The sequence below is a fragment of the Rhodamnia argentea genome, chromosome 2 (assembly GCF_020921035.1).
Source record: "Rhodamnia argentea isolate NSW1041297 chromosome 2, ASM2092103v1, whole genome shotgun sequence".
NCBI classification, from domain to species: Eukaryota; Viridiplantae; Streptophyta; class Magnoliopsida; order Myrtales; family Myrtaceae; genus Rhodamnia; species Rhodamnia argentea.
The window spans coordinates 2,250,715-2,468,338 of record NC_063151.1 but is presented as its reverse complement, the minus strand read 5'-3'; the positions used below and the strand labels follow the sequence as shown (position 1 = coordinate 2,468,338).

At 38.8% G+C, this 217,624-nt stretch overlaps 12 protein-coding genes and 1 long non-coding RNA gene across 45 annotated transcripts; 4 read left to right on the top strand and 9 right to left on the bottom strand.

Moving 5' to 3' along the window:
* The first annotated feature begins 51,424 nt into the window (after window positions 1–51,424).
* LOC115749839 (GATA transcription factor 19) lies at window positions 51,425–59,895 on the top strand. Of its 8 annotated transcripts, none has more exons than XR_004016398.2 (11): window positions 51,425–51,975; window positions 52,855–52,941; window positions 53,019–53,152; window positions 53,434–53,544; window positions 53,705–53,819; window positions 54,537–54,596; window positions 54,766–54,831; window positions 54,901–54,996; window positions 57,362–57,442; window positions 57,953–59,463; window positions 59,549–59,895. XR_004016398.2 is itself a non-coding variant. In XM_030686828.2 (11 exons), exons 1-10 carry the CDS (start codon window positions 51,697–51,699, stop codon window positions 59,458–59,460), a joined length of 1,101 nt encoding a protein of 366 aa, XP_030542688.1. In that variant the 5' UTR covers window positions 51,425–51,696; the 3' UTR covers window positions 59,461–59,463; window positions 59,549–59,895. The 8 variants fall into 8 exon arrangements, 6 of the variants coding, with proteins under 6 accessions (XP_030542688.1, XP_030542685.1, XP_030542689.1 ...); XR_004016397.2 differs by having other exon boundaries at window positions 57,338–57,442; XM_030686828.2 differs by having other exon boundaries at window positions 54,910–54,996; window positions 59,380–59,463.
* A 2,509-nt stretch (window positions 59,896–62,404) lies between these two features.
* Window positions 62,405–87,781, bottom strand: LOC115749808 (protein SABRE). 4 transcript variants are annotated; one of them, XM_048275239.1, is made up of 23 exons: window positions 87,371–87,781; window positions 86,588–86,699; window positions 85,919–86,191; window positions 84,856–85,112; window positions 84,519–84,723; window positions 82,475–82,645; window positions 82,304–82,381; window positions 80,660–80,911; window positions 77,522–79,627; window positions 74,801–76,664; window positions 73,345–73,445; window positions 72,291–72,647; window positions 72,018–72,136; window positions 71,410–71,662; window positions 70,123–70,347; window positions 66,726–66,865; window positions 65,451–65,523; window positions 65,155–65,256; window positions 64,868–65,038; window positions 64,138–64,464; window positions 63,884–64,051; window positions 63,189–63,564; window positions 62,405–62,783 (listed from the first exon to the last, which is right to left on the bottom strand). In XM_048275239.1, the coding sequence occupies exons 1-23, from the start codon at window positions 87,442–87,444 to the stop codon at window positions 62,674–62,676; spliced, it is 7,914 nt and encodes a 2,637-aa protein (XP_048131196.1). In that variant the 5' UTR covers window positions 87,445–87,781; the 3' UTR covers window positions 62,405–62,673. The 4 variants fall into 4 exon arrangements, with proteins under 4 accessions (XP_048131196.1, XP_030542636.1, XP_048131198.1 ...); XM_030686776.2 differs by having other exon boundaries at window positions 64,138–64,479; window positions 87,371–87,779; XM_048275241.1 differs by lacking the exons at window positions 85,919–86,191; window positions 86,588–86,699; window positions 87,371–87,781 and adding an exon at window positions 85,555–85,877 and having other exon boundaries at window positions 64,138–64,479.
* Window positions 87,782–95,914: 8,133 nt separating this feature from the next.
* Window positions 95,915–97,828, bottom strand: LOC115749899 (transcription initiation factor IIA subunit 2). Its single transcript, XM_030686923.2, has 4 exons — window positions 97,672–97,828; window positions 97,383–97,530; window positions 97,245–97,295; window positions 95,915–96,220 (listed from the first exon to the last, which is right to left on the bottom strand). Exons 2-4 carry the CDS (start codon window positions 97,509–97,511, stop codon window positions 96,080–96,082), a joined length of 321 nt encoding a protein of 106 aa, XP_030542783.1. The 5' UTR covers window positions 97,512–97,530; window positions 97,672–97,828; the 3' UTR covers window positions 95,915–96,079.
* Window positions 97,829–98,083: 255 nt separating this feature from the next.
* Window positions 98,084–98,774, top strand: LOC115749898. The gene is made up of 2 exons (XM_030686922.2): window positions 98,084–98,352; window positions 98,477–98,774. Exons 1-2 carry the CDS (start codon window positions 98,155–98,157, stop codon window positions 98,603–98,605), a joined length of 327 nt encoding a protein of 108 aa, XP_030542782.1. The 5' UTR covers window positions 98,084–98,154; the 3' UTR covers window positions 98,606–98,774.
* Window positions 98,775–98,942: 168 nt separating this feature from the next.
* On the bottom strand, window positions 98,943–105,407 carry LOC115749893 (probable rhamnogalacturonate lyase B). Of its 3 annotated transcripts, XM_030686914.2 has the most exons (15): window positions 105,205–105,407; window positions 104,241–104,362; window positions 104,059–104,118; window positions 102,983–103,102; window positions 102,763–102,882; window positions 102,512–102,653; window positions 102,049–102,219; window positions 101,763–101,918; window positions 101,529–101,635; window positions 100,717–100,807; window positions 100,443–100,584; window positions 100,177–100,333; window positions 99,614–99,730; window positions 99,372–99,498; window positions 98,943–99,264 (listed from the first exon to the last, which is right to left on the bottom strand). In XM_030686914.2, the coding sequence occupies exons 1-15, from the start codon at window positions 105,307–105,309 to the stop codon at window positions 98,998–99,000; spliced, it is 2,004 nt and encodes a 667-aa protein (XP_030542774.2). In that variant the 5' UTR covers window positions 105,310–105,407; the 3' UTR covers window positions 98,943–98,997. The 3 variants fall into 3 exon arrangements, with proteins under 3 accessions (XP_030542774.2, XP_048131125.1, XP_048131126.1); XM_048275168.1 differs by lacking the exon at window positions 98,943–99,264 and having other exon boundaries at window positions 99,433–99,527; window positions 99,563–99,730; window positions 101,529–101,641; XM_048275169.1 differs by lacking the exon at window positions 98,943–99,264 and having other exon boundaries at window positions 99,438–99,527; window positions 99,563–99,730.
* Window positions 105,408–106,425: 1,018 nt separating this feature from the next.
* On the bottom strand, window positions 106,426–112,195 carry LOC115749892 (rhamnogalacturonate lyase-like). Its single transcript, XM_030686912.1, has 15 exons — window positions 111,959–112,195; window positions 111,459–111,580; window positions 110,207–110,266; window positions 109,618–109,737; window positions 109,411–109,530; window positions 109,115–109,256; window positions 108,829–108,999; window positions 108,475–108,630; window positions 108,281–108,387; window positions 108,079–108,169; window positions 107,766–107,907; window positions 107,525–107,681; window positions 107,312–107,428; window positions 106,894–107,020; window positions 106,426–106,795 (listed from the first exon to the last, which is right to left on the bottom strand). The coding sequence occupies exons 1-15, from the start codon at window positions 112,154–112,156 to the stop codon at window positions 106,538–106,540; spliced, it is 2,088 nt and encodes a 695-aa protein (XP_030542772.1). The 5' UTR covers window positions 112,157–112,195; the 3' UTR covers window positions 106,426–106,537.
* Window positions 112,196–114,394: 2,199 nt separating this feature from the next.
* LOC115749897 (F-box/LRR-repeat protein At5g63520-like) lies at window positions 114,395–122,439 on the bottom strand. Of its 4 annotated transcripts, XM_030686920.2 has the most exons (11): window positions 122,124–122,437; window positions 121,408–121,515; window positions 121,204–121,296; window positions 120,923–121,063; window positions 120,560–120,655; window positions 120,418–120,457; window positions 118,564–118,725; window positions 117,590–117,765; window positions 116,071–116,189; window positions 114,895–115,079; window positions 114,520–114,812 (listed from the first exon to the last, which is right to left on the bottom strand). In XM_030686920.2, the coding sequence occupies exons 1-11, from the start codon at window positions 122,334–122,336 to the stop codon at window positions 114,748–114,750; spliced, it is 1,398 nt and encodes a 465-aa protein (XP_030542780.1). In that variant the 5' UTR covers window positions 122,337–122,437; the 3' UTR covers window positions 114,520–114,747. The 4 variants fall into 4 exon arrangements, with proteins under 4 accessions (XP_030542779.1, XP_048131127.1, XP_030542780.1 ...); XM_030686919.2 differs by having other exon boundaries at window positions 114,395–115,079; window positions 122,124–122,436; XM_030686921.2 differs by lacking the exons at window positions 114,520–114,812; window positions 114,895–115,079 and adding an exon at window positions 117,267–117,350 and having other exon boundaries at window positions 122,124–122,439.
* A 3,153-nt stretch (window positions 122,440–125,592) lies between these two features.
* Window positions 125,593–130,404, bottom strand: LOC115749896 (rhamnogalacturonate lyase B). The gene is made up of 15 exons (XM_030686916.2): window positions 130,247–130,404; window positions 130,026–130,147; window positions 129,779–129,832; window positions 129,465–129,584; window positions 129,235–129,354; window positions 128,956–129,097; window positions 128,466–128,636; window positions 127,989–128,144; window positions 127,769–127,875; window positions 127,368–127,458; window positions 126,999–127,140; window positions 126,753–126,909; window positions 126,402–126,518; window positions 126,135–126,261; window positions 125,593–126,033 (listed from the first exon to the last, which is right to left on the bottom strand). Exons 1-15 carry the CDS (start codon window positions 130,310–130,312, stop codon window positions 125,746–125,748), a joined length of 1,980 nt encoding a protein of 659 aa, XP_030542776.1. The 5' UTR covers window positions 130,313–130,404; the 3' UTR covers window positions 125,593–125,745.
* A 461-nt stretch (window positions 130,405–130,865) lies between these two features.
* LOC115749895 (probable rhamnogalacturonate lyase B) lies at window positions 130,866–137,474 on the bottom strand. The gene is made up of 16 exons (XM_030686915.2): window positions 137,221–137,474; window positions 136,535–136,587; window positions 136,204–136,325; window positions 135,773–135,823; window positions 135,224–135,343; window positions 135,027–135,146; window positions 134,723–134,864; window positions 134,444–134,614; window positions 134,172–134,327; window positions 133,974–134,080; window positions 133,629–133,719; window positions 132,457–132,598; window positions 132,221–132,377; window positions 131,975–132,091; window positions 131,489–131,615; window positions 130,866–131,416 (listed from the first exon to the last, which is right to left on the bottom strand). The coding sequence occupies exons 1-16, from the start codon at window positions 137,279–137,281 to the stop codon at window positions 131,162–131,164; spliced, it is 1,992 nt and encodes a 663-aa protein (XP_030542775.1). The 5' UTR covers window positions 137,282–137,474; the 3' UTR covers window positions 130,866–131,161.
* A 2,039-nt stretch (window positions 137,475–139,513) lies between these two features.
* Window positions 139,514–144,315, bottom strand: LOC115749851 (TRAF-type zinc finger domain-containing protein 1). 4 transcript variants are annotated; one of them, XM_030686847.2, is made up of 6 exons: window positions 144,188–144,315; window positions 143,924–144,001; window positions 142,575–142,710; window positions 141,329–141,466; window positions 141,118–141,239; window positions 139,514–139,980 (listed from the first exon to the last, which is right to left on the bottom strand). In XM_030686847.2, the coding sequence occupies exons 2-6, from the start codon at window positions 143,965–143,967 to the stop codon at window positions 139,824–139,826; spliced, it is 597 nt and encodes a 198-aa protein (XP_030542707.1). In that variant the 5' UTR covers window positions 143,968–144,001; window positions 144,188–144,315; the 3' UTR covers window positions 139,514–139,823. The 4 variants fall into 4 exon arrangements, with proteins under 4 accessions (XP_030542707.1, XP_048130836.1, XP_030542708.1 ...); XM_048274879.1 differs by lacking the exon at window positions 144,188–144,315 and adding an exon at window positions 144,096–144,154; XM_030686848.2 differs by lacking the exon at window positions 144,188–144,315 and adding an exon at window positions 144,133–144,151.
* Window positions 144,316–163,152: 18,837 nt separating this feature from the next.
* On the top strand, window positions 163,153–185,095 carry LOC115749805 (MADS-box transcription factor 23-like). 3 transcript variants are annotated; one of them, XM_048275400.1, is made up of 9 exons: window positions 163,153–163,258; window positions 163,635–163,818; window positions 181,046–181,124; window positions 183,352–183,413; window positions 184,201–184,300; window positions 184,384–184,425; window positions 184,500–184,583; window positions 184,705–184,856; window positions 184,952–185,095. In XM_048275400.1, exons 2-9 carry the CDS (start codon window positions 163,637–163,639, stop codon window positions 184,968–184,970), a joined length of 720 nt encoding a protein of 239 aa, XP_048131357.1. In that variant the 5' UTR covers window positions 163,153–163,258; window positions 163,635–163,636; the 3' UTR covers window positions 184,971–185,095. The 3 variants fall into 3 exon arrangements, with proteins under 3 accessions (XP_048131357.1, XP_048131358.1, XP_030542631.1); XM_048275401.1 differs by lacking the exon at window positions 163,153–163,258 and adding an exon at window positions 163,294–163,484 and having other exon boundaries at window positions 184,500–184,541; XM_030686771.2 differs by lacking the exon at window positions 163,153–163,258 and adding an exon at window positions 163,300–163,484.
* LOC125313978 lies at window positions 172,583–173,437 on the top strand. Its single transcript, XR_007197729.1, has 2 exons — window positions 172,583–172,997; window positions 173,080–173,437. It is a non-coding gene; the product is annotated as an uncharacterized LOC125313978 (long non-coding RNA).
* LOC115749806 lies at window positions 180,723–198,506 on the bottom strand. 13 transcript variants are annotated; one of them, XR_007197723.1, is made up of 6 exons: window positions 198,278–198,506; window positions 197,900–197,959; window positions 190,730–190,789; window positions 188,089–188,179; window positions 186,052–186,129; window positions 181,972–181,986 (listed from the first exon to the last, which is right to left on the bottom strand). XR_007197723.1 is itself a non-coding variant. In XM_048275402.1 (5 exons), exons 1-5 carry the CDS (start codon window positions 190,991–190,993, stop codon window positions 185,869–185,871), a joined length of 312 nt encoding a protein of 103 aa, XP_048131359.1. In that variant the 5' UTR covers window positions 190,994–191,356; the 3' UTR covers window positions 185,234–185,868. The 13 variants fall into 13 exon arrangements, 1 of the variants encoding a protein (XP_048131359.1); XR_004016391.2 differs by lacking the exon at window positions 188,089–188,179; XR_007197718.1 differs by lacking the exons at window positions 181,972–181,986; window positions 188,089–188,179 and adding an exon at window positions 185,234–185,875.
* Window positions 198,507–217,624: the final 19,118 nt, after the last annotated feature.

The window sequence follows — 217,624 nt, the reverse complement described above, 5'->3', positions numbered from 1 at the left end:
AAAAACAAAAAAACAAAAAAACCAAATAATCTCATTTAAATTCATCTCTCTAATCAATTGAAATTTGGCATGTAGTTTTAATTAGTCAGATCTAGTGATGAAGCGCACGAAAGCTTTTTCAAAATTTCTTGATTTTTTCTTGGAAGTTTCTCTTTGATGGTCTTTTTGTATTTTAATCTAGACTAGCAAGGAGCACAAACTTTTGCATGCGGAAGAAATAGAAAAGATAAATTAATTAGGCACATACAATTTTTTTTAGATATTTGACCTATACGGGGAGATGAATTAGCTTTTTCGGGCAACAAAATAGATCTTAATTACGCAAAACGAAGAATATATAAGCATAATTTTGGAAAACGCGAGAGATTAACCCTTCAAATGACGATTGTATCCATCGTTCACTTTCTATGGAATTCTGCAGAAAAAAATTTGAAGTTGAAACCATTTTCTGAATTTATGGCATTGTATAGCTAGAGAGATTGATTTGGGTGTTCAAATTGCTTTTAGAAATCGAATTTTCTGAATTTACGGTATTAAATTTTTTTTCCTCCGATCTAGTATCTTGCATACATATTGCCAAAAGATTGAGTAATTCTATTCTTGATAATTGTCTCTATCATTATTCCCTGAACCATCCCCTTTCTATTCTATTGCAGACCCTAAGAAAGCGAAAACATGTGCAGAGGCATGTTCCAAGGATTGCGAGAAGTTGTTCAATAGCATTTCGAAGTCGGAGAGTGGGAAAAGTAAATAAATCAAATGATTCCATGTGATGTTAAATGTTGAACATATAATAAGAGTCAAGTGACTATCAGTTGGCTTTCCTCAATTCGAAACTTGAAATGTCTGTTGATGGACTACTTTTTGCGACACATCTAATTTCATACACTCGATGATACTTAAGAATGCTCACCACCTAAAGTATTCCTTTCGATAGATTTCTTTTTTCTGCATTGTGTTCATTCAATTAATTTCAAATAAGTCGTATCTTGTTTTGTCCGCATGAATTTGGATGACACAATTATTATTTGCATCATAATTACGTTATATCACCTGGAAGTGCCAAAAGTAACTATCGATTAAGACTAAGTGCTACATCATGAGGCTGTGAAGATATATCACTCATAAACCATCTACTGTCTATTGTACGATAAGCTACTTATAGACTATACAGTTTTGGAGAAAAATTTTGAAAAAAAGAAAAGAAAAAGTCCCGAGCCTATTGAAATTGTGTAAATTTAGTTATAAATCTTTTGTATTTATGTCAATTCAGTCTATCCTATCAATTTTGGCCGCTCGATATTGATATTAACGCTCTTTTTATCGATATCTTCAAAATTTGTTGAATTCTCTAAAAAAAATTTCTGTTTTTTTCTTTAATTTTTTTTTACGCTTAGGGCCAACGAGGGTCACTAGTGGGCGACGGGGGCGACCCTTGCTAGAAGCTGGCAAGTTCAACCTTAAGGCCTGTTGCCGGACATTGACGATCGACTGGAGAAGAGGAATGGGAAAAAGAAAGAAAAAAGACAAAAAGAAAAAAAATAGATAAGATAAATAAAAATTTTGCAAAAATATTGAAATGCTATTACAAATTGTCTACGTTAGTGCTAATTGTGCCTCGTATGACGGTTAGCATTCATATCGGGGATTATCGGTCAAAATTAGTCGAATGAATTGAATTAATATAAATACAAAAAATTTAGAATGCAATTGTCATAAAAAAAAATTTAAGATTAAATTGACATAATTATAATAAATTTTAAATTTTTTTTAAGTAATTCTCCATCTTTCATGGAGATCGGCTAGCGAGTGTACCTGCGGATATGACAAACTTTCATTTCAATATGACTAATATAGTGACAGCTAGAAACAACTGCACTATCCATGATGTGCCACGATATAGCCATGCAAACAGAGGCAACGAATGAATGAATGACCATTAAAGCCACCGAAGTACGAAAAGACAAAAAGCCATCAAATCTACTGCCATTGGATATCCAACATTGCAAGATTCTTCCGCTTCTAAATCATTGGCGACCTACCCGAGCTCGAAATCGGGACCGTAAAAGTAATGGACAAAGAAGAGTTCGAGAGGCCAATCGGCGGTTTCCAGAGCCGGAGCTGGAAAGGCGATGATGGCCACGAGAACGAAGACGAAGAAGGAGGAGAAGGGAAGGGCAAAAGGACCTGAGGATATAAGCGGCAGAAGAGAGAGTTGGAGGGAGGACCTTATCTTTCAAATGGGAAAGAGGAGAGAGGGAGGGCAGGTAGTAAATGTCATTTAATGTTGCTTGTCCTCGGACTTTATGCAGCCTGCCAGTTTGCCAGAGGAGAGAGATAAAAAATGGCTCCCGTTCTATTTTTTTTTTTTTTAATTTCAGATCGAGGAAACGTGTTGAATTTTGAATGGATCTGGAGCTCCACGTAAGCTGATGATGTGGAGTTTGATAATCACTGAATATTTTCTCCCTAGCAATGACAATGAGACTCTGCCAAGGGAAAAGAAAAAGGAAAAACAAGGAAAACTAATAAATTTAGGTTCACCATTTGAATTTTGATTGGATATTTATAGGCAATTTCGTTTCTTAAGGGAAAATGAGGGATTTAGTCATAATAGGGAGTTTGTAGTAGGTCCACAAGCATAGAAAATCGCAACCTGAATGATAATCGCTAGGTTTATCTAGTCTTAATGCAATGATACTTTAGGAGTTGATGATTACCTTTCTCCTTTGGGTTGATTATTGGGAAAATCCATATCCTCAAATAAATCTCCCTGCGTCCAAAAAAGCACAAATTATCAATAGATAAAGCATTAACTCGGCCTGTGTGGTCAAAGAATTTGTTTGATAAATAGTATCCGATTGAGCATTGATACCAAATTACCAGATAAACAAATGAAGATTATCCCAATGTCCTGCATCTACATAAACCGTAGAATCACATCATTCTTATACCACACTACTTCAAATACATTCCGAATCATTACTCATATGAGAACAAATCTGTTGAGAAATTACGCCCATTAAGGGCAAAATTTATTGTTTGCCATTATTGCGATAATTGATTGCCAAATTATGGCGGATTTGTTTCCTAATGAATAAAGGAAAGAGAGAGAGAAGAAAGTGACTTCTCTTCTACAGAACGTACGTCATTTTTCCTACTCATCGACAAAACTCTCTAAAAAAACTCTCCCGAAAAAGCTCTCTCGAAGGACGATCGATTGGTGGATCTAAATCGTTTTCTCATCTGCATTGGGGCTCTTAATCCGTGGTTATCGAGGTATGTTTGTTCTACGTGATATACTTCTCCGATCGGTGATTCAAGTTTGATCTAGGGCATGTAATTCAATTTAATCCCCTACGCATATGTATGCATATGTATTGGGATCCGTTCCCTTCATTGGTATCAGAGCCATTGTTTTTGTTTCTTGATCGTTTTGTGATAATTTTGTAGCCATTTAAGCTCGTTATTGTTCATGGTTTATCTGTGAATTTCTATGCGCTAAAAATAATTTTTGAATGCATATTCATAACGAGCTCGCGAGACGAAGATTTGAGTGGTCACCCGTCAAGAGGTAACGCCGAAAGAGGCCGCACGCGCGCCACGCATAGCGGCGGGATCGGGTCCCCGAGGTAGCGGCAAAATGTCACCTTTTCGTGTAATTTCGCTTGGTGAAAATGGAAAATAAGTATACCATTAGACTCATGTTGACGAGACGAGCATTTTGAGGGGTGGTTCGTCGCCGAAGGGGGCCAAAAGGAGCTGCATGCACCGTGTCACGCCTCGATCCCCGGGCACGCGGCATCCCTACTAAATCGCCTCGAGTCATAATGGATAATGTCTCGGGTACTCTATCGACCCAAGATACTATAATACGCATGCGAAAACGTATAAACTCTCAATCAAATAAAACAATAGGGATAGTAACATATGATCATCCATGACAATCAGAAACAAAGTATGTCTGTCAATACAATACCAACAAGAGATGATAATTAACCCTAAGAGCTACTGTCATATACAACCTCACGCTCCGAGGCAGCTCTCTAAGACCCTAAAAAAAAAATTAAAGGTCAGGTAGAATTAAGTTCTCATTTACTCCAAAAAGAACCGGATCGGTATAGCTCCCGTCAAGAATCGCCAAAGAGACCACAACTCCCAAGGTCATGGTGAAGGGTCGCGATCGGAGGTCGGTGATCATTCATAAGAAGGCTCAATGATATCATCATCAATCCGATCGGGGTTAGGATCAGTATTGGGGTCTACGATTTCCCCGTTCGGTGTATCAAGATCCATCGGATCCCGGACATGAGAGGTCGGGCGAGGTAGCCCATTGAAACCACGATATGGGCCACTAAAGGACTCTCCCTCATTCAAGATCCAGGCTTTGAAGACATGAACCATAGGTTGTGGCAAACCTTCATCCATCTAGATCGTGGTGATATGGACTTCCCAAGTCCGATTTGTGCCTGGTTCCGTACCATACACAATGTTGAGGGATTGATCGACTTGAACCCCGAACCCGATGAGTCGTTGCATCACTGTGGACTTGAAAATGTTAACTACGACGGGGTGAGATAAAACTCGGTGAGTCAACGCCTAAGCTTGGTTAGGGCGTTCGTTCAACCAGAGCGTCCCTTCCATCAACTATATGTCACAAGCAATCAATTTCAAACACATGCAACTTACTAGCCAGGATATCACACGTAATGAGATATGAACAGAGTATAACAATTATATTAGTCCGACTCAACTATCAAGGCACTCAATCATTCACGATGCATCACATCATCATTCGGACACTAGACACCACATGAGGTCCATTTGTTATTAACGATGATCCAAACAATTAGCGCATTCAACCCACAAAAATGGTAAGGCTCACACTACGCTTAGCAGTGTCATCTAGCAGGACTAGTCATCTTCCCATATTCTCTCGGCGATGGTAACTACAAGCCTCGATGCCTCTAGCACGGCACGATGAGTAGGCATTCATTCCTATAAGGAGCATTGGTCCGTCACAAGTTGTGACCGGCATCCGACAATCCATGAACTCCCGACCAGCAGTAAGTCCATAGAGAGTCATGCAACCGACAAGTCATGTGGTCTGGTCTCTAGGCTTGGTATGAACTTGTTAGGCATTTCATCATCGTCCCATGACCATTCGGTTCATTCGACGACCATTCTATTTTTTTTTTTTTTTCTTTAAGTATAGCTGGATGCTCATGCCGTCATGCTCAAAGACTCGGCCTTCGGCCATTTTCATGCTAAATCATGCATTTGATACCAAACATGATCATATGAATTCACAAACTTATTCATTAGACTTTGCATCTATAAACAGGGTGCTCAACCCTCAATTAGCCGTTCAACAAATCTACAATCAATCGAGACACTCAATTGAACAATTGATATCGGCGATTGATCAAGCATAAATAGGAAATTAAATAACGAGCATCAACCGATCGCAAATCCATAATCCAATTATACATCAATTTAATCATAATCAATCCAATTCGCTAATCGATCGTACGTTCATCTCTACCCTATTGCTTGCTCGTAATCAAGCAATAGCAATCATTCACTCAGCTAATCCAATCCAATCCAATCAGCTACGTAATCCTCACTAACGAGACTAACTTAGTCAATTAAGGCCATCAAACCTAAGCCAAGTTTCTAATCTAACCCGGCTCTAATTAATCTACCTAAACACCTAATAATCTAATTAAACTAATTTCAAAGCAATTAGCATCCTAATCAAGGATTAGAGGTCAACTCATAGTCGATTAGATGAGACGAGTATGATGGCGATCCTCAAAAGTCCTTCGAACATGAACTTGAGCTCGATTGGATTGCGGGCCTAAAATCTAGGATAAAGGGCTCAATTTCTCGGCCAATTTGGCCCACGGACCGAGCACAAGACCCGGACTCTCAATCCACTTCACAGGACACGGCCTAGCTCGGTAGCCCACGGCTCGGGCCCAAAACGAGGCACTTCCCGAATAGGGCAGGGGCAAGGCTTGCTGTTTGCGGTTGTTTAGGCGACTTATGGGTTGGCGGGGTGTGGCGGAGAACTTAGGGGACTATGGGGGTTGCTGAGGATGGTACGTGGTGGTGGCTTATGGTAGCCGAAGTAGGCACCGGCGATAGCGAATAGAAGCTGCAGCGGCGAAAAATAGGGGAACCACAACAAGGGAGGTTAAGTAGCTTCGATTTGGGGCTGTTCGGGGCTCCACCGGTGTTGAGGCTTCACGGGGTGGTCGGTGAGGGTCCGAGGAGGTGTATGAGTCACGGTGGTGGTAGTTGGCGGCCGAGGAAGGCAACGGAGGAGGCTAGACAGAGGATGGCAACAACTAGCAGACCGAGACACAGCAGGCGGGAGCGAGGCGGGGCTTCGGGCCGCTCCGAGGCTTTAACTGGTTGTCTAATGGAGGAGGCGCGATGGTGGACGGTCGGAGGGGATGGATGGAGGTCGAGGTGGTAGTAGTGTGGCGACAATAGCCGAGAAACAGTTGCAGCAAGAACCCGCAGCAATAGAAATAGGGAATAGCGAGCAGTAAAGTCGCGAGTTATCGGGCCGTTCTTGCTTGACAACGCCTAGCGCAATGGTGTAGAGGCGGAGGAAGTGAGGCGGTGGGACAACCGGACCGTAGCGATGGCGATGATGCTTGGTGGTGAGGAGTTATCGTGAGAGAGAGAGAGAGAGAGAGAGAGAGAGAGAGAGAGAGAGAAGAAGAAGAAGAGTGTATACCCAATTTGACTCAAGGGCTTAAGGGATGAGGTGGGTGTTTTCATAATTCCAAAAATTGGCCGAGGCCATTTTGGTAATTTTGCAACCAAGTGTAATTCGGATGTCCAACAATCCGATGGAGGGTCATTTAATCAATTATTAAGTTGGTTTGGCCAGGAAGAGGCTCGAGCACGAGAATTTCTAATTCTAAGACGCAACGACTAAACGATTGAGACCCAAACTAATTCGATCGTCGATTCGGAAAATTTCCAATTTCGACTCTTAATTCCTTGAAATCCGATTTCAAGCAACAAACTAAAATTCACTAAATTCTACTATTAAACAAAAGTCGAATTTCTAGGGTTTCATACGCCAAAGGGGTCTGGTGAGCGTGGGATTCACGTGCTCACGTGCGCGGCATGTACAACGTGTCCAAACATGCTTCCGGACCTATTCCAAATAGGATTTATCACTATCCCGAAACCAATTTAGCATATTCCGGATCCCGTTCACTCCAGTTCCGACCCGATTAATCACCGAACTTTCTAGAAATTGCACTTTGGTCCTCGAATATTTTTCAAAAAATTGCAATTTGATCCCCAAACTTTAGGAAAATTTCAATTTTGTCCCCAAACTTTCGAGAAATTACAACTTGTTCCCTAAAATTTTTAAAAATTTTAATTTGGCCCTCAAACTTTCTAAAAATTTCACTTTAGTCCTTGAATTTTTTGGAAATTGCGATTTGGTCCTAGATTTTTTGAAAAATTGCATTTTGACCATAGTTGACCGACCATTGACCGATCGGTGCAGAAACTTTGACCGGCTCATACAGGCACATATGAGCTCTGTTTGGGGCGTGTGAGGTACCACTTTTTTCGTATCGAAATTACTTTCAATTTGATATATTATTTGGATATGTTTGATGAATATAAATTTATGGAAATACGTATGAAACCCATGTTACACGTATTTTAGGGTGTTTTTCAAGTACTTTTACCTTGATCTCCCTATTTTTGATAAATACAGAATATATCTCACATGTGGATAGCTACATAGAGATCGTGTAGAGCATGTTTTGTCGATAGGATGTATAAAGTTTAGTGAACTTGCTATTTATATCTTGTAATCCGTGATTTGAGTATATTTTGATGAATGAATTATTTGTATATTAGCTCAAATCATGCTATGTAATTTTATGATTACAAGATGAGGAGATCATTATTTGATTTATAATCTTTATTCGAGTGGGGAGTTATAGAAAGGTTTAGTAACTTTAGTGAACTCAATTTTACATAAATAATTATATTAATGGTAATTTCAAGAGAAGTTTCTTAAACGATGATTGGGAACATAGTGAACTTTCGAATATGAGACTTTATGTAAAATTATTCATTAATATAATTAGTTAGTGTAAAATAGATGCATAAATGTTAGGCATCGTAGTTCGAGAATACATGTTTATAGAACTTCGTGTTCAGATCCAATGGCTATAGTATTTTAGAATATCGTAGCTTAGTGAAACAAAGGAGATAATTGATCGGTGACAATTATGAAAACTGGAATATGAGAATCCAGTTTGTGCTATGAAGAGCAAGAAGCATTAGAAGCTTTTAAGCTAGTTATGAAAAAACCTGAAGCCGAGAATACCGCATAATTTAGAAGGGAAAAAGAAGCATTTACTGCATGGAAAATGATAAACTCGATTGCTCGCATTATATTGCTGAGTAGCATGAAGAATGATTTTATGCATGAGTTTAGGCATTTATGAAGATGTCAAAGTCAAGTAGGAGGCATTAAAAACTAAGATTGGTTAGACATTAGTCACCAACTTGAGATAGATCACTATAAGCTTTGACACTTACATGATGCCTCAAGGGCGGAATATGAAAAAACTTTTGTGGCATGTGTTAAACATGTAAGATGCATGCCACATTTTGATTGATGAGCAGCAAATGCAAGCATTAATCTGTCCTTTACCTCATAGCCGTGTGCATATGAAAATCCACCCGATCCTCAATAAAAAGAAAATACTTTTAAGGATGCTATGCGGCATCCCGAACTAGAGGTAGACCTCCTTCTAGTGGCTAAACTAGAAATCAACATTTGCTATGCTGATTCTAGCTCAAATGGGGCTTCGTGCTCTAGGCTTAAGCGTCGGGGTGGGCTCAAGAATTGGAACGACAAGGAAGCATATCCTTCAGGATATAAATCGAAGTTTAACCGACATAGGAAAGGAAAACGTACTTTCAAGAAAAACATCTCAAAGGTGAAATGTTTTAAATGTGGCAATAAGGTTCACTTTGTTCATGACTATGGTGAACCAAAAAAGTTAAAAAATCCTTTGTGCACTTGAGAGTGTCACTTAAGTCTCTAGTTCGGTTTTTGTAATCGAATCTTATCCTTTGTGGATTGTAGACTTATGGGCCACAAACCATGTAACGAAAGATAGAAATGCCTTCGTCGAATTTCAAAGAGTTTGACATGGAGCAAAGTAGATAAATGTGGGAAACAATTCGTCAGTTGAAGTTAAAGGCATTGACACCTGCCAATTGAATATACGCGGTGGTCACACTCTATTTCTATATATTGTGTTATATGCTCCAAAAACTTGAGGGAATTTAGTTTCCGTGTTAGTTTTGGTTAAGCTTGATTTCAGTTTGAACTTTCATAACAGTGGTGATGACTTGTCATTGGGAACAAGTTATTATGGTTCTGAATGGTTTCATTGTGCTGGTTGTTGAATACAATAATGTGAACGTTAGTTATTCCCTATTACATCTTTTGTGATGATGTGAATATATAGCATGCTATGCTGGGTCATATTGATCGATAAAGAATATTTAGATAAGCCAAAGAAGGCTTATTGGACAATATTAAAAAAGTTGATTTATCTATTTGTGCGCATTGCTTGGCGGGAAAAACAACGAGGAAACCATTTGGAAAAGGAATAAGGGCTGACTTTTTTTTGTAGTTGATCCATTCGGATATATGTGGTTCAATGAATGTAAGAGTAAGGCATGGGCTATTTATTTTATCACATTTATAGATGATTACACTCGGTTCGGACATATTTTTTTTTAATTTCTCATAAATCCGAGGCATAAGTTGCTTTGAAATTTTTTTTGAGCTTTTAGAAAATCATTTTAATATAAAAAATCTGATTGAGGTCGAGAAAATCTATTTGATTAGTTCAGATGTATATGTAATGAAAAAGGAATGAAAGACAGTTAACTATTCCGACAATTCCTTAACGGAATGGAATTGCAAAGAGGATAAATAGATCCTAATGAAAATGGTTAGGTCTATGATAGGCCCTAGAGATAAAAAAAATTACCTTCATAAGATACTGAGAGCACTCGAAAGGATATATGTTATAGGTGAGCAAGAAAGTAGGAAGTGTAACTGAATTTGAATCACTAGATGTTACATTCTTAGTGAATGAATTTTGAAAAAAGGCGAGATAGATAAAGACCTTTCTTTGTTTGAAATCTTGGATAGGGGTGAGCAGTTTTGGGTAGGTTCTAGGTTCTACACGCTTAGTACAGTTCCTCATTTTTCGAAACTTAGAACCTATCCTGGATACCCTGGAACCTGGAACCTACCCTATCACGAGTTCTAGGTTTGGTTCCAGGGTACTCGGGAACCTGCTAATATAACTCCCAAGTTGAAGTAACAAAGCAAAAATGTGCCTCGAAGTAACATAGCTCAAAACCAATGAGTACCCTATCAACCTTAAAAAAATGCTACATGCTAGGGTAACATTATGTGCAATCTAATGACAATGGAAATTGATCTCGTGGTGTTATCAACAGCAGTACAACAAAATGTTTGGCTTAAGAAATGCTTGGATCGGTGAGGTGTTACTAAGGATACCGTAGGTTCAATTATTTGTTAATTGTGATAGCTAAGAAGCAATAGCTTATACTAAGGATCCATTGCAAGACCAAACATAAAGTCATGAAATATAATTTTGTGAAAGACATGGTTGTACAAAAAGATGTGAACATACAGTACATAAATACGCATAGAATGATAGCATATCTTCTAACGAAGTGAATTCCTGGAGATGTTTTCCTTAGTTATATGTTCACAAAGGGATTAGTTCCCTACATTGAAATTTCTAGAAATGTGTAGAAGTGGGAGTACTGGATATTTATATTTCCCAAAGTTCGCAATTAATGGTATTTGTTATCATTATTAATGCCTATGAGTTTGTATGACATTTACACATATTAATGCTTAGTGCATTATGGTTGAGAAGGTATGTCGATTAGATGAGAGATTAGCCCACTTACACGGGTAATCGACTCTATTTACTGAGTAATGAATAGAGATGAGACGATTTCAAGCTTATTATCTAAGTGATAATTGAGAGCGCAAGCTTGAAATTTTGATGCCATCTTAACAAGAGTGTTAAGATGATGCCATAATGTTTATTATGTCCGAAAGTGAAATAGCTCACATAATTTACTTTATCTATCTTTGATGTCAGATGTGAGTTCTGATGGATTATTTAAAGAGAGTAGATTTGTGAACTCAAGCTAGACATTGAGTATGTCCGAGCTATCATCCGTACGGTATTAAGTAGAAAGACATACGCTACATGGGAAAGGAGAGAATACCTTTATACATACTTCATATTACGTATGCATAAGACAACCAAGAAGAGTTGGCAAGAGTTTTGATCTCAACTCTATAATCGTGTGAGACTCTTGAAGATAAGAGTTCCTCAATTAAGTCCCTCCACAACTCTTACTTATTCTCAAAATTTCTTTTCGGTATTCGTTATCTTAGGGTGTTACCAATGGTCATAAGATTGATTCGATTTAATGAGACATTTCTAGAAAAGCGAGCTGAACCGAGATTGAGAGGTTTAAGGAAAGAGGAAGATCAATTTATTTGATGTTACATTCAATCTTTGTATTCACAGGTCGATCAATTATGATTATTTGAGTTTAATCATGATTGTGAATACAATGATGCCGAGTCCAACAATCAACTCCTCTACTAACGGAGGAGCAACCGGAGTCTCGGAGAAAGTGACAAATCTAGAGTTTTTACAATGGAGAAGGTCAGACCGCGGGAAAAGTACACTAGAAGTGCCATAACTTATGTACGACGTTCACTTGAGTGCCATAACTTTCAAAACGTTCACTTAAGTGCCATAACTTTAAAAAATCGTTCACTTGAGTGCTACGGTAACTTTTCCGGCGTGACACGTCGGCTTTCCGACGTGCCATGTCGCCTTTCCGGCATGCTACAGCAACTTTTCGGGCTATCACGTCAACTTTTCCAGCTGCCACGTCAACATGGCACTTAAGTGAACGATTTTTAAAAGTTATGGTACTTAAGTGAACGTTTTGAAAGTTATTGCACTCAAGTGAACGCCGTACAAAAGTTATGGCAATTCTAGTGTACTTTTCCCTCGGACCGCTTTCTACGGGAATGGATTATTGCGACACTCTCCGAAGAAGTTCTTGCTCAAGTAGTAGACTTGACGACATCTGCCGAGGTGTGGTTAGCTTTACAAAATATTTTTGCCAAGGTATCCGAGGAACGTGAAGTTTCAATTTTTCTACAAATCCAAAAAAGTCATAGAGATAATTTTTCATCTCTTCATGAGTATGTTGGTGCTTTTCAAAAATATTTTAATGAGTTATTTGCTATCGGATGTCCCCTTGAGGACAAAAAGAAGGGTATCTTTGTTTTGAATGGCTTAGGTGATCAATATGATTCATTCACAACCTCCATGTTGAAGCCTCCAATGCCAACTTTCTCCGACTTGATTTCGCAATTGCAAAGCTTTGAGAGTCGTCTGGCAAATACAAGTTCTCCTATAATTCAACACGGGACGGCTTTCTTTGGTCAAAGAAGCAATTTTAAGAGCAGCAAGAAGGGAAGGAAATTCCAATATTCCAACAACAATTATTTTTCTTCACATGGAAGGGGGTTTTCTCACAACAGTCCCAGAATAAAAAATTCTAGGGTTGACTTTATGCATTCGCAGGTTTACAAGCCACAATTTAATCAAAGCAAGATCGAGAAGCTTGGAAAAGGAACAAACAAAATTGTTTTCTGTCAAATCAGTAACAAGCGGGGCCATATTGCTTTAGATTGCTTTAATCGGTTTAATCAATCTTTCCTCCCATTAGATGTGCCAAAGGCATTTGCCGCACTTACTGTTCGAGATAGTTAGGATTTAGAATGGTTCACCGATACTGGAGCTTCAAATCATATGACTAGCGATGAAGGTAATCTTTTCAACTTACGACCATATATCGGAAAAGATAGTGTTATAGTTGGAAATGGTGATTCACTTGAAATTTCCCATATTGGTGATGCTCAGATCAATTTGGGCAAAGAGAGTGTTGACTTAAAAAATGTTCTACTTGTTCCTCATATGAAAAAGAATTTATTATCAGTGAGACAATTTACAATTGACTATCCTCTAAATTTTGAGTTCTCTGCCACTGGTTTTATGATAAAGGACAGGAAAACGGGGAAGGTTCTAATAGTTGGAAATCGTGAAGGTGATCTGTATACCTTAAAGGCACCAAAAGAAACACTATTTTCAAATCGGTTCAGGAAAGTTGATGAAAGTACTTGGCATCAAAGGTTGGGACATCCATAGCCAACGACACTTTGTCATCCGCAAAATAAAGGCGATATTATCATTATCGCTTGGAATAAACCTACTACCATATGTAGTAGTTGTCAAATGGGGCGAGCATCTAAACTTCCCTTTTTACCTTCCAAAACTAGTACTATTAAGCCTTTTGAAAAGATACATTGTGATTTGTGGGGAAAGGCTCCGATAATGTCATTTCGGAGGTTTCAGTATTATGTTTGCTTTGTGGATGATTATACGTGTTATACTTGGTTGTTTCTATTATGGCAAAAATTTTATTTTTATGCATGTTTTCTCAATTTTGAGAAATATTTGGAAAGGCAATTTGGAGGGCATATTAAAATTTTTCAATCAGATGGAGGAGGAGAGTTCAACCGAACAGATTTCCCGATCCACTTGCAAAGGAGTGGGATTGTTAATCAAGTGTCCCGCCCAAATACTCCAGAACAGAATGGAGTTGCCAAGTGAAAACACAGGCATATATGTGAAATTGGCTTGACGATGCTTCATCGAAGTGGAATTCCTAAAAAGTGCTGGGTCGAAAGCTTTCAAACATCGGTTTTTCTATTGAATCGACTTCCTACAAGGGTGTTAAGCATGAAATCACCTTATGAATTCTTATTTGGTAAAAAACCAGATTATAATTTTTTGCGAGTTTTTGGTTGTAGGTGTTTTCCTTATCTCGGGGACTACACCAAGAATAAGTTCGATCCTCGATCATTCCCATGCGTATTCCTTGGCTACGGTGATCGCCGTAAGGGATATCGATGTCTCTATCCTCCGACTGGTCGAATTTATATATCGTGGCACGTCGTCTTTGATGATACCATATTTCCCTACCTTGTACCCAGCTCATTATTCCGGAACCAAAGTGATAAAGCGGAGATATCTGAATTTATAAGCTGGCCAAATAAAGACACTTCAATGTCCGACTCAGAATTTTCACCTTTGTATTTGCAACAAGGTTCGTCCTCTGCTAAGTCGGATCAACCGTGTGATGACTTATTGAATTCTGCTACTCAGAATAATTCTCATGATGACAACATTGATGGAGGTGAATCACATGTTCACCAAAGTCATGTTGAAGTTGGTTACTCATCCGGTGCTTTGCTTATTTCTTTATGCAATTTGACAAATGGAGATTCCTCTTTGGATGTTCTTCATGATTATTCAAGAGAACGTTCTCCCACTCGAAATCATTCAATGGTTACTCGAGCATGTGCTGGTATTATGAAGCCTAATCCAAAATATGCCAATTTTCATATGATGGACTCGATACCGACGGAACCAAACAATGTACACTTTGCTTTAAAGCATCTAGGGTGGTCGGTAGCAATGAAAGAGGAACTCGAGGCATTGCATTGTAATAAAACTTGGACTCTTGTTCCATGTCCTCTAAATACTAATGTTGTGGGATGTCGATGGGTTTTTAAGTCTAAGTTAAAGGCCGATGGTACATTAGAAAGATTAAAAGCAAAATTGGTCGCCAAAGGATATACTCGGGTAACAGGAGTAGATTTCCTTGAGACATTCTCGCCAGTTGTTCGACCAGGAAGCGTAAGAACGGTCCTCACCATTGCTACGATTAAAGGTTGGCCCATCAAACAATTAGATGTTAAAAATGCATTCTTACATGGATTTTTATTGCAGCCTATTTATATGGAGCAACCGCCCGGTTTTGAGGACAAAAATCATCCGTCTTATGTTTGCAAACTGGAGAGAGCTTTATATGGCCTCAAGCAAGCACCAAGAGCACGGTTTGATTGCTTTAGCTTATTTCTTTTGGCGTCCGGTTTCTTTTGCAACATTTCGGATCCTTCGTTATTTATTCAAAAACTGGGTCATGGCATTCTAGCTCTACTTTTATATGTAGATGATATGATCATTACTAGTGATAATCCGAAATTGCTTGACGAGTTCATCTTTACGTTGAGTAGCGAATTTACAATGAAGGATATGGAGCCGCTACACTATTTTCTAGGTGTGGAGGTTAAGATATTCTCCGGTGGTATTTATTTGTGTCAACAACCATATGCTTTGTCAATCCTTAAACGTGCACAAATGGAGGGTTGCAAGCCGGTTTCCACCCCTATGGCCTCTAGTTCTCATTCTAATACAGAGGCAACATTATTTTCGAATCCCACACTATATCACAGTATTGTTGGAGCTCTTCAATATCTCACAATCGCACGGCCGGATATTTCGTATGCAGTCAATTTTGTCTGTCAATTCATGCATCAACCTACTGTGAGTCATTTTCAAATTGCGAAGCGCATTTTGCGTTTTATCGGCGGCACAACAGATCGAGGAATGCAAATCTTGTCCAAGTCGACTTTGGATTTGTATGCTTTTTGTGATGCAGATTGGGCAGGTTGTCCCTTGACTCGACGATCGACTACTGGATTTTGTACTTTCTTAGGTAGCAATTGTATATCATGGAGCACTAAGAAGCAACGAACGGTTGCTCAATCTAGTGCTGAGGTAGAGTATCGTGCAATGGCGTCGATAGCTGCAGAGATTACTTGGATATCATTCCTTTTGAGAGATTTGGGTATTCATCTCTCAAGTCCACCGATACTATTTTGTGATAATATCAGTGCACTTTATATGTTGATTAATCCAGTATTTCATGCAAGAACTAAACATATCGAATTAGATTATCATTATGTGGGAGAAAAAGTGGCTCTTGGAACACTTGTGACTAAGTGTGTCCCGTCTGTGCATCAAATTGCTGATCTCTTCACAAAACCCCTATCTAAGAACACATTTGGAAACTTATGTCGCAAATTGGGAATTTGGGATTCTCCCATTCCCAATTTGAGGGGGAGTAAAGGCATTGATTTATCAATCAAGGGAAAAGAATCTGGAGATATCAATCAAGGTATTGATTTATCAATCAAGGGAGAAGAATCTGGAGATATCAATCCAAATCATAAGGGCTGATTCTTGAAGATGCTAGAATAAAGTGATTGACAACTTTTGTAATATGATTATCCCTTTATTATTATTTTTCATTGTTGTATTGTTTCCTTATGTAAGACTGTGTAATATCTTTATATAATGAAAGTCATCTCAACAATTGTGCGTTGAGATCAAGAATCAAACACCTTTGTTCTTTACGGTAATACCCACCTAAAAATCAAACAAAAGAGTAATGTTATATTCTTAATTATGCAACCTGGATCCTACTTAGAAAAAGAAAAACTTAAAGAAAGGGAAAATGAATTAATTGGAGGTCCACCACTTTAAATTTCGAGCGGATATCAATGACAATTTTGTCTCTTAGTGAAAATGGAGTTCATTTGGTCATATATGAAGTCGTCATATCTCATATGGCCCCCCAAGCACCACCCCCCACCCCCCAAAAAAAAAAAAAAAAAAAAATCCCAACTTTGAAACAACAACTCATAGATTGTAGGTTTATCGTCACTGATTGTATTGCTATTTAGCAAGTTGGAGATTTATCTTCTATCCTTTGGATTGATTACTTGGAACAAAACATATTCCCATATTAGTTTCCCTCCAAAAAAGGACAAATTAGCAATTAAAAAATACACTGGGTAAGGTTTTCTCTTTCCCTTGAATGAGAATTATTCCATAAATGCAGGGTTGAAATAAAAAAACCATACAAGCAAAAGAAGATTATTCCAGGGTCACGCATCTATATAAACCACGGAATCACAGCAAATCTTCAATAGAATATAGCAAAAAGACTATGAGCCCTCACTCAATTGAAAGCAAATCAAACATGAAGGTCAAAAGTTTGGTTAAATTAATGGTGCTTATGCTGGTGGCCACGATGGCATTGGAGGCATCTGCAGCTAAGACGGACTCTTTGGCGTGTGACGTCAAGTGTGCGCTTGAGTGTATCGGGGACCCTAATCCAAAGTTATGCTATGCCTTGTGCCGCAAGGATTGCGAGGGTGGGTCAGAGTTGGAGACACTTGAAGGCCAATGCAACCTTGAATGTATAGTGTCCAAATGTTTCGATCCACATCCCGGTATGAAAGCAAAACCTACACCTACTAAATAGAAAAGAAGTTCTAGGAGGTAATTTGTATTTCATTTCTTTCTATAAATCAAAAGAAACTAGAAAAGATGTCCGTTTTTCTTCATTCATCACTTGTGATTGACGACAATTTAGGTTTAAAAACAAGTGCTTTTGAAATTGCAGATCGTCTATTGTTCTTTTTATTATTGTATCAGAAGAAATTTATCTGTTTATGGCTGGACATGAGATTATTTTTGTTTGTTCGATAGCAAATAAGTCTCAACTTTTTCTTTCACATTTTCTTGGGATTGGCCCTTGAGAATTGGATTTACAGTCCGAGCATCAAGAAAAGGTTTTTATAAATCATCTAGAGCAATAACCTCCAGACCTTTAATCAAGTTAATCAATAAACCATCGATCATCACGTGGGTCGCACATGATTGATGGTGGAGATGGGCTTGGTCTACATTGTTTATTCTTTATAGAACGGCTGCCTTTGAAGTCTTGTGCCCGGTCAATGACGATGATGATTGAGTTCTAAATGAATTTTGATGATTGAGTTTTGGTTTCTAAAAGCATAAATTTGTTTTTGAAATTTTCAATAGTGAAAAATATTTTTCTTTCCTCATTTCCTAAAGAAACAAATGATGAAAAAAGCGAAAAGGGAATGTTCCTCATCACAAAAGCACCCTTCAAGTGTAGGTAGATATTGATTTGTAATTGACTTGGGAAAATTTGCAAGTAATGTGATCAAATAGTGAAAAAAATCACTAGTTCCCTACTCTCTCCGCTAAAATTCTTTCCATTGTCTACTTTCACTACAATTCAAAATTTGGAAATGTATAACATGGGTTTTATGTGATTTCTTTGCAGACATAAAGAAAGTCAAAGGCTGCGTGAATTCATGCTCGAAAGGTTGCAAGAATGCTTAAGTCACTCAGGAGCTTGGAGAATCACATTTGCAATTGAAGCGAAATAATAAATTATCTTCTTTTACCTAATTAATTGTCATCGCGCTTATTTAAATTCAATCTCATTGTCTTGAGCTGGTTAATCAATGATAGAGAGTTTCTAAGTTGGCCTTGAAGACTTTTTTTTTCTATTCTCCTTTTCTTTTACTAGTCGACTTTTGGCTAAAAGAGATTATTTGATTGTTTGGCTTATATTCCTTACTTATGATTTTTTTTTCCTTTATTGTTTCATCTCAAATAGATATTGCTGTTCAATCCATTTATACAGTTGAAAATTTTCCTAATAATTTCGTCTTTACGACATGTCCGATATGCAATAATTAGAGATTGAACTACTCGGAGAGATTGTAAACAAATGCTCTAGACCATCACCATTCTCTCATATATTCATTTAAAATAGAATTCCTATCGTTAAGCTTATGATAATACTCACATCGTAGGGATAAATTCTTAATACAATTTCCCTTTTATATGGAGGATGCTTTCGAAAAAAGCTTATGCAAAAAAACTCACTCAAATAAAAAAAATGTATAATTTTGATTAGACTGTGTAGCCATTAGATGCTTCACTAAAAATACCACATGAAAAAATATCTACTAATCCTTTTTTATTCATTTGGTGGCATTAGATCTCATCCATATGGCCCAAAAAACCGTTCACTCTCGATTAATTGTAGAACAAAATGAATTATGTCAAAGCGATCGCCCACTCTTTATTCAGAGACGCTTCGACAACAATGATGACGGGCAATCAACATCATATCAAACCTCAAATTGTTATCGTTTATTAACTCTTTTCTAGACAATTTGATAGCGATTATGTTATTCTTATGGGAATGGAGATGAGAAATGATTTTGTATGTTCGGAACCTTTTGATGGGAGTGTGTACCAAAAGTCCGATACATTCGCCTAGGAAGATCACCAAGAGACAGCTCGAGTCCGAGCTCATTAACACCTTCACTCAAAAGTTTAAGCTACCGAGTTACGGGCCAATATGGATATTGTTGACACCCGATGTTTAATTAGTTTCTCTTTTGAAATTTTTTTGAAAATCCATAAAAATTCATAAAATTAGAAAATTAACTTTGGGAACCTTGGCCTAGCACAAGGAACCAATTTTGAACAAAAAATAATTTTTCATATTTTTTGCATTTTTAAATATATTTCGAAAAATAGGAAAATGCCCAAAAAATCGAGAAAAATAGCATTTGAGGTCGAAAAAAATATGAAAAAAAATTCAATATTTTAATTTTTAATCCCTTTTGATTTTGACCTCACAAAATTGGAAAATTTTATTTCAGGGTCATACATTCCTTCACAAACGTACATCCGAATTGGCCATAAAAAATACCATTTGAGTCATTTTATTTTCTTTCTTCACTTCTTGTGAGTTGTGACATGGTTCTCCAATATCCATTTCATATCTTGATCCAATTATGTACCAATTTGCTCAATTTTCACTCTAGGGACATAATTGCACTAAAATTCTTTCATTTTGGTCCCTAGAGTGCCTAAACTGAAATTAAGTTCTCTCAAGAGATACCCATGGAACCCCAAAACCCCTATCCTATGTTTTTTGACCCTCTGAATCTAATGGTCAGCCCAATTGACACCAATTATTTCATTAAGGATTTCAATTTAAAAAAAAACAAATCACTTTTAGATCCTGTTTCACATTTGGGGTTTTCAACCAATTCAAGGGTGATTTTGCGTGAAAATCACTGTTTTAGAGAAAACACGTGCTGGGAAAGCCATTTTCAATGTCAATTTTATGAAAAATAGCCAATGGGTGGCTCAATTTGGACTTTTTTTCCTTACGATCGGGTCTGCCGGGTCGGGCGGATCCGACCCGGAGACCCGATCACTATTCATCTTCTTCCCCGTGTGTTCGCAGGCGCAAGATAGAGAAGGGCAGTTGGTTTTTGATCGTTGGTTGGACGGAAAGGGCTTCGAGAAGGACAGCTGGCTAAACTGGCGAAGAAAAAATCAGTTAGGGAGGTGGCGTCGTAAAAACAGAGAGGGGAGGGGAGCAACAAGGGGGCCGAGAGAAAAAGGAAAAAAGAGGGAAGCTCTCTACAAAGGTTGTCCGCCATTAAAGTAAAAAAACGAGCTCTTCGATCTCGATTGCAGACGAACTTCAGTGACGCCAAGCCACGCTACTGGTCTTGTTGGCTTCGTATAGATCCAAGGGGCACGCACAACCTATTCTCTTCCCGGACGATCGCAAGAAGGTGAGTTCGGTGGTTAAATCGGAACTTGAGTTTTATAGATTAGCTTAGATCCGATTGGCATTCTATGGAGTTTTCATAGTCAGGATCGTCTCTCTAACCTTTGGATATGCGTCCGGTCTGTGTTTGGTTGCATAAACCCCCTCATTGTCGACCTCCTTGAATCCCGGATTCATCGCGAACGAGCGACCTCACCTCGAGCAAAACCGAACTGAGATAGGCTACAGGTAAGTTCTCTCGATCGCATAGGCATTGCTCGTATGCTCTGGTGGTTTGGGCTGTTCTTGAACGTGTGAGTTTACGTTCGTCGCCGGAAAACGCTACTGTGCGGGTTGGTTCAGGTTAGTTTCGGTGGTTTTTCTTTGTTAGATCCAGTTTATGTTGGTTTATGGAGACTAAGGATTCATTAGCTATTGAAATCGAAGCAAGTTTCACTAGTTTTAGGTTCGGCTTGTGACTTCTGGCGAGGTGAAAGCGAATCTCGCTGGTGCCGATCATCTTCTTCGGTAAGGGCGTTGACCGGTCAGCACGTTCGATTACAACTGTTAGCAAAACGACAAAAATGATCCGACGGTGGATATTCATCCACGTGTCAAGATCTCTGGTTTTTGGATATTAATAAATAGATTTTTTCAAAATATTCCTAATTTTTTGAAAAATAAAAATTCGATTTTGTAATCGCGAGGCCCAGTTTTGGCCACGTGTCACGGTTCCGATCGTTGGATCACATTTTCGGGAATTCATATTAAAAAGAAATCAATTTTAGAAATAAAATCAACTTTTCAGAAATTAAAAATGCTACTGATCGAACGGCCTTGGTTTGACCACGTGTTCCAATCGTGACTGCCGATTTTAGCGGAGAAATCAGACCGTTGCGCTACGTGACGCAATCATGAGCTTCGGTTCGGCTCTGGGCGGGAGTTTTAAAATTCGAGTGGACTTAAGTGGTGCGACGTCATTTGGGACTGGGTTTGCACGGGTCGGACCTACCTTCTGTGGGCCGGCCGTACGTGCGTCTTGGGTCGAGTCCATTCCATGGCCCGGCCCGGATGATCGTTTCCTAAAAAAAATTAATAAAATGATTTTAGAAAATCCAAAATAAGAAAAATCTAAAAAAATTAGAAATCCCTAGAAAATTCTAGAAATTCTCAAAAATTGAGAAATGACCACATTCAATTGGCTAATCATATTTTTGATATTTCTTTTCCCGATATTCTCGAAATGATGATTTTACCCTTTAGGGGGTAAATTGTCTCTCAAAATTCCCGTGAGTTATGAAAAGTGTCAAAAATTAGGAGATGGGTGAGTCTAGGTGGCCAATCCTTCTTTTTGGGTTTTCGTATTTCGTCTTTGTCTGAAAATGCCGATTTTAGCCCTTAAGGGTAAATTGCCTCCGAAAATCTTGAAATTTTCAGAAAATGCCAAAGTTGAGAAATGGTCACATGCATCCGGCCAATTCTATTTTTTGGGTTTTTGTTTCCCCGATTCCTTTGGAAAATGACAATTTTACCCCTCTAGGGTAAATCATCCCCAAAAATTTCAAAAAATTCTAAAAGAAAAATGTCGAAAATTAGGAGATTGGTCATTTTAGTTGGCTAATCCTATTTTCGATACTTTGGACTATGGACTCCTTCCAAAATAACGATTTTTCCCTTTTCCGGTGAATCGTCCAAATCACTCCTATTTCCTTTCTCATGCTGTGTTTGACCTTTCTCTAAGCCAATAGGGCTTTACTAGGAATGACATGCTAATTTGATGTGTTTTATCCGCACGCTATGGATTTCTTGATTTGTGCAATTTATTTCTTTGATTGTGATTGCTAGGGTAGTCACTCCCATTTATATGAACCCCTAGATTTAGGATTCGTACTCCCCACTCATCCGCATGAAATTTGATGTTAGAAAATTCATTCAACTTAGGTAACGAAAGGGCGTCAATTAAGATAATTGACGTAACCAAATCCCTGAACCCACCTCTCTGGTTCTTGTAAAATCGAATGAAGACTCCCGACTATTCGATAGGGTTTTCCAATCATACCCTCTAAGAAATGATTTGTGGCAACTCCGAGGTATGCACACGAATGCACATGTCACTAGACCACACCGAAAGATCGACTTCGATTTTGTTTCCTCCTTCGTTGCGATTTAGGTAATGGGCCTTGGGAGGGGTCTGCGTCTGAGATCCAATTATCGGGAATTGGACGATGACGACCCATTAACCCTCGAAAACGTTCGAGAGGGTCACGACGGATATATTAACTGCTCCACCCCACTACGATTTTTCGATGCGAGATTTATTTGACACAAGTCACTACACATGCATCCTAACACCTTGGTACATCAACCTTTTATCAAGGACAAACAAATAAAAACTATCTTGTGCACCAATGCTAATGTTAGTACGAAAGTGCATATTTCACTTTTTAAAAAAGATAAAGAATTATTTCTCTCTCGAATTTACTCCAAAGAGGCCCTTCGAGGAAACATTGGGTCATTTCCCCTTCATGTCCTTTTTTTTTACATTTTTGGGTGTCTCTCGATTTTCGACATTTTATCACCAAAATTAATCAACAAAGTCAAGACAAATTAGGGTTTACCAGTCGTCGAATAACCACTCAATAGAACAGTTCTCACTCTTGAGCAGCTCCATGGTTCGTTTCGGACTTAGATACAGTCGTCGACGACGTTAGGTTTTTGTGTTTTCTTTTCCTTATTTTTGCTTGTGGTGGTTCGTCTACGGCTAACCCGAATCCGGAGCATTTGCAGGCGCATGGGCTGATGGGTCGAGTATGAGGACGACGAGCTTGATAACGGTGGCACCGATGATTGTGCCGATGAGATGGAGGAAGCCGGTCAAGTTTGTGGTTGCTGTGAATGACTATGACCATCATCATATCTTGCGTCAATGTTTAGATAAAATAACGTGAGTGCCCATGTAATTTGCTCCAGAGGCTGCTCATGGAAAAACAATTTTTAACTAATAACATGTTATGGAATAAGAGTCTAGTGTTTTCGTTATATAAAAGAACTCGTAGTATTCTCATCAATCGTACTGCTATGATCCATTGGTTACAGTGGATTTGGTGTTAGTCAAAATACTTGTAGGGGAAATCAATCCTCAAGGAAATTTCTTCTGTGTTTGGCCAGAGCTACAACTATGTCCCTAAGTTTATCGAAGAAACTCCACTTCTAGATACTTTCTCGAGGCGCGACATCAAAAAATTTGTTATTAGATAAAAAAATAAATATTAAATCAACAAGATATATCTTAATCACCAATAAATATTTATACATATTGGACAATGTTAAAAAGTTGTTTATATTAATTTTTAGATTTTTCTTGGCAATTAATCGGCAAATTTACTCAGCCACGTAAAATAGAAATTAGGTTTTTCAAAAAAAAAATATTTGAAAATGTTAATATGTATAGAGGAATAATATAATAATACAAAAGAAATAGAAAACGCGGGGCTTTTATTGTGTCCGGTAATACCCACTTAAAAATCAAACAAAAGAACAATGTTATATTCTTAATTATGGAACCTGGATCCTACTTAGAAAAAGAAAAACTCAAAAAAAGGGAAAATGATTTAATTGGAGGTCCACCACTTTAAATTTGGAGCGCATGTCAATGATAATTTTGTCTCTTAGCGAAAATGGAGTTCATAGATGACAATTTCAAAACTTCAACTTTGAAACAACACCTCATAGCTGATTGTATTGCTATTTTGCAAGTTGGAGATTTATCTTCTATCCTTTGGATTGATTACTCGGAGCAAAACATATTCCCATATTAGTTTCCCTCCAAAAAAGGACAAATTAGCAATTAAAAAATACAATGGATAAGGTTTTCTCTTTCCATTGAATGAGAATTATACCATAAATGCAGGGTTGAAATAAAAAACCCATACAAGCAAAAGAAGATTATTTCAGTGTCACGCATCTTTATAAACTGCGGAATCACAGCAAATCTTCAACAAAATATTGAAAAAACACTGTGAACCCTCACTCAATTGAAAGCAAATCAAACATGAAGGTCAAGAGTTTTGTTAAATTAATGGTGCTCATGCTGGTGGCCACGATGGCATTGGAAGCATTTGCAGCTGAGACGGACTCTTTCGAGTGTAAGATTAAGTGTGCGCTCGAGTGTCTCGGGGCCCCTAATGAAAAGTTATGCTATGCCGCGTGCCGCAAGGATTGTGACGGTGGGTCGGAGTTGGAGACACTTGAAGGCCAATGCAACCTTGAATGTGTGGTGTCCAAATGTTTCGATCCGCGTCCCGGTACGAAAGCAAAACCTACACCTACTAAATAGAAAAGAAGTTCTAGGAGGTAGTTTGTATTTCATTTCTTTCTATAAACCAAAAGAAACCAAAAAAGATTTCCGTTTTTCTTCGTTCATCAATTGTGAACGACGACAATTTAGGTTTAAAAACAAGTGCTTTTGAAGTTGTGGATCGTCCAATGTTCTTTTCATTATTCATAGCAGAAGGAATTTATCTGTGTATGGCTGGACATGAATTATTTCTCTACGTTTGGTAGCAAATAAGTTTCAACTTTTTCTTTCACATATTCTTGGGATTGGCCCTTGAGAATTGGATTTACAGTCTGAGCATCAAGAAAACGTTTTTATAAATCATCTAGAGCAATAACCTCCAGACCTTTAATCAAGTTAATCAATAAACCATCGATCATCACGTGGGTCGCACATGATTGATGGTGGAGATGGGCTTGGTCTACATTGTTTATTCTTTATAGAACGGCTGCCTTTGAAGTCTTGTGCCCGGTCAATGACGATTATGATTGAGTTCTAAATGAATTTTGATGATTGAGTTTTGGTTTCTAAAAGCATAAATTTGTTTTTGAAATTTTCAATAGTGAAAAATATTTTTCTTTCCTCATTTCCTAAAGAAACAAATGATGAAAAAAGCGAAAAGGGAATGTTCCTCATCACAAAAGCACCCTTCAAGTGTAGGTAGATATTGATTTGTAATTGACTTGGGAAAATTTGCAAGTAATGTGATCAAATAGTGAAAAAAATGACTGGTTCCCCACTCTCTCTGCTAAAGTAGTTTCCATTATCTACTTTCACTAAAATTCAAAATTTGGAAATGAATAACATGGTTTTATGTGGTTTCTGTGCAGACATTGAGAAAGTCAAAGGCTGCATGAATTCATGCTCGAAGGGCTGCAAGAATGCTTAATCCACTCAAGAGCTTGGAGAATTACATTTGCAATTGAAGCGAAATAATAAATTATCTTCTTTTACCTAATTAATTGTCATTGGGTTTACTTAAATTCAATCTCATTGTGCTGAGCTGGTTAATCAATGATAGAGATTTTCTAAGTTGGCCTTGAAGACTTTTTTCTTCTATTCTCCTTTTCTTTTACCAGTCAACTTTTGGCTAGAAGAGATTATTTAATTGTTTGGCTTATATTCCTTACTTATGATTTTTTTTTCCTTTATGGTTTCATCTCAAATATATATTTCCATTCAATCCATTTATACAGTTGAAAATTTTCCTAATAATTTCGTCTTTACGGCATATCTGATATGCAATAATTAGAGATTGAACTACTCAAAGAGATTGTAAATAAATGCTCTAGACCATCAGCATTCTATCATATATTCATTTAAAATAGAATTCCTATCATTAAGTTTATGATAATACTCAAATCGTAGGGATAAATTCTTAATACAATTTCCCTTTTATATGGAGGATGCTTCCGAAAAAAGCTTATGCAAAAAAACCCACTCAAATATTAAATACGTATAATTTTGATTAGACTATGTAGCCATTATATGTTTCGTTAAAAGCACCATATGAAAAAATCTCTACTAATCCTTTTTTATTCATTTGGTTGCATTAATCTCACCCATATGGCTCCAAAAACCGTTCAGTCTTGATTAATTGTAGAACAAAATGAATTATGTCAAAGTAGTCACTCACTCTTTATTCAGAGGGTTCTTCAATAACACTGGTGACGGGCTACCACATCATATCAAACCTCAAACCATCATAATTTATTAACTCATTTCTTGACAATTTGATCGCGGTTATGTCATTCTTATGGGATTGGAGATGAGAAAGGATTTCGTAAATTCGAAACCTTTTGATGGGAGTACGCATCAAAAGTCCGATGCCTTCACCTAGGAAGATCACCCAGAGGAAGCCCAAGTCCGAACCCGTTAACATTTCCAATCAAACCTGCTTTCATGCAAAAGCTTAAGCTACTGAGTTATAAGCCAATATAGATATATTAACTGCTTTACACTACTTCGATTCTCCGATGTGAAATTTTTTTAACACAACTCACTCACACATGCATCCTAACACATTTGTACATCATCCTTTTATCAAGCACAAACAAATAACAACTATCTTGTGCACCAATGCTAATGTTAGTGCCAAAGTGCCTATTTCACTTTTTAAAAAAGATGGAGAATTGTCTCTCTATAGAATTTACTCCAAATAGGCCCTTCGAGGAAACATTGGGTCATTTTCACGGCGTGTCCTTTTTTTTTTTTTTTCAATTTTTAGGTCTCTCTATTTTCGAAATTTTATCGCCAAAATTAATCTACAAAGTCAAGGTAAATTATAGTTTATCAGTCGTGGAATAACCACTCAATAGAACAGTTCTCGCTCTTGAGCAGCTCCGTGGTTCGTTTCGGAGTAGGACACAATAAGCAACGATGTTAGGTTTTTGTGTTTTCTTTTCCTTATTTTCGCTTATGGTGGTTCATCTACGACTAGCCCGAATCTGGAGCATTTGTGAGCGTACAGGCCGATGGGTCAAGTACGAGGACGAGGACGACGAGCTTGAGAACGGTGGCACTGATGATTGTGCCGATGAGATGGAGGAAGCCGGTCAAGTTTGTGGATGCTGTGAGTGACTATGACCATCATCATATCTTGCGTCAATTTTTACGTAAAATAATGTGAGTGCCCATGTAATTTGGTCCAGAGGCTGCTCATGAAAAAACAATTTTTAACTAATAACATGTTATGGAATAAGAGTCTAGTGTTTTCGTTATATAAAAGAACTCGTAGTATTCTCATCAATCGTACTGCTATGATCCATTGGTTACAGTGGATTAGGTGTTAGTAAAAATACTTGTGGGGGAAATCAATCCTCAAGGAAATTTCTTCTGTGTTTGGCCAGAGCTACATCTATGTCCCTAAGTTTATCGAAGAAACTCCACTTGTAGACACTTTCTCGAGGCTCGACATCAAGAAATTTGTTATCAGATCAAAAAATAGCTATTAAATGGACAAGATATATCTTAATCACCAATAAATATTTATACATATTGGACAATGTTAAAAAGTTGTTTATATTATTTTTTAGATTTTTCTTGGCAATTAATTGGCAAATTTACTCAACCATGTAAAATAGAAATTAGGTTTTTAAAAAAAAAATCTTTGAAAATCTTAATATGTATAGAGGTAAAATATAATAAGACAAAAGAAATAGAAAACGTGGTGCTTTTATTGTGTCCGGTAATACCCACTTAAAAATAAAAGAAAAGAACAATGTTATATTCTTAATTATGGCAACTGGATCCTACTTATAAAAAGAAACACTTTAAAAAGGGAAAATGAATTAATTGGAGGTCCACCACTTTAAATTTCGAGCGGATATCAACGATAATTTTGTCTCTTAGTGAAAATGGAGTTTATTTAGTCATATGTGAAGTCGTCAAACCCCACACCCCCCCCCCCCCAAAAAAAAAAGAAAAAAAAATTCCAACTTTGAAACAACACCTCGTAGATGGTAGGTTTATCGTCGCTGATTGTATTGCTATTTTGCAAGTTGGAGATTTATCTTTATCCTTTGGATTGATTACTTGGAAAAAAACATATTCCCATACTAGTTTCGCTCCAAAAATGGCAAATTAGCAATAAAGAATACGATGGATAAGGTTTTCCCTTTCCATTGAATGAGAATTATTCCATAAATGCAGGGTTCAAACCAAAAAGCAATACAAGCAAAAGAAGATTATTGCAGTGTCACGCATCTATATAAACCGTGGAATCACATCAAATCCTCAACAAAATATAGAAAAAACACTGTGAACCCTCACACAATTGAAAGCAAATCCGACATGAAGGTCAAGAGTTTTGTGAAATTAATGGTGCTTATGCTGGTGGCCATGATGGCATTGGAAGCATTTGCAGCTAAGACGGACTCTTTCGAGTGTAAGATTAAGTGTGCGCTCGAGTGTCTCGGGGCCCCTAATGAAAAGTTATGCTATGCCGCGTGCCGCAAGGATTGCGATGGTGGGTCGGAGTTGGAGACACTTGAAGGCCAATGCAACCTTGAATGTATGGTGTCCAAATGTTTCGAGCTGCATCCCGGTGCGAAAGCACAACCTACACCTACTAAATAGAGAAGAAGTTCTAGGAAGTAATTTGTATTTCATTTCTTTCTATAAACCAAAAGAAACTAGAAAAGATGTCCATTTTTCTTCATTCATCAATTGCGATCAACGAGAATTTAGGTTTAAAAACAAGTGCTTTTGAAATTGCGGATTGTCCAATGTTCTTTTTATCATTCATAGAAGAAGGAATTTATCTGTGTATGGCTGGACATGAAATTATTTCTCTACGTTCGGTAGCAAATAAGTCTCAACTTTTTCTTTCACATATTCTTGGGATTGGCTCTTGAGAATTGGATTTACAGGCCGAGCATGAAGAAAAAGTTTTTATAAATCATCTAGAGCAATAACCTCCAGACCTTTAATCAAGTTAATCAATAAATCATCGATCATCACGTGGGTGGCACATGATTGATGGTGGAGATGGGCTTGGTCTACATTGTTTATACTTTATAGAATGGCTGCCTTTGAAGTCTTGTGCCCGGTCAATGATGACGATGATTGAGTTCCAAATGAATTTTGATGATTGAGTTTTGGTTTATAAATCATAAATTTATTTTTGAAATTTTCAATAGTCAAAAATATTTTTCTTTCCTCATTTTCCTAAAGAAACAAATGTTGAAAAAAGAGAAAAGGGATTGTACCTCATCACAAAAGCAGCCTTTAAGTGTAGGTAGATATTGATTTGTAATTGACTTGGGAAACTTTGCAAGTAATGTGATCAAATGGTGAAAAAAATGATGGTTTCCCTACTCTCTCTCCGCTAAAATACTTGCCATTATCTACTTTCACTAAAATTCAAAATTCAGAAATGTATAACATGGGTTTTATGTGGTTTCTTTGCAGACATCAAGAAAGTCAAAGGTTGCATGAATTCATGCTCGAAAGGCTGCAAGAATGCTTAAGCCACTCAAGAGCTTGGAGAATCATATTTGCAATCGAAGGAAATAATAAATTATCTTCTTTTATCAAATTAATTGTCATCGGGCTTACTTAAATTCAATCTCATTATGCTGAGCTGGTTAATCAATGACAGCAATTTTCTAAGTTGGCCTTGAAAACTTTTTCCTTATATTCTCCTTTTCTTTTACTAGTCGACTTTTGGGTAAAAGAGATTATTTGATTGTTTGGCTTATATTCCTTACTTATGATTTTTTTTTTCCTTTGTCATTTCATCTCAAACAGATATTGTCGTTCAATCCATTCATATAGTTGAAAATTTTCCTAATAATTTTGTCTTTACGGCATATCCGATATGCAATAATTAGAGATTGAACTACTCAAAGAGATTGTAAATAAATACTCTAGACCATCACCACTCTATCATATATTCATTTAAACTAGAATTCCTATCGTTAAGCTTATGATAATATTCAAATCGTAGAGATAAATTCTTAATACAACTTGCCTTTTATATGGAGGATGCTTCCGAAAAAAGCTTATGCAAAAAAACCCACTCAAATTTTAAATATGTATAATTTTGTTTAAATGTGTAGCCATTATATGCTTCATTAAAAATACCACATCAAAAAATATCTACTAATCCTTTTTTTTTAATTAATTTGGCAGCATTAGATCTCATCCATATGGCTCCAAAAACCGTTCACTCTTGATTAAGCGTAGAACAAAGTGAATTATGTCAAAGTAGTCGCCCACTCTTTATTCAAAGACGCTTCGATAACAATGGTAACAGGCTACCAATATCATATCAAACCTCAAACTATCGTAGTTTATTAACTCATTTCTTGACAATTTGATAGCTGTTATGTCACTCTTATGGGAATGGAGATGAGAAAGGATTTTGTTAGTTCGGAACATTTTGATGGGAGTGCGCACCAGAACTTCGATACTTTCACCTAGGGAGATCACCAAGAGGGAGCCCAAGTCTAAGTCCATTATCATATCTATTCAAATCCACATTCACTTAAAAGCTTAACCTATCAAGTTGTGGGCTAATATGGATATATCAACTGCTTTACACCATATCGATTCTCCGATGTGAGATTTCTTTAACCCAACTCACTCACGCGTGCATCTTCACATCTTTGTACATCATCATTTTATCAAGGACAAATAAATAAAAACTATCTTGTGCACCAAAATGTTAGTACAAAAGTGCATATTTCACTTTTTAAAAAAGATAGAGGATTGGTTCTCTCTCAAATTTACTCTAAAGTGGCCTTTCGAGGAAACATTGGGTTATTCCCCCTGGATGTCCTTTCTTCAATTTTCTGGTGTCTGTCAATTTTCGACATTTTATCACCAAAATAAATTAGCAAAGTCAAGAAAAATTATTGTTTATCAATCGTCGAATAACCACTCAATAGAACATTCCTCGCTCTTGAGCATCTCTTTGTGCAACATCCTCAAATTCAACCCTATTCGGGATGTAAGGAAATGATGATTTTAATCGATGCACTGTTAGTAATTCTTGCTCTAAATTGATCACTAATGAGAGACTAACCGATAGGGAAATACCATTAATGAATTAAGTACGTACGACCCGAGAACTCAACCATGGATTGATAATTTGACCATAAGAATTGACGAGACACAATTTTGATTTCAAGACGAAACTAATGGACGTCACCTCATTGAACTACCTATTTATTGGTTTTCTCAAAACTCTTGGAAAAAAAAAGAGAGTTAACGGGCTAAGTCTTGGAGCCCACGAGGAAGTGGGCCGAACAAGGGCACATTGGGCCTCAAGCCCAATGTGGTTCAGCCATTTGTGCTCAAGGGAAGCCCAAGTTGGCCCAATTAAGTCTACTTAGCCTAAATTCGAGCCAAAACTCATTTTATACGAACCTGTACAAAATTCTAGCCCACATATGCGTATAGTATTTTATACCATACTTTGTGAATTACCAAAATATCATTCTTGCATTAATGGTCAATGAGACAAACGACATGAATGAAGACTTGAGGCATGCATTGATGAGGGGAAATTATCTTGATCTTGGCTTGATCAAGAAGCTTGCAAGAGAGAATATCTTTCATTTAGTCTCTCTCTCCTCCCTCCCTCAACCGGCTCTCTCTCTCTCTCTCTCTCTCTCTCTCTCTCTCTCTCTCTCTTTTTCTCCCTCACGGCCAGCCACTACTAGCACCATCTCAGCCCTTTTGGTTGTTGTTTTACCGATCATGTATTACCCGTCCGAGTCATTTCTACCACCGGTCCGAGCCCCCACCAAGCAAACTAGCCTCATTGGTTCTATCTTGCTGTTATCTAGCCATTTGTCGTGATTTCGTGTAGTTTCCGGACCAAGCGGTGCGTAGCCCTCATTACCGCCGTTGTGCCCGTATCATCGGAATAATTATCGGGTGAGTTTTTGGCCCGATCCCTTGATTAATATGTTAAATTTGATTAAGATGAGTTTACACTGAGTTGGCTGATAGATAAATGATTTCTGCAATAATTGGCAAACTTGGCATCTTTTTCTTCTTTTTAAGGATTTTATTTAGGCGATGCTATTTCCAAAGTCTAATATTGGCTACTACTGTTATTAATTAGTAGGGATGAGTGGTTCCAAGTTTTTTACGGGTTCTACCCGGAACCCGGAGCCCACCCGTCATATCCTGAAATCTAGAACCGGCCCTGTCACAAGTTCAAGGGTCGATTTCAAGGTACCTAGGAACCTGTCAATTTCTTTTCTTTTTTCATTTTTAGTTAAGAAAAATGATAGTGAACATTACAACCGCTAAGGGGAAGTAAAGGTGAATGATTTCGGGTTCCGTATATGTTACATTTAGAACTTGAAACGACCCCTTGGAAGAGGTTTATCATTTTTTGGAACCTGAAACTTAAAAATTTGTTTGGCTCCATATTATACACTCATCATCGGATGCCATAGAATATTATAGAATCATGTGAAGACATATATCAAGAAAAACACAAAAATTTATTTCAGAATCTAGGTTCCAAATTCCAAGTCCCCGAACCTAAACACTCTCGTGTCTCGATTTGGTCGTGGCTTGGAGTGATAAGGTGCGCTAGGTTTTGGGATAGTTAGTAGGATTAAAACCCATGTTTGTGATTGCTGAGTGGCTTATAGGTCATTGTTCTTGATATGCGTTGCTTTGAGGTAAGCAGAGCCCAAGAAGATACACGTTGCATGAGCGGTTTGTTAAACTAGATGGATTAGCTCACCAAACAACGAGTTATAATGGATTATTACCGTAAGGTAATCCAGTTGAATCCATTGAATTGTACTAGTTACGAGTTTGTGGAAAATAAATGAGGAACTTCGATCCCTTTGATTTCGTTGCTCGAGGCAACCAGTCTGTTGGATGAAGGATGTCAAGGTTATTTAACAACCGTAGTTAGCTCATTGGCTAAAGAACCAAGGTTGCAAGATATAAATGTGGTATGTGATTTTCCCGATGTTTTTCCAAAGGAATTGTCGGGATTGCCACCTGAAAGAAAAATTGAGTTTGTGATTGAGTTGGTCCTAGGGACAGAGCCAATCTCTAGAGCCCTTTATGGGATGGTGTTGTCAGAGTTAAAAGAGTTAAAAGTGTAGATATAAGAGTTGCTAGATAAAGGATTCATTCGTCTTGAGGAGCACCCGTATTTTTTGTAAAGAAAAAGGATGGTTCATTATGTTTATGGATCGACTATCGCCAGTTGAATCAAGTGACCATCAAAAACAGGTATCCGTTGCCAAGGATATATGACTTGTTCGATCAATTGCAAGGGGCTTCGGTATTTTGTAAGATAGACGTAAGGACAAGCTGTCATTAGTTAAGGATCGAAAAGGAGGATATATTGCATTTGGTTTAACAAATGCTCCTATTGCCTTTATTGATTTAATGAACATGGTGTTCAAGGAGTATTTGAATTGATTTGTGATAGTATACATAGACGATATCTCGGTGTACTCGAGGAGTTTTAATGATCATGAGCAGTATTTCATGACTATATTAAGGACCCTTAGGGAGCATAAGTGTTTGTTGAGTTTAGTAAATGCAAGTTTTGGCTATCTCGTGTAGCTTTCTTAGGTTAGGTGATTTCTAGTGAAAGAATTTTTGTGGATCCGGCCAAGATCAAAGTGGTCATGGATTGGCTAAGGCCGTCGATAGTGACAAAAATTCGAAGTTTCTTAGGTATAGCAGGCTATTACAGCGTTTCTTGGAAAGGTTCTCTATAATAGCTATGCCTTTGACGTGATTACCTAAGAAGAACGATAAATCAAAATGGAAAAGATTTATCCATAGGACTGACTTGTGAATACATGATTATAATGAGACGACTGGTATTGTTGGATTATATAAGCTTGAATTGTGTTGTATATTGATGATTCTAGTTATCGACTTTCATTAGTGGCCTTGAGTGATGATATGATTGAGATTTGCAAGGAAGCTAACGAGAATTAGGAAGCTTTAAGCGTAAATTTGAGCTAATGAATGTGCTTGAGGTTTAATGACTTGCTTATGGATGAAAGGCTAGTTGGATTATATTATTGTGATCCTAGATTGTCAACGATTGGACATGAGGTTATAGATCGATTTTAGGCAATTGATCTTTGAGATGTGATGGTCGCTTGTGGAATTAGAAAGTTTCGATTGATAAGAATTGATGTGGAAATGAGCATTGTATGTTGAGTAGTAAGGACGATCATGCATTGCACGTGTTTATTGCATTAAAACGAAAATTGAGAAACAAGCACGCATGAGCATATCATTATTTTGTCGGACTTGATAAACCGTCGTTTGGTGTGAGATAAGCTGTATGGGATGCTACAAACCGTAATGAGTTGTGGTATGGGACATGTTAAATGAGACCTTCTTAGTAGGTGCCTAACTTGGGGGCGAACCGAGCGAAGGCTAGTGGACCTGTAACGACCCGGTCTAACAAGGGTAGTAAGTGACGCCGAGGCGTAATGGCCCGAGAAAGGAACGGCTTCTGACAGTTTTCTAAGATAGCGATGGGGGCAGGAATGAACCAAGTTACACATTGAAAGGTGAGTCTAGGCATTGTGCTAAGTCTGATCTTTATTAAAAGATGCATTGCATTAAAGTTGATTTTTGAAAATGCATGATATTGCATCTCAACGATCGAAGTGGTGAATGAGAGAACGATGAGTGGATTGAAGTACCATGGACAAAGATGTGGAAATGTATGGACTGCCTAGTGGGAAGTTCATGAAAGTCCGTCGTGATACCTCCAGGGTTATTGCCGGGGAAGATCCCGTCTATGTGAGGGATGTGTTGCTTGTATGTGCTTGCGGTGATGTGTCTTGCGTAAGTCTAGATTGCGTCACGGAATGCTTGGAGGTTGATTCCCAAAGATCCGAGGATTGCGTCGGACTTGTTTCAAATTGTGTTTTGTGCGAAGACCGTAACCAACGGAACCACGGGTAGGCATGATGATCAAAGAGTTGTGGAAACGAATGTGAAAGATTCATAATGGCTTCGTGAGTTGATGGCATGATGAACTGCCAGTTGAATCTACAAGTTAATGAAATCGCCGATGGCCTAGAATAAGAATAAGATTGCGAGATGTGACAATCAAGGAAGACAAGTGATTAGAGTACGTAGCGAAAGCATAGGAAGGCCCCATAATTTAGTGAGATTATGACCATAAGGGTTTTGCATTTGATAAGGAAGGAGTTTAAAGGCCAAATTTTGAGGATGAAATTTCCTAAGGAGGAGAGATTATTACATCCCGAAATTTTGAGGTCTGCAAGAAAATAAATTCTATGGATTTTGATCTCGAATTTCGATTGGTGAATAGGATGGGATTTTTTAGATTTAAGTGATAGTGGTTGGACGCAATTGTAATTGATCCGAAAATGGATTTGGATAATCAGTAGCATCGATTAGAGAAAATCAAGCTCGAATCGTCAAACTAAAGTGTTGAGACCATTTGCGCTCGAGCCTAGTCCGGGCCGAACCTTATAAGTGAATTTACCATTTTTCCCTTAAATGTAAATTTACTATTTTTCCCTTTTACCTTGTGAAATGATCAAAAGACCCTTCTTGCTTTATGAAGAAAAGCCAAGAAACCATCATGAGAGAAGACTTTTGTGGCAAGTCATTATGAAGGGCTTCTATCTTGAGCTAAGCTTTCTCAAGAAGCCTAATGAGATGAGATCTCATCTTGCCTCTCTCTCTCTCTCTCTCTCTCTCTCTCTCTTTGAATTTTCGGTCAAAACCTCCCCCATCCCGAACTCCCTCTCTCTCTCGATTTTCTACACGCGCCCGAGAAGAAATCACTCGTTTGAGCTCGTTCGGAGGTCGAATTGAGCCCCGTTTTCTCCTACGTGACCAAAAAATCAAGCATTATTTGGATATGAGGGCTGATTGTCTAGAAAGATGATGAAATTTCATGGATTTGAGCAGAACAGAGGCTGGTCGGTAGCGACTAGGTTCGTTTGGCGTCAATTCAAGTTCCACCGTTCGTCGTTCGTTGCCGTGCTACCGCGGTTTGTCGTTGCCAAGCCACACACCAACCCCGAGCTCAAGCTGCCGACCATCGTGCCGAGCCAAGAGCGCCGAGGATTGCCATTATTACGCTCGAGTTATCGCTGCCGATCGTTCGTCGTCGTTAGCCGTTATTTGTGAGTTAACCCATAATATCTAATTATGTCATTAATTACACTTATGGATAGATTATTTTATGTGAATTGTGAGTTAGTTTAGTTAATGATGGTTGGGTTAAGTTAATTGACCACGGTTGGGATAGTTGATTGCGGTCGTGTTAGTCAACTCCGGTTAGTTAAAGTAATCGTAGTTACTTTTAGTTAACTACATTTACTTTTCATTAACCGTAGTTATTTTTAATTAACTATAGTTATTTTTCATTAATTGTAGTTACTTTTTGTTAATCATAGTTAGTTTTTGTTAACCATGAGTATGTTAGTTAACCTTGATCGATAAGCTATCGGTTTGGACAATAAGCTATTAAGGTTTTAGGCGATAAGCTATTGAGGTTTTAACAATAAGCTATCGAGGTTTTGGCAATAAGCTATCGAGGTTTTAACAATAAGCTATCGAGGTTTTGAAGATAAGATGCCGAGGTTTTGATGATAAGTTATCGATTTATTATTTTACTAATGTTATTTTGTTCCATTAAGACTCTTTTCTTCTATTCTCCTTTTCATAATGGTCATGTGGTCGAAAATAATTGACAAGATTGTCGGGTTAGCAACTTCTTTATAAGGAAATAATTCCTTGACAAGATTGTCGGGAGCGGTATAATCTCAACCGTAGATCCACATACTATCATTGTATATTTTGTATAAAACACTTATTAATTGGGAGATCATGTGATTACAAATAATAGACAGTACTATCATAGTATGAGACTAGCAGTTTCTTTTTTTTACTAATCGGCTTTTGGCCAAAAGAGATTATTTGATTGGTTGACTTTAATGCTTTACTTATGACCATTTCCTTCATCGTTTTATTTCTTGCCATTTATATCGTTCCAAAGTTTCCAAATAATTTCTTCTTTATGGCATATATTTCATGCAGTATTAGAGATTGAACTACTGAGAGATATTGTAAATTGATGCTTTAGACATCACCACTTTAATAGTATTCTTTTAAAATAGAATTCCAATCATTTCTAAAATTTATTTTGAAACGTTCATTAGAAATTTTATTTATGCTACAAGACACGGGAAAGCGATGCGTCTGATCAAGTGATAGTTTTTTTTCCATTGTCGTACATATCAAAGAAGAAAAAAGACAAGAAGAGCAATCATACTGGGCCTACCACACCACCAGCACGAAGTTGATGAAAATCTTGTTTTGTTAAACTACTTCTATTAAAATGATGTAGCACCCTTTCTTCCCTTCATATTGCAAACAGAAAAATTTGAATATCAAATGAATTTACATATCGAGATATTCTATTGAGGTTTTGTACATCAAATCTTCTTTCGCTTGTTTAGACGTGAGTCTTACCCAAAACAAAAAAAAGAACATAAAGAGTTGTGGGGAGATATAAAGTGACGGGCAAGGCTTGTTCATTCATTATCAATAACACTTGCTTATATATGTGGAATATGCTTCCCACAAAAGCAATTTGTTGTTTAATTAGGTTGTATATGAAATCATTTGAGTTATGGAAATAAACTCATTCAAATATAAAATACGTATAGTTTTAATTAGACTGCATAGCCATTATATGTTTAGTTAAAAGAATACCATTCAAAAGTATGCCTAATAATCTTTTTTATCCATTTGGTGGCATCCCCGACCACCCAAGTGAATTGTGTCATAGTAGTCGTCCACTCTTTATTCAGAGGCGCTTCGATAATAATGGTGATGGGCTTGCCAATATCATATCGAATCTCAAAATCAGCTCATTTCTTGACGTTTTGATAACGAGTATATCATTTTTCTCGAACGCTGATAAAAAAAGATTATGTAAGCTCAAAGCCCCTATATATCACTCTTTAATTAAGAATAAATAGTGCACCAATGCTAGTGCTACAAAAAAAAGTGCATATTTCACTTTTTCAAGTGACAAATCAGATTATGACCACAAAAAAAAAAAAGTGACAAATCAGAAAATAAAAGGAAAAAAATACTTAAAGAGATAAAGCATTTTTTTCTCCCGAATTTACTCCAAAGAGGCTCTTCGAGGAAACATCGGCTCACTCCCCATGGCATGTCCTCTTTCCATTTTCAGGCATCTCTAGATTTCGCACTTTTTACCCCCAAAATTAATCAACAAAATCAACAAATTAGGGTTTATCAGTCGTCAATGTCCACTCAATGGAAAAGTTTTTGCTCTTGAGCTGCTAGGAGGTTCGTTCCCGACTGGGACTTGGTCGTCGCTGGCGCTAGGTTACATGAAGTCTTAAGCCATAGTTCTCGGCGGATCTCATTTTTGGGAGAAGAGAAATAAAATACATTGTGTAATCGGTGCAACAAAGCAAGAAACTCAAAGTACAGATCTATTTTGCATAAATTTTACATAAAGCTCTTTGTGCTGAGTTTGCCAGTTACTGCAGAAATCATTTCAGAAAATGGAGGTTGAACGAAATATGAAAGTCTCTTAAGCTTCAACTTATTACACATCTTTTTCTATTGTAAATTTGCAGAACATTAGAGCGAATTTAGGGTTAGCTTCACAGTAAAAAGGAAAATAGATTACCAGCATGGTGTGACCTTAGATGGCAAGAAAGTTTACTCTTCTCCTTTATGTCCTTGTTCAAGCCTCAGGGGTAAAACCCTCCAAGTAAACTCTTGAAAGCACCAGTAAATTGCTAAAATTATTATTGGGAGATGGACTAATCGTGGCGCGCCAAAGCTCGCCTTGACATCATTTGATTGCCATACAAAATACATGAAAAGAGGTTAAGTATAATGATCTTATTAATAATTAGTCTAAAAACTAGCCAAAACCATCAATTTAATAGGGTAGCTAATTGATTTTTACTTCTCTATAGGTCAAAGTTTTAAGCAGTTTTTACAAATAAAGGTTCTTTTTTTTTTATTCCTTTGACTTATTGTGATTGCGTGGTATGTGTAGATATCTATGTATACATGTAATCAATCACTTTGACGTCCGTAGACATCTTTCTTTCTAGTACGGTGCCCACTCTTCGAATTACCAAAATACTCATTGATAGACTCACTTTGATGACTGTCTTCTCTTTATAATTGATCATATATAACCACAAAAAAAAAAAAAAAACCTCATTCTCGATGAAGAAAGGTACATAGAAAAGTAGATTCCATTAATGCAAATTTGATATCTCTAAGTAGTCTTAATAATCTCATACTTTAACATAGCACATACCTCACCTTTTTACTATGTTAGGCAAAAATTTGATTTGGTTACATTTAATCTTATTGAAGAATGTAAATGATAGCTTTCTCCATGTGCCGAACTAGCTAGCTATCTAAATTCTGCGGAATTTTCTTTAGAGTAAAATGGTTTGTTCTCATATGTCCAGTCCCTTTTCTATATTTATGGAGGGTTAGAAGCGATTTCTTCGACATCAATTCCATATATCTCTGTTTACTTTTTATGAAAACTCTCCATTATGGTTTTGGTAACCATTTGATGTCTATTTTTATGTTTCGGCCAGAGTTGATGGATATCTTGCCCTTCATGAAAATATCTCGTAAAGAGAAACATTAGATATGTTGTGGCATTATGCCATATTCAATATCTATTTTCGAAGACAATCGCATTATTTCTTTCCTAAGAATGCATATCTAGAATTTCCTGGAATTATTTTAGAAATAAGAATGCTCACATTTTCCTTCCTCTTCTTGTGATAATTTTGCTGCCAAAAGTTGGTTGTTTATATATTTTGCATTTATTGATGCTTCAAGTCAATTAATTTCCCCAACCTTGTAAATTTCACTTTGGTGGTATCACGATTCTTGGTCCAAATGTGTTTTTCCTACGTTACTATGTTTCATATATTACATAGACATTCATTCACGTTAGCAAAATATTGGTGGTCACATACTTTGACATTTCCGTGAGAAAAAATTGATATTAAATCCGCATTATAGGATATTGTTTAACGTTTGTAGTGAGAGAAATTTGTTATTAGATCAACAAATTGACATTGAATGAAAAAGATATATCTTTAATCACCAAATATTGGACTATGATAAATATTTGTTTATATTTTTCTTTTTGAATTTTTTTTATAATTAATCCGTAAATTTTATCAACCACGTGAAATATAACATTAGGGTTTTCAAATTGAATATGCTAATATGTATCGAGGTAAAATCTAATAATTCAAAAGAAATAGAAAACGTGGTGCTTTTATTGTGTATGGTAATACCCACCCTGGCCACCCACTTAAAAAATAGTACAAAAGCCCATGTTATATATTTTAAATATGACTGCTAGAACCTACCTAAAAAAACAAAGGAGAAACTAAAAGAACAAGGAAAACGAATCATTTAGGTCCACCCACTTTAATTTCAATAGGATTATCAAGGGTAACTTTGTCTCTTAGGCAACATTTGATCGTCCGGATTTCTAATCAAAATAGGATTTGATAGAATAGGATAAGAAATCCAGAGACTTTGTCATATCCTATCTACGTTTTTGTGAATTACGTATTTAAAGTTGGATAAGCAAAGGCAATGTGCGGCTAAGATCGACTCTGTTTTGCTGAAATATCACAATGCCTTAGTTATTATTCCGTGATTAGTGAGTTATTATTTAGCAAAGATTTGTGCCATCTAAATTCGGGCATGACACCGACCGAGTAGATCCAATAGAACGAAGGGTCCTGATTTGGAGTCGCATCCTATGAGAATGCTGGCCTTGCTCGTTGTATTGTTACGTGAATAAACAAGTGTTGAACAATCGAATTATTCAATCTCTTTTCACAAGTTGAAGATGCACTCATGTAGGTGGTTCAAGAGAGCAACCTCGAAAGTTGATAATCAACCTCTAGTTCTTTTTAACCTTTCAGATCACTTTTGAATGTTGGAAAGGTTCAAGCGATTAATGAACAATGGATATGATTTCATATCACGCCAAATAATTGATTAAAAAATGAGATCATTAAGATACCGGACTTTCCTGTCGGAGACCCTAATGTTGTTGGAAAAGTGACCACACTAGACGATCACCACCGCCAGAGAGGCAGCCACACTAGACGATCCGCACAACCGACGAAGTGGCCCGGAGCGGCGAAGAAGTGGCTTAGCGCAGAAGATAGGCCATGGTAATGAGAAAAACCTATGTATACTTTCTTGAGAAATTCTGTCCGAGTCTATCACACCTCATACCTGTGATATTTTATTCATGCTATATTCCCCTATATCTTCTTTATCCTATATTGGACAACTTCCATACACAAGATATGATAAAATATATCCTAATGAAATTTAAACTAAAAAGCGAAAGAAAACAAGTTATATCCCTTTTATCCTATCATGGACATCTACGAAACACAGGATAGGATAAAACTTTCGTAACGAGGTTTGTTTAGTCATATGAGAAGTCACCATAGCCCAAAAAAAAAAAAAAATCCCAACTTGGAAATAACACTTCGTAGATGGTGGGTTTATCAAGGGTGATTGTATTGATATTTTGGAAGCTGAGGATTTATCTTTCTCCTTTGGGTTTGTACTAGGAAAAAACTTACCCTCGTGTAAATCTCCCTCCATCCATAAAAGGACAAATTACCAACAAATAATACGTTAACATCTCGATGCTTTCAAACCCCACAAGTCTGGTCAAATTTTCTGTTTAATGAAAAATGGATAAAATATTCTCTTTCCATTCAATGAAAATTATTCCATAAATGAGGATTGAAACCAAATAACCATAAAAGCAGAAGAAGATTATCCTGCTACCAAGCATCTATATAAACCGCTGGATCACATCTCGCCTTCACCAAAATACATCAAAAAAGACTACGGATCATCACCCAATTGAAAGCAAATCAAACATGAACGTCAAGAGTCTTACTAAATTAGTGGTGCTGGTGTTGGTGGCCATGATGGCGATGGAAGCATCGGCAGTGGAGAGACTCTTTCTTGTGTAGGGCCAGGTGCGTGGTCGGCTGTTCCCCGATCCCTAACCCAGAGCTCTGCTATCTTTTGTGCTACAAGGGCTGCGACGGCGAATCCGTGGTTTATTCACCCAAAGGCCAATGCAACCTTGGTTGCGTGGTGTCCAAATGTTTCAATCCGCATCCAGGTACGAAAGTAGACCTTCACCTTTTAAAAAGAAAAGACAGTTTTAGGAGATAAGTTGTGTTTCATTTCTTCATGTATACCCAAAAAAAAAAGACATACAAAAAATGTCTGTTTTTGTTCATTCATCAATTGCAATTGGTGACGATTTAGGTTTAAAAACAAGTGCTTTCCAAAGTGCGAATTGTCTAATGTTCTCATGAATATGGACAATAGAGCACAGGTCAATGAATGACTGCAATATGGAGCCGTGCCTATAACCTCATGCTCCAAAGTGGAATTAGGCGCAATTACTCCACAAATCATGTGAACCAGTAGCCTCAAGGCTGTCAGTCGAATTAGTCACTGAACCATTAACTATTACAGGTCTCACATGATTGATGGTGCAGATGCAGTTGGTCTACATAATTCATAGAATGGGTTTTTGGCTCCGGTGTCTTGTGTCCAAGCTTTGAATGGCCAATGACCATCTAAATGAATTCTGAAATTTGAGTTCTGGTTTTTAAAAGCACAAACAGTTTTTTTTAACGTAAGGATTAAATTTTTATTGATAATGAGAAATATTTTTCTTGAACAGACAAACGATGAAAAACCGAAATCGGATTCTACCTTGTCACAAATGCACCCTTGAGTATTGATGGATATTGTATGTAATTGACTCAGGAAAATTGGCAAGTAATGTGAACAGGTAATAAAAAAAGCACTATTGCCCTATTCTCCCCACTTGCAATTTACCTAATTTAAATCCTTTACATTACCTACTTTTATTATAATTCAATATTTGAAATGTATCACATGGGTTTATGTACTTTCTTCTCCTACAGATTTCAAGAAAGTCAAAGGATGCGTGACTTCATGCGAGGACGGTTGCAAGAATTTTTAAGCCACTCAAGAGCTTAGAGGATCCGATTTGCAGTTGAAGCGAAATAATAAATTTTCTTCTTGTAATGTGGGACAAAAGGAAAATTATATTCAAATCGTTGTTTACCTAATTGATTGTCATGGGGCTTCTTAAATTCATTCTCATTGTGCGAGATGGTTGATCAATGATAGAGATTTAAGTTGGCCTTGAAGACTCTTTTATTCTATTCTCCTTTTCAGAATAGTCGTGTGGTCAGAAATAACCGACAATACTGTCAGGCTAGCAACTTCTTTCTAAGAAAATACTTCATTGACAAGACTGTCGGGAGCGGTATAACATCAACCGTAGATCCACATACTATCATTGCGTGTTTTGCATAAAACACTTATTGATTAGGAGATTACGTGATCACAAATAACAGACAGTACTATCATAGCATGAGACTAGCAGTTTTGTTCAAAAGTTTCCAAATAATTTCTTCTTTATGGCATATATTTCATGTAGTGATTAGAGATTGAACTACCGAGAGATATTGTAAATTGATGCTCTAGACATCACCACTCTAATAGTGTTCTTTTAAAATAGAATTCCAATCATTTCTAAAATTTATTTTGAAACGTTCACTAGAAATTTTGTTTCCGCTGCAAGACACGGGAAAACGTTGCAGTGTCTGATCAAGTGATAGTTTTTTTCCGTTGTCGTCCATATCAAAGAAGAAAAAAGACAAGACGAGCAATCATACTGGCCCTACCACACCTCCAGCACGAAGTTGATGAAAATCTTGTTTTGTTAAACTACTTCTATTAAAATGATGCAGCACCCTTTCTTCCCTTCATATTGCAAACTCTTAAATTTGAATATCAAATGAATTTGCATATCGAGTTATTCTATTGAGGTTTTGTACATCAAATCTTCTTTCGCTCGTTTCTACGTGAGTCTAACCCAAAAAAAAAAAAAAAAAGAACATAAAGAGTTGTGGGGAGATATAAAGTGACGTGCAAGGCTTGTTCATTCATTATCAATAACACTTGCTTATATATGTGGAATATGCTTCCCACAAAAGCAATTTGTGGTTTATTTAGGTTGTATATGAAATCATTTGAGTTGTGGAAATAAACTCATTCAAATATAAAATATGTATATTTTTAATTAGACCGTGTAGCCATTATATGTTTAGTTAAAAGAATACCATTCAAAAGTATACCTAATAATCTTTTTTATCCATTTGGTGGCATCCTCGACCACCTAAGTGAATTGTGTCATAGTGGTCGTCCACTCTTTATTTAGAGGCACTTCGATAATAATGGTGATGGGCTTGCCAACACTATATCAAATCTGAAAATTAGCTCATTTTTTGACATTTTGATAAGGAGTATGTCATTTTTATTGAACGCCGATCAAAGAAGATTTTGTAAGTTCGAAGCCCTTATATATCATCCTTTAATTAAGAATAAATAGTGCACCAATGCTAGTGCTACAAAAAAAGTGCATATTTCACTTTTTCGAGTGACAAATCAGAAAATAAAAGGAAAAAAATAATTAAAGAAATAACGGATTTTTTTCTCCCGAATTACTCCAGAGAGGCTCTTCGAGGAAACATCGGCTCACTCCCCGTGGCATGTCCTCTTTCCATTTTCAGGCATCTCTAGATTTCGCACCTTTTACCCCCAAAATTAATCAACAAAATCAACCCAAATTAGGGTTTATCAATCGTCAATGTCTACTCAATGGAACAGTTTTCGCTCTTGAGCTGCTCCGAGGTTCGTTCCCAACTGGGACTTGGTCGTCGCTGGCGTTAGGATACATGAAGTCTTAAGCCATAGTTCTCGCCGGATCTCATTTGTGAGAGAAGAGAAATAAAATACATTGTGTAATCAGTGCAACAAAGCAAGAAATTCAAAGTGCAGATCTATTTTGCATAAATTTTACATAAAGCTCTTTACGTTGAGTTTGCCAATTACTGCAGAAATCATTTCAAAAAATGGAGGTTGAACGAAACATGAAAGTCTCTTAAGCTTCAACTTATTACACATCTTTTTCTATTGTAAATTTGCAGAACATTAGAGCGAATTTAGGGTTAGCTTCACAGTAAAAAGGAAATTAGATTACTAGCACGGTGTGATCTTAGATGGCAAGAAAGTTTACTCTTCTCCTTTATGTCCTTGTTCAGGCCACAAGGGTAAAACCCTCCAAGTAAACTCTTGAAAGCACCAGTAAATTGTTAAAATTATTAGCAGGAGATGGACTAATCGTGGCGCGCAAAAGCTTGCCTTGACATCATTTGACTGCCATACAAAATACATGACAAGAGGTTAAGTATAATGATCTTATTAATAATTATTCTAAAAACTAGCCAAAGCCATCAATTTCATAGGGTAGCTAATTGATTCTTACTTCTTTTTAGGTCATAGTTTTAGGCAGCTTTTACAAATAAAGGTTCTTTTTTTTTTCCTTTGACTTATTGTGATTGCGTGGTATGTGTAATTATCGTTGTATACATGTAATCAATCACTTTGACGATCGTTGATATCTTTCTTTCTAGTACAGTGTCCACTCTTCGAATTACCAAAATACTCATTGATGAACTCACTTTGATGACTGTCTTCTCTTAATAATTGATCATATATAACCAAAAAAAACAAAAAACCTCATTCTCGATGAAGAAAGGTACATAGAAAAGTAGACTCCTGTAATAAGAATTTGATACCTCTAAGTAGTCTTAACAGTCTCATACTTTAACATAGCACATTCCTCACCTTTTTATTATGTTAGGCAAAAATTTGATTTGGTTAAATTTAATCTTATTGAAGAATGTAAATGATAGCTTTCTCTATGTGCCGAACTAGCTAGCTATCTAAATTCTGCAGAATTTTCTTTAGAGTAAAATGGTTTGTTCACATATGTCCAGTCCCATTTCTCTATTTATAGAGAGTTAGAAGCGACTTCTTCGGCATCAATTCCATATATTTCTGTTTACTTTTTATGAAAATTCTCCATTATGGTTTTGTAACCATTGGACGTCTATTTTTATGTTTCGGCCAGAGTTGATGGATATCTTGCCCTTCATGAAAATATCTCATAAAGAGAAACATTGGATATGTTGTGGCATTATGTCATATTCAATGTCTATTTTCGAAGACAATCACATTATTTCTTTCCTAAGAATGCATATCTAGAATTTCCTGGAATTATTTCAGAAATAAGAATGTTCACATTTTCCTTCCTCTTCTTGTGACAATTTTGTTGCCAAAAGTTGGTTGTTTATATATTTTGCATTTATTGATGCTTCAAGTCAATTAATTTCCCCAACCTTGTACATTTCACTTTGGTGGTATCACGATTCTTGGTCCAAATGTGTTTTTCCTACGTTACTATGTTTCATATATTACATAGACATTCATTCACGTTAGCAAAATATTGGTGGTCACATACGTTGACATTTCCGTGAGAAAAAATTGATATTAAATCCGCATTATAGGATATTGTTTAACGTTTGTAGTGAGAGAAATTTGTTATTAGATCAACAAATTGACATTGAATGAAAAAGATATATCTTTAATCACCAAATATTGGACTATGATAAATATTTGTTTATATTTTTCTTTTTGAATTTTTTTATAATTAATCCGCAAATTTTATCAACCACGTGAAATATAAAATTAGGGTTTTCAAATTGAATATGCTAATATGTCTAGAGGTAAAATCTAAAAATTCAAAAGAAATAGAAAACGTGGTGCTTTTATTGTGTACGGTAATAACCACCCTGGCCACCCACTTAAAAAATAGTACAAAAGCCCATGTTATATATTTTAAATATGACTACTAGATCCTTCCTAAAAAAAAGGAGAAACTAAAAGAACGAGGAAAACAAATCAGTTAGGTCCCCCCACTTTAAATTTCAATAGGATTATCAAGGGTAACTTTGTCTCTTAGGCAACATTTGATCGTCCGGATTTCTAATCAAAATAGGATTTGATATAATAGGATAAGAAATCCATAGACTTTGTCATATCCTATCTATGATTTTGTGAAGCACATATTTAAAGTCGGATGAGCAGAGGCAAGGCGCGGCTAAGATCAACTCTGTTTTGCTGAAATATCACAATGCCTTAGTTATTATTCCGTGACGAGTGAGTTATTATTTAGCAAAGATTTGTGCCATCTAAATTCGGGCATGACACCACCCGAGCGGATCCAGTGGAACGACGGGTCCCGATTTGGAGTCACATCCTATTAGAATGTTAGCCTTGCTCGTTGTGTTGTTATGTGAATAAAAAAGTATTGAACAATTGAATTACTCGATATCTTTTCACAAGTTGAAAATGCACTCATGCAAGTTGTTCAAGAGAGCAACCTCGAAAGTTGATAATCAACCTCTAGTTCTTTATAACCTGTTATACCACTTTCAAATATTGGAAAGGTTCAAGCGATTAATGAACGATGGATATGATTTCATATCACGCCAAATAATTGATTAAAAAATGAGATCATTGAGATACCGGACTTTGCGGCCGAAGACCCCGATGTTGTTAGAAAAGTGACCACACTAGATGGTCGCCACCGCTAGAGAGGCAGCCACACTAGACGGTCACCACCGCCGGACAGGCAGCCACACTAGACGGTCCCCACAACCGAAGAGGTGGCCCAGTGCAATGAAGAAGTGGCTAGCACAGAAGATAGGCCATGGTAATGAGAAAAACCTGTGTATGCTTTCTTGAGAAATCCTATCCGGGTCTATCACACCTCATACCTATGATATTTTATTCATGTTAAATTTCCCTATATCTTCTTTATCCTATATCGGACAACTACTAAATACAAGATATGATAAAATATATGCTAATGAAATTTAACCAAAAAGCCAAGGAAAACAAGTTATATCCTCTTTATCCTATCATGGACATCTACCAAACACATGGTAGGATAAAACTTTGGAAATGGGGTTTGTTTAGTCATATGAGAAGTCACCATAGCCCAAAAAAGAAAAAAAATCCCAACTTGGAAATAACACCTCGTAGATGGTAGGTTTATCAAGGCTGATTGTATTGATATTTTGGAAGCTGAGGATTTATCTTTCTCCTTTGGGTTTGTACTAGGAAAATACTTATCCTCGTATAAATCTCCCTCCATCCATAAAAGGACAAATTACCAACAAATAATACGTTAACATGTCGATGCTTTCAAACCCCACAAGTCTGGTCAAAGTTTCTGTTTAATGAAAAATGGATAAAATATTCTCTTTCCATTCAATGAAAATTATTCCATAAATGAGGATTGAAACCAAATAACCATAAAAGCAGAAGAAGATTATCCTGCTACCAAGCATCTATATAAACCGCTGGATCACATCTCGCCTTCACCAAAATACATCAAAAAAGACTACGGATCATCACCCAATTGAAAGCAAATCAAACATGAACGTCAAGAGTCTTACTAAATTAGTGGTGCTGGTGTTGGTGGCCATGATGGCGATGGAAGCATCGGCAGTGGAGACAGACTCTTTCTTGTGTAGGGCCAGGTGCGTGGTCGGCTGTTCCCCGATCCCTAACCCAGAGCTCTGCTATCTTTTGTGCTACAAGGGCTGCGACGGCGAATCCGTGGTTTATTCACCCAAAGGCCAATGCAACCTTGGTTGCGTGGTGTCCAAATGTTTCGATCCGCATCCGGGTATGAAAGTAGACCTTCACCTTTTAAACAGAAAAGACAGTTTTAGGAGATAAGTTGTATTTCATTTCTTCATGTATACCCAAAAAAAAAAAAAAAACATACAAAAAATGTCTGTTTTTGTTCATTCATCAATTGCGATCGGTGACAATTTAGGTTTAAAAACAAGTGCTTTCCAAAGTGCGAATTGTCTAACGTTCTCATGAATATGGACAATAGAGCACAGGTCAATGAATGAATGCAATATGGAGCCGTGCCTATAACCTTATACTCCAAGGGGGAATTAGGCGCAATTACTCCACAAATCATGTGCACCAATAGCCTCTGGCCCGTCAGTCGAATTAGTCACTGAACCATTACCTATTACAGGTCTCACGTGATTGATGGTGCAGATGCGGTTGGTCTACATAATTCACAGAATGGGTTTCTGCCTCTGGTGTCTTGTGTCCAAGCTTTGAATGGCCTATGACCATCTAAATGAATTCTGAAATTTGTGTTCTGGTTTTTAAAAGCACAAACAGTTTTTTTTAACGTAAGGATTAAATTTTTATTGATAATGAGAAATATTTTTCTTGCCTCATTTTCCTAAAGAGACAAACGATGAAAAACCGAAATCCGATTCTACCTTGTCACAAACGCACCCTTGAGTATTGATGGATAGTTTATGTAATTGAGTCAGGAAAATTAGCAAGTAATGTGAACAAGTAATAAAAAAAAAGCACTATTGCCCTATTCCCCCACCTTGCAATTTACCTAATTTAAATCCTTTACATTACCTACTTTTATTATAATTCAATATTTGAAATGTATGACATGGGTTTATGTACTTTCTTCTCCTGCAGACTTCAAAAAAGCCGAAGACTGCGTGACTTCATGCGCGGACAGTTGCACGAATTTTTAAGCCACGCAAGAGCTTGGAGGATTCTATTTGCAATTGAAGCGAAATAATCAATTTTCTTCTTGTAATATGGGACAAAAGGAAAATTAAATTCAAATCGCTGTTTACCTAATTGATTGTCATGGGGCTTCTTAAATCCATTCTCATTGTGCGATATGGTTGATCAATGATAGAGATATAAGTTGGCCTTGAAGATTGTTTTCTTCTATTCTCCTTTTCAGAATGGTCGTGTGGTCAGAAATAACTAACGATACTATCATGTTAACAACTTCCTTCTAAGAAAATACTTCCTTGACAGTCTTTGTCGGGGCGGTACAATCTCATCCGTAAATCCACACACTATCATCGCATGTTTTGCATAAAACACTTATTGAGTGGGAGGTCATGTGGTCACAAATAAAAGACGGTGCTATCGATCCGTGAGGCTAGCAGTTTTTTTTTTTTTTTTTACACTAATCGGTTTCGGCCAAAAGAGATTATTTGATTGGTTGACTTTAATGCTTTACTTATGACCATTTCCTTCATCGTTTTATTTCCTGCCATTTATACCGTTCAAAAGTTTTCAAATAATTCCTTCTTTATGGCATATATTTCATGCAGTGATTAGAAATTGAACTACTGAGAGATATTGTAAATTAATGCTCTAGACACCACCACTTTAATAGTATTCTTTTAAAATAGAATTCCAATCATTTGTAAAGTTTATTTTGAAACGTTCATTGGAAATTTTGTTTCCGCTGCAAGACACCGGAAAACGTTGCAGTGTATGATCAAGTCATAGGTTTTTTTCCCCTCATTGTTCTAATTGAGATAGATCCATTGTCGTACATATCAAAGAAGAAAAAAGACAAGACGAACAATCATACTGGGCCTACCACACCACCAGCACGAAGTTGATGAAAGTTTTGTTTTGTTAAACTACTTCTATTAAAATGATGTAGCACCCTTTCTTCCCTTCATATTGCAAACTCTAAAATTTGAATATCAAATGAATTTACATATTAGACTGCATATAAAATATGTGCAGTTTTAATTAAACTAATAATCTTTTTTTATCCAATTGGTAGCATTCTCGACCATCCAAGTGAATTGTGTCATAGCAGTCGTCCACTCTTTATTCAAAGACGCTTCCATAATAATGGTGATGGGCTTGCCAATATCATATCGAATCTCAAAATCAGCTCATTTCTTGACGTTTTGATAAAGAGTATGTCATTTTTATCGAACGCCGATCAAAAGAGATTTTGTAAGCTCGAAACCCTTATATATATGTATATATATACTTTAATTAAGAAGGAATAGTGCACCAATGCTAGTGCTAGAAAAAAAAAAGTGCATATTTCACTTTTTCGAGTGACAAATCAGAAAATAAAAGGAAAAAAATAATTAAAGAGATAAAGGATTTTTTTTTTTTTTTTTCTCGAATTTACTCCAAAGGGGCTCTTCGAGGAAACGTCGGGCCACTCCCCCTGGCATGTCCTCTTTCCATTTTCAGGCATCTCTCGATTTCGGACCTGTTACCCCCAAATTTAATCAACAAAATCGACCCAAATTAGGGTTTATCAGTCGTCAAGGTCCACTCAATGGAACAGTTTTCGCTCTTGAGCTGCTCCGAGGTTCGTTCCCGACTGGGACTTGGTCGTCGCCGGCGTTAGGTTTTTGTGTTTCTTTTTTTTTTTTTTTTTTTGCGCTTCTGGTGGTTCGTCTATGGCGAGCGCGAATTTGGAGCATTTGCAGGCGCGCGGGCCGATGAGGGTCGAGGACGAGGAGGACGAGCTTGAGAATGGTGGCACCGATGATTGTGCCGATGAGATGGAGGAGGCCGGTCGAGTTTTTGTGGATTCTGTGAGTGACTATGGCCATCATCATCGCAGCAATAATGCTATTTGTTGTACAGGAGGTGTTGGGGCGCCTTCGAGGACGAGTGAGCTCACGCTCTCTTTCGAAGGCGAAGTGTACGTGTTCCCGGCTGTTACACATGAAAAGGTACGTACTTTGTTGGGAGTAAGTAGTTTCAATTCTAGCTGATGGTATGGTTTGAGCTAGCTTTCGGCTGAGATTGTGTTTCAACTTGTTTATTCTCGTTGAATGTAAGCTTCTGCACGTTTACAGTTTGGTATTATGCTTATTCAGTTGGGTTTTGAGGCCATTGAGCTTGCAGCTCTTTAGTACTTTCTGATGAAGTAATGGGCCAATGCTGAAGTTAGATGAAATTATAGGCGTTCTGGTCTTTTTTTTTTTTTTTTGTCAAAATGGGAAAAATTCTGCTTTTTAAGTTCGATATTGCTCAATTTACACGAAGCAGTTAAAGGTTATTCTTACATCTGATATGCAGGTAGAGTGAAGGTAATTGGGTTCCCCTTTTTGAAGGGCATATATACTTGTTTTGCTGGAAGGACGATATCTGTGCAGTGTTCTGAAATGGGATTGTTTTGGGTCCTCTGTTTAGCAGTTCCTTTTGCCATTTCAAGTTTCTAAGTGTTATGCTTAGGAAAGAGATGAGAAAGCATGCATTTGTAGTGAGTATGTGTTACAGGGGATCGCATGCCACTAGCTCCTTTTGATAGGTATTTATGCGGAACATCAAAAGCAATTAAACAACACGTGTTTTTATCTGTTTCAGCATTTCGACATTGGTGATTTGCATTTGGATGGGTTACAACTCTTGCCAGACAATACAGTTTGGATTTTTCCATGATATTTTCTGAATGTTGGTTGAAAGGCTTTGCCATTGTAGTATTTCATCTGCTTATTCTTCTACAACAATCTGAAATTGTCACTCTTGTCACTGCATTTAGAAACCTAATCCATGCATGTTGCCCTTCATGCAATGAAATCCGTGGATTTTCTGCAATTTGTTGCCAGGTGCAGGCAGTGCTTTTGCTTCTAGGAGAACATGATATACCAACCGCTGTGCCTACATTTGAAGTACCTTATGTTCAAAGTACTATGGTATGCAGATGGTTATTTTTCCCAGAACTTACAGTATCTTATGTGTAAATTTTTAATGAAGTTTCACTATGCATTAGGATGTGGTTGACACTTCAAAGCGGTCTAATCTTTCCAGAAGAATAGCCTCTTTGGTTAGGTTTCGGGAGAAGCGCAAGGAGAGATGTTTTGACAAGAAGATTAGGTATACTGTGCGAAAAGAGGTTGCCCAGAGGTTAGATCAATTTTTTCCCTTGTTGGTAGTTATTTCTTCTTTGTCAGAGATGCTAAGTCAGTGTTTTTTTTTTTTCAAAAAATATTGTTGAACCAAATCATAAAGCATAGGAGTGATTCCAGAATGTTAGCCATCATCAATTGTTATTCATGACGCAAAATATATCTGAGTTAAAAAACAATAGCACATTAATGTGTGTCATGCTCGTCATTAATGGGCTTTGCTCTGCTGAAAACTTGGTGTTGATTTGATTCATTCTTGTCTTGTCATCATGCAACCAGGATGCATCGAAAAAACGGGCAGTTTGCTTCAATAAAAGAAGGTTCAGGTGCTAGCAGTTTGGTTTTAGCTCAAAGTTGTCATCAGGATGGTACTCCCCCTCCAGAAACTGTGTGAGTCCCTCATTTGCTTTGGGGCATTGGAAATTATGTGTGAGATTCTTCTTAATTTGCTGTTTATTGTCTATGGCACATCCACCCATCTCTCTCTCTCTCTCTCTCTCTCTCAGAGGCTGAGACTTAACTCTCATTTATTCTTTGGTTCATGTTTCAGTGACCGGAGGTGTCAACATTGTGGTGTTAGTGAAAATGCAACTCCTGCTATGCGTCGTGGGCCAGCCGGACCAAGGACTTTATGTAATGCCTGTGGTTTAATGTGGGCGAATAAGGTTCTTGACATCAGAATTTAGGTTTCAAAGATATGCTTGCGCCTGCAGTTCTTGTGATAGTTCCTTAGAGATTGTACTGGGTAGCCTTTCTTGTTAAGTGAACTATGATACTATTGTGCTTTCCTTGCTAGCTTTTCATGGGTTCCATCAATTTTTTAGAGACATGCTTTAAACATGGAGCTGCTAGGAAAGAGCTCTACTGTTTTGAGGGATTAAGATTAGTTTTGCTTATAATGCGGTGGCATTCAATGTGCCAAATAGGATAGAATATGCTCACCAATCACGAAAGGGACATAGGCGCACATATCTCCATTTGCTATTGCATGTAGTGTAGGAGCATAAATTCCTGAAGGTAAGCTAAATAGTAAAATTCCTTCATGAGTTACTTGCGTGATAGGTTCATTCACATTTTCTATGTTCATGTTGTAAATTGATGTCATTGGTAGTGGGTGCCTAATATTTGAGTCTAATTTTTGGTTCAAGTAAGATGCCATATTATAAGGGATAACAAGTGTTTTTTGTAGAATTATTTAATAGTCTACCCTTTCGTTTTCCTTTACGAGGCTAATATTTCTCCTTGTGTTCTACAATCTACTAGTTTTGTAGCAAACTTGTTGAGCGCGTATATGGTTTTTGAAGCAATATATAACGTTTATTTTCATTGGGCTCACTGATTTTATGAAAATATATATAGAATTTCCTTTTTTAAACCTACAGGGAACATTGAGGGATCTCAGTAAGGGAGGAAGAAATCTTTCTCTAGACCAGAGTGAACTGGTATGTTCCATTAGATTTCACTTAGCCAGGTTATGATGCATCAGTTTGTGGGCACATTGCCAAACATTGTTAAATATGATTTGTATGCACACTCAATTCACTGTACCCTAATTACAATAGTTTAAATCTTTGGAAAATCAGTGAAAATGTCACTTGTACCTTTCCACAGGGAACCCCAGATGTCAAGCCTTTGCTTATCGATGGTCGACATTTCTCTAGCACTAAGGATGATCTTGTGAGTTTCATTCAAACTACTCAAAGTCAATTAGCAGCTTTTGAGCATTTTTTACTCATTCACTAATAGTCAATGCAGGGAATTTCTGGAGAAACTTCTACAGCTGACGTTAAGAGATTATCTGATCCTTCAATCAACCCCAGCGTTGAATTGGAAAATCAAATGGTGCTCATTTTTTCCATTTTAATTAGTCGCATGCCACTTTTACGTTGTTAATCTGCTGAACTAGAGGAGTCAAATCGCCAGTTCTTTGGTGATTTGAATGATGGAAACCAAATTATTTTACATGTCCATTACTTGGTCGAGTGTTTCTTTTATAATTGATTTTCTGATGAGGATGTGTTTTCTCTTTTAGTTGTCATTTCAGTTGCTGCTATGTGCAGTCATGTTGATTGGTTGAGAGTCCTTAGAAGCTCTCGTATTCAATGAGATTTAGATCTAAGAGCATTATCTTAATTTAGGGTAGATGGGGAGAGTTAATGTAAGCAAATGAGAAGAGGTTCTTTTCCAGTCTTTCAATGCTGCGTTTGGTCGCCACAACAGGGTTAAGAATAGGACAGGATAATATGAAATCAGAAAGGTGGGGGGCATTTGGTTTTGTGAAACGTTGGATATCTCGGCGGATGTTGTAATAAAAATAACAATGAAATGAAAAATTACTCAAAAAAGGGGTTGGGGGTCTGGGGAGTCTGGGCAGCTGACCACCGTGAGCCACCATAATTGTGGCCAGCCCAGCAACAACCATCTGTTGCAGTGGTCGGGGACCACCACGAAAGACAGAGAGACATGAGCTCGAGAATCAGATCTGGGTTTGGTTCTTGGGCCAATGGTCGACCGCCCACGAATGCAGAGACAGAGACAGGGGGGAGTGAGACTGGAGGGTGGGGGTTGAAAGGCTCAAATCTCAGATGATTACTACAGTCATGGTCACCTGAGTTGTGTAACCTCCATAATGGGCTCACCCGAGGGGTGTGACCAAAGCACGGTGATCGCCACCGACGCCAACAACGGCGGTGCAGTTGTTGTTGTCTATGGCAGTAGGAAATATGTTTTCCTTGTTTTTTTTCATTGTTCTATTCTTATGTGGGCGGGATGGAATTATCCCACCCCTAGCCCCCAAATGAGTTATCTGGGGTCACCAAATGCCAGTTAGGATAATTTTTATGCTACCCTGTGTTTCTATCTCAAATCCATGTTCTGTTAAAAGTTAGGTTGGAAGAATCATGGCTGGAACAAACAGTAATATTTTATAATCTGAAGTGATGGCCTTTATCATTTTGTTAGGCATCTTGTTATTGAAAGAGGGGAACGGAGTTAGAAAGAGAAATTTGGGGTTATAACATACCAGCATGTATGGTTGAGAGGCTCAGATGTCAGGTGATTACTGCAATAATGGTCGCCTGTGTTGTGTGACCACCATGACGGGCTTAAGGGGGATTTGACAAACATGCACTAATAACTAAGTGTATTGTTAAGTTGACTGAAAAATCTGATTTCTTGATCACATCACCCTCACATGAACGTGTACTTGTTAATAAGCACTGCAGGATATCCTCAGCCCACCAATTTTGTTTATTATATTGCATCATTGAATTGTATTGCAGTTTTGAAATCAAACTGGCCAAAATTTCATATTCAATGGCTGATTGTGTACTTCATATATGTTTCAGATGATGTGTCGAACAAATTAGAGTAAGACCTAGCTTGCATGTCAATGGTTGTCATCTCTGATGCACTAACATGAGTAATCCCTACTGACGCGGCTGTTCTGCATGTGAAAAATGCTTATTATTACCTTGCATTATATAGGAGTTTGGGTTGGAGCTATTTGTTAGATTACTACATATCTTCTTGATTTCTCTGACTAGAGAGTAATGTGCTGCAATTGGCAATTGAACACAAATGATAAAATTTCTATCTTTTGGGAACAATTTATATCCCCTTTGAAAAAGCTGGATGCTACACTACATGGCATTAGAACTTTTTAGCCATTCTTGATGACAGGAAACTGCTTTATCTATCTCATTTTTAATGTGATATTATGCCTCTGCCTGATTCATTTGTGATGGATCAATTTGACGCCTGGGCTGCATCTTCGGACCCATAGTCGGAGTTTGATCATAAGTTTTAGCAACGCACTTGGTTTTTATACATGAAGTGATATTGTAAATTAGATACTATGAATAAAAACTTGACATGCAATTGGATGGGAAATGGTGACTTCAACTTTTGACAAAAGAAATTTGTTATCTTCTTGTTTTCATGATCATAAACTTGATGTTGAGATACAGATTTTAAATTCAATAGCATAGGCTTGATATGGATCGGTAACTTTGTCTGCTCACTTGTACTGTATCTGCTCTGATATGCTCCAAAGAGAGTTTATAAGTCAAAAGGATTTCTTTGTAATTTAAATTCTTTTGATCTAATAAAAAGGTGTTACCTTTCTTGGTAACACTAACAGATTGTTCTATTCTCAATTCTCTCTCTCTCTCTCTCCATATACCACAATAGTGCTTTTTCTGCACAGGATTTTCGTGAAACTGCTGCTGATCTAACAAGCACATTGCCCATGGGAATCATGCAGTCTTCAGCTGATGATGATGAGCAGGTACTCAATCCTAATAATATTTGAGATGTCCATCTGTCCTTTACTGTCCAATTATAAACGTTTTTAACCCTCAAGCTCCTCTCTCTCTCTCTCTGCCTCCCCTCCTCCTCCCCTTCGCCCGCCCACCCAACCCCCCCAAAAAAAAAAAAAAAAAACATACATACATACAAACGATTAAGGAAGTCCTAATATGCACATCTCTCGGAGCCTTCATTTTCAAGAGCTCCTCAGGCAAACTGCAAGTACCATCCAATTCCATCATTATCTATACTGACAGTGTACATAATCATGCAGCTGGGTTGTGGATTTGGCTTTCTTTTGCTTTAATAGAGATACATATATATCCAGTGGGAAGCCTTGTCTTTGCAAGTCATGTATAGTTAGTATTGTCTCGCAGTATGCATTCCAAACCTTGTTGTACTGGTGCATAGTTGAAAAAAGTTGGAAATTTTTTTTTCCTTAACTTGAGTTAATTAGGACTGATAGGGAAACTTACTGGTACTGGTACAGGTACATTTCTTCTTTCTAAATTTGCATCTGTTGAGGCTCCTAATTCACTAATCGAGACCCTTTGACCTGTGAAGCTGGGCAAAGAAGCAGTGGAACCTCATAGCTACCAGTCTCTGGGAGTCTGAGTGTTCCTTTCAATCTTCATTCCTAAGCAGAAATTTGGTTTGACTAACTGGTACAGAACTTATCACTGTCTTCATTTGAAAGGTTAGACAGAGAAGCTCTGAGTATTCATCTTCAGAGGGCCCCACCAGGACCTTCAACATATCCTAGAAAAAGTTACCACTTAGCTGTCATCAGTGGAATCTGAGAAAGAATTAATTCACACTTGCAGCTTCTGCACCCTATAGCTTCATTTCATTGATACCCTCATGCTTCAGATCATTGATTGCCTCCAATAACATTTTTTCTCCAACTTGTCACCTTCCACATGCTCCATTGACAACAAAGAGAAACACTATGATGAACTTAGTTGCAGAGATCTGTTTACCTTTCTATTTACTTTCTCAATCAACAGATATTGGTTGGAAAAAGCTTCTGGTGGATTCGCTCCTTTTTTCTGAAACTAGAGAAGAATTGTTTAAAAGCTAGAGCTAGCATTTTATGTGATGACCTGTAAGGTTTAAATAATTAGGAAGATCCTCCTCCTCACTGATGTCCTAGACAGCATTGTTTCCCCGTGCCTGTCCTGTAGTACATGCATGATAGGATATCGAGCTTTGCGTTTCAAAGAGAAAGTTGGCTTTGGAGATCAAGGATATTATTGAGCACCATTTAGGGTATATTAGCATGCCCAGTGGCAATATGATGCTGTGGTGAGAACATCAGACTCCATGTAAGGCAAATGTTAAAACAGGAAACGGTGGGAAGTTATGGATAGATATTCTTTCCATAAACCTTCAAGATATGGATGTTAAGGAAGGCGGGAATGACGGTACAAGACTGGGAGAAAATATGTTACTCGCCAACTTTTGTTGGACATAAATGCAGTTCATGCTGTGTTGCTCCCATGAGGTTCATAGTGGCATGTTTTGCACATTGTGTATTGTTTCTTTTCTTTTCGGATCTATTAACGCCATTTAGCAGTTAAGAAGAATTGAGACAAGCTCCTAGCTGTAGAACCTTGTTGCAAGGTCTCTGTTCGATTTTGAATTCCCATTTATTTTGTTCTCTGTTTCTTTTGGAAAATGAGAGGAACTGAAACATCTAGATGCAAGATGAGAAAAGGCCAAGACTTTTTGGCATTTCGTAAAATCAAGTTCATTTAACTTTTTAGCGGTTTTTCCACTACTAAGTAAAATCAGTTGAAGCACTTCAGTCTTCAGTTCTATGACTGCAGTCGATAGCTGTCAGTTGTTTCACACAGTCCTAGCCTATTGCGTTTGGTTGCAGCAAATTGACAGTGATTGTTTTTCTTATTTTGTAAGGTGTTTGAATTGCAGGGAACTCTGGTTGAGCTCGCTGATCCATCAGATACAGACATTGATATTCCTGCTAACTTTGATTAGAAGGTAATGTAGCTACCATGAGACTGAAAGAAATTGGTACTAACAGAGCTTGTAGCTTGCTTTGGATTAATTTTCCTGGTGGTTCCAGGTTAAAGTTTCCTTGTCTGTGGAAAAGAATGGCGAATCCTAAAGGCTGTGCTTGTGACCACCATGCCATCAAATCTTGTGAGCTGAGGGTGATACTCTTTTAACTCTGGCCGTGATTAATTTAAACCTATTGTATGTATAGAAACTAGATAGTGTGAATGCATCCTACCAGCCTATTCCCTGTAATTTGCCTTTCAGGGCTGTTGTTAAGGCAGATGTTATCGTTTGTGATTAACATAGCTTGACATCAACATGTGCTGCATGGGTTGCTCTCTTGAGGTACCCCTCCAATGTAAATCTAAAGAAGAAGCAGCACTTCAGTAATCGATGGCAAGGCTCAATCATCTTTAGATCATTTTGTTGTTGCTTCTGATTCGGCCATACGGATAATTGCCGGAGATGTCTCTCTTAATTTCAGTTTCTGGCTTAGTTCTTTTGCTGCTATTTTTACAACCGTACAAATATCGTTGCCCTTCTTGTTTGATGACCAGGGCTAGCCACTTGTTCCTTTTAGTCCCTTGGGAACGATAAGCTATTTCCAACATGAATATGCCGTGCATGAAGTCCAATTCTGTGGCTGAGCTCCGAAACTGCTACAAGACTGCAAAAAATACCGGAGGAATCATGTACCCATTGATTAGGCTGTTAGTCTCAATCACGTGTTGAGTTGACGTGCTTGAACCCTGTCTGAATTAAGGTACAAATGTTAATGAATTGATATGGCCAGATTCACTCCATGGAAAGGCAGTTTTCACCTCAAACAATGTTAAATAGATCCGCAGTAAACACTAAGTACACTGAAGGCTTCGGTAAAATACATTGTCCGAGGCCACGAGGTACGTTTATCCTTACGTTAAAAAGAGTACATCCTTGTGGAGATATTACATGGTTCACTTTACACTTTTGCGATTTGGTTCAAAGTATTCCGTATGATTTTATTTGTGTTAGGCTGCCGCGTCAAAATCTTTTAAGTAACCCAGTTGATCTTGTTTCGCCGAGGATGTATTTGGGCGAAAAGAACAAAAAAATTAGAAAGTTGAGAATGCTCTGTTTACTTTGGGGATGCGCCGTTCAAAGGGGGCCCGGGCGAATTATACTCTTACTAAGATGCATATTACCAATACTAGAGATCATCGGTACTCAATACCAGTAGCGAAAGGGACTGATAGACAATTATTATGGACCACGTAATGGCCGTGCTGATTTTGGGGCCATTGGAAGTAAGTCGGATCCTGAGCCGACTGAGACATGAGCAAGTCCTTTGGCCAAATGAAGAATCATATGGTTGTCACCATCGCTAGTCTGGGAGCCATTCAACCTTGGCAAGGCGTTTCCCTAATGATCTTAATAAAACTTGTTGGACAATGACCTTCTATGCAAGTTGGAAAGAAACGACGCTGCTCTTCAGGGTATAGAATTCGAAGAAGAAAAGTTATGAACTCATCATATATAAAGTAGCGTGGTCTTAAAGCTCAAGGAATTAAGTGGTGCATCACTTTTGAGTATTTCATAATGGAACATTGATTTTGCGAAGCAAATACGAAAGGGGAGGAACAAGACAAGGTTCTGTTTTAGACTTCGTCTTATGAAGCTTCGAAGTTTAGGGCACGTTTGTTTTGCCAAAAATGAATAATTCGGAAAACATTTTCGTAAAGATGATCGCTCGTATTGCTTACAAAGATGAATCAATGAAAAATATTTCAAACGTTCATGAACATATTTAGATATAAATTGTTGTTGATAATGATAATATTTTTCATTGATTAATTATTTAAAACGATACAAGAGATTATTTTTAGAAAATTATTTTCTAAATCATTCATTTTCCACGAAACAAACGAGCCTCAATCTGAATGGATCTTCTTTTGGTGCACCAGGACCGTTAGCTGGCCAATACTAATGAGGCATTGCTGAATGGATCGTCTGAATTTCTGAATTTTTGTATTTGTCTGCATAATCAGCAAGCATTGCTCCTCTATTGAAGTTCCTATGGAGGTTTGGCTTTTCATCTTTGCTTTGAGAGTAACTTAGCTACTCGTTGCTTTGCTTAAATCTCATATGAACATGATCGAAAATGCAGATTACCTTTTAAACTTAGGGATGTTGATTTGATGTTCTGGGTTGTAACTCTAATTTAAGCTTCACAGATTGGCTTTAGTTTCTAAAGTAGTATTCGCAATCACCAGGTATTGATCGACAATGTCCCATGATTAAATGGTTTCGATCATGATCTCACAGAACGAGTGGCGGCTACAGGATCAATTGACGATATTTCTGGACCAAAAACTGTTCAAGGACTAACTAGCAACAATCGGGAACGACCACCCAAGACCAATTCACTGTGACCAAGGCTAGATCAATGCTGACTTAGGTTCGCAAGAAAGAGTCCAAACGAGGCTGATTATGATAAACAATTAGCTACTTGCAATCAAACAAAGGCAACTTAAGACCGACCCAACAACCTGAGACTGAACAAGCAGGACTTGCAGCCAAACGACACCGACTTGTGGATTGGTGACTAGTCACTGATGTGCAATTTTGCACTGGAGCTCAAGATTGGACCACTAGGCCATCTTGAATTTACCAGTTCTAGAGCCAATTAGTGACAAGAAAAGTATTTTGCAGGGCGTACTTTGAACAAAAGACCCTTCCTGTGTTTTTGCCTAGTCTAGGGGAAAAAGGCAGCAGGAGATCAAACTCCTGATGCAGACTAAGCAAAAGCGTCAGGATTTGAAGGAAATTGCAGAGTCGGTAGGACCTCAGAGCATGTCATGGCAAGCCATCTCTTGTCAAGTTGGGTCATTCTGCCATGGTACTAAACCTGTAAAATTCTCGGTCGTCTATCTATAAGGAGAGAGAGAGAGAGAGAGAGAGGGACTTCTCATTTATTTCCAATGATGTTAATTCTTTACATACAAAATTTTACAACTTTGCTCATTAACGAGCTCGTATACTTTCCTAACAAGAAGCTACAACAATATACAAACAAATACAACTAATTCAAAATGTCATAACCCGCCACAATTCAAAATTTTTTACTTGCTCTTCTTAGTCATGCACAGACAGGTATCTCTCTGCTGTTGAGAGCAAGATTCAAGGGCTTCCTGTACTCTAAATAATGCATTTCTATTCATGGAAATCCTCGTAAGGAGAGGATCCATTGGATGAGTCACTCTCAAACGCTGTAGTCTCCCTTGGAGAAGACGGAAGGGATTCTCTTGCTTGTGAAGATGAACCTGACAAAATGCAGCAATATATGAGTCCCAAGATCAATTTTGAAGCATTCGGATCATGGCAAGTGAGTGGACCAATGCTCTTAAACTAGTTAAACAAGTGATATTGTAGTAACTGCAAAAGTAACTAGAGAGAGAGAGAGAGAGATTATGGCCAACCTATTGTCAGTGAGCTAGAAGTTTGTATTGGCTTATCTTAGTTTTATAGCTTTTTTTGGACTTCTGCCACTTAGAGAGAGAGAGGATATCAATGCGTTTATACAGTTTTACGGGCTTCAACTGGAGATAGATTCGCTGACAGTTCCACAAAACCTTATTCTTTTCTGGTCCTATTCGACTTCTCAGGCAGAGGGGAATAGAAGGCCAAAGGTATAATCAGGACAAACTTGAGAAAGGAAAAGCACAAACCTTTCTGCCCTCTGGCGCGGAACTTCTTCGTGTGTCGCCTAATGAGCCTCTTTGCTTTAGTTATGGTGAGCTGCCTAGCAAATGGAGAGAACTCCAAATCACTTTCACTCCATTCACCATCATTTTCTGCTTCACCCCGCATTGTCCGTAGAACAAACTTCTTCGCCTTGCGACGTTGGGTGTTAAAAAGGCCTCTTATGGAAGTAACAAAACCATCACCTGCTCCGTCACTGGTACGCTTAGGCCAGGATATAGGATTCTGTTCATTCTTCTCAGCCAGACCTCCTTCATTGTCACTAAAATTTAGATCGCTGTCAGGAACGCCAGTCCCATTGTGCTCTCTCTGGCTATGTGCTTTGTCTTTGAATTTTTTACCCTGCGCAATACATGCAGAAAAGAAATGTAAAGATGAAAATGATGGAGAAGGCTTAGCACCTGATACATGAGAAGAACTCAAATGGTGAAAATCCTGAAACACTGTCCCCTTGAATTTTTCTCAGGTCATACTTATCAAAGTTAATATCACTACAAACAAATCCTACATTGCTTATTGGGAAAAAGCACGGTCAACCATGTTGAAGTCTAAAAGTTTTAGCATGAGTTCCAACCAAAGGAAAAATATCACAATTTAGTGGTGTAGGTTGCAATTAAAGGCAACTCAATTTGGACATTTGTTTATTGTGACTCTTCAATACCTGCATCCCAGTCACGGACTTCAGGACTCCCCATATAATATGCTTCTTCACTCGCGAGAAGAGTCTTCTCCATGTGCCAGTAAACTCCACACGGTGAAATGTATCCATGAGCAACTTCAGATCATTCACAACAAATCTCGATCCTTCGTAAGTTACCAACAGCTCCACCTACGTCAAAGAAAAAAAAAATTCAGACGTGATGAGGTTGCTGCAGTTCTATCGCAATAACATTATTGTGCATGGATAAGAGCAACCTGACTGATCTTGATATTGTGAAATTCCATTAGCTTTCGTGGTCTAGATCTTTTCTCGTTGTGTGACTTTCCTAATTTCTTCTCTTCATGAGATGACCGACCAGCTTTGGCAGGTCTTGAATCCTTGAGTTTGTTTCGAGAAGATTCATCTTGTTGCTCGGCAAAACCAAGTGGCCCACCCTTCAAGGAAGAAATGGCTGAAGACTGAAGCTGTAAAACTAGTTCATTGGCAACAGATTCTGCAACATTTTCTTCCCATGATCTGTCAAAAGAGGATGTCCTTCTCAATTCCGGGGTAGTACCACAGACGACGTTTGCTTTGAAGTTCTGCACCTTAGACAGCTTCAACCAGTTGAAGAGTTATTAACAGAAAAAGAGAGTAAGTTCTGATTTCGATGCCAGTTCTACATAAAGAAAAAGTCCATCAATACGATAAACGCAGCAAAATTGGTCTACATCACATGGGTAACTGATAGGAAGGACTACCAATCATCCAGTGCAAAAAAGATACCAGTTACTAGAACTAATGTACTGATTACCCAAACTGTACTTCTGCAGATAGGTTTCCCACTAATGCCATGATAAGGTAACTATAGGAAACCAGAAAAGAGCAACAATCAAGTACTAATTGGCCAAACAAAAATTGGTAGAAGCAATCATGTACTGGTTGCCCAAATAATAATGATTCATAGGCTCCCCACCAAAGACATAAAATAATTGAGGAACTCACTTGCAGTGTATCTGCTGGAGAGGACTGACTATTTGAGGGTACTGTAGGGACAGTAGACTTATAAGGAACTTCAGATTCTCTTGCTGAGGAAACATTTGATGTTGACGCATCATGAGAGGAGCCTTTCTTCACCCTTTTGGAGCTGACAGTAGTTGAAACCTTCCAGACTTCCTGCATTATTGTAAACTATCAATTGCAAGCCTTGTAAAGGTTTGCTGACAACTATCACAAAAGGACTTCTCTAAGGAAAATTGTCACAAATGTAGAAGAGCACAGTCTGATCTGACCTGTCGTCGTTGAGAATCCTGTTCCTCTTCAGGGAAAAAATATTCCCACATCATTCTGTACATTGTCTCAGTCAAATGGATCCTAAGGGGGTAAATCTCTACCTACAATGTCGGAAAATGGGTTGAACAAAATAACCTGTCATGATGAATTCAACTTCCTATAGTATGTGCAAGTTTCAATTTTCTGAAATTTATCTGCAATTCAAGCCCAACATGTCTCTACACGATTTAAAAGCATATGCTCCTGCAGCCACTATTTTATAATTGGAAGTGACTATAGAAATAAACGGCATTACCTGGAAAAGTTCAAGAGGAGAATTCCCATCCTTGGGAGCTCCTTGTTTTGCATCAACCCGAAGCATGACCTTTCTGAAGATGGAAAAAGCGAAAGATTCAACAATTCTTCCAATGCAGCAAGAGAAACTTTACAATGAACTTGTCTGATCTACCAGAAGAAAGATTACACAGCACTTAACAATGCAAAAGAACAATATCGGAAAATAGAAAAGCAGAGATAAAGCACAGAGATTTGAAAAGCAGTCAAATACTAAGCACATGGCAATGCCAAGATGACACGTGATTAAACGTAGAATGCAATACACATAGAAACACATACACTTCAAATCAATTGATGGACCAGCCCCAAGCTAACCTGTGCATGATGAAGGAAATATCTGAAGACAAAATTCACTGGAGAGATGTCAAACACTCTCTTCGGTCTAATCTTACTAGAACCACTATTATTAGATGCTAGTTCGTTTTGATGCCCAAGTAACACATAATAGAGTAGGAGAAAGCCTATCAAAATGGTGCTAAAGTTAGAATACTGTCCTACCCAAAAGATTCATTTCATAACAAGGAAAACTAAAATCACAAAGAAAACGAAACTATCTCTCCCTCCTTCTATCTCTCCCTCCCTCCCTCTCTCGAAAAGAGAACTAGAAGAATATCTAAAGCAACCACTGCTCTAAATTTCCTACTTTCATTGCTTAAAGTAGTTGCCAAACAATTCAGGTCGGTATATGCTGAGAGGAGCCAAGACCGAACTGAATTATCACGCACTCGCACATGACGTACCATCTCAAAAATGATGAGTCCACCAAGTGCCAAAAAGGAATTCCATATGAGATGTAAAAACAGCAGCACTATCAAGATACTAGTTCATCAAGACAAATAAAAAACACATTAGTTGTCTTGCAGGCAAGACTCGCCCATACATATAGTCAAATATATTCCTACTATCACTGTCAGGAGTGGAATAGGCGGCGCTGACAGCAATGATGGTTATTGTTATGTGATAGGTAAAAGACAAGAGGGATAGACGATTATTTGCCGAAAGATCAACCAAGATAGAATAAGTTAATTCGAAGGAGATTTTCAGAATCATGAAGTAGGATCACGTTCAGAAAGCCAGAAAGACAAACTAAAGACGTAACACAATAGCAATAAATGTCATCGTTGGACCAATTATTACATTTAAGCTATGCAGCTATAGAAATGCAGAGACGAAAATAGCAACAAGCAATACTAAAAACATAACATGACTAAGCATCAGCAGTAAAAGTACTTACTTTCCCCATTCAGGTGGAGGATTCCATGCAGATAAAAGCATATCGGACTTGGCATCAGGCAGGCAGTTCCTAACAACAACGAACTTTGTTGTAAAACGTGCAACGCCGACGTCCTTGTAGTCCCGGTCAAAATCATAAATCTGCCAGAATAATTATATCAAGATACACACTCAATTATCATATGAATAACTCAAAGATAGTAAACAAGAGCTTCGGTCTGCCAAAAGGCAAAACTCAACAAACAAGAGCCGGGGGAGCAAAAACCAAAGACAAACCCTAACCCAAAGATAGCAAATGGCATACATATAATCAGTAAATATACAATACAGGAGTGGGAATACAAGAGAATTTGTTTACATCAGATAACCTACAGAGTGATAGTATAAAGCACACCTACAAGCTAAAGTTAATCAGTTAAGCAAAAACAAGAAAGAAAGTTGATCCCAACACCATAAAGAAACAATACAGGCAAAAACCTTTTCCAACAGCTTCCATGACAATGTTCAAAAGGAATGATCAGTCAAACACCAGTAAATTGTCAGTTCTTTCAGAAGACAGTGAAAAAAGAGTTCCAGCCATGAATGCACAAATAGCAAGAGCAAGAGAAAACTTGATGGTTAGAAATCATCCTCCTAAATGTTTCAGACCAAGATATATAAAGAGATTTTGCTAGCAATATCATGCAATTTTAAGGGATGTGTCTTCAAAAATCATCCTACGATCAAACTCAACAGTGAGTCAGTAGAAATGAATGCCCCTAGGATCATCAGTTGCTCAACCTGGCTATTTCAGATACTGACATGGCATAGGCAATGCTTTGAATAATTAGTCTAGCATCTAAGGCATTTGACATCTACTTTATGGAGGGACCACAAAGATATGGCAACAGAATTTCAGATGATAACTGGAAATCCATAAGCCAGACGGATCAGCAATTTATACACACCATAACATCTACAAAAATGTTGATAGAACAGATGAACAGAAACTCCAATCCAAGCGCATTCAATTGAACTTGCATTCCACCCTTCAAGAACCAGCCATGTTCTCAATTAAAGTTGAGTGACGATTTTTTCATTCAATTCACATTAAACAACCCAAAGGAAAAAACGAAAGAAGAGAAGTTAATGGTTTGAAGATAGCATGTTATGCTCCAATTGCGTTCTTGTGTCCACGGCAAGTCGTGCACAGCAAAACAATAATTCCCCATTTTAGCCCTCAGTAGATGAGTCTCTTCTCAATAATGTAATCCAAGGTGGGACAACCTTCAAACAGAAGTGAGCCATCGACGAGGAAAGCCACTATCCACTCTCCAGGCATTTGTACGCGCCAGAGTGAAGCAAACACTGTCAGGCGGCCAAAGGCGAGCATCATGGTGGTTATGCCATTTAAGCTCTTGTTGTCAGTGGTGGAGTACTCACGCATTCTTAAGTCGATTAGACGAGAAAGAAAAGGTATTGACTTTCCATATATTGTTTGCCTCTTTGGACACTTAATCAGTTTCATCCGTATCTAATGTATATTAAATCCGATTATACCATGCAAGGTTCAGTTTACACTCTTATCTTTGACTTAAATCCGGTTCTGTGTCCACATCCAATTTATCATGTAAGGCATAGCTTACGCAATTGCTCCTATTTGGTAGTTTCCGTAATTACTAAATAGTTGGGGTTTCTCTTCATGGATTAGATTCAAAAGGCCGTTTCCCAATTCTATCTTTCTTCAACAGGAGGAATGTATGGGGGATCCAGTGCACCATCAGGACCTTCTGGGCCTGACGAGAGTGTTGCATTGCTCTTCTATAGTTTCGATGAACTCGAAGGGAGCAGGAGGTGGGGTCTGGGCCCAGCCACAACTCCCATCTTCTAATCATGCAGATTAGTCAGACCAAAAAAAAAACATCATGCAGATTAGTAAATAAAATTTACAGATAGCATATATGTATTGAGTATCTCAGATGATGTATTTAAGGAATTAAGTTGTCTTAATAATATAAGTAGAGCCCCTAGTCAAAGCGATTAATAGTCTCTCGTCTTTTCTTTCTTTCCCCTCTCTAGTGAGCCTCAAATCTTGGCATCCTCAAAAGCACTGCATTTAGGAGACACCCTTTCATTCACGTAGCCAACCTACTTATCTATTCTCATTATTAAGGGACAGACCATTTTTGGTGTCTCTCCTTCTTTTATCACCATATTTTTTTTAAATTTTCAGATAGATGTTACTTCGAGAAAACTTCCACTTAACTCTTGCCTCAGTAATCACCATCCACTACTTTCTAGATTTAAGCCTCGAAATTATTACTTATGTAGTGATGATTATACTGTCATGAACACACATAGTGCATGTTGGTGCCAGTCTTTTCACTAAGATGTAGTCTTATTGTTCATGTTCTCATAAAACCTATATTTAACTAGAACTAGAAGAGCAACCCTTCCAGTTAGTCACCTGGTCTAACGAGTTAAGTGAGGCCTCATTACAGCCTTGTTCCTCTAGAAAATCCCCCTCCATGGTTTCATCTCGTCTTCAACGTCTAAAGAGTGTTAGTGTTTCTAGCATTATCCTACCAAAAACCCCTCTTAAAGAAACCAATCAAACAGGCCCCAAAAATGGCCACTTCGACTCCACTGCCTCAAGCTCCACTAGATCCACATACAGTACAGTATTGGGAGCTCCAGCTGCTCCAATCTACCTAGTGAGATATCAATAAAGTAGGGAATTGTATTGAAGCGAAGCTAACAAAATCCTTTGGGCACCATCATGCTGGAACCAAGAAATATCCATTTTAATTTCCAGTTGAAGCTTTCGAAAGGCTACACAACTAAAGCATGATCCCACACACTACGTTTCCAAAACATGCTACTTTCTTTATTTTTAAATAGCACAAGAAAAGTCCAGCAGGAAAGATCTATTTATACAATTTGAGGCTGACAAGATCTGCCGAGGCTTATGGAGTACTCACAACTCAGTCATGAAATATAGCAGAAAAGCACTGTCGGTTCCAAGCAGCAGAAGCAGCAAAACCACCAGAATAGCAAACAAACCATATACCCAAACCATGAACCATGAGGTAGGATTGGTTATGATCCACCTACGTGCTGGATGTAATACCACATCATCTAACCTAAAGAAGTGAAAGCATGAGAACATGCTCACCTACATCTTTTCAGGTAGTATTCTTTGACTACTAGTTCACAAAACCAGAAAAGGAAACATAACCAATGAAAATGAGTATCAAATGGAATATTTCATCTCTAGAACCATGACTCCATAAATGCAATAGCTGATCACGAACGAGATCACTTTGATGTGACAGGATGCAATTCCATCATAGGTGAAAGATAAATCTGACTATAATTAAACGAAACGAAACCCATACGCTATCCTTTGAAGTACTTACCATGTCATTTATCTCAGCCTCAGCAAAAGATTTACCATCTACAAGCATGCTCCAAACCACTTTTTTAATTTGTAAAGATATACGCATTGCATATGATGGACTTTTATTCTTCTCCTTCTCCATTAGTCGTAACTGGGCGGCCTTTTGTAGAGCCGCCCTAAGTGCTAAAGATGCTGCCTTCTTCAACTTTTGTGCATTTAAAAGCTCTCTCTGAAGTCCTTGAACCTGCAATAATGAAGCTTGTATGCTTTGTGATGCAATACCACAAAAGAAAAAAAGAAAATTTCATAATATCAATAGCAATTCAAAGGCGAAATTAAAAGCATGCGCAATGCATGCATAGACAATGCATCATTCATATTGCAGAGATTACCCAAAATTTAAAAATAAAAAATAAAAACCGGAAAAGCTGCAAATAACATCAAAACCATTCATAGAAAGAAAGGAACAGATACAAACAGAAGCCATTTTTATAGAAGACCAATCAAATCCTTGGGAAAATTCAACTAACATAACTATCAGAAAGCCTTTATCTAATGTCCAGATTTCTATTAAGAAGTTCAGGTTAAGTGAAGTGGCTTAAGTTGCTTCAGGAAAAAGACAATTGTTACAGTCACAGACAGAAACCTCCTGGACAGATTCCGCCTAATACTATTAGCACTAATGAATCAATAACAGGGACATGTTACTGGATTCACCCTTCCATATCACAGTTGCATGTCACATTTTGACTTGCTATGACCGGACTGGCACCTCAGATAGGAATGCGAACATATGAGACAACAGATCAGAAAACTATGCATGTGACCACAAAAAAAAAATATTAAAAAGTGATTTGCACAAGAGCACTAAAACATAACGATAAATTAATTAATGCACAAAAGTCCAATAAAAAGTGTGTGTTGTGTGACTAACTATAGAGATCGCCATATACAAGGAATTTTCTCTTACAACTAACCCTCCCTAGTAGTTCTATACCCCAAATCCAATTACCTTTGCCCAATTGAAATGGTGTCACGAATTAACATAAGCAACAATATCCTTACAAGACATTTGTAATGTACTAGATTCTCTTTTAATGAAATTCTTTATTATTCATTCACTCACATGACTACATTCACATCAAGCCCATCTAAGAACCATGAATGTGCAAAATCGTTTTCAAATTATTTGAGAAGTGCCGACAACCAATTAATCCTCCTTATATTTGCCAAAAATCTTATAGTTGCCATTTAGTCAGAAAACTATACAAGGATTTCAGTGAATATTATATGTTTGGATGCTCACCAAATCAGTCTTTCCACCATTTACCATCCATAGTTCACCTTCTTTCTCCCGATGTAGGTCCCCTGAAGTTTCACCGTTATAAGACAATTTTCTAATGTCATCAATAAGCAACTTCTGGTCCCACTCTCTCTGTTCCAGGCTGATTTTCGCAAGTTCTACTTCTTCCACCCCATCAGGAACCACTTCATCTGCCTCCTCTTCAACATCTTCATCGCCATCATCAATGGGGTATGTCAGACTACTTTTCCGAGGCCTGACAGGTAACGTAACTCCCGCTCAAAATTGACACAAGCAAGCAACCAATATAGTAGCACAAATAATCTGCATTTCTGTCTATCCCAATATTACATGTCAGTCCACAAAAGCTAAAATGTGGACTATGATGACCAGGGAATAGAGATATCCTTATGTTCAACCTTCAGCAAAACTCAACTTAGGCCTAACAAATAACATAAAGAATATGCATGAGCTCATGCCAGGGACATATTAGCAACAATCGAAATTCATACACTGATTAACAAGAACATGATGATCAGAATTCAGTATCCTACCTCAGCTAGAAATTGTAAAAAAAATTATCAAGCTCAAAAATAGGAACTAATCCTCACTTGGGGAGACGCGCAAACAGAAGATTCGTCAACACATCAAGCATAACCTGAAATTGGCGAGAAGTCATTGTTGCCGTTATATCATCAGAATTAAATGCAAGCTCTTTCAAGGGCTTCATCTGCAGCAGAGGATTAAAAAAAAAAGCGAGATCTTATCAGTTGACTAGATGAAAGCCTCTGCTAAAGTTTGAACATCAAAAAATCATAAGCATTCCTGAAGATATGCAAACACCAGATCATGTGCATTCCTGGACAAGTAGAGAGCTTTGTCACCTTCAAATCTGGAGTCCCACCTTTGTGCCTTGTATAGCGGAAATACATATCACATGGCAGAAAAACTCTTTCAAGTAGAGCACCAGTGCGCTTCACTTTAGCTGAGCTTTTTAGAATTTTTGGGAGCCACTGAAGTCCAGCCCCAGGATCAACATCAGTGGGTGCAACATGAGCTTGGACTCTCTCCAACATGACAGAGAGCTCCATGCGTTTCCATGTCATTTCAGGTTGAGATTCTGGAACATTTATCTTTCCAGATCCAAGTGCTTGTTCAATAATTTCATGTCCGAGATGGAGAACAGAATGAAAGGATCGCGCCAAAACACGGCCGCTAACGGCAGCAAGCAGAAACCTACCCTGATTAGGTATGAATCATAGCATCATATCATGAGAACCATTCCAAGGAAAGTTTCTCCTACTCTATTTTCTTAGATTACTTAATGAGTTCATTGAGCTCCATTCACATATCATTAGACACCTATACACACAAACACACCCCATGCAAGCATGCACGCACACTAATATATTTAAGAAATCAGAAACAGTAAACTGTTTCAGGGATGCGTTCTACACTGAGAAGTGTTAGTTACATGCCATACAATTTTCAAGGAGGGTAATCTCTGTAAAGACAAATAGAAGTGTTAGTTACATGCCATACAATTTTCAAGGGGGGTAATCTCTGTAAAGACTCTCCTTCGCATGTATCACTGACTCTGCCTTCAAAAGCACTCCATCAGTTCATTTAAGTTTTGATTATTCTCACTGAAAGACACGATTCAAGCGATTTTGACTCTTTCCGTGACATTCTCTGATGTGTTGACCAGATCATTAATCATGACGGTCCATGCAAAAAGAAATTCGAATTGCAGGCATAACATACATATAGAGATGCCCAAACAGAGTAACAAACAAATGGTACATCCAATGAAAAGTTCTTTGTGAAGAAAAGGATAAGGCAAGGAAAAAAAAAAGATTCAGCAGAAATACTATTGACAGGATTAAAATCCATATTCAAGTGATGTTTCTGATGATAGGAATTCTATTCAGAACTTACATTGGCTTCTTCCGAGTGTAGATTAAACTGCGGTTCAATAACATTCACCATAAAATGCCGTGTGCCCTCCTTCTCAGAATCATTTGTACTTCCATTATTCACTGGCACAAGCACCGCCAACAATCAGTTTATTATTACTCATAGAGGCTTTCAAGTATTGTGAGATAAAGCAAGCATAGTATTGAGACTTAAGATACAGCCCAAAAACAAAAAAAGTACGACTTCAGCAGAACTTCATGTGGCCAGGTAGCGACATGCCATTTTAAAATATAACCCATGTTAGAGGACACTTCCAAGCCAGTAAGAACCGTCACTTGTTTACAAAGCTTATTTTGCTGATTGTGTAAGGATTTATAAAAAGCATTTGTTTAGTACAACTGAATCTATAGAATAGTTGGGTTAATATTTGGATTTTGAGGGTATAAATTCAGCTTTTGGGTTAGTTTAGACTATCGGACATGTACTATTATCAAGGGCTAGACATTTTGTGAAATCCCCAGATGCTTCTGCATACTCCAACCTCTGACGCTTCTTAACTCCAAAGGAGAAAACAAATAATAATTCAGAAAGTTCTCAGTAAAAGCAAAACTAATGGAAGATTTACTGTCCCTTTAAGAACCCTGCTTACATCAATCTCATCTGCACCAAACTTCGACAGCCCAGAGTCATCTTGTAGGTGTTATTGCATGGACTGGCATGCACCACCTTGGGTCCATTGGCCCATCAAAATCGGTGGATCCCACCAGGTTTAACATGGGGCCACCAGATTCAGCACTTCAAATTAATATAAGATTGCAAGCACCCAGTCCATTTGAAGTGGCTCATGTCTCGAAGAGTTCTAAGCTACTTTGCCACATCTGGTCTAGCGCCAAGTCACATCCCAGCAGCATAGGTGCCCTTGCCCCAAGGGCCAAGTCCAAGCATCAGCCCATGAAGTGGCATGAGCAGGTTCACGCATTATGCTCTAAGAAAGCCAATATCGAGGGTTGGCTCATTCTAGTTGAAATGACTATTCTTACCATTAAGTAATCAAGACCCTAAGATATTTCTGCAGAACTTAACAATAATACTCTGCTTTTCTAAAACTTGCATTATCTTACAGGAATGTAATCCCCATATCTCCACGTGGTGCGGACATAATTGTAAATTGGATTCTACAGTGACCTAACAGTACTTCTAAAAGTTTCAATGCCCTCACAAAATTCAGGATAGACGGTAAGTCAGAGAGACCAAATTTTGGGGACTTAGATTATCATTTCATGATGGTAACAACTTCTGTTCACACAAAAAGTCCAGTTTTATATAAAAAAAAAAAATTGGGGGGGAATCAAAGCATTTGATCGGCCCTCGTAGTTTAAAATAAACAAAGTTATCAAATGACGCTTTCAACAAAAATTTAAACATCAACTTAACAAATTAGTTACTTCCGATCAATCTCATGAGTATACAGACATACCAATGGCAGCAGATGCTGAATTCTCTATCTTGACTGAAGATGATGGAGATGAAAGCAATGCTGAAGTCTCTGCAAGTTGTGTGGAAGGAGCACTCCCACTATGGCCAGAAGAAGAAGCCTTTCCCTGATCATTCTGATGCATATCAGCTCCATCATCTGCCTGGTTTTCCTGATGTAACCTCCTTTGGGCATAAAGTCGTGAAGGAGAAGGCTTGGGAGGCTCAAATGCTTTAGATATTCCACCAACCCAAGACCAAACAGCATCTCTGTTCTCAATTGTCCACAATAGCTTCAAGCCATAGACAAACACGCGTTGACAATTGTCAGCTATGACCACATTGTATCCATCATCGTCACTCTGGTCAGATCGTGCATGCTCATCACTCTCGCTTCCATTTTCAAATTCAGACCTGACATAGGTCATCTCAAGATTTCTCCTGCCACCCTCTTGCCATGCTAATAACCTGGCAGGATCAGCTTTTGGAGCCTGTCTTCGTATGGTAAAATAATCAGATGAGAGCAAAAAACCATCATCACGACGCTTCTCTGTGCAATTGATCACATTGTTGCCCTTCTCACTAGGAACTCTATCCATGGATATGGATTGCGGACTTTTCCTTGTCCCCTGACCTGCTTTTGTAAAAATGGGACCATTACCAGTGTCTTTATACAAAAATGCCTTGGGCATGTGAAGGTCAAGACCCTGGTAAACAAGATCAATAGGTTCACGCTTGCATTCAAATGTGTATTTCTGCTTTCCCCGACTAAAACACATTTCATACTTCAGCTTTGTTATATTGAATGTTAGGCCTTTGGCAGGGTCATCTTCAGCTAAGGGGACATGCTTTATGCAGGTGGGAGTAGCATCTACTCGCAGCATAAATTCTGTCATCACCTTGTCTAGGGAAAGGTTGCCCGATCTAACAGCTCTTGGAACTCCAAAACGAGGCCATCGAGAGAAACTGCGCAGCTTGTGAGGAGGATTATAATTCATACCCCAGAACTTTAATATCCAGGCCAAGTCATGGGCCCCAAGGTTGAAAGTTGGTGAAACATTTGGAGTACTTTCAGAAGGATGGGGACCGCAGATGGTTTCATCAACAGCAACATCAACTCCCTGAGTAGACTGATATTGTTTCTCAGATTGTGGAAGAGGTCTCAAAGAGAAATTCCACCTGAGAGAGAGAGAGGTAGATCTGAAGGGGTCAAACACTTTTTCCCGAGGTTTTCCTTCATTGGGAAGTGCAAACAAATAATGATTGAGTGGATCGCCAGATTCGCACTCCCAGTTCATCGTGACTTCAAGTGTAAAAGCTGGTGTTTCCAGGAAAGCATCAGATAAACCAGTAGGAAGTTTTAAACTGCGGTTCTTCCCTAAACTTTCCAAGCTGCTCAAAAGAACCTTGAAATCCTTAGTAGAAACATAAACTCGACCATCTGATTGCTGGATCTCCATATATCTCGAAACAAATTGAAGTTTGTCAAGCTTTTCGTAAGGATCAGTTGTGGCGAGAACATACCATTTCGTTTCTGAAAAGAATAAGGTGATGTTTCCATGGATGTAATTTCTTACTTCATCCCACCACGGCAAGCTCCGCTCTTTCTTAGGTGGCTGAATTTGCTGTGTAGTATTCCTAAGGCTTAAATTCGCCCGGCGAAGCGCAACAGTGAAAGCATAGCTCACATCAGCGAAAGATGGTTCATATCCCACTCCAAATGACATATCTGCTGTTTCAAAATATATAGGCAAATCAAAGTATGTTTTCACTGGAGGAGTCGTGCCACTAGCGGATCGAAGCAGGCGCACTTTTCTCCATCTACCAATAAAGACTTCTTGGTGAATCTGGGGTTGAAAACATGTTGCCTAATTCAAATATGAAACAAAGAAACATATCAGCTGCCTAGGAAGAAAACGAGTCAGATAAAGCAAGTGACTGAAGCCAGCAAAGAACAGAGAAAAATCCATCATTTCAATTTAAATTACCCTTGAAAAGAGAGAGAACTAGAAGACAGTTATAATCCAAAAATTGCACAGAATGGTTGAAGGATATTTCTGCTTCCAATCAACACTATACTTGTTCTGTTAAACAACTTGTGTATGTGCTCTGCCTAAGTGGAACAAATTAACACCCGAATGGCAATATCATCATAACCACAATGCGACTGTGGATAAACCAAAGTCTCATCTCATATTTGCATAGAATTCACGCGAAAGCAGCAACTATAGACTGCAGAACCTCCATTTTGGCAATGTAATACATGAAATGAATGCCAGACGATGAATACTGACAGGAATTATCTTTATCTTCTTTTGAAAGAGTTACTGTCAGATACCATCTTCTTAGGAGAGTAACTATTCATAGCCTCACTCAATCCATAAAGGTGATCCTGAAATGCCTCACTTTCTAAACTTACTACTTAAAGTTGCATAAATCAACAAGCTCCAGTGGCCTTGTCTTTGAGACCTTACCTAAAACAATAGGAGATATACTTAAAATCAGAAAACCTATATCAAATAGACAGAAAAAGTAGGCAACAAGAGATTTTAAACTCAAGGGAAAAAAAAAAAAAAGGACCCTCTTAACTAAACAATAGTATCTTTATGACAGATCCACCCATTCAACCACAGAAAAGCATTTCATATGGACAAGCGTAACAGAGTGGACTTAAAAAGGTAGAGCAGAAAATAAGGAAAATAAACCAAAACATAACAAATTTCACCTGCTGCGCCAGAATTACACAGCCCTCACATTTACCAGAAGTTGCTGAGAACATAGGATGTGTGTAATTCCTTAACTGAACAACCAGAGTACCTGTGTGCAGGAGAATATTTCTTCCATAAAGACGAGAAAATGGTATGTCATTTTCACTGCATAAAGGATCAAGTTTCCTAAGTATATCTATCATCCCAGCATCTCCACCATCAATGCTAGTCAAGGTTAGATCTAAGTCAGTCGCAGATATTGAAAGAAGTGAAGCCCTGCTAGCACTAGGCCTAAAGCCAGCCTGAAACCCTTTACTGCATGCCCCTGAACCTTCAGAAGATCTTAACTTCTGACAAGCCTGGTAGTAAGATTGAAATGACCTTTTGTATATTTCTTCTTCGAGTTCACGCAAAGAAGATGGATCTTGAACATCTATTTCAGTTCCATCATTATTAGATTTTCTTTCTTGAGCACCATCACTTGTCTCTGCACTTTTCGTAGATAAGTTGCCTTTCATTGCTTCATCAAGATACTTCAATCTGACAGCTAACTCACAAGCCTCATTCTTCATAAGCTGATAATGTTCATCAAGCCAGCCCTGAATAGGTTCTTCCTCAATATCAGCAGTCAGTTTACGTATGCCAAACTTTATACACCCCAATTTTGACGGACTAGACTTTTTTGATTTCGAGGTTTCTTTCTTGAATGGAAATATGAGCATGGTTTTAGCCGCAGCTATAAGCTTCAAGGCCCGTAACATATCCTCAATGGAGTCATCAATGGCACGCAACTGTAACCTGTACGGCATACATATATGAAAATGAAGACCTTGCACTATCCAATCCCATTTAGTAACTGAAGATAGTTTCACATCAGATGAAGCAATACTGGTACTAGGAATACGTGAAACTTGCATCCGGGTGCTTTTGATTACCCTAGCCCCATTAAAACTTAGAGAAAATCCTTCAAAGAGCACTCCTATCCGGGCATTTTCAGAAAAAATAGACTGAATTTGTACCAATGCATCAACCCCATCTCCAACCTCAGCCGATATAGTCAACATCTCCACATCTATTGCAAAAATAGACTCCTTCTTGTGTTTGGCACTTCTTCCCAGTTCCTCAGCCATTTCTTTACTCTGATGAACATTTCCCCGAGAAAAGACATCATCATTACTAATGCTACCCAGTTGCTGAAGCTTCTGATGATGCATCATAGATTTCAAATTCAGAACAAAATCGAATAACGATAGATGTACTTCAGGTTCCCATCGCACTGTAATATCGGTTGCACTGAAAAGAGAGCAAACAGAGATCTCTTTGTGACCACCAGACCGTCGTACAAATTTAGCATTTTGCATGTCAAATACAGTCAATCCTGTAGAAGGATGATGCTCCTTCAGGTTTTCTTGATAAATTGATCTGGCCCTTTCAAGCTCCACCTGGGTTGTCTGTTTCTCTTTGTTTACACACACAGAGAGGTGAAAAATATCAAGCGTGACAGAATAGTTCAATCTCTTGCACTCTTTGTGTGCTGTGGATATTATGGTTGCACTACGTGGAGTACCATCAGCAGAAACACTAACTATGACCCGATCACCCTGTGACCCATAATTCACACGCTTGGGATCTGCAACAGTCATATTTTCCAAGCCTGCCTCACCACAAATGTTTATAGAACATCGCTCAAGATTAAATTGTACAAGTCGAGTCCCTTTTCCTGATTGCTTAGATGCCCGGCCCCCTTGGCTCTGTCCTGATCTCTTTCTAGAAGCAGAAAGGCTTTTGAAAAGAGCTTGAAAAGCTAGAGCAGTTGATATGAGGGATTCAACCCGCTTTAAGGTAAAATAAACACCCATACCAGTAACGTCAACTGAAAGAGCCAATTTAGATCTAGTAATTTCTTCTTCCAACGACTCCATGTCCTTTTTGCCCCAGTCTAGACTCACCTTAGCTATGTGCATCAAGGAACCAGAATTTGATTCAACACCAAAAAGGTTTTCATTCAAACATTCTTGATACTCATCTTCCATATGCAAATTTATCTCACCAAGCTCCATGTGAACAGAAGGACCCATTGTAGATATATTATTTGCAAAGACATGCGAGGATTGTGAACAACCCTGCAAAAAGAAAATTATATAGGATACCAAACAAACTAAAGTGAAACTTATGCTTTATAGGCTCAATAACAAGAAGACAAAGATGAATGGATTAAGTGCATTTTACATAGACACTTGAGCAAGAAAGATTAACAGGAAAAACTATATGTTAGTCATAACGCAAGATAAATCAAAACTGCTGAGCAATAACCTAAGAGCAGTATCCAAGCATTTAGAACTACATAAAGAATCATCCTCAAAAAGAAGATTAGAAATAAGAGAATAAAATTAGAAGACTTTGAGAGAGAGAGAGAGAGAGAGAGAGAGAGAGAGAGTACTCATTACATTATTAGCAAAAGTTAAAGGATAAATTTCAACCGTGAGGACTTCTATGCATTATCATATATATGGTAGATGTGCCACAGATTTTGAAATCGAGAAGTAAAAGCATCAAAATGGGATAGAAAAGATCTCCAGTGACAAAACCTTGCCCATTTCCTAGAAAGCATAATGCTGCAAGGTGAAGCCCAATTAAGAAGTTGACACAGAGGAAATGTTTTGGATTCATCATGATGGTTCAATGGATGATTCATCCATTCTACGAGGTCTTCCCATAGTCATCTCATTCATCTCGCTATGAACAAGAAACACTTAACTTTGCACCAGTTTAAAAGCAAAAGTGTCCCCATGTTTTAAGGTAGTAACCAGCTGACAGTACTTGCTTGATAACCAACAGTTCTTGTTAAACTAGCAATAGTTGCGATGTGGCCAACTTTTCAGGAGGAAATTAGCCTGGGAGCTAGAAGAAGTAGAATCCCCTCAATGTTGTAGTCGAGACAAACTCATACATCCTCGAATTTAGTAGTTAAGACATGCAGACATGCCTTCTGCATAGAGTAGGTCTGCCATCCAAGTTCAGTTAAGTGATTTCTGAATGGAGCGTTAAGGCACAATGGCATATCAAATGCAGCAGCACAATTCAGGAGAAATTATCTACATAAAATTTCTAGCTACAAACAAGTCCAAGTACCCAAAGGCTCATAGCAAACTCACATGATACAGAGGCAAACCACTGAAGCTATATAGCACAATAATCATTTCAGGAGCTGAGAGAGTACAAGTCCACATAATCACTTTAGAATCTGATGATAGTGACCTCTTAGATGTCACAGTCGGCTCCTGTAGCACCATTTTTTTCTTGTTTGAGGACTGGAGATGCAGCCATGGTTTTAATCTACTTATGAATACGTTGCACTGAGTACCTCCCAATTTGACATCAACTTCAGCTCTCACTGGCAATGTTGGCTGAAAATAGATAATTTATTACATGAGATAACAAATTACAAAAAGAAGAGCGAACTCATGCAGTCGGGCTTATGAAAGCTAAGAAATTATACATAATGATTGACAAGGGTATCGATACATAAGATTACAGTTGCAGACATATGTGTGAAGTATGTCAACAATCTACAAGCCTCTTTTCATGCCATGTTGCAGCCCCGTTGATAATTCTAAAGAGTTCGATTTTGGTGGATAACATGATCTTAAATTATAGTTTTCATCCTCGTACTAAAATTAGAAGGTTTATGACACAACTCCGCCAGCCTTCTTATGAGTCACAAAGTAACTCTGATGTGTTATAAGCTTTCGCACAATTACAGAATGGTGAAAAATATCGAAGTAATGAGAACACACAATTCAACTTGGCACTTATGCACAACTAAAAGAACAGGCCATGTAATATACATATAAAAGTAGACGGTGATTATTGCCGTAATAAAAAAATAGTTGCTTATTTAATTAAAACGTAATACTATGCAAGGTTTTAGAGAGATGGAATCCTTATTAAATCCAACTTAAAAACACATTTCATACAGCTTCCCTAGCTTACACAAGTCATTCATAGTTCCACGCAAGGAAAAAGAGCTAATAAGACCTTGTAGTCGTCTTTATACTTCAAGAATGTTGGCTAAAAGTAGCAGCTGCAAGATGGCTTTAAGCAAAGCGCAAATAGTGATGCAATGGTTATTCATGGTTTTATCGATGCCAGCAGATAAGACATCCTTTATTCTCATGTTCTGAAACTTAGTAATAAATTACTACAGCTGATTTTTTAAGTCCATGAGGGATTAGAACAATTGTTAAAGTATTAACCACTTGCAGACAAGATTTATGGTGACATATGTGCATGCATCTCACTTTTGCTTTTGTATGGACATTCTAAGGTCTAATGAGAGAAAAGTTTAAATTGTGCATTGCCTGTTTAATAATTCATCTCACATGTGAATTCTTGTTCGCTTCATTACCCATTCTTCAACTTCATGTGCATTCTTCATGTGATTTCATTTTAGCTTGCATATGAGGGAGTGTTCAAGAATCCCGCACAACTTATCCGCAGGATTTATGAGAGCCTTATATACATATACTTCTTCTCACATAATTAGTCTAAACAATCTGTTTGACTTCCTAACAACACTAAAGTGTTCTTGGTTCTCAACTTTTGGAAACCTAAGGGAAGTGCTATCCAAACCCCTTCTTCAGTGTTTCCATAGATAAGTAACATTATTTCCAACATGCATTGAATTTCAAACTTTCGCCAACTTCTTCTCCCTTTATTAATGAATCTATCAGACTATGTATTAGCCAGGATATAACAGGAAAAAACTTCTTTTCCGAATCAAATAGAACATGACTCACCTCTAGAGGAATGTACAGCAGAGAAATGACATCAACCTTCAGAATCTCCATAAGAGAAGTGCCAGCTTCTCTTAGCAGCTGAAATATCACAGATAATCACCGTTTAGAAAGGACGAAATGGAATGAAGAATATGAAACTGACTAGCAAATAACAGATTCACAATCTAGTACATGAATCTCGCTGAATTCCACTTGAACGTCAAGACGTGTACTCTCCCCGACATCCTCCATGGATCGAGTTTTCAAACATCTAAATTGAATGCCCATGATGTTATTTTCTACACGCAGGTCATGCTCTCGGTGACTAAACTTAATATCCACTTTTGGCAAACTGAAGGAAACCTGTCAAAAAAGGAATTGTTTTTGTTCAATAGAAGATTGCAACCAGTCAACGAGCTTCAGACAGCAATATGGTTGAAACTCTTAATAAATCAAGAATCTCGAACTTAAAGTAGACAATTTATGTAATCACCTAAACTTGTTAGATCCAGAATTGAGGAGATGATGAAAATGCTGGACCTTCATCAGATATTTCAAATTTAAAAGGCTATCATGAACTTTGCTTGGTATGAAGTAGGGGACCATCAGAGGAACCTTTGTGCTTGCTGGGAGGTCACGTATAAACCTAAGTTAGAAGGGTGTGTTACTATTACAACTTGTTTCTTAAGAACATGGTTGTTGTTCGGAAGCAGTGCTGTAGTCTGTTCAAAAAATTGTCTGCTTTCCAGGAGATGATCAGAAGTAGTATAGTTGGTGAACATGGACGGCATGATTACTGGGGCGTTTGTTTCCCAGGCAAGCCCCAAGAAATTGATCGCCTCCAGTTATGGAATTCTTTTCTTTTCTGAATATCAACAATAAAGTTGGAATCCTTACCCAAAAAAAAAAACAATAAAGTTGGAACCTTACCAAAAAAACAAAAAAACCAATAAAGTTGGAAAGAATCCTTAAATCCGATTAACTTTTGGAATATTCATAAGCACCAACCACTTTGTTCCTTCATCCGAATCTCTTTCATACTTCGTGGAGGTTCCAATTATGTCCACCATTCATTTCTTGTCTTGTATTTTCTTTAACTAGTAATGCTGAACTGCCGCTATTGCAGGGTAGACTTAAATAAAAGTTAAGTACCAAACATAAGAATCAAAACAAAACTTATCGACAAATAAGCACACACATATAAACTGCAAACAATTGCATCATCTTAAAGTAACCAGTAGCTTGCTGGTACTTCTAAATTATTTAGTCATATTTTAAATTGGAAACCAAAATTCATTGCATTCTTCGTTTTCTTCTTCGTTCATTTAGCCTACACTAAAAAACTTTACAACGCCAAAAAATGCAAATATACGTCTTCGAATAAATGGTCCGACAAAATAGTATAGCCAATCAAAGCCTCCCTAAAACCCCATAAGACAATTGATTGTGCCAATGAAAAATACTTTTAGTAGGTCGAGGTTATGCTACTTTCTTGAGCCACACATGACCCTTAGATAGTAGTGGCAATATAAACTCACAATGCTCCACCAAAGAAAGAAACAAAGAAAGTTCATAATGCATGTTTTGCGGAATATCTCATATGATGCAACAATCTGCCTGACATCCAATAGACGACATTTGTCAAGATCATCAATAATTGAACAATTTAGTAAGTTAACCATTCCAAGAAGCTTGGTTAGTATGGATTCTGCAGACAAATAAATTGTCAATGATGTATCATTCTACAAAAGAACTTACCATTAATACATCTTTAAGCATTTAGAACTGAATGAAGTTTTTTTATGCTGTGATCCAAGAGACAGTGATGTGAGTGCGTAAAAACAGCTCAATCACTTATGGAGCCCAAAACATCTTTACTTTATCATTGCACAAAGCTTTCTCCTTGTCGAGAGGCATCAACCATATTAGAAGGTGGTCTTGTATTTTTCTAAGGCACAACCTTATCGAAATTTGCACCCTTTACCAAAAGAGAGTTTCAATATGTGCTGCTTAGTTAATGAAGATTGAGTTTGTACAATGATAAGTTTAGATTCGCTGGACATTAATTCTACATTTCCCATTGAATCCCTACAGCTCTCTGCCTATCATAACATAAAACAGTTAGGCGAAAAGATGCCACAGTGGAGAGAAAGTCCATGTAATTCAGTACAAAGACAAAACTAGAGAGGCTTGGTTAGTACAAGACACCAGCTTGTGAAGCAATAAACTCACTAACCTTCTCAGGAAACATCGAACAGTACTTTGAAAGTCCTGCTTGTTTTCTGGGTGGATTTTTGCCAGCCGCAGAATCAGTAGTTTGCTCCATCTCTGTAGAAAAGGTATCAGATGACTTTTTGTTCTTCGAAAGTAGCGCCTCATTCAGGTACATATTGACTTCTCCACTATGGATGTCTACATTGTTGATAATTACACCAACTTCCCTACGTTCAAAAGAGCAATGCAATATACTTAATAGATAGACCAAGACTGTTGTATCTAAAGCTACAAAGAAAGGTCGTAATCATACACTGCAATTAGCTTTGAGACAAATAAATGAGTGGGGAAAAAATCACCTATCATGACCAAACTCGCAAGAAAGAAGCAACTCCTCACAGCTAAAAGGAGCAGAAGACCTCTCCATACCAGCATGTGCCATCTGGTTGTAAGAGTCACCATCGAGATTACATGACTGGTCATAGCTCACTCGTGATTCACCCAGGTAAACAAGAATAGGTGATATCTGCAGCTTAACCAACAGATTAGGTTTGGAGCCACCATCTTTAGATGTTTCCACTTTCAAATCCTTAACTTCAACATTAGCCTTTGGAGTCTGCCATTTACAAATACCCAGTTAAGAAAAATATGAAATCACCCATGCAGTGTTCTCTATGCTCATGAAAAAAGAAAAAAGACCAAAGACTTCATTAGACTGAACATAGGAAAAGCACATTGTGGAAAGCCATAATTCAATCCATATTATCTCAGCAGCCAAGCATAAAAAAATAAACATGGCAAGACCTGGCAGCCTAGCAAAATATATTTTAACTGATATACCTGGCTATAATACAGCTTCAAGTTTACACCGACTAATAAAAGTACTTTCAGACACACCACATGCTAATCTAGCGATCGGATATAGAATTTAGCAAGAATCGTAGCGTCTGAGGGAAAAAAACTACCAGAATCTTAGAACCTTACAACAGGAGGAAGGGTGGGATGGCTGGCAAAGAGGACCATTACACAGTAACAAGAACATGAAAAGAACATGCTACCTAGAGTGTGGAATTGGAGAGATTGAGCGACTAATTCCACTCCCTTGTCCTCTCCCCTTCAAGTGCCTATCTTGGTCAAAGTGGTGCAAATACATATCTCTGCTGCAACTCTATGTGTGTATGCACAAGTGTAAAGAGAACATGGAGTTGTTGAATAATCATGCCAATTGACTATTTTCTTCAATATTTATCACATCTAAACATACTTAGCACTTTGTTAACAAGTAACGCACCCAAAATCTCTCAAGGAATTACCTCAGTGATCCCCTTGAAAAATAAACAAAGTAACTCAAAGTGACCAAGTGAAAACACTTTCAAAACAAATCACGTGTACATAAACTAACATTTGAGAATTGCAAGTTACCTTCAATGCTAAATCTGTAATACTAATAGACAAGAACCTTGCAATATTGGCTACAAGCATCCACTTTCCCCTGCCCTTTCCCCTGCCCGAAGTGCTGGGTCTCCGACTTTTGACTTTCTGCTTACTTTTATTAGGAGGCCTGATCACAACCTCTAAATCAGATATCAGGACTTGTAGCTTGGGATCCCTCGAAAAAAAACCGGCCCCAAGCTTGACAAGAGACTGTCTCACGCTGACTCTAATTTCTCCAACAGACACAGATTCGATTGGACCCTGCATATTGGCAAGTCAAATTCATCAACCACAGTTTGCATTTCCTAAAATCCAGTTATTAAATGAGTTCTTTCAGTCCTTTGAGTCCAGATCCCCATCAATCCACCAAGAGTCCATGTTGTATTACATGATGCATACTTGACTTCCCTGACTAATGTTGTTTTCACCTTGCCCAGGGTATATAGGCACCGCTCCATTGAGGCCAGGAGGCAAGTGAAAAGAGCAAAATCCGTGACATTTTGTCATAAGGAAACTCTACATTGGCAGGTCATTAGGAGCATGGAATAAGAATATGAGAACCCAGATTGACCGGAATAGATGCTTAAGATTTCTAAAAGGTCTAGTTTCTCAATGAAGGAAAATTTAGCAGAGCAGTCAAAGAAGTGAGAAAAGAACCTTTTTAAATTTCACCACAATGTCTCGTACACATTTCCACCCACCAACTTTAAAGGCAACAGAAGCTCCCAAAACCCGGCTTAAAGCCCAAGCTACCAATCGAGAAGCAAAGCTGAAAGGAAAACGAAAACGAAAACAAAGACATGGATTAAAAAAAAGACAGCTGAAAAAGTAGTACAAGGGCAATCCACTGATAATGAACCAAAAAAAAAGGTACATAATTTCTGTGAAGTAACTTTGGCATGAAGCTTGCGAACAGTCAAACTTTAATGGATGAAACAGCATTATAAACCCCATGCAACAGCAAGAGCAACCTTACACCCCAACATGGTCAACTTTCTCTGTGCAAGTAAAACTCGATTTTCTCTTTGTTACATGAAGTAGTAAACTGAAAGTAAGCTCGGCCGATACTAAAGCATGGACGCAGCAATCATCAGAAGAACCATAAAACATGTCCGCAGGAATTATATACTGCATGGGATATATCCGATCAAACGACCATGCACTTTTTCGACCGGTCACTTTGATCATCACCAGGTAGTTTCCAATGCTCGCTCGGCTCCACTCTTTTCACCACTCACCAACGGTCACTCAAAACTAAAGTCACAACACGTCGTTTGCATTTCTTCCCAACAGCCGCAAAAATCCTTTTTTCCCCATCCATCACGAAGGCTTAAGGGCGATCTCAACACAGCACCGTCACATCCATCGCCCGTCAAGCTGATCAGTGAGGGGAATTTCAAGAGAGAAAGAAACAAAAGCGAATTCCCACGGGAGACGTACATGAAGAGCAACCACAGCACAATGGACACCAGCAAGAAGCCGAAGAGGAAGTTGGCGGGCGAAGCAGACCCCATTCCCGGCGGGCCCTCCGCGGAACTCGTCCGGTTGCCGACGTTGATCAAGACGGCCGCGGGCGAGGGGGAGGGCGAGGAGGAGGAGGAGACGAAGCGGGGCGCACGTCGACGGAGGGCAATGGCGGTCAGAGAGACCTAGGGGTGAGCCGGGGGGAGGGAGGGTTGCGGAATTGGTGGTGAGGGGAGAGCATGTCCTCTTAAATGGCCTGAAGATCGGAGGAACTGATGGTGAGTTTTTATGGCAGGATTCGAAGGATCCGATCCGCGATGCTCTCGGTCGTCACACAGAGAGCAAGAGAGAGAGAGAGAGTCTGATTTCTGATCGAGTGCGTGAGGGTGCAGACAAGGAAAGGTGTGCTCGCGTGCTCGGAGATTTTTTTTTCCTTTTTTTGTTTTCCACGATAAATTTAACGGTGGCGTTTTTGTTCTCCACAGAAAATTCTAAATAAAAGCCCGAAGTGCTTTTATTTTTCCTTTATTTTCTCAAATAAAGATTAGAAATTAACTTTGTTTCGAATGAGAGCATGAAGTATCTTCATTTTCTCAAATCAGGCCCTCAAATGGTAATAAAATCTCAAAAAAGGATTTGGTTTCAAGGATATTTTTGTCATTTCATTTTTTTCATTTTTTTTCTTTTTTCTTTGTCTTTTCCTTTTTCTATTCCCCACCGCGGATGCCCCACAGGTGAGAGGGGCCTATGTACTTTCCTCTTTTATGAATTTTTTTAATTTTAAAAAAAGAAAAAAGTCAAAAAATCAAAAAGGAAAAATAACGAAAATATCCTTTAGGCCATGCCTTTTTTTTAGACTTCATGGCCACTTTAAGCCCTTATTTGATAATGCTATGCCACTTCAAGCACTTACTTGAAACTGCTATGCCACTTCAAACTCTTATTTGAAACAAAATTTACTTGAGATCATTATTTAAGAAAAGAAGAGCACTTTAGACCCTTATTTGGAATTTTTCTCGAAGACAATGTAGTTCTGCGTGTGTCCAAAAAATTCAACATATGAAACATCAAGAAAAATCATTTTGAAGCAAAGTATTTGAATCATCAAATAATAAACCATTGATAAAAAAAAATATGTCAATATTGAAATTAAATTGATATATTCGACATTTGCAATCTTAAGTAAAGGTTATTACGCAGTGCAACGTAACTAAGAGAGCCATACCATTTAGGTAGGGTAAGACAGAATGGTACGAGAAAATATCTTTTATACCATGACCATATATTAATTAATAATCAAATGTTTTATATTTTCACTATGATTTGTAACCTTTGCATTTTCAATATATAACTTCACACTTTCCATTTACGATTTTGATAAATTAGTTTTGTCGATGTTACTTTCGTCAACTCAATAAAAGTAGGGAGTGTTAGAACTATTTAGATACCAGTGTAAGCTTGGTCCGTAAGAAAACACATATGAGGTGAATATTTCATTAGATACTCTTTATTCATTTCCTTACCTACTCAATGCAAATTTTCCCCAAGCAAGCAGCCCATCTTGCATGCATCCTATTCAAACGCTTTTGAACCATGAAATGCTTTAGAGTTTCATGGTCAGAACAAATATCCATTGGATAACGAAAAATTAATCGATCACAAAAACCCATTTTCCATGAACTGAAAACACCGAGCTTAGATTGAGGAAAATAACTTCCCCTTTTGGCGAGAAGGAAAATGTTTTCCGAATAAACGAAAACTAATTGCTTTCCTTAAAGTGAGTTTCATGATGAATATTTTCATTATCATAAATTTTTCAGTAAAACAAACGTAGCATAAATCGCAAACTCCCTCTGGTAGGAGTGATCGGTCCAAGTTCTCAAATTTTGAAACTCGAAACCTACCATGTCACAGGTTCCATGGTCGATTCTACAGCCTACTCAAGTTTCACATGTATTTTTAATTGAACAGTTGCAATGAATCATCACATCTAATGATCTTCATTTGTTTCTACAATCTATCGACTACAACACAAGAAAAATATAAACAATTAACAAAGTAAAAGCTTCAATCATGGACTTTATTGAATATAGAAGCTCCAACTAGTGGTTCCAGATTACACTTATAGTAAAAATAAAATGCAATAATACAGGATCGCGCAAAGGCTTAAAATAAGAAAAATACAAAGACTTGTTCCAAGTCTACATGGAATCGTCTGTCAGAATTGGTTCCCCAATTATTAGAACCCGATACCTACCGTGTATACCCTATAATCTGGAATTGGACCGGTTCCCACCGGTCCAATTCTCCAATTCTATATTTTACCTTAGAACCATACTCAACCCTAACCTCTGTCTCCAAATCAAATGGTACAACTAATGCCTTGATGCTTGCACCATCACATCATAAAGAATATGGGTGAGCATGGTTCCAAGATATGTATACTAGGTTTCGGGTTTTAAAATTCGAGGAATCCATTTCAACGGTAGCTTCTAGGTTTTAGGTAAGTGAAACATGTAACCTATGACAAGTTTTTGCGTTTTCTTGATTCATGCCTTTGCGGGATCCCGCGACATTCCATGACTCTAATAATGAGTGTGTAATTTGAAATCACTAGCCCGAGCTTTCATTTTCAGCAATATTTATGACCAATACTTTCATTTTGTTAATGGTTCATATGTATTTGTGTATCTAAATATGAATGGTGGGAAATGGACAGTAACAACAAATGGTGATCATTAAAGATGATGATTCATTGAAATCGATCTATTAAGAATACAGGTGGAACCCGGGTAGATCCTAGAACCTATGACAAGGTAAGTTCCAAGTTTCAAAGTATGGAGGGTAGATTTTATATTCCAAAAAATGAGGAATCTATCTCGATAGGTAGATTTAAGATTCCAAGTGGAGCCAATATGAAATTTGAAATCGCTTATCCCTAAAGAAGTACTTTAGGAGTAGCAAGTTAGGGCGCGCATGGCAATACTTCTGCTTCAGAAATCAACTTGTGGCTAAAAGTTGATTTTTTTACTTCTGCTTATGAGCAGAAGTTGATTTATGATTAGAGAAAGGCGTTTGATAACATGAAAAAAGTTTTGCTTTTGGAATAGAAATTCGTTTAATAATGGTTGAAAATTTCTACTAACGGAACATTATTAACAAAAGATCTTCTATGAAAAAATATTGATTCTAACGTAAAATGCATTTTTTCAAGAAAAGTAAAATATAAATACTAATGAATTTACATATAATTTGTCATTTAATTATTTATGCAAATGGGAACCAATTTTAAGGGAAAAACTATATTAATGAGTACGGTTCCCTTTCGATTCTCCACCAAGACTAAAGCTTTTAGTTGCAGTTCGTTATACTTCCGTTTCTCATCTCTCGAAAACCAATGCTACCATCGATGAGTGAAACCTTGAAATTTCGTTGCCAAGCTGCAACCACACCCACCCGCCATGCACCGCCACATCTCAAACCCACTTTGCCCCTTGTTGTTCGTGGTGATTTGGACGCCTTCTGCTACTCATTTCGAAAAACAAAGAGCCACCCACAAACCTTTGACCTCGGGCGACTCGGACCTAGAAACCCCGTCACAAACAGAGATCCGACGCCACTACATGAGCCACCATTCCCGGCTAACCATCGAGCCCGAGCATTTGGGGGTTATTTCATCCATTTTAATGCTCATATTCACCGACAACCACCACCATCACCTTCCTAAAAATTTGGCGAGTTGCCCCAACTCAACCGTATCGTCGCCAACCTCTACACGCACTCTCATGCACCACCTTCGCTCTATGTTTGTGAAATCCACAGCCTAGTGGTCTCCTTGACATTGACTCAATGATTCAGAACCTATTCCGACCGGCCAAGAGATCATGTTCTTCGTGCCATTGTTCGACTTGTTTCTGGTCCATTCACCGAACAATTTGTTGATATATTCACCAAGACACATTGCGATTGTTTCCACTTGATCCGCTAAACATACTATTGATATCTTCGCTAAGACACATCCACTTGGGTGTTTTAAGAGATTTTATGTATTACTCTTAATTGATTCTGATTGATTGTGATTAATATTTTGCTGGGTTACATTGTCATTCGGACATAATCTTCATTTATAAATTATATATTTTTGTTGCTACTTTTCTCAAATTTGCCTTTGGAAGGCATCGAGCTCGAGCCCCTAGAAGGTCAAGATAAAAACAATGCAACTCTTGAAATCTAATAAACTTTTCAAATTCAATTTTTGCTTGTTGTGTCGTCCCGTAATAGATCGGATTTTCCATATTATCTAAAGAAACTAACTATGTTCACTGTATTTTTTTCACGCAGCACGTGCGATATTTTGCTAGTGATAGTAAATAAAAAGAATTTGAGAAGACCAAAAATTAATAGCAGAGTTAGTTTAAAATCAAAAAAGAAAAATCCCAGTAGTTTTGGATGCTGACTTGTGACACAAGTAAGTAACCCAACGACTATGTATGTCACATCCTCTCAACCTCATTTCTCTCCAGTTCTCACGCCTTGCTCGAGGCTCACGTGAAATGGTGAGACTCGAATTCTCTCTTCTACTTCAATATGATCTCGAGAATGCAACCATTCCATTTCGATCTATTCGAGCACACATCGTGGTTCTATCATCTGTGATCCCGTTGATGAATGTACGTACAATGATGGCTTGTCGGTAGACATGGCGATGGGTCGGTTTGGGCCCTCGTGGGGCGATTACGCTTAGAAGGAAATTCGGAACAAGTCGGTTCCAGGCCGGTTCCGAGTCGCCTTATAGCCGTTGGGCTAGCTCGGGCCGAAAAAAAAAGGGGCAAGGGGAGGGGGAAGAGCCACTGCTCTTTCCCCCAATGGCCCAATTTTGGGCAGTTGCATTGCAACGGCCGAATCCCCCCTCCCATTTTTTTTATTAATCAATTTATCCTAAATTCTCTATAAGTACCATTCCTCCCTTTTCATTTTTTTTTTTCATAATTTCTCTCAAATTCTCTCAATCTCGGCTCAATTCTCTCAATTTTCTTAATCGACTTTCCGCTCAATTCTCCGGAAAAAAAAATGGCAAGTGGAAGCGGAGCCGGTGATAAGGGAAAGAGCCCGATGGAGATGGGGGAATCCCATTATCTTCAACCTCATGATCAATATGATTCTCGTAAGTTTACATGTTGGGTAGACGCCGATGATAATATCAACTATATTTCCAACGTCGAGCATATCACAACGCAAGAAAGTTTTCATCCTCCTCCCGGTATCGAAGAAACGTCGACAACAAAGGAGCCGGAACGGTAGGCCCGAGAGAGTACATCCAACTTATGGCAACACTTCGCCAAGGTACATGTAGGCGGAGACAAATATAAGATAAACTGTAAATATTGTACGAAATCATACAATTTTAATAAAGGAGATGGCTATGGAATATACCGTCGGCATTTGACGTAAAAACATGCAACGCAAATGGGGATTGACACCGACCAACAACAAATTTTCGAGTACGTCAATCCTAACACTTCTCTTTTATTTCGTTATAGTGATGAAGTTTATAAAGAAACATTAGTTCAATATGTTGCCATTGAACATTTACCATTTACTACTGGTGAAAATTTTGGTTTGAATTTTTTGATAAACACTGCATGTACTACGCAAGCAAAATCTATTTGGAGAACTACTCTTAAATGCAAACTCTTAAACACTACATGTACTTCGTAAGTTTACATGTTGGGCAGACGCCGATGATAATATCAACTATATTTCCAATGTCAAGCATGTCCCATTGCAAGAAAGTCTTCATCTCCTATTGGCGTCGAAGAAAAGTCGACAGCAAAGGAGCCCGAACGGCACCCCGGGAGAGTACATTCAACTTATGGCAACACTTCAATAAAGTACATGTAAGCGGAGACAAGTATAAGATAAACCGTAAATATTGTACGAAATCATACAATTTTAATAATGGAGATGGCTATAGAACATACCATCGACATCCGACGCAAAAACATGCAACGCAAGCGGGAATCAACACCGATCAACAATAAATTTTCGGGTACGCCAATCCTAACACTTCTCCTTTATTTCGTTACAATAATGAAGTTTATAAAGAAACATTAGTTCAATGTGTTGCCATCGAACATTTACCGCTTATTATTGGTGAAAATTTTAGTTTGAATTTTCTAATAAACACTGCATGTACACCTAAAGCAAAACCCGTCCCGAGAACTACTCTTAAACGCAAACTTTTTAGGATTTATAAAAAAATATAAAAAGGGTTTGCAAAGCTTTTTTCCAGATTTAAATGGAGGTGTGTATATAGATAGCGACATTTGGAGTGATCCTTGGTAAATTCATTCTCATATGGGTATCACATGTTATTGGATAAGTGACGATTGTAACATTCAAAAAAGAGTACTTGTATTTCAAGTGTTTGATGAAAGGTATACGGCCAATAATATTTATAGAATAATTAGACAAGTTTTAGAAGAATATAATTTGATTAATAAAGTTCTTTCAGTTGGTTTTGATAATGCCACGTCAAATAACGCTTCCGTTCCGGAATTAAAAAATATTTGTAAACTCTTTTTTAGTGGACAATTTTTTCACATTAAATGTGCTTGGCATGTTTTAAATTTATATGTACAAGACGATTTACGAACTCTTGAGGCTTTTCTCATCCCAACAAAGGGAGCAATTAAATTTTTATGGAGTCGTCCCCAAGTTATGAAAGAATGTTGCAAATTTTGTAAAGCATATGCACAAAAACCAAAAAGATTTCCAAAAAATGTTCCAACTCGTTGGAATTCTACCTACGAGTAACTTCATTAATCTTTTGCCTATAAAGATTTATTATGTGCTTTTATTTCGAGTAATGTTTTCGAAATTAGTTTACTCCCGCAAGATTAGGTTGTTTGTAAAAGAAGAAGAAGATTTTTTTGAAATTTTTTAATGATGCAACTTATACTTTATCTGGTGTTTATTATCCTATTCCGTATTTATTTTTAATAGTGTGTTAACATTGCTAGTGTTTTTTTGTGAATATGAAAAAGATGCTCAATTAGCTCCGACTATTACAGCAATGAAAGCAAAATGGCCGCATTATTATGCATACATTCCTCTTGTGTATTTGGTTGATATTATTTTCAATCCACATACTAAATTAAATGGTTTGTATGATTATCTGAAGGATTATTATTATGATTGTTTAAATTTGAATGAAATAGTAGATATTAAAACTATACAAGAAGAGGTTAAAGACGCTATAGTAGCATTATATAATGAATTTTGTAGTAGATATGGTTTAGGTGATAGTTGATCTTTTTAACCTAGTGCCTCACAAAAGGAGGAGAGTGGTAGACTTAGTAGATGGTACAAAATGCTTATTAGTAGATAAAAAAGACAAAAGGGAGCAACATGTAATATTTTCGAATTAGAAAATTATTTAACCATTACCTTTGAGTTTCGCAATTCCGAATACAACACAGATTTCAAAATTCTAGAGTAATGGAAGACTCATTCAACTCAATTCTCGGTGCTCGCTCTCATCGCAAAACAAATATTAACAACCCATTCTTCAACGATTGCAGTTGAAGAAGCATTTAGTCTTGAGGGATTAATTTTGAACGACCGTCGTTTAAAATTAAATCCGGATCTTGTGGAGGTTTAAGCTTGTGTCGATGATTGGATGAATGCTAAATTTCGACAATAAGTGCTGGATCGAGATGACAAATTCTTCAATGATGATATTGGAGATACCACCGCCACGGGTACCACAATAGGTAGCGACGATTGACGATAAAGTAAGTTGGAATTATCAAAGGCAAAAGAACTCCGTGGGTTTTGATTTTTCTATCCCCAAGAAGAAATGTAATCGCTTAATGATAATTCACTAAGTTCAAACCCTTTCCTTCTTCCTTTTTTTTCCCCTCAAATTTGATTACAATGTACAATTTGATTATAATTTATTATTTTTTTATTTCATAATTTATTATTTAAAATTAAATTTAAAATTCGGAACAGGAACCGGCCTAGAACCGGGACTGCCTCTTCAAGGACCGGTTCTGATTCAAGCATAGCCGCAAACCGGAAACGGCGGTTCAAGGCCCATGGCCATGTCTAATTGTTGATACGTTTTAGATTCGAGCTCATTTGTAAATGCATCGATGGCAGATGGCTCACTAAAGCCATCAAAATCCAAACATTTTCCGGTCGTAGAACCTCGTTCTGAAGGTTGGGTTGTTCGGAGGTGTTTTTTCCGGTTCGCTGCACTACATGAAAGATGTATCTCTTTCTCCCTCCTAAGACCAACTGAAACACAGATACTTACTCCCTCCTAAGATCAATGTCTAGATACAATTTGTTTTCCAAGGTTTGTGCTTTAGAGCCTTTTGCTCTGTGTACTATTGACTAGGGGCTCAACCATGTCCCTGGCACTTCAATTTTGTATCTGCAGCAAGCCTTCATACTCACTCCGAGCTCGTGGCCGCAAGTTAAAAAAAATTGATAGCCCAAAGGCCAAGAAAGTACAACCAGCATACCCTTATCCTAACAACCACTATTACAACTCTCAAAAGTCATCAAGATTTACACACATGGATGGAAGGAACTGAGACAGTAAAGCGGCGAAACACCTCGCCTCCAGCCAGTATAAAGTTTCTGGAATCAAAACATGCAACTGGTACTCGAAAATCACTGAGTGAGCAGCTTTGAGTCGCATGCTACAATCTTAACCCGACCGACATCTTCCGGGGAGTCCTCGTTCTTGAAAACAGCGCCTTGTAGAATGAATGTCCACACGTTGTCGCAGAACCGGTACGTGTGCAGATGTCCCTGAACCAAAACATGAGAGAAGTTTGAAAAATATGTCAGTTTTCCTCTCACAGTGCTCACAGTTTGAACCTCTTCACCTCATAACTACATAGACAGTTTGACGGTTTGAACGCATACATTCAGAACACGCATATCTGCTAACTAGGCACAATTCTCCTTACTATAAGACCAGAAGCTCTGTGCTGACCTCAACAATCTCACAGCACTCTCAAGATATTTCTCAACTAAAGTGATGAAACGATGACAAATCTCCTACGAGTATTATTCATTAGGAGGCAGTATTTGGTGCATTAGGGCAAGCATTGATGTCCTTGGCTGCAGTCGTCCCATAAGTCACCGACCAAGACCGTTCAAAGTTGAAAATTTCTGTTTAGATGCATCCAATTAAGCCGATACGATAACCGGAACAAGCCAAACCCAAAAGGGACAACTACTTTCACTCAGATATCGAATGTTAAGTTACCTAAATATGAGGGGGCGTTGATTGTCGATGCTTATTTAATAAGATTTGGTATCTTTGACGGTGACATCAGTATATCGGTTTCTTATGAAATCTTAAATTGAAATATACAGATTTCTTTACAATCAGCGAATCCCCGAATACACGGTACAATTCACGCCTAACCCCTGAACACAGCGCCGACGCGTGCGTGTGGAGAAAATACTGTGATGATGATGATACCATCACAGTAAATGCCATATAAGCAACTAATTGAGCACAAACCATCCAGCTATTGAAACAAAAAAATCAAGACAGTACAAGCCATGCACTCCTGTCCTGCAAAGTATCATCTACCAGGATGTATGAGGCCAACCAACATGTAATTATCAAGTAACCAGTTGAGAAAAACCGAAATGAGAAACAATCATCCAACAATCAGTTAGAATTCCTCGAGGAACACTTTCATAAGAAACCTACTTCTACCGGACACCTTTTCAGAAGACAATCAAGGAAATTAAGGAATAGCACAGCATGATATTACGAGTGAATGTCGACAGGGACATGACAAAAAGAGACTTTTACCTTGATGGAGACCTTGCTCTTCACCTGGGTCTCCAGCGCCTCGGTCATGGACTAAAAAAGCACAGTTATCAGCTCAACACCGGCAGACAAATACAAAAACAAAAACAAAAAAGAAGAAGATCGAATCCAGATCCAGACCTTATCGAACTGGACGAGGACTTGAATGGCGAGCTCAGGGCTGAGAGTGCCGTTCGAGACCATCTCGTCCAAGGTCTCCGTCAGGCACATCCCGATCGTCGACCTCCGGTACAGCTCGAACGTTGCCATTCCCCTCGATCCGACCGATCTATCCGAAGAAATCAAAAAAGCAAAACCCCAGACAAATCGATTCAATTCGATTCGAGTCAATCTCAACCACAAACGACTCCGAAACTTCCACAACCCAAGACGAAAATGACAACCATGCGATACGGAAAAGGGTACGAACCGAACAGAGAGAAGATCGCGAACGATGCTTCAGCTGCTGAGAGCTCTCCGCTCGTCAATGGAGATTCCTAGGAAGAGAGAGGGAGACAGAATTGGGGCTTTTTATACCTAGATTCAAAGCGGAGAGGCATATATAGCAGGTGACGGATGAGGACGGGGGAGCGAATTGACCGGAATGCCCTCCATCGGCTCAAGCGGCAATTTTTTGATGGGCTTACGGCTGGATCGCAAAGCCCACTCGATAACATTTATCTGGATCCGGGTCAATTGGCCCACGGATACCCAGCAAGCAACGTGGCATCGACCACCGCCACGTACACGAATGCTGCGCTGACGTGGAAGACGCTAAGGAAGCCCAACACCCGAGACGCATGAAATGAAACTTCCCTGCTCTGCTCTGCCCGATCTTGCTTTGCTGCATCCATAGCGTGAGGAGGAGCAAAAGGAAAAAGGAGAAGCAGCAGAATCAGTAAGCCTCGCTCCGATGGACGAGATCGTCAGCTCATCACCACCGCAATTGCCAACGCCTCCTCCAAGCTCCAACGCCGCCACCGGCCGCAGCGCCGGGAGGGACCACCCAGGGACGTCGTCGGCGATCTCGCGCGCGAAGAAGGAGTGCTTGTCCTTCACCGTGTCGCTGCAGGAAGGTCTTCGCTACGTCAAAGCTCTTCTACTCGGCCAGGTAATAAATCAAAATCAGCTCCAGCCCAAAATCAAGAACCAAAGATTATGCGCGAGCAAGCGAGCGAATGGACCGATCGATTGCGGAAGTAACATGCGAATTGCCGTTGCGTTTCGTGTGGCAGGCGAAGAAGACGAGGGCGAGGAATGAGAGGGAAGCGGCCGAGGCCGATTTGTGGACGGCGAAGATGCAGGTGGACGCGGCCGACGCGGCCGAGGACGCCAAGAGACGAATTCACGATAAATCCGCTTGATTTCTTGATTAGTAGTTTGAGAGACAGTTAATTAATTAATTATTTTTTTTTGGTTCCTTGGGTTTTTCATTTCTAGTGATAACGGCTAGGCATATCCGCTTTTATTAAGTCACATCGATTAGGCAAGTTTATGTCAATAAATAATCAATGTGTTTTCTTTAGTGGTAAAGAACGTTAATGTGCTCTTTTTTTTCCTGGGGCACTCGATGATTTGAAAAAAATGAAAAAAAAAAAATTCTTTAAGATAAATTCAAGGCATAAAATTTATCCTGATTTAATTATAAATTAAGATTAAAGTTAAAGCAGAGGATTCTACGGTTAACATTGGTATGTGGAGAGGAATATGCATCACTGTATCACACCTCGATCAAAGCGAAATTTTTGGAGCAGGTCTAAAATCCAACGTTGTTCTTGTCATTAGGAGATGGAGGAGGGCCTTCGAAACGGATGTAGTCGTACATGATTCCTTGGAGAGGACTTGTGCTCATGGTTTGGGAGAGGAAGACTGTGTTGTCCCCGGCGGCGAGCTGGGCTCCGGGAATGTCGACGACATACGAGCGGTAAAGCCCGTGAATCCCGTGCCTGGCGATCGTGTTGTCGTGCCCGATCACGCCGCTCGAAAACAGAGGAGGGTTCGCCTGTGGGTCGTTGATTCGAACCTAAGAATATCGGAAAAAGAGCACGAGGCAAGGATTCAACGAGAGCGAAAAAGCGAACTATAAGTAATAGAAGGTGAAATTCTAAGGCGTTCGGCACGTGTCGGTACTTCTAATTGTGCCACATTGGCCGTGGCCAACGCCGGACGCAGCTTGTAAGTCTCGGACTGATGAACATCGTCGAGTTTGAACTTGATTTGCCATGTCGTTCCTTGGTACGTGCTATCATTGATCTTCCTGTAATTCAAATTTGACTAGAGTCAAATGTTGCCATGAGGTGTCAAAAAAAAAAAAAAACAATGTTGCCATGTACCAGGACCAAAGATTATGATGAGATAAAAGAGATGTTTACCTGGGAACCTGTGCGAAGAACCAATCTTTTCTATAATCACTAGCATCGATCGTATAGATCAAGTCATTGTCAGGATATAGTTCTGTGTACCTTTCCCATAATCCATACTGCCTAAACCTGCATGCGAAATGAGATATTAGCTCTCTTTAAAGTTATTCAAAGTACCTGTATTATTCCTATATCAGCAGCAAACTTCAAGCCTAATCAATTGGTCCTGGGGCAAATTGGTCCTAGAAAAAGCAAGCTCACCATTTTTTGGACAAAGACCTAGCGCACCATCCAAACTATTTTTCCGAAGAATGCGTCGGTTAGATGACTTGTTGTTAATCGACATGATTGAATGAAAAATTAAATGTTGAATTAGATACGACTTCGACCTTTTATTGACATTACGATGTCTTCCTCTTGAAGTAGCCGTGGGAGCCGCACTCACTGGTTTCAGGGATGGAATTTTGTTTGTTGCATGCGAACGCGATAATTTGTATGGTTTTACACGGGATTAATCACGATGAAAGTTCAAATTCTAAACACAAACATTATACAATTGGCTCTTGGGAGCTTACTTGTCAGGATGGTTGAGGTAGAGCCTGTTGATGTACTTCGGATCCGGGTCGGGCACATAGAACTCTGCCGCAGAACGATCAGGGATTCCAATCTCCCACAACGTGGGCCCATCCCTTGGAGGCTCATATACAAGATCCCCCACGTCGACTTGACAACCTAATGCACATTCCTCAGAGGGATTGTATGTGTATTTTAGTTTGTTCATAATATTCATCTCCATGTCAGTTTAATAAATTGATTGTAATTAGTAAAAATTAGTCATCACCTGGCGTTACGATAATCGCTCCGTCGTTTCGATAATCTCCAACGTAACAAGGCACCCACGCATAAATGTAATAGTCGCCGGTGCGTACGTTATTGATCGAGAAGTAACCATCCGAGTCGGCTTTTGTCCATAATTGATAACCCTGAGTAACGATTTAATAAGAACGAGTAAAATGGTATCCCTAATTCCAACTTTTTTTCATCAAAGCAATGAGGGGGGTAGATTAGCTTTTATTCTTTTGATGATAATATCTTCTTGTTCTCTATTCATTCACCTTGACTTCGGTTTGCCATGATCCGACTTCTCCCGGAGGTGCTAGTCCCACGTACGCCCCGTTTGCAGGGATTAAGGTTTCACTGATATACCTAAGGAGTAATTCGCAGTTCATTAAAAAGATAGATTGTGCATACGCAACTTAATGTACATCTATATCAAATCTATTTACATGACATTACACAGTTGTTGTGCACATAAGGTTGTTCTAAGTAAAACAAAAACCAGCACTAAAGTTCCGACCCTGCTGGTGTGGCTATATCGTTTCAGAAAGTCCGACATGGCGGCTAGTCTAAAAAGATGCCAATTGTCGGGCATGTTAAAATGGGTCATAAATCTGTCGCTTAACTCATATTTGATTTGTGAAGTTATTATATGGATTAGTTATGTGTAATAAATGGATCATAAATGAGTTAGGATGGTCAATCTCAACATAATATTAGTGTTAAATAAGTTCACAACTTAAATACACTTGACCCACCTCTATGACTATCTCTTCGCTCTCTTGCGACTTCACTCGATTTCGTGTTCGGTCTCTCTCGACGCTCTCAGCTCAGTTTGAGTATGGACTTTCTTAGATTTGATTAAATATGGAAGTGTTTTAGCAATATAAGCCGAATCGGATCGGATATGAGTTAAGTATGAGTTAGGTCACTAGATTTGTATTGCATAAAAAATAAATCATAACGGGCTACATGGGTCAATTTAGCAGGATCGTTTTCAACTAGATCTCGACCCCATGTGACCCGCCCACCCGTTTGATGAGTCTACCAATTGCATGTTTAATTAGCAAGAAAACGGGGAACTAATTACCTGTCTTGAATCATTAGCTTCCCACTGACGTAGCCCCGCTGATCTGAAGTCTGGTATTCCTCCGAGGCTGGGAAGGCATAAGGCCAGCTCTGGACTTCGCTCAACATCTGCAACAGTCCACAGTTTTTCTCAGGCGGCCGTCCGTCTGTAACTCTCGATTTCAAACTGAGAGAGAAAGGCGATTGTATAACGAGCTCCAACACGGTTCCCCCGATCGGTCAAATTGATCATTACCTGTTCCTTAGCATCGTCCCAAAGCTTGAGCGGATCGTCGGCTTTCGACGCGCAGTTGAGGTAGAAAAACACGGGTCCGAAGACCTTCTTCCACGGCTCTCCCGGCGCGAGCTTCAGCACCAAGTCCTCTCCTCCGTAGTGAGCACTCAGAAACATCTGGAGAAATGACATACGCTTGCATGTGAAGATCGAGTGTGAGTTAGGAAAGTGCAACGACCAGCAGGACAATCAGAGCTAGAAATCCGCGACTGAAAGTTGTCCACAAGAGTCAGAGAGAGTAACCTACGGCGAGGGTAATGGGGCCGACATGGGAGGTAAGGTTCTGTTTGAGGAGTCCGCCGGAGCGAAACTCGTTGCTCGGCGTAATTTGCCAGAATCCCACCGGGGGGTCGAAGCATATCCACCCGTGAACCTGGAGATCTTTGTTCTCGCACGAGTACTGGTACTTGTCATCCACCTGCAACCCAAATCACAACCTGAGAAGCATCTTTTAATTGGAGATGGACGTGCGAGTTAATGTTAGAAAAGTCGCACGCCGAAGAATTGATCTGGCATAATCAGTACATTTTAATTTACCCATAACTCATTAGTTTAAACTTTTCAGTAAAACTATGTAGGATCACTCTCAGGCTTCTCCCTATGTAAATGTACTAATAATGGCCGAACCCTGATCTAATATCTCCATAAAGCTGCAACACTTCATTACAACTTTTCGAAAGAGAGGGGCAGAGAGAGAGAGAAGGGAGTACCTCGCCTTTGAACTCCGGTTCGACAGGATTGACAAGAAGAACGGCTTCCGGAGTCGCCAAGGGCTGCCCTCTGCCGGGCAATCGGTCGTCGGGAAGCGGCATACATCTCTGTCTATTATCTCCCACCGCCATGTACTTAAACCTATCACGTAATCACCACCACCGCCACAACCCATCAAATTAATCAACATTATGAAGAAGCTAGAGGTAAAAAAAAAAAAAATAATCATCATCATAACGTGTGTACTAACTTATCCTTTCTGAGCTTGAACACAATCCTGGTCTGGGGAAGGTTGAAAGCAGGCCACTCCCCCGAGTGCTCGTAGATTCCGTAGGAGTAGAATCCTGAGCAATTCCGAAGCATAACGAACCTGGAAAAACACTTTGACGGAAGTTAATTTTTTCCTAAATCATGGTTTTTTATTTTTATTTTTTTGTGTTGTGACATGAAACTTACATAAAAAATCACACCTTTTGTCAATATTGAGGGGAACCATCGTGCCCTCTTTGGAGGAATCCCACATCCTCGTGAACGATATCTCCACTTGCTCATCGTTCTCCACTATCACGTCGAACTTCGTCGCGTTCATTCTGCACCACCAAAGCTTAAGAAGCATCGGACGGATAATTTATAGGAAAAGCATTTCTTTGGATTGAATGTAATTGCTTTTGTCAATCGCTAAATAAAGATGCATGACCAATCTAATACTTCCCAATATTGAGATCAAAGAGAAAATTGGTTTAAATTGATTTCCGAACGGGGTTAACATCAGTCATACGATGCAACGAGGCGGGAAAATGTGTACCTGTACTAGTTCTCTTTTCTTTAATGACGAGAAAGCTTATTTTGAGATTGAAAGTTTTAAACATTTTAATTGTCCAAAAAGTTTTAAATCTATTGTGCAGCAGTCAATTCAATTCTAAATCTTTCAATTGTGTCAATTTAGTCTTAAACCTTTTAATTATTTGCCAATTCAGTCATAGACCTTTTAATTATGCCAATTTAGTCCTAAGCTTCTTGAATTTTTGCCAATTTAATCCTAAACCTAGTATTTGGGTAACCGACTGAAAGAATTATATTGACAAATCATTAAAAATTTTAAGACTAAATTGACACCGGTAAAAGGTTTAGAACTGAATTAGCCGCCGTTTAAGACTAAATTGACATAACTGAAACATTTAGGACTAAATTAGCTGTATTACGATAAGTTTATGACTTCTTGGAAAAATTTTCTACCTCCAAACTCATGAATTTCCAACCATCCTTGAGTTACATAGGCTGAATATGATACTATTTTCGCTAGCGACACGAGGCACGGAATTTGTACTGTGCGCCAATTCGCAGATAAGTCCACCATATACTCCATAGGAATATCAATCCAAAAAAAAAAAAGAAATTGTGTTGATCGTCTTTCCGTAATAACAAGTATACTCGAAGTTAGCTCGATGCTCGAGTTTTTCATCAATGAATTTGATCGTGGAATGCATTGAAAATGAGTCACAATGATGCAATAACCAACACAACGGAAATGATAAGGAGGGCTGACCTATCGTCGGTGCCGGTCGTGCCAGCACTTCCTGCTTCACTCCATACGAGGTCCCAGTACCTGCAGACCATGAATAATCACTCGAAGAACCACGTTTCGGTCGGATTTGGCACGTTCGCAAAAATTGAGAGTTTATTTTTATTTCAGGACCCAGATTGATTCAACTATGTTTATCGACGCACCCTCTGTCGAATTCCTCGTTACGAACTTCAAGCAAGTTGCTGATGCCGTTGTATTTGATCCCGGTGATGAACCCCTCCGGTTTCGACACCGTCACTTGGACCATGCCATTGTCCATCACCACCTGCACATCGTCCATCGGAAAAGGAGGTCAACTACGAACCTTTGTCAACGCCGATTCATCTTGTGGGACGGAGACACTAGACTCCGGTCGCGGGATTGTCGGAACCGAAAACAATAATGACGATTTTGGGAGTTTGGAACACTTGAAAAAATAAAGAATGGAGGGAGAACTTATTGATTATTGAAAGGCAAATACTTTTGCTTCGAGGTGTCTAAACGCCTGAACTTCACAACCGTTATAGAGGTTGGTCGCACAATACCTAACGACATTAAATGAAGAAACAAAAGAAAGTCCACCAAAGCAAAAAAAAAAAAAAAAACCACACAAACTAAAAAGTCAAATAAAACAAACACTTGAAATTAAGACAATCGCAGTGGCCTTCTTTTTCTTTATTCTTCTTCGGTACCTCTCCTTCATTAATTGCAAATAGTTCCTCTTGTCTTCGGTCTTCTTCAGGCCCTTATCATGAATCAAGACTTTTTTCGAAAACCAACAACAATAATCCAGAACAGCAACTAACATGCTCAAATCTAATAATCAATTTTACATTATTCAAACAGGGATGGCCGTTGCAAGTCCGCCCCCAGCCAACAAGATTCGAAGCACGAATCGAGCAGATCTAGGGTAAATATCGTATTTCGGGTCGGCTGGGTAGAAACTCGGTCAGTTTCTTGGTGAGGTTTAGAATTTGCAAAATCACATTGATCAGGTTTAACGGGTACTATAGAAACCCGGGGATATCTTCTTCCGGATAAGATGGATTCTCCAACTTAAACTAGGTGCTAAGGAAATAACATGTCTAGATTTTGCATGCACGTAGAAGAAGTTGGCAGAGGACTCACAAGCTTATCCTGAACATTCAACCGCACCCTCTGGGACGACGAAGTACAGCCATCCCTTCCCATCTCACCACCATCTCGAGCAGTAAAAACATCCTGGTTCTCCATTTTTGCACTGAATCGAATGGGAAGAGAGGAAAGTATATGAAAAAAAAACTAGCTTGCGAGCTGGTTTTCTGGGCAAAAGATCTCTAGTAACATGATGTAAGAGATACTGTAAGCTCGTGGAGACCTTCACGGGCTTATAAGAATGGCTGTCTTCTCTAGCTTGTTTTCTTGAAGTAGAAAGCAAGCAATGCTTCTTTTTTTTTCATCAGAGTCGCTTTTATTTACTTCACTCGGTCGCCACTACTGTTTGGTGGCTTTATGGAAACTGAGGCGTGCAAGGATAGACATCTCTGTAGATGCCAAATCCGGAGAATACCGTGGTTTATGTCGTGATGATGTTATTAATTGCTCTTGTTAGAGGACTTAAGTTCTTGCAAAGGATTGCATAAATGCATGGAAAGGAAACCCTGGCATGAGGTAATTGGCACGTCGAGACTTCGATCCATGTTGTCTTTGAAATGAGAATTTTAATTTCATCGGTGAAGTCTCCCGGACATTGGAACCATCTTAAGCTTTTAAGCTCTAGTCTGACACAATGCAGACATAAGGAAGTAGAGTTGACAGGAGGTGCTTCGCGATGGTGGCCCCGACCCTCTTGTCATCACGGCTGCCGTTCGATAAAGACAAGTACATATGGTGTGAATTTGTGACAGCAAGTCTTGCCGACAGGGCATCACTTGACTACTCGGGCGTATTCGGCATGATCTTAACCGTTAACTTCTCCAAATTTGGTTTTTGAAACTCAAAATATCAGATTATAGCGTCAAGACGACGGGGACCACTTATTTTCTAGAAACGAACAAGTATACATAAAGCCATAATTGCTTTGATCTCGATCTTAATACACATATATAGTCACAGTAGAATGAGGCATAATTGGCGGGTTTCATCGACGCAGCGCTTAAGAAAACTTAGCTGCTAAGAGTTGGTTTTCATGTGATTGGTGGAAAAGATATGGCCTCTCTCTCTCTGAACTTGACATGCCACATTGTTCGTCGTAGACTGAGTTTCAAACTGTGATCAAGACAAACCGCTGAACTAGATGCCGTTCATGTACTAATCCCTCAGTGATCGTCGAGGTAAATATGGATGAATTGTTGCAAGGTCATCGTTGAATGATTCACGAAAAAATCATGACCATCGTATTTATGTTATCTGAAAAGAACGACTATGTTGGCTCCACTACGACAGCTTTGATCTTGTAATGGATCTAAATGTAAAGCAAAGACTAAAATCTGTATGTAGAATTGGAAGATGGAGGTGCCTCGAGGCGAATGTAGTCGTACATTATCCCCTGAAAAGGGCTTTCGCTTCCTATTTGTGTGAGGAAGACGGTGTTCTCGCCCTTGACCAGTCCGGTGCCTGGTACGTCGACTGAGAAAAGCCAATACAGCCCGTGAATCCCGTGTCTTGCGATTGTGTTGTCCCTACCGATCACGCCGCTCGAGAATAAAGGAGAGCTTGCATTTGCGTCGTTGATCCTTACCTTCAGGCAGAGAACGCGATGAATAGAAGTACTACGATGGAGCATCTTTTCTTTAAGTTGAGGCTGATTAAAATTCAGTAGGGCTAAGCTTAGCATACCTGCAGCTCGGAAATGTGAGCGGTCGCAAGAGCCAATTGCAACTTATAGGTTCCAGTATGATCGATGCTGTAAATTGTGAATTTGATTTGCCAAGTAGTTCCATTGTATGTGTTATTTCCTGTTTCTCTGTGACACAGGATAATGTTCAGCTGATGAGTTATGTTAGGCACAGAATGCTTTTACATCAAAATCAGATGAACCACCTGGGATTTTTTGAAAAGTAAGTGTTAACAACAATTGTTTTGCCTGTTTCTTTCACTTTGAATTAGGTCCACCTAATCATTTTGCATTCCAAGATAAAGCAAGCCGTGCTTCCGCCGGCTGCTATTATAAGATGCTTATTGCGTGTCGTTCATGCATCTTGAAACTTCCATGAATGAGAAAACAAAGAATGGAGACTGAATATGAATTCAAAACCTGGTAACTTGAGCAAAGAACCAATCCTTCCTGTAGTCGCTCGTCCCAACTGAGTATATCAAATCTTCATGTGGATATAACTCTGTATATCTTTGCCACAGCCCATACTGTCTAAACCTGGTTGATGGTAAATCAAATGTCAGCTCTCCTAGGCCAAGAAAGGGCAGAGAGAGAGAGAGAGAGAGAGATCATATGGCTTTGAACATGACTGACCTATCAGGATGATTAATGTAGAGTGGGTTAATGTATTGTAGGTCGGGATCAGGAACGTAATACTCTGAAGCAGTACGGTCAGGGATGCCTATTTCCCACAATGTCGGGCCACTTCTTGGAGGCTCATACACAAGTTCGCCAACGTCGAAATCAGAAGCTGCTTGTCGACATGTATTAATCAATGTTAGTTGTTGGAAAACAGAAGAAACTAACAGTCATATCCAAACAAGAAAGCATATACCTGCTGATATCGTAACGTTTTTCTCGTATTTGTAGTCTCCGATGAAACCTGGAACCCAAGCAAAGAGATTGTATTGGCCAGGAACAATACCGCTGATGGAGAAATTTCCCCCTTCGTCTGTTCTAGTCCAAAATTGATATCCCTAGTAAGGGGAGATTAATTTGTTATATGGCCAGAACTCTCTGTAACTTCATTCTCCATTAATCACTAAAATGGACTGCATTAACAAAAACAGATCTAGGGCTCGTAGAAACTCTAGAACAGCTTCACATAGCCCTGGTAGGTGCCTGTATATACAGAAATGAAGAATCACCTTGGTTTCTCTTTGCCACGACCCAACGTCTCCAGGCGGTGCCAAGCCCACATAAGCACCATTTGCCTTTATGTGTTCCTCACTAATGTATCTGGACGATCATCGATTTTATTAGTTGATCAGACGCGCATAGAGAAAATGGGCACCATTTTCCATTAAGCATTCTGGGTGCATTTGGCATGAAGGTAAGAGAAGTAACCACCTGTCTAGCACGAGTAGTCGACCAGTCACATTGCCCCTTTGACTGGGCTGCACATAATCCTCTGAAGCCGGGAATTTGTACGGCCAGCTTTCGGTTTCAACAAGTAACTACCGATAAAATCAAGTTAAACTCTGCGCACAGGAAGAATAGACAAAATTTGATAAGTTAGTGTATTGAAGGTGTTCATGCCAAACCTGCTCTTTTGCATCCATCCAAAGAGAGCGCGGGTCTTTTCCATCCAACATAGAGTTAACGTGGATGAAAACCGGGCCGTAGACTTTCTTCCACGGCTCGTTCGGTCCAAACTTCATTGTCAGGTCGACTCCAGAGTAATGAGCACTGACAAAAACCTTAGGGATTCGAATTTGAGAAAGCAAAAAGAGATTGGTAAATGTGTTCATTGTACTTTGTCACCAAGCAAAGAGAATAATCAATGTAACTTTGGAGTGATCAATAGAGGCTCCAACTAATGATTTTAGTGTCATCTAGGTAAGAGAAACCGAGATTGCTTCTTCTAGTGTCTTAGATTTAGGAGGAGAGCTATTTACATTAAGGGATGTCGGGCCAACATGAGATGTTAGAAACTGCTTCACGGGTCCACCACTGCAGAACTCATAGCTTGGTGTGATCTGCCAGACCCCGATGGGAGGATCCGTGCTAATCCAACCATGGACCCGGATGTCTTTGCTGTCACATGAGTACTCATACTTATCATCCACCTGCAATGACCAACGATACACTCTCAAATGGTCATCACTGCCGGCGATCTTCATTTTCGCTTCCTGAAGCTGATCCTTTAATAAGTAAAACGATTGCCAGATCAGAAGAAACTACCTCTCCTTCATACTCTGGTTCCTCCGGATTAATGAGCCGAACTGCCTCAGGATAGGCCAGGACTTGCCCTCTGTCAGGCAATCTATCATCTGGAAGGGGCATATATCTTTGCCTATTATCTGCTATCGCCATATAATGAAACCTAGGCACATCATGAAACTCATTCAAAAATTAGTTCAGTCTGTTGGACTCCTCCACCATCAGGTCCATTTTCTTCATTTCGAGTACTTTAGACTTTTGGAAAAATGTTAGGGACATGTAACCTTGTTGAAATAATTTAGAGGCAGGAGACATACTTGTCCTTTCTAAGCTTGAGCACAGTCCTTGTGTTATCAATGACGAAAGCAGGCCATTCTGCTAAGTGTTCGTAAACTGCATACGTGTAGAGGCCTGAAGATCCACAAAGCATCACATACCTAACAGATCACCATTCATATTATCACCACCTGACGTGTAGATTTCCCAAAAACACAACATGCTAACATTAGAAGGCGACGGCGTACCTCTTGTCTATATTTACTGGAACTACCTCACCCTCAAGCGACAAGTTCCACATTCTAGTGAACGAGAGTTCAACCTGCTCATCGTTTTCCACTACAACCTCAAACTTTGTGCCATCAAGCCTGCATAAAGTGCAGTTTTACTTGTCACATAGCAGCAGCTGCAAACATTTATAAATGGAACTTAACATCTTGATTTTGACATACCTCTTTAGATGTGTACTCAAGGGTCACAAGAAATTTACTGACAAAAATTACTTTAGCTGGTTGAGGTTGAAAATAAAAGGTTTTTGTCTTGGTGTACGGACAACTACAAGAATGATGTTAAAATCGGCAGTTCCAAAAGAATGGGTCATCTGTGGTACCATTTGTCCTCTCAGATGAATGCTTAAACGGTTTTATAAACACTTTTAGGGCTCAAGTTGTTGAGTTGCTTACTACATTTACATAGCTTTCATATAATTCAGCTGAGTCTTCATTGCGGGCTACATAGTGACATTGTGGTGCCAGAGTTAATGTCTGATCAAATTAAATGTCACCTGCAACTTCGACAGAAGTGAAGTTGAGCAGAGAGGATGGCGAGATAACATACCTATCGAGTTTACCCTTTGTTTTGTTACTTTCCAGAGGACTCCAAACCACATCCCAGTACCTACACATTCCAGTGAAATAAGTCAAGTGTACCATTGAACGACAAACAGGAGGATTGAAGCAAGAAGCAGCAATTCAACTAGTTTTTTTGTGTATTTGTGAAACTTTAACTAATAATAGTTGAAGAATAAGAGGAATACTAAGACTCATCTACTAAGTTGATTTATTATATGATGTGGCACTCTGTTAAATGGTTATTTAAGTTAGTGGTCCATTTAAACACTCATCAGGAATCTGCCACATACTAAGTAGGTATATTGGTAGAACAACATATGTGGCATTATTTATTATGTAAGACTGGGCCAAAAACCAGCAAATGAGGAATCCTCTTCCGAAACTCAAAGTATACTCGGTACAAGTATGTTCGATATATTTAACACAAATACGACTGGAACTGATCTTAAAACTTTAACGCCAACTGATAATTTGTAAAGGCTAACAATGCTGAGGCAAAAGAAAGAGTGGCCTTTAGATATGCCGAGGTTCTGGTTAGTTGCAGATTGTCGCTGATGACATCACAAGATAGACAAGTATGACTTGGTATGATTTTCTTTGGAGGATGGTCTGTTTACTTTTGGTCTTGCATGTTTTCTCGCATCCATGATTACAAAAGAAGCATTAACCATGTCTGTGTCTACAGACATCTTCAACTAGCCCTTAAGTGCACCATACTGGACCTATGCTTCATCAACTAGGTCAACTTTTGAGTTGTTTCTTGAAGCCTTATCTAGAGCAAACTGACAGAAGTAACCACTAGCGAAAAAAATAAAGGAATCACAAGGAGGAGATTTCTGCCCTTTTGCTATAGTTTCTGTGTTATAAGCTCCCAGTTTGATAAGGATTCAAGAAGTGATTTATAGGATTCCTTTTCTTCTTTTTGTGGATTTCTCTGACTCCAGTCAAAGAAGCAAATGATCAACTAAACATCCCTGCAATCTAATATGGTGTTAAAGATGAGCTTGTCATAATATACTAAAATTGGTATGGAGCGTTCAATGCTGATATACTGAAATTCCATAAACAAACAAGACACATAAAAACATCATCCTCAAATTTTGATGCTGTTATCGAGTGTAAGACCACTTGCTTCGATGATCCATGAAGTTATTCCTTTACTAATTCTCGCTAAACAACCTAAGAATTTATCTAGTGCTTCAAAAAGTGAAGAACTCAAGACATCAACAATCATATACCCTCTGTCAAATTCGCCGTTTAGTTCTTCGAGTAAATTGTCGACGCCATTGTACTGTATTCCAGTAACACTTCCCTCTGGATTCGACAAAGTAACTTGGAGGATACCATTATCCATGACCACCTGCAAAGCACTTGATCAGGGTATTGGAAAAGAAAGACCTTTCAGATGGAAAACAACTTACTTATGCAATGACATGCTTGTGATTCAATCAATCACAAGATTGCTCTTCTTTTGCTGAACAAAAGAATGAATCTCTCTCTCTCTCTGCAGTCTACCCCCTATAGAGGTCCTGAACTTGATGACTATTGCTCCAAAGCAGCTTTTTCCATCTACTAATGCCAACTTTAAAGGACAACATCATCAAAATCTACTGACTTTTGAACTAAAATGTCTTCTCTCTAATAATATGGTGCATATAGCAGAGTGCACCCAAATGAAAAAAAAAAAAAAAAAATGAAACACAGATAAAGAATTGAAAGCAAAAAAGAAATCTCATACATATTTATCTCGAACTTGGACTCGAACCGCCCCAGAGGGTGGTGTGGAGGGTCCAGGTCCATTAGCCTCATGATCTCCATCTCCAGCTTCTCCAACATGTCGCACAACATCAACCTTGGTTCTTCTGACACACAGACCATGGACCAGAAATGCAGAGAAAAAAATCAGAAAAAGAGGAGTTCTCACAGAACCCATCATTCATCAAATGTGATGAGCAAAGAAAAAAAAATAGAGAAGATTTTCATAGGTAGGCATACCTGCTTGGGGAGTTGATGAGAATGTATAAGTGGGTGTGCGTTTTGGTAGGAACATTAACCTCCAAAAGTCACAAAAGGGATGACTGCTGGAGTTTCCTTGAAACGGAGGACAAGGGATTATCTTCCTTTCTTTGCTTCTCTACTTCCTACCTCTGCTTCTTCTTCCTCTTCTGCATAATCTCTCTCGTGACTTTGAGTGACGACGAGATCATTGTCTTTTATCGTTTCCTTCCTTATTTTGTGAGTGTTCTTTCCTTTGTCGTCACCTTTTTGTTGGGTTCTGGTGCGGGGACATGTTCTGAGGTTGTCCGCCGGCGGAAGGAGTCAACATGTGATGTGAGAAAAAGGCCTATTAAAGAAAAGAAGAGAGGAAGTGGTACGAAGTTGGAAGGGAATCATGTTCAAGTTGAATAGCGACAGAACGTCGGTTACACCAAAAGTCACTCATATTGAATTCACTTTTTGTCTATTGCCTTGCCCCCCTCCACCAACCGAGCAACCACCAGACCAGATAATACTGAAAAAGTCTTTAAGGAATGCGCCGTATTCCTTTGTGCTCACGGAAATAATAGGTAAAAATTATTCAAAAAATCCTGAACTTATTATATTTTTGCCTATTTAGTCTTAAACCTTTAATTATGTCAATTTTTTTTTGTCGAAAATTGTGTCAATTAAGTTCTAAATATTTTCACGTTTTGTCAATTGAGTTCATCCGGCCAATTTTGACTGGAAATTATTGACGTGGATAATTTTTTTCATTTCTCTTCTTTTCCTTTTTCCTTTTTCTTTTTCTGTTCTTCCCTTCGGTAGATTAGGCGAGGGCCATCCTTCGCCAGATTACGCGAGGGCAACCCTCGCCTAAGGTTAGTGAGCTCCACTATCCATCGACAAGGCTTGGCAATGGTCGGCGACCATCGCCACCCTTTCCGGCCACATTTGAAAAAAAAAAAAAAATTGTTCACGTTAATGCCGATTGTTCAAGTAGGACGGTTGATGTCAATGTCAACGATTTCCAACCAAAATTGATTAGGTAGACTCGGTTGACAGAACGAGAATAGGTTTACTACTCAATTAACACAATTAAAAGGTTTATGACTTAATTGGTAAAAAGGGCAATATATTTAGAACTTTTTGGACAATTTTCACGAAATAATACCAACTTGCTTAGCTTAGCCATGCGTGCATGATTTTGGTTGTGATTTCTAACCTTGTGGGGTGGTAGAATTGCCGATTTCATAGAAGTCTAGATACATCATTTGATTGTCTATTTTACGATACGGATGATTTGCATAATCAGAATGTACCCAACAAATAAAGAAACAGAGATCTAGAGATTAAAAGTCTTCCCATGAAGGAAGAAAGTTGAGGTGAGGATGCTGATTTTTCTTGCTATTTCAGTATTTATACTAGGAAAGTTCATGTGTCTACTTCCTTCCTATTTCACCACACAATGAAACTATTGGCCTTCATGATCTTTCATCTTTATGGTGCTTATTCAGGTTGCGTATCTTAATTTGACCAGCGCCCATAATCGCAAGAATCGATATTGTTTTCCCCACTCTTGAAAGCATTCTAGAATCCCGTGCGTGAAAATACAAATCACTGATACGTGCCGGTAAATTTTCCTGATCACCTAGTAATTAAATTTACAGCGGCAACTCATTCTGCCTGTAACAAGTTTGGTAGTGACCAACAATTTATTTATCGTGAACGTGTTGAAGCACCAACAATTGCTTGATCGTCTTAAGTTGAATCTATGAATTGCCAATATTCATTTGCACAGTTTAAACATGTACTAAAGTTTTGAACCAGTTTAACTACTTTTATTTGATTGCTTTAAGATTACCGATTGTTCCAAACACTCGCAAATATTTATTTGCAAAAGTTGACATCGCAAAATATGTTACTAACGTCTATAGCAAATTATCAAAAGTAATTTGAGTGATTTACCAACTCTTCATGAACTAAACTACCCTCTAATTTTAGCTTTACTTACCTTAGTTGATTGACTTACCAGCCTCTATTTAACTGTTTCAAAGTCGCTACATATCTTAAGAATATATTAAGTGTTGCTGATGATGTCCGCCTGTTAAAGTAATCAGCTCTTGCAAAAACGAACTGTTACAATTGTTCCTTGGCATAGCCCAAAAAGTAAAGGAGGTCAGCACACAAACATTTCTCAAAACTCCATGAATATTTGATTCTTGGGGCTAGGTTAACATCAAGAACATCCAAGTAATGAAAGGACATGCATATTGTCTATTGTCATTCCTAGATCCTGGGGACATCAAAGCATCCTCCAAATAAACAACCACCTAATTTCCTTTTCATGATCAACATGACTGGTCAAGTCGAAATGCACAAACATCCTATCCACAGGAATAAAATCAACGGATCAAGATGTGACGGCGGCACCTGGAGGAGCTTGAGTGTATGACATTAACAGATAAACGGTGCTATAAACATGGCAAACACGACGCACAGATGTTCCTTCTTCGCTATCTTGCACGCACAAGCTTGGTGAGCAACGGCCTATTTCCCCACCACAAAAGATTCCTGCCACTGGAACTCCAGGAAAGTTCTCCACAAACGGCGAGCTATCGACATTGAAATCATTGAAAAACGATTCTCCACGGCCAAAAGAAGAGAAAATGAAACCTCCGAAAACCCAGGATTTACCAACACTCGCAACAATGTTCCCCACTTTATCAGAGCAATCGGAATCACTTCCTGGATTCAGACTTCGCATGCGCGCTGAAACTTTATGGCACGAGGCAAGGGCAGCTGCAGGATCAGAATAGTAAAACTGGAAATTATCTCCACTTTCAATGCCAGACCCCTCAACACGAAGGTACTCAACACCCCTGTCAAAATTCAAGAAATAGTCCTGAATAAGGAGGAGAACATGTAATTTCACTTGGGAAAGCCAAAGGTGGCTCTTGGGAAGGGTTGTCCAACCAAACAGGCAATAAATTTTTGCGCTGGAATCACAAGTTGCATAATTCTCACAGCTGGTCATTCACATTCACATGATTGTTGCATGCCTAAAGCATGCAAAAAAATTTGATGCCATGTTAAACTTAATTCCATCTGAATAAGCAAAAGAATGTTTAGTAAAGTCAACATATATCCTAAGCTTGACGCACTTTTAAACCTTATGACATTTATTTTATGCCATTCAATTGAAAGATGAGATATAGTCATAATCCCATAGAAAATCCTGGACTTTTCCTTGTGGGACACCAATACCCCAAACTTTTTTCGTCTCAGCAAAATCACCAACCTTTTAATAGTTACCCAAAAGCACCTTCCGTTAAACTTCCATCCATAATAGCAGTTTAAAATACAATGTGGCGTTGTCCCCGCATGCTGCCACGTCTAATTTTAAATTATCATTACGGAAGCAACTGTGATGGAAAGTATTTCCGGTCACTAGTACAAGTTCGGGGGTATTGATGAGACTAACAAAAGTTTTAGGGTATTGATGTCCTCTGCGGAAAACTTCAGGAACATTTGGTGAGATTTTCCCTGAGACATAATAGGTTAAATATCTTCCATCCTACCCACCACCAATATAGGAACTCTCAGATTCAGTTAATTATAGTCACGCAGAAGAATACCAAATTTAATTTAATCTTTCTTTGTGATAATGAAGATCTACCAGAGCCAATATCACTAAGTCAATACTGAGGTATAGACAGTGCAAGAAAAGCCTCCAGTTTCAATTGCAAAGTAGAAAAAGCATGGCAAAAATCAACGAACTAATGCCCTTTGTGTCCAACATCACACCAAAAAACAACCATGGAAATATATTATTCAACAAAGAGAAAGAGGCAAAGAACCTTCATAACTCACCCCATCACACCATGAAATGACAAGAATGACATCGACTTTGCCTTCTCTGCCCCAACTTTATATACCCTTCTTTTAGTTACTCCAATGTACACGTCAGGGTACTCAACACGATTTTCGAGCTGCCATATAGTAAAACAGGGGCAATGATAAGAGTATTATAAGTTGGTAATAGTGAGCCTTTCTCCAGACTATATAGTAGCTCAAACTTGTGCACATAACATGAGGTGAAACTTCAGAACTTAAAATATGGAGGATAGAAAAATTATGCAACATTGGATATCTAAAGTAACTGCCACACATGATAAGTCCATTAAGGTCATTGGTTGTTTGATACGGGCGCTTCATTGTTCCTATCGAAAATCATGACCTGAAACTTCCAAAGCAGCTAATGATGCACTGTTCTGAAGTAACTCTCACCAGATTAGCCTACACAAGTTTCCCTATTTCCAAGATATTGCAAAGACATGACCACTGGATTAGATCTCAACTAAATGAAGAGGGTCAAATGGATTGCAGAAGGTCTTGAACTTAAGATTCAGCTTCTCAGGTGGACAACCACCAAAAATATCTGACATGCAGAACAAACTTTTAAACAAATCAAGGAGCTACTCATTCATGACAACAGTGCAGAAAGTTTCATGATTCCTTACAAAGTGTTTCGGTCCACTAAGGAAATACAGGAGCTTATCATAACCCTTTATTCCCGAGACAAACAATCCTTCACCATAACCCTCAAGTGACTCTCAGATTCAATAAATGCTTGTGAAATAAAATGCCGTGGTTTAAAGCATGTTGACGCCCTTTTGATGTGGAGGATCAAAATAAGTGGAGCAACTCTCAAGTGACTCTCAGAGAATACTTGGTTAAACATGCTTCTCTGAAGAAATTGGACTAGCTCATCACTCAGGTGGACGACTGTGCAGAAAGTTGTACAGTTCCTTACAAAGTGTTTCAGTCCACTAAGAAAATACAGGAGCTTATCATAACCATTTACTCCCAAGACAAACGATCTTTCATGGTCACGACCCTCAAGTGACTCTCAGATTCATTAAAATCTTGTGAAATAAAATGCGGTGGTTTAAGGCATGTTGACACCCTTTATTTAGAGGATCCACATAAGTGGAGCAAATCTCAAGTGACTCTCAGAGAATGCTTGGTTAAACAAGATTTTCCGTAGGAATTGGACTAGCTCATACCTCATCATGAAAGGAACTCCAGAAAAGGAACTCAGTTCATGGCTCTGTTACCAAGGATCCAACCTTTAAGTGGAGACACAGGATCTAAGGACATGCAAATTCTTCGCGTAGTACAGCAGTGAGATTATTAACAAAGTAAACAGGTAGGATCATCAACTGGATGAAACATGAGGGATGAGAAATTGTCAATCATTACTCAAAAACTCAGTTAAAAAAGAAGCTCCAAATTTGGGAAGCTCCAAAACTACTGGGTCAAGTGTTTGGAACTAACATTGACATTACTGAATCTGCAAGTTACGAAACAGAAAACTTTGGTCTCATACCTCATCTCTGATATCATTCAGAATTCCTTCACCGTCAAGAATTTCCTCCTGACCTTCTCTTCTAGCAGTGAGCAAAGTACAGCAATCATCAACTTTAACGGAAGCTGCCCTGTGCCTTGGACCAATAGTTGACAATCCATCCGATAATGCCACATGAAACTTAATATCACCTAACCCTGCTCATGCAACCAAGCCATGCAGGTAATCAAACGTTAGCTGGAATAAAGCAAAATGAAATCATGAACAGGCCGGACCAAAAGACAGAAGGTAAGTGCAAGAAACAGCAATAGTGAACAAGATTTTTCTTTACTTTATATTTACTTTTGGAGCATTTAAAATAGGGGCAGACATATACAACAAGCAACTAAGAAAGGTACAACAAAAAGAGTCTCCATTTTATCGACAGAAAAAGACAAAGGTAAAGCTAAAAAAGGTCCAACATATTGGAAGGATTAAAGCAATATAAGCTGTACAACTTGATTCCCAGTGCATATGCAGGATCCTGTCCGAATGTGTCATACGAAAAATAAGAAAGACATGAAGGACTAAGAGTCATAATACCATAATAACATAAAACCAGAAGACTAGTGCAAGAAACAGCAAGACCAACCAAATGTTGAGAGAGAGAGAGAGAGAGAGAGAGAGAGAGAGAGAGAGAGAGAGAGAGAGAGAGAGAGAGAGAGCATTTAAGATTAGAGCAGGAATCCTTTTTTCTTTCTGCTGGAGATACAAACAGGATAACAATTTGGAGAATACAGGAAGGAAAAACAAAAGCATTGGGAATAATCTAAGCATGTAGCTTTAGACTCTTATGAAGGAGCAAAACCAAATCAAATTATCACCAATCGTGGTAGACAATTACTCTTGGATTCATTTGCAACAAAAGAAAGGAATGAAACAAAGAATTACAAGCACAGACCAAGGCGGCTATGTATCACTGAAACTGAAATAATACATACACAAATAACAATTACCAGGGCATTTGTGTCTATCTTTGGCAAAAACAAGTGCAATGGCACTAGCGGTGTAGTCTTGGAGCCCAATCGCAGGGACGTATCTGGAATTGTCTGCACTTCTGTACTCAAAATTGCCTTTCTCGTCACCTACTATCGCAGTTTCCAAAGGCATTGCATAATCTGCAATGCACAATTATGTAAGACGTGCTGGTTCATAAGGCCACAAGAACACATGCCAACTGCATAAATTTGATAACGCTTGTAAGGAGATGAAAAGAATGAGCTAGAATGATGATAATGCATCACTCAATGATTGTACTTGTTCTTTTAGACTATATGCCCCACTCACTGATGTACTTGTCCATTTGTTTCACCATATGAGATTCTGTTAATTATGAGCCAAATTTGAGACCAGTCTTAATTGTTAATTTATGGCAATATCATTTTTACGCGTGGTTTCAACCAGGAAGGACTGCATGATTGGTTTTTGAGCTATCCTTCAAGCTTGCGACTAAATTGTTCAGTGATATGAAGTCAAATGCTAGAGAATTCATTATAATAAATAATGCTATGAAGAAGTTGGAGACAATAGTTCCAATTATTCCTCTTATTGGATAGTTGACCGAGCTCCTTGTTGTTTGAAGAAACCCTCCACTTCAATTGGTATTTTTTCACGAAAAGCATACATGAGTTAAGCTGTCGCGAATTCAAGTTAATTATGTTTCGCCTCTTACTCGGAGAAAGATGATAAAGAAATTCCCAATCACGGTCCATATTTTCACTCTCAATAGTTACATACATGTCCATAGAACATAGAAAGGCAGGATGCCCATGACTCATACGTGTGGGATGAACCAAATCCAAATTGAATTTGATTGTCACAAGAAGAATCAAGTCTAAGTCTGGTCTTTTCCAGCAACAATTTCACAGCCCAGATCACCCTCGTAGTAAGCTATACAGGGCATATGCTAATAGACCCAACTTGAAAAGCACTAAACAAAAGCGAATTATGCAAAATGAAGTGCACTTTTACCAACAGTACTCTGATAACTTAAAAGGGGAAATTCTCATCTGTTCAGGTTCTAGCCTTGGCATTTTTAGGTCTTGTTCGAGGTCTTCATCCACTCGCTTTGCAGCCACATAAGTACGCTACAACTCTCTCCACGTAAGTACACTACAACTCTCTCTCTCTCTCTCTCTCTCTCATGCTAGACAGTGTTCAAAGGAATTACTTTATTTAATTTGGATTATTGCCCTCATATCTGCTTGCTCCCCAGTTTCCTGGTCTACTTCTTTTTGTTGACCATGTGATCCAGCTCTGTATTTCATATTTGCAATCACTAATGAGCACTCTTGGGTCTTGGTATAACTTGGTTAGTATCATGAAACTTCGAGTTGCAATCTTGTATTGCTAAAGACTCAAACTACCAATATCGAATTTTTCCTACACTTAAAATTAGTGCTCTCAGAACTCAGAAGCCTAAGAACTTCCGATATTAATAGCACATCAAAAGGGGTCATTTATGCCATGTATAAGAAGTGTATCCGTACATAAAGTATGAACTATTCCCTTATATCATATTTGCATGCGGTAGAAACATCTGACCTTTTTTCATGAGATGTTATTGTTCAATTTTATCAACCCCAAGTCATTCAGGAGATTTTTTTTTGGGACAACCTAGCTGCTAACTCCTGTGAGGAGCATTGGGCAAAAATTGAATCCAATACTAAGCTGTAATTTACCCCTTACCTTATTATCTCTCACCGTATAATATAGATTCCTTCTTCTTACTGATGGAAGAAAATTAAGGATAAAAAGGACTATTTCCACTTCCATCTAATTATCTAAGAGAATGAGAAGAATTAACCAACCTAGTTTCTCAGCAGCCGATTTGATCTCCGCAACTCCATCCTACAAGATCAGGGTAACATGTCAACTAAGGCATCCAAGAGAAATGAATTTTCGCTTTTATGAAAGGGAAAATAATGTAAAACAGGTGACAGGGGGACATACTCCAAACATAATAACTCCAACTGGTGTTGAGCACCCTGACATAGCAACTGAGTATTCCGTTATATCCGTTATGAACTTGTCAACCATTAACGTGTCCTGGTATCAGCAAGAAATTTCTAACTTAAACCTTGTCTACAACATTTTGCATACCAAGCTTCAAACTAAAGAAAATCTGAAGTTCCATTCACGACAATTGGCATAAGTTAGAACAGATCTCACCATTTTATCCAGTGGGGTAAGGCATAATTTGGGTTCTTGCAGCATCAATTGGTCATAGCCCAAAGACTTGAGGGTCAATGTTCAATGAAAATTGCTATATATAGAGAAAACTTGTACGTAAATATAAATCTGGGATGTCTTTACCTCATTTACTTCCACCAGATGCAGCAGCGGGACAACATCAACTTTCAAACCTGGTACAAAACCCACGGTCAGGACAATACCCTGTTCAGCATTGTCGGAATCTTCACTGTTGTAGGAACCAACATCAATACCTCCTTCAACCTGCAATATTTTGGTTCCACAAAAGGGCCCACAAAGGAAAACAGTAAAAACAATATTCTTAACAACCTCCTCAGAAAGATTCCGCGTCCGACAATTTTTGTGTTTGACTTAATTTACGTTTTTCTAAGGCAGAATCTAACCTCTTTGACTTGATTAATAAGAGCATCTACTCCAATAATTCCACTGTCAGCAGATATTACTATAGGCGTTCCAGCTCCCAATTTACGACCAATCTGGACCATGAATATTTGATAAATAAAATAGCAACAGATCAATGGACCGGAACAAATCAAAAGATGAAATTGAATAAATATTACTGAAAGTCCTTTCATCAAAATTCATACGTATTGAAGAGCATCCGTCATATTGACATTATTTCCGACATTGACAATGGCAAAATGGGGGCAAATTGGCTCAGACAAAACCTTATCAACAACCTCTTGCAAAGCATTCTGCAAAACAATAGAAGAAACCCATAGCTCAGTACAACTACAAACCAGCTATCAGGTGAAATAATTGCACAAAGACTTTAAGGAAAGGAGGAATAAAAGCTAGAGAAAGGAAGGCGAGCTCAACCCAACAGTAATGAATGAAGAAAAAGCAGCCCACTTATTTGGATAATCTTCTTTGAGGCTAATAAATGAGCACATTCTAGACTAAAACACAAAAGCTTTTTCTCACAAGACAGAACCATAATACTGATTCTCAGGAACTTCATATTAGTTGTGACCAGTGAAGGAAAATGAGTCTCATTTCAGCTCCTAGTCCAGCACAACACAAAAGTCGAGCTCAGCGTTGAGATCGCAAAGCTGCAGTTAGCTCGCGGAGCTTTAAAGTCCAGTTGGCCTAACTGAGCTTATATGGTCTGATTGACAAGATATGACGAGAATTTCTACCTGGGGACCAAACCAAACCAAACCAAACCAAACCGAGAACGCGCAATACCAAAAACCTAACACCGAAACCCAAGAGAAAGACAGTCCCATTTTGCCCCCAAAAAGCTGGACACCCACCAACTCGAGAGGCAACGAAAGGAAAGAGCATGCGTTCAACTAATTACTTGAGCACAAGGGTTGAGGGAGAGAGCAGAAGCGAGCTTGGGCCGAGAGAGGATCCGCCTGCAGACACGGTGCCACGACCGGCTGACGCACGCCGCCGACGCGAAGGTCGCCGCCGGCAGACGCCGGAGGATGCTCTCGAGGACGTCCTCGCCGATGGAGCCGAATCCGGATCCGCCGCCGCCGTGGAGCTTGGTCTTCGGAGAATCCGTCATTGGATCCACGCCAATATCGCGAAGGAACACTTCTCAAACAGAGAAGCTCTCAGATTTCACGAGACACTGAAGCTTTCTCGTCTTATATGAGCGACGCTAAGCTTCGGTCTCGATTAATTTAAGATATTTTTGTTGATTTTATTGATTTTAGAATGTCGATGTCGTTTCGTCATCGCACACGTGTCGCTCCGAGCGGCTCGGGTCCCCCAGAGCGGTCCACAACTACCCAATTTCTGTCTGTATCCGACATTTTCCACAAATTTTTTTCTTGTTCTTTTGTTTCTGTCGAAAACATCTGCAGAAAAGGCATTGGCAGCCTGACAAGTAAGGGATAACAACACAAAAAGATTTCTAAAATTACGTAGTTTTTGAATTTTTAATTTAAGCAACGTGATTTTTGAAATTTGGCTCAATGTGTAACTTTCTAATTTATTCAATTCAGCTCTAGAAATTTGACCCATTGTATAATATCGTCCCTAAGCTTTTGATTTGTACAATGTGATCCTTGAACTATTAGTCAATATTTAATGGAGTATTTAGACTATATGAAAATGTTTGAAAATTCATATATTGATTTGAACATTAAACCAAAGTTCAAGGATCACAATGAATAAATTAAAATTCGAGAACAATATTGAACCAAAATTCATAGATTTCATTAAACAAAATAAAAGTTCATGACCGATATTCAAGAAAAAAATACCAAGAATGGTTAGAGGCTTGATATCGGAGAGCCTTTAGAGGGTGCTCAAGTCCATTGGGTGAGGCCAGCCTCCCCCGGTTAGGGCGACGTAGCCTTGTTCAGATTTGCTTCACCCATCACGGTGGCCTCGCCTAATGGTCGATGATGGCCAGGTGAACAAGAAGAAAAAAAATAAAGAAAAGAAACAAAAGAAGATAAAAAGATTCTAAAATTGATAAAAGCATTATTAAAAAAATTTCACATCAACACCGGCTGCGCTACATAGGTCCGCCAACATCCACATCAATCCTCGTTAAAATTGCCAAATAAACTCAATTGACAAAAAGTAAAAAGTTTTAAGACCGAACTGGCAAAAATATAATAAGTTCAAGATTTTTCGAGCAATTTTTCTCAATTTTCTGATGTGAGAGTTTTTCAAACTTAATTCACACATCCGTTTCAACGATCTTCTCTTACATGTAAGCTCACCGTTAACTCCGATCTCCCTTAATTTAGGTATTCTTACCTACATATATGACCACTGATGTTTTAATCTTTCAATGACTCTCAATTTCCAAAGTCTGATATCAACATCCTTGGATGAGAGTGTTAACCTTGTCCTTCTGTTCATGCTTCGACCCCCTCTTTAACTTCATACGATCGTCGACAATTGCTAATCAAATCTTCTTGTCTCTCATCTGCATATTCTCGCAATACCCAACTCGAAACAACAGAATAGGATGTAGAAGTTTCAATCAGATGTGATTATGGAAAAGAAACATGAATCGACAAAGCTTTTGTCTGAAAATGTGGCAAACATGTTCAACAATGCCTCGGTACATTAATGTGCCAAAAACAGGTTTACCACAGTCTATGGCAATATAAACCCGTGTAGCCGAATGCCTCAAAAGATTAGTCAACCACGTTTGGCCATATCCTAACTCTGTACTGTGGGCTTGTAGCTTTGCCGATCACGTGGGACTCATCAATGGTGGTTAGCAAGATTGTCAAAATTTGTCCTAAAATTTTGAAAATTATTGAGGAGATGAGTGTATTGGAAATTCTAAAACTTGTCACGAAAGTGTAATTGAGTTCTAAAACTTTCAAAAAGTACAATTAAGTCATAAAACTTGTTACGAATGTGCAATTGAGTCCTAAAACTTTCAAAATGTACAATCGAATTCTAAAACTTGTCAAATTGATCCAATCAAGTTCTTCCATTAATTGCATCTTTTGAAAATCATAGGACTTGATTGCACTATTTGAAAGTTTTAGTACTCGATTATATTTTCGTGACAAGTTTTAAGACTTGATTGTACTTTTTGAAAAGTTTAAGGCTTCATGTGTACTTATCCTATTATTGCGGGGAAAAAAATGCCACAAATGGCTATTTTATGCTTTCTAATTAATGCGATAATTGACGGAAAGTGCACGTGAGATTGCTGCTTCCAATAAGTCAGCTTTGTGAATTTTTTTCTCCTGAAGTTGGGCACTTTTTTTTTTTTCCTTTGGACGTCAATTTTAAATAAGTGTCGGCAAAGAAAAAGCGAAGCACCTCTCCAGCACGTTGAACATTGTTGTTGATTGTCCCAAAAAAAAGAACATTGTTGTCTCAAAGCTCTAGCGAACCTCGAAGACTCCAAACGAACGAAGACCAAATGGAAATCCTTAGCGAACCCGATTGGAAATTTTGTACACATCTATGACGCGCTAGCTATACTGCCAGCACCATTGATGTGCCTAACCACCATAATCAAGCGGTTATTTTACGAAAAAATGAATAATTTAAAAAATATTTTTTTTACAAAAATAATAACTTGAATCGCTTATAACAATGAACAAATGAAAAAAGAAATTATCTTCCACGAAAATATTTAAACAAAACATAAAATGTCGTCAATGAGGAAACATTTTTCATTGAGTGATTGTTTCAAGCGCTGCTAATGATCACTTTTAGAAAAAAAAATTAATAAATTATATATTTTTCACGAAAAAAATTGGTCCTGTTATTTAGGGCAAATACCAACAAAAAAAAAAAATCACCAAAAATTTCAAACTATTCTCACTGTGACACATATATTTCAATCCTTTTTTTCTGGTCACTAAAAATCCTAAACTTGCCCGTTATGACACAAATACCCCTAACTTTTTTCGTGTCACAAAAAAAAAAATCCAAAATTGCATATGTGCAACACATATACCATGTATAATTCCATCCAGATATTTGTCAAACTGGTACAAATTCGGAGTGTTTTATAATAAAAGAAATTTAGAGTATTTATGTCACAATGAATATGATTTAAGGTTTTTTTTATGGTATTAATCCTTTTATTTATGTGCATTGACCGAAAGCCTAACAGCTCATCCACCACTTCGTGGTTTTTTCCTTCTTTGATTACGTGTACAAAAGGTATAATTTCCAAATTTCAACTAACTTAATTTTCACATCAATCTCATGCAGAACACTAATCTCCACGTCAGCTTCACTTTGTTGAAATTTGGAGATGTATGGACCCCACTGAAGAGAAAAGTAATGGAAAGTTCAGGACTCGATTTCGAGGAAATTCCAAGTTCAAGGACTAGATTGAGAAAAGTACATTGCTTCAAGGACCCAATTTGTAACTTTTTTTCATCGCTAGCGTGAATCTGAAATCTATCGGTACAGACCAGCGCGAAAATCGAGTTGCTAGAATAACCCTGAGTTTTTACTTATTTCCCCTTCAAACGTCAACTGCGCAAATGTCCCGAAGATGATGCCGCTGTTGAAGTTGAAGTTGACGATGACGACGAAGGAGCTTCGAGACGAATATAGTCGTACATAATTCCCTGGAACGGACCGCTGCTCCTTGGTTGCGTGAGGAAGACGATGTTGTCCCCTTCGCTAAGCCAACTACCCTTGATGTCCACACTGTACAGCCAGTAGAGCCCGTGGATTCCGTGCCTCGCGATCGAGTTGTCCCTCCCGATCAATCCGCTCGAGAACACCGGGGTCGACTTCGGGTTGTTTACCCGTACCTATCGAAGACAATTGGATCGCGTTCGTCATTTTCTTCCCGAATCAACATTCGAAATTGAAAGGTTCACCCTCTTTGATGGCGATTTTTGCGCAAATGTACCTGTAACTCGGAAAGCGTGGCGGACGCGACCGCTATCCGGAGCTTGTAAACGCCGCTCTTGTCCACGTTCGCGAGGGCGAACTTGATCTGCCATGTTGTGCCCTGATATGTTTTATCATCCTTCTTCCTGGAAAAGAGAAAAAAAAAAAACGAAAATCTTGAAAAATTAGTTGAGAATCTGCTGAAATTCTGCATGATGTTCTTAATTAGCTCAAGAAGGTGTCTACTGACTTGTAATTACATTCACCATAACATGTGTGACGTTACCTAGTAACCTGAGCAAAGAACCAATCCTTGGAGTAGTCGCTAGCGCCGACGGTGTAAACCAAATCTCCGTCGGGATACAGCTCGGCATATCTTTCCCATAGCCCATATTGCCTAAACCTGTAAGCGAAATTACAAATCGCTTCATAATTTGATCGAAACCTCCATCAGGCACTTGCCTGATTTATCGAGAAAGCCATGCACAAATCATGCAGAAACTGGAGAAAAGACCGCGCCATGCGAAGCAAATGATTTGTGCCTAGTTCCACTCTCTCTGGGCAAATTAGCATTCAAGTGTAATGTCCAACAGAAGTAATATCTTAGTTCATATTTGCTAGTGGATGTATATCTGACCTGTCAGGATGGTTGACGTAGAGCTTGTTGATGTACTTGGGGTCGGGATCGGGCACGTAGAATTCCACAGCGGAGCGGTCGGGGATCCCAATTTCCCACACCGTCGGCCCGTCTCTTGGGGGCTTGTACACTAGATCGCCCACGTCAGTGTTGCTGCCTGCACATACATGGACGGCGAGTCACATCCGACGAACTGAAATTTGGTTATCGAAGTCGGAGAGGAATTGGAAAGTGAAGGAGGCGCACCTGGCGTCACCGAGATCGGAAAGCCATACTTGTAATCGCCAATGCATCCAGGGACCCACGCGTAGAGATTGTAGTCGCCGGCCCGTGCGTCGTCGATGGAGAAATACCCGTCCTCATCTGCTCTAGTCCAGAATTGGTAGTCCTAAATTCAAGAACACAAATCAACTCCTGTTAAAACTGTGCTTTTGAAGTCAACTGAAACAAAACTGCCAGAGCTGAAATCAAAGCACGCGAGCTAGGGAAAGGATCTGTCTTTTTGCGGGTTGGGCTTAATGTGAATGTCATGGTTATTAATCATAGGTGATGTCTTTAGTTCCGAAGAGAAATCTGAATAAATAGTGAAAGAAACGAAGCTTAAGTCAGACGGACCTTGCATTCGCGTTGCCACGAACCGACATCGCCCGGTGGAGCTAACCCAACGTAGGCACTTTTGGCGGATATATAATCGTTGCTCACGTACCTATGGAGGCATCCATGTTCCCCACATGAACAGACAGTAAATGTCACAAAAATGTCGGAGCAATTCCGAATGATGCTTCAACCTGATTCTCCTCCTGCCTTTTCTTTCGGTAGTCTAACCCTCAAATGAAATGGAGGTCACAAAGTTCTAAGCTCTCTTTCACAATATGAATCCGACAATTATTTCGGCACAAGCAACGATTCTATCAGGCGATTTTGCAGAAGTTTGACGGAAATAGCTTGCAGTTTTTCTTTGATCAAGAGGACATTTAAGAGGAGAAACATTGCATGATGTGGTTCAGCATACATACCGGTCAAAGACTAGTAATCTGCCTCGGACATTGCCTCGCTGGTCTGAGGTGGGAAAATCTTCTGAAGCCACAAAACTGTAAGGCCAGCTCTCTACTTCCACCATCATCTGATAAAGAAAGAACAAGAACAAGATTCCCACGCGCATGTTGCAGACATCAGTACGCAGCTAGATATCCAAGAGCTCAAGAACAAATAGAGGAAAAGAAGGAGGAAAGAGACCTGCAACTTAGCTTCCTCCCAGAGAAAAAGGGGATCGATGGGATCGGAGAGGGAGTTGACGTGGAGAAACACAGGGCCAAACACTTTCTTCCACTCCTCTCCGGCCTGGAACTTTGGCACCAGATCGTCTCCCGTGTAATGGGCACTCAGGAACACCTGTAGTTCACATAAATCGATACCTAAGATATGGTTCTTAGAATATCAGATGGAAAAAGTTCCAAAAATTGCTGGCAATGGATGCCACATGAATGAGTTAAGAGTTACTGAATAAGCACCATCAAGCTAACTCGCCATTCTTCTTATTAAAAAAAGCAAGGATGATCATCAAGAGAGAAGATCGAGTGGCACTAGGTAAGCCGCGAAATACAACTTATTCTCTCACATTGTTGTGCACCAGCGTCGATTTGGTCCGTCGAACCATTTATGAAAAGGGTGTGCATGATAGGGTGGGTTAGGTTGTGGGCCAACGTGGCGTACCGCTAAGGTGGTGGGGCCGACGTGGGAGGTGAGGTTCTGCTTGAGGGGCCCGCCGGATCGGAACTCGTTGCTGGGAGTGATCAGCCAGAATCCCACCGGCGGATCGCTGCAGATCCAACCGTGCACCTTGCTGTCCTTGTTGTCACATGAATATTGGTATTTGTCGTCCACCTGTTCCGCCAATTGCACGGAAGGATGATTCATTTTGCTTGGCCAAAGAGAAAAGGAAGCATATCAATCCATATATGAATGATGTGGTAGATAAAATTCAACTATAATTCAGCCATTGTAGTTGAATTTGTCTTTCTGCAATGAAATATGATTCACTTGATGTATTCGAATATATAGTAGAACAAACCAATGCAATATTGCCATAGACGACGTTTCACTCGACAACATTGGTCTCACTTGAACTAATTATAGTCTGGTAATAGAGTAAGAACTCAACAATAACGTAATAGATTATCGATATAAGAGTTGATCAACATGCCTCCCCTTTGAGCTCAGGTTCGATCGGATCGACGAGCAAGACGGCTTCGAGGTAGGCAAGAGGTTGGCCTCGTGGTGCCGTACGGTCGTCCGGAAGGGGCAAGTACCTTTGCCTATTGTCAGCCATTGCCATATAATGGAACCTATGATTCCCCTCCCATGCACAAAAGCAACATGACCAACATCAAGAAAAATCACAAACAAATTTCTTTGATTTGTGGAAGAAACTGTTACAGGTCGGGAAAATTATAATGCATATGTGTCTTGTTTGCTTAATTACTTGTCTTTCCTAAGCTTGAAAGTGATCCTTGTTTCGCCGAGGCTGAACCCTGGCCAGTCCTTCAGGTGCTCATAGACGGCGTAAGAGTAGAAGCCCGAGCTACCACGCAACATTATAAATCTGAAATGGGTCGCCATCAAACTCTTTCAGCTTACGTTTATAATATGCGAATATCGATCAACGTGAACACATATAAACGATAACCTAGGATTGCGATTCATATGTGTGACCTTTTATCAATGTTGAGGGGAACGAGCTTGCCTTCAAGGGAAGGATCATAAGTTCTTGTGAACGAGAGCTCCACCTGCTCGTCACTTTGTACTACCACCCTAAAACTTGTTCCTTTAATCCTGCATTTGAAATCTCAGTTCTTGAATACATAGATGAACATTTTCATATATGATAGTTTGCAATCGAAGAATATAGGCGGTGGATGGACGAGTGAGAAGTGACTAATGTGGTCGACGAAGAAGACAGATTTCAAATTGCTGAAGCTTCATGTATCGGAAACTGAGAGTAGATCGGGAATGGCGCGATTACTTACACGTCAAATATCCCTGTGGAACTTCCTGGTGCATTCCATACAAGATCCCAATAACTACAAAAATCAAGGAGAACTTAGAAAGGGTAAGTCAATTAATCTATTACAGAGAAGGCAATTGACATACAAAAATGATCGTTCTATTGAAGAATATTTGTGCAGAAAAGATTGCTGGAGGAACTAGGTAAATGTGCTTAGCTTTATAATCTTGGAAATCTGTTAATATACATCTACTTATATACAACTTTACCCTCTGTTGGACTCATCGTTAAGAACTTCAAGTAGATTGTCAATGCCGTCATATCGAATGCCGGTCACAATGCCTTCTGGCTTTGATAGAGTCACCCGGACAATGCCGTTGTCCATCACCACCTGCACATTCAAGTCTTAGCAAACAGAAATCACAGTTTCTGACTCTGAACCCAGAGAAAATGGAGGAAGATGAAACAAAAGACGACGACAGGATACTACATGGCGATCTTGAATATGCAATTGCACTCCCAAATGTGACATTTTGAATTCGTCTTCGAAACACATTCAATTGCCAGTGCAATTGCGGTATATATATTTAGTTCTAGTGTAAGCTAATTGGACCGCCACGATGGTGGGGATGTCGGGGGGACTGTATACTTTCCTTGGACTGGAGATTAAGCATTCATGTGCACTTTTTGATTTGTCACTTAGTGGTCTCATCCATTCTCTCTTTACTTGGTCGCCACCATCAGCTTTGGTGTGGGAGGCACACAAGCGTGCAAGAGTCGCCAAGAATGGTAAGGATAGAGAAAAGCAATTTACTTGAAGATGCATCGACCTTAAAAATAAATAAAGAAGCATGGACGGCCAACGATAAGTAAGTTAATGTACACCATGTCGGTCGATCACGCGGGCTTTGTTTGTCACTTTCGCCGATCTTATTGAGTTGGGATAGGTTTGTGATTGACGAAACCTACGTTAAGGACATCAAGAAGGGGGAGTGATCAGCACATGAAATGTCTCCACCCATCTAGGTGCAAGAAAAAAGATGCAAGAACCTAACCGAGGCGGACTTGGTTGCAATATCTGGATCACAGGAGTTGGCAACCACGGAATATGAACAACATAACGAATGCCGGTAAAATTCAGTGTCATGCATATAGACAATCCCATCTGAAAGGCCCCACGATGGCCCTCAAGTTCAGAAGACACATACTAGCAGTTTCTTTGCCAAATCGACTGAGCACATGAATATTGCTCGAGAAAGTACAAAGTGCACCAGTCGGCACGAGGAGGACGCAGAATGTCCTGTATATACTGACACAACCTATACCGGGTCAAATAGACAACCTCTGTTTTCCTGAATATCATCATTCGCCAAAGAAACTATGGTAAACAGAGCCGAGTCCAACTCTACTTCAACCCAGAAGGGTGAGATTGGGGGCCTTCAAGACGCAAGTAGTCATACATGAGCCCTTGAAAAGGGCTGTCGCATCTAGGTTGAGTCAGGAATATGGTATTTGCCCCCTCGTTTAGCAGAGTACCAGGGACATTCACATTGAAGAGCCAGTAGAGCCCTTGAATCCCGTGTCTAGCGATCGAGTTGTCCCTTCCTATAAGTCCACTCGTAAAAAGAGGGCGTCTCGCCTTCGGATCATTAACTCGTACCTTCAAAAAGATTCACGTTTGTTTCTCAGCGAATTGTCTAGCAATAGTGAAAGCATATATACCCGTCTATACCTGCAATTCTGCTAGCGTAGCTGATGCAAGTGCAATTCGGAGCTTGTATGATTTGCTCTGATCAACGTAGCTTAGATTGAACTTGATCTGCCATGTGGTTCCTTCATGAGTACCATCCTGTTTCCTCCTGATGAAAAGGCATGTCAATATCAACAAAATGATCAGGACGGACGTCCTTAATTGGACCACCATGAGTCCGGTTTTAAGATGAACAGACACTTGTCGGAAAATGACAGAAACAATGAAATATGCAAGCATATGACAAAGCAAGAACCTAGAACAGCGGTTTTTAGCTTCTTGTGACGACTAATGAGTCAGTCTCGTCAATCTTTCCATCCTTTTGCAACAATCTCAAAAACCAGGACGCATGGCACCAATCAAGCATGCTTCTTCCTTTTTGAGCCTCTTTGGCCAATTAGCTTGACCACACTATGTATAAGAGATGCGAAGACTGCTAAAAAGGATTGAAGGTCGGTAGAATTGCACCTGGGGACTTGAGCGAAAAACCAATCTTTAGTATGGTCACTAACACCAATTGTATAGACCAAATCCTTCTCGGGATAAAGTTCTCCATATCTGCTCCATAACCCATACTGCCTAAACCTGGCAACATCGTGAAATTACTTAGGCCATGGGCTATTGCAGAAAAGAAGTCCCACAGTTTTATACACCATTGGATGGTGAAACCCATCTTTCGCGAGAGTCAAAATCATAGGAAATTCGAGAGCTGACCTATCAGGATGGTGCACATAAAGTCTGTTGATGTACGATGCATCAGGATCAGGGACATAAAATTCTGCAGCCGAGCGATCGGGAATACCTATTTCCCACAAAGTGGCCCCATCTCTAGGAGGCTCATATAACAGATCACCCATGTCATGGTCCAAACCTGAGTTAATAGCTTTCTATCATATAATTCTCATACAGAACAACCCTTGCAAATAAATAACAGAAGGCGGGTTCAAAACCTGATGAAATAGTGATGATATCGTCGTGCCGGTAATCTCCAATGAAACCGGGGACCCATGCATACAGGTTATAGTCACCAGTTCTTACGTTATTGATGGAGAAATACCCGTCGTTATCAGCTTGCGTCCAAAATTGATAGCCCTAACAGGCATAGTAAGGTTACAATTCCATAAAGGTGCTCAATGCATGACCTTATGTCAAACAACTTTTAGGAGTTATCCAAGAACCGTTGGAAATATGCTGAGGTCATTTTGGGAAATTTTCATCCTTAACGAAATTTCAGGGTAAAAAATATGAGGCAAGCAATGATTGGAAATAGCACATTTGTTGCTATAGCCATTGAAACACTCCACTTCCACTTTCCTCCATAGCCTTTCCGAGTTCATAGCTTCTTGAACACTCATTCCCGGAATGAAGTTCCTATACTCAATCGAGGAGTGATAACCCGCTAATCCCTGATCAGAGATGATGTACGTTAAGATAAGGAATAGCCTTGCACCATTGAGAAGGAGAAGTGATTCATTAATTAAACCTTAATGAATCCATTTTTTTGTTCTTTCATTCTAGGGAAAAGACCTAGAAGTATCACCAAATGTAGCAGGAATGATATCAACTAACCCACCCTTTTTTCTTTTGACAAATAGGAAATTTTGGATCGAATTCGGATAAATAGCATCATGTAAATTATCATGTAATTGTGGGGAAGTTAGAATTTTATTAATGTATGATTTGATATTTTCCCCTTCTATGATATGACTAAAAGGAAAAAATCCAAGACAATTTCCACTGAGTGTAACATGCGTCCCTCATGTACATGTTGCTTGTTTTTCCATATATGTACTTTTCAGGATAAAGCTAACTAGTCTCATCATTTGATTCCACTAGATTAAACAAAGGCTAAATGATTCTATAAAAACTCATTGATAACATCCAAAGAACAATGAAATCCTAAAGATGATTTTGATCACGCAAACTGACAAGAACTTCAACTCATTCTGAGCCTTTCATTTGGACATGAGCAGGCTATCATACAGGACATTTTAAAAGGCAATACTGGATGCAGGTTCATTGTGAGCACAGAAGGTGATCTAACATCAAGAGTAAAGAACTAGAAGCAAAAAGATAAACATTGACATGTCTGCCATTTACCAAAAGAGTTCATTGAGGTTACCTTACATTCTCTTTGCCAAGATCCAGCATCTCCTAGTGGAGCCAACCCAACATAAGCTCTTTTTGCCACAATGCAGTCATTGCTAACATACCTAAGTGTCAATGTTACAAATAGCTCACTATCTTGCTCATACTAGAGTTTGTGCACTCAAGCTATACAGATAATCCATGATTCACTATTTCAAATTAGTCCAGATCCATCATTGTGTTGCAATAAGTCAAATTAGAGAATCCACCATAGCACCACCAGATCACCAAGTTCATCAAAATAGGAACTTCCAAATTCTTGTCATGTAGATTAATTAGATATTATGACGAAACATCAATATGCACCTTAGATCTGTACCTGTCCTGGACTAACAGCCTGCCCCTGACATTACCCCTTTGGTGTGATTTGGGGAAATCTTCAGAAGCAGGGAAATTGTAGGGCCACCTTTCAACTTCATTCATCATCTGATAACATTGAGTATGCATTTATCAGAAGAGAATTAACCATCCAGCTTAGTTGGAGAGTTTAAGGTACACCGCTTATTTCTGTACAAACCTGAATCTTAGCATCTTCCCACAGCCAGCATGGATCGTCCCCCACAGATGCAGAATTAAGATAGATGAAAACAGGACCGAAAACTTTTTTCCACGGTTCACCAGGTCCAAACTTCGGCACCAGATCCTTTCCCGCGTAATGTGCACTGAGAAAAATCTGGTGACACCATTCGATTAAGAGAGAGAGAGAGAGACAGAGAGTTGCCAAGGCGTATGTTTAATCACATTATGAGAACCTTTAAAACTGCATCCTTTCTCTGAGATATCACTTACAGCAAGAGTCGTTGGGCCAACATGGGAAGTTAGGCTTTGTTTGAGCGGTCCACCAGATCGGAACTCATCACTGGGAGTAATTTGCCAGAACCCAACAGCTGGATCACCGCTAATCCAACCATGAACTTGGATATCCTTGTTGTTGCCTGAGTACTGGTACTTGTCATCCACCTTCCACAGAAAAGTTTATAACTTGAATCCACTGTCCGCATGTGAAACTTCGGCATAGCATGCGAGTGACTCAAGCTAGATGTGGGTCTACATGGCTTGGATAAGTACCTCTCCTCTAAGCTCTGGATCCACAGGATTAACAAGTTTGACAGCTTCAGGATATGCAAGAGTTTGGCATCTTCCCGGTAACCGGTCATCTGGTAGTGGCATTTTCCTTTGCCTATCATCTCCTATGGCCATGCGATGAAATCTGTTTAAGTGGGGGGTAAAAAAACAGTTGCAGTTAAGTTTTTCCGGAGTTCAAGAGTGCTAAAGTTTAGAGCACTGCTTCTGCTTTAGCATTTTCATCCAGAATGATTCATAAAGATTATTGTACAGAGGAGCTAATAACAAGTCTGACAGATTCATTTACTTGTCTTTTCTGAGCTTGAAAGTGATCCTAGTTTCACCAATTTCAAAGGGAGGCCATTCCGCCAAATGGTCATAAATGGCGTAAGAGTAAAAGCCTGACGATCCACGAAGCATAATGAACCTATGAACGAAAAGCATCAAGCTGTTACTCTGCTTAAAAATTGGTTGAGATAAGTAGAGTCTCACTTGAGCACGGACCTTTTATCTATGTTTAAGGGCACATACTTCCCCTCAAGAGAGAAATCCCAGGTTCTCACAAATGAAAGTTCAACCTGTTCCTCGTTCTCCACTATTACATTGAAACATGTACCTTTAATCCTGCGAGGTAAATAATTCATGTTTCAAGTAGAGGCATAGATTAATAATTATTACCTTTTGCGAGAGGTAAAACACTTCTTCTGCCGTGACAGCTTCCAACCACATGTCAATTTCTCAAATGAGAGTTTTGGAATTCCCAAGGCAACTTTGGTGAAAAACAAATTAATGGACTTATGCTGTCAAGGGTCAATAATATATCATAAAACACCAAAAACAGAATCTGTCAAATCTATAAGTAGACTTTCAGATATTTGTTCATGCAAAAATATCCATACAAAATAAAAGGACATGGATAAATGTCCAGATGGTGTTGTTCACATGAAAAGTATCATATGCATAACCTGTGTTGCTTAGCGAAGAAAATGACATTCTGCTTAGCTCTAAGGGAGGAGAAATGAAGGGATCAAAGAAAGAGGGTAGCGGACATACACGTCGAATATTCCCTTGCTTCCCGGTGCATTCCAAACCAGGTCCCAGTATCTGAAGTGGCCGGTGGAAGTACAAGAAAAGAAATAGCTAAAATAAGAAAGAGAAAAGACGGACAAGCTAGTGACAGTTGCCACATCAAACAGTAATTTTTATACTGAGGAAAAAACAGAAAAGCATGGATTATCTCAGTGTCAAAGAAACTCAGAGAAACCCAGCAAGACAATACATCCTAATTCAGAAGCCTGATATATGCATCATATAAACATTTTTCCCAGAGCTCTGTAAAAAACATGCCATGTCTCGAAATGCAAGGCCAGATGGGCAATCTATCCTCTGTCATGCAATCCTGCATTTTATCTAAAGAAACCATTCCTTTTCCAAATAAAAACAAATGCAACAAGAAGGAAATGGAAGGTTCAAATCACGCTTACCCTCTGTTAGATTCTTGGTTACGGATTTCCAATAAATTGTCGACACCGTTGTACCGTACTCCAGTGACTATTCCATCTGGTTTCGATAACGTGACCTGCACAATGCCATTATCCATGATCACCTGCAGAGCGAGTGAAGTGAACATTAGAATGCAAAAAGAAATCTAACACAAGTATATACCGGGTCATTGTTATCGAGCAAGATACCTTATTCGATATGCATTTTATGCATATAAATGTCCTAGATAATTTCTCCAACCCCTCCTTCCCAAACACAAAAAGCAACAAAAAACAAAAGGAGGAAAACTGACACTCTCTAGAAAATTCATACTTGATGATGTTGGATGTGCAGATGAACTCCCGGAGTAGGCATGACTTCTTGTACTGCAAAATTTCCCCGAAAATGTCAATGGGTATGAGATTCTCGATTAAGTCCTGAAATTCCGGAAAATGTAACAACAGTATGCACTACCGATTGGAACAATATGCCAGGCAAGCCTAGTCAGTCGACGAAATCTTTATGCTAAATGTCAAGTCCTTTTATATCCCCTCTTACCTCCAAGTGCACAATCTACACAGGCATTATTAGCCAACTCAAAGTTTCAGAGAAATCTGAAAACGCGCATATCATTTCAAACTTCAGTCAAATTGTCAGCAATAAAGATCGAATTTTTAGCGTATATAAGCACAAGACTGATCTTTTCAATATAGATAAATGGAATCATTGAGAAAGCGTGACGATGGTGTATTTTGCACGACACTGGTGGCTCTTACGTTAGAAGCTGAATCCGTGACTGGTTTAGAGACGTAGCAATCTCTCAACTGGAAGTGCAAAACATGCAAAAATTGCTCATGTTCTCGTTCATCGTCAACATCTTCAAACACAGAACGAAATAAACAAATGACCCAGTTCAATATAACAGCTAGATCATTTTCCCCACACTCCCAGATCACGGTAACTTGCAAAGAGGAGAAGGACAACGTTCGGGGACCATTAAAAAAAAGAGAGGAATTTACCTCGGAGTTTTTGAGGATCAGAAACTTGGTCCTTCAACTTCTTGGAACTACACAGACCCATCAATCTCGACCGGGCAGAGGAACGAATTGCGCGAGAGTCAGCCTTTGTCTCGAGTTTCTTCCCATCACTGATAAATTTCAAGCAAGTCGCTGTTGGCGAATTCACTTTTGGGTGGTGGTGGTGGTTGAAACATGAGATGCTAAACAGAATTTATAAGTTTCGGTTGGATTCTTATTCTATTGGGCTTAAAGATCCGGACTTTCTCACTCTCTCTCAGATGCAAATGCAATTTGATTAGTTCACGTCTCACAATTGCCGGAACTGATATTGATACGCGACATGGCAAGACATGGCCCGTCACGTCGATACGTTATTTTTTGAAAAATAGAGAATTTCAATACATTGAAATATGTTGTATATTTTATGTATACTTTTATATATACATGATAAATTACCTTGTACATATAAAAAATATAACGGTGAGTTTTTTTTTCTTCTTTTGTTAGGGATTTATGATTTTTTTACTGGCTGGATATATGACTTAAATATATATATTTTTGATAAATTTACATTTTGACCTACAATTTATTGAAAATGTTTAAAATTAGACCCCGGGAGTATCAAAATGGCGTGTTAGGATGCTGGAATCGTGTGTCGCAGATGTGTCCGGAGTGCCGATCATATGTGTCAATCGTATGTCAGATAGTGTTGGAGTGTCGGACACAATACGGAAGCTTCCGAAAAGTGTCGATGTTTCCTAGCTTGTATACCACAGCATTGTTCACTAGATGAAAAAAATTATTATCTTCAGTTATTTACTTAATTTATAACCATCTTATAAGCTATTGGATATTTAACAAAGATCATGTTAATTAGGGCACTGATTAAGTATATTTAATAGCGAATTTGGCTCTCAATTTATTAATTACACATGTATATGTAAGCAAAAAAGGCGGTGTTTTGAAACTTGTACTTGTTTAACGCTCTAACAAAATCTAATCCGTGAGATGGATGTGCAAGTTGTGTTTAAAGAAGTTTCACATCAAAGAATTGATGTGATGTACAACAGTTAATATATCCTAATTCGTTCATAAATCATTGACTTAAATGTTTAAATATAGGTAAATATAACTGAATATGTTGAGGCTCTGACGATCTTTCCAGACGAAAAGCGCTCCCAACAATATTTGCGCATGCCTTAATAGTAGTCCACGCATATAAGTCACATCACCATTTTGTCTCATTTGTTTTTAATTCTGATTTTGCTAATATTGTAATAGAATTTAGGTTTGAAGAGATAAAATGTAAAATCGCCTCAAGAAAGAAGTTATCTATTGATTTTTCACTGAAAAGCTCATTTGGATAAATTACTTAATTGTCCCCACAGTGCAACAACCAACTCCATCATTTTGAAAACACTTTCAGAATAGGGAAAAACATTCATTTAAAATGTTTGCTTCCCAGAAAGAATTCGTCGTGGTAAAAACACAAAAAAAAAAAAAAATGTCCCGTATTTCATCGGCCATCCCATTATAGTAATTAACTTTAGTCTTATATCATTTGTCTAAATTACCCTTGAATTAAATAATACAAAGAGTAACAAGAGCATATTTAATATCTCTCTCGAGTAATTTTTCATTTCATCCATTTCCTTATATAATTACCCATTTTCTTCCCATCACACAATCATCCAAGTACTCATGTGCCCATATATATAACAAGAGTTTTTCTGATACGGGCTACGTTAATTAATATTATAATTACTGTTTTACAGGATTGGTCTAATAAAGAAAATATATAAAGATTCTTAATTAGTCTAATATGAAGTTGACTAGTATAGGTCGAGTTGAGCCCAGTTAGTAATGAGAGGGTCTGGCTAAAAATTCTATAAATATAGAACCTCCATTTGCAAAAGTGTGCTCCAGCAATAGTAGCACCAGTTTGAGAATATATATTTAGATATTACAATATACCACACCACTAATTCATATTTGGTCCAATCAAACTAAACATCATGTACCCATTTTCGTGAAACTGTGGTTAATATAATAAATAAGGTAAAGTGATAACACGTGTTATGTCGTGTCCAAGGTATCATTTCCTTCAATTCCATATGACCAAAGCATAAAAGAATTATTTGGAAACAAAAGATCAATAGTCTCTCTTTTTCCTTGTCCCTTTTATGTTAGAAAATTTTACCATAAACAATTCTCCCAGCCTTTAACGTGCCAAGTATATCACGTTAAACTCATTAATCCCAAATTAAGGCAGAGATGTAATAGTGTAATCCAGGAAATTCAACTTGAGTTTCTGAATGAAGCTGTAATAGAAGTCTAGTTAAACCACTGCTAAGAATACAGCATGAGTACAAGGCAAAAAGTTCACAGCCACGACGATGAGGGTAAGTTTGTGACAAAGCTAAGGAAAGCCGCGTCAATTGAGCGTTTGGGCACAGGCAAATCTATTGCGACAACCCATATCCATATGTACCTAATTATCATTACAATAGTATCGTTTCAGACGATTCCCAGCCTCTATAAATGAAGAGCTTCATAGCCGATGTACATCGATGGGATGTGCGTCTGCTGCTGCACGGACAAACTCAATGCACCTGATTGTTCTCCATTTTTTTCTGGAAGAATAGCGAACCCAACAGAACAGCAATCCCCGTGATTGCGATGGTGAATAAGATGCGCCTTGGAGAGAACTCATTGGGTCGCCCTTGTGGAGGACGCTCTCCTTGAGGTGGTCTGACGTTACTGAGAAAGATACAGAAAATTCATCAAATTTGTCAGACATGAACTTTTGGATAGCACCTATCCTGAGGTCTGGAAAGTTGCACGATACTAAGGCACAAAATGACACAGAGACCATTTGTACACATATCGGGTGCAGGATTCAATCATCTTCATCAAAGTAGAAGAATACAAATGAACAAGGGTAGTTCCACCTGCTGTTATCCTGCATCAACTACAGACCTAGCTTCAAAAACAAAGGCATCCTTTTGGTTCACTTTGGAATTGGATTACCCAAGGCGCATGATTTGTAAATCCTATTACGAGAACTGTCAAGTTTTGATGTTTTATCTACAAAATGAGTCTTGAAAACTTGAAAAATTTCGATAATAGGATTTCCATTTCTTGAAAAATCCAATGCCAAAGTGAACCAAATGAGGCCTTGAGCTTCATTTCTGGGAAACAAATGCATCTTAACCAGAATCATGTCAATTTTCCCGCAAAATGCTAGAGTGGTAGACTTGCAGCCAATATTCTAGAAGGCATGTTATTTCCATGTCACCACCACATCTGTGTCTTGCCGAAAGATTAATCAATACTAGTTAAAGTGCATCAATTGCCCGACATAAATGAAACTAGAGTGATATAATAATTCAATGACCTGATCGCAAAGTCCACTATAATAAAGTGACAAACAATGAAATTCTGCCAATGATAAATCATGTAATCAGTGTATCAGAGAAGACTACCAGGAATTCCAACCATCCCAGCCAAAAGGTGAACAGGAGGTCTACTTAAGTCTTCACTAATGTCAACAAAGTAAAGTATCTGAAGACATAAAAATCAATATGAACTACTTCCATGCCCTTGCTGGATGATTCAAGAGCAACGGAACAAGGAGAAACTAATGGGGCTGGGTCAGGAGAAACATCGAAGGCCAGCGTATCACATCTAAAAACAGATAACAAGGGAAAAAAGGTCCAGCTAATCAGACTAAGAGATCGATTCTACAAACCTTTCCAAGAGCAACAAGGAATGAAACAAAATAAGTGACAGAGATTAGTATAATTGCTGACAATTTTGAAATCCAAGCTTTTTGCAGAGAAGAGGAGGCAAATATTCTGCTTGCTAAATATCCAGAGACAAGTTACAGCTGTTCACCTGGAAGGTCCTGCACTATGATCTGGAATACCCTCACAGCGACGGTCGTGATTATACCTTTCTCGCAATCTAATGTATCTGTTGCAAAGATGACAAAGTTCTGTCCTACTTCCGCAAACCTCCTATAATCATGAAGTAACGTGGACATGACACACAGGATTGTTTGATAGCAGCTCCCAGTCTCATATTTTCAGAAACACAGAAAAACTACCTGATGCTCAGCCAAATCAATTGCAGGCAACGGGAACTCGCAGAATTCACAAGTGACGATCCTTTGAGGGCAGTTTTCTCCTCTATGAACAGCTAAAATATCACGTTCCATCATCTCACTGCACAGCGAACAAGAAACCTGCTCCAGCACATGAAGACCATGAAAAAATTCAGGAAATATCAGAGTTAAGCAAGAAACCTCAAGCATAAAAGTTAGTCAGCATTTTCAATCTATTTGTAAAGAATATTTTCTGTTTTACTGAGGATCAATGGTACACCAAACTGTAGACTGTAACCTCAAAAAAAATCTTGACGCAGAAGTTATCCAACCATAGGATCAATTTAGATCAGAAAATTAGTTGCAGGTACAGAAAGAGAAGTGTTAAAATGGCATCTACAAAGTGGCATCGCGAAATTCTGGTTCACTTTTATTGACAAACAGTACAATCAAACAAGGAATTATCAAGCAAGAAGCCGGAAATTAATTATTTTTGGCCCAGAAAGTTAAAGCCTCTTCCAGGATTAGCATAGACATCGTTCGTACTAACGGGGGTCGGTTTGGCAGGATATAAAAGGTTTGAGCATTCAGGTCAAGATTGCAACATATACATGACAACTACACAATTCCCAGAGCACCCCCTCCCCTCTTTCTTCCCTTCCTCTCCTCAGTGTAGCATAACAATAGACTTGTCCCTCAAAGAAGAAATGCAACAGGACTTCCAGATCAAGGAATTCTTAGCATGAACTCAAAAAAGTTTTGACTTGATTGTAAACATGTCATACCTTTCTGACACATATCAGTCAGGAAAAAGAAAGTCATGGCTACCAACATGGCCAAGTCCGACCATTGTAAGCAAGGTACATCAGTTAGTGTTCATGGCTCGAGTCAAGCTATTAGCATATTTCCCATAAAGTTCCAAAGGCCAAAACCCTCAAGCCAGTTTACTAGTATAACACAATACTATCAGGCTTTGTCAGCAAACATCAGAATAACAGGTAGAAATCAGCATTGCTCGAACTACATCCTGACACTGCATCCCTAAAACCTAGAAATTAACAAAAGCAACATCCCCCACACAAATAGCATGAATATAAAAAAGAAACAGTCAAATCATGGACTAATATCCAGCACAATGGACACCAACCTTGCTCTGAATGGGCACAAACACAGAAGCATGTCCATTTACAGCAGAATGAAAGAAAAAGGGCACACTGAATGGAAGTGCTCCAACATATAACTCACATACCGGAGCATGGGTGTTCAAGAAATGTTCCTCAGCATGTCTCTTAGGAACCATGTCCCCACAAACTTTACATTTTTCAAGATTCCGAGAGCAATGGGCATAGTGTAGATCGATGTTCGAGGAAGGAATAGATCTTTCGCTGCATGAAAATTGAAAAGCAGCGCACATGTCAGCTAACCTCAAGTGTTAAACCAGAAAAATAGAGTATGCAATGCTGGGTCAAGCCATTAGAATCACTGCATGAGTGAATTCGACGGAAAATGAGCATTAACCATTGTAGATGTAACAACATTTGCAGTGTACATGGTAAAAAACATGGTAAGGTCTCAAGCCCTAAAAGACCGCAGCAAGCCTCCACCAGAAAACATATAGAACACTGCCCGAGTCAGTAAAACACCGGATGTTATGTGGTGCCCAAAAAAATCAGCCATTTAGTTTCAATTATAGAAATGACAACAAAAACAATGTCATCATCGAATAAATCGGTAGTTGATCCACTACCATACTTCAAAAGTACTTAATATCTCAGTTGGCTTTCCAACTAGGCCTATCCCATGTGCAAGGCATTTGATAATAAAACCTGCACATATTCCAACAGTGCACGACCACATGACTCCAATAACAAACTGTAATCTAGGTAACTATTACAGTTCTGAGAAGTTAGATATGCAGGATCAGGGTGAAGCAGGGCAGTGCTAGAGGGAAGGACCATAGAGTCATTTGCAGAATTTAATCTGTGTTCGTATTGTAGAATTTGCCCTCCACTCAGCATCAAATTTTTATACACACGCATGCTGTTTAGAAACAAGGCGTTATACTTGGAATCAGCTTAGCATTGGGCATTAAAAGCTTTATAGATATGGAATAACAATTCACATAAATACACAACATGCATTCTTGCCTATACTACCACTGGCGCTTGTTGAAGTACGCACGTCAACCATGGACACACCTGAGCACAGAAAAATAAACACTGCATCGTCTAGGATCAATTTGCAGCTATTCAATTGAGACATAATCACAATACGAGAGCTAGCGCAGAAATTCAGAGCTAATACTGTCTTCCCACACATCACCTCCAGCGAGATCAAACACCAAGAACCTCTAAGTTTCTAATTGTCACAACAAGCATATAAATTTAGCTCACGCGTTCAAATTATACCATCACAGAGCAGATGGAAGACCATAAGCCATTTCAAAACGCTGAGAAAAAAATAAATTTGGCCCAAATTACGCCATCAACCCAGACCCATGAATCGAAATACACCGTTCAACATTCCAGATTAAAAGATAATCGAGCCTTAATCCAAAAATGAAGAGGGATGCAAACATTAAGAAGACAATAATAATACCAGTGACTGCATATTCTGGTGGTGTCATCAGATACGACTGCCATGGCGACACAGGAGAGAATCCGACCAATTCGCCGGCTGATAAACAGAGGAAAAGAACTCCTAAAAAACGAAACTTGAATCAATAAATCAAGAAATGCAGCTGAAAAAACAAAATTCAGGGCGATCGAACAATCATCCGAGGGCAAACACCACATCAAACGACCAACCCAGCACGATACCACAAGATTTCGACCCCAAGCAACAACGGGAACAGCAGACGACCTTCGATCTTCGGAGAATATGTTTGGTTCCCGGAGAAGCTGTACCTTAATCTCTGTGAAGAGGGGAGAGAGAGTTCGGCGATTCGACGATCACCCTTTTCTTCACCAAACAGCTCGTTGTTGGTTCCACGCGCCTTCCTGATAGACGCGCCACGCTCTCCCCGTCCGTCCGTCGACTTTCGAGTTGTGACTTGTTTACTGTTAAACTTTTAGACAGCAGTGATCGCCTTCACTTCTTACTAGGAAAAAAAAAAAAAATGAGATTTACCTTTCACTCCTTGACTAGATAAAATGACGTCATTTTATCTAGTCATTTTATCTAGTCAAGAAGTTAAAATCTGATTTTGTTCATATAGATGGCGAAAATTCAACTTCATTAGAAAAATAAAACTCGCCCAAACGGGCTCAGAAAACTTATTTGGTCAGACGCCGACTTAAATTAAAAGGTCAGAGAGATGGAATTGAATTATTTGTGAATTTAGTTCAATTCGACTTGTATATCGCTACTTGAAATTGTCCGGAAAATCGAATAAAGTTGGCATGATGATCATTGATCAGTAGAGAAGGCAACAGATATTGATATTCTTTTCTCGTAGTTTTTATTTTATTTTATAATACTTCTTTAAGAAACAATCTTGAAATGTTTTGAAAAACTCCGAAATCGTGCAATAATGAGTTACTATTTTTTAGTGGCAATTAAAGTAAGGATGCATAATTTGAAGCTAAAACCTTTCGTGGTCAAAATTTAGGAAACGTTCCTAAATTACTTGGGCTCGTTAAAAAAGTAGGAAATTTGTTTTTATCTATTAATTAATTTCAGCCTAATACCCTAAAAAACCTATAACTTTAACTTTTGTTCAAATTTTACCTTTTGTCCGATAAAAAATCTCCAACTTTAGGTGCAGTCTCAATTATACCATAATTTTTTTTGTTCCGTAAAACACCCCCCAACTTTAGTTCAAATTCGATTCTATCCTAAACTTTATTTTTTATTTCATAAAAAATTCCCTCAACTTTAGGTCTAGGATCAATTCTACCCTCAACAAAATGTGTTTTTGTCTTACAAAAAAAATCTCAATTTTAGGTCTAGTTTTAATTTTACTCTAATTTTGTTGTCTCATAAACAATCACTAACTTTTACTTGAGTCCTAAATCTGCCTCTATTAACCTTTCATCAAAATCGCCCTTAGTGATTTTGTGCTCGGTTTTCGATCTTTTTGTACTTGAGAATATTCCATCTCTCATGGCCAGAGAGCTTGCGCTTGGGACACTTGAATAGCTTGTGCTTGGGATTTTTCCATTTCTAGGTTGATGGAGGGTTAATGGGGAGCTCGAGTAACAATTCGTGATTTTTTATGCAACTGTAAAAATGTTAGAATAAAATTGGGACTAGATGGTAAGATTGGAATAAGACTTAAAGTTTACAGTTTTTATAAGGGAAAAAAATTATGATAAAATTGGGATATGACTTAAAGTTGAGAGTTTTTAATGGGAGAACAAATAGTTTATGATGGAATTTGAACCGCACTTAAAGTTGGAGGTTTTTTATAAGATAAAAGGTGTAATGGGGAGAAAATTTAAAGTTCAAGTTTTTTTGAGTAGTAGGCCATTAATTTCATTGCTTGATTTATCTTGAGTACGCATTCACGCATGTTTAGGCGAAACTTCAAACCACCATTACGTTTTCTATATCTAATTACAAAGAGCATTCACACACGATCACACAACAGATTGGGCTAAGGGCCCAAAATCAAGTTGGGCTACATGCCCGACATGATGTTGGGCCTGTAGCCCAACTTAATACCGAATCTTCTTCTCTTTGCCCCACAGCCACAGAACAGAATGTATGTACTTTCCTCCTCCTTTTGACCTTTTCTTTGCTGATATGTATGTACTTCCAATGTTCTTTTTATCGGTTGATGTGCAAAGAACTGGTAAGATTTCTCTATTTATTCTGCTATTTATTCGATGAAAAAGTTGAACTAGAAGTAATCCGCTCCAAGGGAGGTAGGTTCCCGACCTAAAACGAGATTCTAGCCCGTGACTCCCGTGTTTTGGAATTAGGAATCGGATCATTCGGCTCATGCTATTTTGTCAACTGTCCATAATTCAATTACGGATGTAGAAGTTACATTAGTATCCTACCAAAATTTTTTTGGTGGAGTGGTGGATTTGTTGCTTGTCCATGTGGAAGAACATGGTTCAAATCTTGATGAGCGCAATAAGTATTTTTTTTCCCCAGTAGATGGCTTCAAAACCGGTCCCTCGTAGAGCCAGCGGTTCTAAGGGCTTGAGGCTCTACGCGGTTCTAAGGGCTTGAACCGGAAATGGAACTGGTCTAGGACAGGCTCGTGGTTCCCGGTTTCGAATTGGCCGTGCTAGTTCCACCCGATTCGCGAGTCGAAACAATAGCAAATCGGATCCACAATGCATGGTGTTCGGGGTTATTTCAATCTTTGTTTACTGTACGAAATATTACTTACGCCTTTAGGCGGATCAAGCCGTCCTCATCCTCGTTTGAAATAAGTTACAATATTGCAAATTCGGAGACAAAATGACTAATTGCCTAGTTCTAATTACTCCGCATCCTTGACCTTGAGTCATATCCAGCGCACGTACACTACTCTCACGGATTGAATACCAACACTTCAGTTTCTTATTTCGAATGAAAGTTTCTAAGCGGCCATTCCCAATTGCAGAAGGGTCCAATTCCCATTCAATCATGCTAAACCTAAATGTCCCTAGATTATATGAATTCTATATGTGGTTTCTAAGCGCGTGCGTATGATAACCATTATATTTTTCTATTTTTCTATTTTTAAAGAACATGTTTGGAATAAAAATCCATTTGGTAACGCAATTTCGTTTTTCTATTTCCGGAACAAATTTTAGTCCAAAAATAAATTTCGAATAGAAATGACAAGTAGAAATATTTTTAGCTTTTTATTTTTGAAACAGAAATAGAAATAAGAATTTTTCACATCGCTCACTCCCTCCCTCTCGCATCCTTGTCACCGGCCGCCACTCACCGTCTGAAAAAATTGCCACATCAGCATCAATAGATAAAAATTAACCGGATGGACTGAATTAACATAATTATAATAAATTTATGACTTTTTTTTTGCTTTTTTTTTTCCGTGAAGTCAATAGACCGCATATGGGAATATGCTTAAAAGAGTAGGCGCGTGTCATCATCTTTGCACACTTTAAGAGTAATTACAATACCTCGCCAACCAATAGCAAGTGGGTCGAGGCTCGAGACCCCAATGCATAGTTTAAGCACAGCATCAACGTGCTGCCAATAGGCATGGGAAAAAAAAAATTGGTGGAGAGGTAGATTTAAAAAGGGAAACTCGTCAACTTTGCCGAGGCGTGGGGATTAGATTAGTGCAAATCTTCCCAAGAATGGATTGCTTAGTCTGATTCTCATGATTGTATATTCAGACGGAGGAGTAGACGAGAACAAAACTAGCCACGCATGTGCATGTTGGAAGACGCTGGCGATGATAGACACGATAGCATGTTAGAGCATGCACGCATGACTTGAAACAAAGATGTCCAAATATTATCTCACATCGCTTGATTATTTGTGTTTACGTGGTCTTCCTCTACCTAATCAGCTTAAGCATTTGCGTTTGACTTTCTAACATGCAATAATAGCTAGTGTTCGCGAATGCGCGTGATCAAAATTTTACTTGTCACTCGTAACCCGATTTGCACGTGAGAGGGGGTGTTGAAGTATTGGCCCACAACAAATCCTAAATGCAATAGTTTATGACTTTTTTGATAATTTTCGCGACTTTATGCACACTTAGGGCTCATTTGTTTGAAGGAAAATTATTTTCAGAAATCGTTTTCCAACTTTTCATTGTTTGGATGACGAAAAACTATTGATGTGCAGAAAACGTTTTTCATAGTCATGAACCGATTAATTTTCGGTCATATAAACACCGAAAAATCCGAAAATAATTTTCTCAAAAGAATTTTCCTTTAAATAACGGACCCCTTATATTTATTTCAACAATCACACGCTCAAGCGAGAAGAGTGGAAGGAAAGAACAAGGATTGATTTTTAAATTGAATGTACCAAGATCATGGTAACATGTAATAAAACACCAGAGGATGTAAAGCGTTGAAAACAAATTATATTAATTAGAGGTGAGCCGTTCTAGATTCCACTTAGAACCTGTAATTTATCGGTAGAAACAGGTTCTTTATTTTTTGAAACCTGGAACCTATCCCGTCATACCATGTACCCTATTACAGGTTCCAGGGTTGATTTTAGGATATCCGGGAAGTTATCAATTTTTTTTTAATAAGCAAATTAAGAGTGAACGCAACAATCGCTAAAGAGTCTATAAAATGTGAACAATGATCGGCGTCAATTAAGCATATATCAAGCCGATATAGTGGGTGTGAAAGACTCATTGAATGATAATCAGACAAGCACAAATAAGGATAGTCGCGCCTCACTGATGCAAGGAGTTGTATCTCAACAGAACATGGAGATCGGCTCGAACTCCAACGCAAGTGATTGAACAATTCGAACCTGGTGTCTACGTTACTGTCGATGCTGTTCCTAATAGTGTCAAGGCCTTCAAGCGCGTCCGATTCAGGTGCACATACATATTTCTTGTTCTCAATCAGATTTGCACGTCCCTAAATCCTTAGGATCCTTGTAATTTGAATTCTCCAGATAATGAGAAATAAATCTAATTTATCGTGTTTTGGCCTACTAATAGTTTCCTTCTTGTGAATTTTTCTTTTTTCATTTAAACACAATCATCGCGGTTACAGCAAAAGGAGATTTGCTGAGCAGGAAGCAGAAGAGTGGTGGAACAAAAACAAAGATAGGGTGTTCAAGAAGTGCCCGCCATTGATGACAAGCATTAGCAACGCAGAAACATCTAGCAATCCATCAAATGCTGGAGAAAATAACGACGCGGCTCAATCTTCAGAATGTTGATTCGTTTATGTTCCTTCTTTTCTTTTCCTTGGACCATAGGATGCTGATATTAATTCAGGATTAGATTGTAGATGAAAAAAGAGAATCCCAATTACATTAGGCAACAAGCACAGTGTATCCCTGAAGTAGTTTGGCCATGAATTATGAATATGGGTTGAGAGAATTAAAAGATAGATACTCTCGGAAATGTGGGCACTATCCTCATTTGTTCTAATTTTCGGTTCAAGGAACTGGGATCCGACGGTTCCTAAAAAAATGGAATCGGGAATCGGACCCTAGCTCATAAGAGCCTAGAACTAGATCAGAAACCAGAGGTCCGATTCCCGATTCTATCCTAAAGCCTTGCTCACCACTAAACCGTATGACTCGGATCTCAACCACTCATTAATTATGAATAATGTGATATGATTTAAAAAAGATATTCGAATTGAGCACATTAATAAGTCTCTTGAGGTGGGAATACCCCTATAACTGCGTTTGGTCGTCGGGATATAAGCTAGGATTATACCTTGTGTTTGGCATTTGTCCAATATAGGATAAAGGAGGGATATAAACAGGATAAAATAATTCCCAGAATAGGGGATGGGATAGACCAGAATAGCATTTCTCAATAGAGCAGGCACAACGAGAATCGGATTTTACCCACAATGATCGCCTCTCCTCGGCATTGGGATGCCTCTCCGCCGCATTGGGCCACTTCTCTAGAGGGAAGTCGCCTCTCCAGTGGCAACGACCGTCAAGTGTAGCTACTTCTCGGACAACGCCAGGCTAGGATCTTCGGCCGCAAAACTGGGTATCTTTATGACCTTATTTTTTAATATATTATTTAGTATGGTGTGAGATCACGTCCCTCGTTCTTTAACCGCTTGAACATTTCCAACAGTCAAAAGGGGTCTCCACATGTTATGAAGAGCTCGAGGTTGATCATCAACTTTCAAAAGGGCCTACATTCGAAAAGGCTCTTTTAGACGACCCGCGTGAATGCATCTTCAATTTGCAAAAAGAGGCTGAATAAGTAGATTGTTCAGCACTTGTTTACTCCTAAAAAATACAATGAGTAAGATCATTGAGTCATTTTTAAAGGATTCGTCTCCAAATAAAGAACCCAATTCTACGGGGTTTGCTCTATCGATGTTGTGCCCAAATTCAGATGGCACAAACCACTGTTCAATAATAAATCATCATCGAATAATTTCTAAAATATTCTGATGTTTTAGTAAAATAGAGTCAATCTCATCTACGTCATGCTCCCGCTTATTCGACTTTAAATCCATAGTTCACCAAACAGTAGATAGGATATGACAAAATCATTAGATTTCTTATTGTATCTTGACTAAAAATCCGGACGTCCAAACGCAGCCTATATGCTTATATGAGGTAGGTAGAAAGAAGAATAGGGTTTCACTTTTCCTTCACCTCTTCATGGTCGAGACGTGACCTTTCCATACAATTTGTAGTTTAAGGACAACTTTTGTAAGCCTACAATAAACACCGCCATCACATATGGTGGAACGGTAATTTGTCCTAATCCCAATATTGTAGAAAGTATAGTTGAGTTGTACGATAATTATAATTACCAGATTAACAATTGTAACTTATTGGTTGTACTCTCTATCAAACGACAATAAATCCTCCCCAAAGGTAACAAAATGAATTGGGGATTTGTCATCGTGGACATTAGCTTCCAAGGAATCTTCTCTTGATCGTCCGAACCACGTTAATTCTTGGGTGTTTCTCTTCATTTCTTTTATCTCTCTTCTATGCTTGATTATCAACATGGTATTATGGCAAGAGATTTTGAGTTCAAATTTTTTCAGACCCCACTTGTATCCCCAATTAAATATGTTCACGCTTAGTATTTGGCAAAAAAGACCAGATTATATGTCAAAGAGAATGATAGAATAATTAAATATCAAAATCACGTATTCATCTAACAGTTTAAGTTTTTAGAACAATTGGTAGTGGTCTCACAAAATTTCACAATATATAAGTCTTGATAAATGACTATGCTTGATAAGTGGTTAGGTTAAGTCGGATATCAAGTCTCAAAGCTTTCTCCAACTCAATTATGATTTGAAAAATATCAAGGCTCTTACAAATACGATTGGTCTTGGGCGCAGGCCAAGTTCAGGGTTTCTCTACCAAGACAGAAATATATTGCCCCAGCTCGCGCATTGACACTCTAGGCCTGAGCCTCCATGGGTTCGGGCCTATGATTAGCTCTAGGATTAACAACATCTAGAATGATCTATGTACATTAAGTTTGAGATTTGGATAATACATATAGTTAAAAGTACATAAAAAGCATGTTCGTCAATATGTATCTTGTCCATGTTTTTCTATAATACGATGACTATTTAAAAAAAAAAAACTTGAAAATCATTCAATGACTCCGTGTTTCGAATAGTGCATACCAGTTCCCTTCATCTCACTGAAATTTTGAAATTTCCAATATGTGATATAGTTTCAAATGCATATAAAATAATCGGACATTCCGATACCTCGCAATTTTGTCGTTGTTCCTAAGAAAATGCAAATTGCTCGTCTCTTTATACAGTAGTTAAATGTCAAGAAATCCTATGGGTTCCACATGATTTGACAAGCTGGTTTGAGTAGATCTCTAGCCGATGCTAAGATGGCCAGATTTGTCAAAAGCATAAAGGGTCCCGGACCACTTGCTTTACCCACATCAATCACCCGTCGAAATCCTATCCATGATTCGTTTCGAGCACAAACAACATCAAAACAGTGACGTCCACAGAACCGGCCATCGATAGTAAGTTGTGTCTAGTGGACAATTACACTTGGAAAACCCTAGTTGCAGTATCGACGGCCATTTCGATTTCCTAGCCAAACCGTACAATCAAAGCCCCCCCGCCGCACCGTGGAGCTACGAGACTCAGATTCAGGTGTCGTGTGCCAAACCCAATGGCACAACTTTAGGGTTTCCTTGGGGGGACACTCCTTGATCTCCATGGCTAGGGATTGGCTGAGCCCACGTGAAGAAGACAACTGGGGGCGTACCAGCGAAGATGCGATTTACATGGAAAGTAACGCCTTCTTTTTATTATTTTTGGGGTTCTTGACATTGACAATCTTGAAAAGCATGGCTCGGCCTTTCTTTATTCATGGCACGAAACGATCGCATTCGAAGCAGTGGACAAGTGTCAATCATCAGCCAAATGATAGAAGCTCGTGGACCTAAAAAGAGGACGCCGATCATCCACCACTAACCATCGCTTCCCTTCGCTTTTTTTTCAGGGTTTAAAATAAAGAAGTTTCTCTGTGATCATCTCTCAGGTCACGCCCTCTTTTTTGGAGCATCGACCCAGATTTGTGGTCTTTGATGCAGAGAGATTGTTTGATTGTATATTGTTGAAAAGGCAAATCTAGATCTTCTCTTTATGAAAGAGATTTTTGCGCTCTTCTTTTTCTAGTTGGGGAGAAAATTATTGGACGGACGTGTTACCAAATTTCTCTGGGCAAATCTTTTCGGTTGGTAGAAATCAACCTGCTATGGAATTACTTTATTTCACCATTGATTTAAGGTGGTAGTAAGTATCATCGTGTCCCTATCAACAATTCTTACTTTGTCACGTTATTGTTGAAATAACCTAAAATCGTGTTTATTCAATGGGGTGAAAAATCCGATAAAAATGGTGTCAATTTCAAGGTCATGGGCATGCTTGCATACCTGTGGAAATTTGAGTTTATGTCGACAACTCTTTCTGATTTTGAACAGTTATTTCACTTCCGAATAATAACCGTATCCATCGAAAATCCCATCAATCATGCTTGTCAGCTATCACATTTGAATTTCTCTTAGTGACTCTTTCTTTTTTTCTTAAACATTCATTTGACTTCTAAATGATAATTGCATTTATAAGTAATCACATCGATTGTGCACATATCGAATTTGAGTTTTTGTCAGTCACTTTTCTTTAGTTTGTACGATTATTTCACTTCTCAATAATAATCATGTTTACGAATAACCCTATTGATGAAATTTCTTTCTCATGTTTCGTAACTGGTAAAAGGAGGACACCTATATCGAAGAATCAAAGAAGAATACTAGCTCTATAGATCACCGAATTTGGTGAGGATTTAACCTAATCATCGCTAGAGCTCAACTTCGCAAATGTCCTTCACCTTTGCTGAGTGAATGATTGGAACTTATTTAAATTTGCTTTTTTCCACAGTAAAAATTAAGGAACCAATAAAGGTAATGGAAAGAGATAATACATACTTTATTGAGAGCCTACCCTGTTGTCCTCGGATGTTGGCCCAGGTTGTTCTCAATTTGAAAGCGAAACTTCAACAAGAAAAGAAAGAAAGAGTCGTCAATGATGCCTAACGCGATCTTATAACTTATTCTTGCTTCTTTTATTGGAATTTAAAAATGACGTGGGAGCAAGTAGTCATAGTACGGATTTAGTATTATATGTTTTGCTTCGCATTTAACAATACGATTTCTTTTAAAAGTCCGTAAAATGATGGGGTAGTTACGACAGGTCATCGGTATTTAGCCTTTGTGGTCCAGTTAAGCGCAACTCGCTGGCAGCTCACTAAATAACAATATCGCTTTGCACCAATCAGTTATTTGCTCGAGAAGCACGACTCGGCTTGGATGGAAAAAGCAAGAGAAAAAGGATAAAATAACTGGCCATTTCAAAATTCACGACGCACGGCTTGCTAAGAACTCTACCCCGACGACCCCTTCTAATAGGAAGCTGCAGTCCCCCCACCCCCTAGTGATCACTGACCAATCCGACATTCATATTGGAGTCCGTTGCGCGATATTGTGGCTCTCGAAGCATAGATGTACATGACACCCAAGTCACGGATGCAAAAGCTTGCGAGAAAAGGAAAATATTCCTTAGAACGAAGCAGTAAACTTTAGGGCTAGAGAAAGAAACAATTCTGGGGAAGCGCCAACTCCAAAGAGCTTGAAATAGCTTGTCTAGTGAGGGTGGAGACAAGAGAACAAAGCGCCCTCTTTCCAAATTGCATTGTATTGCCTTATTTGGTAACCTTAAAAGGTCAAAAGGGGGCAATCTTTCCGTTCTCGACATGTAACTTCGACACCTGGATATTCACTTCTTCTTGTCCTCGGCTATTTTGATGGAGATTCGCCGTCTCCTCAGGGCATGGCCCATGATTCCTTGTTAAGGACCAGACAAGGTCCTCGGAATCTTACCCAAAATGACCACTTGCCCTTTGAATCTTTTTATGTGTTTAATTTCCCTTTTTTCTTTTCTGCCTTTCTTATTTTCTTTTCCATGTAACGCCCCAGAAAGTGACAAAAATAAAAATAAAATTGGGTCATTCTTTTTGTGGTATTCGCGTAATCACGATGGTGAGGTGATAATATATGTTATCAGACAAATGAGCTGGTTTCCATGGCTGCTAATCCGATTTTTACTTGTTAAAGTTACTTTTAATCTGATTTTTTTCGAAGATCGGGTTAGTCATAATTAGGGGATATGGAGTGTCTTTATAAAATATAGTGGTTTATAGTCCCCATGATTGAAAATTTTTTCGTATAAATCACGCATCCGTACTCCAACCTAGCTTTCGTAAGGTGAACGCAAGCCTCGTTTAAAGTAAATCAGATCTTACGAATCGTCATCGAAATAGATGGATTGTACAAGTTCCATTGGTTCGTTGCCTTGTTGCAAGAGAAAGAAGCGGTTGCTCATAATTACCCTGAAAAATGTGGTTGAGGTGCTTTTGCACGAGAAGCAAAATAAGTCGTCCAATTTATAGGCAGTTTTTATTGTCGGGTGGTGATACATATTTTCGTATGACAGGAAAGCACGTAAATCCCACTACTATTTTTCATTTGTAATTGAGTGATGTAACGAGAGGTGCGAGGTGCTAATTATGGTGGAATCATCTGCTGAACATAACTCTAGTTTAAGAATGAACTGGGATAAAATCTTGTATCTCGATTTCTCTTTTTCGTTACGTTTTGCTTCGTTGTGATTGTGCGCCAAATTCTAATATTTATTTTCATCAATTAGATATCATTCTATTAACTAGCCAAAAAGCATGTGCATAACGAAAAAAAATGTGCTGATAGAGAAAAATATGCAAGTGATTCGTAACGGTTTAGGAAATAAAGCTAAATAGTTGTAAGATGAAAGAAATTGAAATACTTATGGGGTTATTAGTTGACAATAATCATGACTACTTTGATGAAAATTTCGTCCATTTTGTTATCATGTATTGTAATTTATCTTAATAAAAATGTGTGGATTACTGTGGAATTTTTAAAAAAGGATTGACAATAATTGTTTTATTTGGTTTTTCTATATAGGAGACAAAAAAAAAATTATATCTATTAAGTATAATCTCACATCGTTTGAACATGTAATTATTGATGTGTCATATATACATGTAGTCTCGTTCCACCTAATGATTTTAGTTTTAAGGTTTGACTTTCTATGAGGGTAACATTGAAAATAGTTGAGCCGAGTCGAGCGGATGCAAATGTGTGATTTACACGTGAGAGGGAGTGTTAAGTGCAATTCCACATTGCTTAAACATGTGGTTATATATATATGGTCTTCCTCTATTTAACCGTTCAAGTTTTTGGATTGGCCTTTTTTTATACTATTATCACATAGTTCAGATTTACATACAACATATTCTTGATCTCATTTGATGAACATGTAAATTTTCACTCTTAAAGAAAATTTCCCTTTGTCTATGTGCCAATTGCGAGATTGCTCTGACGGTTGAACTTGTCCATTATAATAATTTAAAAAAAAAAATCTACACTCAAACAAGTTCAAATGATGACATGTGTGCTTTATTCCTTAGTAGATGAGAGTACCTATTTCGTGACTGGATCAGTACGAAATCTTTTAAACTGTCGGTGCGCCTTATATTAGTGCATTGATTAACTCAGAAAAAGCAAATTCTATTGAGGAAAACCTACAGTATTAGCATATATATTCCTTTTCACCCCCTCGTGCATAAGTAATTGTGAGTAAATTTAAGGATAGGTTGACTGGAAGTTGGGTGCACCAATAAAAGAAAGCATGAAGCATGCCATGCAAACTATATTTACACAATTTTCTTACTTGTATGTGCTTGCAAGACATATAATACTTAGGGTGTGTTTGGTTCAGCATTTTGAAAACACCTTTTAAAGAAATTTGAGGTGTTTGGCAACTATTTCCAAGAAACTTGGGGATGAATATTGGCCTTGAAAAGGCTGAAAGCTCAATACTAATCCCTACCAGTATTGAGCTTTCAGCATACTAGCATTGAGCTTTCAGTCTTTTTGAAATGTTGAAAGCCCCAATGAAAATTAGTTAGCTGTCTATTTTGCCCTCGAAACCTTACTAAAAACCAACTTTACTCCTTTTAAAAAACTAAAACCCTAATCTGTTGCTCTTTCTTGAGCAAAGGCAATCGGCAAGGCTAGATCTAGCTGGCAAGGGACGGGTGACGTTGCGTGACCAAGGTTGCGCTACCTCGGGTGACAGCCGCCGGGTCGCGCAACCTTAGGCCTCGTTGCTTGGGGTCGTGCGACCCTTGTCAAGGTTTATGGCCGCTAGTGTCGGACTTGGCTTGCTGACGGCCCGGGCCTTTCACCGGAGTCTAGGAAGGGTTTATTTTTTTTAATAAAAAAAGTTGGGAGTAAGAAATAATGTACCGAAAGCCCTCTCTAATTTTTTTTTTTTTTTTTGCCAAATACTCCTTAACTCAAAATTATTTTTCAAATGATTTTTTACCAAATGCCATTTGTATTTCCCCAAAGCCCCTTAGGCTAAAGGTATTTGCATTTACTCAAAGTTCATTTCCAAAGCCGAATCAAACGCAACCTCAATCATGTAGACTTAGTGTAGTGCGCCTTTTTGTTCTTTCTTTTTTCTCTGGCCCTCTTATACCTAACACTTTAACACTTCACAACCCAATTTTGCAGACTGGGATGCATACCAAGACCTAAACTTTACAACTTATTATATTGAATATCACTTAGGACCCGCGTGAGATGAAGAGAAATGCCTTCATCGTCTCCTTTCTCCGCTCCACTTACTCTTCATCTCCTTTTTTGGGAAAAATTTTGCAGACCCTTTTTTTTATTTACTTTTTGTTTCTTTTTAAGTTATTACTTTTTACTTTCAGTTTGAAGAAGCATAGCACGCCTCCGTTTTCAAACATATTTTCCAGTGTATATTGGATTATGGCCTGCATGAGAATAAACAAGTATGCCAACTTGCTCTCTGGGAAATGCTGAAGGATCATTAATCATGATGATTGTACCAAAGATGGGTGCAAGCTGCCTCTTCAAAGTGAGTGATGAGAATGTTTAATTAATCAGTGGCTTGTCTTCCACTAGTTGAATAGTTAACTGAGTTTTAACTATTAGATCTCTCTCTCTCTCTCTCTCTCTCTCTCTCTCTCTCTCTAGAGATTATGTAGGGTTTATAGAAGTTGATTTTATTTGGCGATTGAGCCATTAATCACGTGTAATGTGATCCTAAATGTTGGAGTTGGCGAATATTTCGGAGACCCTTGTTTCTCATCTTGGGGCACACCCACGTGAATTTAGGGAAACCGAAGTATGAACCGACGATATGTGATCCATGCGCATGAAATATTGGAGGTCCCGCTGCCCGGACAATGGGCGAGGGTTCCACTTTCCAATGAACGAACGACGGCCCCGCTCACCGGTGAGCAAGTAGGGGCTCGAGGGCAGCGCCCCCAAAACAACATCAGGTTTTAGTCTTGTGTTTTAAGTTGGCTCGTTTGTTGTAGGATCAAAGGAATTGTGATAGGCTTAGGCTTTGGGCTCATTTTAAGTTTTATATATTATACTCGTATAAGAGATCATTGTAAGGTGTGGTTGTGATTGTTGTTGTCTTGCATCACGTGGCAAGTGCCAAGATAATTTAAATCCATCCAAAATATTGTCCAACTACTGAAATTTTACTCTGAAACGAGGTTCTAAAAGGATAATATTCAAATTTATTATATTAAGTGACCGATCATTCTTTGAAAGTATTTCTTATAAGAGAAGGCGACTTTATACTGAGGAATTGCTCTTTCACTGAGTAATAGCACAAGCATAGATAACATAACATTTTGTAGAACAAGCTCTTCTAGTCCAATAAACTAAGATTCAGTGATTAGTTGCCGTAGTAGGTCAGCCTCCCATTTTGTAAAATTTGCCCAATTTTCTGTTCTTGGTAAAAGGAAAAGGTGCGACATAACTCCACAAAAAGTCATGAACATGGAGCATGACCACATCATTTGACCGATGATTGACACTTGTCCATGGTCACAAAACCTTTTTAATTCTGTCAAATCTGTCAAGTCCTGTATCTCAAGGCCTTGATTTCTGCCCAAGTTGATGGGAAATGGACGCACCAGGTTGATCAAAATCGAATCTGATTGTTCAGGTCGTGAATCGTAATCACGTGGGCACAGCCAATCAGAAGCAGAAATTAATCGCCGATTTGCGAGCTGATTAATACTTTAGAAATTGATAATGGGGACCGTACGAGAATACACACGCCCAAAAAATCTACATCGGCGATGCGGATAAGATTCTTAACCAGTCTTATCACTTTGGAATTTTAAAGGAATGATCAATACGTGTGGTTATAAAATGGTAGCTTTCGAAAGTAAATGAAAATTCTATTCTCACACCGGCCAAGAGAAATTCCCGTCCCTTGCCCTGAATTCAAGAAAAGGGCTGAAATGAGTTTGGATTGATGTGCATCAGCAAAGAACAATTTTTACAATATGAGTCGTAGCATGGTATCAACACTAAATATGCGCTCGTATTGTATAATTACAACAAATGAACAATAAATTGGATATAGGGGAAAAAAAAAGGAAAGAAAAACACTACTAGTGTCAAAAGTTATGTACAAAGCTAATTTTTAGTGCTAAAAGTTTCTTTCGAATCACTTAAGACTATCTTCGTCGGCCCTTTCCAGCGGCTGTGGCAGCGGCCACCGATTAGGGCTTGGCCATAGATAGACCATGTTTTTTTTTTCTTGATTTTGCTTTTTTTTTAAGTGTAACTTTTTTAATAACTTGAGCTTGTTATTTATTTTAAAAAGAATAATATGCCATGAGACCTCCCCGTGGACTATTTTTTTTATAAAAAAAATTGCCACATCATATTAAAATTTTAACTATAAATGCCACGTAATCAAATTGGCCGGAGTTTTCCCGATTTGGCATTTAAGTGATCGGTTTTCCTCAGATTTGGCACTTAAGTTATCCGAAAAAAAATTTTAACACTAAAATGAGCTCCGTATACAACTTTTGACACTTTTAATGTCATTCTTAAAAAAAAATGTGTAAGTTTAAACTTTATTGCGATATCAAGAATCTAAATAATTCTGCTCTCCCTTACCCAAAAATAAAAAAATAATTCTACTCTAACGTTTTCTTCGACATGCAATCAAAGAGGGTATTCCTTGATCGGTAAATTAGCTTCATGTCAAAACTCATCATAGTTGTGAGAAAATGGGGAGTGCTCCAATTTTCGTAACATGTTAGAAGAACATCCGTGCACATTGCTTTTAAAGTTGCGGAACCTCTTAGCCATTTTCAGAAAGCTAGTCTATTTAATTTTAAGGTGATGCAATTTCAAAAAATTGTCTTGCCAAACACATTTTTCTACAATATAACATGGTTATGACTTTTGTATCCCTTTGCTTCACTTCGAAGATATTTCCAATTCATGGCATGGGAAGAAAGCAAATCGCAAGCTAATGGCATCTTTCTTTATTCAGCAGTTGAGAAATTTTCTCATCACGCATTTGAAATTATTCCATTGCTTTCATCACACTTTCTTCAATATATTGGGTGTCGGGTCGTTGACCGGGTCATGATGCAATATGACGTGTGGACCTCTCTGCTTGGATACTGACTATCCCATGAATCTTTTTTTGTTTTTGTTTTTTTTTTGTGTGGTACTTATAAGCACGAGGTGTATTGGATGAAACCACAAAAGAGCTTTACCTAGAACTCATAGAAAGTGGTTGGCTTTCTACAGATATTACGAAGTTAGTTGAGCCAACAAAAGCAATTTGAATAAGCAAAGCATAAAATAGGAGAAAACAATTAGACAAAAGGACAATGGAAAAATGAAGTCGTACAATTGTAATCGAACCAATTCTCGCTGGATTTTTTATTTATGAATGAGTGATTCGTTCGAAATGAAGTTAGAATACCCGCCATGATAAATGTGTAATGAGAGGGTTCTCTCGACTTGTTGAGTTTATTATTCATTCAATTACCCCATTCTCGAATGCCATTGGCATTAAATGATTTGAAATTCTACAGACCACAAGGTCTAAACCAAAATAGGAACTGTTGAGATGATAACATTTCTCCAAGCATAAAAAGCATGTCGTGTTGTGATTCGTAATTGGATGAACCGGTGAAATTAGTATTTGCCATGCATTGTATCGTAACATCTATTTTAATCACGAAGACCGGATTATATGCAAGAATTGAACCAGTTGTTGATCGTCATGTTACTAGATCAAGACTAGAGCGAGTTGATCGCGACGATATAAGAGTGGATAAGATTGTATGTATCGGGTCAACGATAGTCGAAAAACCTTCATCGACCGGGTTGATAGGAACCGTTTTAAGCAATTTGACAAGCTAACCAGTGTGAAAGAGGGTCTCGGCCGAGTGAAAGGACACCCACATTTTTCTGAAGGACAAGATTTATTCTTTTGGCCAACACATTTCACTTACCTCAATTTATTTCCATTGATTTCGAGTTCTTATGTGGTTTTCGTGTGGATCCGATTAGAAATTCATGGCATTCCGTTCACACGCCTTGACCATGTCTAACTTGGTGCAACCATGAAAGTAAGAATATTGATTTGCTGATTATTCATTGCTATAATAGAAGCTAGCTTCGAATATTCATACGGTAATTAATCAATGGAGATATCGACTTGTGAATGGCTGCATTCGAACCGTTAAAAACTGAGTAGAGATAGTAAAAATCGAAACTCCAAAAAATAATTTTTTTGATTCATCCGCGCGGCACGCGAAAATTCCGTTTTCATTTCCATTCGCATGAAATGTATGCATTGAACGATTTGGCTTTGCTCGCTTGAGTGTCCCGGTCCACCCCAATGATCAAATCTCTTTAGGATTAATCAAACACCAACTGGACATATCATATTAATGGTGGTTTGGACTTATGGGAATAAATCGTTGACAGCGCCAACCTCGGAACTTGCTTTGTTTGGAGGAGAGACAAAGGAACAGCAGCGACAAGTCTCTTTTGTTCTTACCCGAAATAGAGAAACATAGTACTAAACTCCTTTTTGACGTCACCCTCTGGTTTTGGGATTTCTTCTTTTATTTATCTTTTCCTTTTTTTTAGGGCACGCCCTCCAATTTTTAATATAACCTTAAAATACCAGAGGGAAAAAAACAAAAAAACTAAAAGAGGAAAGCTCTTTTTCATCCCACTTTCCATTTATTGCATCTCGTGCTGACACGTGGGGAGACACTCCACATAGACATTGACGAAGGACTGGGATTGGCGGTCCTCTGTCTCGGGGAAACCTACGACCCAGGTCAGCTTGTCTCTCTGTGAAATGACAAGTGTATCCCTCTTAGCTATTTATGGTATGTTTCTACACCAATTAAAATTTTACAGTCGCTCTATTCAGAATTTTTCGTGGGAAAAAGCTCAAATACTAGAATGAAGTACCATTGGGGAGAGAGAAAGAGAGAGAGATGCGGGCAATAACTTTATTGAATAAAAGATTGAAATTAGATCCGAGATGAATTGGCGCAGATTTCGTGTCAAACAATGAAGGACAAGTGTCTCGCTTTTGGTAAGCAAATTTTGAATGAGGACATGCTTTTTTTTTTTCTTTTACACACGTCAGAAAAGAAGACCGATGATGGGAAGTTATTCCTTAAATATATTCGGACGGTAACCATCCAACTATTTCACTTCGTACGGCTGGCATTGCTGATCAGAACACGCTAAATCATAACCGAGGAAAATAATCTCGTTGGTTTGAATATTGTTGACACTTAATCTACACTTCAGAAATGATTAGGTAGGCGACCATTCAAAAGAAAACTAATTATCCATTTTTGCCCGAAGAACATTTATATTTGAAATCGGTAATTATTTTTTTCAAGTAGCGAACACTATCCAGTCAATAATAACTACAACATGATAAAATCAAGTTTACCGATTTAAGATGGGCTTCTTCCTCGCTAAAGAAACATTGGTACAAGGATTTGTGGTTATAACCAAAGGCTTCCTCTAGTCATTCAATGGTTAGAGCAAAGGCGATAAATTGTCGTAGAGCTGCGCGACGAAACTCATTTTACGAACGAGTGGACCAACAAATCAATCAAAACCTAAAAAGCGCGATGAGACAGTCATCCTCCTTCGTGGATGAAGCATGAATATCGCCGACTCGTGATGTACAATTGACTCGATCGAGCACAACAAGCCGACTCAGTCGATTAGGTCATTTTTACTGGGCCTCCTCGTCCTTCTTCTAGTTGCTCTGGTCACGAGGCTGCCATTTCCAGGTGCTAACCCTCGCGAGGCTCCCCGATCCGATCTCCTCCGCCGGCCCCTCCGTCCTCCAGAAAGTTACGAAAATTGGGCTAAAACCGGCGCGGGTCATTCTTTCCGCGACGGTGACGCTATCATCTACCCCCCTCAACTCCTGCTAAATGAGGAATGCGAAGGGCAACAGCTAATAACTATCCGTCGCCTCGCTACTAAAAGAAGCCAAAATTCCCAAAATAGGAAACGCCCCCCATACGGAGTCGTATGCCACGCGTCGGCGATCTATACGCCGGAGCCCCACTACCGGAAACCCGCCGAATAAACAATCCAGAGGAAGTCGCCGATTGGTCCACGTGGCGGTGGGAAGGGGAAAACCGCCTAGTGGTATTGTCCGTAGCGGAATCATCTCCTCTCCCCAAATGGAGCTTTCCTCATATAGCATCAAAAAGCCAAAGAAAAGTTAAAATTTTTCGCTTGCTGGATCGTTTGCTTCGCTCTGTACGGACCGAAAACAAGACCGGTGATCCTGCGAGACCTCGTTTGTCTCCATTAACACCAAAGTGAGTCTCTTGTGCCTCAGTCTTTTTCAGTGAAGTGTTTTTTTTTTTTTGTTTTCTTGGCTCTCGCAAAGTTTGCAACTTTTTTGGTTCTTCGTGTTCCTTTTGCTCCTTTTTTGTTTCTCTCGGGAATGCGAGCTGGGAGCGACCGGATTTTGTTTTTCTCTCGCACCCTCTTTTGCTGGGGGGTTTTCCTGAGTCGGCTCTCTGATTTTTTTGGTACGGGCGGGTTGATGGTTTTGTTTTGCTTTTAGCTTAATTCCTGAGTTGGGAGGATTCTTTCTCTATTGGGTTGATGTGGGTGGCGAAGTTAGTAGATTCGTGTGAAGAGGGTCTGATTTTGGGCTTTCGTGTTGTGCTGTGGTGGTGATTTATATAGGCATGGGGAGAGGGAAGATTGTGATCAGGAGGATCGACAACTCGACGAGCAGGCAAGTGACCTTCTCGAAGCGGAGGAACGGGCTGCTGAAGAAGGCGAAGGAGCTCGCGATCCTGTGTGACGCCGAGGTCGGGGTCATCATCTTCTCCAGTACTGGCAAGCTCTATGATTTTGCCAGCAACAGGTCCTACTCAAGATCTCTCCTCCAATTCTTTTGTTTCTTCTCATTTGGGTCCTTGTTTTATTGCTATGATGATAATGCTATTAGACCTGATGATAAATCGTTTCTTATGCCCATGTATTGCAATGGCATTGCTTCCTTGCCTTTCCGAACATGTGCGATCTTAATTTATGCGTCTCATGGAGTGGATATCGCTTTTTATCTCCCTGATTTTTTTTTTTAAAATGCTTTCAATTCGGCTTTGGTCACTTGAGATTAAGAAAACTGCCCACCAAAAACCCAAAATTACTATTGATTTCACTGAGGCAGCTGGGGATATGATTGTATGGAGGTCTCTAAGTCTGCAGTGTAGAGCTTTTATAAACTAGGCTTTCACCTCAATGTGTTGCATGCATTGCTCAATTCTTTATTATCTAACTAAAAGATGACAGTCAATCATACACCAACCATTATGTTCCTCCCGATTTATGTAGCTTGAGTTTGCACGATTGTAGTGCCACTAAATGTTGTAGAGTAAGGGCGCTGTTTGAGCACGGGTGCAAAGACAGCGTATATGAATGTGTCGCAGGTTTTTATTAGGAGGACATGTGGTTGGGGAACTTCGATTTGTGGTTGATGCATAGGTGCAAGCTCACAGAACATGGATCGGAGAAACTGAGATAGCGAGAGTACATACTCGACCTGAATTGGTGAATCTCTGTCAAGGCTGTTGAAGAAGAAGCAAGCGTACTTTTGGAACTATGTAGCAGATCTTTGGGGACGAGAATAGTGCAGCTTTAGTTTGTTGGATGTTTGGACTTGTCCTAGGTTCAGGAATTTCAGTTTCGGGAGTCGAATACTAGATTTAGATGTCATCCAATGAGGAGATACCAAGCAACTTGAATTCTGATTTTATGCTTACACAAAGCATAACGGAGTCAAGCCCTAGCGGGTTTTCGCTCCACCGAACACTGTCTAGCTAGGACCTCTAGAGTTGGAAAAATTGGAAGATGCACGAAATCACCCTTCGAGGCCATTTGTCCATATTTATTAGGTCCTAACAAGGAAAAAAATACCGAGTCGAAATTCTCGAAGTAACAAGTCTGCCTTCAACTGGCAAAAGATCATTTACAAAATTCCATTGACTTTAAGACAAACCCAGATCCCAGTTCAGGTGGAAGTGGCAATCATGAATCATTCAATGCTAGCCCTTGTCCCCTCTCTCCTCTAGATCTAGCAAAAACCAGTCAAAACATGTTGAAATTCCCACCAACAATGGATTTACTTACTTTAGTCTTTTGCCAGTTCAGCCTTAGGTAAAAAGACATTATTTAATTGCTAGTTCTACTTAAACGTTACACCAAATATGCTTGCTTAGATTGTCTAATTTAAGGCAATATATGTGTACTGAAAGTTAAAACATGCACATGCTCTGCACAGATTCTTTTGTGCGACCAACATTTTTTGTTGTGGCAAGGCAAGCTTTTTATTGAGTAGTTCATAGATGTATGAACTCAAAGCCAAGTTGATATTGTATAGGTTCCAATATCAGTCCTGAAAAGGAAGAGGCCTTCGGTAACATTAAACTATGTAGGTTTGCGGGATTAGGATGGCGAGAAAATGTTCCTTGCGCAGTCATAAATAAAGAAAACCTTGTAACCTTGCCCTCCTGATTTGCAAATCATTAAGACAAAATTTCCGGTCATTGGCCTATAGACATTCACATCCTCGGAACAGCCAGGAACAAGGACGGTGGCTAGCGGTGGTCCATTCTTAACCATCCCGGACCCGGGCCTGTCAAGTGCTTTGCGGAAACAAGAAACCTTTGTTATTGTAGTCATATATGATTTTAGGCGATGAGCGATTCATCTCTGGTATCGTTGAGTGCATGAAAAGGAACACTCAATAACGGCTTAAACTCTTGAAGAAGACGATAAACGAACACTCAATTTTAGCGGTGTTCATACAAGAACGTGTTGCATTTCATTCCATGTATAATGTGAATTAAGTACTCAACCATGATTTAACTAATCACATGTCAAGGGTGCTTAGATATGTGGTATAGGGGGGTATTCAGCAGATGAAAATAGTTGCTAATTCATTCCTAGTAATGTCCTCCAATGGACATTACCAAGACCAAGGAATATTGAAAGTCAAAGGGATAGGGAAAGGAATTTGTGTACTGTGTAGCAATCCAGCTAACCAAAAACCAAAAAAAAAAAAAAAAAGGCGGCACTATAATGAAAATAACATGCGAAAAATATCAAAGCCATACATAGATGTCCGGATGAGTGAAAATCTCAAAGTTTCGAAGTCATCACAAATTCATAGTTTGTCCAAAATTTGTAATGACGACAAAATCTCTAACTTAAGTCCTCGAAATATCCAAAGCATTGCAAAGGACGGGAACGCACGAATATGAGGGGGGACAAAGGGAAGACAATAGCATTGTTGTCTAAAATTCCGTTTGCATTGATTTATAGAAGTGAGACTAAGTTTCCTATTCCCATTTTTCTGTCTTTTCTTTTATGTGATTATATTTAGGAAAGGCAAGGAAAATTGGGAAAGATGGCGAGAGAGCATAGTTTGTATGGCCCACTGCTAGGACTAGGTATAAACATTGGCTTTGATATTGTTAGCTGGGTGCATATAGAGTGTGAGTGACTTTTGCCCTAGTATATAATCTTTAAAGAGAGAAATGGGTTGGGTTTTCTCCACTTATTAGAAGATATTCAGTAGGAAAATGTCTGAATGCAATCTTGGATGACATCTAATCTTTTCTTTCCCCCAAATTTTACCCTTCCTAAACTAAGGTCATTGGGTTGTATTGGTTTTCCAGGAAATCAAACACATTCTCTAATCTAGAACCATAAAAAAGATTAAAACGAAAATACGAGCGTGAGCTTGATCAATAGCTCGATTCACTCATTCGAAAGTTCCTCTATGATTGATCATGAAGATAGTGACCTCTAATTTTTATTTTTTTTGTATGTAATTGTGTCTGCCTCTTCATGAATTCCATCATTATGGTTGAATCGATTTTATTAAATCGAGGCGACGGCACATCACTAATCTTTAGTCTCGAATAGCTAGACGCTTTAGCATGAATTAGAGATGCTAGACTCGGTCTCTCCGATATTACATGGAACAGTAGTCGTTTAGAAAGATGCAATGTAATTGGAGAGGTATTATAGATGTAACAATTTAGTGTATTTTTCTAATTAATTTCACAATTTCTCACTATAGTTTTTCTTTCAAAGCAAGTTTTGATAGGATAGTAGCTAAGGGGGATACTTGGTACTTGGTCATTCTTATCACTTCTTGTGACATCCCTTGTCCCACATCGCTTAGGAGGGAAGTCTTGGGTTAGTTTATATGGCAATGGGTCTCCTTAGACTTGCAAGACGCATTTTCCGAGGGTTGTACGGGCAACTCTTGGAAGAACAAAACAGTGAGGACTGTGTGTCCAAAGCGGACAATATCTTGCAAGTGACGCAGCCCCGCTAAGGGGGGATTATGTGACATCCCTTGTTCCACATCCCTTAGGAGGGGAGTCTTGGGTTAGTTTATATGGCAATGGGTCTCCTTAGACTTGCAAGACATGTTTTCCGAGGGTTGTATGGGCAACAATATCTTGCAAGTGACGCAGCGGAAGTGTGGTGGGCCCAGGCCGTTACACTTCTTGGACAAAGAATTAAAGTTTTTCAACACCCTAGACAGTGGTTTTTTCTTGCTTTCTCAAATTCCTAAGACCTCAAACTCGTCAACCTAATCGTGGAAGTCCTAGAATTGATGCTTCAAGGAGGCTTTGTTCATGCATATCATTTGCTTATTAATATTTTCATGATTTATGCCGTGAATGGGTTTACTTTGTACCCAACGTTGGTGTCAGCCGACCTTAAATAAGATTCCTCCGACCATGTCTCCTCATGCCATCCTAGGTTTCTTTTTCAGACACTTTACAAGGTCTTAAATGCTGCTTTGCATGATTTTCTTTTCTTGAGTATCTAATCATACGTATGTGTTTCTTGAATTAGTTATTTGGACTTTGTAAATCACACGTATGTGTTCTATAAATCAGTTATATACTTAAAATTAAAAGGGCCCTCATTAAAGAAAATCAATTGAGGATATTTCAAAGTTTGGAGAAATGCACTGATTAACCTCATGGTATCCATAATTATTGTCTTGAAAATTGAAATATTTTGATAAGGTATGCTTAACAAAATGTCATAGGGCACTCTTTCAACGAAACCCTAATTATATCAGTACGTTTTAATGTTGCACTATGCTGGTGAGTTAGCACTTTTAGGATGAACTGTGTCACGTGTCGACACTTGAGATCACGACTATACACTAGTAAGGCTTCCTTTGACTCGGTTGCCCATTATTAGCATCGCGTAACCTTAGTATTCCCCATGATCGATCCTTCACTCGCTCACTTGGCCTACCCTATAACATTGATAATGACTTTAGAGAGAGAAGTGTCTTCATAAAAAATGCTGTATTGTTTCTTATTATGTTAGATGTGGCAAATAAGGGGGAAGCACTCCTATTTCTACAAGGGCCCTTACAATGCAAACATTAGGGGTGAGCGGTTTCAAGATCGATCCAGGTTCCACCTGGAACCTACCCATCTGAATCGGTATCATAGTTTTTGGCACCTGGAACCATATCCTATCAAAATTTCCAAAGTCAATTTCAGAGTCTACTCGGGCTCCACTCGTACTCTTAATGGAACGATTGTAATAAATCATTATCTCTAATGATCACAATTTGCTCCTACAATCCATTGACTACAACTCATATTTAGATATGCGAAGAATATAAAACATTAACAAAATAAAAATCTTAATCATGGATATCGTCGGAAATAGAAGCTCGGACTAATTCTAAATTACACACTTATCATTGGACGCCATGGAATACCGCAGGATCGAACGAAGACATAGAACAAGAAAAATACAAAAACTTACTCTAGCTTTCACTTACATGTCGAAATCCGTTCCTCAATTTTTGGAATATGAAACCTACCTTGCATACTCTAAAACCTGAAACTGGATCTATGGATCTAGTTCCCATTTCTACCCTAAATCCATGCTCACCCCTAACAAACATTGATCTCCCATTGATCTAATGGTGGAAATACAATCTGTCCGTCTCCCATTTACCCCCACCAATTACAAGAAATCTCCATAATACTCTTAATGGAACGATTGTAATAAATCATTATCTCTAATGATCACAATTTGCTCCTACAATCCATTGACTACAACTCATATTTAGATATGCGAAGAATATAAAACATAAACAAAATAAAAATCTTAATCATGGATATCGTCGGAAATAGAAGCTCGGACTAATTCTAAATTACACACTCATCATTGGACGCCATGGAATACCGCAGGATCGCACGAAGACATAGAACAAGAAAAATACAAAAACTTACTCTAGCTTTCACTTACCCGTCGAAATCCGTTCCTCAATTTTTGGAATATGAAACCTACCTTGCATACTCTGAAACCCGAAACTGGATCTATGGATCTGGTTCCCATTTCTACCCTAAATCCATGCTCACCCCTAACAAACATTGATCTCCCATTGATCTAATGGTGGAAATACAATCTGTCCGTCTCCCATTTACCCCCACCAATTACAAGAAATCTCCATAATACAATACTCCCGAATGCATTCTAAAATACTCACGAAACCCTGGACCTTTAGATGTTTTCGACTTGCTCTGTCATCTTGGCCACTTCAGCAGCCTATTGTGCCTTGAAAACCTCTGGTCCATAATACTCTCTCCTATCCAATTGAGCGATGCCCTCAATGCTTTCCGACTTAGTCTTTCTTTTCTCTACTTCGTTGTTGCACAACTCTTCAACCCTTACTTGCTCCACAAGCAATTCCTCCCTCGACTTGGCCAACTCGATGTCGCCCGCCAAGTCCCTCACTTTAGGAAAAAGCACATGAGTAGGCATCCCTTCTTGAGTTGGCTTGGACCGCTCCAACTCCACCTTTTGCCTTTTCAAAGTTTGTGGTCTTGTCCTCGACTTGGCCACGAACTTCTATCGCTCCAACTCCATCATTTTGAGATAGCTTACAACAACACTCATCTTGCATTTCAAAAAGATGGCTTAAACCCATTACATTTTGTACAAAAATAGTATGTGACGATTATATGAGATGTTAAATGCAAATTACTCAACATGTGCTAAACGTGACCCGTTTCATTTCAATGAGAAGGGTCACGAGTAGAGCTTGCATACACGCATGCATAAAGCGCAGCAATCATAGAGAAATCCTCACAATCAATTGTATTTATCCTCAAACTATCAATAATAGTCATAAAACCCTAACTGATTAAATCTACCCAAACAACCAGATTAACTTGACATAAAAGTGCAATGACCCAGCAAACATGATTAAATCTAATTCATAATCTAATTTGTAATATTCAAAATCGAAAATTTGCTTCAAAACTCGACTTATCTTGATAGACTCTTGCATCATACGATTTCATTAAACTCGATCTCTAGTTCGAAATATCGAATTAGCCTACTCGGCAAACTCCTTGGAAACATCTGAATTTTGATAACACAACTTCAAGATCACTGAAGTTTTCTTTTCTTACCTCGTGAAAAGACTGATATTCACAATTAGCTTTCCAAAATCCATACGGGATGATCAAACCAACCATACAAACCTCTCTCTCGGATATTAACAAGACTTCAGTGAAAGATTGGCGTAGGTTTGGCAATTATCTACTCACAATATATTATTTTCTAAATCTGGATCTACATCAGAAGATTGTTCTGAAAATTATCTCTTCCCCATCATGAAAGCCGTCTCTATTAAAAGATTCATCATTTGAATCAAAACTCTCTTCTTTCATTTCCTTTTTGCTGAAACATTGCAATGGACGAACATTGTTTTCGAAAATAATAATCTCCTTTGCACTGTGGTGATTAAATTTCTCTTTGGCAATGAAAACATTGCCTCAGGGTTTCATTGCCCTAAAAAAAGATGTTTCTTCTCACAGTTCAGACGTTTGATGCCAGAAAAATGAACGGTGATTGATCGATCGATCCACACACATCTTGTGTTCAATAATTTTTGCCATTAACTCCATGTAGTCTCTTGCAAGCTATCCCCTTGAAAGGACATTTGTCCCTTCAGTCCATAAATAACTATTTTCCGTGAGGATTTGCAGGTGTACACATGCAATAAAAAATTATAATTTACATATGCAGTTGAATTCTTCAATAATCAAATAGCCAAAACATACTGAACTGTTGCAAGAGGTGCGGTTATAAAGCTTGCCTCTTGTAAAATTGAAAAAACATACTGAACTGTTGACCGCAAGCATGTTCCCTTCTCATTGCCGATTTTTGTTTCTTTTTGACTTAGGAGTGTCGAGCCAAGTAATCATTGCATCTAGCCTTCACACCATAGTTTGTCGAGAAGCTTGAAAATTTTGTTCTAGAGCCTACACCTTAGAATTATTATGATCGTCACCAATGCCATCTCTACTCAAAGATGCCTAGAAGGACGGTAAATTTGCGAAACTCAATTCTCAATCAACTCAAACTAGTGCACGCATGGAAAGCACAAAACTTAGAGAGGAAGCTCTTAGACTTAAAATTATTCAAGACTAACTGTTACAAGTAGTAAAATTCATCAATCTTTAAAGCAAACTTTCGAATTCGATGTCCACTTTTCAGATGAGCAAAATGCGAATCTATATCGTACTAGAGGAGCAACAGGAGTAGATATTGCAGACACGCCCTTACGGCTGTAAGAGCAAAGAGAACCTTCTCATACTTTGATAATATATCTATGGCAAAAAGTAATCTTACAAGAAGTGCAACAAATATTTATTTGTATATTATCGTGTAGCAGGTGTACATTCAAGCAAGAAAACATATAAATAACTCTTGAACCTTGAATTTCGACCAAAAAAAAAAAAAATCTTGAACCTTGGATCCTGTATAATTCAAAATCTAATTGTCAACCTGATACTTGCAATATTAGGGTGAAAAAAGGGTTTTTGACAAAATATCCTCCATCCAATCTTCTGAACACGGAATCCTTTTGCCAAAATTTACATTTTTAGAATTGGCCGATAACGAGATTAATACTGACAAAAGAATTGACTACATAAGCTGTGATGATAGCCCCTCTCAACAGAGTTAGGGGATTCTAGTGTTCGATCAATTTGAGGGGAGTCAATTCAAAATTGTGTTTTCTACACGACGAAAACAATTTTCATTGAAATGTCATTTTTTCATGTAGAAATCCTTACCGTTTTAATTAGCTTGATGTTGCACTACTACTTGCGCTACTTCTTCCCTAAAATTACTTTTGGAAGATGCTTCTTGACTTTTAAGAACATTGGATAGAGCAAAGAAGTCATTAACACAAATAAGGCATGAAGATCACAGCTTCAATCGCATCCTCCTCTTTTTATCATGTTATCTTTGATTGAAATCTACCAACACCTTCTCGTGCGCACTCACTTATTTTGATATCCCTTGGAAAGTATCTATAATATTACCAATCTCATCTCAACCACGTACTTTTCTATCAATTTTATGTATATGAATTTCGACATTGTTTTACATATGAATATTTTTCTTGTCATGGATGTACTTTAGCCTTGGCAACATTAATTGTATAAGCATCTAGTTTCCTCAAGAACTCGTAACAATTAAGTCGTCAAAAGTTCTTATAATCATTTATCCATTGTCTTCTCCTTCTCAACGTTAGAAGGGCAACATCGACACCTTTGGTCTTTGGTTAGTTCTCAAAGCATATGTCGTTCATCATACATGCAAACTATCGGCTCTCTTGGATGTTGATTGAGATGATACATCGTAAACATATTTACCATCTAAATATTAATCAATTTAAATGAATCCTTACCTAACAGGGGGGGAAGGGATGGATCAAAGAACGCTTATTTACGGACTTCACCGAAAGTCATCACTTATATTGGAGGGACAGAGAAGGAAGGGATAGATCAAATATAAGGCAAAAAAAAAAACACACAATGTCGCAAATATTTAGCTCTTTGTTGTATCTCTTCTTTCCCTTATCTTTTTTGGAGTTGGGACAAATAAAAACATGCTTTATTATATGCTTTGCAATGCATAGGCAAGGCATCACCATATGTAAGGCTTGATAATAAGTCCATGTCCAAGGTGGCACTCTACGTGTCTATTTGACTTGGCTAACTTGCTAGAGAGCACATTTACATCCAGGAAGAGAGGAATTGTCAAACAGATCAATAGATAAATGTAAATAAAATCCCTAGCCTTATATTAATTGATTTATTTTTGTTGGAGAAGGAGTTCAAAGATGAGAATAACGAAAAAGGCAAATGCAGAATGGCCATGTTTTCCTCCAATCAATCTTTTGATGGGTGAGCTACACACTGAATATCACACACATTTCAAATTAGTTAGTTTGCGTGTGAGAAATGTCCATGATTGAGAGGGGTTAATAGATTGTAAGGAATTTCGAAGCTTTTTCGCTAATAACTGTTGGATTGCATGTGGAACGCACGTTAGCGTTGATGCTGTAAAAACACTAATGTGTATACAGAAATAATAATCTTCTAACAAAGGAGATTAAGGGATAGGAGAAATGCAGATCGTATTTATAGTGGTTCGGCTTATCCACTTGACCTACTCCACTTTCACAGTTCTAACAGCCCAAATCAAGGCCGAGATTCACTGTTTAATCCTTGAGACATCACAAGGTCACTTCCTTCTACTTATATCTCTGCTTCTACATACACAAGCAATCCTCGCTACAGTAAACCTACACTTGGACTTCTACCGTGGAATACAATCAAATTTACACTACTTTGACACACAAGAACAACAAGAGGAGGAATACTCAAGTATAGAAAAGACTGTTCATTTTTTCCCAACTCTCTGACTTTTCTTGGGTTGAATTTATGGCCATAAAATCTCAAATGACCGCTTGAAATTCAAATCCCATGAGTGGCCGTTAATAACGCCATCTGCAGTCGTAGAATGCCACTCTACAGCTCTGTAGAGACAACTTCGCAAAATAGTCAGTTTGGCTTCTTCAGCAGTCTTATCATTCTAACGTGCCTGCCCAAATATGATAAATAGTTCTAATCTTTCTCAAGTCCACTTTCGTGAATTCCAAAGACAAATCAAATTTGATAAAGAGTCCAGGTCTTCCCTCCAGGATTATAGAGGCTCATAGCAAAACCACGACTCTGTCGATAGCAAAAGCACCTTCTACAGTCAAGTCTATCCAAGATTCTATGTACCCAAGCTTGCCCTCCTACATTTAAGCTTCCTTCAAGCATATTTATTCTGTAATCTGTTCATCTTCTACTCGGTCCATCCAAACTCTTCCACAATCAGACGCCTAGGGCTGCGTATGGTTTCAAGATAGAACCGAAGATCAGAGAACCGAATCGATGGAGGTAGGGTATAGTCCAAATTCCAAGGTATGCAGGGGAAGTTCCAAGTTCCATAGATTGAAGAATCGAATTTGATAGATAGTTTCCAAGTGCCAAGAGATGGAACCTAAAATAAGTTCGTGTTTTTCTTGTTCTATGTTTTGAGACAAACCTGTAGAATTTCGTGGCATCCGATAATAAGTGCAATATGAAACTATTAACCCGAGCTTCCATTTCTGACAATATCCATGACAAAGACTTTTACTTTATTAATATTTCATAGTTTCCGTGTGTCTAAATTCGAGTTATTGTCGGTGAATTATAGCAACAAATTGTGCTCATTAGAAATAATAATTCACTGCAATTATTCAATTATGAATACATTTTGAACATATCTCGAAACCTGTGATAGGGTAGATTTTGAGTTCCAATATATGCGGGATATGTTCCAGGTTCCAAAAAATGAAGGCACGCTTCCGACGAGTAGATTCCCAATTCCACTCGGAACTTGAAAGAAACCTGAAACGGCTCTCCTCTACTCACAGCCTTTAGTTTATTCACCCCTAGCAAGGTCCATCTATGTTTGTTAATATCTTCATGTCCTCTAGTTCACTCACCTTCTGTTGGTCAATCCAAAGCCTTTTGACGTCACACATCCTCTAGTTTGTTCACCATCCACAAGGTTGTTCCAAACATCAACATATATTCCTCGTCTAATAACTAATTCACAATTTGCAAGGTCCATACAGTGTTCAACGTAGCTCACATCCAATAGCTTTGCAAAGCAAATGTCGACACCCTTAATCATCCTATTGCTAACAACATTTGCATATGAATCTGTGTATGTAGAGGCAATATATACTGCACCCTAGCACATGCTAGTTTCACTTAGAATGTTTTAGATTCTCAAAGCACCATAGAGATTTTTCCAAATAAGGGAAACTCCATCCAACTAGGGTGGAAGAAAATATTGCCCAATACAAAATTTCAATTCATATTTCTCAACTCGTTTTATTAATAGGGGAGCTCAATAGAGAGAAGGAATCAGAATCTCTACTTCAAGAGAAGGTAAATGCATATCATTGAGATTCACACAACTGCCCTTCAAACTTGAACCAAATGTATGTTGATGACCTGTTGTTTATTTTCATTATTTCAACATCACATATTTGTCTCCCTTTTTTGAGGTGGAGAAAATTCCCACTTTGATTGATGTCTTGCAAATGTAGACATCAATCAAATTTGAGGTACTCAAATTTTCATCACAAACTTCTCTAGTTTGATTTTTACTTACCTCGTCAACCTCTGTAGTACCTATTCTTACAGAACAACCACTCCTGGTGTTCATGAGGAAAGTATTCAATGAGAGCTTCTCATCAGAATCGTTGATTTTTTTCTGAAAAAACTTTTCTCTTCTAAAACATGTTTGCAATTAGCTCTAGGGGGCTTCTAAACCCAACCTGTTCGATTCCTCCATAGAATTGATAGCTTCATGGCCAGAGCTAGAACACAGCCTATCTGACGTTGAACACCACTGAAATAGTTCTGGCGCATGTTAATCCAAATCCATCAGCTCAACCATCCATGGATGATTGATTTTTCAAATCATTGCATAAAACTTTATTTAAAAAAAGAAAGGAGAGGAAAAATATGACGTGCCACTCCAAACTAAACATGCCATGCTTCACAAATCACTTTTCATAGATTCATATTTTTTATACAATCATAACAACTGCAAATGGATAAGTAATTCAACTTCTAAATACAAATTGAGGTACCTCAGAACCATTCCAGCCTTAATTCAAGTTCTCTCAACTTTTCATGTCATTCACATAGACAAACCTTCTAAAAAGAGAGCATCGGTTCTCCCAGACTAGTAACCATACTAAATGGAGAAGACAGCCTAAAAGCCTCTTTCTAAGGTGTAAATAGCTTCTACACCTATGTAATCAAATGACTGACACTGTATTATGTGTGGTGGACATTTTTGGGCTATTGTACTGGTCTTCTTTGTGCCTCTAATTGAAGTATAGGTCCTAAATTTAATTGTCTTGGATTTTCTCCTCTATTAAGTGACATAGAATCAACTGTCTTAGTAGAATGTTGGAGACAGCAAAATAGAACCAACCATCAGTTGTGGCATCTAGATTGGATTTGGATCAATAGCTTCAATGGGATGAATGGCCAATTAGGAGTTCTTTTGTATGAATTGATGGAACACCTCACTAATTCAACTTGCCTTTCAAGCAAGAGATATCAATGAAGGAGAAGGAACAGAGTTAATAGGGCACAGGGCATTCCATCATCTAGGTTCAGTGCATAAAACAAGCACCAAGGCTGTGAGGGGAAGTAATTGTTTTAGCTTTCTTGGCTACAAATGCCATGTGCCATAGTTTAGAAAAAGGGACTGAAGAGAAAATGATTGGAGAGATTGTATGAAATGTGAGGATCCTATCTGCAATGTTCTACTAAATGCACCCTACATAGATGGAGCTTGGGTTGTCCCAACTCTCATGAGGATACTTATGGTCTTATACTTCCTTGAACCTTATATGGTAAGTGTGACGTCCAACATCAACATGTCAGTAATCGGCATTCAAAAGTCAAATTCCCTTCCTGTTCCTCCCCTTCTTCCCTTCATATTCAACTGGCAAAGAGCTAGTGAGGCTCAGGCACAACTATAGCTAGACAGGTCTTTACCAACAAAGACTTATCAGGTCTTAACATTTGACACAGTCGACAAGTAGCACCACAAAAGCATTCGGATTTAGGGTCTGAAGAGCTTAGGGAGAGTTTGGAAAGACTTCAAATGACAGCTTTAGACTCTCAAAGCCCTTTGACTAAAAGTTTGAATTTGGTAAAAGTTATTTTGACCTCTTTGAGCCCTTAGCCTAAAACTAAACAAAGCTACTCATCTGCTTCACTCAAGACTTCGCCAATGCAAACCGCTTTGTAAAGTTTTCTCTAACTCACCACTCTCATAGTTGCTCCCCAAAATATTCAAATTTCCCCCAACTTTCACACCCAATTTCATTTTCCACCTTCCCCTCCTTTCCCAAACAAGCCTAAAAGCTTCTCCCAGTTCAAAGGCCACTCAAATGTAATCTGCGTTGAAGTGCACAAGCCCATTTGTTCGGGCTCATTTTCCCAGACTTGCTTCTTCACATTATACACTGCATTTAGTAGCAAGATACATGCAGTGCCATGTCATGCTTTATCAACTACCAACTATCAAGTTCCCATATGGATGGAAGACCTTGTGAGCATAATAATTACCAACCGACATAGAAACAATTATATACCAACACTAAATCCTGTTAACTAAAACACCATAATATCTTGTAAGACTAATTCCCCAAAGATAGTTACCTACTCCACAAAATCATTAGCACTAGGACAGACCTACTTCACTGAAATTAAAATCACTCACCGGTCAACTACAGTTGTAGAACATGTCAACCCACCTTGGACTTAGTTATGAGATAGAATTTGCCAAATATTACCCTGAACGTAAAGGTGTGCACCAATTACTATCACGAAGAAGAAATTGAAAAGAACCAGAAGGTAGCTGTGCCTTGACATTTCTTTCCAGTGCTTGATTCGAACAACTTCCCAATACTTCTGTCAAGGAGAACTTTCAATGGATGGAATTGTCACATAAAAGGAACGAAAACATATATAGACCACCATCAAAGAGCAATCTCTTCTAAAAGCAAGCAAAAGAAACCTCCACCCTGAGCACGTGTTTTCAATTTAACCAAAATGACGAAAATTGTTACCAGCAGCACAGTGAAATAATTTAATGATGTGATTTTTTTTTTTCCGGTATAGAACTTGCAATATGCCGCAATGCCACAAAACCCAAGCAAAGATGCACCTGTTGTCTCCCAATAGAAGCAGAAAGTAAACCAGCTGCCAGAGTGTGGACATTTCAACCATCATGACCAGATGCAACACTATAATAAGTTAACACCTGCACATCGGTTGACTGATAATGCAACACAAACAAACAACCTGAGCTTGTTTTTTTACCTTATTCAAAAACAAATCAGCTGTGTTGCCTTCTGAACATCGCTTGTTACACAATCTGCAGCTACCATAGGAGAAGACTACAATAGCCCTTGTCCCAAGCCATCACCGGACCATAAAAAAACTAACTGAAGTCAAAAGAATTGCCTTCATCCCCTTTGCTTTCCATAAATTGATCTAAGCTTTAAAGTGATTTAAAGTCGCATATCTTGCTCTGCATGATGATTCTAAGTATAGAGTTCCCATTGAAGACATTGGCAGTTGCCCACGGGCTGTGGAAAGAGGACTTCTATCAACTTGGTATACCACCTCCTTCCTTCTGCCCACAGGGTGTAGAATCTTAGTAAAAGCATAAGAAAGTTATCATTTCTCCCTAAATGCGGTCAGAATGATAAGGCTTGGCATTAACTCTATTTTGGGCTGTTGGATTTCCAGAAACCTTTTGCAGACTTGGAGAAAAACTGGTGTCATCCTTGGCTCTTTGACTTCCCAACCCAAGATATTAGATTTCCATCAGAAGCTGAAGTGGTATTGAAGTTGATGATCTAATGGCTAGGTCCGTCATGCAATCTATTGAAAGAAATAGCACAGGAAGAACATTTAAAGGCATAATCATCAACTGCAGCTCAGATTAGCCCTCATATTTCAGTTAAGGAAGCATAGATGAAGGCATACATTACCATGCAGAAAACCATTTGAAAAGAGATAATTGTTCAGGATAAGATGTTCATCACATTGCAATAGTAACCTCATTCAGGTTGGTTACAAATTTGTTCATTGACAAGTGAAGGTAGGCATGAAGTAAACACACGTGTAAGGTGAAGATTACTCAGAAAAAAGCCAATGAGAAGTAGATTTAGCCAGCCATGACTCCATTGTCAGCATTAGGCAAATAAGATGTTAGCAGACTAAAGATTTGACTCTCCTCTACGGATTGCATCACTGATGTGCTGTAATGGAGCTGCTGAAAGTTTAACAGAAATTGTTATGTGGACCTTATTCCCTTCCATGCAGTCCAAAGAGGTCAATGCATCCTAGTAAAAGGTGCCCAATGCACATGTTGCCTGTTATGCATACTCTTCCTTTGTTCTCATTTTTGTATGTGGTGGCTGGTGAGTGCTGGAGTTTGCACTGGACATGTCACACCAAAATAAGTTTTGCTCTAGTGCTGCACCATCAATATAAGCTCTCTTTCATAGTGACTATTCCTAATACTGTCGAATTCTTTCCATAGATCAATCGTTGCAGTTCTCAACCTGATGACATATAAGTATTTGCTGTCCATCTCTAAGGCACAGATGTGAAACCATCTGGAAGATAACCTCTTAACTCTTTATGGAGGAAAGAAAAGAATGAAATCATCCTCTCTTAATCCCTGCTGCACACATCCCTCCCTTATAATCGCACCAACCAAGATCGTACGCTAGTCAGGGAGGAACCATTTCAATTAGCAAGTACAGCACAAATTTAGGCATAGTTTCAATTAGCTATCCATTCTACAAATGGCAAATGGTTCTGGCCATCCTCACTTCAGCACAATTTTAGGCAGAGTTCTCCCCATTTCAAATGACAAAACTAATTTATTGCATACAGTGATTGTTAACCCTCATCCATTAGCAAATGCAAAAATGCATCTAAACTCTTTCCAGCAGTGTTTTAAAACCAGGCCGGTCTGGCCTGTTCAACTGGTTAGAGCAGGGAGGAACCACTTCATTGTCTGTTATGGTTCAAGCCAGTAAAACAGCTACTAGTCCAATAACAGACTGGACAAATGTTGGCCCACTTCAATTGAACTGGGTGGGTGGGGACTGGGTTAGAACTGGTCTTTTGTTAAAAAAAGTAACAAGCTGCATGCTTCAGGTTTGAAGCAGCAACCTCAAGTGCATATGCTAGTCATTGCCACTGGGCCACAGATCACTTTACTTTCATAATGTTAGACAAAAATACTGCTTACTGACCACTCAAAGCATTAAAAGTGATTGCAGCATACCAAGCAAGGATCAAACCTACTAATTTGAAGTGCCTTTAACCACAAAAATAAACTTTACATATGACCTACCTCAGCAACTTCTTTTAATATATTGAAAGGATTCAACTAGTGATTCCACCGGTTGAACCGACCAAAGGGGCAATATAGGTCCAGTATTGAAAACACCGGCATTTAGCTCTCATCACAACTGATCTTCAATAGTGAGAAATCAACGACACCCATAAAAGCTTTGAATGCAGTGTTCTGAGGAATTATGAGCAAAAATTCAAAGGGGATGTATTTAGATACTTCATTTTGAATGTGTTTCTTTCATGTCAAAGTCCTCAATAGGCAAGAATACAAAAGCATACGGAAAATTCACAACCCGTGAATTCAGATACCAAAAAGTAAAGATAAAAAGGATGTACTTATCTTCAACTTTCTTCTCCCCCATACAGCGTAATGGAGCTATGATTGAACCAGATACCATTAAGTAAAGACAAAAGGATGTACTTATCTTCAACTTTCTTCTCCTCCATACATCGTAATGGAGCTATGATTGATGGACGTTAACAACCCACTGTGTCAAATTGACTACGACAACCCGTTGGTTGGACATCCTATGAATGTACCTAAACACAAAAAAATTATTGGGAAAAGGAACCTGTTATTGAGCAGTTAAAAGTATATTTAACCAAACTGACCTACTGTTCCTCATTAGCACATCACATTCAGCATATCCACTTAATTTTTGCTATGCTGTTTTTGGCAAAATTGCATTTTTGACATGATTGTATCTGCTACTCCAGCATGAAATCAATAATTGAGAGATACAACAAATCAAAAGGGGATCACCATCAGCTGGGAAATCCAACTTCTGAAGTTAAGGTATCGTTCGACCCACTAATTGTAGTTTTAAACAGTACAGTACCACAGCACCACACATTTTTTTGTCTTTTCTGCAGCACGATCATGTATTGTGTTGCACAACTCAGCTGCATTTCAAGAGCTGGGTCTTTAAACTATTAGCGATAACTGAGTTAGGAAGGGCCAACAGAGTACAAAAATAGGAAACTGTTTTACAACAATCAATTCCAATATGGTCGGATGGATGAAAAAAGGAATCTCGAAAGCTGTACGAAACCAAGTAGTAAATCTCAGAGAATATCTAATAGAAAGATAGAGCATAGCAAAGAGGGGAAGGAAGAAGAACAAGAGGCGCTAAGTAGACTGAATCTGTTGACAAGCATCACAGGGTTATGATATTGAGAGATATAAACATAGAAGTCACATTACATAGATCATATTTCAGTTATTGATCTGAATATAGAAATAATTTTACCAATAATTACCTTTATTATCTGAATTGAGTTGTATACAGAAAAATGTAACTGCGTTACCTTTGTAATCTTACTATTACTTGAGAGCATCTTGTGTAGTATGATCTATCCAGAACAATTATTTCGAAGGACAACTGATCTGGAGATAAGGTTAGAATTTTCATTAACAGCAGCCTACTTAAATCTTCCTGTCCCCTTCCTAGGATCTCATGCATAGCATCCAGAAAAAGATCTTCGCCATAAATTACCAGCTGATACAGCCTAAAAGAGTCGGTAAACGAACTAAAACTAAACCACGCAGGCTGTTTAACTTACTTGAAGGTATCCCAACTAAGACCGCTATTGTTGCCCCCCCTCCCTCTTCTTTTTCTCTTCTTCCCCTCCCCTCCCCTCTTGTCCAGTTTTAGGACCTGTACATGTACTAATGATCATGCAGTTGTATGTATGCATTCATAGAATGAACACAAGATGCACAGATGTTTCAAATATATGAGAAAAAAAAAATGTATTTGCAGCATGAGATTTCGACAGTTGAAAGTGAATTATAACATCAGCCAGATTTATTATGTATCAGTGGAAACGGTGCACATAACAGTGGTATCGTCAAGTCTGAAGCAACTTACCATAATTGAGCAATCATACAAATCATTAACGAGTGATTTGACCCTAATGAAATAGAATTTACAGAAAGAATTAATCAAACTATACAATAAGAAGCTCTTCAAAATTACCCCTTAATTCCAACAAATGGACAGGGGTATCATTAGGAAAATCCATTTTTCTGTCGCACTATCTAGTCCAATCCACTTCAAGCCCAAAATTCCTCTCTGACTTGAAAAATAGAGCCCACTACACGCATACTGGAGAAGAGGGGCTGATCACACATTGAGAATAAAATCTGGAAAAGCCAAGGAAACTTCAAGTGCCAAATTTTTTACAGTGGTCCAAGGCAACTGATAAAGGTTGATTACATTGATATTCAGAGTTATTTTAATGTAACTTAAGATTGGTGTGGATACCAATATCTCTTTCAGACAAAACCTGAAGTACATAAAAAATCCTGGCATTGATAGTTATTATCATATTTTAAAAGCAATCCCGACAGAGTCATCCTTATCATGTTCCTACTCTGTATTTGTCATTTCAGAAGCAACTAAATGAACAAGCACACAATGACAAGGGTTTCTTGCATTTGAAGTGTCATATAGCCTTTCTGCTCGTCTTTTCCTTATAGTTTGCCACAGTCAGCATAAGGGGTTCGTTGCTGACGGTAACTTTGGGCAGTTGTATTAAATACTCGAAGCATCATCATCCGTTAAAACCCATGGAATTTTATGCAGTTCTATACCAACTAGATAACAAAATGCTACAAGAGACAACTCATGCCATTACAGAAGGGTTGCGCTATGTATTTATAAGTCAGAACCAATGGCATTTGTGTTACTATGTTCTAAAAAATTTCAACTTCGAATTATCAAAAATCTTCAAAAGTTAACAAACTCGAGGCATTGAAGTATTCATATCCTACACAACACATATATGGTGCAATAGCAAAAGAAGTCTTCACAAAGTATTTCCTTCATATTTAACCAGTACATTCATAACAGTTTGAAACATCACCAATAGTGTCCTGTAATGCCATTGTGATTCAATGAAGCCATCATCATTTTACTTTTACAGCTATGTATGCAGTAATGTGAACTATGTAAGCTTAGGCATGTTTGTCACACATATTTTGCTATGTAACTAATATGTATGATGCATCCATTCTCTAGTTTTGGCAAAGGGAAGCAGCAGTGTTGAGGCAACAACTGCAAAGCTTGCAAGAAAATCATAGGTACAATTCTTACCCACTAAGATATGCCCAGTAAATTTTCAATTAAAATTAGACAACTGAGGGAACAGAAACAAGATAGAGTGAAAAAAAAAAAGGCCAATAACTCATGTCCAAGGTTGCTTTCATCGCAATCTCAATGGTAACCAAAAGATAGGAACTTCATTCCTAATTGAAATAGGACATTATAGGTCAATAACCTTTGAAAAAAGGGGATTGCATCATGTAAGAGTAGTTTTAGCCCATCAAGCAAGTCAGTTAATATCCTACCCATTGTCGTGTTCAAGGCCTCTTTGTACTCTCTACATACCAATGGTTTAAACCAGACTTGCGGCCTATTCAACCAGCAAGACTGAGCAGTGGTTGAATGTCTGGTTCATGCCATTATAATGTGAGAGCTAAGAACTGGTTTAAAAACTGGGTTTGACCAGGATCGAGAAATGTCAAACTGGTGAATCACTTTCACTTTGAGACAGATTTGACCATGACAAAATCTAACTTGGTCAATTGCAGGGCAGGGATCTGAATCCTTGCCCTGTAAGAGTGTCAACCGCATGCTTAACCATCTGTGCTGTGGCTTTTCCTGACAACATAACTGACAAACAAATCATCTAACCTAACAGTTAAGACAGCAGTGTTTTTGAATGGGTCACTGCACTGTAGACAAGTAAGATTTTCCAGTAAAAAGAGAGGCAACCTAGAAGAAAAATTCTCTCTTGCATTTGTGTTTTTCTAGCATTTCTTGAATCTTGTATCCAAATTTTAATCGTAACCTACCAACACAAAACAGGCAGATGATGGGAGAAGAGCTCTCGGGATTAACTGTCAAAGATCTACAGAATTTGGAGAACCAACTGGAAGTGAGTCTTCGTGGTGTCCGCATGAAAAAGGTTTGAAGGCCTATCTCAATTAAATGCTTGTTCTATGAGTTTCTAGTGCAAAAGATGATGAATATGAGGTCTGCCGAATGCAGGACCAAATACTAATGGATGAAATACAAGAACTCAACAGAAAGGTTCACGCTGAATCATTTCAATTTGTGCTCACTTCCATATTTATGCAGTTATCTAAATATCACTCTCTATTCAGGGAAGTCTCCTTCATCAGGAAAATGTGGAGTTGTATAAGAAGGTAAACCTCATTCGTCAAGAAAACATGGAATTGTATAAGAAGGTATTGATTTGGATCATGACCGATGAAATATCTACTGTCCCATTGGAATCTAGAACGAATCAATAGTATCATGTCGTCAAAACCCTGTATTTAGCCTTAGATAGAAAACTTTTCATTCCAGGTTTATGGAACAAGAGATGTGAATGGAACAAACAGAAATCCTCAGACAAATGGGTTAGAAATTGGAGAGGACTCTCATGTACCTGTCCATCTCCAACTTAGCCAACCACAGCAACAAAACTACGAAAGTACAGCACGAGCCACAAACTTGGGGTACGTAATCTTCTAAAAATGCATCAATTTCGGCAAAGACGACTTCTTATTTCGCCCATGTCTTACTATAAGAAAATCTCTCTTCATATATGCAGCAGACTACAGCTGCACTAGCAAGGAAGCATCAACTGCCACGGATCAGTTATATTCAACACCAGGCCAGCTTACCAAAGTTAAGCTTTTATAACTGAGATGTGGTACATCACACATTATGAAGTGAACAAGCTCTAGTTTGAGATGATCAATGGAATAAAGTGTAGCATTGTGGGATCGTGACAAGGACTTATGTAAAGGTAAAATGAACTGCAATAAGTAAAAAGGTGGACTTTCTCTTGTGAATTATAGTTTTGAAGATCTCCAATTGCAATGAAATAGTATGTCAACAAAGAGCTGACATTTTGAATGTTTACATGCATCTAGTATATGGCCAAAAGATAAGCATATTGAAGCATTTGAAATAACAACTTCAGGAAGACAATGAAGCATGGGCTTCAATGTAGGTCAAACTTTCATAGAATACCGAAGGGAATCAGTAAGATACATTCCCTGCTAATTCCTGATTATCTAATAGAGTAAGATTATGCCTAAATTACGTAAAAAAATCACCAGTCAGTTAGACAACATGATAAAATCCACAATATAAACCCTCACAAGAAAGCCATTCTATCGAATATATAGAGAGAGGAAACCATAGCAAAAAGTGGTGCAAATGGGCAAAAAATGCCAAGAAGAAGACATGATGCAGAAGATCCAGGAAGCCAAAAGAGATCTCTATAGGCTCAGTGATGAATAGTAATTGGAATGTTCCCACATCCAAAAGAAATTAACTTGCATGATATCTCCATATCATCATCAAACAAAAGCTCAACAACGTGAAGCTGTCGATTAGGAAAGCTCATTCAACAAAAACAGGTCTTCACATCATTCAACAAAAGCCCAACAAATCAGCTGTCCATCACAGATACCTGAGCAGTACTTCAGCAAAGAGATCTTTTTGTACAATGTATCATCTCTACAAACTACAAACACAAAGCATGATGCCAGTAACAACTTCAGACATGGAAAAACCCAGAATGAATTGATTTGCAATTGCATATGCAACAATGCTTTCATTTGTATGAGCACATTGTTATTATGATAATTGAGTTTCACATTATAATGTTAGAATCAAGACATATGAGAAATTATTACTTACCAGTGCCGGAAGCCACGAGACCTCAGTTCCAACTTAAAGAATACGAGCCCAGTTTTAATGAAGTGGAAGCCAAAGCTCCTGAATGAAGCAAGACCATTTAGTCACTTAAATTAATTTCTGAGTACACTAGTTATAAAGGTGTCATTTTCTCAAAGATATCAAATCAACAATCAAGGCATCCAGAGAGAGCAAAGCCCTTCGCACCATCGAACAAAAGCTCAACAACTTAGCTGTCCACCAGAGATACCTATGCATCACTAAAGCAAAGAGATCTCTCCATACAATGTATCGTCTCTACGTACTACAAACACAAAGGGTGATGCAAGTAGCAACTCCACAGACAAGGAAAAACCCAGAATGAATTGATTTGCAATTACTTATGCAACAATGCTTTCATTTCTATGACCACATTGGTATTATGATCTTTAGTTTCACAAAATAATGTAAGAAACAGGAAATATTAGAAATCATAACTTGCCAGTGAGTTTCCAATGCCAGAAGCCACAAGAGCTGAGTTCCAACTTAAAGAATAAGAGGCCCAGATTTAAAAGTCAAAATGAGTAACCATGAGATGGAGTGGAAGTCAAAGCTCCTGAATGATAGAGAAAGAGAGGAAATGATGGTGGTATCAAACTCTAGTGGTAGAAGATTGCTTTTATTTCTAACACATGATATTCGCAAGTCAAAACGAGTAACCGTGAGATGGAGTGGAAGTCAAAGTTCCTGAATGAGGCAAGACCATTTTCTTAAATGAATTTCTGAGTACACCAATTATGAAGGTATTTTTACCTCAAAGATTTCATATCAACAATTAAGGCATCTATTAGCAGGGACTAGCCATTCACAAGTTGAAGGTCAACAAATTGACAGGCCCAGATGTTTTTCCTCTAATCTTTGAGGGTATTGGCCCAGTGGTTACCCTCTTTCTAATACACAAATCCTCAGCAACTGTATTTAAGGAGAGAGTACATATACTTGCAACACTCGTCATTAATTGGACAATGCCTGGATAAGCACCCTAGATAACTCCATTATGGGTAACACATTGGGTAATTTTTACCGAGTGGACAATGCAAACGGCAGTAATCCTGTTCTTTACTCATTAGAAACCACAGCACACTTAAATAGGGGTAGTAGAATTTTGCGGGACTCAAAACAATTTTTGCAAGCTTAAGCTGGGATACAAAGACTTGATATGATATCTAAACGATACAACCTCTTGAACATGAATGAGATAGTAGGCAATACACATTGGGAACACACAATCCCAAACGCTATGTTTTCTTGAAAAGAGAAAAGGAGAAGAGAAAAATCTCAGGGCTCGGCCACAAGTGCTATCTCTAATATAAATAGGATATAAGATGGGATGAACAAGCAACCATATTTTTCAACTAATTATACAATCACAGTGGAAAAAGACATTTTTTTTTTTTTAGAAAATCATAAGTCAGAAAAGCATTACTAGTCAGAAAGGGGAATAACATGATAAACTACACGCAATACAATTCAGTCCTACATCAAAAGAAGCTTTCCAACATTAACTCTGGGATTATTTGGGTTGATGGGCAACTAAAGATAAGAGGAAGAGAGGAAATGATGGTGTTGTTGAACTCTAATGGGAGAGCATTGGTTTTGTTTCTCCAACTTACTATTTATTCCTTTGAACAGCATCAATACACTACCCATATTTATAGATTGCAATCATCTCTGCCTATTTATTTGATCTTTTAACTTATATAATCATGTAATTAAATATACTAAATTATAATTTTAGCTCCTCAAACTTCAATAGGAAGGAAGCTCCATTTATATATGAGAACCATTAAAATAAAGTTTAATAATTTTTCAACCCCCCCCCCAAAAAAAATAAACTCACTTTTTTTCCACCTTTTTCTGATTAAATGTTTCATCTCTTTCAACTGCAACGATCTCCATGCCAAATTCTTTTAATACAGGAATATCATGGAATGGCTTCTCTGAAAAATGTGGAATAATGTATTGCATTGCATGCATAAGATAGCTTCTTAATTATTCAACCTTGAGCATGCTTCACCCATACTCTTTCTATCTCTTAAACAAAGCAGGAGAGAGTCAGTACAGTCATCAAACTTCGATGAAGATTTGCTACCTAATTGGTTTAAACCTTATAAATGCTAATAGGATATCAAATGTGAGTAGGATTTGAATATAGTGTTGCCATTCCAGCTTTTCTATTTTAGTCATCTCATCTACATATTTTGGGTAATGAAACCACAAGGGCTCAAAATTTGCCCGAAATGCAACGTGCTACCTCGACTTTTTTCTTCATTTAATCGAGCACCTGAACTTTCTAAAATTGGCCAATGTCATGATTCAGTCCTAATGGCTTTAACTGACATGGAATTTGATGCCATCAAGTTGGACAGTTGCATCCACGTGTCATTTAGGTCACACCTCTCTCTCTCATATGCAAACACTCACAGACACGCACATCTTCCATGAAACATAAACAACTCCAGTCCCCAAGACGATGCACCTTCACCGCCACTCATTGCCTACCATAAAACACCATCACCATGGACTCAAAACTGCCGCCACCACCAGCACAAGCACCACTACAGTATTTAGACAAAGCTATAGCTGCAGCGGCGGATACCACTTTGCACAAACAGCTGCAGAGAACTCTACCACCAACGCCACCACCAGCAACAGCACAAACATCACAACCAAAACTCAGCCATGACCACCATCGTTGTCTTTCAGGTTCAAGGAGGCCACGACCTCAGATCTGCCATAGCAACCATCATTGAAGGTCGGCCTGAGAAAGATACACGCCCAAGGATAGAGGAAACCTTGGCATTTTATATATACATATGTGTGTGTATACATATGTATATATAGAGAGAGAGGTGACATCGGTGGTGATGGCGGTAAGACGCATTGGTTCGGCATAGCAATGGCAATGGTGGTGGTCACAAGTCATAGGCAAAGAAAGCAAACGAAAAAGGGCTTTTCTCTGCTGACTTAGGAAAACATAACGACATAGTCATCCACGATCTATGTCATATGGTGCTTAACTTAATAGAAGTTTGACATTCAGCAAATCTTGGAAAGTCTAGATACTCAATTCAACAAAAAAAGGGAGGACCATATTGAACATCGAGAAAAAGCTCCAGCCCCTTGGTGTGCCATTACCCTTTTTACTTTGAAAGACCCCTCTATCAATATCATTGGGGTTCGCGGAGCTCAACAACTTCCTCAGTGTCCAATTTCTCAGCCTCCTCATCTTTTAGTATGCCATTTGGACATCAACAACAGTCTCTGAAGAAACTTATCTTTCAGATTACCCATCCAATAGACTATGACCAAAGATAACAAATTTATATAATTTAAATTGATAGACTCAAGTATCACTCAAACTTGTGGAGAGATTACCAATCCTGATAGTCCATTCTATATCTCAAGGTACAAACCCCTTTGCATATTCTCTAGAGCCTTTGCTCGACCATTTTTCTTCCTCTAGTGGGTATGGTACTCGCTTCTTTAATACCATTATTTGGTAAAATATGTGTGGGTCTGAACACTCCAACTCTTGTAGTTGGAAGGTTTACTTCTCAGTTCCTCTTTCTGCTAGCTTTTTAGCAAATCTCTTTTCTTGCTCTTTTTAATACTCCAACTCACGACAGATTTACCGAGGTTGTGACACCAATTTGCTGGAAATATTTGGCATGTTGGAAAACTAATGTCAGAGGCAGAGAATGAGAATGGTTTTATACGGCTATGGAAAAGGGATGCTTTTATACTTTCTTCTAACAATTGCTCTTTTTATCCCAGTAGTCATATGCATGACCATCCTCCTATTTATAATCTTCAATCATCCTTATCTATTAATTACAACCCTCCACCAGTTATTAGTAGTTAATTTACCTAAGTAATTTCTTTTTTCCTTCTTTTTCACTCTTTCAACTTTAAAAGGAGGGAAATTTCATATTTTCTTGACAATCAATTGAAATTAGGTGTGATCATTTTCTTCAGGTTAACCATCTCAAGATGCAGAAACTAATCTCATCTCATCGTCTTCTTTCATTGAGGACCACAACAACCAACAAAGCACATAAAATATTATAGCATATAAACATTCATATTGACAACTATTTATGTACAGATACAAGAAGTGTCACGCGGCAAGCGTTCACCATAATTCAATACCTTAGACATTGAACAACTCATGTACCAGAACAATGAATTATCAGTTGATGTTCACGGTATTATTTCATGTGTTCCATTTATATCTTCGCCACGAAATGAACTCTAATTTGATCATGTAGAGACTTTCAGCCAACACACTGTGCTTTCCAGGCACAGAATCCACTTATCGTTGATATATGATGCAAAGCTACTTGATTAGAAATCTCAAACACGGAGGTTGTAAGATAAAGGAGAATCTCAACAAGGAGGTTCCAAACTTCCAATATCTCATACATACAAAGGTTCCAAAAGCATATAAAAACATCATTCCATAAACAGAAGTCCCGAACTAACATCAGGAATATAGGAACAATAAGGAGTCCAGCTAAAAACTTCCATGAACAAAACAAAAGGGAAAAATTTACCAGACAAATTAGGTTTAGGAAGACTATAAAAGATAGCGGAAAGCGGAAAAGAGAAAAACGAAGAACCAAAGAAATCAGGTGCTCACCGGAGGTCAAAATCAAGCAAATAGCTTCAAATAGCAAGCCCTCCTCGAACAGTTTGGCATCTGCATCGCAAGTTAAAAGAGAGAGAGAGAGAGAGAGAATAAAGAAAAAGAAAAGAAACTCGTGGTGAGACAAACACTCCATCGGTCAGAGATCAAGCACACATAAACACAAGATGCCTGACAATCACGATTCAAAAGATCTAATTCTCGTTCTCCTCTCATATCTCTCCAACGATTCGTGAATTGCGGGCTAATACACTTCATCGTTGCTCGTGAAGATTTGATTTATGACCGTACGTATCGATTGCTATTGCTCGGTGGTGAGAAATCGAGCTCATGCATAAACGGAAGAGGGAACCGTACCGTCGTTCGATCACCAATGCGAGCTCGAAACGGCAGCGGAGAGGGTGTAGATTTCGCAGAAGCAAGGGCTCAGGCTTGAGGCTTGGGGCGAGATCGCAAACTGGAGGGGAGGACAATCGGAATGAAGCGAGGCGAGAGAAGATGAACGGAGAAGGTGAAATGGTGCTTCATGCGAGGAAACATGGGAAAAGCCGGTAGGAGAAGAAACCTCGGGAAGGAGAACGAAGGCGAAAGCGCGAGAAAGAAAGAGAGAGGAGGATGAGGGGATTTACAGATGGCTTAATCTGCGGTATAAATGTCGTAATTTGTCATTGACAATAAAAATAGTCAAATTAGTTTGAAACCAAAATAAAGTTGAATCAAAATTAAAATTAAAGGATTTTTTTTTACCTGATTCTATTTTATCTTATTTTACTATACAAGCCATACCGTGTGAGCTACATGTCATATGCGGTTTACGAAACTCTATTCCCTCTTCGCGCATACGACTCTAAGTTACGACTCTCTTGCATAAATTTACATCTGCAATATATTTACGCCTTAATATATCGATTTTATGGATTCTCCTTTGAAAAAGAAATTCATTTGGTCAATGATAAATAATAACTTACACCCTCCCTGTTGGAGTATTGACACCGTAAGAGAATTTGCTTACTAAATTAATCAAATACACGTCATCTATGGAACTATGTATGTGTAAATTTCTTGTTACAGTGATGGTGACCTAGCAATAATCCAAAAAAAAAAGTTAAGAATCTTACAAATCAATGTATTGAACTCTTGTTAAGTAACCGAATAAATAAACAAATAATTAATTAAATTAGTGAAGTACTATCGGCATGAATTTCACATTTTTTTCTCTCTCTAATTATTTTTCTAGGGTTTCAAATTCTACGATAATCCTCAACAAAGTGGGGATAAAGACATCTCAGGTGTCATGATTTTCGTATGACACTCACTTATACATCATAACTATTTTTCGATCACTTAGTGCCATGACTATTGAAAAAAATTTACTAAATGACACAACTTTCAATTGATTGCTTGAGCGTCAGAATTTTAGAAAAAGGTTCACTCAATTGTCGAAAATTCGACGTGACATGGCACTCATAGTGAACGTCTTTAAAATATTATAACATTCAAGTGATCAATTAAAAAGTTATATGACTTAAGTAATCAGAAATTATTGCACTCAAGTAAGAGTCGAATCAAAATTATGATATTTAAGTGATTGAAAAAAGAAAAATTATGACACTCAAATTAATGTCGAACAAATTTTACCCCATTTGTGCTGTTGTTTCCCCCAACAAAGTGATTTGATTTGGGGACAAACCTGCAGCGCGCGCGTTGTTTAGCCTAGCCCTCAGATGGCTTTGGCTTTCTTTGCACCGGCAATGCACATAATGAATTATCATTGGATAAACGACTCTTGTCGCCTGCTAATTGAATAATTGTTGATTGCTACTTATAATTATGGCCATTAAGTTCAGTTTGCATCTAATTACTTTTTGGAAAACAAAAATAATTAAAAGTAGATTGCATAATTATGACACGCAGTTTCTCCACTATTTTGATCCGATCTTACTATCCCAATACAGCATCTCATCTGACTTTCTCATTTCCTCTTTCACTTTACATATATGATCTTCATGTGTATTACATGCCAGTGTCCCATGTTTTCAAGATCCAACAGGCCAAGGAACTGACTAAGATGACCAAGCATGTCATAAAGTTTCGAAGGATGTAGAGTTTTCATGGATATTTCTGAATACTCCTGGGGGCAATAGGGGAAATGTATGCATGCATTCTAGATGATTCTCATTATAATAGGGGTAGGTGATGGCTAGGAAGATTGGATCTCCAAGATTAGATTAAGGGGAGATCTATGCTTATAATCAAAGGGGCTTAAGTATACACAGGGTCCCTGTCCTCCAGTTGATGTCATTTAAACAGCAATAGAGCATTCTTTTACAAACACTCTAAATTATAGGGTGAGCAAGTGAGCGAGTGAGCGACACTCCGAAGGAAAGGCTGATCTTAGGTGACTCTACTAAGGGTGAACGGGTCATTCGGAGCCTAAGTGTTACATGGACGCAATCTCAAGTACCAGCCATGACAAGTGATATTAAAGCAAGTTGTAAAAGCGCCTGATTGAGAATTGGAAGAGCACACCAAGGGATTGAGAGAATGTGGAACCGGATGTTACCGCTCTTCCTGCTGCTGGAGAAGAGGCTCAAGAAATGGACAATCGTGGGAAATCTAATAGAGCTACTTCAAAGGGTCTCATGTGCGCCTTATGTCGACCATGGGCAACTTGAAGAATAAGGTGAAGGAGCGACGACAAGGTCAAAGAGATGCTTCGTGACAAGTTCTCAAGGGCCTTGAATCAACTCGTCGATCCAATTCGTGAGAGAAATGATGCTTTCGAGTCCATCGTGGAAGACCATCGAAAGGCTAGAGATGGTAAAAAAATAACTCAAGACTTGCAAGACGGCCATGGCCAGCGGTATAGTGACTATGATGCTGAGTCTAAGGGTGGATTTCAGAAGTGGGAGGAGTCCAAGGGAGATCGGTCTGCTGAGGAGGTGAATAACTCTATACGGTGCATGGAACAATACTTCAAAACCATGAGAATCGCGGACTACTAAACTAAGGTACGAAATGCTATCGTATACTTAACTGATGTTGCTATGATTTGATGGTGACATAGGTGTGACGATGAAAGGTGGGGGTACCAAGCCGGTCAAACATTAGGCCGCCTTGGCCCTCACCTTTCAAGAGCAGTTCTTCCTAGAGTTTGCCAAAGATGAAGCAAAGAGTAAGCTACACCAGCCCACACGAAAGGGCAGTATCCGTGAGTGTGGGAGTCAGTTGCCCAAGCTTGGAGATTCCGGACATGACCAACTCCAAGGCTCTAATCACATACATGGATGGGCTCAAGCCTTGGGCGAGCATGGAGTGCAAGAGGTGTCGAGAGCTCTAGCCGCAGCCGAGTCCTTGATTGATCTCCATCGACCGAACTCTTCCAAGTCCAAGGCAAAATGTGGGGTAGAGGATCACCACTATGACGAGAAAAAAGAGGACGAAGAAGTTATTCATGACTGAATGGGAAAGTCTTCCAGTGACAAGTGGAATAAGCCGCGAGGGAATGCATACAAAAATCGAGAGAGGAAGCTGGTCAAATGCGTTTTTTTTTTTTTGTGTGATTGCCCACATCTTGGTCGAGATTTATGAGATGTACGAGTAAATTGTATTATAAAAGTTTCAAATCAAAGAATTCATATGATGTGGAATAGGAAATTTATCCAAATTGACTTATGAATATTTAGCTGAAGTTTTTGAATGAATGTGGATTTAACTGGATATGTTAAAGTACTCAGACTTTGTCTCTCTCTCGGCAATATTCCCAGATAAAGATATTGGGCTCCTGTTGCGCGCTTCAACAAATGGTAGTAAAGTCGATGGTAGATTGGTTGCTCCCGATCTGTTCCGATGTTTGGTGAATATCTTAAGGGAAAATTTGGTGACCAACGTGATTTTCTGGGAAGTGGTCATTGTGAAGGAAGAGACCGAGGATGAAGTTGGGCATTGATAGAGATTCAAATTAATATCTTGATGTAGAATGATAACTGGATTAAGGAGAAGCAAACATAACATCGAGTTCACATGTGAAGGGAAGACATTTCAAATACACATGTTACACATGTGAGTTGTGTTTGAAAAGTCCCACATTATAAAAATTGGTGTAGTGTAAAGCGGTTAATACATTTAACCGCAAGGGAATGCATACAAAAATCAAGAGAGAAAGCTGGTCAAATGCGCTTTTTTTTTGTGATTGCCCACATCTTAGTCGAGATTGTTGAGATGTACGAGTAAATTATGCTACAGAAGTTTCAAATTAGAGAATTGGTGTAGTGCGGAGCACGAAATATATCCAAATTGGCTCATGACTATTTGGCTGAAGTTTTTGAATGAATGTGGATCTAACTGGATATGTTGACTCACTCAAACTTTGTCTCTCTCTCGACAATCTTCTTAGATAAAGATATTGGGCTCCCGATGCGCACTTCAACAAATCATATTCTAGTCGATGGTAGATTGGTTCCTCCCAACTGCTTTCGGTATTTGGTGAATATCTTAAGGAAAAATTTGGTGACCAACGCGATTTTTTGGCAAGTGGTCATTGTGAAGGGAGAGACCAGGGATGAAGTCGGTATTGATGGAGATTCAAATTAATATCTTGATGTACAACGATACATGGATTAAGGAGAAGCACATCTCATATTGAGTTCACATATGAATGGAAGATTGTTCAAATGCACATGTGAGTTGTGTTTGAAAAGTCCAACATTATAAAAATTGGTATGGTGTAAAGCAGTTGATATATTTAAATTAGCTCATAACTCATTAGTTTAAGTTTTTGAATAAATGAGGGTCCAAATGAATATATTGACGGGCTCCGACTTGGGCTCCCTCCGGGCAATCTCTCTAAGTAGGCTACTCAACTCTTTGAAGACTCTATTACAAGCCTCTAATATCGAGTTTGCCATTCGTAGAAGTCAGTTTGGCAAGACAAAACTCCATTCCTTGATTGACACAAGCGCGACAAATTTGTTAATGTCTAGTTAAGCAGCAAAGAGTTTGGATCTTCAATTGGAGCCAACCAAATATCGATTCAAGGCAGTCAATTTTGACAATGTACTGGCCATTGGCATTGTTCGGGTGCGGATATAAGTATCAAAGATTGAAAGGGGAAGTTCACTACTGAGGTAATTCCATTTTACGATTAAGACCTTTTTTTGGGTATGGATTCTTCAATAGGATGCCTTGATCGACATAAGAACCAAGTAGCTTATTGTCATGATCCGACATGCCAATCCATGGTGCCGATTGTTCATGGGTTGATCACAACCGAGACATTGGCAATATGACTCGTGAAGAGAAGGCCAAGAGTTGAGGAGCTTGTGGCTGAGTTGAGGGCGAGGCCACAACTTTCGAGAGGTTAAGGTGGAGTTGGAGCGGACCAAGCCAAGTGTAGGCGAGATGCCGATTCATGTGTTTTCTTCCAAAAGTGGGGGACTTGCTAGGTAACATTAGAGTTGGCCAAGCCGAGGGGGAAATCGCTTGTGAAGCAAGTTGGTTTGAAGAACTATGCGAGCATGAAGTCAAGAAGCGAAAGACAAAACGACATGGACAGAAGAACCGCCAACCATCAAAGAAGCCGATGATCTAAGGGAAGGATGCACTCGGGCAAGCAAAAAAGTCGAAAGCACCGAGCGCCACTCAATTGGGTGGGAGAGAATGCCACATCGAAGGTTTTCAAGGCCGGACAAGCTGAGGAGATGACCAAGATAACAGAACAAGACTTGAAGCTTCTACTCATTGATATTTTAGAATACTAAAATCGAGATTTTATGTGTATGTCAAAGGATTCTTGTAAAAAAAGGGGCTAGATGAAGGGGAGGAAATTAAATCTCCACCATTAAATCAATGAGACACCTACTATTGCAATTAGAGGGGATTAATAATATATAGGGGGCCCATCTCTCTCATTTCTATCATCCAACAATCCAACAAGCAATAGAGTATTTTCTCACATAACACTGCTCCTTCCAATATAGTCTCTCTACAATTCGAGGCGGACAAAGTGAGTGAGTGATAATTGGAGGGGAAGGTTGAGTTTAGGTAACTCTACTTAAGAGATAATAGTCATTCAAAGCCAGAATGGGGGCGTGCTTGCTATCTCATGGCGCGCATGGCAACACTTCTACACTAAAAATCAACTTCCGACCAAGAGTTGATTTTTGTATTTCTACTTCTCACTTCTTGAGAGAAGTAAATTTTTTTACTTCTTCAAGTGGCTCTAAAATTACTTCTAGAGCAAAAAAAAAATGCTCCATAAATAGAAAAATGAAATTCCGTAATCAAAAGAATTTATGCACCAAAAGTACTGTCATGCGCGCCCTCAAGTGCTAGCTCGCGACACTAGTGCATTTGAAATCAATGATTTTGAATAAATTCATTCAAATTCGAGTTGAGTTCTTACATAAAGGCTTCAACCCGACTCATTTAGTTAACATCAATTAGATTGGAACTAGCAAAATCACCATCTCTCTCTATTCATTTATTTTTTCCACAATCTCATCCTATATTGAATCTGAATATCAGAATAGCCTATATAGTCACAATTCAATTCGGGTCCACTAACTTCTGTTTGATTTCTCATTTTTCGGATCTGAATGAAACAATGAAGAAATAGGAAGACTTTGGCAATTCATAATGGGATATTTAGAATATCTACGCAATACATGGCACCAACACTCTAATATCTTTTCTGTTCATGAATTTCACAAGAAATAAGGGCATTATTATATTACATCTCCTTGAAAATAGGCTTCTAGGTATATGTCAAATATTGTGAAAAGGCCATATCTAGTATCAAGTAAAAGCTGAAACGATGCCACTTAACCAACATGTAAAAACATAAAGAGACGTGATTGATCCGGTGATACAACCTTAGTGTTATACATGGTACAATAGCTGCACAAGATGCTGTCCATGATCAACTAAATCCTATAAATTATCAAACATGTCCTTTTAAGGTTTTCCTTTTTATTAGCCAAAAAAAAAAAAACAGAGAGAGACACATATGCTGCGAAACTAATTGACTAGAAATCTCAAACAAGGAGATTCTGATTCTGAACTAGAGGAGAAAATCAATTGCCTATCTCTGATGCGTACAAAGGTTACAAAAGCAAATAAAATCATCACATACGAGAGTAAATTTAGGCGGAAAAGAGGGCTCACCGGAGATCGAAATCGAGCCCATAGCTTCAAAAGCAAGCTCTCTTCCAACAGTAATGGCATCTGCATCATAAGTTCAAAAAGAAAAAAGAGAAACTCGGGGTGAGACAAACAGTCTACCGGTCACAATTCGCACAGATTTCTGGACAACACAATGCCAAAATCAAGCGCGTGTCGACAAGTATGCCCGATCATCGCAATGCAAATGATCGAATCATTGTTCTCCTCCGATATTTCTCCAGCGAATCGCGAATTGCAGGCCGATCTACTTCATCGTTCCTCGTGAAGATTAATGGACGACGGCGTGCATCGGTTTCTATTGCTGGGCGGTGAGGAAATCGAGCCTCATGCACGGAGGGGAGGGAGGAAGAGGAAGCGTACCTTCGTCCGATCGCCAATGCGAGCTCGCAACCGCAGCGGAGACGGCCTAGGTTTCGCCGGAGAGGGGGTCTGAGGCGAGATCGCAGACGCACGACGCGTTGGGGGGGAGGACGATCGGAAGGATGCGAGGCGAGAGAAGGTGAAATGGTGCTTCGTTGCGAGGAGACAAGGGAGGGCCGGTGCGAGAAGAAGGCTCGCGAAGGAGAACGAAGGCGAAAGCGAGAGAGAGAGAGAGGGGACGAGGGGATTTATAGATGGCGAAAATGTCGTTGGGGGAAGAAGCCCCCACTTCAACGAGCAAAATTCGAGTGAATTTAATAATGTATGGCATACATGTGATTAATTGTCATTGAAAAAAATAAAGTTAAATTAGCTTGAACCCAAAAACAAACAAAAGTTGAATTAATTGAACCCAAAAAAGTGATTAGTACAAGTGTCACGAAAACCGATGATGATTATTCCTTAAGCTCAATTTGCACCAATTTACTTTTTCAAAAGAAAAATTTTAGTGCATTTATTTCTTTGAAAATGTTTTCTCGAAATTCGTTTTTCGAGAAATGATTTTTGAAAAATCATTTCCTCATAAAATGATTTTTTTCCCTTTATTTGGTGATATGTGATAGAAAACTTTTTTTTATGTTTGATTTTCATTTGAAAAATGATTTCACTCTCATGACTTTATCTTAGGCAAAAGAAAAATCAAAATTTTCAATTATATTATACATATATATTGATAACTGAGGTTTCCCGGATGCAATGAACTATTTCTTGGAGTGGTGGGAGTATGCCAATGCCACCGAGTGAGTCCTCAAGACGTGATCGTTGGGAGTTAAACTTGGGACTTCATCAATTTAATTATTTAAGGCCCACGAAACTCAACCTACTCATCCAACATTCCATTGGCACTATATCATAATTTTTATATTTCTTTTTTCTTCTTCCGCCTTCTACGACGTCAACGGCCATGGGCGAGCTTTAGCGCGCCAATGGAAGGTGAGCTCCGGGCTTGCTGGATCTACCCGAGGTCGCGGTTGATCCTTGATGCCGCCAGATCTGTCCGAGGGTGTCGAATTTATCCAAGGCCACCGATGATCCTTGATGCCGCAAGATCTGTCTAAGGCCACCACATCCGGAGGTGCATTTTGGCTATGGAGTGCGAGGTTTCTTAGCCTATGGTCGCCGCCGGCCAATCACAAGGAGGAAGGAAGAAAAAAAAAGAGAAAAAAAAAAGGAGCAGAAAAGAAAATAATATCAAAATATAATAAATATTAAAAAAATTAAAGAGAAGTAATTTCATAAAGTATTTTCACCTCTTTACATTGGGGAATTTACTTTCCCGATTTTATACATACACTTTCCATTGATCGAAAAGTGTTTTCCATTTACTGAATTATTTTCCAAGAAACTCTGAAAAACTAATTCCGAAAAAACACTTTCCCCGAAATAAACACATCCTTTTTTTTAATTGAAAGTTAATTCTATAATTAACGATTTTTGTATTTTTTTTAAATAAAATGATCCGACTTTCCTATCTCAATAGATGTCTTGTCTTGCTTTTTTTTTTTTTCTCATTTCCTTTTTCACTTTGCGTATAAATATTTATGTGTACGACATGTTAAGCATATTCGAACTCGATGGTATCAAATAAATTAATCCGAGATGAGCCCTTAGTTGAATGACTCAGCTTGACTCATTTAGGTCATAAGAATTACTTTGAATCTTACACGATAAAAAAAATTCTCCGTTTATTTATTTTTATAAAATTCATTTTCCCTAAAATGAATTGCTAATCAAATATCTTAATTTCTCTTCAAATTTTCTTTAATTCCTTAAATTTTTCATAAAACCAATTTACAAAATATATCGATACATATCATAAAGACCATAATTAATGGATTAATATCACAAAAAACTTCAAACTGGTACACATATGACAAATTTACTTCAAACTATTTTTTTTACCCCAAAAAATCCTAAACCGATATACCTATGACAAATTTATTCAAAACAAATTTTCTGACCATAAAAAACCTTCAAACTGATATACCCGAGATAAATTTATCCCAAACCGATATATCCGTGACAAATTTACTCTCCATCAGCTTTTAGTTAAATTTTATCGTCAAATTATTGAGTCCGATGACACGTGGCGCTTGATAAATGTACTAGCTTTAGATTTTTTACCCTTTGTTTATCACATATGTATCGCTTCGAGATTTTTCATGATATTAAGCGTATTTAAAGAAAACTAAAGAAGGGTAAGTTTATTACATGCGTGCCGGTTTGAGATTTTTAGTGGTAAAAAAATTTAGTTTTGGATAAATTTATTACACTACATGTGTACCAATTTTGAATTTTTGATGATTAAAAAAATAATTTTGAGTAAATTTATCGTATATATACTAGTTTATGATTTATTGTGATAAAAAAATATTTTTGAGTAAATTTGTCATAGATATATACCAATTTATGATATTTTGTAATAAAAATAATAATTTAGAATAAATTTATCATAAATATATTAATTTAAATTTTTGGTGATACTAACCCATAATATCTTCTTTCGGTCAAGGTGCGACGGATCATGGACATGAATTTACGTTTTCACAAGGAATAAGAGCACTATTATATTACAACTGTTTGGAAATAGGCTTCGAAGGTAAAAATGTGCGCCGTTTAATGAACAGGTGGGACCAATAAGTCGGCCGGCTTTGCAGCTTGAATGGGATCTTTTCACTTTCTTCCTGAAAAAAAAAAACAAAAACGTAAACGCGCTTCTGGTTTTGGCAAACAGCGGGCGGGAGGAAAAATACGAAAAATCGTGCCACGTGTCAGTCCCAGGGTTGGCCACGCGAAATCGGCTACGACCACGAGAGACTTGAAGTAGGTTTCTCCTATAACGCGGCTCCTGCAGTCAATAGAGATCGAACACGTAGCCTTGGTTCTTGCCTTGCATTCGACAATATAAAAATCCCCATTGGGCTCTCAAACCCATTCGCTTTTGGAGGCATTCCCCAGTTGAAAGTTCAGCGTGACCTGCCTTTTCTTTTTTTATAATAATAAAAAAAAGTGGAAAAAGCAGAGGAAATCGAAAAACAAATATCTTACCTGTCACGGCCACGTGTCCTCCTCCAGACGATGTCCGGAGAAGGTTCAATGATTCGCAGGTTAGAAAAGTGGGGAACCAAGTACGAAGATATTTTTGGGATGACGGTGCAAGTTGAGCCCAGATATTTTCCAGTTGAGGAGGCGAGAGAAATATTAAAATAATAGCGAGCGGTTTGCCTAGATTCCTAAAGTATAATTGGAATAATTGTGTGGAGAAAATTCCAGCGAAAGTGGGGGTCGGCATCGCCAATCAAGCTAAAGGGCATAAAGCAATTTGTTGATCAATAGTGAAAAGATTGGAAAAGTCAATTTAAAAAGAGACAAAAAATTTAATGACAACAACATACGTGTGCTGGATTTCATTTTTGCAGTGTCCGAATTTACGTTCGGATCTATTGAACGGATCATGCACAACGTCCCCTCCGCATCTCGAGATCGCCATACAAACGTGATCAATTATTCCGACACAATTAGACAAAGTTCACCGCCTGTGTCCATAAGCACGCAAGACACTCCTCCTTCGCATTTTTATCGGACTTGAATACTAAAAGTGCATAAGAATTAGGACTTCAAGACACATTGAAACTTGTATTTTCACATATGGCCTCAAAATCATAACAAGCGTGCATTATCATCGGAGGTAACTGATTAAGTGGAGCCATCGAGTGAGAGGGACAAATGTTCAGGTTGATTCATACTCTTTCATCGACAGAAAAGTGTGTGGGTCTCGCTCCATGCTGAGCACGGGGTTTTCAAGAGGACAACAACCCCTAGACACCGGAAGGTTTTTATAGTTTAAATTTATAGTTTTTCATTAATAGTTTTGGGATGAGCCTATGGATAGCTACTACTATGTATATTTATATTCTTTTTCTCGTATAATTGAAGAATGTAACGAGAGAGTACGGGATGCTAAATTATAGTCAAATTCTCTGCTGGACGTAACCCTAGTTTAAGAATAGATCGGGATAAAATATCGTGTTTCGATTTTTCTTTCTCGCTTTATATTTTACTTTAATTTGTTTGTGCGCCGAATTTAAGAATAAGTAGGAGCCATCGGCACCTTCTCATATTACAATGTTATGCATGTAAGACGAAAACTTGTCTCTAGTATTATTTTTAGTGGCTGAATGCTTATGTAGGCTTGTAGAAAAGTTCAAGAACAATACTTATAAAATTTCAAAATGAGATTTGTATTTATTGGTAGTGCTCATGCAAAGCGAAATTTTTACTACATATTACTGTGATGAATATCGTTCCCTTAGATCTAAATTTCGTCCCCATAACCGATTAATGTATATTTCTCGGGTAAAGAAAGAACCTCTCCGTTGATATTCCTCGTACAAATTCTGAAGTACTCATCCAATGTATTCATGGAGTCATTGTACCCAACAAAAACAAAACAAAACAAAAAGGGGAAAATCATGAACTTGTAGAAGATTTAATAAGGAGCCGTAACCCTTTTCCTCAAAACAACCTTGGGATATATACAGGTGGTACGATGTTCTCATCCGGTCCAACAAAAAAAAATCCACAACAATCGCGACGAAATCGAACCGAGAATCGGCTCAGAAAAGAAGAGAAAACTCGAGAAAGCGCCACGTGAATACAAGCGTAGATCAGATTCCTGGCGTGGTTGCTCCACCACCAAGATCCGATGCCGTCTTGGTACCCAACCACTGGGCAAAAAGCGTAACGAGAGTTCGATTTCGATCGTTCCTCCCCCGACCTATCACCAGAGACGCACACGTGTCCCAGCTTCTGCCTTCGTTCAGCCAATCCGCCCGCACCATGCGTAGTTAAATTTTTTTACTGAGAATGCAAGAGATTTTGACGGATGCAGAGGAGACATCGTGGGCATCTGTCGGAAGAGAGGCAAACATTCCACGACTCTCTCCTGATCGAATATGATATTCAAAGGGAAAAAAACCCATGCTTTGTCCATATCCGTGGGCGAAAGTGACGGGCTCGGGGTTGGGGGAAAAGGAGACGTAGAGGGATTACGCGTGTTGGGAATACCAAGGATTGAGCTCCATCCTTCGAACTCAATGTCGTATCCCGCTCGTCGCCATCTCTCTTGATCTTGCGCTAGCTTGCCCTGTATTTTAGGTATGAATTTCCCTTGATTTAGTTAAACATTAAACTGTTTTAATAATATGGATCAGATTAGATGTATGTTGGATCAGAATAAATCACTCTATATTTATTTTACAGATAAATAGGTCAATTTGGGTCAATATATTTTTAGTTCTATCCAAATCTAATTCGATCCACCGGTTTGATGGGTCTACTCGATGCCTGAATTGGCTCGATATATGAAATGAGAGGGACAAGTCATTCGAGCTACGGAACATTAGGCCATATCTTTGCAAGGGGTTGTTACCTTTGTAGCTTTAGTGGGTGAGTAGCTCACGAAATATGGGCCATCTACTTTTGGGCCCGGCATTTATAGGCAAACAATATTAACGAGGTATGATAGTTTAGGATTTGGACTTACCTTTGATACCGGCCTCGAATAGACCATTAGCACGACCAACGATTTCTATCCACATCACCCAGATAAGTATATTAATCTCTTGGTTCTCATTAGACAGTACCGATTAGCACCAAAATTCAATTATCAAATAAGGTACTTTCATAAAGTCTAGTTACTGAAGTGATTCTGTCGTAATATGCAAGTTTTTCGAGTTTACAATGCAATTATTGTAAGATTGTGATTACGTATGTTTTCACACTTCTAGTATGATAACATCCATTACGGTACAAGTGTGTTATATAGGGTCCTGCAATGATTGGATTTTCTTCGGCGCGGCACTCGACGTACACTGGCATTCCAAAATAAATGAGACTGCCGAACATATTTTCGGCCGATCTTATAATACTTGAATTAAAAGCGCAGTCCTTCAAGGGGAGATGATCTCGGTTACGAAGAACTATTTTCTTCATCTGTGCCAGCCTTCCTAATACAGTTTCAAGCACCATATTTGTTTAGGCCTCGTGACTTTACCAGAAAGATAAATCACATCATGTTACCATGCCATTTGACAAAATCATCGCTCAAATGCATACTCAAAGAGGCCGTGAATACAGCTCGAAGTTGCAATTGGTATGTTTGGGCTGATATATTTCTCTTACGAGCGACTGGATGAAGATTAAGATTGAAAATGAATACAAAAGTTTTTCTACCTCAAAATTATACTAGGTTTGTAGTTGCAGATGACATGAAAAATGAGTTCTTTTATTTGGTGAAGGTATCGATATGAGATCACAAGCTAGTAGTCACAAAGTTACCAAAATGCGAAAACTATTCATTGGAGAGATGTATGCCTCCTTTATTGAAAATTTTCAAGCAAAAAAAAAAAATGATTACATATTTCATAGCGAGTTTCACCTCCTTAATTTAAATTTCAGCTTCATCACTGATTAAGTGTATATTTCCCATGTAAAGCAAAATTTTCACCAGCGATATGCCTCTAAAAAAATCTAAAATAATACATCAAATATATTCATGAAGTTATTGCACCCAAAAAAAAAATGTGAACTTCTAGAAGAACTTAGTCTTACACAATTGTAACAAGGAGCCATACCCTCTCTCTTGAAACAACCTTGGAACCATACCTTACTCTGACCAAAAAAAAAAAAAACCTTACAATATGGGCCAGATTGACTTTGTGCGTGTACCGATGGTACGATGCCTCCTGTACTTTCTCACCGGGTCCAATACAAAATAATCAACAATCTCCATGAAATCTCAACGAAATCGAACCAAGAGTTTTGGCTAGAAAAGAAAAGAAGAGAAGCATGCAAACGTGCCACGTAAACGTAATTAAAGATCCTAGTATTGGTGCTCTACCTAGATTTGATGCATACGTGTCCTAACATCTACCTTCATCGGGCCAATCAACCCGCGACACACGTAGCAAAAATCACCTGGAGATCTTCGAGATTTGACTGTTGTAAAGGAGACATTGTGGGCATCTGTCGGAAGAGAAGCAAACATTCCACGACTCTCGACCGAATATGATATTTAAAGAAAGCTGATGTCATGTACGTATCTGCTCTCTGTTCTCATGTGAGATAGACCTATTAAAATAGATTATCAATCTATTTCTTAAAGTCATATTTCATGGTTGTTTGTTATATGTATTTGACTATTAGTTACATTCTTTAAATGAGTCATAAATATATTTAAAATGATGAAACCTAAAATAATATAAATATTAAATGAGTTTATAATTTATTAAGATTTAACTCACTTCTTTAACTCTCTTTTCTCTTATAACTTACTTAGATTCAACTAGAGGCGTCAAATAGGTGAATCGAGTCGGGTCATATATGGTCCGACCCGTATCGACCCATTTAACCCAATTTAACTCATATTCTTGCAATAAAAATTTAATGATCCATACCTAACCCGACCTACACCCAACCCATGCCCGACTCAATTCATATTGATACCTTCAGCCCTTATCCACTGCCGCCCGCTCGCCCGCCGCCGCCGCCGGTCGCCTCCTGCCCTCTCCCCGGCCCTCTCCCTTGCCGCCGGCCCGCCCGCTCCCCCATTGCCGCCAGCTCGCATGCCACCACCCTCCATGGCAAAAATCACTGTCGCCGCTTCAACAGTACATTACCACAGACTTCATAAATAAGTTGATTAAGATACTCCACTATTCAATCACTCAATCATGTCCCTCCATCCATACCGGAAAGCTATAATCACCCGTTCGATTTTTTGTTTAATTCTTGCAACTGTTCATTCGCCGCTAGTGTTAACGATCATCCTGTTTTGGAAGCTTGCTCGAATTCATCACGGATACAACACATATAGTCTCGCCACGGTTTAGATTGCATTAGCTTAAAGATGGATGTCTTCGCGGGGGGGACTACCCAATCGAAGGTGGGAAGGCCTTGCGGTTCATATATAGCAGCAAGCAATTCAAAACAAAAAGGTGGTCCTGTCGTGGGTACCGCTACCACCAAGCTGTTCGGTAGCTCGCAAGACAATGAAGGCAATGCAATCACCGAGGGCGGTGGCGGCCGGCTGCGGCCGTGGTGGCTTGCAAGCGGCAATTGCAGCAAGCGGCAGTAGTGGGCGGCGGCGGCGTGCAGGCGGCGATTGCGGCGGGCGCCCGTGGGCAGCAACGGTGGCGGCGGTAGTGGCCGGTGGTGGTGGGCGGCGGTGGGCAGGTAGTGGCGGTAGGGGGTTGGAAAGTTATAACCCATGAGTAAAAAATAGGTCAAAAATGGGTTCAGCTAAAACCCATTAAAACCCATATTTGGATAGCATTTATAAGGTTAGACTCATATTTGACCCATTTTTTAAATTTAGTGAACTCATATATGACCTAAATTTATAAAAGTGAGTTAAAAAGTGGGTCAATGACCATATTGACACCTCTAGATTCAACTCGCATCTATAACTCTTTGTTCACTCCGTGCTCTCTTTTTCTATTGCTATCTTTTCACTCTCTCTTGCCCACATTCAATCTCGCAATGAAATTGTAGGATTATTGCCCCACGTAGCTGTGAGCTAAATTTGGAACTTATTTCATATCTACTTTGTTAGTCGTTAATAATATCACATGTTGATCGATAATTAAAATCTCAAAATAAGTTTTTCAGTCAATTGATAATTATAATCCCAAATCTATGAAAGAGGATGAGGAAGCAATAGTCCCGAATCCGAAGCCACACGGGAGCGCAAAGAATGTGCTCAAATGAATCCTCCCTAGCTGCGCGTACTCTATCTCGTCTAATTGACGATCGTCGTGATGTTATACTCTTGGCCTTGCGCTGTGAACAATTCCGACGAGAATATTGGGAACGTCTTGGCACCGAATGCGTGTTGACGCCTAAATTTTGATTAATCTATTTTTTGCATAAAAATTAGAACTAATTTTAGTTCTAAATAAAAATCATCTCACATATTTATTTTTAGCGTACATTGCATTGGCATATAATCGGGCAAAGCGAACACTTAATTTAGCATGCGTCTAGACTAGGCACGGGATGGAAAAATACACCGAGAAGATTTGAAACTTCAAGGACTGTATTGCAAATACTTAAAATTTCGGGGACTGTATTGCAAATACCAAAAGAAGATGAAGAAGGGAAGATGATGAAGGGAAGATAATGAAAAGAAGATGAAGAAGGGAAGATGATGAAGGGAAGATAATGAAGGGAAGATGAAAATGGAAGGTGAAGAAATGAAGATGAAGAAGGGAAGATGAAAATGGAAGGTGAAGAAATGAAGATGAAGAAGAGAAGATGAAGATGGAAGGTGAAGAAATGAAGGTGAAGAATGAAGGATGAAGAACTTTGCCTATAAAAGAGAGAGCTCTTGAGAAGAGTTTTAAGAAAGGAGGAAGTGGAAGAGAATTGAGAGAGAGAGTAGAAGGGGGAGAGTGGAAGAGAATTGGAAGAGAATTGAGAGAGTTTTTGAGAGGAATTTTTAGAGAGGAAAAAGAGAGTTCTTGAGAAAAATTAGAAGAGAAAATTCGAGAGTGAAGAAAAGAGTTTTAGTCGAGCATCATCTTCGACGAGTCCCGACACATATTTCACCTCTCGCCACCCAACAACGCCATTGCTTGCCATTTTCGACGACAGCCGCGTTCTTCCAGCTCCGAGATCTTGAAGGGAACTATAACGTGTATGTGAGTAAGATTTTGTGTAATAGAAGGTAATCCTTTCCATCTCGATCTACAAAAATGTAATCGTTTGGTTTGAACATTTGTTTGTTTATTTTAGACATGCCACGTGTTCCAAAATTTAGCATTATTACGTGTTAATTTATTTTTGTAAATACTCGTGATTGGCTGCGTTTTCTTTCTTTCTAAATTATCCATTGTGTATATCGCACAAAGTTCCATGTTTTACATTCCCATAAAAAAGAAGAAAAAACCAAAAAAATTGCATCTTTGAATTTCAAGTAAAATCCATCAAAATTGCCAAATCAAATATTTTTCATGAAAATGGTACCGAAAGGGCGTTAGAGAAATCTGACGTAACCAAATCCCCCGAATTCAAAATCTCCGGTTCGCGGAAATAAGATAGTTTTCTCCCGCTATTTTATTTAGGTTTCTAATCAACCTACCGAAAATGATTAGTGGCGACTCCAAATTCAAAACACATTGCATGTTAATTATTTGAACCTTAAGTTGCGATTTGGTATGGACTTGGGAGAGTTCGAGTTAGGTTAGTTAATTAATTAACCCGATAATCCATTAGCCCGAAAATTAACCCGTCCATTTATTTTTCTAGGTCGCGACAGCTTGGCGACTCCACCGGGGATCCAAAGAGGACTTAGGCCAGATAATTTCATGAAAAAGAAATCACTTGATTTGGTAAACTTTGGTTGAATTCTCATTCTTAGGTGTTAAATGTTTTTGCAGATTGGGAGTTATAAGGGGAGGAGTGATCGGCTAACCCTTTGTTTTGCAGGCTTGGTGAATTGGAATTATGATTTAACTTTTGAATCATTGAAGCGGTGTTTGCCTTTAATTGTTGTGCATGATTTATCGTATTTGCACTATACTGCACACAACCCGTGACCGGACCCGGGTCACACTAATAGTTTTAAGATGGTATTTAGATGGTTCTTTAACCTTGGCGGTAAGGTTTCGCTAAAGGTTATCCCATCTGGATCCCGAAAATTTTTTCAAAAAAATGGCTCAAGGGTCGTTCTCATACACGTGAGGCTACGATGCATGAGAATTGCCCTTGTCGACCGAACCAAGCCGAAGTGATTGGACCCGACTAGTCATGACTATTGTACGCGAGGTTGCGACTAGTCATGATGACTGTGCGCGAGGCTGCGACATGTCGTTTCGTTCATCATTTCACTTTGCAAAAGCCTTTTGGATAGATAGAATAAGATTTAAACTCATAATTCATGCGCATGTCTTTGTGATTGGCATTTTTTTCGTATGAGAGGTAATTTCTTGTCTCTTGTACCCTGTTATCTCATTTTTATTTTGGGCCGGTCCATGGTTTAGGTTGATTGTTTAGGAGTCTCATTGTCTTATTTCTAATTTTGCACTTTGCTTCCGTAGCTTTTACAATTTCATCGCTTGTCCTCAATTCCGATTTGGCTTGTTCCTGTTGTACGATTTTTACTAAATTCTACGATCGAGCTTTGAGTAAGTGCCAAACACGAAAGTTGTAGACCTATGTTTCAACTAATGTCTTACAAAATTTCAGAATTAAATTCATAATTGAATATGGCCCTTCGTTTTTTCAACAACATGCGGTTATAACAGTTTTCTGAACGTGATTTTTTTGGAAAGACACATTAAACTGATTTGATCCGTGCATTTCTAGTCTGATTGGCCAACATAAAAGTTGTTCATCACCTTCTCAAGTATAAGCTCGTAAAATTTGGACATGTTTTGATCAACGTGCGAATCAATACGAATTTTTTCGTAAAAACGGACAAACTGAAAATTACATGTTTCAATCCTTTGGTCATAATCACTTTGTTCGTTTGAGTCTAGAGGGATGTCATGGGCCGGCTCGCTATTCTTGCTCCATGTACTCATTTTGGGTTTGTTACTGCGTACAGGTAATTTATCACGGATCCTCCACATATTACTCGATCGGTCGCAAAGAGGATGGCCGACATTAACGATGCCGTTAGTGCTGCCCTAGACGAGAAACTTGGCTCCTTGACCGAGCGCTTTGAAGGGATGATGTCCCGAAAGATGGAAGAAATGATGGCCGCCTTCACCGCCAAACTTCAATCATTCGCCGCCAGCCCGCCGCTTCTTGCTCTAGTTCCCCCTACGGACAACTTCGGTCACAGTGCCGGAGAAGTTCAAGATGCCCGACTTCGAGAAGTATGATGGGACTTCCAACCCGGTTCAGCATGTCCGAAGCTGTCACAAATGTCAGATTCATGGTGACAAGATTAATGTCCCTCCAAACAAGTTGCATCGCTTATCCGAACCATGGCCGTTTTCTATGTGGGGCATTGATGTTATCGGCCCTATCAACCCTAAAGCATCCAATGGCCATCGATTCATCTTGGTGGCGATTGACTATTTCTCCAAATGGATCGAAGCCGCATCCTATTTAGCGGTCACGGCACGAAATATCGTGAATTTTATCCGCCGGGATATCATTGCTCGATACGGTTCACCTGAAGCTATAATCACCGACAATGGCTCGAACTTAAACAACAAGCTAATGGACGAATTGTTCAAGATCAAGCATCCGAACTCTTCCCTATATCGTCCTCGATGAATGGAGCAAAGAGAAGCCGCCAATAAGAACATCAAGAAAATCTTAGCGAAGACGGCTGAAAATTATCGTGATTGGCATGAGAGGTTGCCATTTGCACTTATGGCGTATCGGACCTCGATCCGGACATCTACCGGGGCAACCCCGTATTCTCTTGTATATGGAATGGAGGTCGTTCTACCGCTTGAAGTGGAAATTCCTTCCTTACGTATACTTGTCTCAAGCTATCTTGACGGAAGCCGAATGGATCCAAAGCAGAGGGCGAGCCAATTGAATCCGATCGATGAAAAGAGACTTAAGGTTATATGTCATGGCCGGTGTTATCAGCAGAGGGTTGCTAATTCATTCAACAAAAAAGTTCGACCTCGATATTTTCGGATCAATAACCTGGTCTTGCGAAAATTGTTGCCAATGGTCCCACTCCCGGAAAGGGAAGTTCGCTCCAAACTATGGTGGTCCATATATAGTAAAGAAGGTGCTCCCCGGTGGTGCTTTAATTCTAGCCGAGATGGATGGTCGTGTCTTTACCAATCCAATCAATTCGATGTCAGTAAAAAAATATTATACTTGATTTACTCTCATGTTTTCATAATCGAGTTATAATATTAAGACAGATTCGCGAGTTGTTCACATTCGGGCATTCGTTTGTTGAGAGATTATTTCAAATGGGGGTTTCTCGGCCCAATTGAATTGATCATCGGGAGCGTGAGATTTACATATCCACAAAGTAAAGGGGTTATCTTGCAAAAAAATATGACGACCAAGATAAAATCACAAAGACATGGAAGAAGGAATAATGCGAAAGCGAAATGCAAATCAAGAAAAACTTGCATTTATTCCATCCATCGGGAAACCTTACAAACGGATCATCGGGGTGGGAACGTAAAGCCAAACCGAGCCCTAATGAGCATCACAAAGGAGTTTAACCGACTCTCCATACGGTTGATGCTCCGCCTACACCGATCGTTTCGAGAATCGAGATCCGCCGACTTAAAGAGGAGGAGCTCACATTTCTCTTTAAGCTTGGCCACCCCGTCCTCGTGATACTCGGCAGCAGATTCCAAGTCATGGATCAGCATTCTCCCGCGGGCTATATCCAGGGTCGGATCGTCCAGCCTTTCTTCCAGCCATGTGCATTGGAATTTCAAACGATATCGAGCGGATCGCGCTCGAAGATGGTCCGGGACATGGCCAAACGTTCCACCAAGTTCCCCCTCTCACGAATCAGCAGCGAGACTTGTTCATTACCATAGTCAAGGGCCTTCTTATGATTGTCGGCTACAAGACCGGCCAACACCAAGCTGTCCGACCGATCCCGATAGCGAGCTCTCACAAGATGAGCCAAAGTAACATCTTGATGAGCAAGATGGTAAGCCTCCCGGGAAGTTAGTGAAGAGGGTAGGGAAGATCCTATATTCCTTTTCTAACTCGGTACCTTGAATAGAAACGGTGTCCATATCCGTAAACATGAGACGGATTTCGGTTTCGACCTCCGGATGGTTGGCTATATAAGAGTAGCCCTGGCCTAAGAGATTATAAAGTTTCTCCCATTTGGCCAAAACTTCAGCCGAGAAGACGCGTGCGGGGAGGGAGGCCATTGTTCTTGAAGCCGCTAAAAAAGAGTGGATGCGAAAGAGTGCTTAGAAGGTTGGAGATGAAGATATGAAAGCGATAATCGTCTCGGCGTTAAATCTTAATTTAAAGGGCAGAAAAAGTTATAGCAATAATTATTGTGGGGGGCCGAGTTAATTATCCGGGCAAAACTACAGACGTTTCGTCCGTGAATCACGGATCTACCATCTCGAGGCTCACCAATTCGAAAAAGTTGTGAAATGACTTAAAGGTCTCGCCATATTAAAAGAGGGACAAGCATACTGCAGAAAAAGATTTGAGGGTCCCAAAGATGTCGAAGGAAATGAAGAAGACAGAGCGGGAAACATGAAATCTTGGGAGAAGCACCGGCTTGGTGGTTTTCATCCACGTTAAAAGGGAGACTCCGGAACATGCATGTTTACTCGAAGAATTTGGAGAGAGTAAGCATACAACGGAGAGTAGAGTGAACAAAAGGAAGTAAGAAGTATTTCAATCCAACATGTTTGGAGGCTACCAAAGCACTTACCGGAGGCAACCAACCTAGACATCCCCGAGAATGAACCGCTGAATTTCGAGGCCGGATCCAACCAGCAGGCCGTAAAACCCAACTCCCTTGGCGGTGAAGTTCAAGATCTCGATAACAGCAACAACAATAGCAAGCAGCAGCAAATCGTAGTCAACCCCGAAAAGAAAACATCAAATCAAAGAGCTCAAGTCGCCTTCAAGGAGTGCCCTTACGTGAACGGGAAACGAAAAAATGAGTTGAGCCGGAAGCTAGGAATGGAGCCCTTGAAGGTCAGGTTTTGGTTTCAAAACAAGCGGGCCCGAGTGAAAGTTCGAGTGAAAGTCATGAACTTGCGTCTCTAAAGGAAGAAAATGAAGAGCTTCGAGCGAGAGATCAAGAGGTATAGGGATGCTCTTAACATCGCTATTTGCCATGTCTCGCAAAGCAACCCCATCACCTTTAGTGGCATGTTCCTTGATGAGCCACATCCGAGCATTGAAAATGCTCATTTATCGATTCATCCTCCCGAGCAAGTTCTCGCACAATCGGATTTCGTTGGGGATACATCCCGCAAAGTCGGCCTTGCGGAGGCGTAACCGATGCCTTTCGAGGGAAGTGACATGCATCACTACAATTGGAGTTTCCCGATGTCACAATCGGCCAATTCAACACCGATGAAACTCCGAATCAGTAGCCTACATGAAGCTTGAGTTTTTATTATGGGCTTTCAAAATATCACTCTTTTGAGCATTACTAGCTAGCCCTTATGAATTCTCAAGAGAAGTAGAGACATGCGTGAATGAATGTACTGTTTGTTACAAAGTCCCCATGCGAGACATTCTTCCTTTTACGCCTAGAGATAATCAAGGGGCAAAGAACAAGACTATCCGCAAATATCGTCATGCTTAAATGCGTGAATTCTTTGTCGATTTGATCGAACGCCGAAAGAAAAAGCATTAAAAGCCTTCACATAGGTAGATGCAAAAAGATTTGAGGAGGGAAATAACTCGCCTCGTTCGTAGGAGAAAGCGGAAAGATTTGAAGAGGGAAATAACCGCCTCGCTCGTAGGAGGGAGCGAGCAAAAGATTTGAGGAGGGAAGTAATCGCCTCGTTTGTAGAGAAAGTGAAAAGATTTGAGGGCTCCTCCATATCGAAAAGGAAGAAGATGATAGATGGAGTGAGAGATGAGAGTTATTACGAAACGGATCCAAGGCACTAAGACCGAAAAGGAGAGAAAAAGCTGTCCTCTTTCGTAGAGAAAGCGAAAACCCGTCTCGCAAGACTAATAAAAAAAAGAGAGAGGAAGTTTATAAAGAACTTGAAGTCTCCATACACCTAGCGACCTTCGAATCCGTCACGAAAGGCCATCATCGCTTTTGTGATTTTCGGGCAATTTGTTTTTGCAAGTCCAAGAACATCTAAAGCTCATTCTCTAGTCGAAACAGCCATTTTCGGTCTACATATGGAAGGTTTTAAAAGAAAAACACGTTCATTCCAAGCGGAAGTATGGGAACCTTCCTATCCCGAGGATCTCGCGAGTCATGGCCATTGATGGCAACCCCGTTTCCCTCTCAATCCTCGTTGCTATCTTGAGAAGTTGCATGTACGGGGTTTTTGCTTATGCGAAGGCAACGGATGCCTTAGAAGTGCTTGAGGCGATACAAAGAAGAGTTTGACATCGTCGTCACAGCCCGTGGTAGGGATCAATATGGACGGTTTCGATCTCTTAAAGATCATTGATTCCGAGTTAGACATACAGGTCATCGTAGTATCAGCAAGTAATGATCAGCAGTTCATAACGAGGGCCACATTGCATGGTGCTCGAGACGTCCTACAGAAGCCGGTCTGCGTTCGAATGCTCCAAAACATTTGGCAGCATGCTGTAAGGAAGCAATTACTCGAATAAAAAAACTACGACCAAGCCGATGACGACGATTTTGTCCAAAAGAAAAGGCCCCTTTGGTCCGCCAAGCTTCATTCTATATTCATTGAGGCGGTTCGACGGCTAGGAATCAATTCAAGACGACCAATGGCTGTACACGTAATAATGAATATAGACGGACTCACCATGCAAAGTGTCACGAATCACCTTCAAAGGGTTAGAGATAAGCCGAGGAAGCACGATGCAGGTTGGGACCAACACGACAGGACCAAAGTTGATTGGAAGATCAATACCGGGAAAATCTACCGAGCAAAAGGTACTTGGCCACTTCCCAATCAAGAATACATGTCATACCAACCTTCCGCTGGTGGTTCTAGCAGCGAGACCGGCTTGATCATCCCTACAAGTTTCCGAGCAACGGCGGAAGTTCAAGCTCAAGGGGCCGATCGCTCACGGTGAAAACAAAGTGGGAAATCCGTCGCTAGTGTTAGCAAGTAACACTACCCAATTCGAGTATCAATCGAAGATTACTTTGATGATGAGCTCACCACATTGATCAGCCGGTTCGGAGTCAAGGACCTCCCGAGTTGTGATCCGAAGCAAGTGATTATGGATCCTTGAACAACGATCGTTGGTGTATAATCCAAGACAAAATCGATCGATCATTGGAATGGCCAGCAAGAGAGGTGGAACCAATCTCGCATGAATACTTCTTTGATTCCATGTATAGTTCCCCTGCGTGGGATATTTTTTTACTTTCTAGCCGTCTAGAATTTGCCTAGAGTTAAAGGGCGAATTTTCTCCTCCCTTATCAAATGCGTGAGTTCCTTGTTAAGCTAGGCCCGTAGAAAATCAATTTGTGGACGACGCCCCGAACGCCCGTAAAGAGAGATTCCGAATAGCCTTACTTGGGAGAATACGAGTAAAAGGCCAAGCGGACTCAAAGATGGGTAACTCCGTATCGTCCCAATTGGCTCTCAATCATTTCAAACTCGATTTAAGCTTATTTCATTCTCGACAGGAGATTGCCAACTGTTTTGAGAACAATATAGCAAAAAGCGAACCAACCGTGGACGCCAACATCACCACGACCTAGTGGTTGGGGGAATGACAGTGGTCCGAGGCGTCCCAGGTTCGATCCCGGGATTTGGCATCAATGTACAAAGATTAATAAAAACCTTTTGCTTCGCGATTCAATGCCGATTGAAACTCAGCCAGGATGGTTACAAGACCGGAGAGATAACATCCCGGACATACAATCCGATCCAGATGAATTGATCTTTTCAATTCAAAGTTCGCAAGGAATACGTACAAGGGTAAAGCAAGATCGTTTCAACTCGTTTAGAACATGAGAACGTACATTGACGCTTTCCCTTTTGATTTTTACAGGGGTCACTGCCTTTTCAGATAGGAAAGTATCCATTCTCCCCGAAAAATTAATGAAATGAGAAATTCCTGGAGCCTTTGACAATCTCATGTCTTGAACCGTATAATGAAGTTTTGCAACTCATTTGCATGAGCAGGGGCAACTCCCGATCCACGCCCCTAAGAAGTTTCTTATGTGCTTGCGAATTCTATCCACCAAGATAAAAAGTTGCTGCATTTTATATGCTCAAAAACACTCATACATTGCATAGTTTGCGCATGACTGTTCCTCATGTTTAATTTATCAACTCTGAATAAGGAACATGAACTACATAAGATACATCGAATGTATGGAATGGGGCAGGACAGGATGATGAAAGGCAATCCTTTCCCAAACACGTCCAATTTTTTCAAGCGAGATGAACGGTGGCCAAATTCCGCATTCCCCGAGGTAAAGAGTTTTCTCGCAAAAGGTACGATAACCGAAGTAACGGAGGCGTTCATTTCTCTATCCTAAACACTATAGGTTATCCATTGATTACCCCTTTTGAGCGGTGGTTTCATTTCTTTACCCCTATCAAGAACCACCCTACATCGGGGTCCAGGCGAGTTAATTCTAACAAAGAACACGAGGTAAATGGTTAGAAATTTTCTTGCTCGGACTAACATTAATCTGCGGGTGTTTCTTTGCATTTATACTCGAATTTTAATTCAAGTGCCTTAGGATGATGAAGATCATTCACTTCTCTATCCTATACACTTCATTCTTTGCATAGCCCACTTGAGCCTGCAAATTCATTTCTTAAACCCCCGTTGGTGATCATTTGCTCATTCCAAAGGCGAAGATAGCATTTTCCCAAGGATTAGAATTGGAGATGGTCGAGTCAACAGAGAATTCCCGAATGATCATTATGCTTGTTGTAATTCCTGGTTCAAAGTCATGGGATTGTAAAAAAAAAAGGAGAGGCAAACTCAGCTTAAAGGAGAAGGGCCCGCTCTAAAAAAAAAAAAAAACAAAAAATTAAAAAAAAAAAGCAAAATAAAGAGATGTCGAAGGGCTCTCAAAGAAAAAGGAAAAGAAATCTTTTCTCGAAAAAAAGAAGAAAAAAAGAAAAATGAGAGTCGGGAGTAAGAAAAGCAAAGGCCGATCTCATATGAAAATTTCAAGCATAGGAAAAGCAAAGTGCCTACCAAAAGTAAGGCCAATGCACATTCATTTGTAAAGTACTTCTGAATTTTGAATGTACATTTTTGCATGTTAAGTTGTAAATTCCATGTACATGTTTGCATTGTGTCTCTTGCAAATCCTTGACAGACACTTGTTGTGAAGAAGACTCCCCAAGAAATCGGTTTGTAAAGTGCAATTTTCAGTAGAAAACTACCATCCCTCATTCAATGATGGTATTCTTTACGAAGACATTTCCGAAGACCAAGATCGGTGACTAGTCGGCGATGATCACCAACGTCAAGCCCCTTCTCATTTAATTTCGAGCCAAAACGAGCCTTTTCGTTCCTCGGTCCCCAATCCTAGCCTACGTTATAACCCTCCAAAGTCTCTTCCGATTAGGGCACTTGAGTTAACGTAGAGTTAAATGATTTTAAGCATCACTCGAAGAAGTTCGAGCAAGATTATTTCTCTCTCATTTTTACAGGATT

Bases quoted from the DNA above. Each gene is read 5' to 3' on its own strand.
- LOC115749839 (XM_030686824.2), top strand. From the start codon at position 51,697: ATGGCGAGCGCGAATTTGGAGCATTTGCAGGCGCGCGGGCCGATGAGG. The intron at 53,153-53,433 runs GTTAGATCAATT...TCATGCAACCAG, and splicing joins CGAAAAGAGGTTGCCCAGAG to GATGCATCGAAAAAACGGGC. The intron at 54,597-54,765 runs GTATGTTCCATT...ACCTTTCCACAG, and splicing joins CTCTAGACCAGAGTGAACTG to GGAACCCCAGATGTCAAGCC.
- LOC115749808 (XM_030686776.2), bottom strand. From the start codon at position 87,444: ATGGGGTCTGCTTCGCCCGCCAACTTCCTCTTCGGCTTCTTGCTGGTG. The intron at 80,912-82,303 runs GTGAGTCATGTT...ATCTATTTTCAG, and splicing joins TGCTGTACATTCCTCTAGAG to CCAACATTGCCAGTGAGAGC. The intron at 79,628-80,659 runs GTGAGTTTGCTA...TTCTTTTTGCAG, and splicing joins GTGGTTTGCCTCTGTATCAT to GGTTGTTCACAATCCTCGCA.
- LOC115749899 (XM_030686923.2), bottom strand. From the start codon at position 97,511: ATGGCAACGTTCGAGCTGTACCGGAGGTCGACGATCGGGATGTGCCTG. The intron at 97,296-97,382 runs GTCTGGATCTGG...GTGCTTTTTTAG, and splicing joins TCCTCGTCCAGTTCGATAAG to TCCATGACCGAGGCGCTGGA. The intron at 96,221-97,244 runs GTAAAAGTCTCT...GTTTTGGTTCAG, and splicing joins AGAGCAAGGTCTCCATCAAG to GGACATCTGCACACGTACCG.
- LOC115749898 (XM_030686922.2), top strand. From the start codon at position 98,155: ATGGACGAGATCGTCAGCTCATCACCACCGCAATTGCCAACGCCTCCT. The intron at 98,353-98,476 runs GTAATAAATCAA...TTCGTGTGGCAG, and splicing joins AAGCTCTTCTACTCGGCCAG to GCGAAGAAGACGAGGGCGAG.
- LOC115749893 (XM_030686914.2), bottom strand. From the start codon at position 105,309: ATGGAGAACCAGGATGTTTTTACTGCTCGAGATGGTGGTGAGATGGGA. The intron at 104,119-104,240 runs GTGCGTCGATAA...CATGGTCTGCAG, and splicing joins AACGAGGAATTCGACAGAGG to GTACTGGGACCTCGTATGGA. The intron at 101,919-102,048 runs GTAGGTTACTCT...TCATTTCTCCAG, and splicing joins TCGGCCCCATTACCCTCGCC to ATGTTTCTGAGTGCTCACTA.
- LOC115749892 (XM_030686912.1), bottom strand. From the start codon at position 112,156: ATGATGGGTTCTGTGAGAACTCCTCTTTTTCTGATTTTTTTCTCTGCA. The intron at 110,267-111,458 runs GTATATGATTGT...TGGAATGTGTAG, and splicing joins AACGGCGAATTTGACAGAGG to GTACTGGGATGTGGTTTGGA. The intron at 109,738-110,206 runs GTATGTTATCTC...CACTTTATGCAG, and splicing joins ACAAAGGGTAAACTCGATAG to GCTTGATGGCACAAAGTTTG.
- LOC115749897 (XM_030686919.2), bottom strand. From the start codon at position 122,336: ATGACGGATTCTCCGAAGACCAAGCTCCACGGCGGCGGCGGATCCGGA. The intron at 120,656-120,922 runs GTAAAGACATCC...TGCTGATACCAG, and splicing joins ATCTGGTGGAAGTAAATGAG to GACACGTTAATGGTTGACAA. The intron at 116,190-117,589 runs GTATGAGACCAA...ACTATATGGCAG, and splicing joins TGAATGATATCAGAGATGAG to CTCGAAAATCGTGTTGAGTA.
- LOC115749896 (XM_030686916.2), bottom strand. From the start codon at position 130,312: ATGTGTTTCGAAGACGAATTCAAAATGTCACATTTGGGAGTGCAATTG. The intron at 129,355-129,464 runs GTCACACATATG...GACCCATTTCAG, and splicing joins CCCCTCAACATTGATAAAAG to ATTTATAATGTTGCGTGGTA. The intron at 126,262-126,401 runs GTAACGTCACAC...TCTCTTTTCCAG, and splicing joins TTCTTTGCTCAGGTTACTAG to GAAGAAGGATGATAAAACAT.
- LOC115749895 (XM_030686915.2), bottom strand. From the start codon at position 137,281: ATGGGTCTGTGTAGTTCCAAGAAGTTGAAGGACCAAGTTTCTGATCCT. The intron at 136,326-136,534 runs GTATGAATTTTC...CTCGCTCTGCAG, and splicing joins TGCACATCCAACATCATCAA to GTGATCATGGATAATGGCAT. The intron at 132,378-132,456 runs GTTTTGAACCCG...CTATTAACTCAG, and splicing joins TATCATCACTATTTCATCAG to GTTTGGACCATGACATGGGT.
- LOC115749851 (XM_048274878.1), bottom strand. The intron at 141,467-142,574 runs GTATGTGAGTTA...GTGCTGGAGCAG, and splicing joins TCTTGAACACCCATGCTCCG to GTTTCTTGTTCGCTGTGCAG. The intron at 141,240-141,328 runs GTAGTTTTTCTG...TCATGATTATAG, and splicing joins TTGATTTGGCTGAGCATCAG to GAGGTTTGCGGAAGTAGGAC.
- LOC115749805 (XM_048275400.1), top strand. From the start codon at position 163,637: ATGGGGAGAGGGAAGATTGTGATCAGGAGGATCGACAACTCGACGAGC. The intron at 183,414-184,200 runs GTACAATTCTTA...AACACAAAACAG, and splicing joins AGCTTGCAAGAAAATCATAG to GCAGATGATGGGAGAAGAGC. The intron at 184,584-184,704 runs GTATTGATTTGG...TTTTCATTCCAG, and splicing joins ACATGGAATTGTATAAGAAG to GTTTATGGAACAAGAGATGT.
- LOC115749806 (XM_048275402.1), bottom strand. From the start codon at position 190,993: ATGAAGTGTATTAGCCCGCAATTCACGAATCGTTGGAGAGATATGAGA. The intron at 188,180-190,729 runs GTGAGCACCTGA...TAAACCAATTAG, and splicing joins TTGCTTGATTTTGACCTCCG to GTAGCAAATCTTCATCGAAG. The intron at 186,130-188,088 runs GTTGAATAATTA...TGCTTCATTCAG, and splicing joins ATGGGTGAAGCATGCTCAAG to GAGCTTTGGCTTCCACTTCA.